The 236,922-nt window shown below is 42.3% G+C and overlaps 6 protein-coding genes across 18 annotated transcripts; 5 read left to right on the top strand and 1 right to left on the bottom strand.

Moving 5' to 3' along the window:
- Nucleotides 1-7,811: 7,811 nt before the first annotated feature.
- znf609b (zinc finger protein 609b) lies at nt 7,812-74,076 on the top strand. Of its 6 annotated transcripts, none has more exons than XM_079289709.1 (9): nt 7,812-8,183; nt 29,196-30,088; nt 53,507-53,732; nt 63,495-63,582; nt 65,065-67,498; nt 67,632-67,998; nt 68,804-69,172; nt 69,398-69,467; nt 70,639-74,076. In XM_079289709.1, exons 2-9 carry the CDS (start codon nt 29,324-29,326, stop codon nt 70,646-70,648), a joined length of 4,329 nt encoding a protein of 1,442 aa, XP_079145835.1. In that variant the 5' UTR covers nt 7,812-8,183; nt 29,196-29,323; the 3' UTR covers nt 70,649-74,076. The 6 variants fall into 6 exon arrangements, with proteins under 6 accessions (XP_079145835.1, XP_079145837.1, XP_079145834.1 ...); XM_079289711.1 differs by having other exon boundaries at nt 69,398-69,476; XM_079289708.1 differs by having other exon boundaries at nt 67,629-67,998.
- Nucleotides 74,077-76,069: 1,993 nt separating this feature from the next.
- On the top strand, nt 76,070-99,350 carry gramd2aa (GRAM domain containing 2Aa; the record flags this gene model as incomplete). The annotated part of the gene is made up of 11 exons (XM_079282697.1): nt 76,070-76,209; nt 83,130-83,234; nt 89,543-89,600; nt 91,248-91,320; nt 92,445-92,548; nt 93,298-93,396; nt 95,451-95,522; nt 95,614-95,670; nt 96,696-96,873; nt 98,356-98,449; nt 99,242-99,350. 11 exons carry the CDS (start codon nt 76,070-76,072, stop codon nt 99,348-99,350), a joined length of 1,089 nt encoding a protein of 362 aa, XP_079138823.1.
- A 10,478-nt stretch (nt 99,351-109,828) lies between these two features.
- On the bottom strand, nt 109,829-111,824 carry senp8 (SUMO peptidase family member, NEDD8 specific). Its single transcript, XM_079285899.1, has 2 exons — nt 111,754-111,824; nt 109,829-111,072 (listed from the first exon to the last, which is right to left on the bottom strand). The coding sequence occupies exon 2, from the start codon at nt 111,049-111,051 to the stop codon at nt 110,398-110,400; it is 654 nt and encodes a 217-aa protein (XP_079142025.1). The 5' UTR covers nt 111,052-111,072; nt 111,754-111,824; the 3' UTR covers nt 109,829-110,397.
- A 768-nt stretch (nt 111,825-112,592) lies between these two features.
- Nucleotides 112,593-209,250, top strand: myo9aa (myosin IXAa; the record flags this gene model as incomplete). Of its 8 annotated transcripts, none has more annotated exons than XM_079291092.1 (43): nt 112,593-112,872; nt 133,847-134,808; nt 161,201-161,295; nt 161,388-161,450; nt 163,242-163,341; nt 165,477-165,530; nt 168,236-168,333; nt 168,448-168,574; nt 171,294-171,383; nt 173,935-174,051; nt 174,193-174,327; nt 177,848-177,969; nt 179,674-179,815; nt 180,578-180,773; nt 182,208-182,327; nt 183,697-183,772; nt 187,008-187,142; nt 187,664-187,703; nt 187,790-187,912; nt 189,032-189,112; nt 189,327-189,437; nt 192,933-193,055; nt 193,784-193,933; nt 194,706-195,013; nt 195,394-197,133; nt 197,895-197,994; nt 198,223-198,432; nt 199,123-199,220; nt 199,463-199,599; nt 199,719-199,942; nt 200,150-200,266; nt 200,501-200,689; nt 201,029-201,079; nt 201,317-201,428; nt 203,082-203,143; nt 203,398-203,590; nt 204,606-204,734; nt 204,888-204,993; nt 205,081-205,212; nt 205,726-205,849; nt 207,023-207,231; nt 207,420-207,562; nt 207,668-209,250. In XM_079291092.1, exons 2-43 carry the CDS (start codon nt 133,933-133,935, stop codon nt 208,147-208,149), a joined length of 8,040 nt encoding a protein of 2,679 aa, XP_079147218.1. In that variant the 5' UTR covers nt 112,593-112,872; nt 133,847-133,932. The 8 variants fall into 8 exon arrangements, with proteins under 8 accessions (XP_079147218.1, XP_079147217.1, XP_079147216.1 ...); XM_079291091.1 differs by having other exon boundaries at nt 197,892-197,994; nt 201,032-201,079; XM_079291090.1 differs by having other exon boundaries at nt 197,892-197,994.
- Nucleotides 209,251-212,209: 2,959 nt separating this feature from the next.
- On the top strand, nt 212,210-219,734 carry scamp2l (secretory carrier membrane protein 2, like). Its single transcript, XM_079293239.1, has 9 exons — nt 212,210-212,327; nt 213,108-213,185; nt 213,274-213,360; nt 214,177-214,306; nt 214,423-214,551; nt 215,402-215,561; nt 216,516-216,617; nt 217,174-217,291; nt 217,879-219,734. The coding sequence occupies exons 1-9, from the start codon at nt 212,271-212,273 to the stop codon at nt 218,032-218,034; spliced, it is 1,017 nt and encodes a 338-aa protein (XP_079149365.1). The 5' UTR covers nt 212,210-212,270; the 3' UTR covers nt 218,035-219,734.
- Nucleotides 219,735-220,088: 354 nt separating this feature from the next.
- On the top strand, nt 220,089-231,860 carry bbs4 (Bardet-Biedl syndrome 4; the record flags this gene model as incomplete). Its single annotated transcript, XM_079293275.1, is given in 17 exon segments — nt 220,089-220,112; nt 220,115-220,150; nt 220,843-220,885; nt 223,773-223,852; nt 224,438-224,501; nt 224,731-224,842; nt 225,102-225,174; nt 225,529-225,582; nt 225,670-225,797; nt 226,686-226,740; nt 226,888-226,956; nt 227,156-227,308; nt 227,464-227,635; nt 227,891-227,960; nt 228,070-228,214; nt 228,630-228,834; nt 231,193-231,860. Coding segments are annotated over 17 exon segments (1,638 nt in total). The 3' UTR covers nt 231,348-231,860.
- Between the last annotated feature and the right edge of the window lie 5,062 nt (nt 231,861-236,922).

Here is a 236,922-nt window from a genome sequence, read left to right as displayed (position 1 = left end):
AAGCATTGTAGTAATCATGTTGTTTACCTCACAAGCATTGAGCGACTCATGGACTAATTATTGGACCTGGACTTCTTGGATGGCGTTTTATCTACCCTCCTGGACCTGAAGGTATCACGGACACGCTGAGGGAAAAAAACACAAAGATATTTACAGTCTTTTTCTTTGAATCTCTTGTGCACGCTATTTGAAATGGATTGGCAGACCCCGCCACTGATGATACAAACTTTATAGGGAGGTACTTAATGAGTATAAATACATTTAATGGCTCTAGCAGAAAAGATGCCAACCATAAATCTTAAAAGATTATAACTTCAAGTGGAATCGGATGTTTTAGCCTCACTTGTTGCCATGTTGTGGGCAATGCAAAGTCTTCATATTTCCATCAGTATTATTAGTGGCACAGAGTTAATCCCCCTCTTGTTGATCACAAAGAGGCTTCAACCTGATCGCACGTCACAAGTGTTAACTTGAAGGTATTAACTTCAGTTACAATGTTAAGATAAGAAATCCTTCAGGATTACTCCAGATTTTTCGCACAGTTGAATCCTCGGTATAAAAGCATTCCAGCCTTCACTTTTAGTGCCGTTGAAAGCAAAACAATCGGAACTGCACCCCCACGTCTTGAATATTACGAGTATTATTTACTTGGGAATAATAGTTTGGTTTGACTCGTAAGACCTGCGTTAATCCTTCTATTTACAAGGGCTATCATGGTGGATTCGCTCATCATGCCTGCATCTTCACTTCCTTTTTAAAAACGAGCCAAATCTTCAGTAAGACGTAAATCTCTTCAGGAATTTCAGGCATCTTTATTATGAAGTCTTCAAATGCTGTTGTGACAGGCTCTGATTGACATTCTGCCAGTGTAATGTCATTTTGTGTTTCAACATTTTAGCTGTTCTTGCGTTGCTGTGTGCGCTTATTCCCTTCCGATTGTGTTGAGTGGCTCTTCGACTAAGCCGTTTCTGGCCCGAGGGCGTATTTCGCCATGGTTTGAAAAGCATAGCATGAATCACCAGCACACACCCATCTTGGGTTGTTATGTTTTTGCCTGTGCCTGGCATTGTAATTCGCCGTTGATTAGCTTAGATGTTTGAGTTGCAGATTAGCTATAACTCTCTGCTCCACTCGATTCAGCATGAGAACGCATAATTGCACCAGCCCTCCCAGTAATCTCCCACCCAGAGAATGTAAGAGGTCTCTTTTGTGAAGTTTCTCCACAGAAGGTGGGTTCTCTTTAGAGCGGCTGCTTAAAGAATTTACTAAATTCAGCCCCCAGTGAATCAACGATGACAGCTACTTGCCCTGTGGGTGGCCTCTTCTTCTGTCTTCCAGATCAGGGGCATTTCTCCGGATGAGAACAGACATCCCAAGTTCACATAAACAAGGGCTCTGTGCCGTCATGCTGAACAATTAGGCACATGCAGTTTTTATTGCTAAGCCTCTTTAGATAAACCATAAGATCATGTGTTGTTGGTTTTTCCACCTACAAAAGATGCGATGTACTTGTGTGGAAGAAATGCTGTCGGTGACCCATTTAACTATGAAAACAGCCATGTTGTCTGAGCTACAGCGAGCTGCAGCAGTTATCTGCAAATCATTGGGGAATACGCTTATTTGATTCCTGGCAGAGAGTAAGTTAGTTATACCACTGTCTGTTAAGTATGTTGCTATAGCCAGGAGCCAGTTAGCTTAGCGTAGCATAAAAACTGGGAACTGGGAAACTGTTAGCCTGTTTTAAAAAAAAAAATACACCCAACAGCACCTCCAATGCTCACTAATAAGTCTGCTCAAGATATAAAAAATGTAATAAAAATAGTGCGACACATAATACCCTGTACAACCACAAATGTTGCTTTTGCAATTTTTATTAAGCATTAAACGGACAAGCAGTAACGTGTTTATCGAAGCGCTTTAGAGGTGCTGGTTGGTGGATTTTGTTTCCTTTGGACTTGACCTATGGCTCTGGATCCACACACTACCAGTATTTCTTAAAAACAATCATGGTCGTCTTGGGCGGTGGATGCAGCGATGATGCCCTTGCGAAATAGATGAAATAGGCAGCCAGGCTATCCGATTCCCCCTGATTCCTGTCGTCGTGCTAAGCTAACAGGCTGCTAACTGTATGCGAGTGGTATCAATCTTCTTATCTAATTTTCCACCACAAAGCAAATAAGCGTATTTCACGAAATATAAAACCTTTTAATAACAGCTGTCATATCAGTGGTGTTTTCTATGTTCTATCGTTGTGCCTGAGGCTTCTTCTGCTCCATCACAAACCATCCACTCTGCTGTGAATGACGCTAGTGGAGAGAGGCAGGCAGACAAATCAGAGTGGATGAAGGAATGTTACACGCAGGGCGACATCTAATTTTGAGCACCAATAAGAACGCTATCTAAAATCCATCTGACTTTCATCCGGCTAGCCAAGGTTTTAAATTAAATTAGATATAAAATGCTAATGTGTTTATTCATCATTTGGGCTGAAAATGATGCCCAGCTGAATCTCCTGATTGAAATTAAATGCAATTGACTCCAGTCCAGCAGTGTGCCTTCCTCACCACCAAGCCAAGTTTCCTGTTGTAGAAGCAGCAGGACCTTTGTGTGCTTGCTGAGAGACTGATTGGACTGAGGGCGCAGGGTCCCATCCCCCCCATCCCCACAGGCCTGGAAGAGGAATTAGGCTTTGGAGCACTTTAGAAGAGGTGGCGGCAGGCTGGGGAACAATACAACCTTGTGGCTCATCCATCTCGTGATGCGTCTCAGAGCGCTGCCTGTCGAGCCAGGGTGGCTGTACAAAGGAAATACTTAGAAAAAGGATATTGTCAGTATGTAGCTCATTGAAGGCGATTTGACAGCAGGATCTGATGCATTGATATCATCACCATGGTCACTCATCACCCTCAACAGCTCAACAACATCTCGGCACTTCACACATACAGCACCTCAGCGTTTACACACCAACAGGAAGTGATCTCAGCACTATGGGGAACTGAAGATCAATGAAAGGAATAGTTCAGGGAAACACTGCAGAGAGATGGATAAGAAGATTGATACCGCCCTCATGTTGGTAGGATAATTATGTAGCTGGAGCCAGTTAGCTTAGCACAAACACTGGGAACCGGACAGCAACAGGCCAGCTGTTTCAAGCTCAGCTAACCGACTGCTGCACGGTCCTGTGTGAATCCTATCTACAATGACCTGATAGGATACCTTCATGTAGGAACTAGTCTTCATGGAGTAGCTAAATAGAGCAGAATGCCTTTGTACGATCTCCAGAGTGTCATGGCTCGTCGACTTTGCTTAGTCCAGCGGTACAAGGTGAGGCCCCGTCTGAGGAGGGGAAGCACATGAACCTTTGAAAGCTTCCAGCCTTCAAGGCAAGTGAGCGAAATGCGGAGAGAGAGATCCAAGACGTGAATGTCTGTGTTCTCTCTTCACGAGGCGCTAAGACCTGGTTGCCCTTGAGGGGTGGGCAATATTAATGTCTGTTCCATAAATTACTTTTTTTTTCCACAAATGGCCGATCAAAGGAGATCTTCGTTGTGCAAATATCCGTAAAGGCTGCACACGGACGGAGAGCCAACCGACTTTACAAAAAGGCTTCTGGCTTGACAAGAAGAATGATTGTGAGTCCTCAAAGGGAGAGCAGCGGCATAAATTAAATTAAAAATGGATTTCCCATCACAAATGGCTTTCACTTGCTGCCATTTCTAAAGATCCACTGATAAGTGATCAATTCAGTCGCGGACCTTCTGACCTTGCTGAATGAGTCGGTACCTGTAACAACACACGTTTTTCAGGGTATATTTACAATTATGGCCACATTGATTTTCCAAGGAGAGCACTACAGAAACATCCAGTGAAATAATAGAAACTGCGAACTAAAGAGACTCCTGTGTGTTCGTATTAATGCCTGTCCCCCACCAGAACATCTTCATAGCTTCTCTGAGCTTTTTAACACACATGACGCCACACAGAAGACAGTTCAGATGATCGTCCAATGCCTCTCCTGTCACGAGGGCTAAATCTCTGAACATAGTGATTTGTCAAGCTTTAGTCTCTTAAATATGTAAAATAGTCCCTTCCAGTGCTCTGTTTTCTTCGGAGCAGGCACTGTAACAGATACGTAACATGATTACTCGGTTTTGCCGCAGGCTTACACAGCGCGTTCTTATTCTCGTGACTGTTCAAATGTAATGATATGACGAAATAACAATTTGGAGAGACAACAAAAGAAAATGTTCAGAAAGAAACACCATATACTCACGATACTAACAATAAATATTTCCTTCCAGGTGCGTTACGTGCAGAGATGCATTTCTTCATGACTGTGGTACGATTTCTGTTCAACTAATTGGGTCAAATCCTCAATTTGTCCCAAATAAGATGGAGTAACAAAAATGGCATTAACATCATACTTGATCCCAGAGGGACGCATAACATTAAAAGACAAATTCATATGTTTTTATGAATCTGTGAATCCTCGTTTTTTTCTGCGATATTCAAGTCACATATTTGTCCCAAGAGTCGTCTAGAAACCACATCTGTCTTCAGACTTGGCTTTAAAATAATCTCCTCAGCTAAATGTATCCATTATTACTTTATTGACATGACTGTTCATTGTTGATTAATTCTGTCCCCTTGGTCGATCTCATGTTCACGAAGAATTATTCCTGCTTAGCGTAATGCGTGTGGTTGTCTGCATGACTCCCATCCATTAAGCACTAATGGTAGAAGACCTTCGCTGCTGTTTGCATGGCTGTAACCATACAATAAAAAAGCCACAGGGGAGAGAAACAAACATACGACTCCTCTCCCTCTCCATCTGAATATCCTGTAACGAGACTGTGGCTGTCTCTCCCTCGTTCGCTTCTTCTCTTCCAATATAAAAGACACTCATGGATTACTTTTTTCTTGCAATGGTGAAATTTAAATACGGACACTCAAATAAAATGTTGGAGGATCCCTGAAGGGACAATGTTTACCATGTTTACCATCTTAAGTGAGCACTTTAGCATGCTAACATTTGCTAATTAGCAGTCAACACAAAGTACAGCTGAAGCTGATGGGAATGTTATTTGTTTTGCAGGTATTTTATCATAAATCTAAGTATTGAACAAATAAAGAAAATTGACCTGATGGTGACGCGAGATGTAAAGATAAGTTAATACCATTTACTCTGAGGAGGGCATGAATGTTTGCACCAAATTTCATGGCCATCCATCCAATAGTTGTTGATATATTTCCCAAAAAGAACATGAAACAAACAAGTCAACATAATGGTGGTGCAGAGGAAGAGTCTGGGGATCACCAAAGTAATTGAGGTTCATCGACTGGGGATAATGAATGGCTGCACCAAATTTCACGGTAAACAATTTAATAATTGTTGAGATATTTCAGTCTAAATCAAAAATGTGAACCTTGGCGCTCGACGGCAAGTCAATGGATCAGGGATTATCCTCTGGGGACCATGCACGTCTGTACACAATCATGGGACATTTCAGTCTGGACCAAAGTGGTGGGCCGATCGACCGACTCACCATCGGACTGATGGACGGCCGTCCCTGAAGACATGCCTCTAGAAAACACAAGCAGATGTAATGCAGAAGAAAATCGAATGCTCTGCCATATCAGTCTGGAGAATGGAAATGTATTGGGTCATGGTTAAAGAATTTTTTTTTTTTAATCTGTGATATCTATTAATCATGCTTCAGTACTACATTGTATTCTATGAGTTGTCCTCGAATTCGTTTATTTGACATCGTATCACTTTATTCGACTGTATATGTTACTGGCGTTCATGAATGTGACACAGATCTTTAATCCAAACATGTGCCAAAGAGAAAGTCTCTCTCACATGGGTTTCAGGGCTTTACAGCTTCTTTTATAGAGTAATGGAAAGATGATCACACGAATCGAGCCAGCCCCTCTGTGATTCCACATGGCTGGCTGATTAGCCCCCTTTTTTTTCACTGATGGAAAACACATGGCGTCCACACAGCTTGTACATTTCAGCTTGTACATTTTATTTTTTTTTAAGTTGGTGTGGACGCTCAGCAACAAGAGCACTTGGGTTTTTGGATCCTCGACATTGAAGGGCAGTCATCATCAGAAATCTGTCCCCCTCCAGTCCCCCACTTGCCTCTGACTGTTATTTAGCTCTCCAATGGAGGCCGGCTGTTCCCTGGGGTAAGGCATGAGTGTGCCTGCCAGCAGGAATGCATTGGAAGCAATAGAGGAAGATGGAGGATGGATGGAGGATGGTGAGTAGCTGCTGCTGCTGCTTTTCCCCCTCTGTGTGAAAATGAGTCCATTAATTCAGCCCCCCCACCACCACCACCACCCCTCCCCCTCCAGCCCTCCCTGTGCCTGTTGTCTCTGTTTGCTAGCGAGATGATTCCTTCTGTCATGTCAAAGGCAAGATTATCATATTCTTGTTGCCTGGGAAACCGGCGCTGAGAGAGACAACGACTTAAAGCCTTCGTGGTGTTTGAAGCTCGTGAACATGAAAGGTTATCCGTGGAGCGGCGAGAGTCGGAATCCTAACATAAATGAAAGGGTCTCGTTGTTGGAAGCTTTTTATTTTTATTTTTTCCGGCTCACTGTTCTCAGAGATATTCCCTCTCAGTTCAGGGAAATTAGAACACGGCTTATATAGTCGCAGAGCTAACATGTTCAATTTGCCCTGAAGTGTGAAGATCAAGTTTTAACCTCGAAGCATTGTTTTCTTTTTGTGGAATCAAGAGTTTTAAAAGTCTTGACATTCAACAAGATGCACATTTGATGCGGTTGGAAGGAAGCGAAACCAGCAATTACTTACAGATGATATCAACAATGAATGTTTCCTTCAGTGTGTTCGTGATTACATTCAGTCTCTAAACAAAATGCATTTACAGCGTGTAACAGATTATGTTTCATTAAGTGTTTACCACGTTCTAATAACACACCATTCATACATGGTTGCTACTGTAAACACCTTTATTAATGTTTATTAATTATCTATTAGGGGCTTTTTTTGATCGGTTACATTAAGGCCTAATAATAAGAACAATGTTTGGGTTGCCAGGTTTTGACCTTTGGCTGGTGTTTATCCTCCTTGCCTTCATTGAGTATATTTTACTTGATTACTTTACAAGTGCCATTTTCAATGCAGGACTTTTATTTGTAACATAGTATTTTTTCCAGTGTGGTATTAGTACTTTAAGCACTTTAAGTAAGTAAAAGATCAGGAATTCAACATTGTTTGTACTAATGTAATTCATTGCATTTACTCAAATACTTTACATACATTTGGGCATACTTTACTTGAGTATTCCTGTGTTATGCTGCTTTCTACTCCACTTCATTTATTTGACATTTATAGTAACTTGATCTTGATCGTACACAAACACGTTAGTTTTAGAAACAGAATAATATAATATTCTGTAATAACATAACACGGTGCATAACGAGTGGGGTACTTTTGATACGTGAAGTAAATTTTCCTGAAAATACTTTTGTAGGCTACTTTATACTTAAGTGGCATTTTAAATATAATACTTGTTTTACTTGAAATGGAGTATTTTTACTGATTCCACTACTGCAGTTGGACAAGCTGGATATTCCTCTCTGACAACAGACAAATTAAATCACAGTCCACTCAGAGTGGGTGATCCAGTTCCACGTCTTAACCCCCGGTGCTCTGTGGAGTGTGGTGACAGTTCAATCCGACTGGAGCTGCTCCTCCTCCTGGGTTTCCTCCCCGCTCCCACTGCTGCTGGTTGGCTACATTGTATCAGTTCCCACACGAAGAACCACCACGACACTCATCCACAAAACGGTGAATACGGAGGAATTAACCTGGATGGTAAACCGTTCGCTGTGGGATTAATATCCAAGAAGGTCGCGGGAGGAGACTGGACTTGAGACGGAACCGATAATAAAATAAAATGCCCTCCGGACTGTGGTTGTTTTCGATGAGGACGGTGTCTCGAAGTGTGATGGCAGAAGTCCAGTGAATCGCTGGCCTCCTCTCTTGTGTTGGATGTCTTGGGGAGTGCGTTGCCACTGGTTTCTAGTGCTTCAGGTTTCTCTAGAGGTTTTATTCAAATTTACACTCTGATTTGTTCTTTTTTTTTATGGAGTGCACGCCACCATGGGCAGACCAGGGTTTGGAATAGGAGTGGCTAGCTAAGTCGGTAAGTTACCACATTTCTCTCTCTCTCTCTCATTGTTGATAGTGCTACGATTCGTTAGCCACTTAACGTTAGCCTTGCGTGCAAAGCGAGCTGACTAGCTTTACACCATGTAGCCTACACACAGCATGCAGCAGCAGCAAAGCTAGCCAAGCCTCACTCTGAGCTCATTGTTTCACTCTGCCAGCTAGCGCACTAGTCAGATTAGCTCGTTGCACTAAGCTAAATTAGCCTCGTTAGCGTGTCTGAAGTTCAACTAACGTTTAATCATGTAAAACTGCGAGCTAAGTAACGCCAAAGCACCTACGAGCTGTAGCTAATGCAGTTTAACTGGCGTGAGTGACGTTAGTAACGGTCAGCTCGAGGGGAGTAACGTTTAGTAACTGTCAGCTCGAGGGGAGTAACGTTGAGTAACGGTCAGCTCGAGGGGAGTAACGTCTATTAGTCGTCAGAAAACACGTGCCTGCCTGCATTTAACGGCTATAATTTTCGCGGAAAAAGTTGAATGTCAGGCAGCCAACATCTGAGGAAACATTAGTTGGACAGAGTTAAAGCTGCGGATTCCACCAGTGTAGTGTCTCAATGTTTCCCAAGCTGGGGCACCGGGGACCCCTGGGCATCCGTTAGGGGCGGGGGTTGATCTCAAGATAAACACACAATTAAACGGGTTTGTGTCACTCTTTCCGTTCTAACACAATGTGAGAATATGTGTGAAACAAATTATTTGATCCTCCCATTTCATCTCCGCTACAGTTTGTTACACTTAATGACACAAGTTCGTATTTTCCAAGGTGACAAGATCTCATTAAAATGGTGGATTGTGGTTTCAGTACATTTGGAAAGCCTTCTTTCCAGATTATTTTTGTTGGCTGGTGTTATTGGGGCTGTCCCATCTCCATGAAGTGAGTCATTCAATTAAAGAGCAATTATGTTTTTTTACAAGACCACTAAGGGCTAACCCAGTGGTCTCCATAGAGTGTGACAGTACAACATTAAAGTATGGCAACGTGGTCTGCAGCACAATATTCTCATCAAATGGCTCCAACCTGCAGGATTTTTACAATTGCTCTCAATGGTTTGAACTACAAAACAGGAGGAAACGTTTCTTCAAAACGGTTGCCTTTTTAATCAAAGCGGTATTTATCTCAAGTTAATTAGCCGTATTTACATATGCAAAAAAAACAGGTTTGTGGTGAACAAAGCTGAGATTTGGTTTTAATTGCAAGTTAGCTCTCTCATTGTTCCCAATGCGCCAGTGCCAAAAGCTCATCAAATAGGACTGGTTGTTCCTGTACGTTATTTATGTTTAAAACGCAGCATAATAACCCATCCCAGTGTTGCTAATTCTTCTCTGATGAAAGTAGCTAGCAGCACTAGCTCCCAAAAGTCACTAAATCTGGCGTTAAAGTTGCCTAGTCGGCAGGCCGTACCTCCAAAGCCACTCCCACTAAATTATCATTATGATTGTAAACTACGAAAATTGCCATGATTAGTACTCTCAGCTGTCAAGCTAGCAGCTTGTGGAAGATTTGGGCCAAATTAAATGATTGCACAGTTCTGCGATAGCTGGAAGACAGTATTCTTAAAGTTGAATCTTAAAGTATCTTAAAGTCCTCAATCTAGACTAAATATATGGACATCTAGTCCAAGGGAGTGTTTACCATTACCTCACAGGGACATATTTGATAGAGGCTCAGTAGTGTCTGTAAATAAATACATTTGCCAGCCAAATCTAGGCCGATACATCGGTCAATAGCTTATTGGAGATGTTTCGGTGAATATGTTTGCTGATAAGGAACAAGAAGTTGCAGTACAGAAATGCCACATCAGTTATAAGCTTCACCACAGAGCCCTGACAATTTAAACATTCTCACAATTCTTAAAAATAAAAAAATCGCTGTCTGTTATGTGTTAATGTAAAAAAAACAACAACCACAACCTCAAAAATCCAGTATTAGTCGGGTGTACCATCCAACTAACGATTAGCAAATTTAGTCCACAATCGAAGGTGAGAGCTGCCATGACGTGGTCTCAATGTAATCGGTGGTTTGTTTGTTCAATAAGTGGGTTGCTGAAATGTTCAGTCGCCTGCTTTCAGTGCTGTTTGTTGATAAATGATACTTGAAAGGAAACTTTGAGTGTTTTTGCAGTGAAACATTTGAACTTGTTCCTAAAGGGCCGTGAAACATTCTGGCTAATGCTGCGGTTAATGTTAAACACCAGTTGGGCAGCTTAGTTGTCAGGGTGTGGTAATATCTCCGAGCTGGTGGCACTGATAAAGGAAAGCCTGAACATCCTGTAAATATGAGATAGTAACCCTCCTAAACACAACTATAGTAATAACTGTACCGTTAATCCCCGTTGTCATGCAATAAACACGGCTGAGTCAGTATTTTGAATGTTCTTAGTGTAGTTTTGTAATACTGAACGCTTTATCTCAGAGGTCGGTTGGTTACACGTATAGCTTTGTTATGCTGTAGCAGCCATTGTTTCCAGACCTGGTAGTTGTTAATGAGTTCAGGCGTCTTACAGGAAGTAATGTCAACACGGCAGACAAAATGATCACACATAACCTCAACAACACTAAATTAACTGTGTGGGTCTCTCACAATAATAAAGTGTTTCAGTATTTGGGACATTTCACCATTTTACTCCACCAGCCACAAAAGGCTGTTTTGTTCCAGGGACCGTAGAGACAATCACCTTTACTAGAGCTACTGTAATAGGTCAGCTGTGCCCATAAATGATTTAAGGCTTTCACTTAGCCTGTACGGGTGTTTGGTCAGTGCTGATTCATTACTGACTCTTTTTCTATTGATTTTATACATTTTGAGGGTGTTTTTTACGTTGAGGCTTATAATTACGTATCCTTCTTGTGTACTCGTCGCAAGGAAATCAATATAAGCGACAGTAATAAAACACTGTCAAGTCTAGAGAATATCACAATGGATATTTACCTAAAACTGAAATTGTGTAGCTGGTAAAATAACAATTGGCACACTGGTGTTCCTGTTCATAATCATAGCACTTCTTCAGCGCAAACATTTGTATTTTTCTATCTTTTCTTCCATAGCAGCTCACTGTGAAGACAGAGCTGTTCCCTTTCCAGTCGACTACCTTTTCAAAAGCGGTTCTTCTCCATTCGATCGCCTTTTTTTTCGAGCAGCAATTTGTTTTAATCATTGTATCGGGTGTTAAGAGCCTTGTTGTAGCATGGCAGACACGTTTTATACAATCTGACAGAGCATCAGTTGTGAAGTGAAAGGAAAATGTAAGACTCTTACGCTCCACACAATAACATGACGTGTTATAGTTGTCAGAGATGTGTAGATGTGCCCAACACTTACGTGGATTAGAGCCGGGGGGTGAACATGAGAGCAACGCCACTTGAGGAAACGACTATTTCCTCATTCACCAGTTAGATTTTTGTGGTAACTGAGCTGCTTGTGTTTACTGGAAGGAAGTGTTGAGACTCATGGATCTGCAGAAACGGTGATTCAGTAAAGTTCAGTGTTGATTTTGACCAGCCTTTCACCCTTTTTGAAAAATCTGTTCCACGTCAGGATGGACATCAAAGAAACGGCGTGGAAGAAGAGCATTTAACAGTGTTTGTTTAGAGGTCCAGGGCATCAGATTAGTCCAGGACAAGGGGATTATGTTGGCTTTGTAAGGCCTCCATCATCTTATTGCCTCACACCAGCTGATGGCAAAGTAAAACAGGATTTAGCCCATATCCTTACAGGTAGCTGGTACTTTTCAGACACCTCAAAAGCACCTGAGTGAAGCCATTTACTTTGGGTGAATGTATACCCCCATATGCATTTATATCGCATGCTAAATGAGAAGCGAATGCATTCCCTAATACCCTTTAGTGCAGCGGTGAGTCCATATTAAGCTTCATGATGTAGTTTGTGTCATTAGGTACTGGAGCACCTTTTCTCGGTTAAATCATGATACAGCGTTTCCCCCAAGGTTGGGATTTATTTGAAGACGCTCTCCCTAACTGACGGGGGTTGGGCTGGTTTGAGCGCTGGTCGGTAGCTCTGCAGAAGAACATCGTCACATGACCTGACTTCCAGATGGTAGTCATTGATTGTAAATGTCTTATCAAAGCAATTGTACGCGGCAGCCTTTTTATTTCAATACGCAGTAGAGCTGCAACGATTCGTCAACTAGTCGCTCAACATAATTGATAATCTATACTTTTGTGTAAAACAAATCCAATGTGAAAATGTGCTACTTTTATGACGGTAGCCATTAAGAGAGAATCCAATGCAAGATTCAAAATGTCCTACATTTGCATTTGACACACTTGGCCTAAACTAGGCTTGCATTACAATCTGTTAAGCATTGTAGATGTACGTTTTAACAGTTGAATCGATTTGCCTCAAAGCTTTCCTGTCACGGGTTAAGTGTTTCGTATTGTGCTCCATAGTGTTTGGTGTAAAACCAGTTGTGAGAAGTGAAGTGAAGCGTGTGGTTTACTTGAGAGTGAACCTAGTATCTGAAATGGATCTGTGTTTCTATAGTCAATATTGATCCACCCATCGTGTGAACTGTCGTGTTATGTGAGAACCTAGCCTCCTTTTTTTATTATTTCTTCTTCCTCTGTGCTACTATTTGTAAAGTCGACTAAATGTGACATTTGTTATTTGAACTGTAATGTCGTATCACGGGTCAAAGAATATGCAACTCCGCTTTAGTTTTTATAGCACTGAGTGGATTTCTCACTCGGAATTGCCAATTACAGCCGAAAAGAGCACACACTGAATGCTTGTTGCACAGTGGCTGCTCAGCCAAAGACTGGTGATCCATCTTTTCCTGGGACGCGAGCCCAGGTTACACTCAACTCCCCCCCACACACAAGCTATGAAGATATTGTCGGCTTTTGTGGCGCAGCACGGTCTTGAGTGCTGCAGAAATGCCATCTCATTTGCCTTCGGTTTGAAGCATCGTCCTCGGTGTTCTTAGAGAGAAAAGCCAGCCAAACACAACGAGTCAATCTGAGCTCATTTCGACGGGTTTGATTCTATTCTCGCGCTGTTGTAGCAACCGAGCCCTGTCAAAGTGTATTTGTATGTTCAACACACAGTTCCTTTCAGCACGGTTTTCATTCATCCACTCATAAGCAACATGACCTCATTAATCACTCTCGCCTCACTTGTTCCCGACACTCGTGATCTTTTCACTTGAAGTTGCAATTTTCCATCTTACAAATGGCTGATTTATACACCAGTGTATAGACACTGACGTGAAACTGTTGTGATATTTTCCATTTGACACTTGAAGACCTAATGTGTTGACAGAAAAGCAGTTATGTCTGGCGTCCTCCCTGCTGCGTTGAGCTCTATATTAGCTGTCTTTTTATGAAGATATCATTTCGAGTTCATCTTATTGTAGAGCAAGAAAGGTCTGTGAAGACTTGATGTGTGGGAATTCCTCAGAGCGACATCAATACTCGAGCGAGGTGGCAGTGGGTGGTTCTGACAATCCGTCGCCTCTCTCGGCTGACACGCCGGTACATCCCTCGTGCTATCGACGAGTAGATGAGGGAACATCCACGAAGGGCAAAATTGGAGCGGTCTAAACAGATGATCAAGTGGAACTTGGATACAAATATACTTTGTGAAAAAGCAGTCATTATTTTTTTATCGCTCACGGAGTTCTACTATCCTGTTTCACCTTACTGCCTGAGCACACACACTGTAACGGACACGTTATACCCGTTTTAGTTGGAAACACATTCCCACCAAAGCAGCTTCGGTTTATAGAGCTCTGAAGTGTTGTAATCTCTGGCCCACAGTGATCATGTCCACTCTCTTTTTTTACTGAGCATGGATAAGAAATTCACTGGCATTACAGGCGTCGGTTGTTTGATTCTCCAGAACATATAAATATCATGGGCGTAGTTTATGAGGCCATATACTTTCAGTTGTTCAATAGTAAAAACATTACGAATGAAACTAGTACTGGTTCTTCTGGTTTCAATTTTTATTGATCGACTTCAAAACTGGTCAGAGTCTGCGTTACCACTTTAAAGAATTCCCCATTAAATCCATTCATTTTGAGCGAAACTGGCATGCAGTCACATGAGGGCCCTCAAGGTTTGACAGTCACAGTTGGGCGTTTGCCCTCAGCAACCACATTTGGACCAGTGTCAACCATTTTGTGTCGTCTGGTTTCTGTTTTTAGGAACGAACACACTGGTTCCTCTGTCCTTGGCATGAAATCCTTTCAGAGTGCCGCTGTTGTGCTTTGTTGGAAATGTCTAAAAACACAAACCCAGAAGATATTTTCTGACTTTGAAAGAGTTAAACCCAAACAAAACGAAAGAGTTGAAACGATTAGTCAATCAAATCAGACCCAGGATACAAACTACAGATCCGATCAGTCATTGTCTGCAGCTGTTCATTTTTCAATTAATCTGACACTGTCATGGTACCGGATTCCCCTATTTTTTGACACAAAATGTGTCGTCCTCTGAAGGAAAATCAATAGATAGATCACACGTAAACATGTCAATCTATAGAGTAGAGATCCTAAAACAGCCAGGGCACTGCCATGGATCCTCACAAACCGAGTGGTTGTGTTGAATCCTCCGGTCAGACTGCTTTTCCACTCTTTGTATGTGTTTTGAACTATTCTGAAACATATTTTTGCGCGTCCATGACACAGTGTGCTAACTGGCCGCATGCGAATGCCGCTTTGAGCCTTCACCGGCGATTTTTTTTCTATTTATTCCTGTCGCTACTCGATGGATAAGGACTGGCTGATTTGTCCAAACAGTCAGAGAAGCAATCTTGTGGCTTCAGCGTAAGTGGATTGGACCGTCCTGACTGGTTTGGAAAGATATTGGTGGGAAACGTTTCACTCAACAGCTTAAGGCAAATTTTTGCCTCCGTGTTGAGATGTTGTGGCAACAGAGGCTTCATGACGACCACATGAATTGTAATTAGACCGCTTTGTCTGCTACGTGTTTTCTCCGACATGTCTCCATTCCGTTGCCAGTATTTGTTCATAGGGGAAGACAACATGGAGCAGGCTCAACAAAAACTAAACCGCTCGATAATCCTCTTCAGCAATGTTGGACTAATGTGTGTTTTGTGATCTTGGACGGCCATTTTCCCAGACGGCCTCTTCTAATCACGACCGGCTCTTTCTTTAACTACGGGACTAAATGAAGGTAAACTCCAATTACTTTGAGTGTGTAATAAATGAACAACACATCTATCTAGTGAGGTGGCGGTGTCACGACAATCAACGGGTTCCATCTCGCGCCGAACTATAAATCAGTTCTCACACCGAAGGAATCTACTGCAGGAGCAGTGAAACAAGTTGACAGAGAAGCATAAATTCACTTTTAGTGTTATTAGTAGTAAAGAGAAATATTGAGATCCTCCGAGGTGCGAATATATCAGACTTAATACGGATATGTCGTACGGCACTGCTGAGGAAGAGCAGTTGTGCCGTTGTGAATGCCTGTCTTGGGTCTTTACTTGTCGCGTACTGTTGTCTGCCAAAGAACATAGATTACACGGCAACATAAAAGGGAGAATATGAGGTCTGCCGGTCTACTTGTTTTGCTTTGCATTTTAATTCGGCAGACGCTGTAAAAGAAGATTGACGACGTCGGAGAGAAGGAAAGCAGACATGTGGAAGAGGAGAGGTAGATGGATAACTGAAGGAAGTGGAGATTATTTACAATCTGAGGAGAAGGCAAGCAAGCGTGTGTTCTTTTTTTTAGTTTTCAGGTTGACTGAGATCTGACCTAGCTGACTTGCATTTTTGGAGGTGGATACACATGTGACCTCGTCGTTAAACAGGTGACCCATGAATGGATCGTGGTGGAAGCAAATATGTAAACGTGGCCGTCAGACGTCTGAATAAGGCAAACGTATTTAAACGTAACATTAGGTCGTGGTGTTTTTAGCATGATTACGTTGTCTTTCGCTCCACAAAACCCCATTTGGTATTTTGCGGCATGGAATCTATGGATGTTTACAACAGCAGTGTAGGTCCAAGAGTTTAAATCCAGTTTGCTCTGTGTCTAAAAAAGCCAAAAAGAGGTTAAGCAAACATCCTGCTCCAACAAGCAATTATACATTAAAGGAAAACATCATAATACACAAGTCTGGTTTTATCTCCATACTGGGTGCAACCACTGGTATCAGTTACAATGCAACATGCCGCTCCTCCCCTGCCTTGCAAACAGTTTCCAGCATTTTGAAAAGCCGGCCGTGATTGTGTGTTCACTCACTGTCAGATGTTACTACCCACTTTTGCGGTTTTATGAGCCAGACGTCGGCTGCGAGATGAAGCTGCACGAGGAAGGAAGAAGGCCTATTTAATGCGATGCTATGTGCATAAAAAAAGCTAAGCTGCAGCGATTGACTCTGCACTGTCAAAAACCTCCACAGCAATTCTGATCAATCGTGAATCAGGAGCCCAAATTGGTGCTCATTCCTGATACCCATCAATGTTTTGAATGTGACACTCTCGGGGACAGATCGCAGTTGCATTGATTCTGGAAAGCTTCCACGTGAGAGTGAGGCCGCTATCCGAAGCTGTTAAGCAGCTGCTGCAGGAGAGGCAGGCCGTTATGGGATGTTAATGGTTGCCCATGCCCTCTCTGTAGTTAGACATTCACATGGCAACACCTCAACTGTCCACGGCACAAACAGTCGTGCGGTATATGAGTCACTCAGCAGTGGCCTGTTGTCCTCTCACAGTGAGGCCGGTGTTCCCCGCGGTGATAGTTTGTCGCTTTATTACAGATTTCTGCAGATCAGTCAGGAGGTAAGTGTAGGATTCATTTTGGATTGAACTAGTTTAACAAGTCGTATGTAGATACTAGTGTATGTACGGTAGATGCTAATACCACGGTGGATCCCTCATGGGATTAATTACAGTTTAAGGTTAACATCACAGTGTGAAATCAAGTTTTACTGACGATCGTTATCCAATATTCAGGACATCGTTGATGCTTTTCTAGTCGCCAGTCTCTGATAACGTTACACTGTAAACAACACATCTGTGTTTAAATTGACAGGAGAACAAAGGTTCCCTTCAGTTACATTATGATGCGTTCAGGCTCTGTGTAAAATGAGTGTTGGGCGACGGTAAATTCTAACGTTATCATGATGTGTTGTAAAATGTAGTGTTGGTGAGAAACCAACAAATAAACCAGTTTGGATATATTTTCACAACAACGTAAATAGATAATAGAGATGAATTATGAGCTGTTTACACGAAACAGATTATAACACTAAAATATATCATTAAAACTAGTCATGAAAAGATTTGTTTTAATCCATAAAAATACAATCTTTGATTTCCTTATCATTGGAATTTGAAGAGAAAAAAAAGTTAGAAATTACTATAACAAAGTAAAAGGATAACATTTCGATTTTTTCTTTTTTTTATAGTTTACAGACTTCAGAGCGGTTGAAATGATTTTTGGGACAGTGGCAAGAAATATAAACAGTCTGGAGCCTTGTAGGCTAGCTGCTATAAGCAAACTACAATATGGATCAGCAGTGATCGGCAATTAGTATCGGCAGCAAATATGATCTGTGAGCCGAACCGTGAGTTTTATGACCCGTTGCTGCACCAGTAGATACCGTACATAAGGCTGAATGTCTTGTTTGCAGATGGTTATTTCAGCAAGAACTTGCTGGAATCCGGCCTGGCAGGCTGCCTGTGCAGGAATGCATGTTATAAACAATACTTTATCTTCTATTACACACACACACACACCCATAAAGACGCACACGCCCAGCAGTGTTATACAAGGGACTGTCTGCTCTTTAGCCTCAGGCCTTGTCCTCTCGCACCTCTTCCTTCTCTCTCTCATTTGTCAGTCAGTATTTCAGCAGAAAAACAAGCTTACTTTACCCAACACATTCATTCAACTCCTTCTGTGTTTACATTTTGTAATCAGTAGAAAAACCTCACTGTGACGTTGATGGACTGATGGCCCTTAAGATTGTAACAATGCACAGTTAGTACAGTCTGTAGTCGTGTCTGTCACCAGTACGTGCGTGTCCCAGCTGAAGTTATTTGCTGCTTCTTGAACGTTGGTTGTATCCACAATGAAATGAGGATTAAATCCGATTTTAGCTGCTTTCTTGCCAACACCCTTTCTTTCTTGTGCACCATCTTTCATTCTCTTTATACAAAGGTCCCGCCCCCTATTTTCCAACCATAAAGCAAATGCTTGATTCATGTGTTGGATGAAAGGAGAGACGGAGAGAGAAACATCACGCTTGCACTCAAACAACCTACATTTGGTAATATGTCTGTAACTGTCGGTAAATGGCGACGCTGTTATGGCATCGAGGTGTAAATTATGTTCAGTTAATGCGACCGCTTCGGACAACAAAATGTTTATAGCGGGTCTTTGGCATATGGCTGCACTGTAAATCGCCCGTTGTGACATTACACGTTGATTTTCTCCTTGTTATGTGTAGACCTGAATTTAGCATCTCGGGAAGAAAATGTGATGCACAACACCCATCGTCCATCTGTCCATCTTAAAATCAAGTGTTTGAGCCTTTTATTTTTCAAATGTTACTTGTGTGGTGGTATCTTTATCTTTAGTAGCTCCCCCCTGCGGTCAAATTACCATGCACCGTACTTTCCGGACTATAGAGCGCACCTGCATATCGGCCGCACCAGCTGATTTGTAACAGAATAAAGAATTTGTACATAGATAAGCCGCACTGGTCTATAAGCCGCAGGTGTCCCTGTTGAACAGCAAGATGCTTTTAACAGTACCGTACTAAAGTTGTCTTCTTCTGTGAACATCATAACATGTTGCTAGCTTCTAAGCTAATTTTAACATTACGGTCAATGGTGAAGGTTGGTGAAGGTGGATTCTTTCACACTGTTCCGAGCTGTTAGGATCCACTGGCAGACTTGAGAAAAAGCTGATCTTCTCTGCTCATAGCTCTGAATAGCATTTACGGCTAACTGGCTCGCTGCTGTTAGACCGGAACCGGAAGTTGCGGTTGTTGTTGTGGCGGAGAAAAGCTATGGAAAAATCCGTATATAAAGCGCACCGGACTATAAGCAGACGCCTCAAAGCGTGGGGTAAAAAGTAGCAGCTTATAGTCCGAAAAGTACGGTAAGTGCCCTTTGTCAAATTTCTGTCAGAAATGGACCCTTTAATGAGGTGCTTTTTGTTAGCTAATGCAAAATCTGGCACATAGTGACTTATTGCTGATTCAGGAGGAAGCGTGCGTCGTTGGTTAAGCTGTGCGGCGTCTTCGCATTAGTTAATAGGCCGGATTCGAAGCCTGACTTCAGTAGAGCTAACTGGAAGCAGTGGGGCGTTACCGTCACGCTGGTCATCCTCTAATGAGAAAGAGCTTGAGCCCGTCGAGCTGACCGATGACCTCAACTCTCGACATCGCCTCTGATTCCTGAGTCTGATTAAATCAAGCGTCCTTAACACTTAAAGCCAGATGAGCCAAACGTCTGGGTTGTTTATCTGGAACGGTTCAGTGAGGTACGGAAGAGGAACTGCCCATTAAACAGAAATGATCATCATCATCAAGTGCATGAGTACCAGTGAAAATGAGAGGCTAAGTGTCTGTGGGGCTACTAGGAAATATAAAGTATGGCCTAAACATATTGCTAAATGTGTGATTATAGTATTTAAGTAGCGCTGTTGGTGATTTTTATCATTCGGCCCAACATCCCTGTTGAGAAATCACTTCGATATTTCTGCAGAAGTGTTTCCACCATTGAGTTCCTGGAGTAGTTAGATATAAAGTTAATAGTGTCCACTGCTGTTCTTATTTACCAATTCTAAGCCATTAAAAAAAGAAAAATCACAGATAAATGTAAGATGCAACAGCGTCCGCACATAAACATCACCTCTCCTACAGCTGCTAGTGAGCTCATCGTTTGTTCCTGAAGTAACTATTTAGTTTGATTCATTTCGCTTGTGATCAACTTCCTGCTTATTTGCATATAATACAAAAGGTTGTTCCTGCCAGCTGGTGTATTTAGAGCAAGCAACCAGAAATTAATTGAATGAAACGGATCAAAATAATAAATCCCTTTTTAATTGCTGTATTTATATTACAGTCACAGCAGACACTAAACAGTAAATCACTCAGAAAGTTCAGCCACTTCATGTTCGTTTACTACTGCTTTTGTTTTGGATTTGTCTACTTGGACTTTTGAAGCTTCTTGTTGTGCTGCTGCCAGATCTTTTGAGGTCTTTTGTAACAAGATGTCAGAATCAGTCTTACCGTGTGGATATCTGCTCGTCACGTGTGAACACTATTTCTTTCGGCAAAGTAAGATCTGTAGTCAAGACCCATCGCTGAGGTTGAAACACCTTTTGCAGCGATATGGGAACACACCCTGAGGTTGTATTCATACTGAATCAGAATATCTGTCTGTGGAGGGGGACGTAGTCTTCAACGCTGAAGTAAACACACAAAGAAAAGACAAAAATTGTGTGTACACACAAAGACAGAAGTGTGCGTTCTTTTCGTCAGACTGATGAAGCTGATTTGGTTTTATGAATCTCAATCATTGTGGAACACCTCAAATAACAATATTTTAACTGTTAACAGTTTACAGTGTACTTAAATAAATAAAAATAAATACAAAACACACACACTCTGTACACTCACTACAGCTTCAAACTTCAGCAATTATTTTGCAGAAATATGAGAATATTTGAATTCTCTGGCAAAATAAGACCACTCCTGACTTATTTTATTTAACCAGTTGGTGGCGCTAATGCGCCAATTCATCGTTTGCCAACCGCCACTACACCTCGAAGAAGAAGGTTTTGCGTGCCGGATGTTGTGCTTGTTATGAACGGCAACGCTAAGTACCCGGATGTCGATGGAGGAAGTCCGTAGCCTGCCAGCCATTTGACAGATCTCGTTTTTTGTTTTTTTTAAATAAATCATGGCTTCGCCAGAATGATGGACGGGTTTGTTTCTAAGCGCGCACGGCTCGTCCGGTTGTAATAATACTATGAGTGAGGAGCAGAGGACCGATGCTATCGTTAGCATCTGTCCTAGGACGAGCTAACGAGTAGAGTAAAAAAAGTATTTCAATTGGCTCAGGCACCGAAAGGAAGCACCGAAAGGAAGCACCGAAATCTGCGTTGCATTTCGGTCCGGTAGATACCGGTCGTTTAGGAACCGGTACCATACCGGCACCGGTTTTTGGGACCCAACCCTAGCTGAAGGTGGCCGGTTGGAAACATTTCTAACGTACAGATTTCCACCTAAAGTCTCTCCTCTGAGACGTTAAACATGCACTCAGCTTTACAGTTGATCATAAACAAGTGTGCCAAAGCGCAGGTGCTTGCATGCTGTCATTATATCGACTGGCATGGAGACAGTGTCTCAATTATAGGATGAAGTGAGCGGAGATAATGAGACGTGTTTTGATAATCTTAGTGCCTTGCTTTCTGTAATTCAGAAATCATGGCGGAGTGCGATTGCTGAGCATGTTAATGGAGCTTCTCTTGTGTCTGCCGGAGGAAAAAAATCAATCTGGCACCTTGTCAAGGTTTTTAAGATCTGGTTTTCCTTCCACTCTGGCCTGTGCATCAGCTGTGGCCACAGACGAGCCACAATTAGATTATTTATCTGTACTCAATTTAAACCGGTCACAACTGTTGCGGCGTGACGAAAGGATGGCGTTGGAAGTGTCATCTACTTGTCTATGTTTTCCTTCCTGTAAAGATTGGGGAATTATGTTTACACCATGCTGGAATTGAGTTATTTCTGATGGTATTTCACAGAGAACGAACATAGCTTCATAGCTGGCATGAATGAGGATGAGGTCATTTACTGAGGCAAGCTTTTCAACCATCAAATGTCAATAGATGCACTTAATTAAGCGTTGAATCGTCTGAACCAAATGTTTGCTTACTTCTAAAACTGATGTTTAGCTCTATTTGATTGCAGTTCACACACAGCTGACTTCATCCGTCAGCTACTTTAAACCTTGAGAGCAAGTCTTTGATCGTGATATCAAAAGATTAAACGACAGAACAAAGTGAGCGTAAGCCGTCGAGCTGCAAACATCGCTGGGACTCGAGTTAAATGCTCATTTTGAAGGAAGTTTACCACACAAGTATAAGATGCTAATAGTTAGTTAGCCTACTTATCTGGTGCTAGTCATTATCGAAAAAACCTATTTGGTGAAGTATACAAAATAATTGCAGTGCAAGTAACACTTCATTTATTTGTTGGCAGTTATCTCCATTTCTCCACTATTAGACATTTCACTTCAAGATGTCAGCTGTCTCCTGCCCACACCTTTTCTTCATTAATGCACTTGTCTGTCTGCATTATTATTTTTACACAACTACTAAGATTTGTTTTAAATTTTTCTCTAGCGTGGAAACGGAACTATGAATTTCACTGGTTCCCTTACGCAATATGTCGCGTCCGTCCGTGGGTGAGTGAGCGTGAGTCCCCGATTCTGTCCACGGCTAATCTTGCATTCTGCTGCAGCGAACTGCATAATATTTAGGGTGCCCAGTTATAGCTGCACGCTCAAGGATGCTTTCGTGGTTGCGGTGACTCTCATTTCTTTCAAAAACACCTTTTATTTCCTGTTTTTACTGCCACCGACTGCTTGCTGACTCCTCACTCGCTACTCTTAACCGGCCTCTGGCCAGTAGGGCCCGCTAGTGATAAAACAGCTGAGTGCATCCAAAGACACAGTAGGGGGGGGGGAAACTGTTGGCAAACTGCTAACTGAACTACCAGTGCACACATACTGCTGAGTGTCTATAATTTTGCTTTTGGCAGGATTGTATGAAATGTCCTGTAGGACAACTCTGAGCCGATTGCCTGCATACATCGCTGCTTGTTTTTGAGTCTGAATTAAGTGTGTTTTACAAAGCCTTGGAGGCCATTTGTGTCCCGGGGGGGGGGCTTAGTCAATTGTGGTTGTTTTTATTCAATCGCACACTACAGCAGCGGTCGTTGCAGACACCTGGCAGAGATCTGCAGTCTGCTGGGTGCACCTTCCTGGTTTATGGAGCCGTTACATTGCTGCTAGATTGCCCAGTTGGAAGGCAAACTGGTTTCATGACCGCAGTGAAAATGTTGTTTTTCAAAGGCTAAACTCCAACAAATGTGGATTGAAGCATAATGTTCTGTTTTTCAATATATTTTGACTTTTTGCTGAGATAATTACAATGCGGGCAGCGTTTCTCGCTGTGTGTGTGTACGAGAGGGAGAAGGTGCAATATTGCAGGCAATTCTTTCTGTAAATGATCAATGATAATAATTATAATATATGGCGGTCTCTCTCTTCAGGCCATTTTGTATATTGTTTTTCTCAAAGCCAGTAGGGGAAGTAGGGAAACGTCAGTCGGGGAATTTCAATATTGCCCATTGCTATTATGAAGCAATTTTCAATCCAATCAACCAAACGTTAGTTGGACTGGAAGTATTTGACAATAGATTAGCTTTCGTATGTTTGGTGTTTTATTGGATGCCCCAGCAGAAGGTCCCTTGAATTGTTTTTGAGATTGTAGTTTTCTTCCTTATCTTTCCACGTTGGTGCACAAATCAGGCTGCATGTGTAGGAATTTAAACCATATCTCTGTTTTGCCCTTTTAGTTCACAGTGAGCCGTCGTCGCTCTATCGTGCTCTTTGTAAACTATGTAACATACCTGCTCAGACATGGAGAGGGAGTACGTTGGCAGTCATGTCAAGAAGAAGCCAGTTTTCTGATGCCTGTGTCTCTTATCTGCGATCGCTCACTTTGAATGTCAGCATAGCTGATGCTTTGTGTAGCGCGTGCATTTAATGTCAGACGACACGGCAGTCGTAAAATAGTGATTAATTCAACAGCCTGTGAAGCAGCACTGGAAATAGTCTTTGCCTGGTGAACAGGTAGAATTCATGAGCTGTGTTTAAATCAAATGACCTGAAAACACAAGTCGCTTGAACATGTAAACTCTGTACGCTAATGTATCACCTCAGTGTGGATGTGGTCTTGATGTGACAGTGGAAGAAGCATGCATGATACTGATAATAGCAGGGGATGAGTCACTTTATAATAAAAAGACAGAGATGGATCACTAGTTATGTTGCTCCACTAAAAACTACCGTGGCGAATGATTCACTTCTAGGCTGTGTGGTGCGAGAGTCTGGACTTTAAAGCATAATCAGCCGGAGAACAATCTGCATATTTTGCGCTTGTTTGGTGACTGTGGATTTGAGTCATACAGCTGCAGTCCAATAGATGCAGAAAGCTGCTGCAGACGGGGATAAAACATAAACCCCACCCTTTGGCAATAATACCATTATAAATACCAACCACAGTGACCTCATTTAAGTTCTAATTTAGGTTGAGTAGGGCTGCGCTATGTGGCCAAAATTGTCTATCACTAGAGCAGTAATTTCTTATCTCTAATAATATATATATCACAATATAGCATGTTTTGTGGTAATACAATAAAATTATTTGTATATACTTCTGTGAATTAAATACAAATGAAAAGAGTAGTTTCTCATATATATATATATATATATATATTTATTTATTTCTTATATATATATATATATATATATATATATTGTTTTTTTATTTATTTATTTTATTATTTATATTGAATTATCGCCCCAACCTTCATCTAAAGATGAAAATACATGTTTTCATAAAACATGGGACCACAAACTAAATCATCTGTGATGCCTTCAGATGGGCTTCAGTGAGGTCGCACTTCCTCTTGCTCTTCCTGTCGCTGACATGTTTACTGATAAAGATACTGGCTGACCCCACAGACTCCTGATTCCCATCACCTGGACTGGCTCGGTACATTTCTATTTCGGTAATCAGCTCAAGCACACAATCCAATTACATGGAGGTTGCTGTAGGGCTCTCTGGACCGGGGCCCTGCCTTTTTAAATGACCTGCAGAGCGAAGACTGTGTGCAATTCAAGTTTGTAACAACCCTTTGCCTTCTGTCCTCGTGACTTAAACAAAAACGAATCTATACATGTTTAATGTTGGCGAGTACGTACGGATCTCATTATGGTTCTCACTGTTGTGACTGATTATGGCCGGTTTTGTGGGGCTAAAGGAATCATTTAAAATGTATATTACCTTACCTTTTAATCGGAAGTGAAGCAAAAATATCCGATCCTGTTCTCGCAGAAAGAACCATCTTGATTGGGAATTTCTCAATAAGTCTACAGAGTTGGCATACTGGCTTGTTTGGATGTCGGTCGGACGCAACTAACTATTTTAATGAAATAATAATCTGTTCAGTCTAAAGAAAATATGTATTGCAAAAATAAGATACAGACCCCAGCAATATGTCTTTTAAAAGTGTTTATTTAAGGCAACAAACCCAAACACTCAATTTATGAAAGTGACATTAAAAACACAAACCGTTTGGTTTATTGTTTGTTATTGGCTGGGTGTCGGCCCAGCCTCAGAGCTCCTGTATATGCAGCTCACTGTTCAACCAGTCAGCGCATGTTTGATCCACAGAGCCACAGCTATGCGGGGCGTGTAGAGGAGGTTCAGAGGTGTTAAAACCTCCTTTGTGATCTACGACAAACCTTCTCTGCAAGACAATCTAAAGCAACTTTGGAGAATAATCTTTCAGCCCCTGAATGAGAGTTGGAGTATCGGGAGCGGAGAAGAGACCATAATTATCATTACCGCATACTGAAAACATCATAGCACTGTGTGTTATGATTTTAAATATTAGCAGGAACAACAGCGAACCTGGCTCCACTAACACACATTTATTGTGACGAAAGCATTGCTCACATCTCTATTTCCCCTCAAAAAATGTTTTAAAATGGAATAAAACGATCATTTCTGTCAATACAGTCGCTACGTTTTAATACGGATTTTCCTCTTACTTAGTCATTGTGATGCGATCATGCACATTATGAGAATTGTTCTGGCCCAGATAATCACTCTGTGAAATCGTCATGTCGACACAAGCCTAATTTGGGGGAACGTCTCATCCATGCCTGAGCTGAGAAGCTGCTTCTTTTTTTTTATCGGTGTAATTTAAACTATAAATACCTGTTCTGCATTCTGACATACAGGACATGAAAAGCATGCAAGTTATTCTTGCTGTAGAAAAAAAAAAAAGAAGGTTCCATGTCGGGTTTTATTTTTTTAGAATCTGCTGCACACAAACGGCGATGTTTTAGCATTTTTAAAAGATAGAAGAAAGTCACAGTAGGAGTCTCTTGTCATAGTCCCTCCTGCACTTGTTTTTTTGCCACCTTTTCTTTGCAACCCCTCTAGATACACACCAGTCTGTCACATACAGTCAGCCAAATGTCTAGATATGTCCGGTGACAGACAAACATCATACTTTTAGTTTTTGCAGAAAACTCAACCACACCAGGTCTGATTCACTGTGTGCTCCGCAGTAAATCGACCAGAAATAAAATCACCTCTCTACAGTCTTTTTCCTGCACTTCCACTGCAGCTTATGTGGCCCCTGTGATAGATTGCTGAATGAAACTGGATCTGTGAAAAAAAAAAAAAGGACAAGCACTCTGGGAGTTGCACAGCCTGCATGCCTTTCGCTCAACAGGGCACTCACTGGGACATTTCCTCTGCGGGGCTTTTTCAAAAGGGCCTGCGCTGCAGTTCCAGCTAAGGGCAGTACAGTAGGTCAACCGCCGATAGAGTTACAACCTCTCTTTTGTGGAGGTGTTGGACAAATTAGTCCACGCGACTGTTTACCCAGTTAAACAGGGACAGCTGCGTCGCTCCACCCTCTGAAAACCTGCCACTGACTGTTGTTCCTCTGGGGAGCCATCTGTGAGGAATACGCAGAGAGCACGGTGTTCAAATGATTGTTCAAACAGTTTCACCTCCGTCACTGCTGGGGGGGGGGGGGGGGGGTGATACGAATGGACCCGTAACCGAATCAACAGGAGCTCTGTGCGTTACGTTATCCAGCTGCCATTTTTGGCCTGTTCTAATGAGAGCTGAGTAATGGTAGATGGTGCAAAATGACTGCTTTAGAGACTGCAACAGTCGGATCCAGTTGTTGTATTTCACGTCTCTTTATTTCCTGGGGAAGATGAAACCGGGCTAGTCTCGTATGCAGTGTCAAAGCTGGACAGATGGGTGTATATAATATTTTGCCGAGCTCTTCCATAATAGAGAGCTTCATTTAATTGTACTTCCGACAGTAATGAAGCGTAAAATACGCTGATACCCCCCATACGATCTCTTTGGATGCGGTCATAGTCATTGGAGAAGCTTCAGGATTTGACTTGATAAGCTCATCAAGATGAGCTGTATTTAGTCCAGGCTAATAGTCTGAGGATGTGCAGTGAATTCGTCATAATTTCGCAGTTTAAATTCTGTGCAGGTCTGCTGTGTAACAAATAATGTGGGGTTTCAATAAGCAAGTGGAGCTCTCAATAATTTGAAGATTGTGCTCGTTTCTCATGTTTCATCAATTCCCCAGTTCACGTATTTAATTAAGAGAACACACTGAGGAGAAGTGTGAGGGAATGGCTATTATTTTGAAACCAGTAAATCTCAGCACGATTCAGTTCACCAATTAAACCCAGATATCCACTCTACTACACCAGAAATAAGAACACATGAACATCATTTCTTTACGATCCCTCCGCAGTGAACTGTGAAGCTTTATATTCTACAAAGAGAACCATCAGAACCAATGCGTGTTTGAGGCCATATTGATCTCATCTCCCGTACCGCCACTCCAGAGCCTTTTGTGCTCCTGCCTACTCATCTGTCATGTTCTCGATTGCACGGGGAGATGACAACTGCAGAAGTGAGAGTTAATTATTTACCAACATGCAGTGAGCTCTCGGGAGGGGCTGTAAGCAAAGGATTTACAGACAAATAGACTCTTTCTGGTACCGGTATCAACACCATCAGCACCAGTGTAGTAACATACGATGCAACAATACATATTGGAGTATAAACGGCTGTATTTGTACAGGAAGCCATTTAAAAAACATGTCATGATAGCACTTCTGGTGCACAACCAGCTATGGTTTCGACATGTTACATTTTAAGAATCTCCTCAATCGCCAAATTTTTCCTCACAGAAGATTTGTGCTATTCCAAAAAGCATTGGTTGTAATTGTATTTAAAATGGGCAAACTAATTGGCCGATGCTGAAGGCGAGTACTTAAGAGCAGTAATGGTCCTGGTGTAGCTGCCAAGGCCAACTGTATTGATATAGCATGTGTTATTCACAAGGCAAACTCAATAGGCTTTACATTAGTAATCCTTTTCATCATTTCTGTGACTAAAACACATATTAAAGGTGTTAAAGAGGTGTCACTAACGATGAACAAACAAGTTGATGCTCACATTCTTCCTGTTCAACCCTTTTTAGTCTATCGCTGTCGTATTATACAAAGAACCGTTTGTAAATATTAAGATAAAAACAAAAAGGACCTACAGTCTTCTGAACCCCAATCTGAGAACAAATTCATGGATATAACATTTTCATATCCATGTTGATCAAAATTGCGATCTGCCCTGGAAGCAATTTGCTGAAACACATGGAACACGGTGACCTTTTGGCTGTATTATGGAAGCAAATACAAGAAACCGATGTTCTACCGAGCCACACACTGGTTCATTCATGTTTTTAAGCTCCTCTGCTAACGCGAGATTAGCATTGTGTGCTCGGGCTGAAAAGGCACGGCTCCATAAACCATGTGTGAGGCCGGCTACTCCTTATTTATCAGCGGTGACACTATCAGCGGTGCCCTGTGAACAGAGAGCCAGTCACTCAGAACCGTGGGGCCACCTCGGCTGTCAAAGCAGGATTCGAGCTACATTTCCCACGGTTGCCATGGCGACTGTGGGGGGTGATTATGAGGAGAGGGTTTTTCGGGAGCAGTGCTGTCACACCAGTGGGTATCGCCATCCTGGATTGTGCGGTCACATCAAAGACGATCAAGCGATTTTAGAGCAGTCATACTGTTATTTCTATGTGTTATCAGACTAATTCAAATCCCTTTCTCTCTGCTTTCTAGGGCAACATGTGGTTAAATGGAACAGGAACGAGTAGACCGTGAGGATTCTCCAACAATAGCCCCCGAGTCCCAACCGTCTGAGAGGGTGTCGGACCTCACTGAGGCAATCCTGGGCCGTTGGCACTAAAATGTCCCTAAGTGGTGGCACTGCAGGCGGGAAAGGTGTGGACTCTAATGCGGTGGACACTTACGATAGCGGGGATGAGTGGGATATCGGTGTTGGAAATCTGATTATTGACCTCGACGCTGATTTAGAGAAGGACAAACTCGAGATGTCTGGCACCAAAGACGGCATGGCGGCACCACCCAATGCAGTGGCGGCGTTGCCCGACAACATCCGGTTTGTTAGTCCAGTGTCCGGAGCTCAAGGCAAGGAGAGCAAATCCAAATACAAGCGCAGTAAGAACTCTAAAGACAATAGTAGCAAAGCTTCAGCCGGGGACGGCGGCAAAAAGGAAACGACAGGGCGGACTCTAGGGGAGCCGACGGGCACGGCGGCGAGTGCGGCAGCTGCCGGCAACAATTCCATCTCTGGGAAGAGCGTGGAAAAAGGGGGCAAGGCCTCCAGAAATCTGCTGAGTGGTAAAAAGGAGAAAGAAGGGGCCGGCGGGAAAAGCAAGAAGGACAAAACAGACGGAGCCCCGGTCGTGGTCGTGGCGATAGCGGCTGCCGAGAAGGACGTCGTGTCTCAAGCCCAGGTCGCTTTGGGGAATAGTCGCAATGCGTCCTTTGAGAACACACAATCCACAGACTTGGTGGAAGCCAATCAAATGGGGAATATTGCACTTGAACCGATAGGGATAGTACCAGCGTTGACGACAAAAACTGAACCAGAGGAGGTGGAAAATGGTAACGGTGAATGCAAGACGCTAAAGAAGGTGAAAAATGAAAAGGTAAGCTTTTATTCTTACTGTCTTCTGATGCTGCATGGATGTTTGGCACTGTGTTAGCGTATCAAGAAAGAAAATTACTCCAGTTGGCGATCTCTTATATCAAAGGAACCTGCATACAAACATTCTTGTGGTTTCAAAAGTCAAGCTCTAGATGACGCCATGCTAGCTAGCCTGCTACCATAGTTTGGAGGTTGCTGTAAAAGTTCTATTGTGCCCTGAACTTAGTTCTTGAAATGTGTTGGCAACAACTCTCTTTACTTTTATTTTCCAGAAGCCAGCAATGTCTGTGGAGTTGTATTTGTCTGTGTATCATTTGAACAGTACTGTCTTTCATCGGTTTAATTACCGCGCTATGAATGAATACAACAGGACTGAATGCTTGAGGGTTCTTGACGTTGTGCTTCGTGATAGCCTGTCGTTTACAGCAGGCTTGGAGAAGCTCTCCGTTCCCTGAAGCCGTCTGACATGTGATGCATAAAATACGACCGACTGCTGCTTTCTCTTTTGTTGCCACCCCTTAACGAGTAAGATGCTCAGACCAGCTACAGGAAATGTGTTTATTCCCCTTCTTGACAGCAGAGGTTTGATTAAAAGGAAGTGCCTTCATGTTTTAGAAATGTCTCCTGTGAAAAATGAATCCCAGCTTGTAATGTACTCTAACACGAGCCAGCAAAACTAGTCAGACAGGAATACAACACGTTGTCAGCCGTATATACGTCTCATCACGCCTGCGAAAGTGAAGTAAATGTCTCATCTCGTTCCACTTTTGTTTTTCTTCACACAATTTCTGCCCTGACATAATCTCACAAGAACACTATGAAGATCTGTGTAGCTCTTCACCCACACTTATCTTGTTCACTCATAGAGTTGATCTATCGCCGCGTCTATTGTGTGCCTCATAGCGGCCTTTTCATGCTCCGAGAGAATAAAAGACGGCGGTGCAGGGAGGCGCTGAGGACTGTTTTTGTCTGTCATCGTGTTCCATTCGTAATCCCACAAGCCCCAGCAATGCCTGGTGGAGCGCTGTGTGTGTGTGTGTGTGTGTGTGTGTGTGTGTGTGTGTGTGGGGGTGGGGGAGGTGCAAAGCACGCCTTCGTCGTTCTTCCTGCTGCTCTGAAAGTGGCGTGGGGGGATGGGCTGCGAGGGAGCCTGTTTCGAGTCCTTGAATCCAGGACACCCAGTCATGAACGCAAGCTGGAGAGTCTCCTTGTGCTGACTGCTATGAAAGGGAAATTCAGGAAAGTCTTTGTCATCGTAATGTATTTAGAATGAAAGGGCTTTAGAGGGAGAACCGCATGAATCGGGTTTTCAACACCGAATAAAGGACGGGGGTCGTAACTGCTTTTCAAATAGCTAGCCAGTGAAATGTATCCTTGAAAACGTGATGAAAAGGATGTGATGATATTCCTGCTAACAGCCACGTTGGCTTCATGAGCAGCTTTAAGGTTGGCAGCCCCAGTTAAAAAAAATGCAAATATATATATATTTATTCTGTGTCATTTGGGCTTTTTAAGTCGGTGAGTTTGTCATGCTAAACTCAACATGGAGAAGCTGGAATGTTTAATCGCATAAGGAAGAGGGAGGATGTGTGTGGGATGGATCCAAACCTAGTGACACCAATAAGGCTGATACACATTTAAAAAACAACCACAGCCTTATAATCTTGCAACTGGTGAAAGCCAAAATTAAGGAAAAATTAGACGACGTGAGAAAACTGAGTTGTGATGAATAGAGATCATCCTGGCTGTAGTAAAAGCTTTAAGGCTAATATACTGATATGGCTCTTTGTGACTATTTAAACATGTGTTTGGTCCAATGGCTCAAATGATGATAATGCAAAGAGTAAAATCAGAGTTTTTGTATTCATTGTTTTCCAGCCATTTCTTTTCTTATGATTGTATAAGCGGAAAAAGTGCCGCTACATGAAAAAAAAACAATGCTTGTGAGATTTGACCGGTCCCTCGGTATGAGTGACAAGTGTTGACTAACATTTGAAATTTAGATTACAATTAACTAGCACACATGCTGTATTTCACATGCCCTCTGACTTGAAACAGCGCTAGCTCAATAATAGATGTTCCCTCAGGCAACAGTAACGGCAAACGCTGCTGTAATGACAGAAGAATTCGCAGCCATGTGCACGGAAAAATGGCACCGACCCCACCGAGACATCCATAATCGCCATGCCGAAAAGGAGCATTTCACATGACACTCTAGCCACAGCAACTAGTGTCCACAAGCTAGATCTTTTTTTATTTAGCAACTGTGAAGTTTATACTGGATTGGTGGTGAAAACGGGAGAAAAACGACGACTGACCTGACTCACAACGTAGCTATATATGTAGTCGTAGATGTAATCTGCACATTGCAACGTGTCAGGTAATATGGATCCTACACCTGTCCTTTAAGTTGAATTGCTGTCGATATTGTGTATATTATGAATAGCTACATTATATAATGCAACACAGCATTATTTAAAGGCACTGACCCCGACGCTGTGAGCATATCCGTTGACTCCACAAGGCTCTCAACATGGCGGCGGCCCGCCTTTGTAAACAAAACACATAGTAGCTTGTATTACAACACACAGAGGTAGAGCGACTCCATTCTCTGCTCAGGGAGACACTAGTCTCCACTATATCTTTACATAGCAGCTAGTCGTTTGCTGCTGTGTTAATGCTCTGCATGTTGAATCGAGGAGTATATTTGGGAGTTCGTCAGCCTCATTACATCTCGCCTGCTGATTTAAAGGAACTAGCTGTCCCACGTCCGGTGTAACCCGAGCGCCAATGAGTATGCGTCTCACTCGCTGTCTTGTTCTCCGTGGTTGGAGGGGTAATAGCCAGGCTGCATTGTCTGCGTCCTAAGTTAAAGCTCCCCGAAGCTTTGGCTCTCGGATGCCGAATGAATCATCTCCACTTCCCTTCGTACAAGAGCTAACCACCTCTGAGCGCGTCTCACTCTCCCACCTCTAATTATACAAATCTAGAGGAGCAAGGCATTCGTTAGCTGCCTCAATGTGCCACTGGCCTTGATTAATGGAACAGCTCTCATGGAAAATCTCATTGACGGTGTCTCTGAGAAAGAGAAAGGAAAGAGCCACCACTCTGCATTGCTGCTGATGTCCATCTCTGGTAGTGGATCTCATGAGAGCTAGCTTCACTTTTATATGTTCTCTCTCTGTGTGCCCGGCTCTGTTGCTATTGTGTTACAGCTCATTCCTTTTTAAGTAGTGCCAGGGCTTTTAAAGGCTCTGCTAGAGAAGAGAGACCGACTTATTTTAAGAAGGGGAGTAAATTACATCAAGAAGCTCACTACAAAGTCAGCCTGTTAGCTCACCTGTCTGTGCTCTTGTGAGGCAGATAAGCAGAGCCGTTTCTTTTATTAACAGACAGTACTGAAGCACTTCAAATATTTTAGCTCTCCTCGACATCTTGCGCAAACGTTGTATCTTGAGCTTTTTAGATCTAATCTAAATTTCAGTGACATATTAAGCTGCCGGTTTCAAATAGCTTTGGAAATCCCCTCACCACACACCTTTCTGACGTCAGATCAGGGACGTGCTGTGTCTCTCCAGCTCTCTGAATCACTCAATTTGTTTTAAATATCAGCCTTCTTCAAATCCTGCATTTGGACAACAGCGTTTTAAACAAATACCCAATGGTATTTACCTGATCAATGTTAAATCACAGTGGTGACTTATCTGCCAGCCCCGGCTTGGTTGTGATTTCTGTGTTTTTGCCTCTTCCTGTAAGAAGCATCCCCCCCCTCGGGGAGTCCCTCACTACTACAGGAAGAAAACGTTTGACACTAATTGTTTTCCACGTCTGCCATTTGCAACTGCCGTCACTATAACGGGGGAATGGTTTGAAATCGTAGGCAATATAAAACAAACCCCAGACTACACACAAAGTATGAAAATAAAACGGAATCAAGGACGACGATAACAGACATGTTGAACATTTAGTTCTTTCTTTAATCACTAAACAGCTGCTGGAATGGACTTTTAGTAATGTTGGCGTTTTACATTTTCATTTAATGTGAAAGTGCATGTCCCAGGGACACTGCTTGTTTCTGCAGACTAAGACGCATACCATGCATACCGCACATGGTCCCGGTTTACAGCGTCTTATCCCTCACTGACATGCCAGTAGAATCAGAGTAAATCACCATCGGCTGTGTAATCGCATGATAAATATCCATAAACATACAGTGGTAAAAAAAACACCTACTTGATTATTTATTTATTTATATATATATATATATATATATATATATAGATATATAGATATATAGATATATAGATATATAGATATATAAATAAATAAATAAATAAATAACCATAATTGCACCAGTGTGTTTCCCACCACATGTTTAGTAGGGGTGTAACGGTTCACAAAACTCACGGTTGGGTTCGGTACGATACAGTGGAGCCACGGTTCGGTACGTTTCGGTACAGTAGAAAACTATGAATGTCAGAGAAATGTACTTTATTTTAAAATATATTTATTCATTACAACTAACATCATAAAGTTATTCTTTGACTTTGAACAATGATGGAACTATACCTGAGTGACCCATCTTCTGGTGTGTCTTCTTAGCAACATAAAAAAGCATAAAAAACAAAAACTGCTCCTTAATGTTATGGAGTATTGTTACTTACATCTTGTATTGTTACTTACATCTTGCAAAAAAGATTTTTAATCTCAATGAGACTACCTGGTTAAATAAAGGTTTTAAAAAAAAAAGATATATATATATTTTTTTCTTTATTCAAACTTATTCGGTTCATCATGCGTACCGAACCGTGAGCCTCGTAACCGAACGGTTCAATACGAATATGCGTACAGTTACACCCCTAATGTTTATTTATGCTTATTGATGATGTATGTATGTAGGTTTCCGGGCCTTATCAGACGAACACAACCTCGCAGTACTTAATAGGGGATTGATTCTGAGATGGGAATACATTTTTAATAATTCCATCTCAAGCTGCCACAGAACATACACGCAGCTTCCAAGATTAGTTGGCTCTCTCTCGTTATTTGGTGTGAACCCAAAAAAGCTGCAGAATTCAAGCAATTTCAGTGTTTTTACGTCCAACTTGTTTGCGCTTCATGTCTCCATTTCCTTTTTATCAGGGATAATAAATAAGCAGTTGAGACACATTTTTCAATCTATTCTTTTTCCATATAAAGCTTCAGTCTTACAGTTGGTACATTACTGGAGCTTGAAAGAGGACAAATGTAGACATCATTTAAGTGCATCTTATAACACAATGTGCTAGTGTTATCTTGCAGACCTCCTTGTAGTGATCTCAGTCACAGTCCACTATTTCTGCACCTTCACTCAGTCGCAGTCAAGAACCAGTTACAGGTGATTCATTGCTTTATAGCCCAGTCATCAACCGTAACCCCAGAAAACCATATCAACCAGATTCCACACAGCCTGCACGGCAGTCCACAGATTCAGATATTGAATTAGAAGAAGAATGCCGCCGGCCCACAAGGTTTATAGCCTCGTTGCTCAGGAAATCCCTGTCTAGGGGAACCACAGGCTTTCTGTTTGGAACTATTTAATACTGGAACCAGGTCTTTCCAGTCATAAACTCTGCCGCCTGTAGTCGCCTCGACCTCGCTGGATGCGGAGCCTGATTTGTGTCCCATGATCTCACCGCTTCCTGAAGGCTTTTGGGATCAGTTGTCACTTTTGATATCGAGTGTAAAGTAAGCTTTGCTTTTACCGCAAGTTCAATCCGGCGCGATGAAGACGTTGAAGGAGAAGTCTTGGTTGCGTTTATTGCGGCTCTGATCCAATTCTACAACGAGAGCCTCACGGCCAGCTTTGCATCAACATGGATGTTTTTAATGAACTTGTTTTGTGTTGAACGTTGTTTTCCATGACGCTCTTTGTCAACAGAATACTGTGTTTAAATCATACCTGAGGTGAATGCAATATTGCTCCTTTATTTTATTTGGATAGCGTGGTTATTCAATGAGTAATATAATTCAGAGTATTTTGATTTCATGAGGTTTTATTCATCACAGTCTGAAAGCTCTTTTTGTGTTTTGTAACAAACATGTTGAATTTCTATTATCAGTATACTGCTCTGTGTGCAGTGTTTTAATATATTTTGATCTCTGTGACATAATTGTTGATTGTTTTATTAGTTTCCCTTTGTTATTATTTTTACGTGCAGTCTGTAAAAGCTTCTGGCATTCAGCCCCTTGACACTTTGGTAATAGTTTTATTTCAACATCAGTATCATTTAGAAACCTCTTCTTCAAACACATAATTAAGAATCGACGTGAGGGCTTCTTATAGAGTGACACAAAACAATGTTGGGCTACTTTTTTTTGGGGGGAAAAAATCAATCCCAGGTCTGTGAAACAAAGCCTGTGTCACGCTTTGTTTCTCCCTCCCCGTCTTTCTCTCTCCCAAAGCTTTCCACGAGGTGTGTTAGCTGCGTCTGGATCAGCTACGAGAGGGGGGAAGGGAGAGCGAAGGCTTGTACCACTAATTCAGCTCATGAAAGACTTATGCAGCGAGAGCAGCTGTCTTCCATTGTCAGGCTGCACATTTCCAGTGTGCCTCATTGCGCCTCTCAATGCGTGAGTAGCACAGGAGAGAGCCAGGCAGGAAACACACCAGAATAAAGAAGGAGAATATGGAGACTCTCCATGCAGGCCCGGTTGTGTTTTTTTTTCTATTTAAAACCGTAGTGGGTGTGCGGTTGGACCGTCGTCTAATAATACACCATGAGCCTATTCAGACCCAGTGAGCAGTATGCAGATAGATGCTGTGGTGAGAGGGGGCAGAGAGAGAGGGCATTTTAGGGGTAAGAGGAGGAGGAGGCTAAAGAAGTGCCTGAGATTAGGAGAGGAGACGAGGGAGGGAGGAAGAGTGTTATGAATGGATAGTCTTTAACCCCCCCAACACTGAATAGTTTGTCACAGGCTGCTGCGGCTGTATGTGGAATGAGAGGAGCTGGCTGAGAGCTCTTGGATTCCTGAATCCTTGAGGCATGTGGTCTGATTAGCAGAACAAAACCCACACAGTGGGGAGGAGCAGACGAGCCCTCCCCCCCTCGACTGGAATTTTCTACCAGCGAGAGACCAACGAGGTGGCACAAAAGTTTGTACTGACTTGCTGCGGTTGTAGAAGAGTTTTCAGAGGATTTCTCTGTTTAACTGGGCCACAATGAACGTCCTCTTTGGTACATCGACCCTTGAATTTACACGTTTTGTTCAAATAATTATCAACATGGAGACTTGTTTTGAAGGCATGGAACACTGGATGAGGAGACATTTGCAGTCCAGGAGCTTAAAGCTTGTGAAAGGTTTTGAGTTGAACAAAGAGGAAGTTAACAGCGAAGCAGTGTTTGAGCAAGAGTGATTAAAGAGAGGATTACATCTCCCCCCCCCCCACACCAATACTTTTCTATGGGGATTGTTTGCAGCCAGGTTGTTGTTAAATGGAACAAGTTGGTGAAATCACAACACATTTTTATGCTAACATCTAATCTAGATGGGACGATTCAGTCGGCCCGGGAAGTCTTTTTCTCTCTTTATTTATTTTTTTTGCTTCCGAGAAGACATAAGCAGTCCAAGTTGTTTCAGTACAGACTAATCAGATTCTTAACTCAGTCCTGCATAGCAGCTCCCACTGTGTGATTATCTATAATTGTCCTAAAAATACCACTTGACTGGCGGTATAGCCTGTTGGGAAAACAAGTAAACACACGTGTGTGTGTGTGGCTTGTTTGGCTGTTTCAGGTTTCCTCTGAGATACCGCACCGGAGAAACTCTAATGACACAACGGTTGTCTACAGTTTTACAAACCCCATTATTAATATTGTTTAACTCAATGGAAATGCATGTTCCTATGTCTTTGGTGTTCTAAAACCATTGTTTCTCCCCTAGGAATAAGAGATGTTTATGTTATCACAGCCACACAGTGTTTGAAGTGTCAGCTCCTGTTGCACACAGCCAGGCTTCTTGTCATTTTACCCTCCGTTAAACCCCCACAGAGGTAGACAACTGAGCAAACACACATAATGGCTAATCCGTTCTCTCATCTGTCACACGGCGTTGTTCGCTGTTGTCATCTTTTTTCGGCCTTTCTCCGGTGTTATCCCTGTCGTCTGCCAGAAATAGAGCAGCGGTCGGCGTTCCAGCCTGAGAAGTCTGAGAGAGGCCAGTCAAATCGTGTGCGTGCCCTGCGCCCCGTCTGAGAGGTCAGCCTCGAGAGCAAAGCTTTTATACGAGCTTTTCTCGAATCCAGCGACTACCGTGCCCATTTCCAGCATAATTGAATAACATCTGTTTAAACATAAATAGCTGCTTCGTGTATATTAATAACATTTAACAGCATAGAGGTCTCCGGCTTTATTTTTAGCGAGCAGTTTTCTGAAGGTTTTCGGTGCGTCGCGTCCGTGCACGCATGCTCCCGAGCTTGGAAGTGCACAGAACTGAGATGAAAGGATTTTGTTTCCCATTCTAATCCACACAGACAGCCAGGCCCTTGTGATTATTCCCACCCCCTTCTCTCCACTCATCTCTTTGAATGCAGTGCCCGTCTAATTCACCCTAAAAAGGGTTTCAAAAGGGGATTATACCGCTGATAGAAATTAAAGGGAGAACACGTCCGTCCTTCGGGAACAATGTCAAACATTCATGAGTCGATGGATGCTCGCGTCGTGCACAACATCGGGCTGAATTTGGAGCAGTTTGCATTTTGTAAGCCCCCCCCCCCCCTCTCCCCCCCACCAATACCAAACTGCTTATTTCATGATGTATAAATCATATTTGTAGAGGTTATTAATGCAAATACATATGAGTTGCTACTGGAAACGAATCCCAAAGATGAGTTCATCAACATGCAGACGGCAGCACGAGAGAATACGCTGACATGCAGTTTGTTGTTCACAGAGTTCCCCCTCACATCCAGGAATAGTGTCTTCCTATGAAACGTTTTTACGTTACAAATTATGCATGTCGATTTTTTTTTTTTTTTAACCCGTCATTGTTCTAATACTAAAAAAATGTTTTTTTTATTGATGTCTTTTAAGAGTGGAGAGTGGGAAGAAATGTTCCAGTGAATTTAGAAATGATTCCACATGAGCATAAATCAGGATGTCGTTGGCGTACATCAGCAAGGCATTAACAAAACGGCATTACTGCGAGGGAGAGAGTATCGGTACTCGAGGCTCATTCCTTTTCTTCAGCAGTGTTTGTCTTGGATGTACGTAATAACCGAGGCATGAGATTCTCATCAGTTTCGCACTGAAGCCCTCCATGTTGAGAATGAGGTTGTTCATCTTGTTGCTCGCTGACCCGGGCGTCGGTCCAACAACTTAACGCTTCATCACCACTGATCCCTTAAATCCTCACCCCCAATCTAATGCTCTTAAAGAGACATAGATAAATACATAAACCATATACGCACTAAGTGTACAGACACTGTACTGTTCTGCCGCCCTCACTGAAGTTGTGCTTTGCTGCCAACTCCTTTCAAACCCGATGACATGGAACTATTTGACTTTGGCACGGAGGAGTCGGTCACTGTTTACATGGCCATTTTAAATTCATGCTGCTGGCTTCGACCAGGGCCAGACCAGGGCCAGACTTGGCCCATCAAGAGATGAGAGTATTAAAATAACAATATATATATAAAGAGTTATGATGAAGTTATTGTCAGCAGAACGACCGTATACACCAGCTCTGAAGTTAATGCTTGGCTGAGTCATCTGCAGTGCAAAGTTCGTGTCGAGTTTGGGAAATATTTAATGCCAAACAAAAGTCACACTGGGCGGAGCCTAGCTTGTCCCACATCCAGTGTAAACCGTGTGTGTGAAGCTATTTATTGACTAAATGTTAGAAAATATTCTAATTGACATCTTATACCGTCATCCTTTTATTCCTCCTCTTTGTCCAGCAAATGAAGTCTTCGTAACACTGCAGACTTGTGATCCCCGTGTCTTATAGATGATCTGCACTCGCTGCTGCTTTACTGTATTAAAAGCCTGAAAGTGATAAATGTAGGTCGTCCTCTGCACACACAAAAACAACCTCTCCTCAAAAATTGGTTGAGTGCCAACGACGTCTCTAGTCTCCAGCGTGTGGAGGTTTGATTTTCTCCTGCTGCTTCCTCTCCTCAAACAAGAGTAGCACATGCATCAAAGTCACCCCCGCCACAGCACAGTCCTCTTATGAATGCTGATATGCTCAATGGAGATCGCATCGGTGTCCTTGAATACAGAAGCGCTGCATTATCTGTTGCAGGCAGAGGAAGAGTCCTGTCAAAACAGTCTTCATCAAATATCGTGCTGGGACGTTTCCCTTCCCTCTTCCAGGCCCTTTTCGGTCAGCAGTCGTGTCTGTTTTTTTGTTTTTTTTATATACACGGCAGTTTCGGCTGAGGTTGCAATGTGGGAACAGAGCTGCTGGAAATAAATAAGAATAGAAAACCAGAAGAATCCTCGTGGATGTTAGTGCATCAGAATCCCCATCGGCCAACACCGTAGCAGCTATTATTCTTCCTCATTCATACCGACAGGCTTTTTATTTTCCCCTGTACACCCAAAAGGAATGACGTTGGACTGGGAGGAAACCAGAACCACCTGGAACCAACCCGTGCAAACAGTCATCTATACTCTCCTCTCCACTCCACATGCAGTGTTTCCCCCAGGGCTCTTGCTTTGGGGGGCTGATTAACCACCAACCACACCAAATTCTGTTCTCCAATTTAACACTTTCAAGTTTCGCTAAAGCTTCTCTAGATATTTGTCAGTTACTTTTTGAAATCCACATGAACAACACTTCACATCGGTATTAATTAAATCCACAGAACTCAATTAAAAAAGAAAACAAGTCTCCTTTTGAAGCTGGTTCGCCAATAACTTGTGTTATTTCTTTCTTCCTAAAAACAGAGTTGAGTTTTTTTATTAAAAACGATGACTGCATGCCACATTAATCAGACCGCACAATACCTCATTGCCTCCTGAGTCACCATGTGACTGGTTGCCGACGAGCAATGTAGCATTCGAAGCAGCGCTAACTCCACATGAATCGGGTTTTAACTGAACATTCTCTGGTCTAGCTAAAAGCACAGACGGTACCAGCAGGTTAGTGGTACCGACAGCGCTGTCTTCACTTCACCTGTAAGGTGATTGTTGGCCTCATAGTATTGTTAACCACTTGTGCAGCGTTTGCATCTGATAAGCCTTCAAACTCCTGGATGCATCACTCAAACTGCCTTTCTTGATCAATGTGCATCTATAGTGTTCAATAAGAACACAAAGACAAAGATTAATACAAAGATTTCATTGGTTCAGATTACGTTTTTTAGCCATGTAGCTAACCAGCTGTCGAATAAGCGTAACTGTCCAACAGCCACGCACCGTTTTTTGGACCGTTGTCGGCACCTTCGGATGTCCTTGTTGCAACTGTGAAATCATTCTTAATGATGAATAAATGAGCAGAGCGGTTACTGTGTTTGTTTCACAGTACTTCACTGGTGCACAGATGGGCTGAGGGCTTGATGGCACGTTCAGAATGGTTTCCCTCTGACTTGATGCTGGGCAAGCTTCCTGAATTAGTGATTCATGTAGTTGTTGATTTTCACAGTCCACCCAAACAAATGGACAGTTAACCAAGAATGGTTAAATAGTCCTGCGTGCATTTCTTTTCCTCCACGTTTTCTACCCCCAAGTCTCCCAGAAGGACTTGAGGGTGTTTGAGTCGGGGCGATGGGAGGAGGAGCATGTGTTGAGTGGATCAATGAAGGTGAAGCTGATATGGAAATGAGGCTGGTCTTTGTAGTGGAGGCCGGGGAGTTGTTTAGTCCTCGGCGATGGGCTGAGCTCGCACATTCAATCATGTTTGGTAAGTGGGGCTTCGCTGTCCATCTAGAAAAGTAAATTATACTTAATCACATCCATTAGGTTGATGTATCTCTTTAAGAGTGAGATGTTTTGCTGTTGAATCCATTCACTGCAGTCATATGTCACATTATTTGGGTGTATTTGTATTGTTAATAATACGGCTGAGGATATTGCTCTCGAGGTCCTGGCAGTTTGGTTATTGCTGAATAATGTGACATTTAATATCTCGTAAATCGGAGGCTTTGTTTCTGTGCTGCTCGACCTTCAGACTAAGAGTTGTGTCCTGATCTAGTTACCTCAATGTATCCACTTTATTGTTGCACACCGTACTCATATATTGGTTCATCGTATTAGATGTGCTGCTGTTAGCTGCAGGGCTCGACTATTAAGGTGAATTAGGGTTTATTGGCAATTATGCTATTCACATACATGAGATTTGCCTTGGTGTTTGCAGCATACAATAAAGCTGTTAACAATGTTAAAATACAGGCAGAGCACCGTTAAGAACATAAACACAGTAAAGAGAAATCACAATACAATATTATAAAATTGCTCTATAAGACATACTGTAACACAACTGTATTTGGGAGTTCAGTTTTGTGCACAATGTGCAAACATGTTGATCAGCCGATGTTCACAGTGAAGTGTGAACTTGTGGAAGTCAATAAATAATTCAAACGCAAGAATGGATTCATCGTGAAAAAAATATATCTACTGTGAGTTTAATTATTTCTTCTGCTCTCTTCTCAAATCCAATGTTGAGGATAAATTATTAAGTCCTAAGAGGCAAAGTGTTGGGAGTAAATGTACTTGGAAAAGTCTTAAAATAAAAGCCAAATATCTTTTTGCCCGGTGTAAAAGACGAGACATGTTACATCTTGAACATTCTACCGATGTACCGGTATATAGATATCTGAGTTTGATAGTCACGCCACCTTAAAAACGCGTTGATCTTATTCCCTCTGGCTCTTAAGACAGTTTGTCAGTTTGACATAAAGTCCGCTGGAGAAATGAAGACGGAGGTAACATTTGTGTTCATGGATCGCAGCAGGAGGAGTCACTACAATGACTGCACTGACTGTTTATTTTTATCAGGGCATTAGCAGATTAGGCACTCAAACTAACAAGGTCATCAAACTGTGATGGCTGAGAGCAGCAGAGCTCTGCTAAGCAGCTGACGGAGAACCGGAGAACAGGACCTTTGGTGCGTTTATAGTGGGTTTCACTTCACTCCCTCGACATCCCCTCAGTCTGATTATTAGTGCTTTTTAATGATCTGAAGGGCACCGAGATATCATTTCTTTAGCTTCCCGCCGAGCGGCCGCATTGTGCTGACGCGTCGCTACACGTCCTCTGATTAAGCGAGCGTCTCAGGAACGTTTCAATCCGCTTTTGTTGTCATGCCAAAGTGCATCTACCGAGCAGTTTGGAGCAGCTTTTAGACTGATTTGATACTCTCTAACGGAGCTTAGTTTCCAGGTCGGCCTGTTTTGGCATGTTTCGCCGCTTCTCACTTAACTCCCTGGATTACACTCAAGTCAGCTCCAGACTATAATTATCGAAAAGCAAGACGTGAATGTGCTGCGGCGATCAGGAAATAAACTGTGGCGTTAACTCACCCTGCCGTGGGACTAATAAAGGATTATCTTATCTTCCAGTGACCCGCCTTTCTCAACTATCTTTTCTCCTCCCGCCAGTATTTGTCATAAAGGTGCGAGCTGTTTTAAGGCGTAAAAAGTCTACAGGGCTTTGAGGATGTAGTGCTCAGTAATGGTGCACATTAAGATAGACACGGTTCAATGGGAGCTCTGTGAAGACGGCCAGCAGGTCGATCAGTGTATCTGCAGAACAGAGCGCAGTGCACTCCACAGCCACGGCCTGAACCTCTGCACCTTCATCACCTGCTTGTCCACGTGAGCAGCTGCAGACCTCCGCTGCTTTTCCTTTTCTAAGTTGCCTTGAATGGATCTTTGGAAGCTAATAACTTGACTCCTCCTGACTGTAATGCAAGGTGTATTTAGGCGTTTTATTAATGAATTGTTTACTGTTTTGGCCCTGTTGCCAAAATCAACTTAATATATCATCCAATGTTGTTTTATGTTGCACAAGTTTCCACACTGTGGCGCCCACATTGAAAGTGACATGTCTATGTCGTGCTAAGTATAATATTCATTGTTTTCTGTTTATTTTTGTCAGCCCATATAACGCAAAACAATGGAAAATAATAAGGCATAATTCAGGTTGTGTTCCTTGATGTGTGGCTTTCGTATTATCTTTCTAATGTTTGGGGGAAGCCACCACCCACAGAACGAGCGTCAACACAAGGGACCCAGAGTAACGGAGAACATCTATTAATAGTTTGAGGTTCGGGGCTCTGGGGAAATCTCCCAGCCTCAATAACAACTTGTTTTCCTTGAATAATACGTGGGACTTGATAGATATCTTGTGTTTCTCAGATGATAAGGTTAGTGTGTCGAGGAACATTTCTGTTAGCTCGACTGCGTCGGGCTTTTGAATTGAGGAAGGTGAGGTCTCGGTGCCTGAAACTGGAGTTCTGGTCGCAGCTGTCAACATTCTGATGAACCGTTTGCCACACAGGGAACTAGATTTCTTTCTAGCCTGATCGCAAAGCCTCAGACTTGTAAGATGTCAAAGAATGAATCACTGGTATTTGAGTGGTAATCTAAGTGGCTGAGCTGTTGATGACAACGTCTGGGTTTGTTGTCAGGTTTCCCTTTGCCGTGAGACGAGGTTTACGACTGTGGAGAAGAAATCCTTGTCGGCTCAGCTTTGTTTAATCTGGTTTTCTCGCTGGCGGCACAGTCCCTCTCTCCCTCCCTCTCTCTCCCTCCCAGTCAGACGCATGTGGGTGACCTTGACAAGAATGTGGTTTATTGTTGTAATAGATACTGTTGTTGTCAACTGACCTGTGGTCAGAGTGGGAAGATGAGGAATGGGAGACGGGGAGAGAATCACCAAATGGAGCGAAGCAGAATCAGCATTCAGACAGGATTAAGTTCTCTACCCATCAACAGTGAAACCACAGGTTATGATAGATAATTCATTGGTAACTGTTTTCTTAATCAAACAACCATTTTAATACTTTTTTTTTGTTCTGCATGACATAAATATCTTTGTTTTTTGGACTGGTGGTCAGATAAAAAAACATTTGAAGACGGCACCTTGAGCCGTGGTAAATTATACCATCTTTCATTTTACAGACAATTAATTTCACAGGCAGATCAGTTGATCGCGAAAATATTTGTCAGCTGCAGCCCGTCTTGCCAGTATTCAATGTTGCACTACTATCTCGAGTTGCGTTGTCATGTGTTGCTGAACATCCAGCCACTAACCACTAACTGTCAAAACCACAGACGATCTTCTGAACCAACCAGGCAAGAAGAACAGTTGTGTTCCTGTTCATAAAGTACAGCTACAGTACACGCAGACACTTCCTCAGGAAGGCTTTCAACACGTTTTATCAGCAGCGAGCACAAAGGGATGTTCGGGTTGCCCCGCTTTCACGTTGAGATCTTCTAGTCCCCGTAATACCTCCGCCCCAGTGCACTTCCAACCCAACCCCCACACCCTGTCGTCTAACAAACAATACCAGGCGTGGGCTGAAGGCAGCCGGCTGAGCCAGAGCGAGAGAGAGCGAGAGACTAAACCAAGAGAAAAGTGGACCAAACCACCTGCGGTGTGTGAGCCGGTCAACCAACGAGGCACCCAGCTCACCGACCAGATACTCTGAGATAAGCAGGTGCAAATGATGTCAACTTTTCTTCGTAAGAAATGTAGGTTACATTTCGAATTCCTTTTAGTTTTGAGGTCGCTGACTTTCCATTGGTCGTTGATATTTGTGGTTTTGAGTAAATCGTCTGGACAGCGATTGAATGAATTAATGTGAACTTTTGTACAAACATTCACGTCCCTCTTAGGATGGAAACAACAAAGTGCTAATTAGCAACTGTTAGCATGCCAACACACTGAAGTAGCGTTTTAATTGCGATGATGTTAGCATGTTAGCATTAAGCAACACTTTGCCTAAGTACAGCTTCACAGCGTTGCTAGCATGGCTGTAGCTATGTGTGAATATGTGATGGGGGGAATGTTGAAGCTAAAACGGGGCGTTACGTTCCTCTTTAATACTTTTTATAATACCCTGGAAAGCCAGTCATAGCTTCTGTTTTTCACAACTTTTGTTTTAATTGCTGAAATCTGGCGACTTTGCGAACAGCACTACAGTGACTACGAGCATTCAAACACTGTTTCATAGTCGTAGTAAAAGGAGAGGAGGTTGTTGTTTTTCCTCAGACTTTTCTTAAGCGGGCAAATTAGGCCACTGCTTCATAAGTGAGCAAATTGGTAAGCTCCACTTATCTTTGCTCAGTCCTCTCCCCGGCGGTCCCGTGTGCCTTCTGTCTTTTTATATCACTTTTCCTTCCCATCGTGTTGCTGGGAGCTGCAGGAGCCGTCTCTTGACTAATGTGTGTTGTCCTTTCACGAGGGAGTGTCTCCACAGGTAAAACCTGAAGAGGTTCCTCTCCGACGAGGCTTTGTGTGCCGCTTTCGCCTTCGGTATATAATCAACAGGCCTCCGTTGAATAGCAGCTCTGATGAACGTGTCGCACTAAAAAGATATTAAATTTGATTCCTGCTGAAATTTTACAGCAAATGTGGAAGCGTTAAGCTGTAGTTCACAGCTGTTGCCAAAAGGCTGTGAGATGAAAGTTTACTCAGTGCGGCGTGCATGCAGACGTTTCTCATGTTTATGTCTCGACTTTTAAGGCTCCGTATCCTAACGCGGAGGCTCTGTTGCCTCATTAAAAACGAGCTGTAACGTTAAGTGCCAAAATGTGTCAGAATTTCCTGCAGCCATTTAGAAAATTACATTTTTTTTTTAGGCTTAAGTTAAATACAAATGTGTTTTACATCAATTCAGACTTCATTCTCACTCGCAGATCTGCTATATGAAATTGGTGTCATTTATACGCCTGCAATGTCAACAGTCATATGGCAAACAGTCGCCTTTTTCCAGCCAATAACTGGCTCCAAAGAGATTGTGGGTCACGGGTGACCAACTTCATCACAGCTTAGTTTCCTCTCTGTATTATTTATGTGTCGCTGTGCTTTCCTGAAAGCACAATTAGCCGCTAAGACTGAGAAGAGTCGCCTAGAAACCAGCTGGTGGTCTACAATAGATGTCAGGTGTTCTCCCGTTTTCTCTTTCACTTTCTGTGATTACTCTGAGCTTTCAAAGAGAGCGAGTGTGGTTTTGAGTGAAGGAATTAGGGCAGTGTGCAGCGTTTGAAAAGAACCGGGTAGGCTTTCACGACTTGAATTCAGACACTTTACCGCTCTTTTTTTCCACCTCCCGGCTGATGTAAGCAGTCAAATTAAATGAGGCTTGTGCATTTGTTTTCAATTGTAGCTTAATGCTAATAACCATGATGCTTCAATAACACGGCTCACTTGGAAAGCTGATTGTGTGCTGATCAGACGCTGCTGTCGTCTGGGCTGGTTAGAATTTGAATGCTGCTTTCCTTAAATCCAGAGCGCCTGTAGCTTCTGCACTGTGACGTATTCCCCAATGAAATAAGACATGTGTGCTTGTAACTGTATTACAAGAAGGATTTAAATCAAATCCTTTGCATTTTATTGGACCGCCAAAAAGTGGGCGGACTTGGAATGTTGCGCGACACGGAGTTACAGAGGACACGCCTCCCTTGATGCTAGTAGTTGCAGATTGATGGATGTCATACTATCATTGGTTGGAACTAGCTTAGGTTAGCACACTTCATATGTTGTTTAATTAAGAAAAAAAATGATTGGATTTTGGATAGAAAAATACAAAGAAATAGATCTTTGGTCATGTCAAATAAAGGAGAAAGGTTTCTTAACTGGGTGTCTTTGGTGCTGAACGAGGCACCGACCGGAGCCGGCAAGAAGTGTAATCTCCACCGGCCTTTGACCTCAGTAACTCACCGAAGATGTCCGCAGGGTTTGCCCCCGGTGTCAAAAATAATTACATAATTGAAGCGGGAACACAGAACTCAGCCGACTAATAGCACTTCAGCAAGGAGTCCTTTTTACTAAATAATGGCCCCTTGTGTCAGGAAGAATTACATTTTCTCTTTTCTAGACAGATGTTTCTCTCTTTTGATGTTGGAAATGGGGTTGAACTCCCCGGGCTTTATCAGGCTGGAGAATATATACTGTTCAATGGTTAAACAACCAACAGGGGACATTTTAGACCAATTATAGTCTTCTCAGACTCAGGTTGCTACAACTCCATCAAAACCTTTACCCATTTTCAGACCTTTTCTGTTTGACAACATTCAGAATAGCATAATAAGTCATGAGAAAAAGTCAGATTAATGGGCAACCCTTTACTTTCAACCCCTATTTATCATTTATTAAACTGTTTATAACACATCATAATATAAGCAGATATAAGTGTTTATTAACAGATTTGTCGACAATGTTATCTCATCCTGTGGACTCCCATACTTGGATGCTGGTATACAAACAGATAATGCATGACAATATAGTAAAAGCCTCTCTTTTTACAGTGCATGCTCCACAATAAAACAAGATCGCCCCATAAAGAGCTATCTTATGATAAAGAGAGAGACTGAGATCTGCAGGTAGTCCAAATGACCCAGTGTGCGCTATCTGACTTGACCTCAGGACCCTGTTTCCAACTGGGGTGAAGCGCTGCTCTCGATTTTGGTATGAAATGGTAAACACAGACTTCTATCAAGCCCGGGTATCTCTCCTAATGTTATTGCCGTTCAAACTGCATTTCAATCGAGAAAGAAATCATGAGCGGGCGCACAGAATCGGCATGTAAAAGAGAAGCTGCTTATCGTGCTTATTTCATAGCAAGTAATGCAGAAAAGGCACCAGAAAGAAATGCGATTTAATGGTTTAGCGGCGATGTGTATTGAACTACTGTTGCAGACATAATTCTCTGACTTGTAACAGCAGTCGCACATGAAAGGGTAAACCGTGACCATGAACAGATTTATTATCCTGTGTCAAACATGAGGTTTGTGCATGAAAGGTCTCGTTGTTGAGAAAAGATGATATCTGTATCAAACATCACAAGGTCACATGGTTTTAAATCCAGAGCCTTGATACTTTTAGCTGGCTCAACAAAACCAGTCCAGTGTTTTACTGTGGCTTTATTGAAGGCAAATGATCCGTAATAATAGTCAGCTGTTGACTCCCTTACATGTCCTTTTGTTTGTACGACAGTACGATTAACACGAAGAAACTCGACCACACCAAAGGATATTACAAAAACAAATCACCCAGCTCATTTATTGTGACATTAACGGACATTTTTCCATGTCTCCAAAATGTTCATAGTGAGTAGAGTGATAGAGAGATATCACGATAACGATATTACTTGTATTATATTCCATGAATAAACGGATATTAAGATGTATTCAGTTGAACAAACAAAAAACAAAGACGAAAGGGAATTATTTCCAATATTCTTTTATTGAACAAATTGAAAATTTAACTGAATACAAAAAGCACCAATGAAAAAGAAATCCATGAGTGCAATATCAACCTTTCACAGTGTGTTTATCATGCAAGTTGACATTGCGATATTAAAAACACAACTATAATTATGCAGCCCCACAATATATTATTTGGTCAACTGTGTTCTCGCTCCGCACCGCCCAGAGTACAGCGTAGACGGGTGTCTCCGTATGCCAGTGCAGAGTAATCCTTTTGTAATCCTCGCCCGAGCTCAGTGCTCAGTTTCTTAATCCCAACTCTAATAAACAAGTTAAAGCCCAAGTTAATGTGTCCAGAAGAAGGGTGCAGCAAGTGTCTAGTCTGCCACAGGTGAGTTATTGTGTGATCGCTGCAAATCCAGGCAGAGACTCTGTCAGCGCCGTGAGGTGTGCTTTCAGATTCACAGGATTGTTGTCTGTCAGTTCGACATTATTCTTGCCTGTGGTGGCTTTCTCCAGCAGTCGGCATGGGGTTTCAGTTAAGAAAAGGTTTGCGTGAGACTGAGGCATTGTGTGGTTTTAAGGGGGAGATTTCAAAAATCCGTTTGTAAAGTCGGGAAGGAATCATGGAATTTGGCATCAGCTGAGCATCGAGTTGAGCCTTGTGTAATTGGACAAGTTGTGTAGTTTGGTCGCATGTGGGTTTTTCGAGAAAGAAAAACTGGACAAGACATCAGGCATTTCCCCGTGTGGGTTCACATTCTGCAGCCTCAGAGTGAAAGTCCTTTTGTTCACTCCTCCATTGGTTGAATTTGGAAATAGAGCGCCACTGTTCATGCACATTGTATGTACACTGGTCCCATATCCGTTGTTGTCCGATTGTAATTAATTTACACCATTATATATTAGAGAATGGGTTCTTTTATTGGGCAGTGCAATTAGACTTCATTCTTCTGTCTTTTATTCGCTTGCTTGGTTCCAGGATTTAAGTGGTAAAGATGAAGTCAAAGACCATCAAGGAAAGGTTGTACTCAATCTCAAAGTGTACGACATGGCTGTGAATTTCATCAAGATGATTTAATTCATAGAAGATGTATCGACTTCTGGAATATTGGATGGGATTCTCCTGGGAATCGCCAGCATTCAGTGTTTTTAAAACAAATCAATGGGAGAGTCGGAAGGCTTTTCTTGGAAAACCGGCTGAATCCTTGAACTTCACTCTGCTTCGACACTTGACTTGTTCTTTTATTTAATTCATCCAAATGTTATTAGCCTCCTGACATTTAAATTTGGGGTTTATTACTGATCACCTGATCAGGTGTGAGCATGAGCTGCAGCAGTTAGTTGATTAATTGAGTCACTTCTTTAAGTAAAAATGCCAAAAATAGCTTTCAGCTTCTCTCTGTTTGGTCATTGTAAACTTTGTAAACCAGCTGTTGCTTTCGCAAATAATGCAACAGGAAATACAAAGGGGCTATTCAGAATGCTAATGTCATCTGAAAAGGTCTTTCTAGGATTGGACTGTTGGTTGGACAAAAGAAGACATTAGCCATTTTTCACTCTTTCCTAATCAAGTAAAGGGTATGCCGGCTACGGTCACTTTTTAGCTAATAGTGTGCATGTGTCGGAGAAAATACTAATGGCTAAAGGGAAGAAGTTGAAGGCTGGCTTGCGAGGGGTTTCAGTCGTCTCCAGATGAGTCGCCGACACAAACGGTATTAATAAAAGAAGCTCCTGTCCACGTTTGGTTGTTTGCTGTGGAAGTCTAGAGGTCGTCGGTTTAACAATCTTCAGCAAAAGACAAGCAGGCGAACAGATGTCGTCTCTCATTCGACAGTAGATCAACTAAGTAAACAAACCTTGACATGAGTCCTTAACACGCCTGGGCCTCCGAGTCTATTGATGAGCACGGCCCACTAAAAGAAAGAAGGAAATTGACAATGTGAATCTTAATAATACGAGCTTACTACCCAACCTAACAATTTAATTAAGGAAAGGTTATTCCCAGGCCGTTATTAAGTCGCCTTAGTCGAGTCAATTTCGAGGAGGCTCTGCGTGAACCCGTGTGCACCTTTCACCGATTGCTGTCACTGTGAAGGCGGGTTCATTGTGTGGTCATGTCTGCGGCTCTCTGCGTCTCCATAAGGGAACAGTGTGCGGTGACAGCTCGGGTGATTACCTGTCCCGTCTCATTCACTCAGCCGGCCTGCAGCTCGGCCACATCGTGCATCAGAGACTGACACGCGGTGATTACGATGTCGTTAGGGCCTCGCTCTCCGTCGCTCGCCTGCACACATTAATTTGCTCGTCCTCTGAGCACCGGGAGGAACGGGCCTATCCACGCTCATTTCTGTAAACCATGAAATATGGAGCTTCCGCGATGACAAGTCTTGAGCTAATATTAAATTTCATCAGGGACTCATGTTTTGCTTTTTCAAAGCACTCGGTTCATCGCGGATTCCGTTTCCTCATTCGCTGATTGATCTGAAATGTGTCGCACGGCGTAATTCATGGCCGTATCGCTCTCAAATAATTTGATTTACAGATCATGATCAATCACATTCTCAATCTCAAATAATCAAGCTCATTCAAATTGACAGAAATTAATTCAGAATCATAGGTTTTAAAAATACATCTTGAATGGAGACGCAACATAATAATATTTAAATGCTAATCTTTCTCATCCGTCTTCCTGACACGGTTCATGCTTTTATTCGGTTGGTTATCATAGTAAGTTTTTGCTCTTGCATGATTGCAAGTCTAGTCTAAATGTAGTAACAGAGCATCCTAGTGATGTTTGTATGCCACTCTAAAAGCACTAAATGCAGCTTTATACCAAGTACAGTGGAGGCTAAATGTAAATGTCAGTAGTTTTGTAGTTTTTTTTGGTCAATGGACAAATCAAAAGTAGGATTCATCATCTGGGAACCATGAATGAAAATCTGGTACTAGTCCATATAGTAAATGCTGAGATTTTTCTTACGATTCATTAAATATTAGACCCGCTGGTGGCGCTAGAGGAAACATGAAGTGGGATCAGCAATCATTGGGATACATCTTCTGGGGACCATGACATTGTACCAACATTTTCATCCCCACATTGATCAGGATTGAGCAGTAACTTAGTTTGAGTTCTCCACATCATGCTCCGTTAGGAACAGTAAGTAGATTAAAACTATTATTTAAAGGGCGCACAGGCTCATGAGCCAACGTGTCAATTATTATTTTTTGTCTTCTAAGTCTAATGGGATCCAGCATTGGCAGCGTATGCCCGAGCACTGAATGGGTTTATACCCAATTAATAAATGTGTGGTGTTGGCTGCGGCGGGGCGTTCCTCCTGCAGTTCAGTGCTAATGATTTGGAGCGCTTTAATGTCGACTGCCTTGAACGAGGAGCACTAAGCCCGGTGTCACCGTGGCCCTTAAATCACCATTAGTCTTCCCCTCTCAGGCTCTTTTCCGCCTACACACTTCTCTTCCTGCAGTTGTCTCTGGCGTGCTCATCGTCTCCCTCCCTTCCTGTTCCTTTTCATTTTCTTTGTTCCACGTCGGCCCGCTGTCTCTTCGCTGCTGTCAGTGTGTCAGAACAGGTGGAATCAATTACTGACCCTCAGCAGCACACTCCCTCACCGCAACTGGCTCTTTAGTCGAGGGAACTAATGAGTGATCGGCCCGCGAGATGATTCGGTGTCACGGGTCTCGCTCAGCGGCGTGCGAGGGAGGGAAAGCTGGGGCTGTTTAACCAATCCTGCATCACTAATTCTGTTCCTCCACAGTAGTGAAAGCAGTTCACATGTCCCTCCCTGTCTCCCCTGCCTCCTAATCACCTCTAAGGTTGAGGAAAGACACAGAAGTCTATATTACAACACTAAGTGCTGCATCACTCTTGCTCTGGTTTAAGATTGCTAGCCAGCGGCGTACTTGCATGCCTTCCATGCAGATGCCTTCAGTGTGGCGTCCGCTGGCTGCATCTTCACACGTGTGCGTACAGTGGTTCTGAAGTGTCTCATGTGCTTCCTTCTCTCTCTCTTTCTCTCAAACCCCCCACTTCCCTCTCCACAGATGGAATCTCCTGTCTCCACGCCAGCTCCTCCCCCCCTCCACCTCCTGGCCACAGTAGGCAACAGTGAGATTTCCTCGCCGTGTGAGCAGATAATGGTGCGCACACGCTCGGTGGCCGTGAACACATCCGACGTGGCCCTGGCTACCGAACCCGAGTGCTTGGGGCCCTGCGAGCCCGGTACGAGTGTCAATCTCGAAGGCATCGTGTGGCAGGAAACTGAAGACGGTAAGTGGAGCGGTTTAACATGCTGTTTAGTGGAACAAATGAGTCCTGGATTGTAAAAGGGGGGAGAAAAAAAAGCTACAAATATGTGGGTACGTTTTTATTTACATAGCCAGTGTGGTTGTACGAAGACGTCAAAGAGGTATTTGTTTTTCAAAGCTTTCGTGAAGCCTCTGTCGTCTGAAGAAATAATCATCTTGCTGTCATTATGGTACATATTTCGACTGCTTAAATGTAATTGGATATGCCCTGACTGCCTCAGGAGCTGGTGGTACTAATGCGTGCTTTAACAGCCCACATGCTGCATAGTATTGCCAACAAGAATAGTAGTTGGCAGGCAGTTCTTAGGTGGCCTTGATTTGTTTTTTTGCTCAGGAGTACGCAGACGGGAGTTTGTTGCACAGAGATATCTGCTCTCAGAAACAACATGCCTCATAACACAAAGCACTTATTTTTGCAAGGCTGCCATTTGGGACTATAGTTGGCTCCTTTTCCTGCAGTGCAGTCCGAGTGAAATCTCAAACTCTCAGCTCCCCCCTTTTGATCGAAGCCACATTCTGCTCATTTAATTTCAAGATGTATCACAAGCACTATCAGGTTCTGCTGGGTCTGTAAAACCCGCCCTCCTTTTTCTGTCGCGCATGTGAAATAATGCAAACACCTAATCTTCAAAGCAGCTCGCGCTCGGGCTCTCTGCGGGCATGCTGAGTACAAATCGCCCACACATCCACAGAGCTGCTCGTTGGTTCACTTGGAGGAACCCAACAGAAAAAAAGGTCCTCATCAACATTCCCAAAGCACAGTCTTAGCACACTATTGAGTGGCTTTTTTCCGCTCTCTCTTTTTTTTCTGATTTTTGCTCCGGCCCTGTTCTCTTCTTTATTGCAACCCTTTTTTTTCTGTTACCAAGCATCCAGCCGGTCACCCCTTGACTCTGTTTCCAAGCAAACTGGGAGAGAAGGAGTGCAGGGCAGGGGGTTTGTGGGGGGAGGGGGAGACAGACAAGGATACTTCTGTTAGTGACACAAACATGGCTCAGAGCCAACACCAGTACTATGTTTGTGCTCCCTCGTTCTCTGCCTCCCACAGAGTGATTGACCCTCCCCTCCCCCCTTTGCCCTGCCCCCTTTCCTTTCCCCGTCCAAGTCTGTCCTTTGCCTGCACTCACTCTCTCAAAGCTGCTATTTTGGCTGAAAGAGGTAGTGGTTTGGCCTGATGGGGCTGTGTTTTCTTCAGATCTCTCTATCTGGCTCAGTGGGGGTGGAGACTGGTGGGAGCTTTTGAGTGGTTTTAAAGTGGTATGGTGGAGAGGAGGGGGGGCACTCTGCAGGTGTAGCGCACAGGTTGTTACGGCCATCAGATCTGTTGAGACGAGTGAAGCTAACCCACTTCCGTCTCTTTGAAGTTTTTTATTTTGAATCTGTAGTTTCCAAGGAGGCATTTCTCAATAGTCTCCGTCGTATTACGTTTCGCACACTACATTGAACACCACAGAGATGTGTCTTCGCTCAACGTCGTTTTAATGGTATGAGCCCCAAACAGCCCACTGGCTACTTCTCAAATGAAAGAGGCCCAGATGCTGCTGACGTCAAACTGCGCTGCCACTCTGCCGTTTTCTCCCTGAGAGACCCGTGAAAGCAGACTTCTCTTATTGTGGTGCAACTGAGCAAATGAAAACCAAATGAGGAAATCAAGCAAATCCGAGTACCAGGGAAGAGCAACAAACAGAGGGCCCCAAAGAAACAGCAGAGGCATCCTGATTAGCAGTGAGGCTGAGCAGTCCCCCCACTTCTCTGCATGACAAGTCTCACACAGAGCTGTTTAGGCATGCACTGTGTGTGTGTGTGTGTGTGTGCTCTCGTTTCATTTAGCATGCCAACCAACAGCTGCTTCATCACCTCCGCCTCTCGGCCTTGTGGGAGTAAATGAACAACAGGCTCCCAGTAATTGTCTGTGCCTCACCCCGGCTCACCGAGTGCCAGAGAGAGAGAGAAACGGATGAGGAGGAAGCAGGCGACAGTTAACAAAATGCAATCACAGAAGCCGCACCTTTGGTCAGAGCTGACAAGAATCTCGTCTGATGAGGCCCGATACGTTTAGTAATTCGAGCACAGATGTAGCCTTTCAGCTGAATCTGGATGATGGCTGGACTGAATGAGGACTGCAAAATGAAACTTAATAATCACAAACATTACAAGTTGATGTGTTTAGTCCCGTGCAGGAGAATAAATGGATATCATGAGGTGAGGGAAAGTGAATTTGTGTCATTCAAGTCAGTCTGGGGGCGAGTGAAGCGTAGACGGGAGGAAAGGGGGGGCGTGGTATTTTAAGGCCCCGGCATTGGCACAAATCCCCTCGGCGCAGACGAGCCAGTGGCAGCTCCCAGGGTCGCGTCGGCAGAGCGATGGGCCAACCCCTCCCAGGCTTACCATGCTGATACCTCCAAATGTCATCTCTAAAATGCTGGGGAAGTTTATTGCTCTTGAAACGCATCCCAGAACGCCTTGGCTCCTGCTCCAGGGCAGAGGGAGCACAGAGGGGGCCCCTTTGGCCTCACACTGCAGCTAACACTGCTCACTACTCAGCTCCATGCCAGTAACCCCCCCCCCCCCACACACACACACACCCAGACCCTCCAGAACACAGCAGGCTTCTCCCCAAGCTGGTCCCACAGCTTCTTAAGCTCCCTAATAGAAAAATAAAACAGGCTGTTTGTGATAAATGTTTGTCTGGTGGATTATTTTTGCTACACACATTACATCATTGTAACATTGCAAACATTGGCTTTAGAAAGAGCGGTTTGGCGTCTGATTGGAACAGAGGTCAGTCTGAAACGGATATTCCCCTCCAAACATTTGAGAGATGTGTGTGCTTTTTTAATGCTATATTTCTTCAAGCCTGTCAGGGGAGTTGAGAAAAGGAATATTGTATGAAAGGAGCACTTTGCTCTGTAGCTCACTCGCCAGCTATGCCTCCTTGCTCTTTTGAAGACCACCTGTCAGTGGCCTCATTGAAATGTTTTTACAAAGGCGAGCGGTGGCTGCTCTGTGTGAACTCGCTGTAGAAACTGTCCTTGACATAAGAGGGAGCATTCCCAGGAAACCTGTAGCCCTCGGCCCGGCCAATGAGCGAGAAGAAGGAACAAAGTTCTGTTAGCGGCAGAGGAGATATTGAGAAGAAAAGAACAAGTGATTCGCCTCTCCTTTCTCTATCCCACCCTGTCGACTTGTATTCGCCGTGTTTACTTTCCTACCGAGACAATCTTTACCCTCATCAGCGTTCACTAGGCAAGAGTGGAAGTGGCCAATTTCCAGGGGAACACTCCCATGCTGTAAAGAATTCACCAGTGTCCCCAACTATGTGGTTGAAATACTCTGCAAGGAACGGGAGATATAGAGGACTCATTCTTTGAGGGGAGGAGACCTGTCTTGTTAGTCACAAATTTAGTCCCCGGGTGGTGTTACCAAGATGGCGCCTCGGTGAACCCAAATCTCTGAAGAGAGACTCTATTTCCTATTCATGTTGGCCGACAACTGCATATTTTCAAGCACTTAAATGGTCTTGAAACGTAAATCATATGCCTCGAGGAACTGTAGTATTTGCCAGCGGTTGTCATGAGATATCATGTTTGCTATATACACGTCAACGAGGGCTTGAGTAATGCGCCGTTGGCAGACCTGTCTCTTAATCTGAGCACCATCTCCTATAAGGAGAAAGCGCCAGAGGGTTTGTTTTGACAGAGGGGATTATGGATTTACCCAGATGGCATTGAAGGAAACTGCTCTTTGCCCCGTCTACAAATTATGTACAGTAATAAACGCATGTACAGTTGTTGGTGATGTTACATGCGTGGCTGCCGTTTTGTGGTCTACTCCCACAGTAAGAGTAAACATGTACTGATTTGTTTCTTGTGGAGGGAGAGTTGCTGCATGAGGCTGATAATGCTGCGGCGATGTGGGCAGCATACTAATGCTCCCTTCCGTTGCCTCTCAGTGGTTTGAGAGAGTTGACCTTCTCACAGGCTGTTATTCTTGTCAGTGAGAGTGACTTTGCACTTTTACCTCTCATGAACCGGAATGCAGCCTGAACTTTACAGATAGGGCTCACTTCAACGCTCTAAAATTCAAAATAAAAGCGTCTGTGGTAAACCTATACTGACTAAGATGTATCTTTTTGTTATTTGTGTTTATCAGTATTTTAATTTTTTTTCTCTAAAAGTGTAGTAAAGCTACAGCTAACAAAAATATATGATTATATATTACCTATTCGTTTTTTACATTAATTGTTTAATCATCTGTCAAAAACATGTCAAAACTGCAATCGCAATTTCACTTTTTTCCTTCACTATGTGCAGCAAGCTAAACACTCTGTTGGCCTTTCTTTACTAAAGGCAGTTGTGAAACTGTAAAATCAGCAGATTCATGACGGGGATTACGAAGCAGAAAAAGATTACATACCATGACCTAGTGATGAACCGCCATGGAAGCCTGAGCCTAGTCCAAAACCCAAATACAGCAAATCATTTGGCAACTTTGAGAAACTGGGATTAGCAGCGCTTTGTGCATTTCTACCTGAAAAATGACTTCAAAAGATAATTTAATCAAAATAGTTGCCGATCTTATTCATCTTAATCTTATTTACGTCAACTTATCGGCTAATCATCATTTATGTTACTTTAACACACACACACACGTTCCCTTGTATCACCAGCACCTCCAGTGCTGACCGTGACTCTTGTAAATCATGCTAAACTCCTGTGTGCCGAGGATTTAAGATAAGGTCAGTTTCAGGACTAAGTATTCTGACTCTGACATAACCGGACAAGCTCGGCTTCACTTTATGCGGCACGCGTGCAGTGGCTCTCTTAAAATGGACTGTTAGAAACACGCTCGGACAGTTGAACGCTCAAACGCTTCATTTATCAACGTTATAGTTATTGCTCGTGGCAGCACCCGGCTATCTTGTATCTCCTCTCTGTAATAAACACTGACACTGTTCCCCCCCCCCCCCCCTCATTGTTCTCACTTTCTTGTCAACATGCAACTTTAATACGAGTGGTGCTTTTAGTGCCGAGAAGATGGGGGATAAGAAAAGAGCTGTTTTCTCAGAGGATACAAACTAACAATCTGTCAATCACTGACTGCTGGTGATTGTTCACATAAGTGTGATCAAGACTTTCCTTGTTTTCATTTGATATTCCCGAGAACAGTCGGATGTCACGCCCGATCATTACACAGAAGTGGGCTACCATTTTCAAAGACAACAGGCATTTTGATGAGGCCAGTCAGTGAAAATGCCGTTAACCCCGCTGAGTTCCTGTTGAGCTGAAGCCGAGCAGAGGTCAGCCAGTGAACCACGTGGCCATCGGCAGCAGCAGAGGGCCCGATATCCTGGCCCCAATGCAACCTACTGAAATGTGTTAAAGAGGGGGGAGGGGGCAGTCACCCATGTGGCAGACAAACCTACTCCTGACTTCATTTGTCCCCCAACATAGCCCTCTTGTTCAAGTAATCCCACGCAAGTACGCGGCGGAGTTCGGTGCCATGTGTTGTTCGGCGTCATTGAAAGGAGATGAGCCGGCCGGTTCCTTCGCAGTAATGTGGGCTTCACTCAGCTGTCATGAGTGACCCTAATAAGGCTCACACAAAGGAGGTGTGGGTGAGGGGGAACCGGGGGTTTTCGCTCCAAATCAGTCGTTTCTCTCCTCTGAAACAAACTTAGTGAGTGAAGAGGGAGATCGTGGCTCGCACAAACACGGATATGTAACTTCCCCGCGTGCAAACAAGTGATCGTTCACGGAAAGTCATTTCAGTGTCTTGTGTAATTTGCTTTCTGCCACAGGGACATTCTGTTTGGGTTGTTTTGTCGAGGGGCTTTCCATGTTTCGACACACTTGGCATTTACATCTTTGTCCCGACAGCTTGGAAATTATTCCTCGGATGAAAGCAGATACATTGAAATGGCTTTCAGCATTGAAACCTAATCTTAATCTTTTTGCAGACCCTTGAGCACATTTTTATGATGTCTCCAAGAAAGTCTGACTTCACAACAGATATTAAGTAGTCTATTAAAAACAGTGTTAATTATGTGAAACTAGAACCATTATGAATTGTTATTTAAAAAGGGTTCCTTGTCTAAAAGCATCCCAATTTTGAACCACTACCTCCCGTTTCCTTTTCCAACCAATGGATGTTCAATCAACACATCAATTCATTGTTAGATAAGGCAGAATCAAGAATTTAAGGATCAATGTTTGTCAATTAATAAAAATTGTTTTTGATGATCACTCAATGAATCAGGGTCCAGATAAGACCCTACGACTACAAACTACTCTGTTTGTATGCAAGGTGGAACTGATCCAGGCTGTGTGTACCTCCAGACTTTTCAGAGTTACGTAATGGGGCTTTGAAAATGAGTGCGAGCGGTGAAAACCCTTTTAACTTGTCCCTGAGATGAGGAATATGAAACGATAACTCGGTCTGACGTTTTTAGTTTCAGTGAGCTATAGGCTCTGAAAGCAGAGATTTAGCTTTTCTTCTTAAAACATCTTAATTAAACATGAGGCGCTGCTACATTTTGAGTCGGTAAGCATTTCTTGTTGTTTTTTTAAGTCCATTCTCATATGAGTTAAGACGCGTCGCCATTTCTTTGAATGTCCTTGAGATGTCCCACATAACGTTCAAGGAACTACTTTATTAGCATTCACAGAGCGTATTGCCGAGGCAGAGATCTGAGGTGACCCAGAAGCCAAGGACCCCTCTGACTGGATTACAGAGCTCCTCGGCTTCAACGTGGGAGGGTGGCCAGTAGAACACCAGTCTTAGGGGGGAAAACACATGCACAGAGTCTACAAGAGGCACGACAAAGATCCAGTTTGAAGTAAAGACATTGATGAAGTTGAAACTGAGCTATCGGACTATCGTGTTGAGTTTTACAGGGTTGTTTGTAGCATATTTGTGAGTGACAGTAGATGTGTATGTCCATTGGTGCCCTCTCCATGTGTTGGTACATATCTAATATGTTTGATCTAAATGGTTGAGGTTTAAAGGGTGCTTAATGATTGAGATGTTTACTCACCTTTTGCCACTGATTGCACTGGAACAGGCTGCAACCTCCGGGTTGGAAAAGTGAAGCCAAAGTGCCCGAAACATGCATTCTTTCAAAATAGCCAGCAAGGGGCGACTCCTCTGGTTGCAAAAAGAAGTCTGATTGTATTGAATCTATTTGAGAAAATGACTCCTCACTTGATTTATTACCTCAGTAAACATAGGTTTATGATCTCAATCGCTAGTTTCAGGTCTTCTCCAACACAGCGTGATGTTTTTTTTTGTAAATTACGGTCCCATTTAGAGTGAAATTGATCATAAAGCAGGGAATGCTTAAGGTCGGGGCTACACTGTGATTGGCGGGTTGCTATCATCACGTCGTTGTCCGGTCTGGGAGTCGTCTGTGTTTTTGTCTTCCAACTTAAAAGCGTTCACAGTTCATGGAAGTTCATTGTAACCGTTTTGGTTGCCCAGAAATATCTTGTTCAGAGTTGGGCTATATTTATACATATGTATGTGTATAACTACACTGTGGGCTACTTTTCTCCGGTAGACTCTTAAATGAGTTGTAGGTGAGGAAAATACAGGGGACTTCCTCAGGGGAAGCCGATACAAAGATTCATGTTGCAACAGGACAGTGATCCGTATCAAGCAGCCAAATACACCAGCGGATTCCTTCAGAACAACACTGAAAGTCCTTGATATCTGAACCAAAGGTCAGACCTGAGACATGTAAAAGAAAACCTTTGCAGTCTTTGAGATACTCCTCATTCAGCTTCACTGAGCGTGAGAGTGGATAACAAAAAAGCCTGGCGCTCTCCAAAGGTAGAACAATAAAACAGGGTGGTTAAAATGTCTTCATTCTTCAAAAAAAAAAGAATATTTTTACTTCTAGTACTGGCAACAGAAACAATGCTCGTCCATTGTCACAGCCGCTGAAGTGAGGACACAGTCTGATGCTAATTTGAAAATAATAAGAACTCCTGGTAGAATTTCTAAACCCCCCCATGCCAGAGAAAGCAGGGAGGACTCTATGCTGCGCATCATGAAAGACGACTCATTCATTTGCCCTGCCTTGATTTACATCCTGCCACAACCAGCTGCCAGAGCCATTTTGTGCTGGAGTGTTTGGAGAGCTTAGGGGGGCGGGCTGTTGAAGGCGTTTTAGAAAAGGCCTGTGTTCTTTTAATGTGACAGAAAGCTGAGCTCGAGAACCTCTCAACGACATTTGCAGTTGGATCCAGCCTCGACCCGGCGCTCATGTTTTCAGGCCATAGAGTGAAGGAAGAGACGCGTGGCCAAGTGTCAGCAGGCTCCTGTAAACATATATAACCGCCCCATGCACTCGCCGCTTTATGCCAGAGGCAGCAGGAGAAAAATGAAGTCTGAACTGTGACTTGTGTGTAGGAAGGGGGAAAGATTGTAAGCGGCGGATGGCTATACCATTTGAAGTGAGGGTGAAGGAGAGAGGGAAAATGGGGTGAGCGAGAAAGGTTTCCGAAGCTAATAAAATGCTCCCAGGGACGGAAGCTGCCAGCCAGCATTCCTGTGCCATTAGATAAGTTAGCTCACTGCAGCCTCCAGTTTCTCTGCAGTGCTGAAGTGGCAAGCTGAGGTCACCACCGGGGGAGTGAAGGGGGGGATGGTGGGGGCAATAAATTCAGAATGTCTTTGTGCACGGTCGTTGCGCCTAATCCTCTGAAGCTGTTTGGTTGGTGATTTAGTTTTGAATTTACGTGCACAAGCTGCAAATTACCATTCATCTGCCTCTAGCCTGCCGTCCACTCTGTGCTATGAGTTGTTTTTTTACATTTACATGAATTGTGTTTATTGCAGGGTTTCACTTGTGTGATTTTGTACAAATATGCATACTTAATATGACATTTTCGTGACAAGCTGAGGAAAAGTATTTGGTGTCTTAAGGAGAAACATGCATAGAGAGTCGTGTGGTCTCCTGGAACTAATTTTAGGCTTTTAAATGCGAGGTCGGGTATCTCACTGAAGCGCAGGTCGGATAGTGTAGCTCACACCGAGCGCCACCAACTTCACACTCGCCAAATAGCAACACAGAAGCGTCTAAGTGTGACAGATTGCAGCAATACCGGTGAAGTCGAGGAGCTTCTCTCGCACACTCTGTCGCAGTCTGTCAAACTGAACCATTCGTGTTGAATTGGTTTAACCCAGGAGCTTGTTTGTTTGTTTTAGAAGCCGTAGTAGTAGATTCCTATTCTCCCCAAGGTAGTCAATTTCTGGGCTGCAAAGTGAGATAGAGGACTGCAAAAGAAAAAGAATATTTGCCTCCAAATAATTCTCCTTCAGGGAAATCTCCTGCACTGTGAGACGGCTTATTTAAATGGAAAGGGTGTTGAGTGAATATTCGCCGGTAACCCCGGTGTGATCATTCTTAGTGAGACCTTCCACCAGTATCTTAAACAGGTTATAAAGGACCGACTGCAGTTGAGTCTGTTCAAAGTCATTTAGAAGATATCAGTCAGTCTTGCCCCTGCGGCTTTCCTGTGTGAAGAAGATTAAAAAGGGATCTTTGACTTGTCTAACTGTCTGGCATGTGACACCCTTTAGCAAAGATCAACGCATTGATGCAGCAGCCACAATGCACTTTTCACTTCCTGTAAAACGTTCTTTCTGGTGTTCTTATGTTATTTTTCTATTGTCATAGATAACACAAAATAAATGGCCTCTTTGCTCCCTCGTCTCACAGGCATGCTGGTGGTCAATGTCACTTGGAGAAACAAGACGTATGTGGGCACCCTGTTGGACTGCACACGGCATGACTGGGCCCCCCCCAGGTAAGCAGCATTCCTCTGTTCGGTTCTTATTTCAACCGGAGAAAGCAGAGTGACGTAGCAATATCTAAATGTGCATCATCTAATCTGCGCATGTTCTGTTAATGGTCCATTGCCTGTGTGGTGGTGTTCCCACTAAAGCTACACTCACCGGTTTTTCAAGGTATTTGCACTTTTACAAAGAATTTACTGTCACACATGGTAGTTGTAAATGTCAAGGTAGAGGAAAAAGAAAAGTCAGGATTTCCATGGATCATTGATGCAGTCTCTCTATCCAAGCTGCACTTGGTCTCTTAACCTTTTCACGTTCTGTGTGATACGAATCTGCTCGAGTACCATCAGCTCAAGGATATACGGCCTAATGCACAAAGTTGCTCGTGTGCAGCTGGACCTTTCAAGTACATGTGAGCCTCTATCTGGAGTGTGGGGAAACGGGATTCATTGGCAATCGGCTGGTATCCCAGGAGGAAGTAGTGGAAATAGAAAGCTACTCGAACAAGCCAGATTGCAGAATCCAATTATTGGACTAATAGCTTTTCCTCAACACTGTATAACATTCTTTATCACCAAGGCTGCAATTTCTTAGATCAGTGTTATGTGGGCAGTAGCTTACGGTGTTTGTAATTTCTGGGCATTTCCCTTTGTTATGCAAAATACACATAGTCGTGTGAAATACATTGCCAAGGACTTGCTTTGATTTAGGGCACCTGCACTGAATCTAAATGTAAATATAAATCTATATTTGAAATGCATGGTTAAGTGCAATAGGAAAAAAAAAATCAAGATTAAAGCCTGACTAATGGAAAACAAGGAGAGGCTGCATCGCACTAATGTATCACAGTATATCACAATATTGTTCAGTAAGTGAGGTTTGCTGGGCTGTATTTGGACCAAGATAGTCTTACAGTTTGCAGTACGACTACATTAGGGACACACCATGAATAATTCAGGAAGCTTTCAGCAGACTGAATATAAACTTGGGCTTGTAATGAGTCTAAATTCTTCTACCACTGCCAGACTATGGATGTATTCACATCCCCTGCTGGGGTTGAAGTTGTTTGGAGAGACTTGTAGAGGAAGCTGTGAGTCATACCAGCCCGGTGTCTCTCTTTGACACAGATTCCTAACCTTCACTGCTGTGCAGAAAGATAATTACATTACTGTTATGGAGAGATAAGGCCAAACTGCTATTCTAAGTGACTATGATAGTGACGCGTAGTTTTGATTACAAAGCAGCTGGACCGTTCACTGCTGTCTTATCAAATGATGTTTACCTGCCTTTGAGTTGTCATGTGGCTTACCTGTGAAACACATCTGGACCTTCCAGATACAAGTGTATTTTATAAAAGATCACTTGTCACATCTTGATTACACACAGGAGTAGCTGTTTTTCCATTGTATCATCTAAGAAGCTAAACTAACACGCTGAGTTGTATGAAAATCAACCATCACTAATTCTTCTACGTGTTTTTGCCACTCCTGCAGATTTTGTGAATCCCCAACAAGCGATCTGGAGATGAGGAATGGCCGTGGTCGAGGTAAGCGGATGAGACCGAATAGCAACACCCCTATCAATGAGAACAGCAACTCATCAGACAACAAGGGCACCACCAACAACAAGACACGCGCTGCCTCTAACAGCAAGGGCCGAAGGGGCAGCCAGACGCCATCAGAACGCCGCACCCCACCCAACAGCAACACTGAGGACATCAAGGCCAGTCCCTCCTCAGCTGGAAAACGTAAGATCAAACCAGCCTCGGATATGGAACCCAATTCCAGCTCAGAGGACACCAAAGGCAACAAACGTATGCGGACAAACTCCAACAGTGGTGTGGGACCAACAGGTCTCCCTATTCCTTCTATTAAGACGGAGCCACTTCCACCTCCTCTCGATCGCAGCTGCCCCTCTCCAGTTCTTATTGACTGCCCACATCCTAACTGCAACAAGAAATACAAGCACATCAATGGTCTCAAGTACCACCAAGCCCGTGCCCACAATGATGATGACATAAAGTTGGAAATAGATGGAGACAGTGAATATGGAGAGGACTCGACTCTCCACCCTGAACCAGGTAACTGTAATGGAGCATCTATCTCTCAGAAAGGATGTTTGTCTCCGGCACGTTCAGTTACTCCAAAAGGCAGGAACTTTGATGCTCAAAGTCCTTCCCCGTCTCCTGGCAAGTTTGGTTCAAAGCAGAGTAAAAAGAAACTTGCTGAGACAGATCCAGAAATGGGAGGTACCCCGACAGACGGGTGTGAGGATGGAGCATGCCTCACTGATGAGGCCAGTAACGATGGTATAGATGATAAGAGAGTATCAGACAAGTCTAAAAAGGCTGGCACAAAGGCTGATAAAATGGCTCAGAAAAACATGAAGTCACCACGGCCAGTTGGCCCTGGCTCGACAGCATCCCAGCAGATGTACCCTTTTCCTCCAGGAAACCCAAATTCTTCCCCGGGGCTTACCCCAATGATACAAGGGATTCCCAAGAGTCCCCAAATGAAGGGCACACAGCCTAAACCCCCTGCCATTGGAGAGCCTCCCTCAAGTAGCTCCAAAGACAAGAAGAAGAAAGACAAGAAGAAAAAAGATGGTGGGAAGGAGGCTGACAGCCCCAAGCCGCCGGGAAAGGGAGGGAAACTGGAGGAAGGGAAGCTTCCATACCCTGAAACTTCCGATCAAGGAAATAAGGGGGAAGGACTCCTCAATGGTTCCTCAGATCCTCACCAGAGTCGCTTGGCCAGTATCAAGGCTGAGGCTGACAAAATTTACAGTTTTTCTGACAATGCCCCTAGCCCATCCATTGGTGTAGCCAGTCGGATAGATGGCAGTGGGATGCCACAGCCTCTCACGCCACTTCACGCGGCGAACCAGAATGGTGCTGACAACTCCTCAGTCAAAACCAATAGCCCAGCATATTCAGACATTTCAGATGCCGGTGAGGATGGTGAAGGAAAATCGGATGGTGCCAAAGTCAGAACAGAGGACCAAGCTGTCAGGGAAAGTGTCAAAAAAGCGCTCTTTCCAAACCCGACACCCAGCAAAGATTCCCCGTACTATCCCAGCTATGACACTTATTACTCACCCAATTACGTAAACCCCAGTCCTGGTGGGCCCAATCCAGGCACGCCAGGGGCTGAAGGTCCGATTAAGATCAAAAGGGAAGAGGACCAGGACCAAGTTGAGGAAAAAGTTGAGGTTCATGAAGACCGCAAACCTGACATCATTGCTCTTAACCAGCAACAGCAGCAGCAGCAACAACAACAACAACAACAGCAGCAACAACAACAACAACAGCAGCAGCAGCAGCAGCAGCAGCAACAACAGCAGCAACAACAGCAGCAGCAACAACAACAACAGCAGCAGCAACAGCAACAACAACAGCAGCAGCAGCAACCCTCAGTCATCCAACAGCGATCTAACATGTACATGCAACCTCTTTACTACAACCAGTATGCTTATGTCCCTCCATATGCATACCACCCCGATCAGGCCTACCATAACCACTTGATTAACACCAACCCAGCCTACCGGCAACAGTGTGAAGAACGGCAGCGACAGATGGCTGAACAGCATCGTGCTGAGAAGAAGTCAGATGTAGCTTTAAAAGAACGAGAAGCCTCCATGAAGGAGGAGTGGAAACAAAAGAGCCCAATGCCGCCAAGTCTCTCCAAAGCCCCAAGTCAGTCGGACCTTGGAAAGACATCGCAGCCCCCAAGCAAATCCAGGGACTCACCCTCTGAGCCCTCCTCCAAATCCCTCGGAAGCATAAAGGGGGACGACCCAAAGTCCCAGCAAGCTGAGGGGCTAAAGATGAAGCTGACTGAAGGGAGCCACCACGGAAAGGAAGACTCCAAGCAAGCGCTGGAGTCCAGGGGTCAGGCAGGGATGGAGCAAGCCATGTGGTACAGACAGGTAAACTCCAATCTAGTATAACAGTGTTAGAATATATGCTTGTGAACCTGTTGTTGTGAGAATGTTTTAGGATTATTTCAATATGTAAATGCTGATTTGTGCTGACTTGGACCTTCTTTACCGCCTTCAGCAGTACCCCGAGAGCCAGAAGCCCCAAGCAGAAGACGAACACCAGCAACAACAGCCTCGATGGAAAGATGAAAGGGACAGAGAGCGGGAACGCGACCGGAAAATAAAGGATGACCGGCCCAGGCCCAAGGACAGTCAAAGTGGGCTCAAGGAGGACGGCAAAGAGGGCAGTGATCCCAGAATCACTTCTGAGGACCATCGGGTCATGAGCAAAGACTCTCGTTCTAATCCCCACATGCAGTTCTCATCACCACTTGCACAGCACCAAGGCTACATGCCCTACATGCATGGTTACCCCTATGGACAAGGCTATGACCCCAACCACCCCGGATACAGGGGCATGCCCTCGGTCATGATGCAGAACTACCCAGGTATGACGTTAGACGAACAATATTTAATACACTCTTCGTAAGAAAGCACATGCATTATGAATAAATAGTTAATGTTAAATGTCTCTTACATTTTGCATGCATTGGCTCTAAGGATTTATTATTCTGTATGTGCTCGACTCAGCAGGATCTCTTTTGTGATCATTTCAATTTTCTTCATAAAACTCTGTAATTTGCAGAAATATTTGTGTTTTACTAGAAATTGCAGTTGCATTTGAAAACGGTAAAGCAGCATGAAAGAACCGATGATGATGACGATAATTTGGTGGAGCTTAATGGGGCCAAAACACAGCATGGGAGTAATCTGCAAGGAAGTTGCATAGGTCAAGTCAATAAAGGATTGATTTTGTGGTTCTGAACAGGATTTGTAGATATGGAAAATGGCATACACTTGAAAGGGTTTTCTTAAATAGAAATATTGAGGGGGTTGGCAAAATCCTCCTGATATATGTTGCCCAAAGAATATAGTATACGTGTATCCGCCACCAGACCAGGTATGGCTACCATCATGTTGATAGTTTGCACAGACAAAAATGCTTCTCCACTTTCCGCTTGTTAAATGAAATGAAAATGCTAAATTCTGTAGTTGTCAACTTTTTTATTTCCAAGATCAAAATAATCCCATGTAGATAAAGTCAGCTGGTCTGGTCTGTTTAACTGTCGGTACCTGGATATGAGGCAGATGGACTGGTGACCTGAAATCAATTGTGACCATTAATGAATTATAGTCAATTTGTATTCCACATAAACCTAATTTTAAACCCTCAATATTCTTCATCACTCTTAGGTTCGTACCTTCCTGGAGGCTATCCGTTTTCTCCATATGGCACCAAAATAGCCGGAGGTGAAGAAGGCGGAGACAAATCTCGTGCCAGCCCCACTGTCACCAAAACGGCAGCGGACTCCAAAGCCCTGGATATCCTGCATCAGCACGCCAGCCAATACAAGAGCAAATCCCCCACAGTAGGTGACAAGCCACCCCACGAGAGGGAGAGGGAGCAGGACCGAGGAGCCGGGGGAGACAGAGATCGGGAGAGGGAGCGAGAGAGGGACATGGACCGACCACGCTCCTCGCCCTCGCAGCGCATCATGCCCTCTCACCACCACCTGGGATACCCGCTGCTCTCGGGCCAATACGACCTGTCCTACGCCACAGGTCAGTCAGTCCTCAGCCGTCCCATCGCTTCACTAAATGTTAGAAACATGCTTAATAAGGCACGATATATGCAAAGTAGATTAATGCCAGTTAGGTTCATACCAAAAAAAGAAAAAAGGCCCACAGTCAGAATATTTACTGTAAGTAGATACAGACTGTTTTGGCAGATGACCAATCAGCAATCTAACTTCAGAACCTAAATAGGAATCTTCCAATATGCCATAGGTCTCTCCTCGTCAGCTATTGTTGCCAGCCAACAAGCAGCAACCCCCTCCCTCTACCCACCACCGCGGAGGTGAGAACGGTAAGACCCCTTAAGAAGACGGTGAAACACAAGCCCACTGAGACACAAACTGATAGCGGTGTTTGCAAACACAGGTGGCAGACATCGTGCTTCACATGCAGCTGTAGTTAGAAATATTAAGGTTAGGAGTGCTGGCACAGATTACTGTTCATTTGTCCTGGCTTTGTTTGATCTGAAGTGAAAAGAACACCGTGCTCTCGTTGCAGACTCGGAGGCAGCAACCTGCAAAGAAAACAAATCCTGGTCAAACAAAGCCCTCACTGCTCTGCTGCAATCTAGTATAATATGCAGTGCGGCATTTAGCCCCTCAGCTCATCCATCCTAAGTAGGTCCTCTGAGGACAAGTGGATCATAGTGTTGATAATAGAGATGTGGAATGAGCCCGCCAGGACTCTAAACCGGAGCAGCCTGCACTGACATCTAGTGGCAGCTCTTTGAAATGACAACTGAGTCATTTGATGAATAAATATGTGGTGGTGATTCACCTTTATAGAGCAATACAGATACATTACTTCCTCCAAAATAATCACAAAGTTGAATCGACCTGAACATTATAACCTTCATGAAAGTGTAGTTTATTGCAGGACTATTGTGTCAGCGACGCGTACCCAATAACCTACCAGCTGAGTAGGCTGCAGGTCTAGAAACTTACAATTATCAATGCCCAGCAGTGGAAGGAGTATTCAAATGCTTTACTTAGAAATACCACAGAAGTATACTGCATTTCAAGTAAAAGTACAGTAATATTATCAGGAAAATTTCCTTTAAAATCACAAGTAAAAGTACTCCAACATTCCCTTCCAGAGAGCTCCAGTATCATATCTATTATATTATTATTGGGTATGCATTAATGTGTAAACAGTGTTTTAATGTTGTGGTTGGTCAGATGATAAAACGTATGTAAGATGAACATGTATTTTGTTCGTAAAATCTTAATTTACAAAGTAACTATTAAACATAGTTCCTAAATACAGTTGATGGATTTAAAAGTACATATTCCCTCTGAAGTAGAAGTATTAAATAGCCTAAAAATACTGCGCTGCCTGCCTTTGTGTACATCCACGTATATAAAGCTTTTATTCAACATCACACCGTTGTATCTGTATTTAATGTAAATGATTTGGTGATCCGGTAGTAAAGACGTCTCCTTTGTGTTCCACAGGGAAACCTGACCGTCACACCTCAACCCTGCAAAGATTCATGTGACTGGCTCACATGAGACGGAGATTTACCTTTTAGACATCAGTTGAATGGTGTTTCTATACTTTTAGTTCTTCTGCCCCGAGGCTAGGCAGATTGTCTCTTCTTTTTTTTTTTTTTTTTTGTCCTACCCTCGTAAATGAGCCCAAATTTCCCCAAACCTTGGACTGAAACAGGACTGATAGTAACCCAGGTTCAAAGCCATCGCTCTGCTGCACCACGCAGAGGAAACACCAACCCGCTGATTATCTAGTCTTTGCACTGTCAACAAATACAATGCAAAAAGAGACTATTGGACTGCCAGAACAGCTTTTTGTTGTTGTTGTTTTTATTTCTTTCTTTCTCTGACTGCATTGTTTTGTTTTTTTGTCAAACGCAGAAGGAAATTGGCAGCGGACTTTGATGAGTTGGGTGGCTGACGGGAAAGGGGAGTCAAACTAAATAAAAGACTGAAAAGAAAAAGAGAATCATATTGAAATGATTTCAACTCTGTCTTTGGCTTAATTGTATGCCGTGAAACAACAGTATATCCTTAACTTGACACATGTTTGGCTATATTTCGGGGGGGAGGGGGAATATGGCGACAGCTGCTTTCTTCAGAGACTTGAGAGCCTGAGACTGAAGTTTTTCATTTTCCATCATCATTGTCAGTCCCCATCCTCTTTGAACCCTCAGTTCTTGTTTCAGGGATGATGTCGTCATGTTTTTTTGTTTTTTTTGCAAAGGGGACCGCACACACCTCAATGGAGAATAAACACTATTCATGTTTTCTTTTCTCGGTAATGCTCCACCTCTACTCCATATCATTGTGCTCATCCTTGAATGTGTCTGATGCTGGTATGAGTCCTGTTTTCCCCTCACAATGAACGGGTCACATCCGTCGTTACACTCAAACGGTGAAGCCACATCAGCAAGCGATGAATTCACATCGTGTTGTTTTTCTCTCTCTGAATGATTGTGCTTCATTCAGCTCGTCTTTCAGTTGTTTTCTGTAAACGGTGTGAAACTTCATTCAACTCATGTATTTCTCTGCTGTAATATAGACTTTTAGCCTACTTTTCTGTGCATAAATGTTTATATTTATCCCGGCACGCAACTGCTTCAGAACTGCCACTGTTAAATAGCTTTTGGCCTTCGCAGCGTTTCACAATATGTGCTCAGATCGTTGTTTCCTGGACGTCTGGCTGTGCTTCTTCTTTGCTTGTCTTGCTGCGCTTTTTGTTTTTTCATTCTTTTTGGCTTCGACCACGCATCACAAGCTTGCTCCGCACCTCACAATCATCCCAACACGCTGTCCACATCTTTTTCATTGATTCAAACAAAAACAAACAAAAAAATAAAATAAAAAAAAAGTCAAAAGGGCGAAGATTTCTCTTGGTGCTTCACTTGCTCATGTGGCTTCACCATAAACGCACATTCACCTCGGCCGGTTAGCATGGGTTTCTTACAAGCGGCTAGCTTGAGGATCAGCTGGGCCAATGACACCTCAGACCATCAGCTTTCTTTGTTCAGTTGCTGTCTGTGCCGTTACATCAACACACTGGCACACGAAAGCATGAAATGACCTCAATGTTGAATGAAAGTGAAACGTCACACGAAAGCAACGCGACGCAGACTATGGAGTTAAAAGGACAAGTGTGTAGGATTCAGTGGCATCTATCGCATCCAACTGAATACCCCCGCCCTCTCCGAGTGTGTGGAAGAACCTACGGTGGCCTTCAGGTGCATTCGCGCCACCAAATTCAAGCTTCCACAGCGTAAAAATAAAACCCCGGCAAGGCCCTTTTCTAGAGCCTGTTTGGTTTGTCCGTTCTGGGCTACTGTACAAACACGGCTCCCTATGAAGACACGAAGGGCTCGTTCTAAGCTAACAAAAACACAATGGCTCTGAGTTTAGCATACTGATGAGTATTATTGCTGCTAAGATCCCCCTCAATCATATGCACTGGTCCTTTTAAGCAAGTGAAAGGTGACCCTGATCCCGCACACATGGCAGAAGAAAGGAGGCTCACAGTTCAGCTGAGAAGAAGCTCGAGGCTTTCCTTTTGGATCTCGAACTGGCGGCGCCGCTCTGTAAATTCACTTTAAATCTACAGAAAAAAAAAAAAAGAAAAAAAGCCCCGGTCGACCAGAGGGCCCTCTTGGCTTTGAATTACAGTCCTCTTGTATCTCAGGGGTTGTAAGTGAAATTCTATCCAGATGCCATTTGCATTGATTTGAGAGGGCTTCTGTTTATGGGTGTGAAGGATGTGCTGCGGTGGTGGTTTTCATTCATAAATGGCAGATTGGCTCAGCACAGGGACTCGCTAAAGGCCTCACTCACACCACGCTGTTGTGGGCTCTGAGCGGCCCTCATGTTCCTCTGACGCGTCGGAATGAGAGTAGAATATTGACCGTGTTGTCATTAAATTAAATTTGATTGATTTTGGTTTTTACACTTGTAATGTTCCCATTGTTGTTTTTTTGTTCTCATTAAATACTGTATGTGATCAAGTCCATAAGCCACCAGTTAGCCTGATGTTTAACACCCTCTGAAGTTGGGTGTTAGCTGTTTGAGACTCAGCACTCATGGTTATGAAACTGCAGCGGCTCATTTCGAGGTTCTCGGACATTCCCAGTCATTAAGTTGCAGTTTCACGTCCCACGGAAGTTCGCAAGGTGGTTTATCTTTTGACTTTTTGCGCATTTTAAAAGGAGGAATGGCTGACATGAGAAGGCTGAATGTGGTGGTGTTTGACTTGTACTTAATCTGTGAGGGTGATCTAGGCAGCTGTGATGTCATTAAAGTCGGTGGGTTTTAGTACCAGCAGACTGCATACAGTACATATAGTTTTATCGGACAATGGTTGTGACAAGTGCATTTGTTCTCTCTCTCTCTCTCTGACTGAGAGTAGTAATGTTATCTCAGTAGTAAGCAAAGCCCAGTGAAAATCGTATGTCCTGAAGTGTATGAAAAAGCCAGAAAGTCATGTTTTGCTATCAACATATTGGAAAGTGCTTGGCTCTTGTATTTTGCAGGACTGTATTTGTATCATGGTGAAGAGTATATTTATTGGCCAGCAGTTGTCTCAATTGGTGCCTAGTTGAACATTCTTCTGTGAAAACACAGAGACACTTGCTCGTTTGTCCTTTTCGCCCCAAACCCACCCGCTGTCTCACCACCCCCCCCCCCTCCCCCCCACCCCCAAAAGTACCCGTTCTGGTGCTTGCAAGGATGTTTACAATGTCTTCATTTTCTGTCTGTGTGAGCTATTCAGAACTCTTCACCCTTCTCCTCCTTTCTCCCTCCCTTCAGGAGTTTGTGTAAAGTGTACATTGCCATGGTTCTTTTTTATACAATACTCTGTAACTTGCCTTTGTAAATTTGGGCTGGAAAAAAATAAATCTTTTTATGAGACAATCTGTCCTGGGAACTGCTCAATGGCTTCTGCTCCGAGGATGCTGTGGGATTAAGACAGTAAGACTGTTCAGTTATCCGAATGTCCTCCGATTGTTTAAACTACAAGTAAGCACTCCAGTATGTTTGCTCAGGTGGAATCCTCAAAATTATATTTGTACGCTTGAAAGTCGAAAAAACAAAGTTATCATGGAACAAGTATTTCACCTTGGAGACTATTTTAGTTATTTAATGAAGGGGTTTAATAAAGAATAAATAGTTTGCCACACAGGTTGATCTTTGAGCCGTTTACATTAAATTAGTTTTAAGGGGGGTTTTTTTGTCTAAAATCACCAGAATGCAAGTTTCCAACATTGCTTAGTAATTAATATTCCTTTCCTGAGAGAAGATGAAGATGCTAGAAATGCTCATTAGAAAATGGAAACTGCAGTGTTGCACTTGACCACAGGAGAGCAGTGTCTCTAAAGACGCCGCGCAGTCCATCTCAGCTGGGTCAAAAGTCAGGTCGAGTCTGTTTTTAGGGCGTTTTACTGCTGACTAACTTCCTTGGTTTAACACAATATAAATGCCATTTATTTCAACATACATGCTGTTTAGGACACTTTTCTTGCATCGATGTGACACAGTAAGACGTTCGTACGGTTTCAGTTTGAGCATGTAGTCTTGAAACAAAAGAAAGTGACACATCCGATGAATTCATCTTGTAAAGATGCAAGATTGGTTGCATTTTAGTTGCCTCTCAACGGCTCTCAACATGGCGAAGACGAGCCGGCGGCTCACAGCTACCGGTGCAAACAACGGCGCCGGGAGATGCTCGGATAACAACAGGAGAGTGACTTCATTCTCTGCTCAGGTCGACATTACTCCACTTTATCTTGACACTAAACGGTGTCTGGTGCTATATTATTGCTCTGGATGTTAAATACAGTCCCCTTAATTAAAGTCCCCCTTTAGTCTGTTTTCACAATCTGCTGAAGGAGGAAAGTTTCTCTGTTTCTCACCAAAAACTCGTTTGTATCCTCGAGCTCCAGCAAACGCGACCGAGTCTGTTTAAATCCTCATAAAACATTTGCAAAGTATATGTTCTTCTTCTTTTTTTATTCGCTGTTGTGGACATCCTTGTGTGCCAGCCTGCAGTCTGCTTCATCCCCGCCTTTGCTGGTGCATTGCAGCACATCTTGGCGTGTTGCCGCCACCTGTTGAGTGAAATAGTGAAATAGCAAACAACAGCACAGCTGGAGGTTAGACACACCACTGGGAACCATGAGATCCCAGTGTAACACGTGTGTGTACCAGCAGGAGTCTGTTGTCCTTCATATTAGGGAGAAGCAGTCGATGTGATTTGTTTGAGTTTGTAAGTAGTTCAGTTCTTTACAGAGTATTTCTATATGTCTTTAAACATGACTGTGGGGGATCTTTTAGTCAATAATCATGCAAAAATGTTCTCATTAAAAAATTGTGGAGAGCATTTTCACAGATCAATGGCAATTGATCGACTTAATAAATAAAACGGTCATTAGTTGCATCAACCCTAGCAGTGCTGGCTGTCAATCACTCTTCACTGCACCGCTTTACCTTACTGTTACATTATTTACATTGTTTATATACGTCATTGGCGTCTGCTGTAGCATTCACTGCCATCAGTCAGTTAAGGGTATGTGTAACTGCCCCTAGTGCTCGTGAACTGAGAGAGCATCAGCATAATGCAACGTCGGTGACAGGCAGCGATTACGCTGGGGATGATTTTGTCGATGCACTCAGCTCGGCAGAGGGAGGAGGAGGGAGGAGAGAGAGAAAGAGAGAGAGAGAGCGAGAGGTTGGCTGGAGGAGAGATTGAGAGGGAAGGAGGGGTTAAGATAGCAAAGTGCTGAGCAAATGGCTTTCTGCACAGAGCAGCTGGCTGGCATCAGGACAGGCCGCTCGGAGGAAGGATACCTTGAGGACGGCTCTTCTCTGCTCGCTGTAGGACGCTGAGGGAGACGTCCAGGAGGTGTTCATGGGATGCACTATCTACGCAGCCAGCCCTAAGGCCCTGCCTGCCGACGAGGCCCCAGGCCAGGACAGATACTACCAGCTCCCCCACTACCGCCTCCCTCATGGTAACTGCAGTCAGAGGATAGCAGCCGGCAGAGCCAGGTCAGTCAGCACCACACAGGAAGTGCGCTGAGTGTTTGGCATGCTTTGTCTTGAGTTGCAGTGACGAGGGGGGAATCCGGGTACAAGCAAGTTATTCAGTCAGTGGTCCTCTTTCCATCTCGACCAATCACAGAGGAGATGTGGAGAATGAGAGGGATGCACAGAAACGCGAACATCGGGAAGGCGTCCCTTGTGATTTGTCGTTTTACATTCAGGGTATACATTTAGAAAACCGACTATCTGTACAAAATAAGATTTAAATATATGAATTCAAATGTGCACAATGAAGACAGAAATGCACAAGGAGCTATTTAAGTCTGAAGTCTGCTAAATGGTTGTAATGTTACTCTGAAGTGAAGTCATCAGAAAGTGGGTCGTTTGGGGCGAACATGCCAGCCAGCTGCATCTGTGGGCGACATAACCTCTTTGTCAGCAGTTTAGGATATTCAGACTTCTTCTCTTCTGCATATTAAACATATTTTGGTAGTTTATTTACACCTGCAGTTTGGGTTCGCTCATTATTGGAAGTCTGTTTAAAAACCACAAAGAACTGTGAGCTTATTTGATGCCATCGGGCTTACTCTCATTCAATATCTGGAGAAAACAACAAAAAGAGATGAATGCTGTTTCCAGATTATTTTGTCAGCATAATGTAGGATCCTTGGCTTTTGTTTTTGGCCTTCTTTTCTTCTACTATGTTCGGCGAATGGTATCTGTAGTTTTGTGTATTCACTCATTGTCTTTATATTGCAGTTGTACCTTCACCAATAATTCTTCATTCGTATATTCAGTACTTTGTGCATGCTGACTGCACCCTCATTAATCATGTTTTAACAAACAAGTTAACAAACAAGAAACAACACAAAGAATCAGAATGAGAGTCAGCTTTATTGGCCAGTAACAAGGACATCAAAGATGAACAAGGTCATCAACATTTGACTACTATGTACAGATGCAAATATATAAAAAGTATAGATTTTTGTATTTTATATATATATATATATATTTCGCTGCCGCTTATATTTCGAATCGCACGCCAAACCCGCGAACCACTTCCTGAATCATGAACAGTTCGTTAGAGTCCTGATGGGCAGGTGGCACCTTGCATGGCAGCACCTGCCATCAGTGGATAAATGGGTGAATGATGACATGTAGTGTTAAAGCGCTTAGAGCGGTCGGAAGACTAGAAAAGCTCTATCCAAGGACAAGACTATTTACCATTTACGACACATGGAGGGAGAGCAACCTTTTTGTGTGTATAGAATGGAGAATGTCACCACAGGTACCCAATTAGTAATTCTGCAAGTATATAAACATTACAATACTTTCATCAGTGGGCCACAGACTCAATCAACATGGTGGTACCGCCATCAGCGATAGACTGTGTCCCAACAATTGATCTCAATTCAAATGTTCAAGATTGCCACATTAAACTGTAAAATGCACAAAATAGTGCACGTGTGCAGAACGTGCACGCAGCCAGTTGCAGTTTGCTCTGCGCATTCAAAGCCTTCAAAGGGAAGCAACCGTCAAGTAAACCAATTGCTCTGGGGATCAATAAAGTATTTCTGATTCGGATCTGATATAATCTACAGGTAATAACAATATAATACATTTTATGTGTATAGCGCGTACTCAAAGGCACTTTACATGGTAAAAAACGGAAACAATGAAAGCAATGAAATTAATCCCATCGTTACACATTAATACATCAACAATTATAATCCAATGATATGATTTAAATCATTCTGAGATGGGCTACTCTGCATCATGAGTACCTTTTGATACTTTCAGTGTATTTATATTGTAATACTTAGAGGTGGAATGCAAGTACTTGTACTGTACTGAAGTACAATTTTCATTTTGTGCTACTTTATACTTTTATTCCACTGCATTTCAGAGGGAAATGTACTTTTTACTCCACTATATTTGTTTGACACTTTGGAGAAATATATACTATGCTCAGATAATAATAAGATAATATACTAGAGTAGTATGTTAAGACACTATGCTCTTACAATGTATTCATCAGTGATCTAAATATAGTATTCCACAGTAAGAATACACTTTGAAAGGAGCCACTCTGCATCATAATAGGTAGAGCTTTTACTTGTAATGGGAGTATTTGTATGCTATGGTATTTCTACTTTTACTTTGCGCTCCACCACTTTTAATAAAAAGCTCCATGACTCATTTTTAAAACATCAAACCCACAGAAGCAGTCAGTGAGAAAATAGCCCGCGTGTAATCCCCGGCAGTGTGTAAACAGCCCTCACCGGGCTGTCGGTAAACTCAGCCCTCCTCACACGAGGACGCACTTCTGAGGAGGTCACTGCTCCGTCAACACCGCGCTCTCCTTCACAGCTCCCAGCGGAGTGTTTGTGCTTAAAACTGGACTTTATTTGTCCGCTTCTCGTGGATAAAAGAACATGAAATGAAGCACAGAGCGGACGAGTTTCGTGGAGATACGAGGCGACGACACGGCGGAAGAAAACTAGAGGTGACTCGTGAAGCTACAGGTAGGAGCCGTTAGGGTGGATGGTTGAAGCTCGCGAGCGGAAGAAGAGCGCGGGCTGCTGGGGGAAGATTTCAAAATAAAAGCACCGGTGACCAACTCGCAAGGGGATCTCAGAATAGGCATGAAAATAACGTTTTAACTAATGTGTAGTGATTTATTTTAATGTATTCAAACCAATTGTTGTTAGTCATAAACACAGCGAGTGCTGGACATTATTTGCTGGTAATCCATTTAATAATACCTAACAGTTACATTTCTCCCATGATTCATTTAATTATATGTGAATAAAGATTCATAATTATATATGATGTATTGCCACGTATTTAGACTATTTATTGCAAAAAGTTAATAATTTGCTTTTATTTTTCATTTTCATTGTTCATTTTCCGGATCTTAACTTGTCTTCTCCTGACAAGCTTGACAATAGTTTTTAAATACAATGTCCAGTATTTCTTTTTGATAAGACAGAAGCCTCCTCGGCCCATTGCTTCATCAGTCTGCAATATTACTGAAACTGCAAGTGTTATGGGTCCCTGCTACTTCCCAATATAAGTGTTATTATATTTAAACATTGGACAGATTACTTCCCTTAATGAGACGACACAAACGCTTGTGTTTCTCCAAAACTGCTCCTCCATGAAATCCCTTTTTGAATGTCTTCCTAAAGATTAATTATTGTGCGCCATATAGTCTTCAGTAAAAACAGAACCGCTGGAGCCTTGTGCCGTCTTAAAAACACACTTCTGTCATCAAAGGTTGTTTTGAGGTGCTTGCACAATGGGGAGGTTATTTCAGGAGGTCTCAAGCAGCGCGGAGTCCAAAGGCTGTGCCTCTGTCTGTGTCTGTGAAATACCAGAAGACCAAATTAAGTTACAACAATAAGAAAACTGGCACTGCAGGGGAAGAAGAAAATCATAACGATGACAAATGATGCGACAAAGCTCTGGCAAAAAGTTTTTAAAAAGTGGCATTGTCATGTTTTCCCTTTTTTGTATTTATTTTTGGTTCGTTTATTTTTCATTAACACACTCATGTATGTCTTAACCCACACACATGAGAGAAAGCTCCCATGCAGGCAACTTTATTTTTCTCTGTAATAAGGCAAACTCGTTTTTCAGACAATTCAACCTTTGTGACGACACACCCACTGTAAACAAAGCAGACCACATTGCTTCCAAAGTCGTGTGCCTGCTGTATTGTTGAGGACTCTTAAGTGCATTAAAACAATAAACTTTATTTATAGCATCTTTTCAACACAGTGTTTACAAGGTGCTTTAAAGGGTGGAAACAACAACAGAATCATAAAAGTATTCAAGCGTACCGCCATGAAACACAGTGAAGACATGACGATTACACTTTAAAGAATTAAACAAATGGTGTGGGAAGGTACATTAGAAATATCACAGGAGGGCGAGGCTATAAAAGTGTGTCTTAAGAAGAGCCGAGGTAGATTTAGCCATCCTTAATCTCCTCTGGAAGATTGTTTCAAAGTCAGGTGGCTCCGATGTCTGTCGCCTTAAGGTGTACAGACGTTACACTCCGGTACATCATAAAAAAAATGAACTCCCACATTGATGAGTGTTTTTCAACTCATTTTTGTGCCATGGTACTTTGCAAATGTTGCAGACGACAACTTGGATGCTCAGGGCAACAGGTAAATGAGCGACCGGATGCAGAGAGAGTGCAGTGAGTCCTAAGCAGTGGCTAGAAACTGTAACAAGATTACGGTTTATTGGATTGGAGGATGTCTTGTGACGCAACAAAAAGACAAGAAGAAGGACACAGAGGAGGAGAGGTGGAGGCCTTTCAGTTAACGCTCGTGTTTCAAAAAAAAAAAAGGCCATGACTGCAGTTTGTAGTTCAACATGTAGCTCCCTCTCGGATTACTTGTTTGCTTTAGAAAATGGTGACGGTGCTACCATGGTGTGTCATATACACATGTGTGTATTGTCTCTGGTAAAATGCAGTTTTGGTGTAAGGCAAATGTGAAACCTGAGTCCACCGGGCCTTAGGACTGTTTAGAATCTAAACAGTCCTAAGGCCCGGTGTGACGGACGCATTTACCGTGTCTTTTTGATCATTTGTTTAATTCCACTTCCCAGAAACCTGCACAGACTAAAACTAAGACTGAAACATCTTCATGGCTAAAACAAAGTGTTCCCCCTCACAGTGAATGTTTATCCCGGGGCTGCTTGTGTCAAGAACTGTGTGACCACCGTTGTGTGTTTCAGGAGGTTTTTAGACTAAGCAAACAATTTTGTGAATGAGGTCACCAAAGAGCCATCCAAAGTCTGTTTCCTGCGCCGTCAAACACGGCGGACACAGTTTGGAGTCAAAACAATTCCCAGCGTTCAGGTAAACGATCATAAAGTTGTCCAGCTTGTTTATTCTCATATAAATGTACCATGAGCTGTCTGGAGGGCAGGAATTTAAGCTCAAAACAGCTTTTTTATTCATGAATAAAACTGCAAATCAAATATACAGTGTATTTTTTTAAATACGCGATGGTCGTTGAAAACGTTATTAAAGGTGTCATGGCAGAACTCAATTAAATTGCACAAAACAATTCTGATTTAAACTCAGGAATATCATTTCAACAGAATTCGTCAGTTGTAAGAATGCATCGAAATGATTTTGTGGAAATTGGTTTCTTAGAGAAATCTCTGCTTGAATATTCTCCGTGCCCTCAGCTACTGATCCTGGGAACCTGATTTAAAATACTCCTTGCAGAGAAAAGATGAATGCAACTACAAGCAGCTCCTTTGACCATAGTTTCTCAGCACAACAAGGCTCTGTTTTGCCCCGAGGCTCACATCTGGGATCAGATACCTCTCCTCAATCCCTTAACCTCAGGCTTCAGGTGAAAGGACCCCACAGTCCTTTTCCTTCTCTAACAACGGGCCCCTCACCTCCCATTCAACCCTCTGTGATCACACATGACCAGTCGGATGTAAAACCTGTCGGAGGCCCTTGTTGTTTGAACAGGTCAGTGGCTGACGTGAAGCTTCTGGCCAATTAGAGATAATACACTGGAAACTGCACGCAGGAGCCTATTAGCATCAACACCTATAATTGTACCAGGGCAGGTGGGAACGACTCCCGCTCTCCCAGAGGAAAAGATGGCTCAGGGCAGGTGGCTGTTGATGTGCAGATGAGAGGAAGAAATGTAGATTGGGGAAAGGTGGCAAGTATTTTATGACAACACTGCAACGCATTTAAAGGCTAAAACCAGCGTTTATCTTCCCCTATTAAAATAAAAACTGTGTATTTGTGTTCAGGGAGAAAATAAATAGCCAAATAGGATTACACATGGCTGATCTTGGTATATTTACAATCACTAAGCTACCAGCTATGTAGCTTAAAAGTAATGGATGAACAGATAAAAGAAATGGACTAATCGTGGAAGTAGTGAGCAAACATTCGTTAAACATAACATTGTTAAAGTTCGCTAAAAATAATGAATAAACTATGGAGATAGTTGGATAAAAGTAATGGATTACTTTCGTTAGCTAACAGCAATGATTAGTAAGTAAGTAATTAGCTTAAAGTCACTGATAAACAGTCAAAATAATGAGCTGAAGGGATATAACGATTGCTGAAATGAGTAAGAGCAATGCAGAGATACTTCGACTTTGTCGATTCAATTGCATGAAAGTCATATTGTGGCAACATAAAAACACATTTGAAACAGGACGGGCGGTCCGATGGGACTGTTGGGATCAGACAGCGGCGGTTATCTGGTCCAGTGAGCGTTGCTTTAGTGGTCTCATTGTAGATGTAGAAGTTTGCAAATCAGCTTAAACAAGCCCTGAACACCACCTGAGCCACATAATCCATCAAAGTAAAGATGAAGCTGTGATTAGTTCCCTCAGAGTTTCAGTTGAATTGTTTTAATGTTAGTGGGAGTATCACACTTACTGTCAATCACCACCAAACATCTCACATCAATACGATTTATGGTCATTTCCTTGGTTTCTCCTTGTTCGTTGGTGTAATCGCTCATTTAAAGAGACATCTGGTGCTGAAAAGTTTCTTTGTAAAAATATATTTGAGTCGGCTCGCAGCAGCACATCAGGTCAGCCACCTGCACAGCCTCTGAGGTCCTCTCTATGTTTGTAGACGTCTGTGAGAGGAGACGCTGACCCCGTTTACACGATCACAAGAGCACAGCTTTGTTTTGCCGAGTGGAGGTTATTAATGCCGCGTAAACCAGCAGCATCACACTTTGACATCCAGTCCACTTGGTTGCCCCATAAACCTTATGTTGGGGGGTAAGAGCTCTCTTTGAAACCAAACGACGAAAACAAACATCATTTCTTTGTGTTTTAGAAGTGCACAGTACACGCCGGCCCAGCGGAGGGGTGCCTGCTGTTAACCTAGCGCTGTGTGTTTGTGTTTTTAGGGCCAGGAGCATGACTGAGCAGCCGGAGCAGAGCGAAGAAACAGGCCTGCTCTCAGCACAGGACCTGGACCACTGCAAGGACGACGACACACACGGCCACTTCAGGCAAAGCTCTCACACACACACGCACACACACACACACACACACACACACACACACACACACACACACACACACACACACACACACACACACACACACACACACACACACACACACACACACACACACTCTCTCTGCAACACTTGCTGTCTTTTTTTTACCCCACACACCATCTGTATCCTGCGCATGGTCATGGGTTACAGCCACAGGAGATCTATTTTCACAGCCCTTATTTTGTGCTTTTATTTCAGCTGTATTTGATGTCAAACAATGGTAAAACGTGCACACAAAGAGACAACAAACAAAGTATTCATATGCACAATGTGTGTGTGTGTGTGTGTGTCTGCAGACCGAAAGGGTGTGTTGTATAAGAAGGATCCGAGGCAGGAGCAGTGTAATCCTGGGGAATCTGTTCTGGGAAGAGCTTTAGCGCTGAAGCATGTTGGTCGATTCAGAGAATGGGAGGGACTTAATGCACCTGTCAGTCTTTAACTTGCATCACTCAATAATCCATGTGTGTATCTTTATTTCTATCCCCTCCCAGCGCGTAACTCACCGCAACACTCCTCTGTTCCTGCGTGCAAATATTTCAGGTTGTAAATATTTGTTTACGTAAAGAATTTAACGTTGCATGAATAGATCAAAACAAGCTGACGAACACACACAACCACCACATGTCACAGGTTCATGAAGCTGTTATGGCAAAATAAAAAACAACAACATCCAGGACACACAAAGCAACATAAATATTAGTTTTGAAACTTTCATTTTTAGCTCCGTTTTGGTCACCACCAACTTGCATGTAGCACGTAGCATCTGGCTCTTGAACTGTCTGATGCTCCACTGTGTTCAGGAGCGTGTCGCTTGGTGCGTTTACAGCCTCCTGTGGATGTTAATAACAGTCGAGCTTCAATTAAATCTGCTTTAAAACCAAAACAATGAGCTAAAAGAGGCTAAAAAGTGTAAGAGTTTAGAGATCATTCCCTGTTGGTTTGCCACTACAAGCCACCACTTTCACACTCCACAGAATCATTTGATTCAATGTTCATACAAACTAACATGAACATGATGTGGGTCACACAGAATAACAATAAAGTATTGTATTTGAAACTATTTTCTCTGAATTCAAGCACTCTGAGTATTTGTAAAGCAGTGCTATTAATTATAATGTGTGATGTTTGCAGGATAATTGTCTTAAACATGTCTTTCCAATCGTCAAAAGAATCTAAATGATTGCACATTTAAGCATTTTACAGCAAGTTTCTGTGATTAAAAAAAATACAATAAAAGTACGCAACATCTCAGAAAAGATCTCCTTTTCTTGTTCCATCTCCTAAACTATTTAAAGAATCAAAACTATGCTTTTTACAGTTTAAAGAAAAGCTTTAAAATATCCATCAAGTTCCTCTAACAGCTCATGCAACATAACCAAAAGTGTGCACCAGAATCTTCCACAATTTCTCCCCTGACAATGTTTGGGTTGATTTATTCTTCACATATCGCCAATAAGAAAATGACCAGACATGTGGAAGTCACGACTGAGCTTTCAGTTACACCGTGTCCTAATATTTGACCACAAAACACTCAAGATAATGCTTTGATAAGATACCAAGATAAACATGTTGTGCTTTCTCCAGATATGAAGCTGATTATAAACACATGATTTCCTCAGAGATTAAGCTACAGGTGCTCACTCAGTGTGTGTTGGTTTGCTGTACGAACAAAATATCAGCTGACGTGGTGAAGATGTTCCTAATTTTCACATCGTCATAATAATAATAATAAAAATCTTGTTTCAAATGAGAACTCTGATCTATGAATCCGATCCTTTGATTTTAAACTCGGGAGACATTTTGAAAGTTCCTCTTCTTCTCTCATCGCGCCGATCTTTTCCCAAAGTGAGACTCACTTCTCTCAGTGCCAAATCCGTCTCCTCCAGCAAAATGATTGACTGGGAGTCCACTTCTACACCATCCACCGATGGGAGGTGTTCGCTTTCTAATTTAGAATTCAATTTGGGATTCTTTGAGCTTGTAATTAGTTTCACTACTCGGCCTCACTGCCAAGGGCACTGAGATACACCGGCAAAGGCGCATGCGCGTATACACACACACACACACACACACAGAAGCAACATTTAGCTTCAGCTCACAGTGACACACAGGTTTAGTTTCATTTCCAAACCACAGCTTTTGAAATGATCGTACATTTTTGGGTTGTTCCACTTTGTGATATCTTATGTGCTGAACTCAGGAAGGTTCACTCTGTGGACACAACGTGATTCACTGTCCACTGAGTCTCCAGGTAGCTGGAAAATACGAACTTATTTTGCTGCTGCTGTGTGGAAACCTTACAAGATCCTGATTTCTATGTTTTTACTTCAGCTGGAAAACGTGACGGTTCCTGCTGGGGCTGGGAATTGATTTCAAAACCTCTGAATCATCATTTTTGTGACATTCTGGCGAAGCGTTTATCTTGAACTGTCCATCATTTCCGCACACATGTCATCCCAGCCTGACCTTATACCCTTTGTAAAAACAAAAAGAGGACGCTCTACCTCGACACACAGTTCACAGCTCTCCTACATATCGCCCGTGATGGGAATTGCCTGGAGCGGGTTTCTTCTGACACTCACCCAGCATCTAGGTGTACCAGCAGTATTGATTAAGACCTGGATCTTGTGTAAGAGCTCGAGACAGATGGAGAGCGAGGACTGGAGAGCCGGTTAGTCCCCACAGAGCTGCCTGTGTTTTTAATAATCACTCTCTTCGCTCCACCTGGGTGTGCAGAGCCACTGTGGAGCCTATTTATAGGCAGCAACTAGCAGGCAGGAGGAGCAGCACACATGCACTATTGTTCATAACATGGTTACAAGATAATGGGATGTCCTCTCGAGGGTGAGGGTACATTTGATGAGGAAAACCATGAATTTGCACATCTAGGACAAGCTGCTTCAAATAATTAAATGTTGAAAAGAACGTAGCTTAGTTTGTTTATGGATTACATATTAGATATTCTGTTTTCTAAATTAATTTGAACTGCTTTGAGGTCCGCCTTTTAAATTTATACATTTCAAATGTATTCTGGACACTATTTTTATTCATTCAATGTACAGGATATGTATATTTACCTTATGTTCTGGTGGATGAACAACAGGAAACAAATGTGAACCAGTTGAAGTAGCATAAAGAATATCTTCACTTCCAGCAGGAAAGAGACTACTTCGCCTTGTTGGAGCTCTTGGATGGGTGCATGGTGGATTTTCTTTCTGCTGTTTTGAAGTTAATAATTAAGTGATGTAAAGTGACTGATGCGTCACATTAAGTGTCTGTAAGGCATCCGGCTGGAGAGCAGTGCAAGGCTGTCACAGCTGTACTGCTCTGCTGTAAACAACCTCATCCTGCTCTTACACAAGCACACACACACACACACACACACACACACACACACACACACACACACACACACACACACACGCACACACTCTCTGCCACTTTAACCCTACTTGGGTCTTTTTCCAGGCTGAGTTGTGGATCATTCAGTTCACTTCAAGTCCATTCACAGTCGCTTTATTGCCATGAAAGTAAAAACGAAATAAAACAATGTTGCCAAAGCATCACGTTCCCTCTCTGATGCTCTAAATGAAGGAGAAGATGATAGAGTATCAATAGAGACATAAAGATGAATGGCCTACATATACATACAGAGCCAAGTAGCCTATTTAGTTCTGAGGGGCTTTTCATCATGTAGCTGATGAAGAGCCTGCAGTTTAAAGCTGTATGTAGTTGTAGACTTCATTTGTTTGTTGTGTCTAATGTTTGCTTGTGTCATATTATGCCTTTATTTTTTATTTGATAAACACAACTGTGTGAACATTAAGTCCTTAAATTAGATTGGAAATATGTTTTGTGGCAGCAGAAGACAATGCAAGCGTTCATTGCCTCGTCTCTCCACTCCACACGGTGCTTATCGCTTTACTGTTTGTGTGTTGTTGGTGTTTTTTGCATTCTTTTGCGAACATATTTCTGTCCTTGATATGTATGCCCACACCATTTCTCCCAACTACTGCTCTCACCCTCATCTCACCACTTTTTTAAAGTCTCGCTCTCTCCCACAGACTGTGTATAAGAAGCTCTCTCCCTCTCTTTCAGTCAGGAACTGTTGCCCTCTCAGCGTAAATACTACACAATGAAGTCGTATGATTGGAATGATATGATAATGATGCGTCCGTTAATGCAAAAAGACACAACAAAATAACACCTAAAACAAATCTGGTGATATTATTTAATAATAACTTAATAATAATAATTCTTCCATACAGTACAACGTGAGAAACTTTAATTCCTCCGCAGACACAGATACAGAGCAGGGCCGTCCTTCAGTCAGAGGTCCGGCGGTTCGGTTTGTTCAGGGATAGAGCTCACGCTATCTTCTTACCCAGAGGAAAGTCCCTCATCAGAGCCGGAACACGGACAGTCCTGTTCAGGCAACAGCGATGGGCTTTTTAACATCATGGCTCCTTGCCGTACGACACAGTGAAGGACTCTGTTCAAGGAGAATGCAAATGTGGAGTTGGTCCAGTAAGATGTTATAAAGTCCCTGAATCACAGGGCAGCTGCGTAGAGAAATACATTTTCATGAAATATTCCTTTTTATGAAGGAGAATCTTGCAAACAAATCTTCAGAAGACATGGAGATTAAGAAACAGCATTGCTATTGTATTGAGTGCAGCTATTTAGCATTATAAGCAGTGGTGGAAGAAGTAACTCATTTTATACTTTGCACAATAAAAGGAGCAATACCACAATGAAAGAAATACGAAGTGCAGGTCCTGCATTAATACTCTTAGAATACTTGAGTAAAGGTGCATTAGTAATGGCAAGTGGCAACTAAATGCACTGGAAGTAAATTAAAAGGTGAAAGTATGCATTATGCACAAAGGCACCTTTCTTCATTGTTATTTAGTGTTATCATATCCACTCACATGTATGTAAGCAGGACTTTAATGTCAGGGTAGAGCTGACTTGAACAGCTTTATGAACTGCATCGTTTGTAAACTGATAGTATTGTGTTTTATGAATAAATCTTAATGTGAAAAGGTAATTATTACTGATAAATGTAGTGGAGTAAAAAGTCCAATGTTACCTCAAAATTGTGTTTTAAGTGCAGTACCAAGAAAGTAATATTACTGAGCTACAGTCCACCTGTGATTATGGGTACAATACGAACAGAACAAGTCAAGAGGCTTTGAGTACGAGGACCAACCAATGTGTCATGCAAATGTCGTCCTTCGTTCGTCACACTATTCCCGTTGGACTCTGGAGGGTTGAAGATATAAAGGCCCACTTTCCTCCCTTCATTTGATGCCTTTCTCTGTTGCACCGTGTGAAAATGGCTTCCACAGAGTGAGATAATCCATCACAGGACACGTGAAGCTGCAATTTGGTTCTGGCCAGAGCTTCCGCTTTATCAGTAACTCCTCGAGCAGGAGTGTTTCCATATCAGCGCTGCGTCGTGCTCTGCTCGCTGTCGATCACCCAGCACTCACAGAAAGACACAGGAAGAAAGGGAAGTCAGAAAATAATCCCTCAAAAACATCTGGCATTCCAGAATGTATTGTTGCACATACATGTCCTCTCTTTTAAAGCGCCTTAACTGGGACAGCAGTTCATTACAATCTCATTTTCCTTAGAGGGCTGATGATACTATATTTTATCTGCTGGGTGCTTCTGTCTGCATGAGTAATATAATGGTGTGTGTGTGTGTGTGTGTGTGTGTGTGTGTGTGTGTGTGTGTGTGTGTGTGTGTGTGTGTGTGTGTGTGTGTGTGTGTGTGTGTGTGTGTGTTCATGCATTCTGACTATAAAAAGAGCAACATGGATAAGCTCCTGGCATGGTCACTATTTGTGTTTAAACTACTCAATATTTGTCTTTGATGATGTTGTTTCGTGACAGCCTCCGTCTCACTGCACTCACTGATGATTAACTCGTCATGTGGAAACTTTGACCCAGCTGGGATTTTCACGCAATGTACACACACACACACACACACACACACACACACACACACAAATAAACACATACTGTCACACCCACACAACCTATAAAGCACTTGGCATGCTGTCTTCAGGTCAGATGAAGGCATCAATGTGCAATATATAAATATATATCTATATATAGAGTACATTGAGAGAGAAGAATTGTTGACGTTTAGTATATTTAGAATGTAGGAGAGTTATTGTTCATGGAATGTAAACATGTATATGAAGAAGTATTATTTTCGTTCTAAGTGTATTTTCCTTGTGTTACAGGTTTCAGTTGATTGAAGACCTGTCCTATGAAGATGTGAAGAAATGTTACCGGGGCTCGGTGAGTCTGGTCTGTCTCTTGATCCTAATCGTTACTAAGTCTGTGATTGGAGCAAGTCCAACCAGTTGTGTTAACTTTCACCTCAATGTTTAATCTGTACTGAAAGCGGCATTCTGATTCATTTGGTAATTCCTGGACTTAAAGGCATTTCTCTCACTTTTATACCGCCGTGTTGAAACATGTTTGTCAGACCTGTGTCATGAAAATTGGATAAAAAAAGGCCTCAACTAATATGACGCAATCTAATTGCAATCTGATGCATGATATATGTATTTATTTATCTTTTCTGAATCATACATGATGACATACTAACAACATGACGCTGTTATACATTTGTGAGAAATGACCACATTTTTCCTGATACTCCCCGACTATTGTGAGATTTCTTATTTCTTATTAAACGATTTTAGACTCAACATCTAAAACTAAACGGCAAACAAATGCTCATGTGCTTATTGACGGGCTCAGCAGTATATAATCCTAAATTACTGTCACGTCGACCTGCTGCCATTCAGGCCAGTGCCCCCCGGACAAACAGCATCATCATCAAGTGGAAATAATACAACCAGCTCACAGACTAATCATCTAACACTATTTGACCTATGAATTCAGTCAGCAAATTATTACACATGAACAGTTTACATTACCTCCGAGCCCTCTGCGTCACTGTAATTTGCCTGTCAGCGGCATGTTCCCGAGGACAGGAGCTGCCCTAGTGTGAGCTATTAATAGAAAGACGAAAAACAGGAGCAGCAGACAACTGAGATAAACTGAGCTGATACGAGCCGAAGGAAAAATAGACGAGATATACAGGACGGGAAAATAGGTGGCAGGAGCTGGAGGGGAGCTGGAGCTGCGAGGGAGGAGAGCGGGGAATTAATGAGACCTCTTGTGTGTTCAGATGGAAGGAAAAAAAGCATGATTTTCTCTGTGAAGTGTGGACTTTTAGGTGTCACAGACTGCCACTGCAGACAAGCTGACACATAGAAGGAAGGAACGGAGAAAGAAGGGGCTTCAGCTAAGAGAGTAGTGAGGAGTACCTGTGTGTGTGTGTGTTGTTTTTTTCAGCTCAGAATGATGAAGGGCAAAGTGTGTGTGTGTGTGTGAAGGAAGGAGGCAGAAGGAGAGGGAGGGTGTCAGCTGGGTGCTTTAAAGTGTGGAGTCACTGGAGCTGTATTTGAGACAGAGAGCCTTTCAGTTTTGGAGAAAGAGCTCTGAGGCGTTGCTGCTGTAACTCTGTAGTAGTGTGTGTGTGTGTGTGTGTGTGTGTGTGTGTCTGTAGGTGAACACATTAGAGCCCGGTGTGTGTTTTTGTAGGTTTCATGTAGATTAGAGGTAGACAGTCCTCCATTCTCGGGGGCCCCGCACTGACCGGCGACAGGGGCACAGTGTGTGTCTTGCAGCGACTTGCTCCAGGCCTTGGATGTGCGCGAGTGTGTGTGTGTGTACGGCGCCAACGTGCTGAGCCTGGTGCAGAGCTCGCGTCCTTTGAGGGAGAGAGTGGTGTCTGCGGCGAGCGGAGCCAAAGTGACCGGTGGTGGTGGTGGTGGTGGTGGTGGTGGTGGTGGTGGAGTGGCCGGTGGTGCTGTGCAGGCAGGCCGGTCCGCCAAGGAGCTGCTCATGTCTCTGCCCTGTCCCTCTGCACAGACCGTCAGCAAGTACAACTCGCAGTACCACAAACTGTTCCAGTCTGTGCCCAAGGATGAGATCCTCATGAAAGGTAATGGCCTCTTCACCGCGAGGAGTCTTTTTCCGTACTGCAACAGCTTGTTTTATGAATCAACTTGTTCATATTCGAGTGTTCTTGTTCTGCTTCAGCTTCACTATGATTTTCCTGTTATGCATTTGTACTTGTATTTGTACTCTATTTAGCTTTTCTTGCAAGCTACTAATGCACAATAACAACATGAGACCGATATTAGCCTTTTATCAAATAACAGATGTTGACTATCGAGCTGACATGATTATTTAATTCATCAATCACAATTCGTCAATCGAGCCACCACTTTTTATAATTGATTGATCATCTCGTAATTTATCGAGCTATAACCATAAAAAACGCTGAACTTGTTGCTGCTTTTCTGTTTTATATCTGTGTTATGTGTTCAATATATCGTTGGGTTTTGGGCTGTTAAAAATGTTATGACGTCATCTTTGGCTGTAGATGATGTGAAGGCGAAATAAATAGGCTTATTATAACTTTTTAGTCCGAAATATAATCAATCACGAATCATTAGTTGCAGCACAAATGTGAGCCAATGTTGAGATGATGGAAGCGACATAAAAGACGATATTTTTCGTAACATGAAGGCAAATGAAGCTGTCATGTCTGCTTTAAGTGTCCTGTGGTGGTGTAAAGTCTGTTTGATTACGCTTTTCACCCATACCATCGTCAAATGGTGGTGAAGACATGCTACGTTGTGCGTTAAATTATTTTCAGTATCTGTAGAAAATAGTAACATCTTCAACAGCAGCATTTGTAATTGCCTTAAAGAACAAACACTGGTAACAATTGCTCTGTAAAATCAATATTTGATTTTATTCTTTCTTTCCTTGGCACTGCGTCCAGCTTTAATCTGTCTTGCTTCAGTGTTTCTGCTGTTTGTTTGACGTCAGACACACTTCCAGGACCAACTGTTCTGTTAGTTCAACCTGCTTTACCATAAACCTCAATGCTAATTATCAAAATGTAACCAATGATATGAAACTTCAGAGATTGTTTTTTTTAAATCAAACTGCTGGTGAGACAGTCGCAGGGTTCAGAGACGTTGTGTATTTCTTCATCAGCTTGACAATTGCAGAACGAGTTGGATTTAATACAAATTCCTTCTCCTCTGTTCTCAGTGTACTCCTGTGCTCTTCTCAGAGATATTCTTCTACAAGGCCGGCTCTACATTTCCAGAAACTGGCTGTGTTTCTATGCCAACCTATTCGGCAAGGACATCAAGGTACGACAGACTGACGGACAGCTTGATGAAGTCAAACTGACTGACAGACAGCAAATGAAATGAAATGAAATTTATTTATAGAGCGCTTTTCACAGACATGACATCACAAAGTGCACAAACAGCAGAAATTTAAAAGCATAAAAAAAACACAATGTGACCCTAGGGTCAATAAATGACATACACAGAATAAAATAAAATAATAAAAAATTAAATAATAATAAAAATGAAATCCAGCGTCTCCCAGTCACAAACTGACAGGCTGACGATACAAGTTGACAAATTATTCAGGATTATGGCCTGACTTTCAGTGTCTCTCTCTCTCTCTCTCTCTCTCTCTCTCTCTCTCTCTCTCTGCACTGTGGAACAATGTATAAGAACAGGTAGACTTACTGAATCAACCTTTAACCTTAACCAGCTGTCCGATTTTCTCTCTGACGTTGTGCACTGTTCTCTTTCCTTCCTTTCCTTGAAACCAAACCTCTCCCGACATCTGAGTGACAATAAGCGACTTATTCAGACCGCGTTCCTCACATTCTGACTGAAATAAGACACGTTTCATGTCCACTGCGCATTTTCTCCAGGGGCTTTTCCTAAGTGTAATTCAGTGTCTGCTTTCCCAAATCACACTCGTGGTGTTTTTTCTTTTTTTTTTTTACATCGTACCTATAATTTTCTCATAATTTTGCTTTTAAGTTTGCCTCCTCAAATCCGAGTCACTCCTGATAAACGTCATGATCCGTCTTCTTTAGGTGGCTATCCCTGTCGTTTCTGCGAGGCTGGTGAAGAAGCACAAAACAGCGGGCCTTGTGCCCAATGGCTTGGCCATCACCACAGACACCGGCCAGAAGGTGAACGCTTCCATCCCAGTCGCTGTCAATGAAAATACTTGTGCTGATTAGCGCGGCATGGCTGGCTTTTCCAGGAGAAGGTGTGGTGGAAAAAACACGCTACAGATAGAAGCAGAGCGGAGTCCCAGCAATGTAGTGCGGGAGAGTCGAGGGTTTTTTTCCACCATTACGGCAACGTTCAGAGGGGCTTCTTAACTTTCACACATCAGAATCAACCTGTCGTCAAGCGTACTTTTCACTTTCTCTTTGTGCCCCAACACCCCATCAACAATGACAGCCAGCAAGAGCATCTTAGCAGTGGACATGACAGTAAAAACAACAAACACATCAATTTCTAGATCGCACTCCACAAGAGAGGAAAGCCAGCTCATGAAGAAATTTAAATGCAAGATTGGTAATTTAAGGGCACAAATGACCAAATTTAGGAAATACAATCAGTTAATTGAGTGCACAAGTGAGTAATTTAAGCCAGTGATTTATCCAAAACCGTTTCCAGCCATGTTTGTGGCTCTGTGACGCTGTACCCAGATGTTTTTTCAGCCCACACACAGACAGCTAGGGGACCATGAGGAGATATTCACTGAATTTGACAAAACAAGAGTATTAGATTAGAATCGCTCTCTTGTCCCTCTGTGTGACGCGGTTTAAACTAATTAGCTCCTGGGCTAAATTTAAGGACAAATATTTAACTTGGATTTCTGTTCATATCAAGCGAAATCAAGTTTTTGCTTTCCCCACTGAGCGTTTTGCTTAATACAGTGAAATAGATCACAGATTGGTCGAATAGTTCGAGTGGCAGCGCACACACACATCGGTGCCAAAGCACACGCACAGGAGAGCCAGCTACTCACAGATATGGCAGTCGTCACAAAGTTCAGAAATAGCTCATGTTTCTAAGTGCTCCGCAGACATTCATACACTCCACCATACACTCATACACCATGTGTACTGTACCCGGTTCATCATTTATTCATAACACAAAACATTCATTAACAGCTAATTAATTGGGCAGATGTTTTTGCACTGCAGCTCAGATTAACGACTTTGTAGCGTAGTGCGTCTCTCACTGTACAAGGGCAAATATCCTTTGCCATATCTGTCTGCGTGATTGTGTAATATGCGTTGCATGAACACGGTCCACGTGCACACACACGGCTCTGTACAGTACGGGACTTTACTGCGGAAGAGGACTGAGGTCGGGTCTTGTGTTTATGAGGTAAAAAGTTCACAGCTCGTGTCTGTAACAACAAAGTCCGGGCTTGTTGGTAATTTTTCAGCTCGTTCACCAACACGACTGCGTCAGGAATGATACAACAGGACACGCAATAACACAGTGTTTCAAATGCTCATGGATACATTCAGAAGTGCATTTTAGACAGCAGACACGTCTATCCAGGTCAGAGGGATATTTGGGTAAGCTGTCACTGACCTGTCATTCTTATTTTCTCATGAACGAATAGACCGGAGCGAAAATGTGATGAGAGAAATATCCTCTTTGTGGCCCAGATTATGAATCCCTGAAGTATTGTTTGCCCCAAATTATTTCCAGAAAATATGGACTCTTTCCCGCTGTGTTCCTGCATTATTAAATGCTTCGTACAGCTGCAAACACAAATCCTCAAACATCGTCTGACAGGCCTTAATGCACTGATTGTATACTTACAACGTGAGCAGCAGCAAGTTTGATTTCGTGCAGCTGATAGTTCAGATAAAGTGACCACGGCTATCACGTGTTCAAAGGCAGGCTGGGATGTGAAATATAAAATCTATTTCTCGATTCAGTTTCCCCCTCAGTGCTCGTCAAAGTTTAATATCATGTCTCATCTCACCTCATTTTAGTAAATAGTTTACCCATGTTGTTCTGTAGACCTTTTTTCCCGACTGTATCAATATACATTTGAGATAATCACTCTGTTTAAATGAGCTCTAATTGGCCACTATAATCATTTTTATGTGTTTGGATGAATTCAGACTATTTTCAAGGGATTACTTTATTTTTAAGCAGAACATCAACAGGATTTTTACAACACAGTTTCTCTTTTTTATTTCCTCAGTACGTCTTTGTATCTCTGCTGTCAAGAGACAGTGTGTATGACGTCCTCCGCAGGATCTGCACACACCTTCAGGTCAGAGCACTTGGATACTGTTATTTTCGTGCATGTATTGTGTGGTGTGTGCGTGCCAGTTGATGAGGTTATTTCCTTTCCCCCTCTTCAGGTCAATGGGAAGAGTCTGAGCTTGAAGCAGTTCATGGAGGAGCCGATCTTATCGCTGGTCAGTCTTTCATAAGCCGTCATGAAATGATAAAGATCCAAGTGGGTGAAACGTCAACGCCTCTCAATCCCCGGGCATTAAAGCAACTTAAATGATTCCTAGTTGTGTTTCCTGTTGGTCCAAAGGCCTCCGACAACTCTCCCTTACCACTGCGCCTGACCTGAAGGCCGGCTTACATTCGCTCACACACAGCACCAATAGATCATTCTGTTGCTGCTGCAGTCTTGCAGTGAATTATCCCTCGAGTCGGCAAGATTCTATCAAAGAGCTCCGGGAAGTCACCTTGTGTGTGTGTGTGTGTGTGTGTGTGTGTGTGTGTGTGTGTGTGTGTGTGTGTGTGTGTGTATCGGCCACTGCGCCACAGAACAGCTTTTGTATTCATTTATAATTAAGTTCTGTTAACATGCTCGTCCTTGATCACACTGGAATGTGAGCCGAAGGTATTGAAAGGAAAGTTTGTTCACGGTGCCGGCATCGTCGGCCGTGGAAGCTTTCGCAGAGCTTTGCTGCTCTCCAACACAGAACAGGTTAAGACGCCTGATTCGTAGTTACAGTTCGTAATCAGAAGTATTATATCGTAAAAGTAGCAGAAATATTCTAATGTCAAGGATATTTGCTGACGTTGCTGAATATCTCTTGTCGTAGATTTAAGAGATAGACCTTTAACCTTTTAAAGTGAATAGATAGCAGTAACACCATTTATTTACGCAACATTTGGGCTGAAAGTTTGTGTAAAAGCCGCCTGATGTGTTGGATTGTACCCAGCGCAGAATGTGTTCATTAACTTATTAACATTCATAACTGCAGTTATTCATTGCTTACCATTTACAATTGCTTTATTACCAAATAGCAAGGATGACCACCAATCAAAGAGAGCTCAACAGTTGTTCTCGTGAATGCTTATAACTTATTTATTGCATTGCTTTCTTGGTGTTGGAATAGACGTGTGCTGACAGACTCCTTTTAGTTTAGATGACTTCCTGTTGCAGTTGAATGACCTTCGACCTCTTTCCTCTGTGCCACAGGACGAGTTCCCAGTTCCAGACGAGTTCCCGGCGGTTGATGAATTCCCATCAGTGTTAAAGTGGAGAAGGAAACCCTCCGTGATGTCTGCGTCGTCCTCCCTCCCTGACCTCCTGGGGAACTCCACCAGCAGCCTGAGCGCCGCGGACGCACCCTTCAAATCAGAACTACCGCTGGAAGGTGATAAAGCGATCCATGTTGGCACGGCTTATGAGTGTCTATTGCAGGGAAATATCAGCAGCACTTGTTCCTACTGTCGAAGGCTAGTCCGGTAAATCACACATTGTGTGATAAGAAAACCCGACTGTGAAATATTTTAGCATTAAATCAGGTATTTGCTGATACTTCAACAAGTTTTCGACTCGTTTTTAAACTCGTCCTGCAGGACTTCAATCAATAACTAGTTCATGCCTCTGGGCATTTTAGTTCTTGTCCACCCAAATGTAATGAAGTTGCTTTGCCAGCAACAGATTGGCTATTAATCTGAAGAACACGGAGAGCCTGGATTATGTAGTTCATGTGTACAGGGGGAATAAGACGTTCTGTCAACTTAATGATGTGCGCATCCGTGAAGAGTTTAATATGTAATAAGTAGAAGTTTGTAGTCTGACTCAGATGACAGAGTGAGTCAGTGAGGTTACATCTTTAAAATGTCACTTCCTTTATCGGATAACAGTGTTGAAACCCTGGATGCAGATGTCTTTGTCTGTGTGTGTGTGTGTGTGTGTGTGTGTGTGTGTGTCCTTTAGCTTTCTTTTGAATTTTTTGTGCCTGTGTGTGAGAGAGCGAAACAAAGAGTAATTGCTTTTGGATGGCAACATCTCTCTTACGCAACGACACGTAAAGCTCCAAATGGAGATTAAATGGTGCGGGGGGGGGGGGGGGGGGGTTGTAGTATTAAAAAGCTTTGGGCGGTTCAGATTAAGGAGAGATTATCACAAACAATGTCTGCTGTCAACGTTGTCTGATGGCTGTATGCTGACGGAGAACACCGACCTACATCAATGTTTTCCATTGTAAAAGCATAAATGTATGTTTACACGACATTTGATCAGCGTGAGTTTTCGTGTACATTTTCATGTTAGCTCACATGCCGAGTGAAAAGAGAAATCATGAAATTAAAAGATGTAGTTAACACCTGTACTGTAGTAGCTTTACATCACACACACACACACACACACACACACACACATATAGGAGATGTGCAAAATGAAGCAAAGCATACAATCATTGTAGAGACGTCGAGGTATGATGGTCAGCTCATGGTTTTATATGATTCAGACAATATAGAGTTCACTCTTTGCAACATTTTGAATCAACAATGTATATATATATGTATATATAAATACATAAATACAAACATAATTGGTTGGTCTAACATTCTTCAAACTCTTTACTCGGTTGATATTTTTGCCTTATGACAACGACAAGGTGTATAACAGCTCACACTGTTAACTTATAGAATTTAATTGCATTTCATATCTGTGAACAAAAATTAGATTTACTTAATTTCGTATTTTATTTTCTAGCCCTAAAGTGCATATCGTCACACCATTACTCTAACAGGAACATGTTGTACAGTCAAGCCAAGTACTGTTAATGGTGTTATGTTATAGTGTGTGTGTGTGTGTGTGTGTGTGTCTGTGTCTGTGTGTTTTACAGAGCGAGCTCTGCAAACAGACAGAGGTCTTTTATCAGAGCCACTGGCAGAACTGGGCCAGATGGAGTACCAGCTGCTCAAGTTCTTCACCCTGCTGTGAGTATACAGAGCGACACACACACACAGACACCACCGCCAACACTATCACCTCCTCCGTCAGCTGACTCACAGCTACACACACACACACACACACACACACACTGCGAGCATGATATAAATAGTGGGCGATTCACTCCGTCAACCTGAACACAAGGGGATCAGACCTCGTATGAGACGAAACTGAATTATGAATGATCGTGAAGCCTTCGTGTCCTTGAGAGAGCAGTGATTCCCTTTGTGCTCCTGAAGGTTTGTCATATTGCTGACGGTGACCTCTGACCCCCCCTGTTCTCACTGGCATATCACAGATTACAATCCGTATAAATTACAATGAAAACTCAGTTTACATTTAGGCCTGACATGTGATACTCAATGCATGCATATTCAGTCACTCTCGAATGAATTAAAAGATGAATAAATGTCACTCTTACATTATTTATTTTCATTGTTATGTTATCGTTGTGTGGTAATACAGTGCAGGTTTATTTTAGATAACCTACACAACATTTTGAAATGTTCCATCGCTACTCAGTAAATGTTCAGCAGTAATATAAAGCGGAACATGATTTGCAAAACGTGTAAAAATAAGATAAAAAGAAGAAGAAGCACTGCGCTGGTGCTTTAAGGCAGATTTAAACTGTTCAAGGACAGTGAAGTGCTGTGAGAGAAAGTCAAACGCCGCCTCCCAGTGTTCATCAAAAGACATTACAGCTCTCTTCCTCCACACAACCAGAGGATCGTCATCACGAATCCTTCAACTAATCTGTGTGTCTCGTCTTCTGTGGTCAGGATTATTCTCCTCATCCTGTCATCCTGCTACCTGGCCTTCCGTGTGTGCAGTCTGGAGCAGCAGCTGTCCTTCCTGAGTAACCCAAATCTGCCCCTGAGAGAGAGGTAACGCTGCAACAGCTGCTCCAGCTGCTCCAGCTGCTCCAGCAGACAATACGTGACGGATGATTTGTATTCAAAGAAAAACACATTGATATATCAGAAATAAAGGACATTCAGTGTCAGAATAATCAAGATGCATGAGACAAGAAGAGTTATGTTTAGTCTGTTCTGTTATTATATGATAGATTGTATTTTATGACATTGTTATTTAACAGGAACAACACTGGTAAATACAATCACATCAAAATAAATAAGTGTATTTCTAGATGTCCCTGTAGGGTGTTTAGATATGTTTAGGTAAAACAAATGAGGTTTGGGTAGAGGTAGTTAGATATTCTGTTGGTTTTCTCATGTACAGTATTGGTGTGTGTGCTGGGATGAAAGAATAACAAAAAGAGCCGATCTGAGCGGTTGATTTACTCTCCATTTAATCCAGAGAGTCCACTAACCTGGCTGCTTTCTTCTCATCCAGGTAACCACCGCTCTTTAGCTGTGACACATCGGATTGCCGGCTTTTTTCTCCTCTCATGCTTTGAGCTGCCGATGCCCTCGTGCACAGATCACCGGCAGTAGAGCCCAGAAGAGATCAACCGACACGTACCGACATGAAAGGAGCAGCATCAGCCCGAGCCCAGGCGTCTGACGGACCTTCCCCTCCGTCGAATGACTTCCTATCTAGTGATCACTTCCACACTATGCAAACAGACTATTTATTTCTGAATTTAAAGTAGGTTTTACTGTAGATTATGATTGTCTACCATTGCCTTTCCTTTCCCTCTCACAGACATTTCATTCTTTTACCACATGACCCTGCAGCGTAAATCTCGAAACATTGAATATAGCGAGCAGATTGCAGTTGAAGCTGCCGTTTGTGACAGTGAAGGTGGTTGAGACGAGAGGCGAGGACAGAAAGGTAAGAGATAATTCAACACATTAATTACTTGAAAAGACGGATAGAAAAGACATTTCAGGTGAGTTGTGGTGTTTATATCAAACGTTTTCTGACTGACGAGTTGACTAAACCAAATGTTTGTTTGTCTTTCCGGTGAGGTCTTGCCATAGTCCTCAGTCGACGGCTAAAACAAACAAAATGCACTTTAAAAAAACAATATGTCCACATTATTTCAAATGTATGTAACTGTTTTAAGAGTTTGGATCTATTTTATTCTTGATAATAGGGACTCGGTTGTCGTTTTTGAGGGTTTTTATTGAAGGAAGTCATGTTATGAGCACAGATACTTGACTGATTGAAGTTACCTGTCATTTAGCACCACTTGTTGGTGTTGTCTACAATGTGAATGAGATGGTTCGGCGACATGCATCATTTCTGTTTTAGTTGTAATAACCTGCTGTATGAAAGGAGTTCCCAGGATGTTTTATTTTTATTTTATACATTTCAATCGAAGTCACCAACGACTTAAAAAGGACACAGTGAGGTTCATGTGATATTATCTTTGTCCAAAGGTATATTCAATGATTTTGCAGACATGGGGGGGGGCGAGGGGGAGGGGGGGATGTGGTCCTGGACTAGTTTGTGAAATCCTTAAGAATTAAATTGGCAAGAAAATGTAGACAAAGAAAAAGTGTTTGCGACTTTTATTTCTTCGGACATTTTAGGTGTCAAGATTTAACCCGTCAACCTCCCATCCTGTCAGATCAGCACCACACACAGGACCACCATGAACAGCTGTGACTCCGACTGCACAGTAACATTCTGTAGCCTCTTCAACTCAGCCTGAATTATTGTGCTGGAACGCAATGTTGGCAGAAGCACTTCTTAACACGTGACATGTGGAGCGTTGGCTGTTCACCAGCGGCATTGGTTTATTGCCACGTTTCTGACTAAATTGAACAACTTTGTACACTGTTTTCCTGGATTAAATGTGTGTATTTTGAAATGCATGACAACAGATAAGTGTTTGACATCTGACTGATGGAAAAAGACTTCATAAACTCAAGAAGCTGGAGAGTTTTCTAAACCCACAGAGAAACCATGTGACCCCGAAACCGATACGAAGGCGGCTGGAGTTAAACGTTTTCACGAGACAACAGTGACATGGAGTTACATCTCATACTGTAAAAGTATGATGTGCAGTGTTTTTACTAATAAGCTAAGAAAGGAGTGCATCTGAGTATGATTTTGATAATTGACGACAGTTGACCCCGAGGTCGGATCATAGAAATAGAACGAAAGTAGAATGGACATTCCCATTCTAATCAGCGTAGCGGGATGGTCAGAGCGGCGGACATGTTTTGGTGTACCGTTGCCACTGCAAAGAACTTGTAGCCGGCTAACTCGCTCTATTTCCACGGTCAATGTACGGTCAGTGCTCATTCTATGTCTAAGAGTTGGACACTGTCCCGTTTTATTCTGTACCATTCTCACTTTCAGAATCACAAATGCAATGTGAATTTAAAAGGACGTCTGCAGCTCAGATTGATTCAATGACAAAGTGAGTTCACACTGTTTCCACACGATAACGTAATCATACTGCCGTGCTTTTGAACAGAGCAACTCTTCAAGTTGACTCAAGTAGATGAGTAATAAGGAGCTAAGGAATACTTTTCCACTTTTATTTACCCTTAAAGTTACAATCTACAAGATCTGTTTCCTTCTCTTTGGCGGCACCTTTGGCGATAAGCGGGTGTGTTTTTCAATCTCTCCTCCCTTCTGGGTGCCGCTTGTCAGTTTTCCCAGTAATGTCGCCACAGATGTTTGTAAAGTTGCTAACGCAAGGGCTTTCATGCCTGCTTGCCCGGGGGCCAAGAAGGAGTAAATCACTGACAGCGTATTTACTCTGGATCGGCTTATTCCAGCTGTTTGTTGAAGCTATGTGATATTTAATCTGAGTTAATATTCAAACCCAAGACTCGTTTTATGGCTCTGCCACAAAATAGTCGGACATCTTTGACAACTCTGGGATCTCCTCTACAATTTCCCATGAAGTTCTGGGAAAAGGATAATAATGTTGTGTTGCACCGTGTAAGTAGTGCTGTAGAGTTGTCTTTCATCATTTTGTATACTCAATACAATAAAATTCATCATCTCACTTGCTCAATAGTTCGGTCTTTGCAACTTCAAAGGCCGGACCACCTGAATACCATGACAACCTGAGTGATTGACAGGAGGCGTAGATCCCACAGTGGGCAGACAGGAAGACACCGGGTTCAGAGGGTCACTGTCTGAGGAATATGCCAGGAATCCGGCACAACCGATCCTGAACAAACCTGCTGACGATCAAAAGCTGAACTCAGCAATGTTTCATCGTTTTAGGACTTTTAAGAACAGCTTGAAACCCTGCTGCAAGATATAAAAATGATATTTGCAGAATACACGATTTAGTTCTGTAAGATGATTATTTCTAAATCTAGAATGAATCGTAAATGTATCTGACATCGAAATATTTTTTATATTTAGTGTATATCTAGTTTGAAGGTTTCACATTTTTCCTAAGACACACTGGGAGTTTAAGGAAGTTTTATGTCAAGTAAAATACCGAGTAGTAAAATAAAGTGGTTACAAACGCTCACCGGGAGAACTCATGATGCACGGCCATTTGCAAACCAGGAATTGCCGAGATCAGCATTGGAAGAGGCATATTTTTGACGGACAAAATGCACATTTTCTGCAGTTCTCATGCACAACTCCACTTCAAGATCAAAATTGATAGAAGAAGCAGCTAAAGAAAGGAAAGTGAGATGAAGTGGATACAAAACCCTCAAGGATTTGGGTCATTACATTGCAGTGTTCCTTCAGAGGTCCAAAAAAAGATTGTGATTATTTGGTCACCTTAACACCAAAGAAACTACTTTTAAAAATGTCCTCAATAAGTGCCCAGTGTTTAAAGTCCATTATTCTAATGGAGATTTTATCTCTGGCGGATGTTTTAAAGAATCACTCTTCAGGTTTGTGATGAGAAAGTCAGATTTAAAACCATTTGGAAAAGACAAGATTTTTGAAATCTGTGACTGTTGATATATCACAGCTGTTCGCTCTTATTGATTCAGAATTGTTTCATCTTCAATTGCCAGATAAAACTCTCTTCACCATCTGGTCAAACGGCAAAACTGTTGAACGATTTACCCGAACAAATGCATTCATCAATCAGTAAAAAAGCTTATTTAAGATGTACGTAGATCTCCTCAGTCCGTTTTTATTCTTCATTCCTGTTTAGCTCGTGTTTTGTCATGCTGTGCTGTAACGGATATATCTACCAGCAATACATAATATAAGTGCTACTTAAGTACTGAGGTACTTGTAATCCCCCTTAAAAGCTGCTTTTTTTAGCTTCGCATTATTTTTTAAGTATTTGTATCATATGATATTACTGTTCAGTGGTGAAATGTAAAAAATAAGACATTTGCTCAAGTACTGTACCGTACACTTCTCAGGTACTTTAGTGTTTTTATGTATTTTAATGTTATGCTACTTTATACTTCGACATCAGTACATTTTTTAGGAATATATTGCCGCTTTTACTCCACTACAACAGCTGTAATTACTTCACAGATTTATATTTCACATACAAAACTTGATCAGCTTATAAAATATGATACATTTTTCACCCAACTGTACATACGCACTTTTAATTAATTGAATGTACACTACTCTGATAAAACGTCCAGACTTCTACTTGAATTACATTTTAAAGGCAGGACGTTTACTTATAATGGGGTATTTTTTGGTGGTATTTTTACTTTTACTTCCATAATTGATGCATGCTTACTTTGCATGCAATAAATGTGCTGTAGAAACAAGTCCATACTAATTATTAGCTCATGCTGCACCTAGTTTATCGGTCCCAGCTGAATAGCAAGTCTTCTGGAGACCTTAAGGAGCACAAAGGGCAGGGGCCGACCATCGTAACTCTTTGTGTGTGCGAGTCAGTTTGAGCTGTGGGGTAATGACGGCAGGTCGAAGCAGATGGTCAGACAAGCTGCAGCCTCATCCATACCTCCGGGGAGTCGTATTGTCTGTTGTGGAATGCTCTCCCGGTGACCTTTCACCTCTGGTGTGAAGGAGAATGCCGACTGTAACTTCACGGTTGTGGGCTGAATCCCACACGGTGAAATCGTCGCACACAAGCCGCATTGCTGGAGGTTTTCCTGGAACACATTACCACAGCGGTGCATTTAATGTGTCCGCGTCTGCTGGGAGCACAATCCAAGTGCATTACAGTTCATCAACTCATGGAGTGAGAGGTGCCGTGTGTCACTGCAGCAGTGCACTGTGCAAATATTTATTCCCATCCGGGGCGGGTTTAGAACCAAAGACCCAGAGAGAATACAACTACAAATGCCGTTCATCTTACAGAAGATATTCTACACGAAGGCAACATAATTATAGCTTTTCTTTTTACTTTTTTCTTTTCAAAAGTTATGGAAGTGCACTTTGTGAAATCACAATTAAACAAGATTGAAAAACCGAATATTTGATGTAAAATTCTGCACATTGGTTTATACTTTCACAAGGCAAGCCATAATGAATTATTGGAGGACAATCTCTCTTCAATAGAGTGCTGCAGGGATGATGTGTTTTTGTAGGCCAGCATCTCACTGGTTCCCTTGGATTATTGAAAATAAGCTCTGTGGCTAACACAAGTTTATAATACGTTTTGTTCAGCAAGATAATCTTCACAAATGAACACCACTTTTATGATTTTGAAGCAAAAAGGCAACGTTGAACTATAAATGAACTACACCACGGTTGCATTAGAGCAAGTATACTAGAAAAACCCACACAGTCTAATTTAGCCAGTTGCTAAGATTAAAGATTCACGAGAGGTATTTACTGACGTATTTAATGTGGTAGTGCAGTCGACCTCAAAGGATCAGAATGCAGTGCAGCCCAAAAGTTAAACCAGTCAGATTAGGCCAAAACAATATATTAACGTTCGTATGTAAGGGAGACTTTATCCTTCAGTAATGACTATTCCTTATTGGACAAAGTCTCTCATCAGGAATTTTTGTTTAAGTGTGGGTTAGTGAAAGTTTCATGATGCTATTTATTGTCTCATAAATTGAACTGTATGTCTGAATCTTGAACATTACCATGGAATCAAATCTACTGCACCGTTTCATTTTATTTTCCTTTGTCTATTTCTCTCTGTGTTTGCATCTGCACTTCATCAGCTCTTTGCATTTCTTCACTTTTCCTTCCAGCAATAACTAATTCAACCCAGTAAGGGAAAGATCTGCGGTCTATCATCATAAGTGTCCACAAAGTGACAGAGATGTGGTGAAGCTAGGAAAAATTAGTTTTCACATTCAAGGCTTTTGTAGTTTGAGCCATTAAAGACAGAAAGTAATTTGTAACTGAAAGTAATAGACATTGTTGATGTAAAAGATATTTAGTTGGAAATTTGCTAACATGCGTTCTTGCTGTGAATTAGATTGTAAGATTGATACTCTCTTATATGGTAAATGTAAGTTTACAGTAAGCAGCCGGTTAGCTTAGCATAGAACACATTCTGGAGCTCTGTCAAATGGCCACAGAATCTGGCTACCAGCACCTCTAAACCTCACAGGTTCAACACATTATATCTTCTCATCTGCAAGACGTACAAGAACTGCAGTGTAAACATTAAAAGCCGTGGTTTAGAGGTGCTGGAAGGCAGATTTATTTTACCATTGGATAGAGCTCGGCCAGTTTTCTTCCCTCCTTCCAGTATATATGCTAAGCTAAGCTAACCAACTGCTCGCTAGTAGCCTTACCATACAGACATGAAAGTCTCGGCAAGAAAGCATATTAGCGCATTTCTCAAAATCTCAAGCTTTTCTCATAAATATCTGTCAGAGTTTCATAGGTTTAATATTCACTGGTGACGCCACTATTTATTTCCCTGATGCTAATCCTATCAAAATAAGATTCATGGGATTATTTATAGGCAATTCACGCAGCACTTTAGAAGAGATATTGCTCCAATTCCCTGGTTGCCACTAGAGGTTGATAAAAGTCAAGCATTACTTACATCTTATTAACTGCTCACAGATTTCCCCCAATGTGTTTTTCATAGTCTTGTTCTGCTGCTTCACATCCGATTTTAGTGAAATATTTTACATATTGAGGATGTGGCCTCTAGTTTCTTCTTTTGGATTTAAGATGAGCAAATTCCCATCAGTTTTCTACAGGGACAGAAGTTCTCATACAATGACTGACCTACATAATTCCAGTTTCCCATCTGATCCAAGGACAAGGACAAGCCTGGCTGCACGTCTTCATTTCATTGTGTGAACATGGAGCACAATGGTGACGCCTTATCTCGGGGGAATCATGCTGCACATGCGGCGGAGGATCTAATTCTTGCCCTCTCCTTTCCATTCCTGATGTGACGTTGTGATACGGACCTGACCTACTTCCTCCTGAACAACACGTGTTCCCGAGCCGTTGCACACCTGGAAACGGTGCCGTCCAGGATGTGAGCGTGTCGGGTTTGGGCCTCTCGAAAGGATGTTGCTTGTTTTAATCAAACTGATTCTCACGCATCCTGCTGTAAATGAAGCTGAAATGGTTCCAACGTTGTTGTGGCTGGTTGCAGATGTGTTGTGACAGGACGTGATGTAATCAACGCTCCCAAAACAAGATTTATTTCGGATTTCAGAGACAGTTCTGAGTTCAATGTATGGTTTGTGTGTGAATGCGTATTTGTGTATACTTGTACATGCTCCAGGCCCGAGGGGTTCCATCTGATGAGTAAATATGAACCACCTGGAGATCCTGGAGGGGAAACCTTGGCTGCTGCTCCTGAAATCAACTACACACTGATGAAGAACAGAGGTGAGTGAGTTCACGAATGGAGCTCTGTGTTTGTTTGTGTCTATAAATGAAGGTATATGTGTGCTCATACAAAACCAAATATACTTCAATAGTTCTGTCTACATTTGTGTGTATTTCTAATGCGGGCAGAGCTCAAATCTGTTGTAGAAAACGTGCTTTAAGTCTCTTGGAGTGTTTTTAAAGCTGTGTTCAGTAGCGAGGACCACGGCGCAACAATGAGCCTTGTGCAGGAAGCCATGTACAGTCAGCATGTTTCCTTCGATTTTTCTCCGTAATCCAGGATTTGTTCTTATTTTGTTCGGTACCACCGATTCCTGGGATTCACCAATGTTTTCCTGCACGTGTTTTTGCTCCTCTTAGATAAGAGAATGGTCGAGAGCACTCCTACCAAAATATGGAAAAACATCTGATTATCACAATGCACAAATAGTTTGTACAATGCAAAGAAGCAAATGTTTTAAATGTGAGTAACATGAATGTGTGTATATCATATCATCAAGTTTAGATTATTCGATGATTTAGAGTTACCATGATTGGATTATTAACTTTGTGGGCTAAAAAAACACTATTGATCCCAATATAATATATATATATATACTATATACTGTTTGTGTTGCTCTTTGATGCTTTTTGATTTTCCTGTAACACCACTAAAAAATCCCACGCTTTCTTTGTTTACGTTTATTCAACAGGACCTCAGTTTCACGCCTGCTTAAGTTCTTCTTCTTACAGCACTTTTTTGTGGCCATATGCCACACAGCACAACACCTTCCCTTACATGGTGTTTAGCGGGCGTTGCCTATGCTGATAATAAATAGGCGACAGGTGGGATTCAGCACACCTGAGTTGGAGATTTGGATGGGTAAGAACGTTTGGTACACTTGGAGTTGAATTCTCTTTTTTTTCCAGAAAATTAAGAGAATTTTAAGAGAATGTTGCTTCATGAGGACCAGTGTGAGGTTAATGAATTTTACAGTTCCTTTGGTCAAACTGTTGTTTTTGGGTCTGATCGCTTTTCTGATCTGTAATCACTCTCATCATGTTTGATTGTTGTCCAGTACAGTTTCACAGTTTCACAGTTGCTTCCAGTAAAGACTTTAAAGTCTTTAACCTTTATTGAATGTGTGTTTAGCTCACTGTACCTGCACCTTCTTTCCTGAAGGTGAAGCACAGCCTTCAGCAATTTTTCAGTGTCGGCCCACTTGTATACATTTACAGCAGGACAGAAGCAGCAATACTAAGACGCTTTGTTTCAGGCCACAGAAAGATGTGCATTGTTTGCCAAAAGTGCAAAGAGCAGAGTTCAGTATTTTGTAGGATTTTAAGTTTATCCATCTCAGTTTCGGTTATCCGGCACATAACAAGGTGCCTCTTTTGTATCCTTTTGTAAATGATGACACCAAACTGTGGTGCACTACGATGCTCTTAGACTACCACGACCTGAGAGGACAGTAGACAGAGAGTCAAGTTCGGTTTCCTTGTAAGCACCCATGGAGTGGACTTGGTAAATTGGCCATTGAGGAGCAAACCTGTCGACATTACTGTGCCTTTCCCTGGGCTCTTTGTCTCACTAATGCAGTGTACTGCCAGGGTGGTGAATGCCCCGGCTTTGTGGCATTTTATTAGGACAATAGTAAAAACCTGACGGCTCGTCTGACCGGTTACTCCGGGTGAAACACGCCTGTGGAATGTAGATGTGCACAGGAATCCAGAGGAAGCACAGCAGAGGGTGGAAACAGTCCGAGCATTGTGAATGTTAAGAGCAGCGCAGCCAGCCAGATCAGGAGGTGGTGTCCTTCATTTACTGCAGCACCATTACGGATGAGTATTCCTGATTATACTCTGTCTGCTCAATTGACTTCATGTAAACAGATTTTTAAAATCCCCTCTTCGTCCTCTCAAACTCTCAACAGTTTGTTTTCAGATAACATGAAGAGAGATCTCTTCATCTAAATTGTGATGGGGTCAGTGTTACGTCAGTTATGCTCACTTATAAATATGTCAAAGGCCACAGTCTGACTCTGAATAGTAACGTTGTAAATACAGAATAGTTTGACCTTCCTGTGTGCTTTCTTAATTTGAAGTACAATGCTGGACGACAGCTTGTACCGTTCTAACTATGGAAACTATGGATATTTCTGACTGTTCTAAAAATGAAAGCAGTTTCTTTTTTAATAGATGAACATAAACTTTTTAAAGATTACAAAGTTAGTCTCTGTTTTAGTTTTCTGAATAACTGCTACAGATTTCCTGCAGTCTCAACACAATGAGGTTTACACCTTCCCCCCCGATGTGTTTCAGCTTTATTTAGCTGCGATCCATCAAGCTGTTCCATTCTTGTAAGTATTATAACACTTTCTTTCAAAGCACAAAAATAAGATGTTTCAATGGTAAGCTATTGAAATGTGAGTCCTGACTGAATTGTTTGTTGCACAAAGATTGAAAATAAGTTTAATTTGAATGTGTTGTCAGACTTAGTTCTGTTTACTTATTGTAATCTATTTCTGATTTGTCATAATCACATAACCTTTTTTAAATTGAAGACAAAGTTTGTCATTTATTACCATTTAATTGTCAAATACTCTGACTATAAACATGTTAATCCCCAAAGTAAGGTATCCAAAACTAATAAAAAGCACATTTGCCATTTTGTCAACAAAATGTGACAAGTTTATTGGATCAACAGTTTGATGCTTTTTGTGACGTGTCATACGTTCCACCTCTCAACATTGCCTTTTGTCCCATTGACAGCCACAACACACAGTGCACGGCTCACCCTCATACAGCAATTTGCTTTGAAACGTTTCAAAACTAAAAGTTTGTAGTTTTAGACGTCAACGAACATGTGACACGAAGCGGGAGCCGAAGTTAAGATTCACATTCTTATCGTCAATTCTAGTTCATTCAAAATGACCCTGAGCAATAATCCGTGTAAACATTTCTACAGTCGCCCCAAACTAATACAACGGAGAAAGTCTGCTGTATTACACAGGAGTACATTTCTTTGTAGGCATGCTGGTGTTCAGGTTTACATATTGTATGTTGCTGTGCGTATACAAGGCATAAACATGACACCAAGTTCTCAAAGAATCAAATAAGCTCTCTCAGCATGTTTTATCTTTTTAAACCTTTTCATCTATTGAGTGTGAGCTTGTAATATACATAGACGTCATAAGTAGTTATATACTGTATTCAAGGAGTGCAATCCGATGCTCCAGCAGTAGATCTGTAGAGAGGGACAGCTGTTCTGCATATAGTGAGGGGGGCAATCGACGTGCTAAGGAAAGCACAGGTCATTCTGAGCTAGAGTCTGGATCAGTCTGCACAACTCGGCCCTCTTCTGGGTGATGTAGGCCGGGGTGATGATTTGCACCGGAAGGCGCGGCGAGCCCTCCACCTGGGCCTTCTCACACAAGGCCTCGGCGATACAGATCACATACATGCCGCAGTCGTAGCTGTTCTTCTGCGACGGGCAGGGCTCCTCCACAAACTGCGCTTTCCTCCCCGCGCCCAGGAAGGGCTCCAAGTTGACGCCGATGCGCCGCGCGTGCAGTGAATTGCTGCCGTTTTGAGAGTCGTAGTGTGCAAAGTGGTTGGAGTTGTGATGGTAGACCAAAAGGCTCCAGTGGGATCCCCCGGCACTCTGGTTGGAGTTGTCGTTGACAGCGAGGAAGACCCATTGGCGAGAGGCAAGATCCAGCGGCTCCAGGAATAGGGCCAACTCATTAGGGCAGGAAGCACACTTGATGAACTGGGCAACCTCCGGGCTGATGAAGGTGACGGTCTCCCCCAGGACTCTGAAGCGCTCAGCGGCAAAGTACTCGAAGGCAAAACCAATGACTTGGTCGTTGAGCCAGTGAGGTCCTTCCAGTAAGGACACATCAGAGCGCCGCAACAGGCTGTCCTGGTAGCTCAGCACGATGGGGTCCATCCTCCAACACAGAGAGTCGGTCTGGAAAATACAGAAGATTTTAGTACAGCAAGGTCTTCAGAAAGTTCATCAATAATTATTATCAATTCATATTAATTTAGCAAGTACAAATGTATCATCTGAATTGTGAGAATTGTTGTCTTTTCTTTGTCTTATGTGGTCGTAAAATAATTTGGGTTTTAGACTATTGCAAGCTCAAAGCAAGCAATTTGAAGATGTCACATGAGGATTTAGGGGAATATGATGTTGATTTGTTTATTCAATTTATCAAGAAAGTGTCTAGCTCTAGTTTTAAAGTGAGAAACATTTGTGAAAGCAGCAAACAACAATTGTTTTTACTGTGATGTATCAAAACGAATCTTGCACATTATGTCGGAAAACCAATTACTGATCTTCATGTGATGACAACTGCTGCTGCACAGGGAGGCGGCTGTGTTCAAGTCAATGTATGTGTTACTTATTACATAAACCGTTAAACTTCACTGGAGCTGAACACGTAATGATCGGTGTGGACCGTTACTCCCTGATACACGTCACTTGGAACTGGGTTATCGTATGAAGATATATGTTTACATATATGTTGACGTTTGATTTGACACAACTGACAAAAGCCAAACAACTCAGCTAAAAAGCAATTTAAGCACGTAGAACATAAACAGTATGCTGTCAAATTAAAATTAGCTCTTGATTAAATGTCCATACCTGTAAAAGACACACTCAGATAAAAAAGTACCACGAAACCTGCAGTCTTGTCCCTCATTGCAGTGACTAACGTAAAGTGCTGCAGAAAGACCGCTGACGTTTTCTTTTGCGACAGGGTACCTGACTGAAATGCTATCCGTTTGATTCGTTACCTCCAGTGATTTGAAAAGTTGTCGGTGCTTAGATTTTACTGTTATATAACCCAAAATTCAGCCACGTATGTAGAAAATCAACACATATCCCGCAATGGCAATCGTATATAAACTCAAAATACACGCTCAGATATGTTTTAAACTGAATTTAAAAGCATGTGGTGTGATGTGTGTTTCTCGCTGCCGTGTTATCTCCTTCTGTCTACTTCCGGTTTTGCTACGGAAGCTGGACTGGATATTATGAACTGGATACCTGGGTCAAATATAGCGCCCCATTAATTCCTATGAGAATTGCTCAACGGGTGCACATGAGCTATTTATATATACTCACACTTTAGCGTTTTTAGGCCATAGAGCATGCGCACTAGAGTCCTTATTCAGCCGAGCCGGTTGAGGGTTCAGAAAAATGAATTAATGATTTAACAACCGTTCCTTTGTCAGGAATTGTGAATGTGAAACACATTTTTTGGGGGCGTTATGATGAACGCGGAAGTCGCAATATCTCGTGCGGCCACTACGTTAAAATCTCCACCAAATCTCCCAGTGGCTCGGCTCCGTCATGCACCGTATCCCTCCCTCCCGGTCCTCCCTCTCTATTCTCTCCCCCCGCCCAGGAGCAGCGTGACCGCGCACTGCAGCGCGTCCCCGGAGCCGCGGCACTGATTAGCAAGGCAAAGTGGAGTTTTCAGCGACCGTCAGCGAGCTGCGAAGGAGGACTGCTCTTTTAATGACATTCACAACAACCGCGAACACGCACAGATAATAACAACAAAAATTTCGGACTTGAATTTCGAGGAGTTGTTCGGAGGCGAGCAGCGGGAGAAGAGAAGGAAAACAAATCAATTCATTGGGAATGCAGGGAATTAAATAGAGACGTAGGTATTTGTGGCTCTGCAAACCCATCCTGAGAGCAGACGGGAAACAACTTGAGTCCACTTACAATTGACTTCAGCGGTCACGTCTGGAGGTGAGAGTGTGATGTTTAGCAGTTGGGACACTGTGTGTGTGTGTGTGTGTGTGTGTGTGTGTGTGTGTGTGTGTGTGTGTGTGTGTGTGTGTGTGTGTGTGTGTGTGTGTGTGTGTGTGTGTGTGTGTGTGTGTGTGTGTGTGTGTGTGTGTGTTTGGTGGGACGAGGGGCTGTGGGGCTGCAATCAACCAGTGAATCAAGAAAACGTGTTCCTTTTCTTTTAATCTCCGCTCTTCGCTCTTTTGCAAGATTCGCGCTTTTAAGGTGTGTGTGTGCCTGTGGGCTCAGCCGGTACTTTTGTTGTTGTTGTTGTTGTTGAATGAATAGTCACAACCAGAGGTGTGTTTGTGTGTATTCATGTGTGGACTGAAAAGTTTCATTTGCAGCTCATTGTCATGTGTCATGCACAGAGTGTTTTGATCTACTCCTAAATGTGACACCCTGTCAAGATGATGGGCCCTTGTTGATTTGTTGATGTCATTATGATGTAAATGTGTCCTCTGAAGTTCCTGTGCAGGTTAATGTTGTTATGCATCGAAAGAAACAAACAAAAAGCAGACAAAACATCAACTCGCATGCCCACATATAGGATGATGCAGCATAAATGAAATAACCCCTGGCAGTATTTAGTAAGCATCTTCATCATAGGGTGAAGTCCTGTGCTGGTTTGAGTGTTTGTCCGCAGTAGGGTGGGGTAAATGTTTGCATGTATTATTTAGCGGAGGTCAGACAGTACAGCTTATAATGCAGTGGAGGCAATAAAAGACTGCAAAGGGGCTGTAATTGTACAGGGAGGTCTAACGGGGTGAGGAAGCTGCTGAATCATGGGTGCACGCCTCAGTCTGCCCAGTGGACAGAGAGTCGACTTCACACACTTCATGGCTGCAAACTCACCAGATACCATTCTGTGCAAGATGCCTTTAATCTACCTTATGTTTTGTGACTTTAGTGTTGCTTTTGGAGGCTTTGGTTCGCATTGTTGTCTGTGCTGCTCTATTGTGAGTTTCTAGTTCCTTGTTGTACTTGCTGAGGATCTTTTGGGGGCATTTTGTTCCTTTTTTTTTTAGTGATGACAGGAAAATGAGTAACATGTCACAATGGTCCTCCGCTTGGGACGTTGCATTTCGTGTTCAGTAACCTATACGCCCCTGATCATCTTCCATCACTGTGTCTGTGTGAGCATCATATTAGATTTAGATCAGGATTTCTGTGATAATCAGGGCTGAATGTCTCGTATCATGGTGTTTTTCTTTACCCATTCTTCTCTTTTCCTTAGTAAAACCATTAGTAGTTTGCTGCTTTAGTTCAGTATCCCTGTATCCTTTAATTCAAGTTGCTGTGAGGATCCCTCGAGAGCTCGTCCTGCCCTCAGATCAGCACAGGTGATGCGGGTGAAGTGGGTCTGTCCTGCAGGAATGTGAGGTCTTGAGAGGACCCAGCTGCCCAGGCCGAGACTCCGGCAACTGGTCCCTGTCGACATCTGACACCCCACAGGCCCCCTTCTGTCTGCTATTTCTAAAAGACCGGCCTCGGTTTGTATCACATCGGGGGCCGCGTCTGTGTCGGCCGATATCACCGGCACCACCTGAGAGGCCCAAGCTGTGGCCTGAAAGCTTGGAAGGGTTTTGCAGGAGATCGTCTGCACGGTTGTCGGATATTTTTGTGGTTCTATGAACGTATTGCAGCACTGGAATAACGAGACAATCTGCACTACTTTAAACTAGTTTCATGAAGGTGGACAAACCGTTCCTTGTAAAAAACAATGCATCACTTCTTGCAGAGTTTCATCTTCACAGCCACATCATTTGGGATTCAGTCCGTGTCGTCTCAGGCAAACAATGAATGGCTTCAGCTTGTTCACAGTGTCCCGTCTGCCGGTTCGTCCTGAGGGGCGGCCTCCCTTTGGACAAGTCCTGCTCCATGAGTTCACCTCCAGTTCATACAGATTCACACATTTAAACGGAGGCCATTGGCTGAACTTCCTGTTAATCAGTCACGGGAGCCATAATGCAAATGTCTGATTTGAGATATTGTAAGATTCCTCGGGGGAATGCTTTACAACCTTTTCATACGTGCAGGTTGTCATGGACGGTTTGAGTTATATGTCCGGAGATCATTTTGCTCTAAAGAAGACGTCTCCTCTGTGTCTTAGTGGGTCATAAATATAACTGCAGCACATTTTAGATGCAGACCAGCTGAGCTGAGGCATCACGATGGCAGGAAGAGCAAACCGCCACTCTGCAGCTTTAAACCCTCCTGTCATAAGATATTCATCAACGGCAGAATAACTCTGTCTTTAATATATAACCTCACATTCTGAGAAATATGTCTGTGGTTTTTAGAAATTACTTCTGTAGATATTGTACAGATATCAAAATTAGAACGAGGTTAAGAGAGTTATTGCTGCTGTGGTGACTACAGCAGAACTTATCCGGCTATTTGTATTGTCGATTTATCTGTTGATTATTTGATCGATTAGTCGATCAGCGTCCTAGACTGTCTTTGTTTTGTCCAAGACTCAAAGACATTGGGTTTACTGTCATGGAGGAGTAAACAAACCAGAAATATTCACATTGATGAAGCTGGAATTTGAGAATTTTTACTTCATTTTTCTTAAGATTACTCAAACCGATTAATCGGTTATCAAAATAGTTGGCGATTCATTTCATAATTGATACCTAATTGATTTATGCTGCTATTTCTACTGTTTTAGAGACTATTGCATTTTTAACAGAAGAGGAGGATAAAGGAAAGTATTTATTTTGCAATGTACATTTACATTTTGCCTCTTTTCCTGCTCAAAGTTCACCACACTGACCCGTATGTGACTGTAACTGTGCGTCACTAGGCCTTCGTATGATATATTACCACTGTCATAGTTGCAGTTCCTGTAAAATTGCAGCCTTGGGAAGAAGGCTTGTGTCCTCGCATTCATTTCTTTGTTCTCTAATAGCATAAATACAGTGTTTGAAACAAACATGATGTTTTGTTCTCTTTATAATTGACGTAACAAGCCTCTCTGTGCTGTGGCGACGTCTTTGCACATCCGCAGCAGCTTCTTTAAGCGCAGGGTTTCCGACATACCCGCATCATCAGGTGTTACCTGCCCAACCCGGTCGCAGCTTGTGTTTTGGGGTGGAAAGCAGGAGTCACGTGCTGCAGGCCCACATGATCGGGATGTCCTGAAAAGTGGCCGCATGATGGGATTGTGTGGCCAAAGTGATTGGCATGCACATGAAGTCATTAAAGAGGAACCTGCTTGTGTTGCACGGAACAAAGCTCCCCTTTCTTTAGAAGGCCATTATACGAGGGAGGCTTTGGCCTCAAAGGCTCAGCTAGCCCCACGTTCTGCATTTCCCCTCATTAACTCACTGGTGCTGCTAACAGTAGCCGGACTGAGATTGAGAGAAGACAGCGCATTGTGTTGTTCTTTGCCATTTTGTTGACGTGAGAGGAGCTTAACTTGTTTTTTATTAAATCCTTTTAAAATGGGAAACAGAGTCAACAAACGATCGTGATCTGTGTGGAAGCTCAGTTTGTGTTCCACTAAATTAAATTCCATCCTCCGAGGTTTGTTTTGGACGGAGAAGCAAGCGTTCAAAGACCTTTCTGTTTGTTTTTTGATGAGAAAATAATGAAGTCAAAGCTTAGAAAATGACAGAAAAATGTAATGTCGTGCAAAGAAAGCAGTTTGCCGAGCCTGAAGTTATTAGATTGGAAAGGACTGGCCAGTTAAATGATTAAGTTAGATGTGGATGTAGATGCTCACTTGCATGGAATATCAGGTTAAATGGCCGAAGCCTACAGATGCCAGCGACCACATTGCTGCAGGCTTTTGGCAAACGGAGCACTGACTGCAAACTAAAGTTGTGATTTGCAGAGTGTGTGTGTGTGTGTGTGTGTGTGTGTGTGTTGTGACACAGCTGTGACAATAGCTCATGGTGCAGACGGGACAGGGCCCACGGTTAATCCTCAGGCATGTGCTGGTGTGTACTAATGGTTCACCATACTGTCCATGTGCCATCACGTCACTTAAACTATCAGTGAAAAGTGTGATCAGCTTGTTGAAGCCTTCATATGGCAGCATTGGCCTTTACATTGTATGCCGACGCATCAGGAAGTAACCGGTATTCATTTGGATATTAAACCAGCAGGTGTTGTGTTTATGTTTCAGGGCTACATGGAACAATATAACCTGAAGGAAATCACTTGCTGTAGTTTGTTTGATGTCTGGGATACAGGCTAGTCAAGAAGACAGAGAGAATGTTTTATTTTTATTAAATTAACTTTATTAACAATTTACTTTATGTACAAAGGTATTATAGTAAATTAAGGCACATGTCCTAGAATACAGTATTGAAATGCTTTGCTTAAACACGCATTTAATTAACAAACAAAGAAACAAAATAGTTATTTTGACAATTTGTGCTTTCCATAAAGTTCAAAGAAGATAACATCTCACTTTGGAAGATGATGATGTTCAGAGTTGTCCTGAGGAGTCTTGTTTTATGAATAAAAAAACCTTTTATTAATCAAAGGTTCAGCAGCACCGTTGTCATCGAGTACAGAGCAACAAATGATATCAACATTTGAAAATGCAACCCAAATATGTTAGATTCTAACATCATGTATGTCCTCCCACCATGTTTTTCCCGTGGTCTTTCATTTCCATATCACTTTTCTGAAGTTCAATTGCTATATTCTATTAATATGAGGAGATTTGTGGAGGGGTAAAATGCCATTGATCAGTTTGAAGGAACAGGGTGTCGAATACAATTTGTGCGCAACTTTCTAATGGTGATTTGGTGAATTTCAAGAGAACATCGTTTTAATTTGTCAGGCCAGGAAATAAATCTGATGAGAATCAGCCTCGAATTACTTCAATGTTTCAAACGGCAGGTAGTGAGAGAGGGTGGAGGTGTGGAGCGTAATGACGGGATGTGCCCGCAAGAAGATGTCTCGTCGACATTAGGCGCGCAGCTGGAACTGCTTTCAAAATGTCTTTTTTTTCATCGCAGTTAATATTACATTTCAAAACAAAGCTCTCAAACGGCAGAACATTTCCTGTGTCGCGTAAAATGTTCACAACAGACCAGATGTTCTTCTCCATCCAGCGCAGGAGGAAAGTAGGTTCGCTGCCGCTCTTATCTGTGAGGAATTCTGTCAGTTTACACTTACAGTAGTCTGTGCTCCGTCAGAATGAGGCAAGAGGGGAGGAAGAGCGGAGATAGTTGTGGCTAACGGACAACAAACAGGCTGAGATAAGCTGCCTTTCAAATGCAGCCCGGGACTGGCTCAGTAACAGCTGGAATGCTGTAATCTATACTATAGTTATCAGTGTAGTAAACGAGCAGATGATATCGGCCACTTTGAGGTTATTATAAGGCTCACCATTCAACTGTAGAAGTGTGGTGGGATAAAATATGTTGGTCTTGTTCAAGAAAATGACAGAAAGAAAGATCAAGTCAGTTAGAGATGCAGCTGTTCACAGTAACCTTCTGTCAGTCGTCGGCAGATTACTTTTATATTTGTTTTAGAGGTTAAATGATTTAAATGTCTTATGTGAAGGGAAACTCTCCTAAATGTAGCATTAACGTCTGATAATAGGTTTCAACTTGCGTTTTTTATGCCGTGAAATGATTCATGTCTCAGATTTTGCCGTTGAAGTTTTTGGCTACATTTTTTTTTGTCTTTTAGTTTTCTAAAAAAAAGTTTATCTTTAAAAGTTTGACACCAGATTTCCTTTAAGTTTGGTGGAAAGTTAACGAGTTAGGTATGTTTCCGTCTGTCTGGATCCATGTGCAGATCCTGGTATTTAAAAAAAAGAATTCCTTGACCTTCTTATAAGAGACGTATGTGTAAACCATTTTTAATAACATGTCTTCAAACAACTTCTGAACTTAAATAACTTTCAGTTTGAATATTTTGTGTATTAAAATAAATACTCAATAAGATGATTGTAAAGCCTTGGTGGCTGTAAATACAGAGTGCTTTGTTTTTGGAATATGAGACAAGAGGTAACAGGAGTTTGTTTTTGTCTTGTATGTTTTGAGTGTTTGACCATCAAGCAGACAAAACTGCACGATGTGATGATTAAAGTATTTCTCTCATAACGGCAGAAATGCTTTTGAAGGTACACAAATCTAATAATTTTCTCTGTCTGAACAAACGGAGCCTTATTTATGGGAATCATTGTTTGATCATGACATCGGGTCGATGCATGAATCATGACTGAATGGTGCATGCGTCCTCCTGAACTCTGCTGAGTCACAACGTTCAGTTTGATGCCGCCGTCCTGTCACGTTGGCACATGTCTGCATTCATCCCGATTACCCACCGATGCATTTCGGAGCTCGCATTCACTGCGGTGACTTATTAGTCAGGTTGAACGATTATGGTCAGACACCCTGGAGACGATTAGAGGGTCTCTATTGTCCCCGCAAAGTCCGAGACCTCCACTCAGAATGGAAAGAGCCCACTTAACAGTGAAGCTGTCCCAGCTTAGCAAACATCTCTGCTCTACATGTCACGCTGGCCGAGCTGCTCAAAGCAGACTGTAATGAGTCCGAGTTTTTCGTTGAGGACGGAGAGTTTGAGTCGGTGTGAGCTTAACAAAGGTTCAGATGGAGGGTCGGACTGTTCTGACCTTCTTAACAGAGAGAATGAAGTGTTGTTTGTAGAGACTGGACCAAGTGTTTTTGTTCTTGATGCTAGTCCTATACTACGCGGTCTCTTTTGGTTAAAATATAGTGTGTTGTTATTGTGGATGTGCATGGTGTCGGTTCATTTAAAGCATGATGTTCTGTAGTGTTGAGAGAAATCTACGGACTTAAAGGGAACATCCACTACTTTTTTGTGGATGTTCAATGAGTGTTGATGGTAAAAGTAGTCAAAGCAATAAATTCCTCAGTGTGTGCTACTTCGACCGAGAAAGCGGCTCCAAAAGCTGTTGTTCGTCCTGCATCCAGCGACGTCACTTGAAGCTCGTGTCGGGTGCATCCTGGTTCTTGTAGGCCTTTGCCAGCAGGGGAACGCAGCTTTCTCGGTCAATACAGCGCACACTGTGGAATACGTTGCTTCAATTGATTACAATTACCGTCAACATTTGTGGGACATCCACATAAAAGTTGGCACATTTTCCCTTTTATTAATCAAAATGTTACTGCATTGAAATTACTCAACAATAGCTTTTAAAAATATGGAAATTTGCTACTTTTCTTTGTCATAAATTGAATATTTTGTGTTTTTGGAATTTGAAGTGGATGAATCAAGAAATTTGAAATGTAACGAAGCACGATGGGAAATTGTGATTGGCACTTTTAACAATTTTCTTTCAAATATTAAACAAAAAACAATGTATTCTAGCTAATGAGCGTAATTAGTGTTAGCTCTGAATCTACTGTAGAGTTTGACAGCAGAAGAAACAAAGAGGAACTAATGTTTGGTGACCACAGAAGAAGAAAGCCACATTAGAATATGAGGAGATATCGCTGTTGGTTTCCTCAGTGGACCAGAATGCAATGGAAACACAAAACAAATTGTGTTTTCACCGAAACGCTCCGTGCTTGTCCTTCGCTTTTATGCACAATCGCATGAAACCTGACTGAAAACAAGACCGTGCACGTTGTCTGAGGTTGTCGGAGGGCGTTCTGGGAAATGAAGTATGAGAACGAAGGGAAAATTGATAGTTGAGAGATGTTTAAAGTGCCAGAATACTCCCAGAATAACAGAGCTCACCTTTTTAATGATACAAAGTGAAAGAGTATCTGAGAATAGAAGTTTTCTAAAAGTCTAGTTTGTACATTTATTTTCAGTTTACCAAAAGCAGCTCCACATCATCTCCCCACAAGCGTTGGGTGTGCAGTAAACCATGAGGTCATAACATGATATGAAGCCTCTCCGAGAGGTCCTCACCAACGTCTCCCATCATCTCCTTAAAACCTAACAACCAAACGTGTGTTATCGCCATGTTGCAGCTCTCGCTGTCTCTCTGGCGACCGCGGCTCTGACTGCAGCACCGGGCTCGGATTTCAAAAAAGTCTGCGGTCTGCTGAAGGCAGAGAGACGGCAGTCGTCCCCCATCCTCAGCCAGAGCCACTGTAACGCTGCCCTGTAATTACAGGTCATGTTCTTTTTCCTAATACCCTAAACAGATGTGCTTAAAACGATGCTTAACATTCAGACGTGAAGACATGTCATTACTATCAGCACACGGTTTCTGTCGCATAAATGATTTTGATTTGATTATTTGCTCTGCGTTGGATTTCATGGACAGAAAAAGTCAATTTTATTCCAGAAAAGCCAACAAATTGAACCTAAATTCAACAAAAATCAAGTTATGAAAATGTTTTTTTCAGTAGAATGACCTGTACGATAGAGAAAAGTGACTCATATATTTAATTTCTAGGTATCATTGCATGGAACAACTGACCTGGAAACTAATTTATCATGTACAATTAAATGTACATGTAAAAAGAGGCCTTTTGAGATGAACCAGCCAGGACTGCATCACACAAGGTCAGATGTTGTGTGGTGGGTTTGTTTAACTTGCTGCGAGTTAACAACATGTTATACACACACTGACTTGCAAACATACCCAGGAGTGCACTCTTGAATTCCCAAACTGTATTGCATTGTCACATTTTCCTTTTGCTCACTGGTGCCCACTCATGTGTTCCATGCCTTTGAAATAGCTCTCGCTGTAGGTGTCGAAAAGGCCTCGAGGAAGAAATCTTCCCTCTCGATCGTTACGCAACGCTTCACAAAAGAAACCTTTCGGCAGCTAATTTGATCAAATTCACCGCCGCTAATTGACCGTGAGGATGACGTGTCCGTCTATTTTTATGTCTCGGCAGGTATGCTTGACCTCGTCGCAGGTATTCAAAATAAGAAACAGTGCACATTAGAGGACGTGTGTGTTCATCTTGACACTGTGCTGTGTGAGCAGCTACACTCATTACTGCTCGTCTCCACTCAGCTGTGAAAGACGAGATGAGTCCTTTTGGCACTCGCAGCCTCTCTGTCGGAGCGTTGGTGCTTGCAGAAAAGCTCTCAATGTCGGTACCCATCCCACTGAGTATACTTCCTAAACATTGTGGTACACATGACCTTGCTTCTGGTTGGTATGTTTTGTTTTGTTTTGTTCCGTTTGGCCCAACAGACTCTCTTTCTGAGGGGCAAATGGAGTGTGCATAATCTGGGTCAATGATACCTCCTCGTCCCTCGCCGTCTTCCTCTTCCTCCTCTTCTTTCATCTTCTCCTCTCTGCCGCTGCTCCCTGATAACACCTCGACCAGTTTGTTTAATTGCTACTAAAGTTTTTATTGTAGCCCGACTGATACGGATAAGATAAGGACGTTCTACAGCTGAAAAATAAATGTCTCTTCTCTTTGATGGACAAGCTATAGAAAACACATCTTTGGTATTTCCGTACTTCATTTATTTACTGACATATAGCCGATACCGATATCTGGAATGAGCTAATATCGGCCGACATATCACTTGTACTCTTTGGTTCCTTTTGCTTAATAAGATACCAGTTATGAGTCTTTTTTCCTTTCCGCTTTGTGTCAGTCAGCATTTGCAACCTTTTTTTTTTTTTACATACAGTTTGGTAAATTTCTAACACGGTTCACACTTGGGTTCAAAATAGGGATGCACTGATCCAATACTGATATTTTCTTGTTATATTTTAAGAAAGTAGAAGTTAACATCTAGAGTTCTTGAAATAATTACCTTAGAACCATTAAACATAAACACATAATGCCTTCTAAAACAACAGCTGTTGATGATGTGCCTTCCATTTGCTGGATCTTTTATTATAGCAGGGCGGTGGACTTTTTCCGATTCCACCGGCCAAATGTGCAGCGTCATGTTGATATTTCCAGAGCCTGAGAGGAAAAACATATTTTTTCCACTCTCTAAAACAATAAAATGTAAATGGGAGGTCAGTTCAAGAGCAAGGGTCTTGTTTGACTCGACAGATTACGCCGACGTTCATACAGAACATGGTATACAACACTTCTCCAACTAATTCAGGCTTTTATCGTAGTAAATTAGTGTCGAGTGAAGGGGAAACAGAAATAGGCATGTTGAGAAAACTGCACAGACAATGGCCGATATGTATGGGTTTGAGGAGAAACGGCAGAGTTCGCGAAGGCAAAGTGTTGTTACGAAAGCAGACACAGAGTTGGAGACAGACAGCAGGTTTAGAAGCAGGTGTTTCAGGATCAGCCGACATGACCGGCTCATCTGCTACGTCTGGACCCTACAAACAGGAAATACTGTTGTCCAACAAAAGAAAGTTGTCCAACATGTAGAACAATTTGCATCCAGATAACTTAACAGTTTTTAATGGATGTTTTAGGGATTTTGTGTACTAATTGCAGGAATTACATCTGTACCTAACTAAGAGTGGTAAAAACAAGGTGTTGTGCACTCTATGGAGTCTGCACTCTTGTCACACCGCGCCACACTATGTGACCATCTGGGATTGTCTAAAATGTCACATGTCTGGTTGTGTTGCATTGCGGAGTTTGACTCCGTTGTTTGGCTCAAAAGCCAGCTGCGTGTGAAGTCTTGATTGCCGATTTTCATCAAAAGCTCCTTCGTCAAGGTTTACGTGTCTGACAGAGTTTATAATTCATGCGATTAAAAAGATAAATATGATATTAGAAGCATCTTTTGCAGAGGGTGAGATAGAAACGTATTACCGACGCCACGGTGGTGGTGTTATGTTGAGCTACACTTCCTGTCTCACCCAAAGCTGCTGTCATTGTCCTGGGAGTGGACACAGGAAGTGGAACTCTCCATGGCGACAACAGAGGAGTGGTGCTGTTTACTCCCAGTTTCTAGTGCTCTTTGTCATAGAAGCCTCCCAGTTGCATTACGTAGTCATCATTAACTGAAGTGGTTGTTCCACATTGAGTCTTAATTGAAGTAACGTGCTGTTTTTCGTCAGGCTCCGTTAGAATGATTCCACCAGTCACTCACAACCTTTCGTCTTGACCTTGCACTGTCTAATGGTGTTTTCTGTGTCGGAATGTAAAGTTACATTGAAGCTTTCACTGAAACTGGTTGGATTAACAACATTTGCTACAATATTACTTTCTCCATGAATGCTCGTAATGTTAAAATACAGAGTCAGTGAAAGTAGCAAAAGAAAGACACAAGTTGTTGGTACAGAAGTTGCAGAGATACCAGAGCACACAGTAGCAGGCAATGTCTTTTTTTTTTTCCTACAATGTTGTCCTTGGAACTGCTGCTCTGTATTAATTTCCTTCCTCTGCTTTCTCCCTCCAGTCCACCTCAGGCAATAACAAGAATAGGTCCTGCACAGCACAGTTGGGCTTTTAATTTAGCACACACACACACACACACACACACACACACACACACACACACACACACACACACACACACACACACACGGCACTTCCTCCAGTGTCATATTTTTGTGTCGGTGGAATGCAGAGGGAGTTGGTGTCGGCCCAGCGCTTCATTCAGAGTGACCAGCCACAGTTATCCTCTGCTGTGTGCACAGGCCGGGCCTATAAGAGGCCTTCAGTCGTTTTTAATTACGGTGTGGACAGTGATTCCAGCATGGACTTGTTCCAGCGCCGCTCCGGCCTCACCGGCTCAGGTGTCTTGGTAACACACTTCCTGTGACCTAAAATACCAGCAGAATAAAGGCCAACACGTTGTAGTTGATTTGACTGAGTCAACTCACAAACTGAGTCAACTTGTTCTTGGTTTCATGTCTCTTTCACCAAATGATTTCCTGTTTCACTTTGGTGAGCAGTGGTTTGTTTAATGAATAAATATTGTGTCTTATGCCTAAAATACCTAAACCTAGATAATGAATTTGAACTGGAGCTTTAAAACTAAATAATTTGAGAATTTAAAGGCCCATACCTGTGTTTTGGAAAGTTACAGTTGTGATGAACATTTCCAAATGCATGCTGTCAAATTTAGAGGCAGCCATGGATTTCAATATATTTCTGTTGACAATCGATCAATAGACTCTTGTTGGTTCATCCTTTTTTTATTCAGCAAATTATGATGTTTTTCCAAAAAAATTAAACACACAATCACGAAAAAAAGAAAAATAGATTTCAGCAAACACGACAAAAGAGAAGAGAAGAAGGTTGTTGAATCCGTCTGTGTAAACATCAAGTTTGCATCATAAGTTACATGCCCTTTGTGTAATGGACACTCTTCAAATCAATCTGCACTCTGTTGCCATGCAAGCTACTTGAACTTGGAAGCAGAAATGCACTTACTTGAACCCAGAATGAGTTCCAAAAGATTTTAATGTCCAAAAATAAATGGAAACCGATGGCTACTTGGAAAAGTTGGAAAACTACATCCAATAATCTATATTATAGATTCTATAACCGAGCAGCATGGGCTGCAAAATGTAAAGTACATGTTATTAGTGCTAGAACCAATTATTGTTTTCTTTAAAATAAAAATTTAAATGTAATATGAAAGAGGAAAAGCAGCAAACCCTTACATTTTGAGAAACTTGAAGCGGCAAATGTTAAGCTTTTACCTTCACAGATAACAATCGATACGCAAAACGTCATGTTAATGTGCGAAAGCACGCAAAATGACCAGTATGGTCCTTTAAACAATGTGTATAATGTGGTTTGACATTACCTAAATAAAGATAATGAAATGTGTGTTTGGGTTAAGAATTGAAGACGCTGGTCAGCGAAATTCATTCCGACCTTTTTGTTTGTAATCCGGTGATTTCTACCGACCTTGTGAAGTGGAGGGAGACGTCAGGTTCCTGGACGTTACTGCTCGTAAACGCTCAGTTCTCGTCACTGAAATAGTGGAATAAACCTTGTGTGAAAGTGCAGTAATGATAAACAGTGATGTCTCAGCATGCTGAAGCCAGGTTAGCCCTCATTATGTCTCACTCTCACTTTCCCACGGATCAGATTTCAGGAAACCAACATCCTCTTCTGTCCTCTTCTGTCCTCCTCTGTCTGTCTGTCTCTCCTTCATTTTGTCAACTCAGCGTTTCTTTCTGTCGCCGTCTCTTCTCTCACACTTTGCTGTGTATTGCTGAATATTTCGGTCAGAGCTCATGTGCCACACCCCGACCATTACTTCCTACTCATTAGTAGTTACAGAGAGACTTGAGAGCCGTGTGAGTGAGCGCACAACACAGAGGTAGTAAAGTTTGTTTCAGGCCCTGAAACCTTGTTGCCGTCAGTGCATGAGAAACAAAAACAAGTCTTCCTTCTGGGCTTCAACTGACAAGTGGATTCACTCCCTTAAGTTCACCTTGACTCATTCCTCTAATGGTTCATCAGAGCGGTGACCAAACTGAGGAATCGGATAGTTGCGACGCTCCTCGCACTTAAGTGTGGACCTGAGTTGTGTACATTTTACAGGAGATCGATTCCTGCGTTTTCTCGTTACGTCTGCAGTAGTTACAGATTAGTTTTAATTGTCCCTTTTAAGAAATCATCTGAAGAATTGCTTAATAATTGCTTTCAGTCACTTTGAGCATTAGCAAACTGCTCCGGGAAATATTTCCTGAGTTGGCAAGTCTACCGGTGCTGAAAAGAAAAGTCCAGGTTCTGGAGCAGTGAGCACAGTCTACGCATTTAAAGCTTCCAGGAAGCATTTGCATGTATTAACTGCAATTTTAACAAAACCACAAAACCGAAATGTTAAAGACGCTGACTGCGCTGCTCGTTTTCCGTTGACCCAAATTAGCGTCAAACATGGTCATTCACCAGTGAGTTAAATACAGGGAGAAGTTGCAGTTGGCTGCATGGCCATATCCTCATGTTGCAGTCAATTTACCACAACGTCTAGAAAATAAGTTAACCTCTGTCAACCTTTCACTTAGGCGATGCCTTCATCCAATCATGTTTTTCACATTTGAAATGGTGTAAAACGGAACATTTTTAGCTAAACTGTAAGTCAGGTCTACACCTGCAGTCGGAGCGACACAAATCCACAATCATCTCTGAGCTTTAACTTCTGCTGTTTGTCCAGGTTTTCCTTTTATTTTCATTAATAATTAATTTGCTGCTCATTCTTACACACCAGAGGATGGGTGGCATCCAAACGAACTGTCCAAACCTAAAGGTGTTTGGTAACACAACGATACAACACGGAGATACACGAGGCCTCGTCGTGCCAGAAAGTGGCAAATTAATCTGTGTGTCTTCCAGAAGGGTTTCTTTGTAGAGGCTTTATCGGGACAAGCTCCCTTAGCTAACCGCGCTTGCTTCCTAACAGTTAGCAGGAAACTGTAACCTGTAAATGTTTGGTCTTTTTGATTAATTGGAACTAATTAGTAACCGGTTTGACAGCAGATTTCTGTTCCCACTGCTATCATCATGTCACTCCACACGCAGTCCAAACAAGGCAGGAGAATTGTCGCTCTCTGCTTGACACGGTCAATGCAGTTCCCTGTGAGCTCCAGGCTTTAGGTGAACTGTTTCTGTGCGACACAGCAGAGGCAGAGTTGTGTTACACATTGATACATTTGGGTGCAGGGAATGGTGACCTGTCATTGTGTGTGTGTGCGTTTGCCGGACATGTTGGTGCTTGCATGGGACCTCCACCACCACTCATCAATCAGCTGACCTCTCCTGTGCTTTCATACAGCTGGGGCGTGTCCTCCTGACCGCCTAAAGAAATGACCACCACATGGTGGGTGGATCTGACACGCTGTCATGCTGCATCGAACCAAAATCCTCATTTTATGCTTGGGAAATTGTTTAACAACACAAACGGGAAGTACAGATGGATGACCACATCCATATTGTATGATTGGCTTGTACTTGGAGTCTTCTTCAATAATATTAAAACAAGTTCACAACAGCTTATAAAGGATCTTTTGACAGCGTTCAGAAGGGAAATCGGACCATTGACCTGCTCGGTGTGGGGGCCAGAACTGCCCCACCGTGAGAGCGAGCCTGTACGCATGCGGTGCTGCAGTCTTCAGCAGCGCCGCATCGCAATAACGTTACCGAAACTGGTTTACAATTAAAAGGAATTTTAATCCCACTGAAGCAAATACAATTATACAGTGAAGTACACTACTTCTATGGAATATTAACCTATTTAGCCCCGTGCAAAAAACTCTTCCCAGCTCCTCAGGAGACACAACAAACTTCTGACATGTCAGAAATCCAACCAACACTCCATTTAGGCAACAATCGTTACTCGTCAAACATTACGTCAACAACAACTGCATCTGGCAGTAATTCAGCCTGATTCTAAAATTAGTTGGCGGAAAAAATCTGGCTCAATCCGTACCGTGTCTGTCTGCTTTAAACGCCTGCTCTCAACGTGTCTTCGTTTACTCCACCATGTTATGTGAACATTCTTTACAGGAAATGCTGCGGGCATCGCACAGCGTTTAATCTTCTTTGTAGCACTTTCGATATATCTTCCATATGACAATCAAAGTGCATTTTCAGCAGCTCATGCCCATCCCTTTTTCCTTTACAGACGGTTTTCATGAGCGCTTGTACTGTGTACGTTTTATGTCTGAAGGGCAATTTCCTCAGCCTGTAACAGCGAGGGGGGTTGGGCCTGCTTTTGAAGGCAGCGTGGCCCTATTAAAAGCAGGGAAATGAGTTTCTGTGTAGCATTTATACTGCATAACATAGTCTGACTTTCTGTTCTAGCACCTTCTTTCACACATGTGATGACACCGGTAGACCAATAAACTAAGCACACCTTTTTGTTATGAGTATTACAAAGTACTTTCCAAATAAAAAAAGTATTTAGGAAACTACTGACTCAGTCAGCAACAAAAACTTCAAAGCTGTTACATCCAACAACATTCCCATCACATAAAATGTTTATCAAATTGAATGACTGCAAACTTTCCAGATTTTAAATCATGCTTCTCCAGCATACTTTTTATAGTACTTATGTCAATATCTCTCTCTCGTCTGACAGAAACAAAAGGACATGAAACAATAAAATGATTATAAAGTAGGACAATTAAAGTGGCCAAACTGGTGTTGATAGTAATACAACTAGTAAATACAAGATGTCACGCCTGTCTTTCTGTAATTCACCCAGCATAGTTATGAACACACCCAGTGAAACCTTTACTGAGCTTTAGCTCCGCTGACCGGCAGATGAAGGATATAAGACAGACATCATATTGGTTTGAGCAATGAAAACACGAACAATACTGTCAAAGATTTGAGTACAGTATACTGTATCTTTTAGCAACACTTGATTTCAAACTGATTTCTACAACGAGTTAAATTAAATAGATATAATCAACATGTAGCTAATAAACATCAGCAGCATAATATGGCACCGCGGAGCTGTCGGATTCACAGACAAACATAATAAAATGCGTAAACAAGGTGTGAGAGTCGGTGCCAACTCACACACCTTAGTGTAGCGCATGCTCAGTGGCTAAAGGCACAATAAAGAGCCGCCACAACATTATGAGCCTTGAATACACACGCTTAGCCTTGATGACGGTGACACGCACTGCTTTTCAGAAAGATGATTTCACCTCATAGGATGCTGACCAAACTTGATCCTTCACTCTTCAGCAACAATGGCCGCCATTGAAGAGACTGACTCGCATGGTTGAAGCTCTCCTTGGTTTCCTGTCTGAGGGAACCGCCAACAGAAAGAATACAAAGAGCGCCGTTTTCTTCTAATTATCATATATATGTCAATAAATTATGTTTATTTGCGAGTGTTTTGGGTAAGTAAGTCGTTCATAAATCACACTGGAGGTGTGAATCTTCACTGGCCTCACCATTCAATTACAATTCACCCGTCAACGATTTGAATGCACAATAATCACATCCTCAATTTTTTCTATATTACTGCAAATTATTTCCTTTTCATCAATAAATACAAGCAGTCTTATAAATCGGAACTACCTTTTTATTTAGACTGTGCTTTCCACACACACACACACACACACACACTGTGTGCTCTGAGAAACATGCGCACTGAGCTGAAATGAAAACAAATTCCCGATCGTGTTCCATCGCTGCACTGATGCTGAACCGTTCACGTCCACGTCGAGATGCAGCTTAGAATTAAGAAATGTCCCCGGCTCACCAATATTCAGACCTACAAAACCAATGACAACGCCTTTGTTGTCGGTTAGAAAAAACATGATTCCTCCCAGATGTTTGCATGTCATAGTTTGAAAATCTGTCCATCTGTTAAATGCTTTTTGTTTTATAAATCGACTGCACTTTTTTTGTGTTCCCGAATACTACACACCAAAGTTTCGCTCACGCTACAGGTCGTTTTAAGTCGCTGATCCAAGTACAGATACATTCCAACATTACTTTTAACTCCAATGAACTCGGATAACATCTGATCTAAGTTTTAACTTCACGCAAAAACATGTGTGTTGTTTGTTTGACACATATGGAATGTGCTTTCCGGTCCATATCTTCGCTGAGATTGGGTCAGTCCTGGTCTGCTGTCGCTTGAGGAAAGTACCATCAAACAGATTCCAGGGTCAGATTACTTGACTGTGATTCCTAATCCCTGAGCATGCAGGTGAAGTAACCGGATCTGTTTCTGGTTCAGTTGTCGGAGGAGGACAAAAATGAAGAAGACGCCACTGCAGGTTTCTTCCAGCTGTTGCCTGCACCCCCACCCCCTGCTTTGTCAATTCCTGCAGGGCACAAACCTCTAGTTTATCTACATCAAGCATTCTTCTTTTAAAGTTACCGCAGCGCTCAGGTGAAATGATATCATGCCCCAGACATTCTCTCTTCTTCTTCTTTGCTCTCTCTGTGGCTGTGCGGTCTCACAGGTCGTCACGACACAATGTGACGCCGTCAACGCAAGGTGTGAATATGCAGTTGTACTGCGTTGGAACAGAATGCTTTGTTTATCAATGTTATTCTCTTTTTTTGCGGTCCAGAGAACAATGCTGGTGTGGAACACGTAGTTCTGAGGAGTGAATAGTTGATATGTTATCTCAGAAGATAAAACAAAAGAGACAAAAGAGTAGCACTCACACATTTTTGTGTATCACTTGGACAACAGCTGAATGTGTGTGGTGGTGACCAGGTGCCTCTATGGGCATGTGAGTGCAGGATGCTGAGGCTTCATCTCTCATTGTTCACATGCTTCCCGGTCACTGAAGATATTTAAACTAAGCAAGCTGCTTTCACAATCTTATATCTGTGAACGGCAGAATGTGACAAACCTTTTCTCTCCAGTTTGCTCATTCTCTCCTCGTTTTACTCTCTTCTTACTAGGGTTTTAACGGTTTTCACGATACGATATTTCATTCAACGAAGCATGTTAGTTCACATGTTGGCAGCACTGTCGTGTAAAATTAGCTGCTGAAAGAAAAATAACATCTGTGAAAAAACCAATGTCCTATGATTATTAACACTTATTCAACACTGTAGGTGCAGACTGCTCCTAAAGTCACCACAGTCTACTTGTTAAAGTGAATTCAATTCATTTTTGTCATTCATTTGAATCTTTCCTGATTCAAGTCAACACCCGTTATTTAACCAGCTGACTGTGGTCGCTGCGTTCCTTACAAGGATTAAATACAAACCAGTGAGGCCGGTCTGTTTGTCTGTTGTCGGAGGGCTAGAGGAGCCCATTTTATTTTTCTACCAGGTGATCTGTGTTTGTAGGTTACAGCACCGACGCAAGCCCTGAATTTATTTAGTCCCGTCTAATTTATGTCTTCGAAGAAAGCCTGTAATTTGTCTTTAATCTTTTAAAATGTGTGTGGCAAATTTCTGAATAACAGGCTGATTGAGCAAAAGCAGAGTTCGTATTTTTCAACTGTATGACTTTGTTATCCAAATAAATTACTAGTTTTTCTTGATGATTCATGAACAATTCCATTCTGTGGTTGTTGCAGTTGTAAAGCGATCCAAAGCAAAGGAGCAGTGGAGATGGTCGTTACTGTTTTCCTGAAAGCGTCTGTTAGCTGGTTGTCCTCGTGTGATTGTAAACAGAAAAGCAGCCAGCATGGCCACAACCCTAAATCCCCCTTCCCTCCCTATCCTTTAAGCAGCGAGCTGACCATCTGTTCCAGGCGCCGGGCCCGAACTCAGTGCTACACACACACACACACACACACACACACACACCTACATTCATCACAGTCAGTTGATACCTGTCATTGGCTGTGTGTGTATGGATTGAGCTTAATGCAGATAAATTGAACGCTTTGTTCGAGGTTAAAGTTGATATGTGTGTGTTTTTGTCTCGTGTGTGTGTGTCTGTATTTGGAAAGAGGAGAGGTCCCGTGTGCGTGGTTGTGCCCCTCATGGTCATACCAAAGTTGCTGAGGAGACACATGGCAGGAGAGGTTGGACGTGGGGTGACAGGAAATGACCGGGGGGCAGGAGTCCTTTGTGCTCCAATCTGCGCACCAACTAAATGTGTCCCTGTTCCATTTCCTCTTTTCAATTTTGTTTTTCTTCTTCTGCCTTGGTCATGCTGCTCATGCAATTTATGCAAAATAAACCCCAATGTATTTATGATGCACTTTTTCTGTTTGGTGTGGCCTTTCTCCCATTTATACCTGGCCATGTGCAAACAAGAACAATTAAGATGTTGATTGGAGCTGCAACACTGTAGAAAATGAATCTGCAACATGTCTTTGTTCCAGCTTGTGAAATGTGAGCATTTGATCCTTTTCTTTGTCGTACATGAAATTGAACTGAATATCTTCTGGGTTCGGACTACTTCTGGCTGTAGGGGATGACGGCACACATAGCAACTTAAGTAACTCGGTACGTCGTCGTTCCTTTCTCTACCTGCTGGACAAAAGCCCACAGCTGATAGCAACAAGTCGACGCTCATTCGCCTGCTTTGAAAATTGGTTTCTAAAGTAGAAGTCGAGAGACGAGTTAAAGGAAAGTGGGTACAATAAAGACAAATTACAGCGCGTCACATGATAACTCCTGGAATGCATTGAACATGTCAGGCTGATGACACACAAGACTGCAGTGCTATCTGGTTTTGACGAAAGAAGGAATTCAACGGCTATTGCAGTGGAGGCTTCACCTGCGGTCGACAGAAATAAACACAATAAAGTGCCTCTTTATATTTCTGCCTCATCGGCATTAAATGTGACACAAATTATTGTCACTGTGTCTATTTAAGAGCCATCACGTATATTTGGCTTATTTATTAGCAGTTTTGCATACACACAGCCATCCCTTGCAATGCTGAATGTATTGGTTAACTTATCGTTGATGGCTAATAGGAACATTTTGCCCAATTTGCTGAATGCTTGTGTATTGTGTATGAAAATACCGGTTCAATTGACCATTCAAAAATAACATGCATTGATTGATTCAGATGTGGTTTATGAAATGTTTGTGCCACAGAACTCTACAAAACCTGATGGTGAAGAAATCACAGAGTTTTTGTCAGCAGCTCAGTCACTCGTCTCTCTCGCTCGCTCTCGCTCTCTCTCTCCGTGGCCTCTTCACCCCATGATGTCCCTCTGCTGTGTATTAAAGAGGGAACTTGTGAATGGCGTGATTGTGTCTTCTTCACTAAAGAGGACGGCAGCTGTTGGTCACGGCGTTGGCGAGAGTTTATGTGTGTGCTCGGGAGCGTGTACGTGTGTTAATGGTAATCCTGTAGATCCAGATGACTTATCCTTTATCCTTTATGAGTCTGCATGTCGGGGCTCCAGTTAAATAATGTGGCCCCTTTTAGATTACATCACAGCACATGAAGTCTCTGTCATAATCCGACAAATTTCGTAAAAGCTGGCTGATTGCAGAGGGCTTTGGTCTGGATTTAGATCAATTCAACAGTTGGTAGAAGTTGTTGCAGTTTCAGATCACATGCAGAGTCATTCCTGCTGGTGCTTTGCTGTTTATTTGATGTGTAATCTGTGTTTTTAGTGTCTGCTTCAAACAAGTGATATTTAGATGTTTAGACCAGTCCCAGATCTTCAGGGTATTGATGGATATTTGTGTCTTTCTCTTCTGCTTCACAGTGGTAATGTCTTGAATTGGTGGCCGCTCCAGCTCAGTAAAGGACGTGCCAGTGTCGGCTGCTGCTAATGGGAACTCCTGCTCCGCCATGAGTGCTCGTGGTGGCGTTGGTGGCATGGGCACACTGGGCCGGCGGTCGCGCTTCGAGAACTCCGAGTTCACGTTGCGCATCTACCCAGGCGCCCTGGCCGAGGGCACCATCTACTGCCCGATCAGCGCCCGCAAGACCACCACAGCCGCCGAGGCCATCGAACGCGCCATTGAACGCCTGCAGCTGGACCGCACCAAGTGTTATGTTCTGGCTGAGGTGAAGGAGTTCGGTGGGGAAGAATGGGTGCTGAACCCCTGCGACTGTCCCGTGCAGAGGATGATGCTCTGGCCCCGCGTGGCGTTAGAGCACCGCCCGCTGTCCGGCGGCGAGGATTACCGCTTCCTCCTCAGGCAGAAGAACCTGGACGGCTCGATTCACTATGGGGGCAGCCTCCAGATGTGGCTTCAGGTCACTGAGGAGCGCCGATGCATGGTGGAGCGCGGACTGCTGCCACAGCCTGATTCTCAGGGGGACCACGCAGATCTGTGCCACCTGCCGGAGCTCAACGAGCGCTCGCTGCTGGACAACCTGCGCGCACGCTTCCGGCAGGAAAAGATCTACACGTATGTCGGAAGCATCCTCATCGTCATTAACCCCTTCAAGTTCCTGCCCATCTACAACCCCAAGTATGTGAAGCTGTACGATAATCACGCACTGGGCAATTTGGAGCCACATATTTACGCCGTGGCGGACGTGGCGTACCACGCCATGCTGCAGAGAGAGAGAAATCAGTGCATTGTTATATCTGGGGAGAGCGGCTCTGGGAAGACGCAAAGCACGAACTTTCTCATTCATCACCTGACCGCTCTCAGCCAGAAGGGATTTGCCAGTGGAGTGGAGCAGATCATCTTGGGGGCCGGGCCAGTGCTAGAGGTAAGCAGAAAGCATTCTGGGATTCAATGAATATGCGTTTGTTGTTTGCAAATGTTCTCTGCCGATGACGAAGCTGCACGTTTGAGACGCGAGACTTGACCACGAGGCAAACGAAAGTTACAAAAATTACAACTTTAGACTACTGCAATGAGACGACGTTGATTTGAGACCAGACTCCCAAAAGACGAGACGTGACTTAAACGAAAATAACTTGTGATTTAAAACCATGCAGCTTGAAACGTGAAAGACTTGCACTTCACATGTTAAGAGTCAAATACTGGTTGCTTTTTGGAAAGAGTGTTGTTGTGTTTTATAAGGGGTTGTATCGCTCACTTACAGTACAGAGAACAAGGGCAGTGCTCACGGAAATGCATACATTGCCTTCTGGTATTTCTTCATCTAGCTACAGTCAGCCGTCATTGTGCAGATGTGTTTAAAATCGACCTGCCCAAAAAATGTATGGTATCGTGACTTTAAGGCCACTTTGTCAGATTGTAATATTGCAGTCCAAAAGCCAATTCATTTACTTTAGTACCTCCCCATTTAATGCAATGAAGATCCTGCCAGTGTTCCCTGTATCAAAGTCAAGTTGAACCTGGCAGCTTAGGAGCCAGGTTCAAAGGTAACCGGCAAGACAACAATCTTTGCAACAAGTAGCTCGCCGCTGCGTCTCATTGTTTAGCAAACACAGTTCCCAGGAATGCCATTCATTGGTGTGTCTCCGGCTGTTAATGAGTAAGCGTATTGGGTTAATCCTCAACGCTGCAACACGAGTGAGTAGTTTTGAGTGCAGAGGAGCGGCCTTTAATTGTTTGCACAGTAAGATTGCGTATCGGCCCGCTGGTAATTCATGCCAAGACTGGAGCTGCTGTGCTACTGAAAGAGAGCGAGAGAGAGAGAGAGGGAGATAAAGTAGAGGAGGGGAGGAATGACGGCCAACATTACCTCATAGAAAAACTTCATCTTCTTTTCCTTGTGGCTCTTCATTCAAAGAAGTAGACAACCAGCACAGGAGGAATGATGAATGCCGTTTTAAACATGGTTTTCTTCATGTTGATTCATCTCCTTCTGTAATTATATGCTGGTATATTTCATCTCAGGATTTTAGGCGTTTGATGTCCTGGTCACAGTAAAAAGTACTGACCTCGGCTTGAGTTCATGTTCTTGAGTTTGAATTTAACCTTGACCTCTGACATGCGCCATCGGGTTTAAAGAGCTGTGCCTCAGCTTGCAGGTGTCGATGGTTGGAGTGTTGGTGTGAAGTATGACTGCATATGTGAAAACAAGCTGTTTAAAGCCATGTGTGGCTGCAGAAAGTCTGAGAAATGTCCTCTAGGGATGTCACTTGGGTCGGTGTCAGTTGGGTCTGAGAATGAAACAAAGAATGTGTGTGTGTGACGTTACCAAGCTGTCAGCAGCCAGGTTGCATTATGGGTAATGTATATGCAATGTTTTGACAAGGAAAGACAAAAGCGTGGAATCAAAAATATGATCTCCCTGGTCTTGCTGAAATACTTTTGATCATTTTTAGAACCGTCCGTCGTGAGTCCGACTGTTATAGAAGTGCAGTTTTAAATCGGTGGAGATGATGAGATTTAATTGAGCATAATTATTTTCCTCGCACCACCTGCGATCAAAGACCAGGACAGTGTGGAGCCATCAGGACAACACTACTTTAGCAAAGCAGACAGACGCTTCCTGCTGACTGTCAGTCGCAGGCCAAACTCACCCGAGGCCTAAAGCGTATGGAGAGTTTTTTTCCCTTTAACTGCTGACAGAGGATATCACTTACAAGAGCTTTTGGCCTTTTTTTGGGAACCGGCCAACAGCTGCAGTAACGTGTTAAGATCCTGACAAGCCCTGTCACTCAAGTGCTTCAATTAATAAGACTCAGCCTAAAGGAGATGAAAACATAAACCGTGTTGTGCTGGTTGGATAAACACAGCGAGTTACGGTGTTTCGGGTGAACATGGCTATTATTCTAAATTAAGGACTTCAGAGATGTGACAGACGAGCTTCACTTATTGTGGGTTGCAGTTTAAAGAGGACTCGACTGATTTTACTGGTACGTCAACACCTTTGGTCTTCAGTTGACCCTGCAGAATGAAATACTTCACCTGATGTTGGTTTAGTGCTTATCTGCAGTCTGTCATTCCTCACGCTGTTTTCCTTCTTGCGCCAGATATGACTGCAATTGACATTAAGCTTTACATTCCTGTGACTACTGCACACTGGAATTTATTGTGTGCAATAGTGTGGGTAGTCTCTATCTCCTTTTTTTTCCATGTCAACATCGAACACTGTGTAGTGTAGTAACTGTGTGTATGATAGAAACTCAAGAGCTTTTTCCCCAATCCACAACTTCATGTGATCACATTTTAAAGCAACATAAACGTGTTTACTTTTGAGACAGACTGACATTAGCCGTTAGGCACAGGGTTCCCGTGGATCTTAAAAGACACTGTATGAATAAATCTAAAAATAAGGCATTATTTGGTTTAAAAAAAATCTATCTGTCAAAAGTCCTAAAAATGCTAAGACATTAGAAGCAAGATGCTACAGTTTTTTTCTGTCTCCTGACTAAAATCTCAAAATGTTTGGTGACCTCTGTTTTTAAAATGATATCCTGTCCAAATAATGTCACTCAGATTCGGATAGCTGAACAAACAACACTCAAGTTTTTGTCTGTTAGCGGTGGTGACATGAGAAAATGCAAATTTAATGGAAATTTTCTATTAAACCAAGATTTTGCACGGCTGAAACAGTTACCAGCCAATGTCTACGAGGCACCGTGTATTTTACTCAGGAAGTGTTTCAAACTTGGTATGATAGGAATCAAGACAGTGGAATCTCCCATGCAGAGTGAGAAACGCAGAAATGCGGTAAGCCCGCCAGCAAACGGCAGGTATTTCCATACACTCACGCAGTCAGCGTGATGTCACCTATTGGTTTGTGGACTGCGGTTATGAAGTTCTGCATTTTCGCTGCGTGCTAGCCACCTGTCAATCACAAGGTAGCCACGCCCCTAAGCGTACCCTGTGTCTTTATGGTCTATTTTACTCTAAATGGGACCATCATGCTGTATTAAAGAATATTTGAAACTAACGACTGAGACCATAAACTCATGTTTACAATGTTTACTGAGGTAATAAATCAAGTGAGAAGTAGAATCATTTTCTCATAGACTTCTATATGAATGGACTTCTTCTTGCAACCTGAGGAGTCGCCCCCTGATAGGCACTAGAGTGAATGCAAGTTTAAGTCACCACCGCATTAGCTTCACTTTTCAGACCTGGAAGTTGCCACCATGGCATTTCGCCATGAATTGTCCCGAACCAAAAGTAATGGTTAGGGTAAAGTTGGTCTTGCCATAAGTTGTAGAAACCCTGAAGCAATGAATGACAGACGGCTATGAAGGAAAGCTGTTAGTGCAGCGTCGCTATTAAACCCCGTTTGCTGTGTGTTTCTCTATTTGTTCAACAGGGCTAATCATCATCAATGATAGGCTAGTGCAGATGTCTTGTCTTTGCTTAGTTCGCTACATAATAATTTACCTTTTCTCTCCCTTTTAGCTCTTTGTGGTACGTCTACAAAGACCAAACAAGTGTTGGATTATAGCTTGATAAAAATATATCTTGTATAGTTTGGAGATGGATCCTTGGTGTACTTTATTTATTTATTTATTTATTTATATATAGTTTTCTTGTACTACCTAGTCATCATCTTGTGTTTAACTGCCACCCGGGCTTTGAATCCAGATGTCAGCCTGTCGAGTCCTCGGGTTTTCAGGTGGCTACCTGACATTTAAGAATGATTTAATGCACACTCGAGGAATGAATGTCCAAAGTAGGTATGACAATGCAAGATGTGGTTAAAATGCTACAGGAAGGGGCGTCATTGGTAACCAAAAGGTCCCTGTGCTCTATCCCCATGTCTCCTCTATGTCTCTACAGTATCTGGAATATAACAGATTTGGATTTTCAGCATTTTCTGGTACACATTTTCTGACACTGATGAAAACAAAGACTGCTCACAGGAAGCGCGGTCATTTGTTTTTACTTGTGAAGCCATGTGACGGCTTAATATGAGCTCAGCTGTCTTCTGTTCTCCCTCTGGGTCAAGAGGGGGAGTATGAGGTTACCTCACGCCGCTCACTCTGACGGTGCATCATCAGGGTCTGCTTTCCAAGACTGGAGAGGAGGCGTCAAAGGGCATTAGTGCAGGAGCGTGTGTGTGTGTGTGTGTGTGTGTGTGTGTGTTCGTGTTCGTGGGGTGTTTCAGGGGCACTGAACTAGCATCAAAGGCTGGACCCACTTTCATGTGCACACACACACATGAATTCACAGTCTGGCACAGAGACGTATAAACTATACTTCGGCTCCACTGTCATTGTGACGCTTAAACCTTCATTAATCCATATCCTTTATCCTAACACTGAAACAGACCACCGCGAAAATGATAAAATGAACTAAAATCTTAATTGGCAGGTTATTCATTTACTCCCCCCCCCCCCCCCCCCCCCAAACACATTTGTATTGGCTTTTTTTAAACAAATACTGGCCACACAACAGTGTGTGTGTGTGTGTGTGTATATGTAATATTGAGTTTTAGATTGGTGGTCAGACAAAAACAAATGTATCTGAAGACATCGCCTTGGGCTCTGCAAAATGCTGATCGGAATTATTCACCATTTTCTGACGTTTCATAAACCTCACGATTCATGCATTTATCCAGACCTAACCGACAATGAAAATAATATTTAGTTTTGCTTGTTTGATTCACACATTCACTGTTTAACATAGTTGTGCCTCAGAAGTTCTCATCAACCCCCATCGGGAGCTGTTACCAGTTATACAGCTCTGATCCCATCTGTACGCCATCAAACATCAGACGGACGAAGCTGGTGAAGAACGACAAACATCCAGCGGCTAAATACCCAGATGTTTTCTCAGGAGTTGGTCGAGACCTAAACTCAACTTCAGACAACTCTTGTAGTTATTTTTTTAATGTGCAATGTGTCTAAATCTCACCTGCTAGTTGCATCTTTTTTAGTTCAACTGCAAGTATTATATTTTGTGCCTGCGGAGGGCCTGGTTGGCTCCGGTGAACTCTGGAGCTCCTGTTGTGCTCCTCCGTCATTCCCGGCCAACAGAAACACTCCCGGTGTGAGTCAACCCAGGTCAGCGGTTCCACCTCTCAGCATCTCCCTCCCTGCCGCTACCTCAATACACTCGGACGCAGAAATGCGCACACACACATTTGCACATTTTATACCATCTTCCCCAGATCCCCTACTAACACAGAGTAGGATTAGAGTGTATTGCTGGGATCTTCCCCCAACTGGGCGGGGTCCAGCCAGACTTACTGTGCCCTGAAAGTGTTGTTTTCCTCAGGCCGAGGTGGAAAAAAACAAAGAGACAGGGAATGATCGAGCGGCGTTCATGCGCATAGTCTTTTCAGTTGAGTGTGAAGTTAGAGCGCCGTGTGCTTTGTTGAGGTTGAAACCGGGGTAAAGAGTGTAATGATACTGGACTATAGGTTGAGGAACACGTAAGTCTCGAGTGCCTGGTTATCTATACGACACTGGACTCTAGTTGAAGAGTAAAAACACACAGTGGCAAGTTACACGAGTAATTCACCACAGAGTTGTTTGTGTAGCAACTTGAGGTTGTTGAGGAACGGTGTTGCATTTGTTTTTGAGCCACTACCCTCCTCACCATGGTCTGAGGATTACGTAACATCAAGCCATATGTTGTTTGCTCAGGGGTTTGTCCCACATGATCGAGGGAAGGCTGATCTGTCACGGGTGCTAGAATCATGTTCAGACAATTAATTTAACTGGGCTGGGCGATATGGAGAAAATTATAATTTCATGATATTTTGTGCGATATTGTGACAATATTGTATGGTTGACTTTTGCTGCTTTTGATAAATAATCATCAGTAAATGTGGATATAATGACTAAATAAAAAATAAAAATACAGAATCATGTTAATATGACAATTAACACAACATTAACATACCATTACGATTGATATATCATAATATATTTATACAGTATTACATTTTATTTTAACAGCTAGAACAGTCTAAATTATACACTTAAATAACTACTGTCATGCAGTCTTTAAAACCACAGAAAGACAACCCTTATGCAATATTATGATATCCAAAATCCAAGACAATAGCTCGTCTCATATCACAATTCACATATCACATATCACAATATTGACATGATATTGACATGTTCCCCAGCCCTCACTGTTATTATCTCTATGTATTCTTTCCCGCTTGTTCACACTCATTAACTCAACCAATAGGGAGCAGAAGTCACATCCAGGCTGGTCTTGGTTTCTCTTCTGTCAAAGTAAGAAAAACTACAGCTCCCATGAAACCACAGCTGCTTACGTTGTCATCATATATATATCCATAAAATCCCCCAACACCTTTTTATCTGTTGTTCTCATTTGTTGGGTCGGGACATCTAAGGTGAGGGCTTATGGGAAATGAGAACGCACAAGCATCAACTGAACACTTTGTAACGCCAGTGTTACAGCGAATGGCATTTTGCTCAAGCAGAATGCCAACAACAACTCCAGCCGTTACTTTTCACTGTTTGTTTATCTCGCCAACCCGGTGCCAAGATCAGATTTTTTTCCTCTGAAACTGTATTCATGCAGACTGGTTCCACTGGCTGGGAAAGAGGAGTACATACTGTTCCTGCTTCTTCAACGATTGAGCGGCGAGTAGAGTTGATAGAGCTTCTCGCTCTTGACTGTAGCAGCTTGAGGTCAGAGGTTACAGAGAGATCTGCCGGAGCCACGTCGGTCCCAAAAGGGGTCAGAGTGATTTGTTTGACTTCTTAGTCTGAGTCTAGTTTGTGTTGTCGTGTAGCAGGTCAAAACTAACTTTAATTAAACTTTCCTCCACTTGGATCATTCACACTCCGCAGGTGAAGTGGTCATAGAAGTCGCTTTAACTTGCAGATTACATTCACTGCCGCAGTCGTCACGATTACAGCTGCAACAATTAATTAGTTGACAGAATTAATCTGCAACTATTTTGATAATCAAATCATCGTTTCAGTAATTTTTAAAGGAACAGTGAAAAAAGGCTAAAGATTCTTGGATATGCTGCTTTTCTTTGAAGTATGTTCTTCTAAACTGAATATCTTGAGCTTTTGGACTTTTGGTCGCTCAAAACATGACACTTGAAGATGTCACTTTGGCTCTGGAAAGTTGTGATGCACATTTGTAACTGTTTCTTACACTAAACAATGAATCAACTAACCAACAATTAAAACAAAGTCTTAGTTCCAGCCCTACATCTGTGCAGAACTATCTACAGATTTCTTGGCCATGACAGTAATCTTCTCACAGGACGTGTAGCCTCGTCTGCTCTGTCTTTCATCACAGTCTTCAGCAACAGATGTCAGCAGCAGCACGACAATGTGCCTGTTTGTGTCCCCTCACAGGCTCTTTATTTATGCTGGGGTACGCTAGAGTTTGCAGGTGCCTGGTCAGCATTACACACACATATATACACACACACACACCATCGTCAGCACTTGCTGTCAGACTCGACCAGCTGCCCGACTGCCCTGACTACACCTGTGTCACATAGAAATGAGATGGACAAAAAAGGCTTTATTGTGTCTGAAGTAGTCACAGTGGATCTGCTCTCTTCGTTGTTAGTCTTTAAACTAAATGAATCTCCAACACACACGACTCTGTGTTTTCAATGCCCTTAATTATGGCCTAGATTTGATGTTTTCTAATGAAAAGTCTGACCAGTCATGTAAAGCTGAAACAAGTAGCCGATTCACAGAACACTAAAAAAAGCAGCTATGAGCCATTTTTCACAGCAGAAAAGCCAAAGTCCACAGGTTCCAGGTTCTCAAATGTGAAATATTTTCAGTTTTTTTAAACTCTGAAAATAGTTTAAAACTATGAAAAATTGGTTTTAGATAGCTGCTTGGACAAAAGACGGCGGTAAAATTTGTAAATTTTGACTTTCGGAGTTCATGATGATGGATGTTTGTTTTTTTTGGTCATTTTGATTTTAGATTTAAAACACAACTCGCAGAATAATTGTTAGTTGCAGCCCGTCGTCATTTTAGTTCTGGAAAGAAATTCCACGGGCAAAAAGAAGTTGAATTGAAATCTGCTTTTCTTAGATGACAAACCTGTGCTGAGATGCATGCACTCCCTTCTGTTGCCCTCACTTTGTTCATCTGCAGCTGGCCAGATGTTGCCTTCCTTTGAAACCCTGCTCTGATTTTGTGGAGCAGCGGATGTTCGGGACTTGTTTTAAAAACCCTCCCCGTGGCAACAACAGTCTTCCTTTGATGCTCTTTTACAGAAACAGTTCCACTTTGCTGTCTGAAATTCAAACATTTTCAAATGCACCAAAAGAATGAATAATGTTTTTGATTATTTATATGTCATATATTTCTTCTAAAACCCAAAAGGTGATAAACCTTGAGACTAAAATCTGAAAGCAACCCTCGTCCTTCAAGAGCTCACAGACGGATTTTCCATCCTCGTGATTTTGAGTATCAATAAAGTCTGTTACATAAATGCTGAAAGCGCGCCTTCCACTCCTCAATCCAGTTACATAAACCCTCACAGGTGACCTCTCTCCCTCTCCTGCTCTGTTCTCATGTGGTGTGTATGTATGGTTTCTGGTCATCTTGCGCTTCCCTTATATCCAGATGTGCTGTAATAAAACAGTGTGAAAAGAGCACACATCTGGAAGGGAGCAGAAAACATGAGGGATGTCGTCCTTGCTCATGGAAAGTTCATCGCAGTGCTGCTCTGTATATTTTCCGGTAGTTTGTCTTTTGTTGAGGAAAGTTAGATTACATGGAAACATCTCTTCGGGACCTGGAAGTTTTTAGCAAAGATAAGATTTGACTTTTGTACCCCTGATACATTATCACTGCAGGAAATGAAAAGCAATCATGAAGTGGCGTTATCGCCTTCCTTATTCTCTGTCCCTCTATTTGTCTCTTCCTCTGTTGGCCCATAACTATGATAGCGGTGTGTCTATCTCCACTGGCCCATCCCAGTGAGAAAGACAAGTGTCAAGGCTAAGAATACATCTTTGTGCGTTGGGAAAGTCGCCTGTTGGAGGATGAGTCATTAACTGTCCCAAATAATGGCTCTGAAGAGGCGTTGTAGTAAGTGTGGACTGGAGATATGGTTCCCTTCTATTATAAAGCTTTTAACAGCGGCGACTTCCAGACTTTACCGCTTCTGCTTCAATCATTGAAGGACCATGACAGGATTATGCTCCACGTACAGCGGCATTTCCCTTTGACGTTGTCCACTCGGTCCATATTACTCTATTTTCTCAGAAATAACGACTGTCTCAAGCTCTCTGCGGGTTATATTTACACAGCCCAATATCATAAATCACGAATTTTCCTTTACAGTCTGGAATCTGTCCTTCGATTCAGATAAACTCCCCAAAAGTAAACCTTTTAACGTTTACTCTCATCCTTTAACCTAAAAATAGAATGAACTGAGGGCGGGATCCCTCTACCAGAACGGACAGATATGCAATCGATGTTGGGTGTACAGAATATATCAAAATAGTAGCATTACAGTAAGGCCAATCAGGATGACAAAATTAGTAAAAGTTTAAATCAATTGGGGGAAAAAACAAGGACACGAAGACAGAGGTTTGACACCCAGAAGAGAACATATTAAGGCAGCGATAATCAAACATTTATACACATATGCAGTTTACATTAAGTCTGGTACGATGCCTGCCCAACAAGCTGACATATAGTCCACAAGTTGTCCATAAAGGTGCCAAAAAGAGGCTGCAGCGAGCACTCATCCATATGTGCATGGTATGGTAGTTCCATGAAATCCCTCGGTTCCATGCTATTCCACTGATTGCAAGACTGCCAGCCGATATATATACAAGGCAGGTTTGAAAGTATTCCAAAGGTGTACTTTGCAACTGTTTTATTAGGAAGGAAAATAATTCAACATGTTTGTTAAGCCTCAAGGATACACACACTGAATGTAAACTTGACTGTAATCACTGCAGGGTACCTTCAGAGTTCAACTCTGTAATGAGCGCAGTGAGATCATTTGCTCGTAGCTTACCTCGCTTTACATCGAAGTGAGCTGAAGTCCAAGAATGGGGCAGGAAAGCTTTTCAGATTAGATTATTAACCACTTAATTACAGACAATGTATAACCTAGTTCCCCTATTCGTCTTGTTAGGTCTGTTGATGCTTTTAAAGAAATGATAAAAATGCATTTATGTGTGTGGCTCAGCCAGTTTCACACATCTGTGTGTAATGTATGACAGAGGACATAAAGGGGACGGATATTCTGGGACTGTCACGGGATTGGACAGAGTTCCAATGTTTGTGTCTCTCAGATATAACTAATAGGATTGACCTCCTTTCTGCTCTGGCCACGTGGCTTAGCTTTAGCGTATTGATTGTGCTAAGTCACTGCCCTCACCTGGCTGCATTGTCCTGCCTCAGCGTTAGCCTAGCGCTAGCCAGCTAATGCTCGACATGTGGCCTACATATGGGTGTGCTGCTGATAAGACCACCTGTTCTGACTTTGCTCCAACATGGCTGAGTGTTTGGACGGAGCTTTACGAACATGACCTGGGTGTTGGCTGATGACACACGTAGATTCTTCTGTCAGCTGAAGTCAGAGGTCACGGAGCTTATGTACTTCACTGCTTGCATCTACCGTATTTGTCATAAAAAGTTAATCGTCAACTACAACCACCAATCGTATTACCCGAGGAAGGAAGCGCGCATCTACTCGTGGACGAGCGGCTTGTGCTTGGGAGGTGTGACCATAAATGGCGCCCTCCTTGGCTGAGCTGTAACCTTAGCTAGCTCATTGATGCTAGGTGAGCTAGCACTATGGAGTATAAATGCACGCTTTCTTCTGCGTGGTGATACGATTGGCGTGTGTAGTTCGGTATAAAGCAAATAGTTCACTCATGAAGCGGCTTCACTGATTATCTTGAGGAATCCGACAGACATCTCTACGGTCGATATTTCCAAAACGCAACAACTCAAGTTAAAACAAACTAGATTCATAAATAACACTATATGTATTTATGCCACCAATATACTTTCTTTGAGTTTCAGCGTCAACGTTTAGCTGTCCGACACACAACTTCACTGTTTTGGTTCACTCTCAGCGCTCTCACAATCTTCAGAGCTCTTTTCGTTTCATTTTGTTTCTGCAAACCACGGGATACGTTTCATAAATATGTTTCATATTACCCTCCTATCAAGCTTTCAGAAACCCACAATGCCACATGGTTAACGTTGTGAAACGATTTTGGCAACGAAAACTACTTGTTAATGGTTAAAAAAACATCATGGTTTGTGTTAAATAAATAACGTGACTAGCGTAAATAAACAACAACCACCCTTATCGGACGTAACAAGTTTAAAGTTAACTTTTACTTTCGGTTTCACACCGACACAAACAACCGTCTCCTGGGTGAAAGTCCTGTTTGTTTTACATGTCAATGCTCTGTTCACAACTTCTTTTCGCTGCCCCCAGGTGGTCAAAGAAAAAAAAACATATATACCGATATATATACCGTTATATATGTACAACACATATATAACGATAAATATATCGTTATAGATTTACATTTTGGACATTTAACTAAACACAACCCCAATGATCCGCATGATGCTGTCATCAAAGAATTCCACTTTTCTTCCAGGATCTGTCTCCTTCTGCAGCCTCACAGCTGTTGCTCGCTGGTATTTCTCGACAAACAGATAAATAAATTGATGATCCGTTACCGAGTGCACAGGCAGCTAAAAATCAAACCGTGCTGACAGTGTCGGGTACACAGCTCGGATTTATGGATAGAAAGTTCCTAGATGTAGTGGTACTCGACGTGAAGCCAAGCCCTCGCAGTCGAGGCAAATATTTACAAAGCTATCTTGACACGTTTAATGGGAGCTGTCGACCTCAAATAAATGAATCTTGGAGCTATCATGAATATATTTTAATACGCAGCGAGATCATATGGAAGGTAACAGATTAGGAATGCGACAGGACCTGATTCTTTTGTCAACAAAGTCTGCTCATGATTTGTAAGTTGATAACCTGCTGTAACCTTTCAGGTGTGTGAAATGTACTTTACATGAACTGTTGTATCATGCATTTAAAAAATCATCCCAAACCTGTTTAAGTTGCACTTTTGTGTCTTCAGCAGGACCGGTTCGACTATCCTAACATGTAATCGATCCTTCTCGTGTTTCACTCGTGCTGTGTGCGTTCAGCTCGCTGTGATAACTTGAGAAACTGGGAAAGCTGAGGCCCGGCAGTGACTGATCTGTAATAACAATTAGCAACAGCTTTGCACTGTTAGTTTGAGGACACTGTTGTGATTATAAATACTTGAAGAGAGTGAGGTTTATATTTCTGTGGCTGACTAATCCTCTCTGTCCTACAGCGTGATGCCTGTAGCCACTTTATCATCAGTACGCAGCTTTTACTTCGTGATTTTCTGCATTTTTTTCAGGTTAAACGTTGAGTTTCATCGTTCAAAAGGGCATCAAGGTTATGTTACGGCCTGTTAATACATTGTAAGAAAGGAAAACAAGTCTGTAGATTTACCCACTTCAACAATTAAATTCAATTACACATCTGTGGAGAGTTTCTGAAGCACACGCATCGGGGTTTGGCTGTAACTAACAATTACTTTCATCTCTATGAGTCGATGAATCATTTAGTCTACAAAGCTTGAAGCGATGCTGTTGAATCGCTTGCTTTACTCGAACCAACACATCAGAACCTAAGAATATTACGTTTAGTGGGGAAACCTTTCGTTGATTAATCAATCAATCAATTTTAAAACTATATTTATAATTTATAAATTCTTCAACATTTATCGTCACTGTTTTTGATTCCGTTACAGTTGGTCTCAACACTTTTCAGGTTCTTGTTTCTTTCCTGACTTTCCTTTTGGACGAACACTTCATCGGGATGTGACTCCATGTTTCCAGCCCTCGCTGTTGCATTCCAGTTCAGTGTATGGCGGCCAGATTTTGGGGAGCTTCTTTCTGCTCCTCCCGCATTTCCTCTCTTTCTGCTGATGTCTGGACTGTTTTGGCTCTTCTCGCTTTACAGCGAGAGGCTCTATTTTGGACCGAGAGGAACTTTCACCCATTTTCTCTGTAATAACAGCTAAAACCGCAATCTTTCACGTAGAAAATGGTGATATATATCATTATGCTGAATGTTTTTTGTACGATTTCATCGGCGTTTGCACTCAGACTGACAATACTTTACAATCGGTCTTTGCGCTGTGTTGAGCTGCTGTACCTGCACTCGTACAGATATTCATATGCGCACAGTCAGAATGCAAAGAGTTGGATTAAGCTTGTCTTCTTCTTCCCTAGAAAGCTGTCACCGCTTCATAACTCCACCCCGTGAGCCCTCATGGCACACCTCCACACTCACCAGTTGACGCACACAAAACACACCACTGTGTGTGTGTGTGTGTGTGTGTGTGTCAGCACAAAGTGTAGGTTTTATATGGGGATGCCTTTTCTTTGTAATCTACAGTTGAGTTATCTCGTTCCACCTCTCCTGCAGCTAATACTTCATTGTATTTGTGCTTAGCTGTGCTTTTCGATTATTATTATTATAATAATTGTTGGAATGCTGTTAAGCATTCCAACTATTGTTATCCTGTTTCTTTATTGTTGGAATGCTGTTGAGCATTCCAACAAAAAATAAAAGCCTCATGGATTAACTGTATTTAAACGTTTCGCTCAAAATTAGGCTTTTTTGTTGAAATAATGAATGCTCTTACTAATACTGCGACAACTACTACTACTGCTAATATTTCTAGTATTACCACTACTACTACAACTTTTGCTGTTGCTACTATTACTACTACTGCTACTGCTATTACTGCTACCATAAATATTACTACCACTACTGCTATTACTACCACTACCACTACTATTATTCCTGATACCACAACTGCTAATACTGCTATTCCTGCTACTACCAGTACTAATAACCAGTACTAATACTACTACAGCTATTAGTACGACTGCTGATACTACTACTTCTACTACTTATTCTTATTACAAATACTTCGACGACAACTTCTACTACTACTGCTACTACAAATATCACTACTGCTACAACTAGTACTTATTCAAATGCTACTCATACTTATACTGCGAATAATACTTCTACTACTACTACAACAAATATCACTACTGCTGGAATTATTTTAAGCTACAGAAACCGTTCGAATATCAAAATGTTCAGCTCTTTCAGGAGAGGGGTGACATAACTTCATATTTGTAATCTTTCAACTTTTTGAATTATTCAGCTTTTTGCAATTTTTTTAAAATTGGATATCTATTTTCAGCAATGTTTTTGAGATTCATTTCAGCTTTCAGCATTCCAACGCATTTTCAGCAGGAAATGCATTTTCTAGTCTTCGTTTATTGTTTGTCACACTTTGGGTTATGCGTTAGAAAGTGACACCAAAGGGTCTGACAAAGTGTCGGTATGTGACGAGTTGGAATGAGAATGTGTTGCTCGATCCCATCGTGTACATGTACCTAGATCGGTGGCCGGGGTCAGCTGATCCCCAGATATGTTTGTTTGGTATCTGTTGTTTCACTGTATGTTGTATATGTCATTTGTCTCAATACAAAAAGAAGAGGAGGGCGATATTCCCTCTGAACCTGCAGCAGGTTATCCAAGCAACTGGCTGGCATGGAGCAATAGCATATTGACACAGGCTTCTGGAGTGAGTGGGATTAGTGTTTACTCTTAAAGATAGGCCTGTTTCCCTAATGGCTGAGCACATTTACTTAGCGCTTGTCAAACACATCCTATACAGGGGAGCAAATTGACTCGGGTCACTCCGTCATCGTCAAAGCAAAGCGCTGACTGGAATGCCACCAGATCTGCTCCGACATTGACAACAAAAGGACATTTTGTGAAGTGTAATTCAGTGCAGCTTCGAAGCAGCTTCAATGTTTTAACATACGTAAACTAGTTAGAATAACATAGGGTAGTGAGACTGCCACAGCATTAAGATACTTTGCAACGGATCAATGATTTCACATTTTTAAAGAGTCGTTTCCTGAGAGATCAACCAGTGCCCATGTGGTTTTGGACGAGAGATGAAATTCTTGGTCCTTCTCCAGCTCAGCCAAGAGCCTCTTACACCTCAGTACCACTGTGCACATTAGCATTTTAATCCTAGTTCCCAGATTTACACTTCATCTACAAATCAAACCTGGTGACTGACTCTTTCTGAAGTCCACAGCCAGTTGAACCCCACACGATCCCCACCCAGCCGTTAAAATAGACAAGTTGAGTGAGGACGGCATTTAAAGGTGTTTCTCTGTGGAAGCTATGACATCACCTGAAGGTGGACACTTGTACATTTTGGTGCTAGCTGATAAAATCTACTTTAATAACATGGTATTCAAAACTCTCAAAATGCAAAGTAATATCTGGTTCAAGCTTGTTTTATGTACTTTACAGAGCTGTGGGTATGTTATGAATGAAGGACGGCTGTTTACCTCAGATGCTTCTTCAGCTGCCTCTACGGGCGTTCAGTATGACTGCTAACTGGATGTATGTGGGAGTTGGACCTTATTCATGATGAAGCAGGTGCATATGATCGAATATGTGAATATTCTCCTGCATTTGTCAGTAATGTCGTAATTCTTCAGTGTCAGCAGTGTCACATTTTGAGGAATTGTTGGAGAGCCTTTTGGTGAGGCCACACCCATGTCTGCAGTGCTGCATTGAGCTGGCAGAGATTCAAGCGTGTGTGTGTGTGTGTGTGTGTGTGTGTGTGTGTGTGGGTGTGGGTCAATACGAGTGATGCTGCCCAGTCCCTCTCTGTCTGCCAGCTCAGGTTATTTACTTTAGATTTGAGAACCTGAAATGAGCACATTTTTGTTTAAAAAAAACCCCAAATATATTCAATTTACAATTGTAAAAGATGAAAGAAACCAGTAAAAACATTTGAGAAGCTGAATGAATTTTTAGCATTTTTGCTTCAACAACTTTAATTTTTAATCGACTATCAATACTGTTCAGATGGACTTGTTTTAGCTCCGTTTGTGGTTTCTGTGTGTATTTCAGCCCCCTGGATTCTCCATGTGGCACATTATTGTTGTGGGTGCGCTGGTCAGTTTGATATTTGACTCAACAATCGGGTCTTGTGTCTGTATCTGTTGGTGGAGTGAGTCACAGCGCTGTGGGCCGAGTGGAAGGAATGACAGCTCGTCAATCATCAGCTCCTCCTACTGTTTTGGTAAAACCCCAAAAACTGCGGACAGTTGGTCTGATGAAGACGGACACTGACATTTTGTATGTACTCAGTCGGCATCTTGTTGACTCTTCTGAGCCTCAAAGCACTGGGCAGGTTCTGTCCTTTAACATGGGATGGATGGACTGTTGTTATCACTGGATACGACGGGAGGATTACGTTGTGGCAATGTGTTCTTCAGTTATCCCAAAATGTACCTCCTTGCATTCAAGGCCTGTATCTGTGCGTATTACATTTTCTCACTTTTACTCATTCAACGGGTCCCCTCTTCTTTTTCTTTGTATAATCACTGACGTGTTTTAGGAACCACTTTTCACCTGTTTTTCGTGGATTCCTGAGTACATAATCGCACCCAGAGATGAAATGTAAAGCTCAGGTTCAGACACTTGGGTGCTTATTATCAAACCTTTCATAGGCCGAGCAGATGAAAGCGTATACTTACATGAAATATACGTAAGCGTGACAGAATGGGATCAAGGGAATGAGCTCTACTGCATCCACATCATAAACTACGATTTTATCAAACAAACGTAACCATCGTTAAGCTCTCTTCACCAGGAGGGCAAGAAATATTCGAAATATCAGTTTGGTTCGTGCCTATTTCACCATTAAAGAAGTTCAAAACAACAATAAACAAAGGTTCATGTCCCCGTATCAAAAGGTTCATATCCTGTATAGTGGCAAAAAGGCCTGACCATGAATTCTCAAAGGTATTGAATTATAGTTCCGGGGCTTTTATTGTTTCTTGTGGAGTCAAAAGGCACAAATACCGTACCAGCTCCAGATATTGATGTAAAGTTAATACTTACAAAGTATTAATCGGAATTTCTTCCTTCTGTTGTTAATATGTTACCTGTTCTTAAAGACAAAGGGAATGCTGTGAAGTCCTCAATACACTCCGAGCGTGTTTTGCTTTTGAAACAAAGTTGTTTCTTCACTTTAAAATGAGTTCAACACGTCCTCCTTCTTCTCTCCTTAATAACTAAGCACGTAACATGAATGGAGAGCTAAGCATCTTAAGCATCTTGAGGATAAAGTGAACCAGCAGAAGTGAACTGAAGGTTCTTTGATCTACATTTCTTTTACATCTCTTTCTATTTTCTCCCCCTCCCTCCCGCCCTCATTTTCTTCCTCCCTTTCTGTGCCTCTCGTTTACAACTTGGAAACACTGCACTATTGTTTCGTCTCGGAAAATTGATGCTGAAACAAGAAGATCCACGGTGCCGTTTGTTCTGCCGTACATACATCTTCGGACCACGTTAACTTCTTTCTCACACTTCAGAAGCCGAGCGCTCTTATGTAACACTGGGTCAAAAGTTCAGCCGAGGAAAAGGTTTGCTTCTCGGACATTGTCACATGGCAGAAAGAGCAGGAATAATGAGGTGAATGACTGCAGAACAGAGCAGACTGTGTGCCAGTGTGAGAAATGACATTGCGTCAAAGGCATCTTGACAATGTTTGAAATAAATCCTGTAAAGCAGCTGTGCTCCGCAGAAGAGGACGAGGCCTCGGCTACAAATAGTCACCCCGCAGAGCGAAGGACTGTGAGTTCAGTCATCTGGTTACACTGAAGAAGAATGTGGCTTTATTCTTTTTGGAAGAAACACAGACCTGCCTTCATAATGTTATACATTTAGGATTTTCTGTCAATGTGATCGCCAAAAAGAATTAAACTTATTTTGTTCTGCACTCAAGCTGGAAGATATTTCCCAGACAGGCTGCAGGTGCAGTAACTGCTCTCTCACCTGGACCTTAACTGCTTTGAGCCGAAACTTTAAATTTTACTGTTATTAAGCATCAGTTTTATTTTTTTCCTTGAAAACAGGCAAATCTCCAAATTTGAGAGGTCTGAACAAGTGAATATCTTTCACTTTTGATTGTAAATAAGTTGTAGATTAATTTTCGTTTCATTTTGAAGACATAACATATGACGCAGTTGCTTTTTAATCCCTTGTCTAACCCAAACACCTATGTGTGTGTGTATATATACCTTTTTAGCTCTTTGGACTGGGAAAGGCCCAGTGCAAGCCTTAATTTCCCGTTTCAGTTTCCAGTTTAGTTGAAATGTCGCCTCCCAGCTTGTGGCCACATGTACAGCTGAGCCCAGTCATCACCGCTTCTAATTTTAGCCGTGTTTTACAGAACACGCACGCATGTGACTTTTCATTCTCTCAGTATATACTCGAGTACATCTGTCGTTGTCTGTGAGCTGAATCTCTGCTGTTGTCGAGTATTAGCTCTTTGTTTGTGTGCGTTTGCTGTCGAGGGGGAATTCAGTGCCGATGGGAACTTAAAAACAAAGAGGACTAACCTTCAATGTAGCCGAGTCTCATATCTCCTCACTGCACCTGCATACTAATAATCCAGACTGAGACTTAGCGGCAATTTCCTCACTACAGTCACAATAGTTGCTCTTATCTTTGTCTGTGATTGTGTGTGTGTGTGTGTGTGTGTGTGTGTGTGTGTCATTGAGATTTTTAGTACACCTAATTGCCATCGACCCATAATCGATTTTGGAAACCAAAGTTCAGCCATAAACGGTGTATTATTTGTAAAACTGCACAGTTGTAAAAAGCCTTAATCTTAAAACCCTGTTATTTCCTGCTGCTTTCTAATGTTGAGTTCTAATGTGTTCATCACTTTATAGATACATTGTCTTCACCGCGTACTGTTCATTTAGCAGCAGAAACAGTAAGTTTAGTTGTAATTCACTATGATTATTTTATTTCAAAGTGTCATCAATGCCGGTGAAAGCTAAAACCAGAGCAGTTTACATTGTGTATTTATTTTAGCAGATTGCTGCACCGCACTCTGTGTGTGTGTGTGTGTGTGTGTGTGTGTGTGTGTGTGTGTGTGTGTGTGTGTGTGTGTGTGTGTGTGTGTGTGTGTGTGTGTGTGTGTGTGTGTGTGTGTGTGTGTGTGTGTGTGTGTGTGTGTGTGTGTGAGAAAATGGAGTGAAAATAGTCCTGCTGTTATTGTTTTGAATAAGTTGTGTTCTGAGGCGTTTGTCTGCTCTCTGTCTCACACTCTTCCTGTTTAGTTTTTGGTGCCGTGAACATTTTCATTATGTTTTTGTTCTGCTGCTTCTGTTCTCCGTCCCTGTTGAACGCTCTACAATAGAGACACTGTAATCTGACAGTATCTCACCCACTGAGCACCACAGCTGTAATACGTTGTGGTTACTAATATAAAGACGTTAGGATTTCACTTCCAGCATCAGTAATATTTGCTGGTGTTCGTCTGTCCGCTGGGATCAGCGATGGGTGTGTGTGTGTGAGAGAGAGAGAAGAAACACAAAAAAAGCAGGGCTCAGATGGCTGAGGGAGGAAGTCGACCACACGCACACGCACACCTTTATTGCAGATAAAGAATGACTGGGCAGCCCTGAGCTGCTCTTCAAGAAAACAAGTGCCTCCCATGAACAGTGCAGGGAGTGCTTTTGGTCAAATCAGCAGCATTTTCTCAAGCTTTCTCCCAAAATTTGTATGAATTACAAACGAAGTGTGATGATGCAACAGTCCTCTAATTTCCATGTATTTTATCCTGTTGGTGGGTTTTAGTTTTCAGTTAGTGTTTAGGTGCTTGACTGCAGATTGAGAACGGTTTCCCCCCTGGGTTTATACATTCTTTGCTAAATCCATCGCTTAAAACAACCAATAAGGTTCTTGTGTTCAAGTTTTTATTTTTGTGCTCCCCCCAACTTTTTGGATAAACAGAATTTTCTCTGGTACTCAACATCACACTGCTGCTAACAGTGATTATTGCAAATGTCAAGAGCTTCTCTTTCGGATAAGATTGTCTCGACATAAGCCTGTCTATACTGTTCAAATAATTATCGGTAAACATAGGGAAATGGATTCTTCCAAATATCTTCATGCTCTATCTAATTTCCTCGCTTATTTACTCTCACTGTTCAAGCACAGTACAATGAAGGAGAAGTTCTCACGCAGCCTGAGGGTCAGAAGGCGACCATCCTCTCTCAGGATTCATAAACAGGTCTGCGATTCATGGAACATCGTCGGAAATGAATTCGCTAATTTTGTGGTTTTTGTAAGTTCTGTCTGAGGGGCCTTTTCTAACGGAGGAATGCAGCTTTTTTTCTCCTCTCCACTCATCTTCTCTAACTGGTAGAGGTTTATGTTCTATGAGAGATGTCTCTGATGGCTGAGGACTCCTGGAGATCTGTGATTATTATGTCTGGCTTTCATCTCCATCCCTGTGACTAATGTTCACTTCCTTCTCACTAACTCAGGAGGACTTTCTGGTCGAGCCAAATACTTTAGTCAGCCATTGGACTGATCAAAAGGCCTCTGCTTTTTCTGATTAGGTTTTCCTTGTTTTGTTCTCTGTCACACACATTCTTGTCAGCTGTGGTCCAGGGATTCAAATACTTTTTCAAAGAATTGTTTGGCATTTCAAGGAAATACGCTTATTTTCTTTTCTTTGATAAGAAAATGGAAACCATCTCCCATCTGTCTGTTAAATGTGAGGCTACAGCCAGCAGCCAGTTAGCTTAGCATAGCAGACACACTGTAAACAGGGGGAAACTGCTAGCCTGGCTCTGTTATAATGAATCAACATGTTTTAAAGACATGGTTTTCATGTTATAAATACATATTTTACATAGTATTGACATATTTTCTTGAGATTTTATCCTATCAAATAACTCTATTCAATTTCATTCAAGAAAAAGGTCTCAAAACGTTCACTTTGTTACACAAAGTTAAATCGCGCTGTGACATTATTATTATAATACAGAGATTTGGTACAGAAACTTCCATACATTATTAAACATTAGAAAAAGATCCAGTGGATGCAGCATGGTATTGGTTAGAAAAGTGTCTGGTTTACTTGGATTGGTTTAAGTTCTTCCATCAGATGATGTCATGCGTTTCCCAGAAGAAGCCTATTTATTTATTTTTCCTTCGGGCTGTAGTGTGTGAAATGTCATCTTTGATGCAAACTGCATGTTCTTACATCAGTGTGCACGCAGAAATATGCAGCATAAACAGATGTGACTGCGGGTGTATGAAAAAAACACTTTAAACTACAATTCTCTTGGACCCGACGGTAAACCTGAAAGCCCTGAGGATTATGGCAGTTCATTCGAGCGGGACGCATCTTGCCAGAGTTGCTCAACCTGTCAAGCTTGACGTCTGTACGGCCAGTTTCACTGGACCATCAGATCTGCTCCCAGGGGTGTTTGAGGCAGAGTGATGATGATCTTACGGAGAATTATGAAAGACAGCTTTTCTGCCGATAGGATTTAGTGCAGTGTTACAAAAAGCTTGGTCTTTGTAGTCGTTGTGACGTGACCCATTGGTTTATGGACTACAGCTTTGTAGCCTGGAGTACGGCTTTTTGGCTGTCGCCATCTTGAATTTTGGCAATGCAACCAATGAACGGAAGTGACCATATGTGGACTGCGTAAGAGTAGCACCGTAGTAGAGACACCATGGTAGCTACCTGTCGATCACAAGCCCTAAAAAATCCCCTGCTTTTTATGCTATTTTACTGTAAATTGGACCATAATTTACTCAGATCATGCTGTATTGTAGAAGACGTGAAACTAGCGATTGAGACAATAAACTGATGTTTACAATGTTTAGTGAGGTAATAAATCAAGCGAGAAGTCATTTTCTCAAAGAGTTCCACACAATCTGACTTATTTTGCAACCAAGAAGAGTCGCCCCCTGTTGGCCATTGGAAATAATGCAGGTTTAAGGGTCTTCCACATTGGCCTCACTTCTTAGAACCGAAGGTTGCCGCCTGCTGGCGCCCAAACATTGGTATTTTTTCTTTTTAAATGGCTAAATTACAAGAATCTCAAACAAAAGCTCACATATGTTCAAGCCTCCTATTGCACGGAAGAGAAAAGCCTCTCACACCGACTGTTAAATGTCCCACCTCAAACACTGCTTTGACAGAAGCAGCCAGAGCCCACATCCCACCGGGCTTCTACACTCTCCCCATGACTGCAGATCGCCCTGTGATTCCACAGCCACAGTGACCACAGTCCACTCTGGTCAGCATGACCTCAGGTGTGACATTACAAGGGGCACGGTCAGGAATTAGCGTCTAGCGTTTATCTGCCCACACACGCCGTGACACAACGGTGATACATGTTGGGCCGAGTCGCTGGCCCTTTCTCTCTTATTGTTGACATCCTGACCGCATACTGTGGCGGGTGAGTCATTCTGGTAACGGGCTCAGGAAAGGATATGAATCTACGGAGGTCAAATGAGCAAATGGCTCTTGAGTAACCGTTGAATCACACGGATGCTTCGTAGCTACTGTCGGGGAAGGAATGCGAACAATTTGGTGACAATTTCCTCAATCAATTTGCAGTCCGAAGAATGCTGTTTTCAGCCCATGGCTTATTTCACTTAAGTGTCTTTGAAATTCAGACAAAGCTTTTCTCTGTGTATAGTTTATGGTTTCCCCGTTTCCCCTCTCCTCTGTTCTCCTCAAGAAGCTGCTAATGAAGTCATCCTCATGTGATTAAAAGCCACGTGTCTTCACACTGCACGAGTCGGAGCACACGACGGCAGATAAATACCTAATTACCTCGCTACAGACCGAAGCAATAATAGAATAGAACTGATTGCCTCTGTGTGAGGTGGCGCTGGAAGTCTTAATTGATTTCCTAGAAAAGAAACGTATGTATTAATATTTTCCCGTTGACCTCGTACATCATATGAGACCTCTTCAAAGGATCAAGTCCTAATGAAATATCTTTCTTCTTCTGTGTCGTCACAAAATATGTAAGAGCACAATTTTATAAGCCTTCTTCCAAAGCAATCGTTCAAAAATAGAAATTATGACTTGGTAGAATAAATAAGTAAATAACCAGTGAACAACCGGTCTGAACGGATTTAAAATTGTAACGAAAGCGCTGGATCTTGATTGGGATTAGTCACTACCCCGACTGAAGAAAGTTGATTGAGTTTGAAAGCTACAACTGAAAGACATTTAATTAAAAGGTTTTTCTCACAGTGACCACGGTATTCAACACAGCTGAACAGTTGTAGAAACGAGGATCGACAGACTTATGAAAACATCACATCGGCCTTGTGGCATCCTCTCAGTCCGTGCTTCCTCCCAACGACTCTGCCCGAGCCTGTGGACACATTACACCCAGAACACACTGGCACCATCTCAAGTCTGTCATTGGTCTGTGGTCGGAAGCCAAGAATAATGTTGTTGACCTGCTGGAGTGACTGAAGTGGTGAGAATCACTGTCTGTACGAACCCTTTTAGTTCTGGTGTCGCTTTCAGTCTTTGTCATCATTCGAGGCGGCGAAAATAATCTGCTGTTATGTTAGAAATCACTTCACCTCAACCTGCACTGTTTACTTGAGCTCGAGTTAGTGACTTCGATTTACCAGAATAACTTTTGACAACTGCCGTAGGAGACGGTTCAAGAGCTCGTTTGCATTGTTGTGGGTTGTTTGTGTAGGTGGAGTAAAATCTTATTTTTTTTTCTAATGCAAGCCTCATATTCTTAGAATTTGAAATGATGGAATTATCTTATTGATCGTGGCAGTGACTAACTAGTTCACTGACCTAATGACGGCAGTTTATTTTGCATGTGCATTCATGTTTTCTTGCGTGTAGGTAAGAAACTCCTTCCCCTCCAGAGGTCAGTTTTGACATATCTTTCTGTTGATTTTCATTGCTGTTGATATGGAGCTTGCCAAAGTTTAGAAAGATTATGAACTGTCGGCTGTAAAGTGTCCATCTGTCGGCCTTTTTTACACAGACCAGGTGGACGAATACATGCCTCAACATAAATCAGTATTTTAGTTTTTCCACATCCTGCTTCCTGCTGGCCCAACACAAAGTGTCACGCAAATGTCACGCAAACACTGAAGGTCTAATATCTGACTCGTCTGACCCGAGTTCCTCAACACGACTGCGAGCGGTTAGTGTTGTGAGTGGCTGCTTTTTATTGGCTGTCCAATCAGGAAGTTCTTCCGGACGCTGACAGTCTGTCCTCGTCTGACCTGTAGTTCCTGAACCAGACGGGTCAGCCAGTTCATAGACGGATGGAGCGGTGAACAGACCACCAGCTCCTCTGGAAATATCGACTGCATCAGGCAGCGAATTTTAAACCCACATTTCTGGATGTGAAATGATACCGTCACTGTTCTGCAGTTTGACCTTTGGTGCTCTTTCCTTGTCCAGACGGCAGTGTGGAATCGGTCTTTCCACAGCGTTGGCCCATTTTAATGATTTGTTCAGTTCAGTGAGTCATAAATGAAAGCCGAGTTCATTGCTGTTGTTTGAGTCAGGCTCTGCCTGTAGTCGAGAGAGGCCAAAGAGTCCTTTGTCCTTTGCATCTTAAATCAGTTAAACGGACGTTGGAGCGTCTGTGATGTATTTCACAGTGGATTGATGAGGAGGGAGAGATGGAAGGGAAACTTTGCAGGTTTTCTACCGGCTCATTGTCAATGCAGCGTGGCTAGTACATGCAGATGAACGGCGCCTGGCCTCATGCAGCCAGAGCCCCAGCTCTCCGCTTGGTCGACCGCCAGTAAAACTCTCATCCGGAGGTCGTTCAGCTGCATGTTGAACCGCAGGAACACGGAGCCGGTCAAAAATCTGCAAAGTTTCCCTTGAATGAATTAGACTTCAGCCGCGTTGTTTTGGAAATGAATGCCACTTGTATCCAAACGCACGCCTCTCTTTTTATCTCTCCATATTGCTCCGTTAACTACTACGACCCACAAGCTGTTAAGTGTGGTTTTATATGACTGGTGTGGCTAGCTACACGGCCAAAGTTATTTAGTAAACGCCCCTTAGTGCAGCATGAGTCATCAAACATTTGAAATCATAATAGAAGCGGAAGACGCTCTAACTTCTGTTTCACTGGGACTTAAAAGGTTTGATGATCTTTACCCATAGACTTTCCCTATAGTGCTGCATTATAAATACATAGGTTGTTTAAATATGGCAAAGGATTATCCAACCTTGTACGCTACCATTGTATGTTGCAACTTAAAGGCATTGCAGACCGTGAGTCAACTGTCATCGACTCATTTGAAAAGAAAAGAAGGAACACTATGGGGTTGCAGCTTTGCTTTTCATCACTGCACATTGTTACATCTGGTTGGATGGTCAACCAAATGGATTTTTATCTGATCAAATGGATAAATAAGCATTGACTTGCGTCGCTTTCACGTGTGATGCTACGGCCTGCCGTTTGCAGCTGAATAAGAGAAATGCATTCTAGTTGTGTCTTCTGTGTTCCATTGCAGTAATGTACTTGCTAATCATGGCCCTCTCAGAAACAAAACGACATGAAGTTTTTGAAATTCAAGTGAAACTCAGTAATGGTCTCAGCTGCAAATTTGTGCATTCGGATTAGCCCGAAGACCTACAACGTAGCCTATTAGCTTGCCATTGGCCTTCTCCTAGCGTGCTTGTGTGCTAGTTAGCGGCGTCGGTGAAGGGTGGGATCAGAGAGGGGTGTTTTCCCATTCCTCAGACGCAGGGCTCGGGGCAGCTCTAAGTGATTCACTGAGGAATTTGTTTACTTGTGGCGGCGCTACAAATAACTGCAGGGTTTATATAGGGCGAAAAACGACTTCCCCTCCAGGCAGCCATACAACATAAACAGAGCTACGAGGGGAAATACTGGAGCGTCTTATTAAAGCACAACCACTACACATGTTCCACACGGCCACATGGATCCCATTACTCACTGAGGAGCTTCTTTTTTTCCCATTTTTTTTTCCATCAGGCCCCAGCTCCTCCCAGCAATTTGTCTGACTCTGACTTGAATTGATCCTAAAACCATGTTATTAATCATCTGTCTCGAACTGACGCTGTTTGAAACTGTGCAAGAGGAAAAGCTCGCTCCGCGCGGTCCAGGCTGACCGCGTTTCAAGACCATGACCAAAGTCTGTGTGCTTGACCCACAAACAAACTATCCACACCTAAAGCCGACTCAGAACTTGACCTCAAACCTCTGTTATGTGTGTATGATGTGGAATATGTGGCCTATTCCTATTTATTTGTCTGATCACGTTTTCATCTCTTTTCCCTTCAGGCATTTGGGAACGCAAAGACAGCCCACAATAACAACTCGAGTCGCTTTGGCAAGTTCATTCAGGTGAACTACCAGGAGAGTGGAACTGTGAGAGGGTAAGGAACCAGAGACCAATGCTTTTCATTTTCCTAAACAAAAAATTATGTTTTGAAGTTAACAATTTTATTGTGTGGCCTGTTTTTTTTAGAGCATATGTGGAGAAATACCTGCTGGAGAAGTCGAGGCTGGTGTATCAGGAGCACAATGAGCGGTGAGCACTTCAAGCCGAGCATAATCATAAAAATAAAAATCTGAAGTACGTGGGGTTTGTTAAGCAGGGAGTGATGCTTACAGTCAAGGCAACTTCACTTCTGAGCAATGCAATACATTAATACTAAAGTAAATATGAGTTATGTTTAATGTTTAGTGTGTCAAAACTAGTTTGGGAATTTTTGCACAAACCTGGATTTTGAATCAATCTCACGAGACATTTGAATTGCGCTTTACTGAAAAAAGTAATGCTAGCAGCAAGTGTGACATGAATGCAGTTTGAATTTTGGCAACAAAATAAAGGTTTGAGTGCATGTAAATCAGAAAGCCTCTTGTTTGAGTTTACCGAAGTGTGATTCATGAAGTGAGTTGAGCTGTAAGTGGAGCTGACACTAATGTGTTGGACCGGCTAGACAGTTTGGTGAGGGTTAACCTCACCATGGGGGGGCTCACAGTGGGCCCCCGGCGTTAGCCATCTCTTATTGAGATGGATTGCTGACTCCAGGACCATAATTGTGTGTGTGTGTGTGTGTGTGTGTGTGTGTGTGTGTGTGTGTGTGTGTGTGTGTGTGTGTGTGTGTGTGTGTGTGTGTGTGTGTGTGTGTGTGTGTGTGTGTGTGTGTGTGTGTGTGTGTGTGTGTGTGTGTGTGTACTCCAAGTGGACCCTGGTCGCACAGCTGCTGCACACTTTTGCCCTTTAACCTTTACGCTGCGGTGCAGTCAGAGGAAAAAGTTCACACAAACAAACTGAGCTTTCATGATTCTTTTTCCAGGTTTTAGTTTTTGTTTAAGCCGCGTTAGCTGCATGGTTGAAGTGCATTCAATAATGTGCCACAAACATATCGGTTAATTAGAGGTTACCCCTGAAATGAAAGACACTTTCCATTGTCGGTGTTGTCTTTCTAGTTGAAGTTGATACGAGCATTGCATGCTAACACGCTTACATTGCCCTTCTGACATTAATTCACGTTTACAAGTGCATTGTCATCCATGCAGCTATAACAGCATGTGTAATTCCAATAATCCAGGGCATCATTTTTTAACTGACCTCAGAATGATCATCCATCAATTTATCATTGACCGTGATTATTGACTTGGCTTGTCATTTATAAGTGATTTAAAACTCTGAATGTGGCTGCTGAACTTTTGAAACAAAATTCCCGAGGATTGAGGAGTAACGACCCCCGACCCCTGCGGTGGGTAATGTCACAGAGGGCCAACTCGTAAAATGCACCAACTTCAACTACACACAGAATCTCACTCCAAACTAAATTAAACACTTGGCAGCCCGGATTAATGTCCTGTTAACTAACATTTTGGTCGTTAGCATGGTGGCTAAGCTGAAATAACGAGTCTTACTGTGTAACTGCCATTGCAACATATTGGCTTGTTAACTGTGAGCTTATTCACATGCTGACGTTAGGAAACTAAAATGTGAATCTGAAGGCGTGATAAAATGACCATTGTAGAGGATAAACCCATTTATTTTATCATTAGGTAACAACATCATTCGTAGTAGTAAGAATCTAAGTACAACCAAAGTTGTTTCTCCAACTGCACTTTGGTTTTGTGTTGTGTATGTTTTAACGTATAGTGTTAATGTGTTTCTACTTTTGGAAAACATGAGCTAATTAACCATTTCATGAAGCAAATATTTTTGTCCCCATGTTAACATGATGTTCTCAGGCAAAAACACACATTTTGATTCGCGAACAGTGAAGATTTTATTTGTAGCCAGTTTAATTTTACAGTCACTAACCGTAAGTGGAAATGTTTTTCTTTTTGTTTTTAGAAACTACCACGTGTTTTACTACCTGCTGGCAGGAGCGAGTGAAGAAGAGAGGGAAGCCTTCCACCTCATGAAGCCTGAAGAATACCATTACCTCAGTCAGGTGGGTCCTCACAACACAATCAACTTTATTTAAAAACAATATCTTAACAACTAATCTGTCCCGGTTTTGTTTTACACTTGCTGTCAATTTGCGTTTTTTGTGTCTTTACGGGTTTTGGGTTGTCTTATGCTTTTGTCATCGTGTTAATACATGTTCAGAGTTGCGTGTGTCTGTATTGGTGTCATCGACCAGTCGTTAACCCAGCACATTTACCTCTGTGTCTCTGCAAACAGGATAAATGAGAGAAACCAGCACACAAAGGAAACACATTCCTCTGTTGGTTGCTTTCAACACAGACTACATAGTCCCTCTCTCTCTCTGTCACACATATGAACAACACATGTAGCTGACTAATCTCTGGAGACACGTTTTATTTCAAACCTGTCTGTGTGTTTGAGTAGATTGTGTATTCATTTGTGTTTTGTGGGTGTAACTGTAACTCGCATGTGTGTTTGTTTTGCACACACTTTGGTCACCATTTACATTTTGACACATGCACTCGCACATCGTCATCCGTACACCATCACCGACAAACACAGACAGAGACAAAGAAACAAACAGTATCCGTCCCTTGTCTTTGTTGCTTGTGTTACACACAGCGAAAACAGGTTTCACCACAACCATAAAACAAAGCCATGCTCAGCAAACACGCACACACACATTACATGTATGGAATGTGGATGTTGTGTAAAACTTGTTGCGTCTGTTCCCTCCGAGCTTTGACAGTCACACCGTGACAACCAGGGACCTGCTCCCCTCCCAAATCCTTTACGCCTACGCAGAAGAGAGCAGGGAATTCCTTCCATTCCTCCCGGCCACTGACGCGCACATGCAAACACACAAACACGCATGCATACATAAAAGCACGCACCCATTCTTGCATTCTGTTCTCATTCTACCCGTCTCTTGTGCCTCTCTTCCTCTTTCCCATTCTGTGTATTCTGAGGAGGTTACATAAGGAAAACCAAACTCTCGTGCGGTTGGACCTCTTGCATGGATTTCACAACCTGTCCTGTGCACACAATCAACACAACTTGTTTACAGTCTACGTAAACACAAGTTATGGCTGTCCCGTCCCCCCCCCCTCCCAGTTATAAATTTTTCTGTATTTTCCTTCGTAAGACCACACCACGTGGTTTTGCATCTGTTAATCGGCCAATTAACTACAAATGTACATTTAACTGGCCAATGTCCAAAGCAAGCCGTAGGTTTTGAGATTCATTTCCTCATTTTGTGGCAACAATTAGATCTGATTGATGTAAATTGTAAATGAAAATTATTTTGGGGAGACTTTCTTCAGATGATTAAAATATGAAATCAATCAATTGCAGCGAAGAATTTCTTTATTTTTCTTTTCCAAAGTTACATTAACATCTGTAAGAAAACCTCTTGGCTGAGTCTTGCAGGCTGCTAAAATGCTTTTCATTGAATAGATAGGACGCTAAAAAGACGTGCCAGAAAGGCATTCATGTTTATCTGGTAATTAATGTCGCATGGATTCTGAAATCCCAGATGGTGCTGGCTTTCGGAACAGACCTGGAAAAGAATTTCAAAACAGTTCCTGCTTACAAACTGGAACATCGTGCAATGCAACAGTTACTTCAACCTAAAATGACGGTTGTACGCTGTGGTAGATTTCATATCTCGCGTAAGTTTAATGTGCATGTTTACCCTTGAAGGTAGGAAATCAATCATAAACACTGTTGCTCAAAAATACAGTCAGCTGTGATTTAAAGTAAAGCTAAGCCAATCATTCACTCTGAATCCTTAATGTCCATGCGTGTTACAAATCTGCCGCTTTCATTCCTCCTCCTCCTCCTGCTTTAATGACTCGATGTGTTCAATCATGACATGTGCTCGTTTAGTCTCTGTGAACATGATTCGTGTGCATACATCTCTCGTCCTCAGTGTCCTTGTGCTTTGACTTACGTCGGACTGTTTACTTGATATTTGTCTGTATTTTAATGAACAGAGCTGTGAAGCTCAGCCGTTGCTTGCATCTTAACAGCACGTCCCTTCCGTTGCTGTTAGTTGCATATACATCTGTGTTTAATTGTGCAGTATGTGACTTCATTTGAATGCTGCTGTCTAACCGTCACCTCGCCCTCCTGTAAACTCTGCCTTAACATTTCCAGATGACAAAGTCAACCAACCAACTGCACTGGGACAGTTACTGTGAGAGTGAAGGGGTCAGTATCTGTGTGTGTGTGACGTCCGTGTGTCTGTACGTGTTGGAGAAACCTCAACAAGTAGATTTTTTTTTTGTCACCTGAGCACTTGCAGCTCGAGCCACACTTTCCCTGCACACGTTGCACACCCCCCTCCTCCCCTCCCTCCCCCTCCTGCTCATTTTGCTGCTTTGTGGATATGTCCTGGTTTGGTTCGGTGTTTATTTCCGCATTGTTTATTTTTGCTTTTCCTCCCTGAGTTATGTTGGTATCACATCCTGGCCACTGTAGATGCCTTTGTTGCTGTAACCTGTGTGACTTGTTTGATCATTGACTGTGCCGTGTTTTCTAGTAGTGACAGTGAAATCCGCCATGCTGACAATGAAGTCCTAACTATGTTACACAAACAAATGTGGGTGACATTGAGTTTTTCAAGTCTTTGACATTTATCAAGAATGTAAAAATCTAACTAAGAATTTACACAGGGGCAAAATTAAAGTTGTGACTCTCTAAAGACCTGAGACTAGACTCAGACGCGCCTTCCAAGGACTGGAGACTTGACTCAGATTTGCCACCCAAAGACTTGAACTTTCCCTATTAAGACTTGAGACTAGACTCACACTGGCCCTCTCAGGACTTGAGACTTAACTCAGATTTGCCATCCAAAGACTTACACTAACCCTCTAAAGACCTGAGACTTCATTTCGATTTGCCCTCTAAAAAAATTGGCAAACCCCTTATGGAGCTGAAACTTGACTTGGACTTGCTCTTAGGACTAACCCTCTTAAGACTTGGACTAACCCTCTTAGGACTTGGACTAACCCTCTTAAGACTTGGACTAACCCTCTTAGGACTTGGACTAACCCTCTTAAGACTTGGACTAACCCTCTTAAGACTTGGACTAACCCTCTTAAGACTTGGACTTGCTCTCTAAAGACTTGAGACTTGACTTGGTCCATAAGGTCTCAAAGTACAGTACCTCGACTATAAGTTCCCTGAATAGAACATCATTTGTTTGCCGCCATGCAACCTGTGTAAGTGTTTGAGTAATGGGCTGAGGTTTTAGTCACAGACTGGTGCCATTGTTCACCAGTTAGTGGCTGAGCTGCAGTGTATTTACACGCTCGTTCCTCTATGTTGCCTCAGGACATTTCCCCAAAGACACACCCTCACCTCTCAATCACTGCATCAGATTCAAATCACACCCTGCAGCAGAAATACTTTGATTGAATGATGTCAATGATCAGAAAAGTCTTTTGTGATTTGTGTTGTTTTTTGTGGTGGTCGTTCATCTTTCTGTTTATTAACTCATGTATGTAACTGTGCTCTTTTATTCTTGAGGTTCATTTTATTGATCCATTAATTTCCCCCTCCTTCTATCTCAGTGAGGTAATTGCATTTGTGAATGTACATGATAGCAGTTTATTTAAGTTCAGAATTTCTGAATATAAATTACTATAAATATGCTGTGAGCAATGGGATAAGCCCTGCAGTCACGGTCCATATGAGGAACAATATCAGAAGGAATTAATATATATTAACTTCAGTTAACTTTATGAATTTCACCTTTTTTTTACCAAAACATCAAGGAAAGTAATAATATTAATATATGTCGACAAAGGATATATATTGATGAATTTGAATGAATACGGTGCTTTTGTAATGTTTTGTTTTATTTACATCATCTGGGGTCAACAAACACCTTTTTACTACATGGACAGATTGTTGAAGTTATAGCAACTCTTGTTTTTACGTAGATGTAGATTTTCCTGCTCTAGAAATGTAACACCAGAGTCACGAACAGGTGAGTGTAAGTCTCTGCCATGAAAGCAGAGAGCCAGGGTGGCAAGCCGGAGGCACGTCGGTGTAAGTGTGAGTCCCGTGTTTGGAGTGTTTGTCTTTCTGAGGCCTCGGTATGTGATAATTATGGCAGCCGTAGTGGAATGGGCCCATAAAGCAAAGAGCAGAGCTCTCATTACGCTGGGTGTATACGACGTAGTTGCATCAAAGCATGTGGTCCTGGTCTGCAGCTCTTCCTCTTGTCATAAACAACTAATCCAGATCCAGATTTATCCACGAGTTTACTCCTGCTCATGTGCGTTTGCTTGTTAAATAATATTCCAGCTGCAGTATTTCATACAAAGTATTTTAATTGTAGTCACTGTATTAATCAAGTCTTGTCTATGAGATCTGCACTTCACATGTATTACATGTGCCTTGTAAGAACTTGTGCATGTAAGCGCCTGCCCGAGAGGAACAAACTCCCGCTCTGTCTCCTCTCTGCTCGTTCGGCCCGTCGTCCATCACTCAAACACAGGAACACACCGTAAACCGCTGCTCTGCTCAGCTCCTTTTTTACCAGCTCGCCAATAATCTGTGGATTGGTTTAAAGGGCTTTTCCACGACATGAGCAGAACGTGCACGCTCTCTGCACACCAGACTGGAGGGTTTGACCCCCGAGCTTCTTCATAATAGCTTATTTTAGCAAGAGTCATTCATTCCGTCTGCTTCAGGCCACTCTGCTGCTTTTTATTTGTGTCGGCTGCCAAATAAACTAAAAACCTATTTTAGGCACCTTTTGTTGGGCACAGTGTTTGGGCACTGTGTATGTCAACAGTCTTTAGTAAAGTCCTTCATGAGCTCTTTTGGCTTTCAGGCGGCCGTGTCGTAACAGCTCCTGTGAACCTGATGACACCTGGTTGCTGCTTCTTTTTCCTTTTCTGCAGGACTGCTTCACAGTCGAAGGAGAAGACCTGAAGCATGACTTCGAGAGGCTTCAGCTGGCCATGGAGATGGTGGGCTTTCTTCCTTCCACGCGCAAAAAGTGAGTGTCACACACACACACACACACACACACACTCACAAGACCGCAATAAGTGATCCACGTCATCTGTAAGGATTTGTTCATAAGTTAAACGTTTCCTGAACTGTTGTTTAGGATCTTCTGCCTGCTGTCGGCCATCCTGCACCTGGGCAACATCCGCTACAAGAAGAAGACCTACAGGGACGACTCCATCGACATCTGTAACCCCGAGATGTTGCCTGTCGTCTCTGAGCTGCTGGAGGTACGGCGAAAATAATGCTTCACGTACTCTAAATGTGTGTTTATATAAATACAAAAACATAGGTGGTGTCAAATGATGCATGATATTCCTGCTCTGACTGTTTCTTTTCTGTTTGTATTGTCAAACAACAAAATATGACTTAAATTAAGATGAAATAAAACACTCTGGTTTAAATATGGGTGCCTGATGTAAAAGACTGAATAGAGTAAAATGCTTTTTTAGTTCTCCATGAATCGTATTATATTTGTTGATCAATCAAGTTCAGGGACATGAAGTGCGACAAGACTTTCCCGCCAGCATTTACTTGTACCCCGGGAATCTATGTGTCATTTTAATGTGCTCTGTAACAGACCACTGTTACCTCTGTGGCGCTCGCACACATACAACACTGTCCTTTCAAAGTGACCAGGGGCGGACTGGGGGAAAAAAGTGGCCCGGGAGTTTACTGTCAGACCGGCCCACTCAATGCATCGCACGTATCGATGTCAGTGGCCTACTTGGAAAAATACCCATACACTTAACATTATTTTCGATGATTACAAAGAAATTACATCATATATGTTTTTTTTATAATAATACTCCAAGGTAGTAGTTTGCTCGATGAATATGCTGAACTTTGGGCTAGTATCAGATGGTTATACGTATAACTACAGAGCCTTAAGGAATGAATGTCAGCAGAGAAAGACCACACAATAAAGAAACTGGAATCAGAGGGTAGAATTAGTTTGAACTATATTGAAATGAACAGAACATACGATGGGGTGTGAACATCAGTGGTATCAGTAGTGTTGCATGCTGGGTGTGTGATTGTGTGTGTGTGTGTGTGTGTGTAGGGGTGTTGAAGGTGCATAACAAAACAATAAGTTAAGTAACAGAACCTAAACTAACTCTGCCAGCCCAGGTGCATTATAGTCACATAGTAATAAAAAACAATATCAGTATACTCATGTGTTATTATTACCTCACTACACGAGTAGCAGCTCACTCTTTTCTGCAACACCGTCTATGATTTTCTCACTGTCCAGCATCTGCAAAACATCTGTCTGAGTAGCCATCAACATAAAAGCCTCCAGGTGCTGTTGAGAGCTGGTTAACTTAAACATTATTTGACATAAATTATTAGAAATGATAAGATTGCCCTCTTTACAACTACCACCATGGATAGCTTGCTCATCGATTGTAAGCAAGTAACTACGGCTAACATGTTAAATTAAATAATCTCGATGATGCGAACAGCGCCAGCTTGCTTATTTGACCAGATCATAACGGTCTCAATTTTGGACATTTATCATTTATCTAGCTAACGTTAGCTAGGCTAGCTTGTAGCCGAACACCTCATCTGTGAAAAGCAAGCTAACATTGGCCAAGTCAATGCCACAACTTACCATCATAACACTGTCACCAGTCGGTGGTTTCCCAAATAAGTCAGAGATTTTTAAATATTTTGATGCACCTTCCTCCAGATATCTCTTCTTTTTCTCCCTGAGCTTTTCAGCTCCACCTTTAAAGGATTTACGTTTTGGTACCGGTGCCATGCTGCTAGCTCGCACTCAAAACGGCTTGTCTCTGAGCGAGTGACGCAAGCTGCAGATACATGAATCCGTGACGGGACGCTACGTCAATAACTGACAACGCATGGTCAAATCAACGTAATTAACACAATGACAGCCACAAAGTCATAAGAACCAGTCACATATATTCATATGACAACAAAGCACATCAATCCAGCAGACCTGCAGCGGATCCACGCATTCCACCACACACAAGAGCACGAGCCATCAAATATTATTCATAAAAACGTTACTGCAGATGTAAAAAAACAAACGCAGTTTGTCACTTACCAAATTCTTTGTTGACAAAGAATTTAATCCCAGTACATCGTTTCAGTTCCAGTAAGAAGTCCTTCTCGATTCATGGACGCCGTGACAGTCGAGCCGCCCCTGTATTTCGCCGGTCTACAGCGGCCATTCGCACCTCCGCGGCCCCGCTCCGACCGTCGCCCGGCACGAGCGCACGGCGCAGACCGCGGTTATGGAGAAAAGTTTTTAAAAGCACCGTAGTGTCCAGCCGTGCTATGGCGTCTCAGATCGCGAGGAGTAGTATAATGTCAGTCTATACTGTTGATACAGTTTTCACTGATTATTGACTTTCGGTATTAGAGTCAATTGAACGTGTTCTGTGAAGCATATAATATAGTCGGGGCCGGCGATGTCAGAGACCGGCCCAAACCCCGTCGGCCTACCGGGGATTCCCCCGGTATCCCCGATGGCCAGTCCGCCCCTGAAAGTGACTGAGCTTCGTCTCACAGTCTACCATTAAAATCCATAAAGTCACGGACTGTGTCATCTTTGTGTCATCATGTTACTCTTAAGCTAAACTTTGACTTACACTTGATTTGGAGTCTGAAGTACTTAATAAATAAAACCTTTCCTTGTGTTAACTTATGAAGAGACAGTTTTTTTGTTGCTGCTGTAGATTTGTAAAAGCACTTCTTCAAGCTGTCAACCTGCACAGGATTACTTAAACACTGTCAAAGATAAAAAGGCAACCTGAATAAAAAGTGTCTGACATCAAAACTCCATGATGATTCTGTGGTCACAGCACACACTGTTGCTAATACTTTGGATACAAGTGCACACACAAATGCGTTGAATTAAATGATGGGTTTGTCATCAGATTAAACTCCCTTCACTTTCTCTCTCGCTGTCGTGACCGACAGGTCAAAGAAGAGATGCTGTTTGAAGCTCTGACAACGCGGAAGACGATCACCGTCGGAGAGAAGCTGATCGTTCCTTACAAACTTTCCGAGGTGAGACTCTCCTTCCCGTATCTGTGCGTATGGTGAAATTAGGCATGCAACAGCATCTAAATGTCCCAGACAGGCAGAGACTTTACAGGTGATAAAAACAGCAAGTGTGCTACTTAAGTAGAAGTAGACCAGGTAAAGTTAACCGTGGTCATACTTTACGTTCTGACATCCAATAGAGTATTGTATCACTTCCTGTTAGTATAACACGGTTAACAGTAAACTCTGATTGGTGTGTGTGGTGCATATTGAATTCGACCTAAAGATTCAGGATCACACTCGGTAAAGCGACGAAAGGCATTTTGCCAACTCAATAACGGCGCCGCAGCCTCGTCTCTTCAGTCTGACCCGGCCGTGTTTACAGGACAGCGTGCACCAGGACCGGATCTCCTCCACATGAACACGCATGTACACGCACTCACTGACAAACGCACATGCACAGAGTCCCTCAGTGTGTTGAGAGAGACGGGGGAAGGCATTTGAAGTCCCTCTACGGTTTTCTTTGAAAACAAACGCTGTCTGCAGATCAGAGCCATCTGAGAGGGGAGAGGAGAGCAACATGGATACACACTGGAACACGCCAGGCAGTTTGAACGGAGATGTTTTTACACATGCACACAGATTTTGTGAACTTTTAAAGTTCTCATGATGACTTTTATGTTTCATATTCCAGTGATGCCAAATGTTAAATATTTCCCGCACACATGCAGTGAATACTGTTAAAACATTTTCTTATTTTCCAGTGTACATCACTCTCAATAGTTCCCCAGATTTCAGCAGCGTTTCACCACAAACTCTCCCAAAAGATGTCGCCGTGTTACACGTACAACCTCGTAACCTGTTGGATATTTAGGAGGCATTTCAAATGAACAAACAGTGATTGTTTTGGAAGCTCTCTGGGTGGTCTCTGTGTAAATATTGCTCCAACAGTCACAACAATCTCATTGCCTGTGAACTGAAATCATACACTCAAAGAACCTCAAAGAAATCGGAGCATCTGTGTGATGAGTTTTCTCTATTTGGTCAGAGTTATGAGGCTGTTTCTGTCTGAGCACTTTTAGTCCAACTTCCTCCAAATAATGAAAAGCTCGCGGGTCATTAGACCGCAGTATGTATGAGGTTCAAAATATCTGTCCCGACTCGTGGAAGGCATATTTGATTTTGGGGTTTGCAAAAAATATCCCTGTTAATTATTTAGAAAGAAAGGGATTTCAACTTTGAGAAGCCACTTCATGGTTTGTTTGATTTCTGAACACTACGGCTCACCTTTGCTGCAGCCAGGTCAAATCTTTCCAGCGGATACGGGAATTAGAAAAGAATTTCCCAATAATTTGACAAGGAAGCTTCTGTCAAGTAATCTCCCTGCTTATATAAATGAACACACTATTATTTCTATATCTTCTTCTTTATCGACTATATATTTAATGTTTGTCATCTGAATATCATGCTGCTCTTCCCAGCAGGAGAGCTGTTAGTATATACAGTCTATGTTTAGCCTATGAAAGATAATGTTTCCATTAGGGCATGACTGAAAGTTTAACATTCTGCAGCCTCGTCCGACGGTGCTCGACAGATCACACTGTCTGTGCCGCACTCGATGGGTTTGGTGAGTGAACCTGATGTGGTAAGGACATTAGTAACGGCACAGGGACGTCCGGCTGTGATGCAGCGCCGTCTGCCAGCTTGTCTGTGCCAAAGTTTCAGCAGAGAATGAACACTGGAGACGTTTTCGGGTAGTAGAGTTGTCTGGTTTCTCCTGTTTATGTAATTTTTACCTTTTTTTAGGGCTGTTATACATTTTTCCAGTTAGAGCTCTGAGTGCAGTGGCGGCTGACAGTTCAGTGCGCATATGATTTACACTCAAACTATAAATGTTTGGATATAAAGGAGAAATACAACAGTCTGCACATCTTGACTTCTTTTTAAATAACTGAGCCAGTGACACTTTGACATTAATATGAAACCATTATACTTTCAATATTTAAATGCCTCCAGTCACTGTTATTGTTTTTCTGTATCCTGAGCCTGTACAACAGTGCAGCGTCACAAGGCCGAGCTCTAATGTGTACGACAGATGTGTGGAGCATTGAGAGTGAGCAGGTGACTCGGGAATGATGTCAAACCTCTGGCTCTGCACTAACAAGCATCATGAACTTTACTTGGACATTTAGGGGAATAACGCTCATTTGCTTTCTAGCTGACAGTTAGATGACAAGATCGGTACAACTTGAAGCGAGAGCTAGCAGCCGGTTAGCGTAGCTTTGGATAAAGATCAGAAGCAGAACGCTTGTCTCTCTGCAAAAGTAACACAATCCTCCCTCCAACAGCAACACAGCTAGCTGTACTAATTAACATGTTAACATGCAAAAAACAACATCACAACATTTTATGGTTGCACTATTTCTTGACGGACAGATATAATGTTTGTAATAGATCGAAATAACATATTTAAATTCTTGATTTAGCTGGTGTTCCCCTTCAACCAAACGTTGTCAGCTGAGACATTAGGATTGGGAGCGACATTAAAGACATGCTTCATGTGTTTTGCGTGCAGGCTGGGACAGTGCGAGACTCCATGGCGAAGTCCCTCTACAGTGCTCTGTTTGACTGGATCGTCTTCAGGATCAACCACGCTCTGCTCAACATCAAGGACCTGGAGGAGACCACCAAGGTGGGACGACGCAAACGCACCGGCTTTTACATTCACCGCCTGAATAAGAAAATCTCAGAACAATAACTGTCACTTAAATTTACTTAAGTACGACATATTTACACATTTTCTTTATACTTTTCATTTGTCCGTCTGCGTCAGATCTTGTCCATCGGAGTGCTCGACATTTTTGGGTTTGAGGATTACGAGAACAACAGCTTCGAGCAGTTCTGCATCAACTTCGCCAACGAGCGTCTGCAGCACTACTTCAACCAGCACATCTTCAAGCTCGAACAAGTAAGACATCTCTTAAACAGCCTTCCGTCTCGGGGCCGATAAATCATCGGAGCTGGATTCCGGTTTAAGGCTCTGACTGGGAGCTGAACCGCTGAGCTCCTGTTGATTTAAGATATTGTAGATCAGCCCAAGTTCTTTGGCTGTGACCATTTCCAAGGAAACCCCTCATGCTTATCACGCCACGCAGTGCACTTGCATTACAATGACACTGAAACAATGCAGGCATTCTTCATCAGATTATGCAACAGGGCTGCTGACAGTCGACTCTCCCTCCCGGTTAACACCCCGACTGAGGATGTATGTTCTCTTAAGTGAGCTGATTCTCTTCAAAAGGCTTTTTCAAAGTCATGATCTGTAAGATTTGCGTATGAGTTAAACATTGTGTTTACCTTTGAGACCGACTGAATCAGCAGACCTGCCCTGCCCTGACATGTTGGACGGGCTGTTCATGAATATCACATGACTGTCCTCATGTCTTTCCGGTTTCTTACAAAGGCAGTTGTTCACAAATGTCTTTCCCTCGCGTCACAAAGATGCGGCCTTTAAAAACTCAAGCCAAGAGGAGGAAGTTGAAGGTGACGTCGTAGTTTAGGATCGTGTCCCAGAGAACATCTTGGATCTTTCACAGTATTACTGGACTTTCTCAACAAACAAAAGGAACAATTGATCGTGTCATAGAGTGGTTCCTTACAGTGTTTTTATTTTTCACCTGGAAAATGAACAAAACACCCGAAGTGACCGTTCTTTACTTCTTCTCCTGGATTCGTGCAACCTTACTGTACTTTGAGTATGTCTGCTTGTACATATTGTATCTCGTAGGCTCCCATACACTGTCTGTGTGAGCACTTTGAGCTGACGTATTTCCAGTTTCTGTCCACCCGCTTCCTAATCTGTCAATATATTGACCCCCACGACCACCCAGTAACTCTGCATGTGAACAGAGAATGTGTTCTGCTGTTGATTTCTAATCTTTTCCACGGATCAAACTGCCACCACATTCACCTTTTCTATCAGACATCCTGGATTTTATAAGAGGGAATAAAATCAACATTTTTGCTACAATCTCTCGAATCTGTTCACAAAATGAACGTATTATAACATTTAACACGAAAGACTTGATCAGAGGAAACTGGAGAGCTCATGAATTCCCCGTGGCCGACAGACGTCACAGTAAAGCATTAGTTGTGTGTGGAAAAACCGAAAGCCTCTGAAAATGATTCAACCAGGATAAGTGGACCAAGAGCTGTCATGCTTCATATTTCCGCTGAAGCCAGCTTCACACCCTCGTCTACAGTTACATACGTATATTTCCATTCATCTGTCGACCAGTAAGTCACTCTGTTGGAAGCAGTGAGGGGCTGAATGGTTTGCTTCAGGGCACAGCGGTGGTCACGTTTAGGGGGAATGGTACTTATTTTCTTATTTTGGTCTATTTTCCAACCTCTTCAAACGACCTCTCCGCCAGTAATCACATTGTTGAAAGACATTAAATGGAGGAATAGATTGTTAGTATGATAATATTTACACTGTAATTCTGCAGCATAATCATGAGATTTACAGTTGGTTACTACAGACAGAGGCATGGCATGACTTATCAATCATAACGTGATTATAGGGATACATTTATAAAACACTATTAGCGTCAACTGTGAACAAAATAGGAAGACAACCTGCAGAGCGGGAGTGCAGATGCTGACTCTGCTCATTTTGGAGACATGCTATTGTTGAGTCAAAATAAGAGTGAATCACAGCGGTTGTTAGATGATTTAAAGGCATGTCGAGGGGGCGGATACTGTATCCTGTGTAATATAATGCAATCCAAAACAACACCCCCACAAACCACAGCTTAGTGATTACCGAAGACTTGAGTCAGCAGCCATCTGACACACAAATTGAATGTTATAACGCTCACAAACGTTTATTCCAGAGCCGCTGCATTGGATTATACTGCACAGGTGTTGCTTTCATAGTTTCCAGAGTGTTATTAAAAGACACACAAGTAAAAACCTGCCATCAGTAAGTTACTCAGGTTGATATTGTGACGGGATGAAAAGTCGCACCTGTTCTTCAGCTTTGACTTTGTTGTTCTGCAGGAGGAAATTAAAAGTCAACAGATGACACTGAACAACAGAAAGCAGTTAAAAAATGACTCGCTTACCTTAGTTTGGACCTTATTTTATTCCCTTTTTAACCTGTTTCTCTAAAAAGGCATTTAAGACGGCAGCATATTAAACAGTGAGTAAAGGACTGCATCTTTTTTCACAAAAGTTTAAAAAAAGAACCATGCTTTGGATTTTTGGTTTTCAGCAGTAGAAGAAGTCATTGGATTTTTTTACTTGAGTAACTGTAGATATAATATCGTTTGAAAATACTCGTAAAAGTAAAAGTCCTGAATTCAAAATGTTATCAACTGAAAGTACGAAAGTATTTTCAGCCAAATGTGCTGAAATGATCAAAAGTTAAAGTACTCATTTGCAGACTGGCTCTTTTCACAGTGTTATATTGTTATAGAACATTATATTATTCTGTTTTTATCACTAACAAATAAACATAAGAGCCTTTTTAACGTTGTAGTTTATCAATGTAGAGCCAATTCTAGATACTTTTGTGGGTCTATTAGTAGCAAAGTACTGCATCATATTACGTACGCAAATCAATTGTGTACAAAGTAAACTAAATGTAGTGGAGTAAAAAGCAGAATATTTACCTTTTGAAATGTTGAAAGTAGCATAAAATGGAAATACTCTCGTAAAGTACATGTACCTCAAATTAGTTCTAAAGTACAGAACAAGTCGGTGTTGAAGGATATCTTGATTTAAAAACAGTTGAGTACATCTTTTATTGATCGGAGTCCAGTGGAACCTGTTGGATTGTCTCAGCAACACAAACTACAAATCACTGCTAAAGATAAAGAATGTTTCTCTCAAACGGTCGTAATCGTAATGAAATGTCAAACATTTGCGGAAGTCATACAGACAATTTCTCCTCTCTTCCACTCAATTATTTTGGTTTTATTTACCAAATACTGAAGAAGAGGATCATCTTCTCTTATTCTTTTCCGTCAGCTTTATTGCCTTCAGTTGTGGAGTAAACAACAGTGATTAACAGCCTTCGGACTTTATCAAGAGAAGAGATGAGAGAAACGGGATTCCAGTGATTTTTATTAAACTGCCCCTGGATTAAGGTCTTTATTGGTTAAATCTCGTTCCCAGGAACACAGGACAATAACATGCATGGGGAAGCATAAATGATAAATGCTCTGAATGCTTCTTTCATTATTAAACCAGCGAGATGCCAGGAAAAGATCTGAAGAGTGTTTTATTGGACGGGGAGATGACATGAAAGCAGGCGTACAAACAACATTGTTGCTTTGATTGAAAAATGTAAAACAGCCAAACATGCATCCGGTTTGCACGTTGATAGTAAATATTTTTTGATGCCACATATACTTACAATGCTTGGAAGCAAAGTATTATGACTGACACTGAGGTCTCTGTTTGTGTCTTGTGTGTCCCTGCAGGAGGAATACAGGGTAGAGGGCATCAGCTGGCACAACATCGACTACATCGACAACACAGGCTGCATCAACCTGATCAGCAAGAAGCCCACCGCTCTGTTCCACCTCCTGGATGAAGAGTGCAAGTGAGTCTCTCAGCCCCGTCCGGCTTCCTGTTTGACTGGTTTGTTTCTGTGAAAGCTCGTTTCATTTTCCTGGGAGGTAAACCGTTGAGTGCTTCCGGCAGGTTGAAGCTAAGTTGGCGGGCAAGCCTGATGGTTGAATGGTGAAAATGCAACATCATAACAAGTGCCATGTGCCTGGTTTGATTATAGCGAGCATGATGCCCATACTACCAAACTGTTAAGAATGCCAGAAAAAGGGTTGGATGCAAAATACCAGGATGTTCGAATGCATCCAAAACTCCAAATTGGCATCCGTGAGCCGTATAACATACATGTTTGCGCAGCACTGTAGAGCGCTGCGGCTGCATATATGTGTTTGTATTAAACATCATCAATAACTCTTCTGACCTGCAGAGCTCTTTAGCCTCTTTCAGGTCCTTTATCGTACATTTTCATGATTACATTTTTACCGTGTCTTATACTATTGCCCATTGCCTCATGCACCAATCACAAAAATCAACTTGCTTGTACGTGCAAACATACTTGGCAATAAATCATTTCTCATTCTGAATGTTTTGGTTTTACGGCACCACATGGAAGACGGACTAAGTGACTAGCTGGTGAAGAACGATGAGTATTTAGCATCGATTGACCGAGACGGAGATGAACAGAGATAAAGTGAGAATGCATATCTGACTTTCATGCAACAGGAAGCCTGAAGCACCGCATTGAAATGCTCCATGTCCGCCAGAAATATGAGTTGACAGTTTTTTTTATGAACCTCATAAGTTGGGCAGTATGCCAGGCATGTGTCTGTCAGCTTGTTCCTCAGTGTTTCTGCCCCCTAGTGGCCACAATATCAAGGCTTCAGACGTCTACATCATAAGCTGCGTTAACCAGATACAACTGTGTGATTCCTGGAGTTTATAGGGAGTGATGCACACATGCTACCTAGAGGAGCTGATTCAGAGCTTTAAATTCATCTCAGCGACTTTCTACAAGCTGCAAATAAAACAGTTTGTTTTTATCACCCCTTTGTCAACAAACATTCACAATAACAAAAAAGGCGTTTGACCTACTGCTCACTCTAGAGACGCAACAATATTAAGTGTGTACGATAACGATTCTGCACATAATTGGAATATTGTCACATTTCAAACAATAGGTACATTATAATGTGTTAACCAACTGACCACAGGGAAAGATAAAGTAGCAGAATGTAAACCCTCTAAACTGCAGAGTCAATTTGATCCCTTCAGGTTCATGACTGTAATGGGACTATTTTTTACTGACAGTATTTCCTCCTTTTATTTCTCCCTCTTCTCCACTCAATCAAATTCCTCCCACTTTGAAAAGCTGGGGAGCACTGGGTCCTTGGCTGTGTAGTCTTCATAGTTCAGGTTTCACCCTGTTCCAAAAGCCCCCGGTGTCTCATTCTTCCCCTCTTCTCTTCCTGTAAGCTGCTGATTTTCCGCAGAATCGCCGGCTCTCGATATTAAAGGACTGGAGGGAAATCTGAGCCGAGATCAGTTTAAAGTGATAATCCCCGACCTGTGGCGTCAAGAGGATGAAATGTCAAAACCGGTTACAAATCGGATAACTTGCCGCGTTGCCAGCGGTCCACATTAAGTGCTGTTGTTGTGACTGGTGGAAAAAGTGACGTCTTTAATTCATGATGCTGAAAACAAAAACCCAAATCTCCTCCTCTGTCCTCCTCCGTTTCAGTTTCCCTCAAGCCACCAACCAGACGTTGTTGGATAAATTCAAGCGGCAGCATGAGGGGAACAGCTACATGGAGTTCCCTGCTGTCATGGAGCCCGCCTTCATCATCCGACACTATGCCGGCAAGGTCAAGTACGGAGTCAAGGTCAGTGCGATCCCCCACTTCCTTACGAGGTGCTGGTCAGACGGAAAGGAAGGAAAGGGAAAGAGCAGCTTTGTTTTTTAGGGTTTTATTTTGTTGTGGGAGAAAAAGTTGTTCAGACATTCACACACATCATCATCACAACCTTATTAAAGCTACAGTAATAATCCTCTTCCTTCTTCTGCTTCTTCTGCTTCTGCTTCTTCTTCTGCTTCTGCTTCTGCTTCTTCTTCTTCTTCTTCTTCTTTTTCTTAGTTGTTCACACCATACTAGTATTATTGATTTGATAATTGACTGTCATGGCTCTCCGTTAAAGCCGGATTTCATGCCATTCTGCTTGTTTTCAGTTATATAAAGGACTTCTGTGGACAGATACAAGTATTTAAATCGGACCATGTGACGATATTTATCCGATTATATTTTCATGACTTATACAGATGGTTGTGTACGTAAACGTAGCTGTATTGTTGTGATTATTAGCTGTTGTTCTCTTTGCCTTTATTTAGTTTATATTACATGAGGTAATTTGAACCTTTCATTGATATTACTCACTGTGTTGTTATTAATTTGATATTGTTACATGAAGATCAGCTGCTTTTAATTAAAACCTTCTTTCGTGATCGCACGAATGATTTATTTGGACGTCTTTTAATGTGCGGACCCCGGGACGTTTAGCAGCTGCTGTGGCACAAACTTAACGGGGAGCTAATAAAATCCACACAATACCATTGACTACCATTTAACAAAAATCTCTGGCACTCACAGGACTTCAGGGAGAAGAACACAGACCACATGCGTCCGGACATCGTAGCTTTATTGAAGAGCAGCAAGAACGCCTTCATCTGCGGGCTGATGGGCATCGACCCGTCGGCCACGTTCCGCTGGGCGGTGCTGCGAGCCTACTTCAGGGCCCTGGTGGCTTTCAGAGAGGCTGGGAAGAGACACACGCAGAAGAAGACCGGTGAGCTCCCACACCAACGGAAACACCAGTAACATGCACAAAATAGCAGTGAGACGCTGTGAAGTAGGAGATAGACGGCGACAAATTACCTGAGCTTAGAAAAACATGTCATCAACAAATATATTGTTTTTTATTGTATTAATACTTCTTGAGTTTCATTTTTGCCTAAATTATTCATTTACAGCATTTAAATGATAGATTGTATTAGAATGGATATTAAAAATGTATGAAAATCTGTGCTCGCTCCGTCAAAACAAAGAAATTAAAAAAATTTAATTTAATTAAAAAAATTAAAGAAAAGTGGGAAAGGACATTGATTTGACTGCATGGCATGTGAGCATCAGGTACTTTATAGTACAACAAGAATAATGGGAAACCAGCAAACCTCTTATATCCGCTTGCAGTGTTGTTGTTTTTGTTGTTGTTGTTATCAGCAGGTCTGACTCCGCTGAAGCAGCTCGGATGAAGATGGAAAAATGAAAAACAAATGATGCTGATGATGAAATTACAAACATTTTTTTCAGTTTTTCCCGCCATGCACAGTACTGTATGCTCACACGCCACGCAGTTCCAATTTGGTCCTCTCGGTTCATTATAGTTTGCTTTTTCTCTGCCATATGTTGTGTTTCAGTAGTGACTGTTGTGTCGACTGTGTGCACAGTGCTGCCGTGTATTTACAGGAGCTCTTGCTCTTTGTCGCTCTCAGCTTTGGCTTTCTACGAATGCCTTCTTTTCCCGTAGATAGACTTGACATGCAGTAGATATTACCATCAGATGGTTTTCCTCAGCACTGCCGTCGTATGAGTCAGACTCTGCACCCTCTCGACTCTTTCTACACATTAGGTTCCACATGTAGATGTTGTTGTGTGAAAATAGAAGCCTTGTATCTTTTGCTCATCCTCAGATATCTTTTAGAAATCCTCCTAACTGAACTCTAAAGATATCAGAGTCGCCTAAGGGAACCTGTCACATGTCTTCTGAAACATTTCTGCAAAACGTGTTTTTGACTGAAAGCTTTTAAATATCTTTCATTTATTTTTTTCCCCACATAGCCATGGGCTAAGTTAAAAGTTAAATTACCTTTTTTTAAATACCCTCACCTTGTCTAAGAGCACGAGGACTGTAGAATCAGAGAAACACTTCCAGAAGACATTGTGTGGAAGTGCCTTTGGGCGGCGAACACCTACTCACAGAACTACAATGACAAACATCCGACCGCTGCCACCAACTGCAGTTTTGAATGTCAATCATCTTCTCTCCTGAAGTCTTGCACAGGTATCTCTCCAGTAGACGACTGCATCTCTTGATCTCTCCTTCTTCGCTGTCTAACCTGTCATTTCTCTCTCTCTCTCTCTCTCTCTCTCTTCCCCCCTTCTCTTTCCTTGTGTATTTTTTTCTCTCTCTCTTGTTTCTCTTTTGTTTTGCTTCTCCAAGGGCATGATGACGCTGCTCCCTGTGCAGTTTTGAAAAGTGTGGATAGTTTTAGCTTTCTGCAGCACCCTGTGCATCAGAGAAGCTTAGAGATCCTTCAGAGATGCAAAGAGGAGAAGCACAGTAAGGCTGCCAATACAACAATAACTCCTCCTTACATTTTAATGTTCTACCATCACTTGGGGAAACTGTAGGGACGAGGCTGACCAACATCGTCAACTTTACTGCACTGTACTGCAGCCAAAGTCGAGCCAAAAGAGATCAAAATCATCATTCGAACTTAAAGAGAAAAGTTTTTTATTTCTTATTTCCTATCAATAGACTAGATGCTTGTTGGTCTCCGCTCCCTCTGTCTCCCTCTTCCCTCTTCCTTATGCACCTGCATGCATTTGTTCTTAGTCTTGTCTTGCACGTTGTTCTTGTGCTTCAGCCATTCTGTGTCTTACACTGTGCTAGTGAAAAGGCTAGCTGAGAAATGCATGACTCTCATCGCTCTATCAGCTCATTTTGGTCTGGGGAAACAACACAGTAACACCTCTAGGTGTCCGTCACTTTCTGATTTGTCACACAGCTACACTTTCTTGTCCAGTCCTGTCTGTTTCCACCACAGCACACTTCTAAAATCAACCGACTTCACCTCTCACTAACACCACAAAGGCTGGTGATGGTGATAGAAACACTGAAGGGGTATAATAAGACATCACTAACTTGCTCACGGGCAGCTTTGGTGTAGGACACACAGCCGACCTCACACACTCCGCTCACAGAACGTCACTTTCATGACACTCGGATGCGTTTGTGTCTTTTTGTTTTGTGCTACCCTGCAGCTCCTGAAGAGAGTGAAAATGTTGTACAAAGTGATGAAACAGAAAACGGTATACGGTTCAGTCACCTGATAAAATGCTCTCAGATTGCTCTTGTTTTTGTTAGAGTAGGCTGACACTCGGCGTAGAGTTCTCACCGCTGTGATTGAATGGTTCAGAGCAGCAGCTGTAGGCTCATCACTGCCGTCACGCCGTAGTAATGTAACAGCAGCTTCATTAAACCCATCCTGCTTCCAGTTTTACTTTTTAAAGTTCTCTTTCGTCAGACCTAAATAGTCACTTTACATAATGAAACACTTTACTTCATTATGGAAATGATTATGGAACAAATGTGTTTTAAATATTGGTATTTTAAACAACTCATCACGGTTTTAAGCAAACCTACAGGCCATTAACTCGGCAGTATCATCTTCCATAATTCACACCAACAAGAGAAACTCACTATTAACTTCACAGATCATTTTTTAATGTCAAATCATCTGCAGTAGATCGTATTTCCAATAAAAAGGCACAAAACACTCACTGCAATAACACATGGTGATTTTTTTGCTTGGGAAGGGTTTGAGTTTGTGTGTGTGTGTGTGAGAGAGAGAGAGAGAGAGAGTGTGAGAGAGAGTGCGTGGTTTTGTGTTCTTTCACACGATGCCAACCTGTTTGTTCGTGATCAGGTGTGCCCAGAAAGAGTCCACGTACGCCGCTGTCAGACCTTCAAGGAAGCAACACCATCAACGAGAAATCCCCACGGTAAGAGTGTGTGTTGAGCTTTGCTGGAACAGTGTGTCAAGGAAAATGTTCTTTTTCCTCCACTTCTACTCATGCAAATAGTGTTTCAGATACAAGCTGAATATGGAAATATGTTCATATTCATTAACATAACATGGAAGATTTATTTAAAAATATATTTTCCTCTATTTTTATTTTACCTTTTCATCTTTTGCTTCTTTGTACTATTTACTCTTCATATTGTTTTTATTTATATAGAAATATAGGAATATTGATATTAGAAAAGTGTGCAGTTATTTCTTCATATTGTTGTGGTCTATTCACCCAGATTCAGTTGTACTGGGTGGATACGCTTCTTGTAAATCTTTTTGTTTGTTTGTTTTTTATCCGGCATAAAATGCCTTTTATTAGTCGACTGTCAAAAGAGGAAATGAGGGGAATGGGGAACGACCTGCTGCAGCAAAGGTCCTCTGGTTCGTTGTCGGAGTCTTCGCCTCTGGGCCTCCAGGGCGTCTCGTTAAATTAGTATTTGATCATACATCCACATTACAAAGAGGTCTGGAACTACTCATTGTCAACAAACCAGATGCTCTGTCACACATTAAATAATATATATATATCATCAAGCAAAGATGTTCCCCTCTGGGCATGTCTTTCGAAAAAAACCGAAAGAGTGAGTGCTGTGACCCTGAGCGTTGCTCTCATACCCCCCCCCCCCACTGAGACCCCGGTCCAACACCTCCTCTAATGAGCTGTAGACTGTGAGAGTAGTGGCCCACGACAGCGACCGGTGGCACAGAGCGGCTCGTACAAGACGGCTTTTGTTACACAGGAGCTCAGTCCGGGGCTGTTAAAATCCCCCCTTAATGTGATTTAGCAACCTTCTGCCCTCGCTCTCTCTCATACATTACACACTCATCCTCTACATACTAGGAGAGCACTAAACCCCGTGCAGCTGCTTCCTCCGTGATGTAAAGTCACAGCTATGCACTGGACAGGAGTGCTTGGAGAGTGATAAATATTAGGTCCCTGCAGGGTGCTTGACTGCTGGACAGTGCAGTGCAGTGCTTTATGGGACTCTCAGAGAGACGATGGAGATAAACAGTCACAAGAAGCATGTTGTACCATCACCGTTCACTGAGATCGATGATCAACTGGGGAGACATTCTCTCTCGTCTTCTTTATATGGTCGGCCAGATGCTAACTGAGGATTCGCGCACACACTGTGGCGTCAAACATTATTTTCTGATGCGGTCATTCTCAATAAGCCCTGAAACATAAGCATATAGCCCAGAAATAAAGATATATCCAGAGATTTAGATTCACATAAACACACTGGAGCTTTGTGGATCTTCTGCCTTTTATTTATATTATTGTAACGTATTGCAGGCTCGTAGTACAAATCATGTGAATCTGTACGACTCCGGTGGGAGTGCGATAAGGACAGTGGAGCAGTGCACCGTGTTGGCGAAGCATCCTCTGGGTCTCTTCTGTTGCCTCCACAGAGAGAAGCTGTGATGACAAAGCCAGTCACACCCCTGTTGTGTATTCTTACACCTGGTTTCTATTTGCGGCTTCTGTCTACACTGTATATCAAATTCAACACACAGTATTTTGAGGTTTGACCGAAAAGGAAAATCATGGCAAGAGTAAGCCAACTGTTTAAAAAAATGTAAATCAGAATCGGCTTGACGATCAAAGTGTGCTGGGACTTTTATTTTGGTTTCCAGTGGCTTCTCTATGAACTCGAGCTAACTGCTAACATTAGCATGATAAAGCTCACAATCGACCCCATTCATAAATGATGCATCGTGTATGTCCGTGCTTAAGCGGTTTACACACATATCCGGGATTCATCAGTATTTTTGTGCTTGGATTTGTTCGTACCCTGTGAACACATTTAGAGCTTCAGACCATTTGTACCCACAAATGATGAAGACCCGGCTGTCTTACAAAATAGTTATTTTTTCCCTCTAAAGTTAGGTACTTTAATCGTGAGTGTCTTTGGGGATTGACTCGCTTCTGGAGCAAACCTCAATCGGAGGTTGTTGTCATAAACCAAAGAATTTTTTCTTTTAAACAAGCACTTTTAAACATGGAAAAACTAAACGTTTGCTTCTTATGCACACAAGGGCTTATGGCTTATTTTAATGCCAATACTGAAGAGGAAGTTGCATAAGCTACTTTCTAAAAGCATATTTATGTATTTCAGAAATCACTTTCAACCCAAACAGCTGCCCCGGCACCGAAAGCTCAACCTTCTCGTCTGCCGTTCTGTATTTGTATTAACTTTCATTTTCATGAGCCATTTAAAAACCTCTCCACACGCTCGTTTCCCACCTTGTTTTCTCTCTTGGAATGACTCGACGTCCTGCTAATAACGCAGTATGAGCTACCTAACACATCTTGCTACAGTGGTCTGTGTGTCATAGTGTGTGGCGGCTTGTAACTCAGCAGGAGAGATTCTTGTAAACTTGTGAAAAAGCTACAACACTGGAAACAAAACTAAAGTGCTCCAATGGACCTGAAGAGCTGCATTAATGATAAACTGCTTCTGCCACAGATATATACTGTGTGTATACAGTGATGCTGGAGATCGTTGGCGCCTCAGTTGCCTCTTTTTTCTCCTCTCGTCCGCTCCTCTGAGCTGACATAGTTCAGACTGGTTAATGGTTTTAACCATGAGCTGACCGCTCGTGGTTTTGTTTGTCTTCTGGGCAGGTGGTTGGGTTTCACCTTGAGGTCTGAGGTTTAAATCACGTGTGAGGTGAATTCCCACTCTCTCTCCAAGGGAGAAGAACATGGAAGCTTGCTGCCCCCACTGGTGACATTCCTACTGGGGGATAATACTGGTTGACTCTATTTAACAATGTTCAAAAGTTACATTGTATGTGAGAAGTGTGTTGTGCATCATAATGCTGAGCTTTTGGGGTTTACTTTATGTTGACTGTGTTAAAGATGTGGTTATTTTTCTGGGTGTGATGTCTTAAACTAAAACCTATAATTCTTCAGTAAGAATGGATTCTATGCTGAATTTACAAAAGAAGGGAGGACGAACAACAGTTGAAATCTTTTTACTGCTTTCCACTAACAAAAAAAGCATTTAAATCTTAATAATCTATAGCTCTGTTTGTCTATTTATCAAGATCTATATGACGTTTGGTTCGCTTCAAAAGTGTCTTGTAATGTAAAAGTTCCTAGATTAAGTTTGGATTTCTTTTTCTTTTAAATAACCGCTTTTATTGTTTGTCCAAAGGAGTTCTCCGGGCCTCGGCTGGAACGGGCGTGTGGGTCGACTGAGGTCATCCAGCAGCTCCACCACAGAAGAAGACGGCATCTTCGTCAACTCTGCCAGCAGCAAACTCCTCGAGAGAGCCCACGACATCCTCATGTCAGTAACGAGGCGCATCCGCAGACACCATTATGCTTTAAACTCCTCCTTGTGTTTTTCCTTGAGCTTTCTCTCTGATTGTAAAATGATTGCAAAACTATTTTCCGCTTATAATAATTATAATGTTTATTTTGTCCATCAGCAGTGTGGCCTCGTGGCCTAGAGACATCCTTAAAACCGAAAGACCAGAGTTCAAACTCTGTGTCAGAAAGCATCTGCGCTGCCTCTTCTCCGTCAGTGATCACGACATTCCTACCAGCTCCAATGACCTCTGACCTCCTTCTTTAGGGAAGCTGTTCCCCCACGGGGATGAATAAAGTTCCACGTTATTGACGGGAATATGAGCCACTTGGGAAGAATTTCTGAAGTTAATTCAGCGCTTTGTTGACCTTTTACTTGACAGAAAAAAAAGAGCACCACTGTTGAGTTCAAGAGCAAAAAGATGGATTTTGTGGCACAAGTGCGCAAAATAGATTCAACTACCGGACTGACATTTCTGCTTTTTGTTTTTGTATAAACAGGAGGAACAAAAACTACAAATCTAAGCCGGTTCTTCCGAAGGTACAGCCCAGAATATCGTAAATGTATCTTCAACTGTGGCGTTACATTATCAACATGATCGGCTGACTCTGGCTTCACACCTGCAGCGTTTACTGAACGTCAAGTCGCTGAAGTACCTCAGCAACCTGACGCTTCACGACCGCATCACCAAGTCGCTGCTTCACCTCCACAAGAAGAAGAAACCACCCAGTATCAGCGCACAGTTCCAGGTCAGACACACACACACACACACACACACACACACACACACACAGTAGCACACTGACTGCAGAGCTCACTGATTTTGCCATTCAGTGCTCTCACCAGAAAAACAACCGGATTAGCCTGAGCTGCACCGAGGAATCTCCCTCCAGCTGTGAGTGCCCCCCCCCCCGTCTCTCTGCCTGCCCCGCAGCCTTCACTGTCCACTGTCTTACCCCTGTGTTTGCCCATAATGTGTGTGAAGTATATTACTTCATCCACACACCCAGAAGTCTTAAATGTATGACATCATGTCTGGGAAATTAGGACAAAAACATGTCTCATGAAGAAGGACTTTTGATTTGGTTAGAAAGTTTTCGTTTTCTCTGACATACTTTTCCTCACTAATGTTCACTTCGTAGGAGATGAGACCCAAGAACCATGAATTAACTTATTCCTACCATTCAAACTGCTGAAAACCTGTTAAATGTAGGTGCTCTGCATTTTACAGCAGATTATTTTCTTTGAATAGACTTCCCCGAGCTTGAGATAAATTTGACTGACAGCTACAGTTAGCATTCAGAATAATTAGGTTATCTTTAGGTCAAAAATGTCTCTCATATGCAGCCAGTAACACAAACAGCTTAGAAAAAAACCCCACTTTATTTTCTGTCCGCTGACTTTGAACGTGAACTCGGTGCTCTGGCTGTTGAGTGGCGAGGCCCCTCTGGCAGGAGGCCTTGGCCTCAGTGTGTGGATGACTTCACTTCCCACATCCTGTGCTGCGCTGATTGCTTTAATCTCAGGAGGAGGAGGAGGAATTCCTCCCGCTGAATCATCACACATGCTGCTGACACACATGTGCATTTGTTTACACACACACAATGATTGCACATGGAACCACTACACATCATTTTCTTTTTTCTCCTGCAGAACCACATGCTTAGTGGACACATTGCTTGTATTTATGATCGCAGGCAGCAACATTAATCTTGCGGCTGAGAGATTTACTGGGTTGACCAGCAGTTATTCATTTCTGACTTTGAATTCCGCCTGTCAAACAACTGTGGAGCAACACAAGCAGTGTGCTTCTCTGCGTGCCTTTCTATTCAAATCTAACGTTTCTGTTTTTGCGTGTCTTTCTTTAGGCCTCCCTCAATATGCTGATGGAGACTCTGGGTCAGTCTGAGCCGTATTTTGTCAAGTGCATCCGTTCCAATGCAGACAAGGTACCGTGTGCTCACTCCAGACTGCTGCTACTTTGACTGTTTTGGTTTAGTTTTCAAAGCATTTTTCATTTCCTTTTTTAAAGTTTGAGCATTTCTAAAGCATGTTTATCATTTCCCCCCCTCTTCTCTGTAACCTCTGCCATCTGTCGCTTCTCCCTTTTTCTGTCATTTTCCCCCCTCCCCTCCTCGATTATCTGTATTTCCCATTTCTCAGCTGCCCTTAAGGTTTCATGATAACCTGGTGCTGAGGCAGCTGCGTTACACAGGTATGCTGGAGACTGTGCGCATCCGACAGTCGGGCTACAACATCAAGTACAGCTTCAAGGTAACAAACACATTTACACCCTGTAGACCCTCTTTAAACAGCCAAGTCCAGATGTGTTTGATCTTTATATTTGAATACAGTAAATAAGAAAGAAATAAGCCATTGGCGATAAACAAATACAGGAAACATGAGACGTTTAGTTAACTAGAATTTGGGGGTGTTACTGTTTACCACTTAAGAAGAAGCCAGTAGTTAAGTGAAAGTATGTTAATTTTGTACTTTACTTGAGTTCAAAAGAACATATTACACTTTTTTGCACCTCATAACATTTATTTAAAAGCTGTAATCATTCGATACATATGCTGATTAAGATATTGCACACAAAACATGGGATCTGTTGATAAGAGAATTATTCAACAGTATCTAAAGGAGTTAAAATTAGTTTGCAACCTAGTAAAAATATTGCAAAATATTTTTTGCCGAGACCAGCCTGAGAATAAATGTGTCAGAAACAGGCGGCAACCACCGGTTCTGAAGAGTGAAGCCGATGCGGAAGTGTCTTAAACATGCATTCTCTCTACTGACCAGCAGGGGGCGACTCCTTTGGTCGCAAAAAGAAGTCAGATTGTATAGAAGTCCATGAGAAAATGACTCTACCCTACACTTGATTTATTACCTCAGTAAACATGAGTTTATGCTCTCAATAGCTAGTTTCAAGTCTTCTTCGATACAGCATGATGTTCTTTTAGTAGATGGTCTCATTTAGAGTAAAATAGACATGGCACAGCTCCTCCAGAGCCACAGAAGACATCATACAGCAGCTTTTACAAGCTGAGTAGTACTGAACAGGGCTAGTGAACTGACCTTTATGTGTAAAATTGATGCTGTTCCCCTTTACATTGTGTTAGTTTCCTGAGACAGACTTTCGAACAGACACACTTCATCCACCAGTCTTTGTCTAGAAAGTCCAAGTATCATGTTCATCATGAAGCAAACAGTGGATATGCCAAATGTTAAAAGGAGTTCAGCAGCAGATTGCATTACCATGTTCTCTCCGTGCAGGCGTGTGCAGGCCCGAGCACTGATGCACTATCAATCCGTGCTCACATCCCAAAACTTTAAAACGACACTCAGGTTTCCACGAGTTTCGGTGCCAGCGATGAATTCATCTCCAGGAAACATGTCACTGTTTGAGTCGCGTTTCATTGTGTCAAGATGGAATTATGTGGGACGTGGCAGCCATCTTAACCACATTGGCTGACGTTAGAATGATGACAACCCTGTGAGAAATGCTGTATGACTAATAAAGCCGATCATGTTTTGATGCTGGTTGGAAGTGAGTCACTCCCACTCCACTTTTCTCTTCCATTAGTTTCCATTTTGCGGTCTTAAATGTTCATTTGTGCCAGTCACGTCATCGTGGTGGTTTATTGAGGAGTCACTTCACCAAATCACAAATTGTTCTCCCATGTAGCTCCCACAGTGGTATCCACTGTAGATAGTTAAGGTTTTATTTGCTGGGCTACAAACTACCGTAAGTACATTTACTCAAGTACTGCCCTTTTTTGAGGTACTTTACTGATGTATATCCACTTTGTGCTACTTTATATTTCTTTTCTACTTACAGAGGGAAGTATTCAACTTTTTTACTCCATTACACTAAATTTATCTGACAGCTATAATCACAAGTTACTTTTAAGATTTTACATAAAAACACACGTGATTACACTTAAAAATAAAACGCATTGTTCAACGTTAAACCAGTGCTTCCGAACCTTGTTTGTTTGTGACCCCTCGCAAAAAAGTCAATGTAGTTGAAGCTCCTTATCATGTTTCAGATGTCTACGAGTTGTTACTCGTTTCAACAAAGAGACATCGGTCCTTTAAACTTCTCACATGATTTTATTTGAATATGAATTTTAATAGCAGAATGTGTTTTACTTCCTCGTCAAAACTACCTCCACCTTGAACAGCTACAAAGTATTGCATTGATTTTATGCACACAGTTATGGTTACAGACTCTCTCTCCACCTCCCATCACTCGTTTTTTTTCATGCAAAAAATTTGCCAAAAAAGAGACATAAAATAAAATGAACAAAGTCTAAGATTAATAGCATTTTATCATTATGTTTTAAAATGTTCTATAGATATTGTGATAATATCAGTAAAGAAAAGTTAAAGTGAATGCTAGCTTAAAGAGCAGGTGAATTCTATAATGGTAATGGTAGTGTGTGTGTTTAGTTGTTTGTGTGGACTGACCTTTAATATCTACATCACTGAGTGCAAACCCCATAAAACTGTAACTATCTTTGATGAGCTCACTCACATGATTTCAGCAGCAGACATCTTCATTTATCAGAAATTCCCCCAAAAAACATATTTAGTGCTGTGGTCAGCACTAATGAGAAATATCTTGGGCATGGTATCACTCTGGAGGAGTCTGCTGTTTCCAGACTCTTCAGAACAGAGCCTCTCCATTGTGCTCGGGTCTCTGAAGCGCTCCCCATGCTTGTAATTGTATAAACACAGCATCTGTTTCCCTAACCACCCCCCTGCAGCCCAGAGTGTATTGAATTCAGACAATGGCCCTCAGTTTGAAGAGTGGGAGTTCAGCATATTTATGCCATGATGTTTGAACCCCTCCAAATATGGACTTTTACCTGAAACCACATGTGCCTTTTGTTTTGTTTGTTTTTGCACAAGAGATGCTGCAGGAGGCTGCTTTGGTTCCTGCTGCTGGTCGAGGCTTTTATTTCACATTCAGCGCCACAGCGTTGAACATCCCCAACCAATTCATCCTGCATTGCTGGGGTGGCCAAACTAGGGCAGAAATGTTGAAATAGTTGGTTTCTGTGCCAAAAGGTTCAAAATTTAGTCAAAATCTAGTGTTTAAACTATGTGCAATGTACCAAAAGTGCAATTTATTTGAAGTATGCCCAAGCTGTTTGGCATTGCACATCCTAGTTTAAACACTAGATGTCGACTACATTTAGTTCTATTATCTGTCTCAACCTCTTGGCACAGAAACAAACATTATACTATTTCTGCCTGCTCTGTTTGTTTCATCTTGATATTAAACAGATGTATTATTACATTTATCTTAAATTTAAATTTGTATCAGAAACTTTTCGTGAACGGACACAAATATTTGCTAATTTCAACTTTACATATTTACATATGTGCACATAACATCATACTATTTTAAGTGGACGCTTGTATTGGAGTTTAAACGTTTTTATACATTTAAATAAAATCTAAGAGCAGCAGATACAGAAATACTGAATAAATATGTGGGCACACCAGTAAACGACTGTAATGTTAAACTGTTTCGTCGAGTTATTTTTGATAGAAAATTATTTTCAGATTTTCTTTCAGTGTGACTGGTTGTGAGCTCTGCATTCACTTTTGTTTTGCCCGTGACTCCATATGTTTTTTTGTATTTGGTCCACAATCGATAAAATTTGCCACCCCTGCTGTGCTGAAGTCAACAAACATAGAACACTGAAGGGTAATACACATGTTTCTCATTAACACCTTTCCTTGTGTTCTTGATAGGATTTTGTCCATCACTTCAGTGTGCTGCTCCCAGAGCGCACCAGTGCCACCAGAGACGGCATCCAGCAGAGTCTGGACCAGCTAGACCTCGAACCAGATGGGTACCAAGTGGGAAAGACAATGGTGTGTACCCTCTGTCCTTCTCCCTCCTTTCCTCTTTGCTGTTCTTTTAGATTCACAGATGAACAAATAGAGTTGAAAACATGAAGCGACATTTGCTTTAAATACGCCACATTATCCCTGTCTGTTAAGCATCCTCTGCTATACAAAAACATGTAAAAAAACGTGTTCCTTGTTACAAATGAATGTTGCACAGCTGAGCTTTGTGCAGCTCTCAGAAATCACATTGTACACTGTATGTTATTATTCATTTTATGTTGTGTTATATTGCATGTTGAGGCAGTTAGGAGTCTGGAAAATGCCGGTCCAAGACCCAAAATTGATTTACTTAAGATAATGTGGGGTTTTGAAATCACTCAAACTCTTTTAGTTTATTAAACCTTTGAATTACACGAACTATAAATAGAGTCATAGACAAAGGGAAAGGCTTGTGTTGAGGATAAACTCATATCACCTGAAAGCATCCTCCGTCTGGAATAGAAGGATGTAATGAACACAGTGCCCCATATTTGGTCTTGGTTGGTATGCATGAGTCATGATGGAGGGGTCCTGGCCTTTGGGATGCTGTCTATATAATTAGAGGATCATACCTGACACACTTGTGACCATGTATGCGATCTCTGAGCTTTGTGTGTGAGCAGAGCTTTTACAACCTCGTTCTTCATTAGGTGTGTGTGTGTGTGTGTGTGTGTGTGACCACGCACTGACTCCATCATGGTCCCTCCCCTCAGGTGTTCTTCCGGGAGGCTGAGCGTCAGCGGCTGCAGGCCGTCCTCCACGCCGAAGTTCTCAGACGCATCGTCGCGCTGCAGCGGCGGTTCCGAGCCCTGCTGGAGAGAAAGCAGTTTGTCAGAATGAGGGAAGCAGCGATCTGCATCCAGGTACAGTTCGGTGCTTTTAAGCCCCGTCTTTTCCTTCTGTAGGATTTAAATCACTCTTCAGTCATTCTTTTTTTTCCTGTTTTTTTTCTTCCTCTTTGTATTATTTCTGATTGACTTTCAGGTCAAATTAAAAGCAATTCAAATTATACTCTTACAAAATGCAGTTTTGCAAATGATTTTTTTCTGTGCTAATTTTAAATGAATTCTTACAAACGATTTATTATTGAAGTTTTTGTTTTATTGAGCTGAAAAGGGTCTGTATGATGTAATGCATAACTATGAAACATAGTTTGTTGCATCAATCATCATATTATTATGATTTCGCTTACATTTGCAATATTGTGACACTCAATATCAGAAAGATATTAGTAATGACGTTGTGGTGTTGATTTAATGCCCGCTGTCCTGTCCTAGCTCAGTGCAGCACTACGTTTGACATGAAAGGACCAAAAGGTGTCCTTTGACATCAAGGATGTTTTATTTTAATTCCTAAACTGTAAAATATTTTAAGTTTAATTTGAAATCTGTGTGAATGTCCAACTCAAATACAGATCAAATCAACTTGTCACTCACAGACATGCCCAGTCCAGTTGGAATTTAATTTGGTTTTATGTCCCATAAAAGACAATTGAGATTACCAATTGAGCAAAGATGCTTATATTTCTAATGGACTGTCTTTAGTCAGTGAACAGGAACATATGTTGTGACTAAAAGGGAAAAATAAATCACAGTTTCATAAAAATAAAACATCATTTTCATCATCCCCTCACAGAAATGGTGGCGTTTGTACCGGCCCACAGACGAGGAGGAGGATTATGGCCCTCACGTCCAGGAGGGGGCAGCATTGTGTCTGCAGACACAGTGGCGAGGTTACAGGGAGCGCCACAGGTTCAGGCTGTGGAGGGAGGCTGCTCTGGTGCTGCAGAGGGCGTGGCGGTTATGGCTCTACCGGCGCTGCACAGCAGCTCTGGTCATTCAGACGGCCTGGCGCTGTCATCAAGCCAGAGACGCCTACTTGCGTCTGTACGGCGCTGTGGTACAACTACAGGCAATTAGCAGAGGCTTCCTGGCCAGGCAGAGGTAAGCCATGCTGTAAAACACCTGTTCCTGAACACCTGTTTGTAATTCATCAAAAACAAACATTTTAGCATTTTTATAAAGCTGTAACACACAGGTGACTGCATGATTTTTTCTGGTGAAAAGCCAGATTAATCTTTGCACACAGCTCCTGCCTGCAGTGTATTTGGTCATTGTTCAGTGTGCTTATTGACCAGGCTTGGTAAAAGCATGCCATTACGCAAGCAACCCAAAGCTGCTCTACGATCAGCTGAGCCACTGAGAGAAAGACTTTTTAACTTTGGTCAATACTTGAGTTTGTTCTGAATAATGTATCTTGATACTAGCAGCAGGAAGTAGTTTGACATCAGCTGAAGTTGTACCCGTGCCTTCTTGATTGACAGCTTCAAACAGCTGAGAGAACAGAGACTGAGGGAGGAGAAGGAGCAGCAGGAGAAGCTGCTTCAACTACAGAATGGCCAGGTGAGTCTCTCGCCAGGAGCAGACGAGGAGCCTCCTGAGAGGATCATGGGGTTGGACCTCAGCACGTGGGAGGATCGCTCCTACGAGCAGCGAGGAAGGAGCCTCCAAATCCTGAGCAGCCACGAGGGCTCCGTCAGAGAGGAAGGAGAAGGAAGAGAACATGCTCGGACGAGAGAGGGCCCCTCTAAAGCGCAAACTGAAGCATCGGACTCGATCCAGACATCCACCGTGGTGGTGCGAGAGAGGTCCAGAACTTTAGACGAGCCCAGCCAGAAAACCACTCGGGCCAAGAGAGAGAGCCGGCGGATGAGAGAGTTGGAGCAGGCCAAGTTCAGCCTGGAGCTCCTCAAGGTGCGGGCGACCAGCGGTGGAGCCTCGTCCCCGTCCGAGGAACGCCGCTGGTCTGTAGAGCTGGTGGCCCCGGCGACGCCACCTCTTCTTTCACCCCAGGGCACGCCCGACAGCCAGAGCTCCAAAGGCAGCTTCGAGCTTCTCAGCATGGAAGACGAGGCCCCCAAGGCCGTAGAAGAGGTGACAGACAGTGAGGACCTCTGCTTCCCTGTTGCTTCAGTAGCTCCAGCACCTGAGCCCAATGTGGAGGTTGTTCCATCGAGCCCGAGGCCACTCAAACCGCACAGGACAGATGCAGTTGCCCACCAAGGCAGACAGCACCAGACCAAAATGGATCCGGCAGCCCCCTCTGCCCCCACACATCCGCCCAAAATGGAGAACTACCTCCCGACCTTTTACGTCCCTGCTAGTGAGGGCAGCACAGCCGTCTCCCGTCGTCCTGCTGAAAAGCCCAAACAAAACACGGGGGCGGCCGTTTCCACGACCACAACCACTGTCACCAAGCTTCTCAAAGAGAGGCGGGAGTCATCGCGGCGACCAGTGGTGGTGGTCATCAGCATGCAGAAAGAAACACCACTAAGCCAAGAGCTGAGTGATATTGTCCGTCCCCCTGCAGTGGTTCGAGACTCCGGGGCTCAGACGGGGGAGAAACCAGACCGGGCTCTCGTCCCCGTTCCCACCTCTGGCCCTCAGGCTGACCAGGCGGTCATCGAGAAGCTGGTGCGACTGAACGAGGAGAAGGAGGTGAGGCAGCGTAATCAGCAGCAGCAGAACGAGAAGGAGATGATGGAGCAGATCAGGCAGCAGAAAGAAGTGCTGGAGCAGCAGCGTCTTTACTTCGCTCAGTACGAGAGGGACATGTTTGAAAAACAAAGAGGAGAAGCGCTGCACAAGATACAGCAGAGTCGACAGGGTGGACAAGATGTTGGTGGCGCCGCAACCTCCAGGGAGCGCCGTAGACCCAGCTCCCTGCTGATCGAGAGAACACCAGAGCTCCCTCCTCCTGCCAGAACACAGTCGGACTCCACGGCCCCATCAGTGCACTCTCCCCCGGGTGTGGACATCCGGGGCAGCGCCCCTCACCCGCAGCTGCCCCCTCCACCTGCTTCTGTTCCCAGAGAAAGACGCAAGGAGATCAGGTCCGTTGCTGAGGGCTGGGCGCCCAAACTCACGCTGGAGTCCAAAGATGGAGGAGGAACCAGAGCGAGAACAGCGAACAAGAAGACACCAAGTGACCAAGGCACCACAGTTAGTTTGAAGGACAAGCCAAACATCTTCTTCTCGCCAAAGGACAAAGTCACATTTACAAAGTGAGTAATGGATTGATACATTTTACACTCATATTATTAAATGTACTCATTATTAAATTAAATTTCTTTGCTTGCACTATGTATGTTTTTGCCAGGCAGGTTTTTACCTTTTGTTTTAGGCTTTCACCCATCATAAAATACTAAATTTCAAAAATATAATCAAAAAGGATGTAAATTACATCTAAAGAACTTTTTTGGAATGATACAAATCAATGTAGGAATAATGACAATACATTACTATTCATCAAAATCCAAGAGGAAAGAAAAACATGCAAAGTCACGATAACTATAAACAAACTAAAAATAAAATAAATGGATGAATAAATCCACACGGATATGTTTACATTCAAGGGGTCAATAAAAAGGGTTTCCATTAAAATAAAATAGACAAAGATAAAGAATGAATCGTGGTAACATTTGAACACTTCTTACTACCTTCTCACTAAATTCAGTCTAGCAGACGCTGCCCCATACTATGGATTTGATGCAGGGACACTGAGTTGAAAGTAACAGATAGACGGCACCAACTTTTATTGGGATCGGCTCAATTTTCTGAAAACCAGAAATGATACCATCATACTAATTTAAAAGATGCTCTAGCTAACCACATAATCATCTTCTCAAAGGGTGCATTAATGACATTTTCATTGACATTCTTGTTTTTTTTTTACTTGATGAATTCTCTATTTGGAGCCATTACTTTGTTATTAAAAAATGATCAACATTATGTATTTACGTTTGTTCCTCTTTTTGTCCAGCAGGTTTGACAGGGAAGCTGCTTCTAGAGAAACGCCTGCAGCCGTTCCCAGAGAAGCACCGTCGCCCGTCGTCAAGCCCTCTAAAGGGGCAAAAACCCGGGATGTAAGCAAACTCTCCTTTTTCCTTTTTAGAACAAAGCATGTGTTTGCAAGTTCGCAGGAGTGCCTTATTTGTGTTGTGAATGAATTAATATATCTTGGCAGCCCCAAATCTTACACCTTGAACGCCACAGTTGACCAACATGAAGAACAAAATGCACTGAAGCTCTTTTTCAGGTTATTAAAGGCTCCTTTTTAAAACATGCTGTTATCACTTCTGATGAAACTCCAGGTTGGCAGAGCGGGCCAAAAAAAGAAAGCTAGAATGGCACGCACCCGCTCCGACTTCCTCACCCGCGCCCCCACCCTCTCAGTTGGGGGCGATTCAGACGAGGACTATGACGACGACAGCAGCAGCCCCCGTCATTACAGTCTGCCGCTCGCCAAACAGAGCTCCACGGAGACGGGCTTGAGAAAGGCCTGTTTCAGTGACTCTGACATGGTAACGGGCGCCATCCAAGCCATCAGCGGCCCTCTATGCGGTCTTAAAGCGTGGCTTCTCTTTGACATTTCTAACCCCCTCCCCAGAGAGAGCATAGATCTACACCACTGACTCAAACTGAGCTTCAACAAACTTTCTTAAACTTTCCATAAGAGGGGAAGGCATTTCAAATGTTTTCCCTTTCAACACTAACCCTTTGACTTAGTTGCTTCTCTAACACGATTGGCTTCTGTTTCTCTTACAGCTGTAACCCTGACTTCTTCTCTTCCTCGTTGACTAACAATGTTTGCATGTCACTTGGTTATAGTTCCTCTCTTAGCACTAGTCACGAGTCAGACCGTGGGAATCCTTGAAAAAGGTCATCATTCACTCTTGATGGTCTTCATCATCTAACACACTCCTACTGTCTTTTAACTGCTCTTTACCTCGGAATACGTGTCATATATTTCATCTGTTATTTGTTGTGTTATTGCTTTGTTACGATAAACTGCATGTTCACTTTTACTGATGCCTAAAAGACGTGGGGTTAATGTGGCTGGTGCAGCTGCAGGTTTGTGATGCTGCCCTCTGCTGGCTCGAACTTGTCCTCGGATCATAATATACTCAGGGGCTGAATGTATATTCATAATAGAGAAGCTGTCTGGCTTTTTGGTGTGTTTTTAACATTTCTCCAACCTGGTGTTATTTCAGCCTGCCAGCTCTAAGGAGCAAAAGAAGATACAGAAGACCATGTCTTCAGGAGATTTGATCAAAGAGGACTCCATGCGTAAGAACTCTCAGGATGGAAGGTTTGTTCCTCAACTCTGCATTGCTGCCACACAGTTTTACCTGAAAGTGTTTCTTTATGTCTTGGCCTTAATATAAATTGTTAAAGTTACTGTGAGGAACTTTTAACTGGTTATGAAACAGTCTTAATTTAATAACGATGCCTCTATATGACCTATAATAATAATAATAATAATAATAATAATAATAATAATAATCTCAATTTTCCATCAGTAATCAAAGAATGTCTCAATTTTGTTTTAAGTTTGAACAGGGGTCGTAGGATGCGTTTCTGGGGCAAGACAAAGTATGGGGATAAGAAGACATCCAGAGAAAAGCTGATCTGCGGGGCTGATTCCCCGGATGGAGATTATGGGGACACTGGGCCATTGCTGGGAGAAGGTGTGTTATCCAAAAGCAAATTAATAGGACTTTGACTTTGGGTGCTAAACTACTGTCTTTGAATGCACCTGAAGTTCATTTGACTCACCTGCACAAATCCTTTGTTCCCTTCCACACAGCAGGTCAAGAGAACATGTCGCCCCCCTGCAGTCCTGACCTGATTTCGGATCGAGTGTTCAGAGACTTGAAGGAGAACAAGGAGCCGTCTCCCAAGGGGAAGCGGCGGCGCAGTGTTAAGATCAGCAGCGTGGCTCTGGAGCCTGCTCAGTGGCAGAACGACGCGCTGCAGATCCTCAACTGCGCCAACGACTACAGGAGCATGAACGACTTCCTCATGAAGAAGGTACAGACAAACGTGCTCTCTCTCTCATTCCCTCGACACATGTGGGTAAAGATGATTGTATCGCCGACACGTGCACTTCAACGTCTCAGAGTCCTCACAAGGAGAGTAACTCCAGATGAACACAATGCATGTGTTTTTATTGTTGATGTCTCAACGCTTCAGGAAGTTCATATTCATACAACGATGACTGTGGCATTCCTGTTTTAGATCAACGACTTGGACACTGAGGACAGTAAGAAGGACACCATGGTGGACGTCGTGTTTAAAAAGGCTTTGAAGGAATTCCGCCTGAACATCTTCAACTCTTACTCCACAGCGCTTGCGGTAAGTGCTGTCAGCACTGTTTACAGCGCTGTATAATTACACTGATCCTATAATATATAGGACCATAGTGTTTCATAATTCCTATAGTGGTAATATAATTTTTAGAATGCATTACAATCAAAATTGTAATAAAATCACAGTAGTTTTTACGTCAGCCGATAAAGGATTCGAACATTATTTCCAAAGTAGATTAACACTGTGCTCTTCCTGTGACCTCGTCATCTTCCTCCCCAGATGGATGACGGTAAGAGTATCCGCTACAAAGACCTCTACGCTCTGTTTGAGGACATCTTGGAGAAGACCATGCGACAGGAGCAGAGGGACTGGAGAGAGTCTCCTGTCACGGTGTGGGTCAACACCTTTAAGGTTTTCCTGGATGAGTTCATGACCGAGTACAAGCCTGTGGACAGCACACCCAGCAAGGTGAAGACTCGCAGCCTCATGGAAAACAGGGTTTTTGATGATGGCTAAACTGTTGTGCTCCTTTTAAATGAATTCTGTTCTGCTCAAAGAATTGCACGTGTGTTAATTGTTGTGCATCTAAAAAGTAAGTTGAATGTGTAAGAAAAGTTTTAAGTATCTATTTACAAACTTTAAATGTCATGTACTCTGGTGTATGAGAAGCCTTCTGCATTGTATGTTTCTAGAGATTTTATCCTTATTTTTATGTTGATATTCCCAAATAATGCATTTATATACAGTGACAAAACTAAATATATGCAAAATATCTGTTGTTCTGTTTTGTGTTTTATTTTACTACAGCAGGTCCCTAAACCTGAACGCAAAAAACGGAGGAAAAAGGACACAGACATTGTAAGTCTCTCTTCGTCCTCATCATTATTCAGAACGAACAGAGGAAAGACAACACTTTGCTTTACCTGCCAGTCTTTTACACCCGCTTTGCTGTTTGGAATAACAAGATATAAATACACCAGCCACCAGAATAGAAAAGGCAATTAAAACAAGAAAAAGAAAAACATGTAAATGTCAAAGGAAATATGCACGTGAACTTGAAATGAACCTGAACCCGTGCTCTGCTGCTCTCTGCAGGTGGAGGAACATAACGGCCACATCTTCAAGTCCACCCAGTACAGCATCCCCACATACTGTGAATACTGCTCATCGCTCATCTGGATGATGGACCGTGCCTGTGTGTGCAAACGTGAGTATGCATGCAAAACATCACACAAGTTTAGATTGAGCAGACCTTGAGAATCCCTGAATTTCATACAGTGGATCTGAGAAAATTTATCTTTTTTTGATAAGCAGTTTTGAAGAGTAAAATATTCAGGTGTTGAAATAATTAATTATTGATTCAATTGACAGAAAATTCCTTCTCTACAATTTGAATAAAGTGATTGTCATTTATCAAGGAAAATTCCCAATATTTGCTGGTTCCAGCTAATTTACTGCTTTTTTTCGATTTTCCGACAACGTTTATTCATTTAATTATCAACAGATTCATTGATGATAAAAATAATTGTAAGTTGAAACCCTAAAATATGTGAAGTTGAGATTGCAATATGTGTTTATTTATGCGTTTGTAGAAGCACCAACATCTCACACACAGAGGAAGAACCCCTGTGATTAATATTTGGGTTGATACAACAGTAGTTTCAACAGAAAAAATGTCACTACCATTTCTCAACTTGACATGAACATGAGTAAAACTATACCGCTGACATCAGAAACTGATTGATAAAAACTCTATGAACACCGGTCAGTTCAGCATGGAATGAATCAGCCATTCGGGAGTCTTGCCGGTCCGACTCAGGTTGCCAGGTTGTAATTGGCAAACATTCTGAGAAACCAGAAACATATTCTCGACCTGTGGTTGCCATCAGTTGCAAAAAACGTATTTAACATATAAAAGACAGACAGCAAAACGTGAACCGTTCCCCATTTGTTTCGTTGATGACATGTAAATATTGCTGTTACAGTCAGAACCGAAACCAGAAAATGCTGCACGTGCGTTGGTGCATGACTCTAGTGCGCACAGGAATCTGTTTTTGCGACAAATTGAAGCAAAGTAAGTTGTTCAACTGCGGGGTGAAAAGTTGGACTGACCCGTCAACGTCACAAATCGATGTGAAAAATTGATTCAACTGACGAAGAACCAGATGAACCTGAACAAAAAACAACATTTGTGAAGTCTTGGGAGGCGAAGTATTCCGGCTTTGAGTTTTGACAACCAAAAGCTTATGCCAACCAATTTTAAAGGTTGGAAAGAAGCCCTGTGTCCTCAACAGTCTGTGAGTGCTGGAACCGTGCCACTCACTCACTCACTCACACACTCACACACTCACTCACTCACTCACTCACTCACTCACACACTCACACACTCACACACTCTCATTCAGTCATACAGCCAACATCAGAATATTAAATACATTTGCTATCAGGCAATGTGTTTTGAAAGAAACAACTTCTCGTGCCAAATCCATGTGACCACAAATAGACACAAACACCCTCTCCTCCACTAAGACATTCACTGAACTTGTACAAACACACCATGTCTGTGTGCGGGCTGTTTCGGTCTGGCTTCACAGAGCGAGCCCCACCCTCTCTCCCTCCTCAGCCTTAATCAGATTGTTTTCAACTGGACTCATGGGGTCTGGGGCGCCGTCTCTGCAGAGATATTCCCACAGGATGTTTTCCTCACTCCAGCCAATACTGCCTTGGTCTCTCAAGCGATAATATATATCGTGATTTCTTTTTTTCTTTTCTACCAACTTTTGCTGAATAATGAGGTGGCGCTGCCTGTCTGTGGATAGAGGAAATGACCCGTTTGATTTCTCTGGTTGTGTTCATCCAGTGTGCCGGTACGCCTGCCACAGAAAGTGCTGCCAGAAGACGACCACCAAATGCAGCAAGAAGGTGAGTCGGCCATACTGTGCGTCCGCCAACAATGTCCCAAGACACTAATTGTTTTTTCTGTGGGTTTCTTTCCAGTAGGTAGTGTTAGTAGTGCCATCTAATACACTGGCAGTGATAGTTCTTAAAAGACATAACTTTTTTTTGATACGTGCGCAATTCTTATCAGCATTTTTAAATATTAGTCTTTGTTTCTTTGTTCAAGTGTGTGCATGTTTCTGTGCTTAACAGAGTGTATTATTTTTGTCTCGTAATAGTTTGATCCAGAGCTTTCCTCCAGACAGTTCGGAGTGGAGGTTTCTCGTCTGACTAATGACGAGAGGGCCGTGCCCCTGGTAGTGGAGAAGCTCATTAACTACATTGAGATGCATGGGCTCTACACTGAAGGAATATACAGAAAACCTGGCTCCACCAACAAAATTAAGGAACTTAAGCAGGGACTCGACACAGGTGAATGATTGTAGTCGCCTTTAAAGCTGAGAAACATGTGTGGGGAAGGATTAAATGTGATTAAATATGATTGCTAAGTGTTGGTTTGTCTGCACCATAGCTATATATCAGTAGCAGAATGGACATTCCCATTCAAATCATCTTAGCATGAAGGTCAGAGCGGCGGCCATTTTTATGTTTGTTGTAGCGGGCTAACTTCAATATAAACTACACTGACTTAAAGCGAGTCACAGAATCACTGAGGTGAGGTTTTGCAGTAAGGACTAAACCAAGCAGTAAATTTAACAACTTCACGCTTCATCCACACGCTCTTGTCACAGCGTAGGTAAGCAAATTGCTATCACCAGATGAGTGATAACTTTGGTCAGCTCATTTACTGTAACCAGTGTAGCATTAAAGTATGTTGGAATAAAAAAACAGTTTGCTAGATAACTTGTTAGCTAGTTAGCTAGCAAACAGCTGGCTGGTTAGCTAGTTAGCTAGCAAACAGCTGGCTGGTTAGCTAGTTAGCTAGCAGCTGGCTGGTTAGCTAGTTAGCTAGCAGCTGGCTGGTTAGCTAGCTAGCAGCTGGCTGGTTAGCTAGCTAGCAGCTGGCTGGTTAGCTAGCTAGCAGCTGGCTGGTTAGCTAGCTAGCAGCTGGCAGGTTAGCTAGCTAGCAGCTGGCTGGTTAGCTAGCTAGCCTGCTAGCTAGCAGCTGGCAGGTTAGCTAGCTAGCAGCTGGCAGGTTAGCTAGCTAGCAGCTGGCTGGTTAGCTAGCTAGCTAGCTAGCAGCTGGCTGGTTAGCTAGCTAGTGTGCTAATTCCACCGTGCTGTAATACTACATTGTTTAAATAAAATTAGCTGAACAGTGGGCTGGTGGCCTGCGTCCGCTTTCTTCGCAGCAAACTGCCACAAAACTTTAGGTCTCCACTGACATGTGTTCTCACCATAACAACAATCACCATTTTCTCTTGTGAAGGTCAAATGACCCCAGACATTTATTTCTATGGTCTCCACTCTCCTTGTGACCACACAGATGTTGACAGCATGAATCTGGACGACTACAACATCCACGTTATCGCTAGTGCTTTCAAGCAGTGGCTGAGAGACCTGCCTAATCCTCTGATGACATTCGAGCTGTATGAGGAGTTCATACGTACCATGGGTAAGTGATCAGTATTAGGTATCCAACTCCATTGGGTTTTCTAATGCATCACATTGGAGATTGTGTCCACAATCGCAATTTGTTATTGTGAACAGCAGCATTTGTTTGCTGTAACGGTAAAGGGTGATTTGTCTTGTTGAAATACCTCCCCAGCTTTGCAGGATAAAAAGGAAACGATCAGAGCGGTGTATTCAGTTGTTGACCAGCTAAGCAGAACTCACCTAAGCGCCCTTGAACGCCTCATATTTCATCTTGTCAGGTAAACATCAGTTTTTATGGTAATCCTTAGAGCCGGATTTATTTCCTCCCTGGTAGACTATTCTAACACTAGATTAATGCTTTCCAGGATCGCCTTACAAGAGGAGACAAACCGTATGTCAGCCAACGCCTTGGCTATAGTTTTTGCTCCCTGTATCCTGCGCTGTCCAGACACCATTGATCCACTGCAGAGTGTCCAGGACATCGGCAAGACGACTGCGTAAGAACACACTTCATGTATATCTAATTAATTCTCTGCCTTTACCTAAGGCAGTGGTTCACAAGGTTTGGAGCGGGAGTGGATCCTAAATTAATCTTTCATGTGGGAGCAATTGACAAAACCGTATGCAAGGCTTCCAAGATCAGTCAAAACCAAAGTCAGCAGAACATATTGTCAGGTTCACTGTCATTCTTTTCTAAAAGCTCAACTAGATGGACAGACAGACATAGAATCCAATACTTAACTTAAATTTAAAAAAAAATCAATCATAACTTACACCATGTTATTGTTTCAATAAAATGATTGTTTACTTGGTTTATTTTCACTGCAGATTTCCTCAATAGTGGTTGACAAAACCAATTATTTATTTGTTTTCTGTTTGAGAGCCACTGTATGAATCAGATTTGGTAGAAAAGGGTTTGCCTTTTGATTAACTAAATATGAACTTATCGTTTTGCTGTGACATTGTTAAGTATTTCCAGTCCCACTGAAGTGTGTTTTTCCACTCCTTAGGTGTGTAGAACTTATCATTTGTGAACAGATGAATAAGTACAAAGTTCGACGAAAGGACATCAGCAGCCTGGAATTTGCAGAGAATAAGGCCAAGTGCAGACTGACCGTCATTCGACGGTCGATGGTAAGTAAATGATATGACAAATATGCTGTTATCAGAAGAATCAGCTGTTTGCACCGTTTAATCCTCCTGACTGAGCCACCCTGAAAACTCCTTCCCTGATTTCCGCCTTTGTAAGCTGTTTTTCTCAAGAAATATAAAATTAGAAAATGAATTAAATTGTTGTCATTACTTTCTCTGGATAAATTGTGGACAGAGTTAAGTTCTCATTAAGCCTTGGTGGAGTCTCATACTTTTCATGAGCAAATATCATACCTATTATGACGACAGACAGATTAATTGGTCGCCTGATGAATCGGGCCGGTTATTGCCATTTTGAGACAAGCGGCATCGGGCGACGCCTGCGCTCTCAAGGCCGATTCACAGAAAATATCTGCAGGCAGCCTTCTGAGTGTAGCTGATGTGGAACAAAGTAGGCTAAAAACACCAAAGGTTGTTTATTTAAATTTTCACAATGAAAGTTTACACATTTTAGTTCTTTCTCAGAAAAACAACAACAAAAACAACAACCTGAAGACCTTCAGGTCAACCTTGAGTTGATTTTTATTTAAAATAAGTGCATTGCAAACAGAGTGTAGATCTACATTAAGCAAACAGAGACAATGCAGACGATAACTATGTTAAATGTTCATTTAAGTTCTGCAATTTTGTTCGATTTATAAATTGTATTTTATCAGATGCAAAAAAAAAATTTTTACAGAAAAAACATGATATAAGCATTATATATCGGCCGCCCATATCGGTATCGGCCATTGACACACCGTAATCAGTCGACCCCTGATCTTTATCACACAACAGTGATATTGTTACTACTATTAGCTTCATTTCTAAGAACTGAGATGTGCACATCATCTGCCACTCGGCTAGAAAGGCAGCAGATCAGTTGCTAGAACCGACTGACCTTGATGCTGCACATTAAAACCCACTTATGAACTTGTCATTACTGATTCCTCCTCACTTTTGCTTTAAGCAGACAAATGCAGCTAAAAAGGTAAACGTTTGTTTATCGTTGTGTTGTATCTATGTTTCGTGTTTGATCAGTTATTCAGTGCTGCTGTGCTGTTTTTAAACGCCGGTCGTTTATTTAAGTGCTGGTCAGCTGCTTTTTTTTTATTGAGCATAAATGTAGTATTCACATGGTGTGAAGACAACATCTGCCTCTGACTTGTTTCTCAGGGAAAAGGCCATGTGCAGCGACTGAGCTGCCACACGCCCTCGCCTCCGGTTAGTCCGCGGCTCCCATCTGTGGCTGAACCCATGATGGAAAACACTGGCAGTGAAGAAGGAGAGGACTCGTTTTCCAAAATTTCAGAGCGTCAGCGGGCGGCCATGCAGCAGGAAGAGAAAGTTCTGACGGAGCAAATTGAAAGCCTGCAGAAAGAGAAGTAAACACCGTCACTGCACTTACAATGTTCTTGATATGTAAATAACTCCAGATTATTAAAAAAGTGTAACGGGACAATAACTGTTTTGAAGAACTGAATTTACAAAAATAACATTTCCAATTTGCATTTGTTGTTACTGTTAGCTGTGTCTCAACATGTGTGTTCAGCTCATTTGTTTGCCTCTGCAGAGAGGAGTTGACTTTTGAGATATTGACTCTGGAGCCACGAGCATCGGATGATGAGACCCTTGAGTCGGAGGCTTCTATTGGTACAGCCGACAGCTCTGAAAACCTCAATGTGGACTCTGAGGGAACCATTTCTGACTTCTCTGGTGTGTCACTATGCAGGAAATCATAACTTACCTTTCAGTTAGTTTTTTTACATATAATTGGAGAGAAAAGATCAAAACTAACCGTGTCTTTGCCTTTCATTGCAGAGAGAGGTCCAGTATTGACTTCCCCCTGGCCTCGGAGGTCTGACATGACAAGCCCCCGACGCCGTGCTCTCCGCCGGCAGCCTGACTCCCTGGACTCTGTGGACTCTTGCTCCAGTGTTTCCTCCTACTCTTCCTCATCACACTTCCACCCATCGTCCTCTTCCTCTTCTGCCAGCACCCGGCATTTACGTTTCCACTCCAAGTCTTCCACCGTATGCTCGGGTCCGGCCCAGGCCCAGGCTCTGAATGTATCTCAAGCCTCCCGATCCGACAGCATAGACAGTAGCCCTACAGCAGATCAGGAAGGAGCGTCTGACGAAAGGCCCCAGTTTACAAGCAGAGGCACCTTCAATCCAGAAACGGGCAAACAGAAACTTAAAGGGCCCAAGCACTCAACCCTGAGGCACTCCAGAGGAGGCAGGGACCCTCCAGACATACCGCAGCAGCTGGTATTGTATGGCAGTAATGAATTCATGGTATAAAGGACACTGGGGCACCAAAGCACTCCCTATCCAACTCCCTGGCAGGCGTATACATTCTCAATGGGAAGTAACTTAATGACCGATCTCCGCTCCTCAAAGCACTCTTCCTTAGCCTTTCTTGAAGTCTGCAAAAAAGTGTCCCCAAGTGCCGTGTACAGTGTTTCCACCTCCAGAGGGGGGAGATCAGTGGAAAGGCTCCTCTTCGGCAGACTAAACTGCCACCCATGCTCTCAAAGTGCCTCTGCAGCTAAGAGGAGACACACTGAGCAGGAGGACAGAGAAAAGGGAATGTTGGAATATGCCGAAGACCACTAAGCATTAGGGAACGTTACGGAGCTGGAAAGCTGAAGCAGTATACTTTCAATAAATGAGAAGAAACCCGGTAACATCAGGCGTCACGGATGTTACAGTGAACGTAAAGCTCACAATTATTAGCGGCTTTATGAGTTTACAGTTCATAACAATCAGTGTAAGCAGTGGTTGATCTGTTACTACAAATTTATTTTCCCTTATTTAATAAATTTTAATGGCACAGAAATTCTTTATAGCATATAATATACAGGTATAAATACTGTACAAAGCCGGAACACCAGCCTCTGCTGGGTAGGGTAGTTGAAGTCAAATATTTATCTTTTTTTATTCTTTCTTTTTTTCTTGAGTATCTTGGACAGAGATGTACGGATTTGGGCGGTGGATGATTTATGTTTGTTTGTGTGTGTGTGCGCATATGCCGAGCGCTTATGCAGCTTGACTGTGTGTATGTGTGAGAAAGAGAAAAAACACTTCATGTGTTGTAAGTTTGTGCTGCTTTTTTCCCCCCTTACAGGGGAAATAACGCCATCAAAGGGACCAAGTCAGCTGGTGTTTATTCCAGCCAAAGGGGATCCCAGCTCTGTAAAAATGTTGGATGTGTATAAAATCCCTGCATTCTCTGCTTAACAGCCATACTACAATTGTAATTGTACACTACAGTTCATATGTACAGTATAGTGGACAAATGCCATTCTATTCTTGAAACCTATTGTTACCCCCCCACTCCCAAACCCATCCCCACCTCCCGTCTCCTGTAAAGTGTTTGCCCAATAGCAACCAAGAAAGAACATAAAACCAGTATGTCTTTTGTCTTTATTATTGAGAATGTCTATGGTTTTGTCATTTAAGTGTATCTTTCCGATATTCCAGTATTTTGGAACAATGTCAAAATACTGCAGATGACATATTTCAAAATGTTCACAGCAGACATTTTGACTTCAGTATGAAAAATACCAGGACGCTGAAACTGAAGCGGTGAAATGGATTTCAGCCACAGTTCATTTGTTTTATTTACGCGCGCTTTTCCTACTGCGACGCGTCAAAATGTCTTCTGTGAATTTTACATGGATACCAATCCATTACCAGTGATGCCACAAACAAACATGATACATTCAGTACAATTAGCAAGGGTGCAGATGTGTTCCACATACATGGAAATCTGCAATTTTCAATGATTAAATGAGACCATGTAACTTTTGAATGAAGAAACACATTTCTTACAGATGAAAGGCAGAGTTCATTTGCTTGATTCAGTACTCGCAGGGGTTTCGCTGCAATATTCTTACTTGGTCCAGTATTACCGGTAGATAACTATTGTTGTGAACTTAATTAGCTGTATAATTATTGTCGTACTGTTGCACTACATTTTAGCATCTACCATTATTCCATAATTGGCCCTGTCAGAGGCCACTGTTCAGTAATAGTTATACAGGCTCACTGATTGTCCTCTGACTGTTTTTTGCCTCAACGACACTTACACTTTGGATGTTTTTAAGTATCTTACTGCATCTCTGCGAGAAGGAAGATCATGTGCTGGGTCATGCATGTGCTTCTGTCTGTCTGTACTACTTGACCCATCAGCCTGATCTTTTTTGTGCTCATTTATACCTTTATGTTAAAGGATCTTTCGTGGTTGCGGTGGTTCACAATTCTTGAAAAAACGACTTATTGACTGTTTTATACCGTCATTGACTGCTGACTCCTCACTTTTCTTAGCCGGCCGGTCGGGGCAGCAGGTGGTCAACAACTGCTTCAGAAGCAGAAGGCAATTTCTGGCAATCGGCGAAGGCTGAAAATAAACCGTACCTAATATGTTGCATGCCATGCACATTTTGACCTTATGTTGTGGCTCAAAAGCTGACATCCAGTGAAAGGTTTGGTGTCATTTTGAACCGGTGCATCAGCAGATAAATTCTATACTTCATATGTTACGATCCACTAAAGTTAGGCACGATATGAAATTTGAGTTGCTTTAGGAATGTGTTGCCTCCTTCAGGGTAATGAAATAATAATAATAATCAGGCTACTTCCTCTTGGAAGAACAGGTAATGTACAGTTTGCCGTCTGTGTTGCTGGCCTTTTCTATATTTATTCATCCTTTAGGTGCTGCTTCTGTCCTGTAAAGTCATTTGACTTTGGAGGAATTACTCAACCCAGAGGTCATGTCTTGTGCATTTTTATCCTCATGTCCTCATTGTCATCCAAATGACAATCTATGCTTTGGGGTCCATTTTCCTCCTCTGGTATGAACAGAAATTGGCTTTGCAATTATAAACACATGCAACTGCTCCTGAGATACAGCTAACCTCTTATGTAGCCTGAAGAGAGCAGACAATTCTTAATTTTGTTTTCATTCAAATTTCGTAAAATCCATTTGTTTCATCACTTTTTGATATCACAGAGTCAAAGAGTCCGGCAATAACCATGAAAGCAGTTAGGAGGCATCAGCAACAGCTAAAAGGGGTACAACCAGGAAATGTAATGTTAACGTGATGTAATAACTTGCCTGAGGAGGTTCAGTAAAACATCTGTTTAAAGTCTGCACCTGTAATTCAAATGAAAGAATACAGCATTTAGTTATTTACTTTAAAAGAGTTTTTTTTGTGAGGACTTATAACAAAACCAACCCAAATGTAGGCTCTGCGCTTGAGTGCGCTAATGAAGATAACATGTCATCAAAAACATGTAAATAGCCTTAAACGGGATGCAGCCTTATGTGTTATCATGTTTGCTATCTAATCATGTATCAGCGGCATGTTGATTAGAAAAACTCAGGTTGTTTTCAGAGCACTTTTCAAGCAAGAGGTGCAAAGTACTTTACAGAGATACACATCTGAAAGCAGTGGTGTAATGTATCAAAGTATACATTTGCTCATGTACTGAGTTCATCTACTTGTTTTTACAATTCTGAGATACTTGTACTGTCAGTATTTCCATTTAATGGTACATTATTTATTCCTCTCAACTACATTATGGAGGCAGGTTTTGTAATTTTTACTTTCATAAAATATTTTCGTTTCGCTGGTTTAGCGCATCTATACAAAATATAAAATCAGCTGATGAATTATGTCTTATTGTAGGTTAAGCTGCATCAATGTATTCCAATACAGTAATGAAATATGTATTCTGAAATGAGATGTAAATTGATTCCTTTCACTTTTGATACTTAAAGTAGGCTATTATGTATATGCAAGACTTTTACTTGTGACATATTTTACACTGTAGTATTGCTATTTTTACATTAGTGAAATATCTGAGTACTTCTTTCACCACTGGCTAGAAGTCAACCACATGACGTAAGCAGCTACGTGGCATGAAAGTGACAAACAACACAACATAAATACATTTGATTCGCATAAATAAAACAACCTATAAAAGGGCATTCTATCACATTAACTTCTCATTGTCTGATGTAAAATTACCTCCTACCCAGTTTGTTTAATCGTTTACGTCACCCATAATTCCGACAGCACATAAAGGTAAATTAAAAGCCTAAACAAACAGTTTAAATCATTTTAAAAGCTCTTTTTGCACGTTTACCACAACAGACTGGATCACATTGCTAGACAGACGTGAGTGCACTGAATTTAGACTTTAAACCAATTATTTAATTAAAAAAATAAAGGTACTACTTATGAATTGATCAGAAACTGCTTCGGGGACAGCCTCCTGGTGACGCGGGCCACCTTTCGAGCGACGCATGCGCAGAGGCCCAGCGTGTCACAAGAAGCACTATTAGCAGGAGCAGCAGCCGCCGGGGAGAAGGGAGCGTGTTGTTTATTATACACAATAATAAACTTTTCTCTACAATGTCGGGATTAGACAGCAACCCCTTCGTGGACCCAGTGGACACTAATCCCTTCCAGGTGAGGTCGTTTGGTCCTCTTCTGTGTGCGAAGTTTCGAAGACGCTGTTTTCGCGAATAGTGAAGACTGAAAGAGAAATGCTGTAACACAAACCTGTTTGGTTGGTTGCTGGGTTTGGCCTCAGCATTTCCTGGCTAAGAAACGTTACTATTATAAAGTATCATGCATTGTAGTCCAAGTACAGAGCATTTCTATTAAAATGCGTCTGTAAAACAGTGTGTTTACGCTGTACGTGGGCTATTAGGTTCACTCACCTGCGCAGGTGAGCAGACAAGCGAACAGGTGCCTGCTGATATATCAGCCATCAAATGTGACTCCTCTTCAACACGACATTAATGGTAGATTTTGTAAACCAGATCCTCGAGGGGAAATATGGGATTTAATGGCGCACGTTGTAGGTTTATCGGATCTTTTATAAGGTGTTTTCTAATTATCACATCCGGGTGTTTTCAGATCTATTAGCTCAAGGGAGTAATGGTAATAGGTGAGCTTGTCTCATTGTGACTTATTTACTTTAAGAAAAAAACACCGTTTTGCTTAAACCCACAAAAAAAACTAAGAAATTGTGTTTTACCTGAGACAGATGTGGACGAGGGCCAAGAGTTTAATAGCATTAAATTGTATCAATAGCTGATGTGTTGTGAGACAAATGAGTGCTCTTCCTGTACTGGTTGTGACTCTTTGGGACTCTGCTTCGCCCACACATGGCACCAAATAAGTGAAGGGTCATGGCTTCACAAAAGAATACATAACACAAAGGAATTCTCCTTTTTTCCTCAGGATCCGTCAATCGCACAAGCCACCAGCGGAGCCTCTGAAAATGCTGGGGAGTTCAACCCATTCTCTGCAACTGAAATGGTTTGTTGCTCTTGTTTTTAATAAAACGACTTGATGTATTGTTCTGTGTAGGTATTTAAAATGCAATATTGCTTTACTCGTTTCACAGGAAACTCTCACTGACAAGACCATCCCCATCTCTGCTGCCTCCTCTCAACCCGCCATCCTGCAGACCTCAGTGGAGCAGAGCGCCCAGGTGAGTCACAAACGCACACGTTCACAAGTAAAGGACATTAAATCAGCTGGTGTGAAATCGCATTTCAGCCATTTTCTACGTCAGCTAAGATCAACTAACAAGAGTGCATCTGTGTTTGGTGGTTGACCGTGACTTTGAATATCCAAAACAATAGATGAGGACAATAATGCGCTGGTGTTTTGAGTGAATGGACGAAGCGTGACCAGTAAGGGTTAATTGATTATTTGAGGCTTTTACATCAATATTTGAAAGTGTATAAAAACATAACAAGACATAGGCTGATATAGGTTTCTTTTTCACATGAATAAATTATGTAAATGCGGTGGTGGAAGACGTACTCGGATCCTTTTCTTAAGTAAAAGTAGAAATACAATACCGGAACTCTAAAATACACAAAATAAGAGTCGTGAATTCTAAATGTTACTCAAGTAAAAGTACAGAGTTATTATCAGTAAAATGGACTTAAAGTATCAAAGGTAATATCACTCATTATGCAGACTGGCTCCTTTTAAAGTGTTCTATTATTATAAAACATTATGTTTTTGTCACTTCTTAATACATGTCGGTGCATTACAATGTTGTAGTTCAGGTGAACCCATTTTTACATATTTTGTTATACTACTGGCTATATTAGTAGTATACTGCATCATATCATACAAACACATTACTTCAGTACTTCGGATCAGAAAATCTGACAACATTTGGTCCTCGGGAGCTGGTGTCTTCCACATTATGTGTGGAGTGTTGCCTGTAAATGTGACGCAGTGACAGTATTACACACCGCGTTGAGAGTGCAGCTCTTCCATCACCCACCAGGCAAATGCAGCTGCCGGCCAGGCTAACCTGCTCAAACAGCAGGAGGAGCTGGAGAAGAAAGCAGCTGAGCTGGAGCGGAAGGAGCAGGAGCTCCAGAAGAGGAGCGCAGGCAGAGCTCTCAACAGTGGTGGTAACCAGATGTTTTTAGAAGCTGCATGTAAACTTGTGTTGTGTACACAAACTATACCAATTGACACCACACTCTACAAACAATGTTAATCCTTCTTTTGTGTGTGTGTGTGTCAGCTAAAGAGAACAACTGGCCACCTCTTCCCTCGTTCTCCCCTGTGAAGCCCTGCTTCTATCAGGACTTTGAGGAGGACATCCCTGAGGAGTACCGCAGGATCTGCAAGAGAATGTACTACCTCTGGATGTGTACGTAGCCCTGCACGCAGTATTTGCTTCATACATGACAGTCATTGACCCATAACATAGACTTGTTAACATACCAAACCATCAGATGTCAACCATACCATCTCATTTAAAAAAAAACAAGTCTGTAGCACACCATTGGAGGGCTGGCATCATGATTTATTTATAATTTTTATAGTTTTCTGCACGATATTGATTCATCAATCGGCCATCTGACAACTCTGACAGAATGTTGATATCTAATATCACAATTACCTGAATCCTAAACATACTGTGGTGGCTCTTTGGTGGCTTATATCGTGGATTTTATTTGGTGGAATATGTCTTATATCGTGAACGAAGAATCCGAAAATGGAGAAAAGTCTCGATGAATCATTTTTTTAATTAGGTCTACGTTTAATGGGACTAGAACTGAATCAGGACATCTGTTTACAAACTCACACAACTCGTGCATTATAATCCAAGACTCATCTATCCAGTCGTATGCGCACTACTTCCCACACACGCGCTTCTTCGTCGCCCCCATTTACTTCAATTCATCAAGACTTATCTCAGTTTTTTGATTCTCTATTCCCCGTGGAGGCGTGCGAGGAAAACAACGTGTTCTTCAAGAATTCACGGTAACGCCGGATTAGTAATTGACAATCAAATGTTCATTTTGGTGGGTGAAGTATCCTTTTTTTTAAGGGTTTACTGAAAACATCACTCGCACCTATTAATTCCTCTAAAAGGGCACCAAAGATGGTTCACTAGAAAAGTACACACAACTGTATTCTTTAGCAATTCAAAAGCCGACTTTGTCCTGAGGCTTTGAGTCTTTGATGGCTCATTGGTTTCCCGTGTGTCTCCCCAGTCCACAGTGCCACCCTCTTCCTCAACGTGCTGGCCTGCCTGGCTTACTTCACTGCAGACTCCAAGTACGGCATTGACTTCGGCCTGTCCATCGTCTGGTTCATCCTCTTCACCCCCGTGGCCTTCGTCTGCTGGTACAGGCCCGTCTACAAGGCCTTCAGGTACACTGTTTTGCTGGTCTTGTACTTTAGATGAAGTATTCTTTGATTTGTGACTCACGGGATGGAACTGTTTTGTTGTACGAGCAGGAGAAATAGAGACACATGGAGTAGAAGGAGTTAGCAGGGGGTTTCATTTGTTATTTTACTAAAACTTCATGAACACCCTCATCCTCCAACTCAGCCAGAGGGGTTAGAGGAAGTATATTGGAGCCGCTCTGTACTCCATTAAACATATTAGAAAATGCTACTATCGGATTTTTTTTCTTGCTTCCAGCTTTACAGTGCTTTAATTAGATTTTTCTTTTAACACAGAAAAGAGCTGTTTTCTGCAAGACTTGTACTTTTGTGAGAAAAGAATCCTCAGAAACAGCCTTTACTCCTTCACTGGGCTCCTAAAATACCTTGAACAATTGGAGTAATGTCTGCAAAATTAAGTTTACTTGTGATCTATTTATTCATATTTTCGTATACACAACATGATATCAGGCAGTGATATATGATGCAAATATTGAATATGCTCTGAAAAAACTGAATAGAGGTATATCTGCAAGTCATAGCAGAGTCGTAAAGCCCAAATGCAATAAAATAAAAAAGTTGTTCATTAATGTCTTCCAAAAAACAAAACAAAATTAAAAACGGGAACAAAAAAGAAAAACATTGTTCTGTGTGAAGAATGATTACTGGAAATAAATATATATTGTAATACATATCTTGGTCAAAATAAAGTTTATTTAAAGTTTGTTTTTATTATCATCATTTAGTTGTATTGAAACAAGTCTTTAATTGGAGGCTACAAATTGTAGAAGCTCTCTTCATCATTTTTGTGACTTGTGCACTTGAATGTCTTTTCTTTTAAGCGTAACCTCTTTATTTTATAGTCTGGCAGCTAACAAACCTCTTAAATACTAAATAACATGAATAACATTTCCTTGTGTTTCTGATTTTCCTCTCTAGGTCCGACAGCTCCTTCAGCTTCTTTTTCTTCTTCTTTGTCTTTTTCTTCCAAGTGGCCGTGTACATCATCCAGACTGTTGGGATCCCCAATTGGGGAAACAGGTCAGTGGGAACCTTTTGTTAACCCAATAATCACCTGCGTGTTGGTCCGAGAGTGATAGCGTGGCGTCAATGACAGTTTCTCATTGCTAACCAGAGGTTTCTGATTTCATGAGTGAGAATGAGTGTGCTTCGGGTAGATTCATAGTAAATGTGGGTATGCATGGGTTCATGTGTTTCCTCATTCACGCCTTTGTGATTTTGTGTGTGTGTGTGTGTGTGTTCTTGCCCTGTATCTCCTCTCTTGCATCTCTTTGACAGATTCCAGCTGCCCTAACTTGTCTGGGTCGCTTCTTTGTAAGTGTGTGGAACTTTTCTCTTTGGGTTTCTCTTCTATATCATGTAATATATTGGGCTTTTTTTGTTTTCCATCATTCACTGTTTCAAGCTTCATGCTTTTCCATTGGTCACTGGGGAAGGTTAGGTACATCCCTCATTTGGCTTTAATTCAGTAATTTTCATACTATTTTTTTTTTAATGGCAGGATATTCATTATTGTACTCATTGTCGAGAAAATGTGAAATGACACATGGCCATTTGTTGTCTCTGTTGTCGACAGTGGATGGATCTCATCCATCAGCATGATTGGCACAAACTTGGCTGTGGCTGTGGTTATGATGGTTGTGGCCGGATTCTTCACCGTGAACTCTGTCCTGGCTGTGATTCTACTGAAAATGGTACGCTAATGGAAACTTCCCTTCACTATTACTAGTTCATTATTAACCAGTCAAATTGAATATACCATTGAAATACACTTACAGTAATAATAGACAATCATCACATAGTTTTCATTCAAATAAGTACAATAGTTAATGAGGAAAAGAAAATGTAAAGACCAAAAGGACCTAATTGCCATGTTTCAGTCTGAAATTCTAGAAAAAAAAATCCTGAACTTTCTTCCAAATTTCACTGACATTTCTTTAGTTTTGAGACATCCTCTTAACTAATACACAAATTTGAATTAATTAAGGATAACCCGTTAAGATGTTGCATCTCATATTTGAGGGGGTTCTATAAAACACATACTAACAAAAACAGGATTACATAACAGCACTTAAAATAAACAGATACAGACAGCTTGGATAATAATCACTCCATTAAATCTGCATACCGTGCAATTTAAATCAGTTTGTCTTCAGTTTGATTGAAGGTTGACTTAAGATGAGGAAATGAAAATGTCCTGATGCAGTGTGAAGAGGTAACGCCTTGCAGAAAAAGAAAAAAGGTTATTCCAATCACAATAAAACCTCTCTTATGTCCCCAGGTCCACGCTAAGTACAGGAACACAGGTGCCAGCTTCACCAAGGCCCAGCAGGAGTTCTCCCACGGGGTCCTGACCAACCAAACAGTCCAGACTGCTGCAGCCGGTGCTGCCACCTCCGCTGCCCAGGGAGCCTTTGGCAGGAGCCAGGGAAATTAGACTGTTCCTCACATGCCTCAGGCTAGTCTCTTCTCTGACCAACACAGCCATGGCTCAACATTACTTCCGTGTGGTTAGGGGATCAGGGTTTGACCTATTTATGAAAAAAAAAAAACTTCACTTTTGAGGGAAATTGTTCTCGCTACAAGAACATAGTGAAGTGTCTGCTTTTTCCACTTAGTGTTTAAACTTACAGAAGACAAGCTAGAGGTCTTATACGAGCATGTAATGGCTTGCATATGTCTCTGTTGTTATTGAACTCTTTACCACCCTCATCAGTATGCAGCAAAATCCCTGCTGTCATAAATATATTCTAGGAAATGTAGGCAGGAGACAGAAAACTGAAGTTGAACCAAACAAGGCAAAGGAGGAGGCAGCGTGGGTATGATGAAAATAAATTTGCAACCCTTCGTCACAATATAACCAACTGGAATACATTTAACATGGTCGACTAAAGATGTACGGCGCACCACTGAACAGGGCTGGAGTTAAAGTACATTTATTTAAATCCCTTCACTGTTAAGTACGCTGGCGGGAAGTATGAGGGTTTTACTCTCTAACATACTGGGGTCTCATAAGTAAACACTGGGAGGAGCCGGGATGATCTAAAAAGCACACTTGACATGAGAATGTTTCACTGTCATGGAATGATGGTTACACTTAATTTATGAATACATATTTGTGTCATGGCAGCAGGATGTAGAGCATTATGGGTCATGTCGTTCTGCCTTATAAACAAGTTTAATACGTACAGTCAACTTTATATTACACCACTGGATGATCTGTGAAATGAGATGCATCTATCTTACACTACCAATGAACACTGTTTTAATTCCGCTCTAAATCTTGTGTTTTTTCATGTGTACAATACTGTATCGGATGATGATTAATGAAGGTGACTGGGATGAAGGTTTTTCTTTCTACTGTTTTAATCAGGTGTACGGATTTAGATGAAGTGTGACGAAGAGCTCCTCAGAGGGCAATTGAAGATGTGGTTTAACTGGGATGGCACATTTTAGTTCATGTTGCGTTGTGAAGAATACCATTATGTTTTCTGTCGTAGTGTGCAGCCTTGCTGCGGTTAACATGAAAGACTGGGTGCAGGTTTGACGATGTAAAGTTACTGACATATAGTATAGAATGTAGGTGTATTTGCAGTACTTAGTGAAGTGTATTAACGAGCAGAAAGAACACATTTACCTGTATATTATCCATAGTAATTATACTGCAGACAAAATGTCACCTGTTACTGAATAGACACAGATAATTCCTATTTTCTCGCTGCTTTCTGCCTACTTGTTGGGTATTTACATTTTTACTTGTGTGTGTATATGTATATATATATATATATTAAATATATATATATATATATATATATATATATATATAAAGCTGTGCAATTCTGATCTTTCCTTACTGTAACACTGAATCACGTTGTTTGGGTGTAACCTCAGTGCCTAACCCACCAATTCCTGTGTGGGGAGTTAAGCACAAGGCTCAATGTTTTGTCCGACTTTTCTTTTTTGTGTCTCGATAGAGAAAATTGTTTTATGGTGAAGTTTCCCTTCGACGATCAGAATGTGTATTACGGTGTGTTGTACATATTGGTGACGAATTTAAAATGTAAGTTACTGGAGGGGTATTTGCTGGAAATTGGTTCTCAGTCTGAACATTGAATAAACTGTCATTTTAATGTCTCAGTGGGTGTGAAAATACTGAATCTGTGTGCCCTGATGTAAACGGCAGGCGATATATGGAGTAGGACTTTGTTTATCTAATTTGCAGCTGAAGAGTCACGCTTTGATACAATACGTTAAAGAAGAAGGCTGATTTTGATTTTTGCTGTGGTGGAAAGTAATTGTTTTGCCCTTTAAGCACTTTTACTACATTCATGGGTAGACCCAATTTTCAGCGTATGGTTTTTATGATATAATTTTTACTAATCATCACCATTGTGTTGGTGGAGGCCGGTGAGGGCGGTGACACACACGGAGAGTAGAATCATCATTCATAAATCCTGACCAGCTACTCCTCCGCATTCCACTGGTGTATCCATGGCAACAGCTTCGAGTGTTGTGATCATCCCAAGATGGCGGACGAGGAGACAGCCACCGCGGTGAGTGCAGAAACCAAAGCTAGTTAACCCGTTTTCTTTGGGTAAACACAAACACGCCTCTTGGTGAGGAGATAGTGTGGCATTGCCTCAGTTATAAATAATATATGTATGTAGGTGTAAATAACCTTCGTAGTGACGCTCGGTCATTTGAATGCTAGCTGCTTGGCTAACCCGCTTCTAAATCGGAGCTAAATTGATTAACCTGCAGCTATCGCGTGCCTCTCATTCAGTCTTTAATCTCACTCATCCGAGGGCTAACAACCTGTGAGCTAACGGCTAACTGTGGCTGCAGTAAGGTGACATGCGTAGGTAACGTTATAACGTTACAGTGCGATGTTGACAATCGTTAGCCCACGCGTTATACTGTAAAACAAGGTTATTATTAACCGTCCAGCTCTGTACCAACGTAACTGAGGCTGCCTTTAAATACTGTAGTTGCCTTATGGTTATCATCTGGCGTTTGTGGAAGTGATGATTTCAAGAGATTGTTAATGAACTAACCGTCGTCACTTTAGTAAGCAGCTACTCAAGTGAGCCAATTATGGGGAAAAAAGAATGACGCAAAAGCATAACAGTGGGATTGAGCGACCATACCTGCTGCGCGTGGGTAACACCGGTAGATGGTATACACTTTGCTAAGTAATGTATGGATTGTTACTTGTTTCGTTTGTGTTGTATTTCATACATTTCAGCTCCCAGTTGCCACTGAAGCCAAGAAACGACGGGCACCTAAAGGTACAGCAAGACATCTTAGACAATTATTTACACATTTCCTGTTACGTCACCCATTATATTGATTTTGATTCGTGTGTAACTGGTGAAGGATGCTACTGGAGTGAGTTTGGAACTAATCGTCCTGCAGAGGTCACCCTCACCCTTCTATCCTTCGTCCCTAGAAGGAAGAAGCTGTTTGTACAGAATGCAGATGAGCCGTGTTCCAGATATTTCTCTGTGTGGAAAACGTTTGTTGATCAAATATTATATCTGGAGATTTTGTCATCGTAATTGTGGCTTAAAATGTTCAATTAGGCTGTTGCTCACGATTCAGCTTTTTATGTTTCTTTTTACAATATTTTGTATTTGTCACCAGCACTGCTGAGGATGCAAGTCCTTTGACAGCTATTTAGTACTTGGTATGTTATTATATTTGCAGTGATCTTTCACATGCCATGCAGGCTTATTGTGGTGTGCTTAGTATGCTTTGCGGAGACGAATCAGATCAACTGATTTGTACATTAGTATAAAGGAAGATGACAGGAATCATAAAAACAGAAAATACAGATTATAATTTAATTGGTTAATGTGTTGGAAGTGTACAGTTCTGTATAAGTGAAGAAAAAGCTCCATAATTAAGTCAAAAACTACCATTTTTAATTCTGTTTATAACTCTAATATGCAAATATTAGAAAATAAATCCACTATTAAGAGCTCAATGTTCGGAATAACCATTCAATAGAATGCAGTTTACAGTGTAAGTAAGAACTTCAATATAAAACCGTTCCACACATGCACGTCTAAGGACGGAGGGTGTTGCATGCTGTGCAGAATGTAAAGCCCCTTCAAGCAAAATTGTTATTTTGAGCCAAATAGATCAAACTAAGTTTACTTCACACATGGGCATAGACCTCAGAAAAGAAAACTGGAACACGCAGTAACTTAAAAAATACGAAATGTATCAACACAAGTTAAACATAGAGTGGCCGCTGCATGAACGGTGTAACTCCTTCTACAGAGAATTGTGGCTTCATCATGTGTTATACACATGTTAGGTGTATACATTAGTGATATAACAAGTATAAAGCATGTTGACGTGTGAAATAATTGAGTTTTCACAGTGTATCGCATGTCTGAAGTTTACAATCCAAAACTATGATTGGATGATGACATTTGGTCCAAAGTCTGCTGAATATGAGCAAGAAGTGAAAATAATCAAAAAGAAATCCACAAATCTCAGTCTTCAAAACCTTCTGATTTCATACAAATTCCATCATTCCTGTACTGAAATGTAATTAGGGATATATTTTGCACACATAAAATGAAATATGTTGTGCACTAGTACACGATGTGCTTTTACGATATTTTATGCAATACCGTGACTTCATTCTTAGAGTGTAAGACTCCTGAGGTGTTATGGGTCTTGTAAGCTTGCCCATGTTTCTTTTAAACCAGTAACAACAAAAAGTGCTAATGGCATAAGGTCACCAGTTTACATTTTACAGAATCAAGTGTTGGTGCTGCAACCTGCTTGGATTTCCGTCAAATTCCTTGGAAGAAAAAGTGTAGGCAGATGAATATGAGAATAAATTACTTGACAAGACCGAGGGGTTTTTAAAAGTTTTCGTGGTGAAACTTCCAAAGAAAAATTCATGGTATTTTTCATTACATTCTCCCCATGCGTCTTTTGATCTCAGCATGCCTCTCCTCTGCTCTTATCCCCTTTTAACAGACGCTTGGAGCACATGGAAGCCAAATCTGTCTGAGCATTAGCCAGATCAAATGTAACAATGAGAGAATTCCTCCATGTTTGGGATGGAGTCTTTCGCTGAATTATATTTAGGAGACCTCATGCTGCGCTTTTCTTCGCTGCTCCTTTCTACCATTCTCGTATACAGTAGTCACAGGAATAGATGTCGCACACGTATCCCATCTCTCCTCCACCGAAAGACGCCCTGCTTTGTGTGTGTGGACTCTGGAGCGCCACAGGGCCCCATCTGAAACCCAGAGACAAGAATATTATTGCTGTCTCAGCAGGAAGAAAGCGGATTAGGCTGCTACAAATAGGGCCACTCCGAATCTTGACGGGGCAAACGTGTGAAACCCATGCAGTTTCACACTCGGCGATGGAGAGGATTTCTCTGAAGTTGTTGCAAGAGGCTCCAGTTCGAGCGACAAATCAACAGCGCACTGCTTGAAGCGCTGACAGATAAAAACAGAAGGAAGCTTTGGTGTAATTCACACTGTATTGTCTTACAGTGTGTCAGTGGCAGACTCAAAGCCCAGCACTTCTTTCCACAGTGCGTTGAATCCTATTTTTAGCCTCAGAGGAAGGTAGTAGCTGTAAGATAACAGGATTACCAGAATCAAAACTTGCATGAATTGGAATTACGTTTGGCTCCTTGTGAAATGAAACGTTGTCCTCCGCTGGGAGGAAGACTTGGAGCATAGCGATCGTGTTCTTGGGGTCACCTAACCCTTCGTAAAGCAGGCTTTGTATTGTGCTGCTCGTTCCGCTCCATACCTTCTCTTCTCTGTCACAAGCACCTGGCTTGCGAGATACATTGTTGCCCTGGCAACTGGGAATAATCTCAATTTGCCAAAGACAAAAAGCAGGAACGAAAAACTTGCTTACAAGGTGACATTTACAGCGTGAATGGTGACGTGATTACAGTTTAGCCCGCGGGCTTTTGGATGAAGCGTTGACATCGATGTTGCTGTCGGATCAAAGACGTGCTGGTGACTGCACAGAGATGGGGGGTGGGGGGGGGGGGGGGGTACTAAGAGACGTACTAATGACTGCGAAAGCAGGGAGCTTTCAGGATTAATCATTCAGCCATCGACTAAATAAGACATTATCGGAACAGTAAAGGGGAATGAGCTGAAAAGTTCCTCTTCTTGCTTCCAGCTCCAGAGCTTCCCATTGTGGAGAGGAGAAACTGGCTGATCCACCAGCACTACATCCGTAAGGACTATGATACCTGCAAGGTAAAGTACCATCATCCCCCATTCTCCCGATGGTTTGGTCTACCATTGACCCACGTCTGTGTTCAGTGTTGATCTGATTGACCTTTTAATGAAGATAATGAATGCCTGGCATGTACAGGGTTCTGTCTAACACTCTACTTCATGACGGGCTAATTCCCTGCATTGACCTGTTTATTCATGAAACCGGCAGGTACTTAATGAAAGCTCTGAGTAGATGCCTGTACAGTACTTGTAAAATATATCACTGAATTCCTCCTTCTCACTTTCTCTTCGTTAGAGATGCACTCCTCACTGTCAAGGCCCTGTTTTAGTTGTGCCAGCGCAGCGACGAGGGCGTCCTTTTGTTAAAGCGGATCCTTGGGCGAAAGGACCGTGTGGGCGTCTCCAAGCACACCCGCTATTTTGGTTCATTGTATGTGCTGCAGCAGTGCAAAAGAGCTGGATGAGGCGCGCTATAGATCAGAGGGGTGTGGTGACTGATACGGCTGAGCCATAGAAGAAGTGGCTTCTTCACAATCGTATTGTTGGCGCAGAGCAACATCCATTTCAGCTGTCCACATCGTCTCCTGTTCTGTCTCCGTGTAGGCGATCATCAAAGAACAACTGCAGGAGTCTAATGGAATGTGTGAATATGCCATTTATGTTCAAGGTGAGTAGTTTAAATGGTAACTTTTTCCTCCCACACACGTAACATGTATGATGGTAATTAAGCGCTACATCAAATGAAACTCCTCAATGCATCATTTAGTTCCCCAAAAAATCGAGTCTTCGGACCCCATGCTGTGCCTTTAATCCTTTTGAATGTGCTTCTTTTTTTTAAACTTCCTCAAGAAGATGAAGATCCTCTTTTTTTTGTGTGTTTTAATTTCTTGCCACAGCACTAATCATGCGTCTTGAGGGCAAGATCCAACCTTCCCTGGAGCTGTTTCAGAGCTGTGCCATCCTGAATCCCAGCAGCACTGACAATCTCAAGCAAGTGGCCAGATCACTGTGAGTCTACGGCCCTCAAGGCTGGGATGCATCAGCCCGTCCCCATTATCTAACAAGACAGACATAGGAGAGAAAGATCAGTGATAACAGCCCGACTGCAGGGCAGTTATGGCCAGAACTTTTAATGCTAGAGGGAAAAGTTAAGCCACCCACAGTGAGTATTTGTTCACTGTTGCAGGATTGTAAGGATTGCGATTCAGCATGCAGTGAATAAGATTGATTCATTTCTCATATGGATTGTTGTTTATTCTTTCCGTAGATTTCTCCTGGGAAAGCACAAAGCAGCTATTGAGTTCTATCATGAAGCTGCAAGGCTGAACGAGAAAGACTGGGTAAAAGAAAAGGCACACTCTAGCACCAGAGATTCTGCTTTGTCTTAACTTTTGTGTGTTAAGAGGACCTGGCCTCTTTCACTCTAAACACACAGCATGACGTCCTCTCAACACAATCTACAGAAATTTAGAAAGACCGAACGTCTTTTCATGCAACAATTAACAGAAAACAAAAAGAAGTTCATGGTTGCACCGCCAGATTACTATGAGAGTGCCCCCTCTCATACTACTGTCAGTAACACGGTAGAGTTCCTGTTCCACAGAGCTGTTGTCTCAAATAGCTTTTATATTTGGAAATTTAATTTATCAAAGCCTTTATCAAGCCTCGTTTAATCTGACATTTTCTCACCCCAGGAGATCAGTCATAATCTGGGGTTGTGCTATTTCTTCATCAAAGACTTCCACCATGTGAGTATGCTGATTGTACAGATAGACAGCACAAACTGTACTCGTTCACGGGCGATTCGATCATTTTGATCTTCTGTCTCTCGTCAGGCCGAGGAGCATCTAAACGTAGCTCTCCGGATTAATAAGCACGACAAGACGTTTATGATGCTCGGGAAGGTTCATCTGCTGGCTGGAGAAACCGACAAGGCCATCCAAGTGTATCAGACGGCCGTGGGGTAAGTCAAGGTCACGTGTGGACAGTGTTAAAAAGCACTGAGAAGACCTATAAAGAAATAAATATTTAAAATAACCACTTATTCTAGGTACATGTTGTTATGGACTGCCACTGCGGGTCTATATATAGCTTTTGTTTTATATTTTATATTTACATGTACAGCAATTCATTATTCTTACATTTTAATTTCAGGAATTGTTGACCAGACCAAAGTTTTTCCGACATGATGAGAGAACATTTTATTGATATCTGTTAATATTTACACAGCCTTAGCATGCCAGTTATCTTCATGATAACATTGTATCAAGGTGGTAAAAGAGATGAGAGCCATAAAACATGGTGTCCGTGGGGTTCCCTCTGGATTTATCGCAGGGCTTTCAGTCTTTGGAGCTGATGTTAACAAGTGATCCTCCTTCAATCTCACACAAAGTTCCAGGTTTGCCTCATTGTAAGCCAGGGCCCCTTTCACTTCAGTCTTAATTTCATTCATTTCCATTTATATTCACATGTTGAATCTTCAAACATTAGGCCATGGGGTAAATGATGAAATGACATCGGTGTCTATAATAGTAGAGCTCATTATGACTCCCTCCTGTTGGGGTTAAATGAATAAATCAAGTGCCCCAACACTGATGTTGCTTTGATGAGACGTACCACTGTGAACCTTATTTTAATGCCTCTTCTCTCCCATTTTCATTTCTTTGAGCCACTTCATCCCCCTCAGGTCATAATTAATACTCCACAATTAAGCTGAATCAAACCCTGATTGAATCAGCAGATTCCCTGAATATCAACTATGTTTGCTGAAGTATAAGTGCAAGCATTAAATGTAATTACAGGCATAGATAAAGTGACATTCTTCATTCCACTTGTCTCCTCCTCAATTCAGATTCTCTCCAGAGAATACTGAACTCTTGACTACTCTCGGCCTGCTGTTTTTACAGGTTGGTAGATTTTTAAAAAGAACCTTTTCCAGTGAAATTATTTGTGCACAAGGGACGAGCGCTGCAAGATAAGAGTGACATTTACCGGAGGTGTCAGAAACATTTATAAAGGAGTTGATGAATAATCTGTTTTCATGTTTTCGACAGCTTGGGAAATACCAGAAAGCCTTCGAGCACCTTGGAAATGCCCTCACTTTTGACCCCAACAATTATAAGGTAAGTGGGTATTTGAACACATGTTATGCTTTGGTATAAACGTAGCTGGCTATTATTATATGACAGTGCATTTAACTTCTTTTAAAGCAGTTCGGTTGAAACAAAGAGGTCATTCTCTGTCAGGTGGCACAGTCGGTCTTTCATCATAAGCACTGTCATCCTCCTCTAATGCCGCTCTAATCATTGCTTTTATTCCCAGGCCATCCTGGCTGCAGGCAGCATGATGCAGACCCATGGAGACTTTGATGTGGCCATGAACAAGTACCGAGTGGCAGCCTGCGCTGTGCCAGAGAGCCCGCCCCTCTGGAACAACATCGGCATGTGCTTCTTTGGAAAAAAGAAATATGTAGCCGTGAGTATTACCGTCTTATTCGCTTGTCTTTGCCAGATAAGTATCCAATGAAGGCATATTATAAATGCACCATTGCTTGGGATCATGTATTATGAAGGTACTTTTCCAACAGTCAGCCTTTTGACTTCTCTCTCCCAACTTCGTCTCCCCCGCAGGCCATCAGCTGCCTGAAGCGAGCCCACTACATGTCTCCTTTTGACTGGAAGGTGTTGTACAACCTGGGTCTGGTTCACCTGACCATGCAGCAGTTTGCCTCTGCCTTCCACTTCCTCAGCGCGGCCATCAACCTGAACCCACGAATGGGGGAACTCTACATGTTACTGGCAGGTACTGTGCTGAGTCAGAGAGACAGAGAAATAATGCCTGAGTAAATCGATGATTCTTGGCAAAAAATAGAGGCAACAGCTACTTAGCAGTTTACTGTTGCGCATTCATTTAAGTTACATCCTATTCCTCTTGTAGAGTACACGCTACATACAACAAATTGAACATGCTGAATGTGCCTTTATGAACAGCCGTCTGCTCCTTCATTGGACAGGTTTAAACTTGAACTAAATACTGTCTCTTGCTCATTCTTAACAGTGGCTCTGACCAACTTAGAGGATGTAGAGAATGCCACCAGAGCGTATGAACACGCTGCGACGATAGACGAGTGAGTCCGTCTTACCATCTTAAATGTACAGCGTGTTTGAATCTGAGTCTGTAATTTCAGCATTTAATATAATTGTGTCTCTTCTTTCTGGATGATCAATTACCTGCAGATCCAACCCTCTGGTTAACCTGAACTTTGCCATCTTCCTCTATAATCATGGTGATAAGAAGGCAACTCTGGATCAGTATCAGGAGATGGAGAGGAAAGTCAACATACTTCGAGACACCAATAGCAACTTTGAATTTGATCCCGAGGTACTTAAAGGGACAGTTTGGATGTTTTGAAGTGGGTTTGTATGAGTTACTTATCCATAGTCGGTGTATTACCGACAGTGGAAGGCCGTCGCCACGCCCCCAGTTTGGAGAAACAGACAGAAGTACCTAAGCTAAGCAATGTAGCAGCAAAACATATTTAAGCCACATAAAAAAAATCGTCATCAGCTTAAGTGTACACTACCGTCAGACAGTCCCTTCAGACGGGGAACTAAAGCTGTTGTCACCTTTAGTTTTACTTCACAGAACATAGGAGTTGCTGGCCTACCGCTGCCTCGATCGGTTATTTAGTTTGGGTTAATGTGTGACTTTGGTGTTTATCCCTTTTAAGATGATGTTGATGTCAGTTGTTGGAGTCTTTCCTTCCAGTATTTCTAAGTCTACTTTTCACTCACAGCTAATGGACATGGCTCAGAAGATGGGCGCTGCCCTGCAGGTGACAGAGGGTGTGGTGTGGACCAAACCAGGCAAGGACTCCAAATCAAAACCAAGCTCTGCAGCAGCCACCAAAGCACCTGGTGCTCCCCTTGGTACTAACCAAGCTCTGGGCCAAGCCATGTCTTCTGCCGCGAGCTACAACAAGAACCTCCAGCTATCAGCAGGTACAAATGGCCAACATGGGTTGTAGAAAGTGTCAGTTAATACTCTGTCACCTCGGTGTAGCTTCTGGTTTGACGTGTGGGTGTGTGACAGAGCCTCTCTGTCGAGTGTCAGAGCTGAGGTGAAGCTTGAAATGAGGTCCAGCTCTGAGTCTGGTGCTGGTGAGACCACGCAACGCTGAATGTCTCTCTTCAGTTTGTTCTGAGCACAAACTCCAAATGAGGTGAGCACATGAATAATAATTTTCATCAGAAAAGTCCAGTGTCACACCCTCAGTGTGACAAATTTCACAGCCTCCACCTCTGTTCATTAAACCAAAGCCCAGTTTTTCATTTAAAATGGAAACTTATTCCATATATCTCTTCTGTGTGTGTTGTATTCACAGCCTCTTGCCTGCTGCACTTCTGTGACAGATTGAATTCACAAGCTACGGCAAAATGGAATATATTTAAAAAAAATAAAGAAAAGAAGCTAACCTCTAGCCAGTATATATTCTTGGCAACAAAAGAAAATCAGCAGCGTGAAAAAAATGAAAAACAGTGAAGAAAATAAATTCAAGGCTGCTCTGAAATGTCCGTCATGGCTTACAGCTCCCCGGTGTCAGTGGCTTTTTTCACCACTTTTGTTTAGCTGTTGAGAAATATTTCACCAGAACAATGAAACCATGTTCCGTGTCAGACCTTTTACTGAATTACACAGCTCTGGCAAACTATCTGCTTTCTAACACTGTGCCAGCTGTGTTCTAAGGCCAGTTTGTTGTGCGTATACAGTCTGTTAATGTTAAGCAGCATACCATCAATGATGACGATGCAGATTATCAATTTACGCGTGAAAAGTTTGTTTAGGTTGGTGAAGAAATCTGCCACAGAGTGCAGCGTGGGTTGAATTGATTTGGACAAACAAAAACAATGTATTTCAAAAGGTGATGACTTGGAGTCTAGTCACAAATTTGACAACTTTAGACTCGACTTGGAGTTTAACACTTATGGTTCCCCCAAGCTAAAAATTTAAAAAAACATATATTATTTATGCATTCCCTGAATTCATTTCCAGCGAGTCCATTTAACACTTAATTACCCCAATTTTCTTTTTTTTATGAAGTTCCTTCACACTTATTTTAACAAATAAATACACATTTTAAAAAGCAGTCATGAGTTTTGTAAATTGAACATTTCATCACTCTGTTGTTAAAATGGTATAACGTATGATGAAGAGCGCATTATGACTTATGAAGGACTCGCAACTCAAAGTTTAGGATTTGGTGCTTGACTCGGGACTTGAGTGAAAAGACTTGAGACTTATACTTGAGACTTGCAAAACAATGACCTGGTCCCACCCATGTGTGTTACAGCGGGGGGGGGGATTATGTCACTGTTTCGTCATGGGACAAACTTTGTTGTTAAAGTTATAAATATGCTGTCAAAGCATCAAACTGGTCCTCCTTAATGATTCACCACCCTCTAAATGTGAGGAAATTGCTCCGTTTAAGTTGACCGTCTGTGCAAAGTTACAACTGGAAAATGGAGTTCTATGCAGTACGTAGCTTTTCGAAACGTACAGTCACACTACCCTGCACTCGGCCTCACAACATCATGTGGTGTCATGGTTTCCATGTGGGTAATGAATGAATACTTCACAGAACAACCGTGATGCAAGAATCATGACTATTTACAAACACAGTGCTTCAGTGTTTCTGTTTGCCTCGATTGGTGCACGGCCACTCTATTAAAGCTGAACTCTGACCTGGGAGTTCACAGTAGCCGTCATGAGATGAGCTACAAGTGCAGTGTGTCTGAATCCGGTTCTACGCTGCTGGATATGAGACATGTCAGTGGAAGGCGTGGGGACAGCAAGCTACTCACATTGAAAGGTATTAAGTGTGTTGGATTTAGTGACATCTAGCGGCGAGGTTGCATATTGCAGCCAACTTAAACGTCTCCCGTGTGTCTAGCGTGTAGAAGAACTACGTTGGCCAATGTGAAAAAGCTCACTCTAGAGCCAGTGTTTGGTTTGTCCGTTCTGGGCTACTGTAGAAACATGGAGGTGCAACATGGTGGACTCCATGAAGAGGAACCGCTGCCTGTGTAGATAGAGACAGCTCAGGTCACGAAAAAACACAACAATTCTTCGTTGCAGGTGATTACACAGTGAAGAAAACATACTTATTAATGGTATATACCACTGCTGCCAATAGATCCCCCTCAATCCTACAACCTGGCCTCGTAAAGTTCCTGAATAATGTTCCAGATGTTATGTTAATGAATCACACACAAACTGCTTTATATGTGTGGATCATTTCGAACTTTAAGACCTTTTCTGAGCAATATTGGCATCGACTCTCCTGCTTTTGTTATTTTCAGGAGCTTCCAAAGGCCCCTCCATGCCCCTCGAGCCAGAACCGGATGTGGAGACAGCCCCCAGCCCGCCCACTGATCCTCCAGGATCCCCAGAACCTGCAGAGTCAGAAAATCCCAGACCCAGAACTTCCAAAAGGAAATCTAAGGTGGAGGAATGAGTGAGCTTGGTAGCTACGATCTGACTGGATATCTTAGTCATATGGTCACATATTATGTTAAGGAGGCAAATTAAGGTAGTTCGACATGAAACTATTCAGGTTTAGGTACCAACAACTTGCAACAACTTGCTTTTTTTAACCAAAATTCAGAGATAATCAATTGTTTCTCACAAATCCATGTCGATGTGGCAGGTTTGGTGCACATGCCAAAACCAATTCCAATTGGATGTTGCAGTTTATGGACCAAATGCTAATGTGTGCAGTTACAAGTGTTAATATTTGGATGTGCTTAGCAATAAGGTCATGTGATAAATCTTCCTTAAATTGACATTTCCAGAGAGGCTGTCAGTCCTGAAATATATGAAATGCTGCGACAATCACCGCTGAGATCTGAGGACATAAAGGGATGTTTATGAATAGTTCCAGGATATTGCTTGTTTGTATGGTCGGGCTCCTTTTGAGGGTTCAGTGTAAATAGTCAGACATGCTTTTATATGTGGATAAATGTTATGTTTATAGAGTCATGTATTTAATATTAAATAAGAGAATTTAAAAGAAAGTAGCAGCGTCGCTTCTTTGATAAAGTCCAGTGTTAACGATGTTTTACTGTGTTTTCTAATGGTCAGGTCATTCAGTTAAGAAGACTAACAGGGGACAGAATTATTAAAGAGCTCTCAAAGTCAATCCATCATTTAACACACAATACAAGGAGAATATTTTACAAATTCACACGTACTTATGTATTCCTACATATGTGTGAAGTACTCCTCAAGCTCAATGTTTTGTCCTCTAATGGTTGTGCGGGGAAGAAACTGGTTGAACTGGTTTGGTTTCGAGACAGGACCTCATAAACTATCTGTACTGAAGTCCACACACACACACACAGAAGTTATTTATGTGGATGAATTACAATGTGGATGGGGTAGTTGGTACATATTAACCTAAACTATTCATGAAAGATGTCCCCTGGCGAAGTGTAGATACACAGGGGTAGGATTCTTTCTGTGCATTTTAGGCTTGGGGGCATTTAAATATCAAACCACTGGAGGTTTGGTTTAGGAGCTTAGAGACGAATGGACTGCTGAAAAACAAAGAAAGGAAAGTTCGGTGATAACGAGGCTCCTCTTTGGACTTTGGCTTAATATGGAGGCATTTTTACAGACCCTTAAATATGATATTTGATCAGAATAAATGTAGTCCTGTTTATCTATCCGTCACATCCCTCTCAGGTGCCTCTAGCATCGAAGACAGAGCTTTGGTTTGGTTTGACTGACAAAGTTGCAGTTTCACTGAGATTTGCAGAAAGAGCAGCCGGACTGAGCATCTCCATGTTGGATGAGAAGGAGGCATGCTGAGTTGTTTCCCTTCCCAGCGGTGAGAGTACATATTTATTTGTTATCTGGCTCAGGACAGAGTGAATGCTGCTGTGGACCAAGTGTCAGGTCAACAAGGTGCTTGCCAGTCTCTTCCTTGTCGCACCTCTTGTAGTTGTTGGTCAGCTGAATGCAGCCATGGCTGGAGGTTGTGAATGTAGAGAAGTGTTTGTGCTGGACAGCAATGCTCTGATTATAAAGAGCTGTGCATTTTTGGATTTTGAATATTTGAGTCAAGACAGTAAACCTGGAAACTCTAGGCCACACAGCATTAGTATTTATCCACAGTAAAAAGAACCACTCTGTTTAGCCTTCAAAATATTTGTCCCTTATTTATGTTGTATTTATTCTTGCAGCAGGTTTTGCATCAACAACGTGTCGGCGTGTGTTCACAAAAGACTGAGAACCTTGGTTTGGCCAATGTACAAGTAGAGAGTATATGGCACAGTTTGTTGTTAAAATGTTACCAAAGATTGATTTCTTTGTATAAACTTGTACATTTCAAATGATGTTTCTCCCCGCAGCGTTGGTTTCCTCAAACTATATACACTAAAGTATATCAAATACTATGATATTACACATTTTCCAGGCTAACTTTTTAGAAATTGCGAATAGGAAATATAAACAGCCATCCATCGTGCTATACAAGCATATATTAAATATAACGATGTGTGTGTATATATATATATATATAATTTATTATTACTTATCCTGTTTTACTTACGATTGAGTTTCATGGATGAGTCTGTTTGATGTTCCAGTTTTTGCGATGCTGCAAAAATGAGTTTATTCACACCATTTATCTTCTCAAACTGAACCCCAGGATTGATGCCACACACCTATTAAACATACATAATTGTATATAAAGCTAAAAAGATGGTGCCATTCATTCAATCCTTCATGTGGATTATACTGCCACTGCTCTCTATCGTCATTGTTTTCCAAAAACAAAATGCTTCTTGGAGTCAGACACTGATGCTACTTGTTGTCATTCATATCCAGACGCACCACCATCTGACCCTAAAGATGCACAGTGGTCATTGATCTTCCTTCCTTCTCTTAGCTTTTTATGATGGAGAATAGAATCTATGTGTTGCTATTATTGCCAAAAGCAGTCGTTTTTTCATGAGGTCCTTGTTAAACTGTGCATGCCTGGATTGCCCGTGGTCGTAACTTTTACAGGCCAGCTGATGGCTGTCATTTACTCCTGCAAAATAACTGCTTTATAACTGCTGCAGTTATTTTGCAGTGCAGCTGTGGAAGATTGGTTTCCAGTTTCTCGTCCTTCTACAATTCAAATCGCCTGTGGAAGCGTCTCAGTAGGCGACCTCGTGGAAGTTTCATTTAAAGTTCTCTGCATTCAGATTCTATATAGCCTACAGTTATCACTTATTTTGACAGGCCTGAATAAACACAATAGTTTCTGGCTCTTTTCGTTCAGTTAATATACAATAAATACACATACTAAACAGTTTTATACTGCTAGATGATATATATGAGCACCGTGCAAATTCAATCAAACTTCAGCGTTAGAATGCCACCGCCCACTAAACTTAACATGGAGACAATTAACATATTTCTGTCTTTTCTGAGGTATAATTGGAGCTGTTTCATCCACAAATAGAGTTTTTTCCAGCTGTGAGCCGCTCTTTCATTTGCATTCATGTGCATTGCTTTTTTGGGAAAACAGTGTCTTTCAACAGTACACTTAAAAACCGAGTGATTATTGTGTAGCCTATGACTACTGTCTTTTTAGCCACGCTAGCGGCGTTTTGGTCGGTAAGTCCACCTTTTTGATCCAGATCAAGGTTTTAGAAATTTTTGTGGCTTTTTGATTTATTTTCATTCTAGTTTTAGTTAGTTTCATCCGTTTTATCTACCGGTACTTAGCTTTCATGTGACTGTAGTTTTGTTTTTGTTAAGGCCAGGTATAATGTCTCCGAATTATGTAGCTACATATTCATACAAAATACATAGTTGGAGAACTGAATGGCCATAATGTTTAAATCTTTTGATTTGGGAATCTCTTTCACTACAACTCTCTGAAGAAAACTTGGCACCTGCAATTTCATCCCGACCCCAAAAATTAGATCTGATCTACGACAATATTTAAATCATGTTCTTCCACCTGATGCCCTCAGACTTCCCCACCTGTCCCAGTCACCTGACCCTCTCACTCACCTGCTCACCTGTTTCCACTTCCTCTCGTCAGCCCTGCACCGTATATCACCGCCCATTTCCACACAGTTTGTCGGTGTTACTTTGTGCCTTGCAACCTGGTACCTGAAACCTGGAGCCTGAAACCTGGAGCCTGAAACCTGGAACCTGAAACCTGAAACCTGGAACCTGGATCAAAATTAAACAGACTACAATAGCTGAAAAAGGTGAATGCTGCTTGTTATCAGAAGGAGGCCCTGCCAAATCTTCAGTAACCTGATGTTGATCCAATCTGATTATTTTACCATCCACAGATCATCAGAGTCAGATGATGGATGAGTCTGGGAAGAATAAGAGGAGTTTTCAGTGAAAGGTGACGGCAGTGTGACGGTCACATGATTCCTGCTGCTCCATCAACGTAAGCGTCTCTGAAATCGTTAAGGTCACTCTGTAAGTGAGTCTATCCGCCTGTTCGACTCAACGCAAAATGATTGATCAATATCTCAACAGGAGTTTTCTAATGTTATATCCTGAATTCATGCTCTGAAAGCTGATGTGATGCGCAGCAATTACTAGGATCCTCCCACTCTGATGAGCTTTTAATGGTATATTAAAATCATTTTTCACTTTTGTAAATGAGTTAGTTATGGAGTTATCTGAATGAAGCAGAGTCTGCCTGTTTAGAAAACACCTTGTGCACCTGTCTGATATAACGCGTTGTAATAAATCAAGCATTCCGCGCGTATCAATTTACACATTTCCATGCGGCACCATTGGCGTCTTTATGTAACGTTTCAGAAACTGAGGGTTCAGTCATGAGCCCAGCAATCCTATTTAAAGCTTGTTTTGATAAGTAAAACTTGCACCATTAAAATTTGAGGGCACTTTTATCTCAAAATATTTATGCAGCCTGCATGCAGCTCACCACAGGGGTTGACATGTGCTGCTCCAGCCTGAGGACATAAACCTAGTTTAGAATTGATGCATGTCAAGTTGATGTTTTACAGAGTCTTTATTTCCTGCACACATGGTAAAATATAATCCACTGCTGCGGCTTTTCACCAAATGAAGCCCTTAAATGGAAACATTTAAACTTTCATAGGTTGAAAAGCATTCAAATGTTTTGAGTTCTTATGAAGGGAAGGGTGAGAAACCGACCAACAACGAAAGAAGGGCCTCGATATTGCTTGAATATGGGGAGAACAGTACACATTTGCAAACAAACAGTCGTGGATGTAAATGTAAGATTGTTGTTTCAGGGACAGTTACACAAATTGTTGAATGCAGCCTTCCCAGAATCCACCATCGGACAGGTGTGAAGAACGTAGTGAAGCTACAGGACCGACAGACTGATAAACCAAACTTTGATTCTGTGATATTTTATATTTCTCTTATTGCAAAACATTCCCATGAAAAGACCAAACCAATGAATTGATCCCATAAACAAGTGTTGTCTGTGCAGCCAAAGCCGGAGATATAACTCTAATGTTGTCCACATCCGTTAAACTGGGAGATAGTCTTTCATGACAGTGAACGGGCACTGTGGTTTATCTTGGTTAAAGTCCTGCTGTCATATTTAAATATGCACCAAATGTGTATTATTCCACTGAAAGTCCCTAACAAATGCACTATTTACTGTTTGAGTATCATTTGCTCATAAACTACAGTGCCCAGCTCTTTTAGGACATGATTTAGAAATTCCAATGTATATTCATGTTTTAATAACTTCTGACTGTAGTTGGAACGAACGGGGGCTTGGACACAGACGGGTCGGGCAAGATGTACTGGCGCATTGTTGGTTTGGTTTATTTGTCGGATTTATTGACAGCAATAAAAAAAATACAGAATAAAACCAGCGTTCTCCTTAAAGCTACCATGTGCTGGGCTTCCTGGGATGAAAGAAAAAAATATATATGACAAACTTATCGACACTGGTGGTGCCTGAAAAGGGTACGTTTAGTCTGGAGCAAATCCTATGTTGGCTTTTCCTCAGCATGTAAAATAGTTTGGCATTTCTGTATATGTGATTACGACACATAAAACAG

The sequence above is a fragment of the Melanostigma gelatinosum genome (assembly GCF_949748355.1).
Source record: "Melanostigma gelatinosum genome assembly, chromosome: 2".
Lineage (NCBI taxonomy): Eukaryota > Metazoa > Chordata > Actinopteri > Perciformes > Zoarcidae > Melanostigma > Melanostigma gelatinosum.
Note: the sequence above shows the minus strand (reverse complement) of the source record. Positions and strands in the feature narration are given on the sequence as shown.

Coding starts and splice junctions, on each gene's coding strand:
- scamp2l (XM_079293239.1), top strand. CDS start 212,271: ATGTCGGGATTAGACAGCAACCCCTTCGTGGACCCAGTGGACACTAAT. Junction 212,328..213,107: donor TGGACACTAATCCCTTCCAG/GTGAGGTCGTTT, acceptor TTTTTTCCTCAG/GATCCGTCAATCGCACAAGC. Junction 214,307..214,422: donor CAGAGCTCTCAACAGTGGTG/GTAACCAGATGT, acceptor TGTGTGTGTCAG/CTAAAGAGAACAACTGGCCA.
- znf609b (XM_079289708.1), top strand. CDS start 29,324: ATGTCCCTAAGTGGTGGCACTGCAGGCGGGAAAGGTGTGGACTCTAAT. Junction 30,089..53,506: donor AGAAGGTGAAAAATGAAAAG/GTAAGCTTTTAT, acceptor CCCTCTCCACAG/ATGGAATCTCCTGTCTCCAC. Junction 53,733..63,494: donor GTGGCAGGAAACTGAAGACG/GTAAGTGGAGCG, acceptor CTCGTCTCACAG/GCATGCTGGTGGTCAATGTC.
- senp8 (XM_079285899.1), bottom strand. CDS start 111,051: ATGGACCCCATCGTGCTGAGCTACCAGGACAGCCTGTTGCGGCGCTCT.